The sequence below is a fragment of the Lissotriton helveticus genome, chromosome 2_2 (genome assembly GCF_964261635.1).
Source record: "Lissotriton helveticus chromosome 2_2, aLisHel1.1, whole genome shotgun sequence".
In the NCBI taxonomy this organism is placed as follows: Eukaryota; Metazoa; Chordata; class Amphibia; order Caudata; family Salamandridae; genus Lissotriton; species Lissotriton helveticus.
The window spans coordinates 200,876,767-201,165,124 of NC_136060.1; positions in this window are offsets into that span (position 1 = coordinate 200,876,767).

Below are 288,358 nucleotides of genomic sequence, written 5' to 3' on the forward strand. Positions count from 1 at the left end.
GTAACTGCAGCAATTATATATCATGATGGCCCTTCAATAACATCAGGACATTACACAGCTTATTTAAAGTCTAGAAATGGCTGGTCATTCTGCAACGATTCTGTTTTAATTTTCAAAAAAAAATTGCCGTATGACCTTAAAAACTCTTACCTGGTGTTTTTAAAACCAATATTTTAGGGAAATAATCTCGGCATGTGCTCTGTGGAATTTCAAGAAGTTCTAATGGCTCCTACACAATTTGGCCTTGAGGATAAGTGTAGTTCAGAGACATAACTTCTAACCATAAGACTGGACGTCATGGAGAAATAAGTGCACTTTGAATGAGTTCAGAAAAACTATTTCTTTTTATAAGCTAATTGAAGCAGCCAATCAAAACATAGAGTAGAGGGAATGTAAGTCTGCAACGCTGTCTACTGTTTTACATTGCTTTGTGATTGAAAGTGATGTAGAGAATTAAATAATTGTAGTAGTCATAGAGTTAGTGTAAGTCTGCTTCATAGTAAGCAGTATCAGTGTCATAGGAAATGTAGAACATGACTGAGCAAGAAGGGGAAGATATTACTATTCCAGGATTGTGAAAATGATCTTCAACATTTTAATTCTGAAAGTTGCGGAAATGCCAAATGACGGGATTGGCTTACAAGAAATCCAAGAGTTATAAATGGGTCTGACAAGATTTGGCCTTGTGGAAACTTGTGGTAGAGAGCAAGAAGTCATTTATTGCATGTAACATGTTTTTAAAAACGATGGAGATTTTCTTTCAGAAAGTGGCGGGCTGAAAGTAATAACAGCACAAAAGAGTGTAAGCTGTTCATAGGACATCCTTTGACGTCATGGAAAGTAAGTTAACTTTAAGGAGTTCTGAATTCTGATTTCTTATGTTGTATGGGTTTTTTAAACACAATCATTTTGATTGTGTTTTTTTTCCCCCGCTGTTATATGATGAATACCTTCAAGTCACTGTTTTTAGTGAATTTTGATACATTCTGAGAACAGCAAAAATAAACCATTTAACATGTACAATTAATTCTGTACTGTTTGCATTTATGATGTACATGTAGAACTGTGTAGGAGGCATGGAGAAGGTGAGGCTTCTGTAAGTGTCAAAGTTGTTGCATGCAGTGCTGCACTTCTGCGTATTCTTTCATATGCTAGACTACATCTGCACAATGAGATACCTAAGCAAAGGAAACACAAGTGATGTGATTGTGAAATGAGCAAAATAAATTGCACGTATTTCAATTACATCACCTGTGTTTCCTATCATTACGAATCACATTGTGCAGATCAAGTTTAGGTCTGTCCAGGGAAACATAGGAGGTTTGGACTTTGTTCAAGAGTGCAGTGGACATGACTCACTTCATTGGTAGACCTTCACATGTATTATGTCCTCTATTCTCTTCAACAACTCGAAATTTCATCTGCAACCCTGAGTAGGCCTCACCTCAAACAAACCTCTGGATAGGACACATCTTATTGGCATCCTGAAGCAATTATTTAAAATTTTAGTGTCTTGCGACACTTTTCTGAGACAACAGCAATGCAAAAGATGCACCATGTTTTAAGATAGGCCTCACTTCATCTGCATCAAGATACTGTTAGTTTAAAATGTATATCTTTAGGACTGTGTAGGGGGCCTGGAGAAGCAGAAGCTTCTGTAAGTGTCAAAGTTGTTGAAAAACTGTTTGTCCTTCAATCTTTTCCCTTGTCTTTTGTAATTTTTAAATACATGTTTTAATATTTTTGAAATGTTTGTTCTCTCTTTCACAGATTGAAAGTATAAAAACAAAAAGTGAGTAATTTAACGACAATTATAAGGTAAATGCTTTGTACTCTTTTCGTTACATTTCTATCACATTCACCTACTATTAGTTCCACTGCTTCATTTCTTTAACCCTCAGTTTCCTGCCTTTGCTACTTCCCTCATTCCTTTCTCTATTACCTACTTACTCAACTCCTTCCACTCTTTTTCTCAGTCCCTCTCTTCTCATAGTTCCTCACTCTTGTTCACTCACTCCGTCTCTATTACTCTTAGTGTTTTTGACTGATCACTCTATCACTACTTGTTCATAATGCTTTCTCTGTGTAGTTGAAGCACACTAAGGGGCATATTATGAACACAGCCAATAAAATTATTGCTCTTTTTATTGGCAGAAAACTGGTGCAAAAGTGGTTTTAGCGGCAGTTTTCTGCCGCAAAAGCAGCTTTAGCGACACATTTCTGCCAATAAAAGCTGCAAAACTTTTATTGCCTATGTTGATGATATGGCTCTATGTTACTTACATTTCTTTGCTGTTTCAATTAATCTTTTTCTGTTATTTTTTGTTTTCTGTTTTCTATTTTTTCTCTCTGTTATTCCTCATGTTTTAATCTTATTTTGAACATTCACTCACATTCTCCAAGAAACTCTTCTTTGTTAATGTTATACTCTCTTTTTTTTTCTTTCACTTCGTTATCTATTTTGTTTTTCACAATTATACCCTCTTCCGTCTTTTCTTCGGTAAATAGATCTATTAAACAGTATCTCTTCTTTACTCCCTATAGCTGTCTTTCTTTTAACATCACTCTCTGTTTACTTTCCTTATACTTACTCTTTTTTTTTTTTTTTTTTGGTTAGCTCCCGGTCCGCGTACCGGGAAGCTAACCCGGGAGCGAACCAAAAGAAATAGAGCGTGCCAGAGTGCTAAACATTCTAGCAATTTTTTTTGAAAGGGAAGGTAGTTCTGAAAAGAACTTTTTTTTTTATATTTTTGTTGTTTTATATATTTTTTTTATTTTTTGAACATTTTTTGTTTTTTTTGTATTTTTTGAACGATTTTATATTTTTTTTGGTTTTTTTGGGGGGGGGGAAACAACAAAAAACAGGCGTTGAAAAGGGCTCAACAGGAGCAAAAAAAAAATTACTGGGGGCGGTTAGGGCAATTATGGTGTTCATACGCCAGGTTGAGTGCATTGATGCTCATGTTGCCACACGCTAACAACGCACGACAGTGCATACAAGAGTGTATCATGTGGCCAAAATTTTCTTGTATATTTGGCACAGTTTCCCGTGCCTCTTCTGGTGTTAATGAAATTGGTATTCTTGGTCTGGCCACAGGAGTTGATCTTGGATTGTCCTGCATATCCCTTATTTCCGCCCGGCTGTAATTTAGTGGATGCTTCCTTGTCATGTGCCTGTGCATTGTGTGATTTCCGTAACTATATTTCTTGTCCGTCCCTCTGGATAATTGTTCTTTGCATATGAGGCAGGTGACATACCTCGCATTGACTTTTTTTTGGCCACGAGGGATCGAATAAAACTGCCAGATGAAACTGGCTTTCTTTCTGGAAACCCGGGGCACCTCTTCTAAGAACTGTGGTTCTTCTCCCTCCTCATCCATTTCTTCCTCTTCCTCCTCAGTGTTGGTAATGACCTGGGGAGGTGGTCCTCTCTTCCCATGAGGAGGTGGAGGTGGTGGTGGGGGTGCACCAGCTGAAGCTACCAATGAAGCCATTTCTCATATAGTAGTAAAGGTCTTCCTCTCACAATGATGAAAGTCAGAGTGAGGAAAGAAGGAGGGGTTTTCATCATTTGGGAAAAACAATACTTCTCAACCAATGAAAAGTGTTATTTTTAGGTCACCTGACCTAGCCTTACATCATTATGAAACCAAAAGTGAAATGAACCAATGAAAAGTTTTATTAACAAGTCACATGACCTCTCACGCTCATGTTACGCGCTGCGGAACGCGCCCCGGTTAGCTTCCGGGTCGCTGCGCTTCGCGCCTCGGTCCGCGCCCCGGGACACTTCCGGGTGCGCTAACGCGGTACGTCACAAGACGCATTACGCAGCAACGCGATACGTCGCGCTTTCGCGACGCGCCGCGGATCGCTTCCGGGGAGCTGCGTTTCGCGCCTCGGTCCGCGCCCCGGGGCACTTCCGGGTGCGCTAACGCAGTACGTCATAAGACGCATTACGCGGCAACGCGATACCGTCACTATGTTGATATCTTACCGGTTCGCGGACCGGGTCGCGGCATCAATTTGAGCTAACGGAAAGCTTCCCGGTTCGCGGACCGGGAGCGAAACAAAAAAAATATTTAAAAAAATGTATTAATAAACATATAAAATATATTTTGGGATTTAAAGAAGAATACATTTTACAGCTATAGATATTAGCTTTTAAAAAACCAATGAAATTCACTGAAAAAACCATAGGTTATAGACCATATATAGTTAGGAATTAGCATTTACAAAACCTTGAAAATTCACTGAAAAAACCATAGGTTATAGACCATATATAGTTAGGAATTAGCATTTAAAAAACCTTTTTTTACTCACACAAAACCATTGAAATTCCATATATAGTTAGTTGTACTAACTATATATCGCGCACCCGCAATCCACTGCTGATCATGTCACATATTACATCATTCATGACATGGTCAGTGACATCACTGATGACATCACTGATGACATCTCAAATGACATCACTGATGACATCTCAAATGACATCACTGATGACATCACTGATGACATCTCAAATGACATCACTGATGACATCTCAAATGACATCACTGATGACATCACTGATGACATCTCATTTGACATTACTGATCACATCACTGATGACATCATTCATGTGATAATACGATGAACCTCTTCAGACTCTAATATAACCTTAGATACACTCAGTGTAAACAGACACTCACAGACTGTCACTCATCCATGGAGTTATTCACACACTTAGTCAGTCATGCAAAGAATCAATCACACTCCATTTCCTCAACTATACAGTTATACACACCTTACTTATTCAAACATATACTAACACATATTTACTCTCTTTTACAATGCTTGATACAAGTACACAATGATCCATACAGCCACTCACACATTCACTGGCTCTTATGCACAGTTATTTATATATGTCAAATGTCACATGTACTGTGTTTTACATATGTACTTACTTTGACATGTAGCACTGAGATATCCATTCACTCACCAATGCACTCAGTCAACCGCCCATACAGGTGTTTCCACATGCACTTTTGAACCCATACATCTATTGAATCAACTGCTCACACATCTATGCACAGAGTCATACACCTCCCAGCCACCCACACACACACACTCAGTCTCCCATACAAATACTTGGGCAAACAATTAATAACCCATATACTTACTCATATAGCTACTGATCAACACATGCAGCAGTTTACAGAACAACAGACATAATGATGCACAAATTAAGACAGTTTAGTCACTAACTCATGCACTCAGTGACACACATTTATTCACTCACTCATACAGTCAATCATGCACCTAATAAATCCTTCATCCAGACACTTATACCTCCACTCATTCTTCAATATGTAAGACATATTTTAACTTTACAGAAACATACAGTCACTGGATGTAGTCATCAGTGATGTCATCAGTGATGTCATTTGAGATGTCATCAGTGATGTCATCAGTGATGTCACTGACCATGTCATGAATGATGTAATATGTGACATGATCAGCAGTGGATTGCGGGTGCGCGATATATAGTTAGTACAACTAACTATATATGGAATTTCAATGGTTTTGTGTGAGTAAAAAAAGGTTTTTTAAATGCTAATTCCTAACTATATATGGTCTATAACCTATGGTTTTTTCAGTGAATTTTCAAGGTTTTGTAAATGCTAATTCCTAACTATATATGGTCTATAACCTATGGTTTTTTCAGTGAATATATATATATATAAGTATTTATATATATATATATATATATATATATATAGAGAGAGAGAGAGAGAGAGAAAGAGAAAGAGAGAGAGAGAGAGATTTTAGGCAAATATGTATATATCTCTAACAGATGGAATGCAATTTTTCATTGTGATTTTATTGCTTCGGCAGGATAGTGAAAAAACCCGTCCTTTTCTTGTTCTAAATGGGCAGATAGTTCAGGGCATTACCGTGCATCACAGCTCTCTTTGTTGTTTCTCTTTAGCAGGAAAAGGCCTCTTCTGGCATATTCTCAGAGACATGCATTCAGTAATTGAGCAATCAGTCCATTTGGATACAAAACAAACATTGCCTGCGGCTGGTTATTAGAGCTTGAAGGCCTGTAAAGCACACGAAATGACATTTGTGTATATTTTTAGACGATACGATCAGATTTACCAAGCTCAGTTTCACTTAGCCTAAGTAGCGTATTGCATGCTTCAACACACAGGGAGTATTTTTAGGAATGAAAGATGACTTAAATCAAGGCCATGTTTAGGGCAAAACACAGATAATTATAATGCACATTTTTGAGCCCACCAGTATCTATTCTCAAAACGCAATCAGCACATCTACAAGACATGCATCCACCCTCTCTAGCTTCTTTCTGCATCTATATTTGCTTGTCTTTGTTTAGAAAAGTGAGGCTTTCAGAAACAGTGTCTTCGGTTTTTTTCATGAATTAAATGAGTAAATGCTTTTATTTGGAGGAAAGCATTGTAGCCAGAACTGCTTAGCCTGAAAATGATCATTCCTAAGGTGCACCACTTTCACTGCTTTGGTCTATAACACGTTAGGGCTTCTTTGATTGGTGCAAGCTCCAGTTTAAGTGCATGAAAGGAAGAAACCATGAGGATAAGGGGCATATTTACTAAGAAGAGACGGAGTATGGCGTTAGCATTGTAGGCTTATGCACTCCGCCACTTCAGAAACGCAGGTCTGCACCATATTTACAAGAATATGGTTCAGCCCTGCGCTTCCCCCTGCACTGGTGCTAAATTTAGCAGCCTAGCGCTAACGCAGACACCCTTGCACCATAGAGCAAGGATGTCTGCGTTGAGGGGAATGTCTCCCCTCCTGCACATAAACAATCAATGTTGTTTTGCCGTTTCCTTGTGTACTGCATTGAGCAGCACACATGGAAACAGCAAAAACAATGAGAAATTAAACATTAGTCCTCGTTTTGCCAGATTAAGACCAGGATTTCTCTGGTTGGATGTGGAGCATGTAAGTGTTAATCATAGCAAGAGAAAATTGGGGCAGTTGGGGTGACAGGATCAGAGACTCAGGGTAGAAGATTAAATCTGTCTTCAAAAGCCTTTAGCATACGAACGTGTGTACCATCACATCTAATGGCCGTTAATTAGTCAGAGGTTTTGATTTAGAGGTTATGGATCAATGGTGAGCTATCTGTCTGAAATAGGAAAAAGGAAAAGAGGTATATCATAACACCTATGGACAAGAAGACGTCACTTCGGAAGTGGTGTAGAGGAAAAAAGAAATACTAATAGGGCAGAGCTTAGGGGAACATTACTCCTGAACCCCTGGAAGGGGCGTGACTTTTCCTAAGACCTAAGACCTCATATGGCAAAAATATATTTACCTATTCAGTCTTGAATGCTTCTCTTTCTGGAGAGGGATTACGAGGCAAGATCCCCTACTTTACCTCTATTAGTGATACAGGAAATTAAAGGCTTAAATCGTTGTGTTGGTACTGTTGTAATTCTATCTAGGACCCTAATTCAATATTCCTGATTTATGCCCTTATGTGGTTATAATAAATAATATCCTTATAAAGGCATAAGAATCATATCCATATTTAGCCATAGCCCATGCTGTCCAAATTAAGCAAGGCTACTTCCCCAGGCTCCTAGAAAGTACAACGAGTTCTGTGAACAAAACAAACCTCCAGCAACCTGGGAATTCCCAATTGCTTTTGTTTTGTTTTCGTCCTAGAACTCCTGTGAGCACTGTAAGAACGGCCAGTTCTTAGTGACATCTTTATTGACGTCTTATGTCCAACCTTACGTCAAACCCGGCACCTTTCAGGTATAAATATACCAACGTTGCCTTAAGCAAACACACAGTGGTTTTTTGGAGCACAGCGGCTATCTACTTGCCCGAGAACCCAGCTGATGCGAGAGCCCACGGATGCCACCCCTCACCTTTGACGCACTGAGAGAGACGCTGTCTTTTCTCCTGCCGAGAATTCCAGCTCCGGTGTTTCCAGATACCCTCGCGGGTTACTGGGATATCGAGTCCTGAGAGAGAGATACCAGACCTCCTGCTTTCTATTACCCAGGTACGGAGCTGACTAAACCCTTAAAGAGAATTCTTGATTCCGATTCCTTGGCAAAACCAACTTAACTTAAACTGCTACTTACTTACTCCTTCTCACGTATTAGGCTTAGGTCAGGTACACCGGGGTAGGCGTATTTAGAAGCACCAGTTGAATACGTTAGTCAATGTATATATGTATGTATATATTTTATCTATTTTAAAGTCACATATGGCTAAGAAACCATATCAATGCTTTTACAGTATTATTTCATAGTACTCCTTTTACTGTACACACTTTACTTTACTCTACTTGCAATTGTGGCAATTCATTTCTCTTGCATGAGAAAGAAGACTGCTCAATAAATAACACCTTTTATTGAAAACGCCTGTCTCTCTTTTCTCTGCACTCTGGTGAAACTAAGTATGCACACTTGACTGAGTGAAATAGCTGTCTATTGTTTTCACACGACTCTAGAGATACACTCTTATTCTGAGGGAGCAAAGTTGTCATGTTTTATGGTTGTCAGAAGCTAATCCCTTCTTGTCTATCCAGGGAAGTTAAACTCCTCCTTGTTTATTCGAGAAACTTTCTAGTGACCTCTGAGCTAGCTGGCAAACCTTAAGTCTAATATAATCAGTAGAGACCTAGTCGACCTCAGTCCTACGTCTACACTGCTGTTTATATTATTCCAATGCGCAGAGCCTATTGGGAATATAGGAACTACACTACAGTACAATAACATAAATAAACATCTTTGCACAGTGGACTAATGGCTCCGCCTCAGGAGCTTGTGTTCGACCTTATGGTCACAGGTTCAGATCCCGGCAGGTTTATTCAGCCTTTTATCTATCTGAGGTCAATAAAATGAGCACTATTAACGCCTTAACCGTGGCGGTTTTTCCGCCACGGTGCGGGCGTTCTATTGAGTGGGTGGGGCTCCGTCAGCCGTTGGCCGACAGCAGCACCCCGCGAGGCCAACGGGAGCACGGAACGGGTTAAGTTTGGTTACAATAAACATCTATTATTCAGCAGCAAGATGGTTATGGGTTAACATGCACTTTATAAATACACATGATACCTTATAATAATGTTTGGAATTATTGAGCAGTTTCTTAAGGGCCACTCAATAGACACTCAAAATTATTTGAACTATTATGAGTTTTTTTTAAAGTTATTAAGGTCTTAAGAGTCTCCTGTATAGACATCTTCACTCGAGAGCTGGGAATTCCTCCCGTAGTGGAAATTCTACTTTATGTTTTATGAGATTGTGGAAATTTACAGCAATATTGTATTTCAGCCTCTGTTTTTATTTAGCACACTGAGGGCCAGATGTAGGTCGCCCAATACCGGTCGGTAACGGCCGAAAATCAGTAATTTTGGCTGTTACCGACCGATATACATGAAATGAGATGTAGGAGCCTAATTTTCACGGAATCGGAAAACATGAGTCGGTATAATACCGACTCGTTAAATATGAGTCGGTATAATTCCGACTCGGTAAATATGAGTCGGTTTTTTACCGATGTGGAAATATCCAAATTCATATTTACCGATTTCTTATTTACCGAATCGGTAAATAAGAAACGGTAAAACAATGGGCATGGAGATGTAGGAAACCCCAAAAATACCGAATTTACATAAATTCGGTATTTATGAGTCGGTATTTACCATGGATTGAATGCAGATGGTAACCAGGTGAAGGCTATAAAATGAGTCCCAAAATGCAACAGTGTGAGCAGAATGGCAGCTTTCTACGTCATTTCAAGGTGGCAAAGACTACAAGCAGCAGAAGAGAGGGAATGGCAAAGGGAGGAACAAGTGTACAGGCAGAGGATAACAAATTTCCAACTGACAGAGGCAGAAATACTCCAGAGGTACAGGCTACATCCCCAAACCATCCAGGACCTGATCAGGGACTTACACTCACTCCTGGAGCACCCAACACCCAGGGCCCATGCCATCCCACTCCATGTGCAGGTGCTGTGTAGCTTACACCTGCTTGCCTCTGGGAGCTACCAGAGTGTGATAGCTGCAGTGGGTGGTGTGTCCCAGAGCTGCCTGTCCCGCTTCTTCAGGAGGTTTCTTGACACCATGATGCAGAGGATGGAGCATTATATTTCATTCCCTGACACACCTGCGGAACTTGCAAAGATCAAGACTGATTTCTATCAACTGGCACACTTCCCTCACGTGATAGGCTGCATAGATGGCACCCACGTTCCACTCTGTCCACCTGCAGCCACAGAACACATATACAGGAACCGGAAGTCAACACACTCCATCAATGTACAGGTCATATGCAACGCTGGTAACATCATCACAGACATCGTTGCGAAATTCCCAGGAAGTACCCATGATTCGTACATATTTCAGAATAGTGGGATATACACACGCCTAGTTGTCGGAGAATTTGGAACCGGATACTTGCTAGGTAAATGACATTGACACACCCTGACACTCACAGTAGATTAATGTATCATGTTCATGCAACTAATGTCAATCTTACTCCCCCTAGGCGACAGTGCATATGCCCTGCGGTCCTTTGTGCTCACCCCTTACCTCAACCCATCCACCAGGAGTGAAAGGCTGTACAATGTGGCTCACAGTTCTACACGCAACCTTGTGGAGCGCACATTTGGACTCCTCAAGAGCAGGTTTCGCTGCCTCCACAAGAGTGGAGGGGCACGCCAGTACACTTACAATCCTGTGCTGCAAAATCATTGCGACCTGTGCCATGTTACACAATCTCGCCACCACGGAAGGCACAGAGGTGGAGATCACACATCATGAGGACATTGATGATGACACAGAACAGGCAGAGCCCCATGCTACTGTAGCAGCACCAGCTACAGATGGGAGACTGAGACGGGCAGAGATCACACAGCAATATTTCTGAGTAAGTAATGAGACACAGACAGGCTGTGATTATGATGTACGTAGTTTTATTTTCACAACACAAGTGCAATGATACCACACAATGGTTACACGAAATAGCAATGTCCATGACTGGGTGGTCACAGTTAACACCACCGTGACCTGTCCTTTGGGTGGAGGGCATAGTCAATGTTTACGTCCACAGATTACAGAGTGGGACTGATGTGGCTGTGTGTCATGGCTTTCGGTGTGGCCTGTCTCTGTTGAATGACGCTTGCCGCTCCTGCGTATTTCTGGGACAGGAGTGCTTGCGCCACTCCTGCTGGTGGATTCCTCACTGTCAGCCACACATGTGTCGCCTCGGGTGGCTGTTTGTTGTGCGAGCATGAGCTCCATGGCAGAGGCCACTCTGGCCATCCCCACAGATAAATTGGTGCAGCACTGGACAATAGCATCCTGCATCGCCACTGACCATCTGCACAGCAGGGAGGTTGCAGTTGCAAATCTGTTTAAGGCTTTTGTCTGCTGCCGCATATCCACACAGCCTTGCACCTCTCCAAGTGGTCCCTGTCCAACTTGTCGCACAGGACAGTCATGCACTGGGTCATGTCTGTCATGCCAGATGCCAGCGACTGCATGCTCTCAGAAATATCTCCTATGCCCTTGCCTATGTCATCCAGCTTGTTGTTGGTGCTGTGTGCCTGTCTCTGAACACCCATCATTGCCTTTGCCTGCAGGCGCTGGACCTTGACCATGGTGGCCTCCAGACCGCAGAAGACCCCCTGACCGTGATGCCCTTCAGCTGTCTCCCGTGACCTTCGTCCTCAGACACTGGCCCGCACAGCTCTAGGAGTGGCCTGCTGCTCAGCGTTGGCTGACTCTAGTGGATTGTTGGCCATGTCACCCTCATCCTCTTCCTCCTCAGATGTTTCTAGTATGCGGGGAGGGGGCACATCAAGCCGCCTTGCCCTTTCCAGCACAGGGGACGGAGTTGTCGGGGTGGGGGACTGTGCAGCTGCTCCTGACTCCTGACTCCCAAAAAAAAGAGGAGACTGAGGCTGTGGTGTGGTTGTATCATCAGATGACATGGCTGCCTGCTCTGTGTCCTTCCCTCCTTGTACTGTGCTGGGACCAGCTTCTTCTCTCCTCTTCTCCCTATCCTTTGCTGTGCTGCGCGATGACTCTCCTGTGGACAGACATGGACATTGTGTCAGTGGAGTAGTTCACCTGTTTCTCTTGATTAAATAACACTACTATCACACATTTGCCTGTCCCTCATTTGCTTATGCTAGTATTGTGTCGCATCCCTTGCTGTATGGTATGCTGACTGCATAGAGGTATCTACCTATGACTACGTCTCCCATTATGCATTGCTGGGCATTAGTAATACCTGTTCTGGAGTGTGATGTAGGCACACAGAGTGTGGAAGGGGAATAGGTAAATGGGTTGATGACAATGTACATGCCTCTTACCTTGTTTCTTTGCAACTCTCGCGGAGCAGTCAGCGTCCCCAATGCCATGGATGCATTCTGGCTCAAGGGTGGATTCCACCAGCTCCTCAATGTCGGTGAGTCGTGGTGCTCGGTTTCTGCCTCCCCCTGTTGCTGCAGCTTCTTTTCGGTGGGCAGCTAGTTTCTTTTTGGTAGTGATGCGAAGGTCATACCACCTTTTTTTTAAATCGTCTATTTCACGGTGGGTGACACCAATGGCATTTACCTTTGCTTGAATGTCAATCCAGGTAGTGCGCTTGATGGACTCAGCAACATGCAGTGATTGTTTCCCAAAAATCTTGCTGTAATGTTTGACAACCTCTGCAACAAGCACCTGCAGTTCTTCAGGGCTGAATTTCAATTTTCTTCTGCGCTCTGCAGCATCCCTCTGTCCATCCTGACTCTCCATGGTGCTGTACAGGTAAGCTCAGGGAAGCCTGCTCCACAGTCTGTCCTCCTGCTCTCCTGACTGTTGGTTTCTGCATCTGCATGGGTGTGGCCACTCCCAGGTACTGGGGAGGGGTGCTTGATTCTGATTGGTTGATACCACTGTACCTTTGGTTTTGGGTGTGGTTAGTGTTCCTGATTGGTTCACAGGCTCACATGTTTGTCAGTTTCAAATTTCCGAATCGGTATTTACCGAATCGGTAAATTCTGATTCGGTAAAACACATTCATTCCTATGGGCCATGAGGCCCATTGGAATGTATGGCTTTACTGATCCGGAATATACAGAGTCGGAGAATACCGATTCGGTAAATACCGATTTCAGATTCCGAATCGGTAATTTTTACCGATTTTTTACATACATCTCATTTTCCGATTCTGAAATACCGATTCGGTATGAGTTGGTATTTTAGAATCAGTAAAATGAAATTACCTACATCTGGCCCTGAGTCAGCAAAGCTGTGATTGCAGGAAAATTTACTTAAGGAGTTGTCTGGAAGGACATAGACTGGACAATTATGAGAAATAGCCAATGGAAAACAAGCATCACATACATCTAATTTAGTCAGTGGCAGAGTGCTATGGAAAGAGTATGCTAAGTGGTCACTTTTCACCACATTTTCAATACCGCGCTACTAAGCCAGACAAACACTTTAACCAAGTAAAACTGAAAATATGGCAGTACCACCAGAGTTGTATTAACATTCAAAGACAGCATGAATGTCAGAAACACATTCTTGGAAAATATGCCCACAAAGCAATTTATGAAAATGAACAAGTAAGCATTACCTATTGGAAATCTAGCAGCAAAAAGGAGGTGAAACACTGCTGCAACAAGTCCCAGCAAAGAAGCAAACTGCACTACAGCAGAAATGCTTGCAATATCATAATCACTGAACAACAGTTTAGGCTATGTAAATGTTAACTGGTAGACATCTCAAACCCATCCATGCAGAGTGGAAGCTGCCAAGTATGGACTATTGTGGTGCTGACAATCGGCTACCAGAAGTGCAACACAAAACCATGTAACAATGCCTGGCACACACACTCATCCAGAGAAGGACATCAACTACACAAATTGAGATTGGGATATTGATAAACTGGTGTGATTGAACTAATATTGATTGATGTTGGCAGAACATGACTGTGCAAAGGGTGAAGTTACATTGATTAGTGTGATTTCCCACTGGTTGAGTTTTCACTAGCGAATGCATTGATCTTTTTGTGTAAAAAGACTGAATGTGTAAAAGCTTTAATATTCCAATTGGTGATTTGTGTTTGATTTTCTTTAGTGACGCAGACAAAGATTCTTTATTTTATATTGTTAAAAAGATAGAATTGTGTGTACGAGAGAAATTTTAAAGTAGTGTGAACTGCTGCAAGGAGTGTGATCATACGTCATAGTGTGTTGGGCCGGGATAGGTTGGTTTGTGCACTTTCGTACAGTGATTAGATGGTGATGAAACAGAGTGTTGTACTGTGAGAGATCAGTTGTTTTGTGAAAACTGCACTGAGATTGGTTAAAGGTCTTTGAGAATAGATGCTGTTACAGGATTGGAGAAAATACTATTCGACGTTTACGGAACAGATTCAAAATGTGAAATTAAATTACATTTATTTGAACTCATTATTGATCACTTTTTGCAAAAATCATGAAATGCCTTAAAGAATTTAAGAGTTTTGTGAGAAGTGATGTTACAAATCCAGTACAGGATAGTGAAGAGGTACCACTTGAGTGTACACCTGCACATTATATGACAACCAAAATTGGAATTAAACACATGTTTACTGAAAAACAGGGTACATTGAGTTTAGCTAAGTATGGTATCTTTCAGCTTCAAATTATTGAAAAATTGGCATACAATATTTTTAAAATGAGCAGCACAAAGACTTACACAATACTAAGCATTGAATATGTGGGAGAAGGTAGCAAAAGACAAAGAAAGGGAGAAATACTGAGTCAGACTAAAAGAACAATATGTATGCTCAATGGTACAAAGCACAGCAGAGATGGAGGAAAGCAATAGTTCAGGGAACTAGACTGTTGTTCCTTGGATATACCTTAAAGAAATGAAAAGAGGAGGTTTTTGGCAAAACAGGAACAAGTTGGTTAAATTAAACGCAGCGGCCGGAAGAGTCTCGACAGAGGGTGTCTGAGGAAATTCTCTCATTTGTACACAGTTTAGATCTACAATATGCACACTTTGTGAGGTACAATAAAATGATTCTGGATTCTTGAAAAAGCATCTCTGTTATAAATTAACATGTTTGGACATATGATAAGGACACAGTTAGCTCTCAACCTTGGAAGAGCTAGTATGGGACAGTGTGTATGTGTCCATATTTCCAGTGTAGAGAGTGTGTGATCACTACATGTTGTGCGCATTTCGTGTCCTGATTGGCTGAGTGTTTCTATCTACATGTGGCATCTATCTTTGTGGTACTTTGGGGAACATTCGTCTTTGACCAATTTCCTCTGAAGTGTCTGTGGTGCAACTGTCTATCTGTGGGATCATTCAGGGTTTTCCCTGGGTGCACGTTTGTATTTGCACCAAGTTAAACTCCACCTGTCACTCGATAGGCGTGGGTTGGGGTCACAGGACCTGTCTGACCATGTATCTCTGCCTTGGGGTTGATGAGGAGGTCACCTTGGGTGAATTCAACAGCAGTGATCAAGTTCATTAGAACTTCCAACAATACTATGGCAGTCATTGATATCATTTTTACTGACATTCTCAACATTGTGAGCACAGTTGTCACAGCATACATCGGCATTGTTACTGCTGGTATCAACACTGTTGTGTAGGCATAGATTATGGCATACATTGACATTACATTTATAGGTATTGATTTTGTTATGCAGGCACAGAATATGGCATACGTTAACACTGCATTTATTGGTATTGCTGTTGTCGGGCCTGAACATATCATGGTATTCATTGACATCGAATTCACCCATTTCAACACTGTATCCAACCATTACCACAGAGACATCTGAGAAATCAAAAATGACAAAATATACAAGAAAAGGATAAGGAAAAAAAGGAAATAGAGACCGACAGTGATTAAGGAGATGGTATTTTGGAAGAAATGTTAGTCGCACTTCCCTCACTTCTGTGAACACTAACACTAGAACTAATAATAATGTAACTGCAAGTACTACAGCGGTTAGTTCTCCTTTTGAACCGACTATAATACAGACTGAGAAACCATTGCAGGCATTTCAAATTACCCCACCGCCTGTCATTCATACACCAACAGAGTATTACACCTTGTGTTACTACTTCAATTATGACTGTTACAGTACAATTACCCCAATTTGCAAATGTGCAGACAGTGCCTAGATCACTTGTAACTGTCCCACATGTGACTGCCCCAATAAACATTGTTCTGAATGACTCCAGATGATCAGGGAGCTGTATGAGGATTGATTATATCAGGGTTTATTCCAACATCACAAATTCCAACGATCGCTGACTGGAAACCATAGCAAGTGATTCAGTTATTGAGAAATGGGGAAACAATTATGTTTACAACACTAATAATTCAAATTTATTTGAGAATGGGATTTTTCCACCCTGGTTTGAAAAAGAAGTAGGGGTAAGAAAGACAGAATGTGCAGAATGACAAGTTAACTTAGAGCCTGACAAAGGGAGACCATTGAATGTTTCAAAATTAATGGTTGAACTTAAAGAAATTATTTTCGAGATGTCTAGATCTTGAATATTTGAACCAGCATCAGGAGAAAGAATTGAGCTATCTGAGTTATAAGATCACAAGATGTGCAGCAATCACACATGATTAATAGAGTGATTTAGCTTGACTATATGATGCTGAGCTTTCAAAAGATTTTCCTTTGCTGAGAAGTTACTGGGTTTAATTAGATGATGGCGCAATGGAGACAATGCGTTATTCAGCAATACATTTGCACATAACTGAGTTGGTTAAGTGCATCCCTAGGTGGAGTGATTTTAAAAGGTTAGCAATAAAATGGTCTACGAAGCATGAAAGGAAAAAAGAAACAATCAGAAGTAGAGGGGGGAAATAAAAAGTAATTGACAGAGCCACAAAATATAGAGGGTGGAGTATATGTCCATGTCCCATGGATCAGAGGTGGTTGTGCAGAGTTTACAAACAATTTCCCAAAATTAAGAGACAAATCCATGCTGTGATGCACTCAAGTTGACAGATTCATCAAAATTTCAAAAGTGTTGTAGTTGATTAGAATACTTTCTTTTGACATTTTAGTGCCAAGGGATCAGTGGGCTGAAAGTAAGGTCATTGTGAAATGGCCACATGAAGAGTCAAGGAGAGAGACACGTACTAATGCACCATGTCCTAGAGTTATGGAGAAATAGGAAGCAGTGATTACTTTGTTGAAAGGCAAGGAGCCTCCAAAAGATCTTGATTGGGTAACAAATATGAAAACTTCACAAGAACTGAAAGTGTCAGTACATGATTATTATGAGCAATTGCTTCAGGTGTTCCAGCAACACAGTGGAAAGGAATATCCTGATGCTAGTGAGAAGGGATTCTTTGTATCTCAGTTTGTTATTGGGTTAAGACCTGAGATCAGTGTGCATATATAACAAAGTGTGATCTGGTGGCAGAATACATCGCTTGATAAAATCCTATGGTATGCGAAATATTGAGGTGATGAAAAAGATATAAAGCAGTAACAGCTTAAAGAGAAATTCATTTTGGCCCAGAAAAAGTTTGCTCAAAGAGGACTGGTCTTTTTCAGGAAATCAAGGTGGTGTGCAAGGTGTTGATGTACAAGCAGGAGTGCAAGGTGCTCAAGGAGGATTTGACATCTCACAGGGAAAAGACATAGGTGTACCGAATGATTCCAATTCTGGTACGGATGTTGAAACTTTGAAGAAGATGACTCATTGTCATTATTGTAACAAGATCAGGGAGGAAAAAGTCCTGCTTCTGTTTGGTTTCAAAAGCTTTATTCCATGTTATGCAGGTTAATAACCTCATCCTGCAATAAGCGCCTGGTGACTGCCTCAACTGAATGCATTAGAAATCAGGGAGCTTCAATCCTTGTAAGACCCAGCAACATTGTACAATGTGCATTCCATCCCCTAGGTTCCACCCATCAGCCTCCTTGTTACAAGGTACCACACATCTCTCTTCTTTTACCATGAAACATTCAATAGTTATTGATAGACCTGGCATCCTTCGGGTGGTCTTTCCGTAAACGTTTTGCTCTTTACCTCCATGTTTTGCTGTATCTTTTTGTTGGCCGTAGGACTCTGAGCACTTTACCAGTGCTAATCAGTACTAAAGTGCATGTGCTTCTTCCCTAAATATGTATGTAATTGATGTGTACCTGACTGACATATTTAATTTACTTGTAAGTCCATTGTAAAGTGGTATACCATAAACCTAGGGCCTGGAAGTTAACTGCTACTAGGGGTCTGCGGCACTGATTGTGCCACCCACAGAAGTAGCCTTTCAATCCAGTCTGAGGCCTTCCACTACAGTGCCTGTGTTTGCAGTTTGCTGCTGCCTCAATTTGGCATTTAAAACCAATTGCCAAGCCTTAACCTCCCCTTTTATTATGTGTATGTAACCCCTAAGGAAGGCCATAGGTAGCCCAAAGGGCAGGGTGTTGTATAGGTAAACAGCTGAACATTTACTGTCATGGTTTGCATGTCCTGGTAGTGACAAACAGCCTATTTAATTTTTTCACTAATTTGATGCCTATCCCTCTGATATGTTAGCATTGAGAACTCCCTTATACCTTTTTATAGTGGCAATACTGCACTGAGATTGGTTAAAGAGCTTTGAGAATAGAAACTCTGACAGGATTGGATAAAATACTATTTGACGTTTACGGAACCGAATCAAGAGAGGTCAGAGAGGAGTAGCTGGTTCATATTGTATATCTTTGAATTGGTAATGATACATCCTCCTTATTTGTGAAGTTGGATTTAACCTCACTGATTTAGAAATGCCACTTTTAGAAAGTGGAACAACAAAGCAAGGATGCCAATACTGATAGTCATTTTTAAGACACTAATTCTCTACCAAAAGAAGACTCCTGATCAAAATTGGGAAATGCTATTCAATAGCTATTTTTATTTTACAAAAAAGTTTTTATGAAAGTATATTTATTTTGACTTTCAACTTTATACTGTCAGTGCACAATACAATTTATATACAGAATGAAAAATGAAAAGTGAGGACACAAAACAGGCAATAAAAATCACCAGGCATTCATGGGTCAATCATATCACAGTCATACAAAAACATTCATACATGCTACAATACTCAGAATTGCATATAGGATAAACCAATAGGCTAAGTGCTAGGTCCGCTGGATTAATCAAGGAAATTTTACAGAAATCATCAAGTACATTCATGAATTTTCGGTTAAATCCACTCAGTTGTGAAACCTTTTTAAACAAAAGTGTGGTTGTGTAATTACTATCAACTAGTGTAGAGAAAAATTAAACACTAGGACAACACGAAGAGGGCAGACACTAGAGGAAAGAAGGGGCCTACGTGTTTCGAATCCCTATGGTTCAAGCAGGGATTCTCCTCAGTGCCAAATACACTTTTAGAAAGTGGACATTTCTCTGCATTTGCTGCTTCATGTGCATCACAGCCAGTCTCCAATACACATCTGGACTGGGTAGCACTTACATTTGTGCATTCCCACTAGACAGCCACAACACAGAACACTCAACCGCATCTGCATTCATCTGCATTCTGATGAGTTTTCCTGGGCTGGTAGGGATGAGAGGGGCTCACACTCCACTTGAATAATTAGTTTCCTGCCCACACACAAGGTGCTGATCACCCCCCACAGATAGCTTGGCAGACTGGACTGGCTTGTAAGGGTTCCTGGTGCACTTCAGAGGGATCCTTTGAAGTCAACCCCAGCACCAAAGGCACTTTTGGGTATAAGGACTGGGGCTCTGACCCCATCAAATCAGACAGTTTTTGGACTTGTAACCAGACACCACTGACTCTACACCTGTACATTGCCAGAAAAACTGCTGTGCTGCCAGGAGGGACTGGCATTTTTTTAACTGCTCTGCAGTGTTGGTGTGCTGCTTGTTGAGCTGCAGGTAGGAATGTCACTTTGCTACTTGCCTTGTTGTGCTGGCCCGCTGCCTGCTACCTTTGTGCTGTGCCGACCTAATGCATTTCCAAAGGGCTTGCTGCTACAGAAAGACCGAGCACTTCGCTCTACAAAGGTTCAGCGTTTGATTTTGACATGCAATTTCATGTTCCACCAATCCACACTCTGTTCCAATCGAGATTGTGTCAATGTGTTCTAACTGGTGCTGCCACGCTGAGGGAAGCCTTCCAGCACACACCCCTGCATTGACATGTTGACAGGAGTTTACACTGTGACGTCGCATTGGACCAGTTAGCCCCTATCAGTTGAGGCTGAGCTACATGCCTATGTCAGCGCTCATCATACCCCAGAAGGGAGGGACTAGCCGAGATCAATGTATCTGGCCTCTTGCATTTCGCTTGAGCCGCCCAGTGTGTTCCGATGCTCCCACTACTCCAACAGGAGCCCAGGTACTGTTTGGTGTGAGGTCTCACTTTCAGACCTGTGTGTGGTTGGTGTCCGGAAGTGCCTAAATCCTTGGGTCCCAAGTGACCCTTGAATGCCCCGCATGGTTTCTCATTGAGCACTATCTGGCCCCACACATGCAAGGAAGTAGCACTTGAAAGTACCTGTGGAACATGGCCCTTCATTGGGGGACTTCACTAAAAAGTTGAGCTTTTTGTCCTCCTGGTTTTTGCCAACTTTTTTAATGACCTTAGGACTCTGGGTGCTTTACCACTGTACTGCGATACAAAAGGGGGCATCATACTGTACTGCAGCGGGAAAGTGCACGTACCTTTCCGACACCTGACAGGAAAGGGTGCTTACTTGATTGGTTTAGGTGCCGTACATATTAAGTATGGGCGAAATTTGCGAAATCGCGGTACGCGAATTCGCGCGAAATCGTAACCGCGATTCACAAATTTCGCAAACTCTGCGAACTCGCATTATTATTTTTTGCCAGTTCGTGATGGTTTTTTACAAGTTCAGGAACGGGAACTTACTTGTGTGGTCGCAACGGTCGCGACCATGTTGTTTCCACGTGTCCAGCCTGTTCGCGACCCTGTGGTTCATCACGGCCACCTTCCGGTTCACCACTGTCACCCTCTGGTTCATCACTGCCACCCTCTGGTTCATCGCAGCACCCTCTGGTTCATCACAGCACCCTCTGGTTCACCACTGCCACCCTCTGGTTCATCACTGCCACCCTCTGGTTCAGCACTGTCACCCTCTGGTTCCTCACTTCCATCATCTGGTTCATCACAGCACCCTCTGGTTCATCACAGCACCCTCTGGTTCACCACTGCCACCCTCTGGTTCATCACTGCCACCCTCTGGTTCTGCACTGTCACCCTCTGGTTCATCACTGCCACCCTCTGGTTCATCACAGCACCCTCTGGTTCATCAAAGCACCCTCTGGTTCACCAGTGCCACCCTCTGGTTCACCACTGTCACCCTCTGATTCATCACTGCCACCCTCTGGTTCATCACTGCCACCCTCTGGTTCATCACTGCCACCATCTGGTTCATCACAGCACCCTCTAATTCACCACTGCCACCCTCAGGTTCACCACTGTCACCCTCTGCTTCACCACTGCCACCCTCTGGTTCATCACTGCCACCCGCTGGTTCATCACAGCACCCTCTGGTTCATCACAGCACCCTCTGGTTCACCACTGCCACCCTCTGGTTCACCACTGTCACCCACTGGTTCATCACTGCCACCCTCCGGTTCATCACTGCCACCCTCTGGTTCATCACTGCCAACCTCTGGTTCATCACAGCACCCTCTGGTTCACCATTGCCACCCTCTGGTTCACCACTGTCACCCTCTGGTTCATCACTGCCACCCTCTGGTTCATCACTGCCACCCTTTGGTTCATCACTGCCACCCTCTGATTCATCACTTCCACCCTCTCTGGTTCACCACTGTCACCCTCTGGTTCAGCACTGCCATCCTCTGGTTCATCACATCACCCTCTGGTTCATCACAGCACCATCTGGTTCACCACTGCCACCCTGTGGTTCACCACTGTCACCCTCTGGTTCATCACTGCCACCCTCTGGTTCATCACTGCCACCCTCTGGTTCATCACTACCACCCTCTGGCTCACCACTGTCACCCTCATGTTCACCACTGCCACCCTTTGGTTCATCACTGCCACCCTCAGGTTCACCACTGCCACCCTCCGGTTCACCACGGCCACCCTCCGGTTCATCACTGCCACCCTCTGGTTCACCACTGCCACCCTCTGGTTCACCACTGTCACCCTCTGGTTCAGCACTGCCACCCTCTGGTTGACCACTTCCACCCTCTGGTTCATCACTGCCACCCTCTGGTTCATCACTGCCACCCTCTGGTTCACCACTGCCACCCTCTGGTTCACCACTTCTACCCTCTGGTTCATCGGTGCCACCCTCTGGTTCACCACTATCACCCTCTGGTTCATCACTGCCACCCTCTGGTTCATCACTGCCACCCTCTGGTTCACCATTGCTACCCTCTGGTTCATCATATCACCCATAGGTTCACCACTGCACCTTCTGGTTCATCACAGCACCTTCTGGTTCACCACTGCACCTTCTGGTTCATCACAGCACCCTTTGGTTCACCACTGTAGATTATGGGGAGAAAGCACACCTGCCCGGCTTCAACCGAGACAAATTAATTTGGGGCTGGGTAATGTGTTACTGAATTTGAGCTTCAAGTCCGGCACCTGCTTCCTTATCTGTAAGTGCTTTCTGTTGCGGTTTCATTTTTGTGACAGGAGCATTGTGCCATACTTGTAACTATTCTCTGACCCTGCTTGGAGGGTCAGATCAGGGTCAAAGAATAGTTGCAAGTAGGCAACGAACTCTGGAGGCGCCACTCAGGAAGCACATACAGGGTTACAGAAGGTGCCCAAGTTGAAGTTAATTTCTTTGTAACCATTTTGTAAATGGTTGCAATGAAATTAGCTACAACTTGGGCACCTGCTGTAACCCTGTAAGTGCTTCTTGTACTTCAGTTTTGGAAAATCCGATCTGCTCGCGGATTCGCAGATTTTTCTGCAATTTCGCGAGATTCGCGGATTGCGAAATTGCAGAAAATCCGCAAATTCCGGGAGCGGAACAAATTTTCCGCCCAATGTTAGTACATATGAGTGCCCTGTAAAAAGGTTCACAACATACCTAGGGTGGGTACTGCACTGACTAGTAGTGGGACGCAGAACTGATTGTGCCAGCCACCTGAATAGTCTGTCAAACATGTATCATGCTCAGGTTGGTCTTGCTCACTCATTAGCCAACCCTGAGGGGGCCTTTCCCTACCACCAAAGCGGCCCATGGGTAAGGCCTGAGAGGTGAAGCTCAGGGTAGGTGAGTAGCTAAGGTAGGTATACCTGTGTGTTCACAGCCCAGGTAGGGAAGAATCCCCATGTGTGTTTATAATATAGCATACTATTTGTATAACCCTTGTATTTATTGTGTTACTGTGTGTGTGTGTTTCCCAAATACTTCACACACTGCCTCTTTTGATAAGCTGCCAGCTCTGCACCAAACTACAAGAAGGTGAGACAGGTTATCTCAGTTGTGTATCTAGCTTACCCTAACTAGGGTGGTGGTTCTGCCTGGGTATATACCTTAGCCCACCAGAAACCCAATTTCTAACAGTTATAAACATATATACATTTCTTTACTTAAATTAAAACATAAGTGAATTCCTTAAAATACTTTTTTTTAAAACAATTTCTGAAATGAAAACACATTTGAGTTTCTTTATATACATTTTTTCAAAACTATATGTGAAACAACATACCATTTTTCACAGCTTACACAGAACTTAGACTATCTTCTGCATCACACATAGCCGTATAGATATGGCGATGCCTTTGTGGCCATGCTGCTATGTCGAAAGCTCCTCCCATCATCTTTATGTATGTCATCATTCTCTCGCAATCACATTTCCTGAACATCAACTTTGCCATGTTTTACTATCTCTATCCTAGTTAAGTTCCAAATACTATTGTCCTCCAACTTGAGTTCCTTTTTTAAACAGTTTGACCACCCTCAATGGTGAACCAAATTTGAGCCTCGTTGACACCCACTCTATAATTTTACTCCGACCCAATCGCCCACCACCACTTTTATATGTTTTACAGCCTGCCTATTATCATAAAGATCTTTGCTCTGCTGCATTTGTACTTCCTAGTTATGTTTCCATCTGTATCACTCATCACACTCTTCTTAAATTGGACAATCCATGGCAAACACATGAAAGAGTTGGGGTGCCTCCTTGTAAACAATTCGAATTGGACCCTTCCTCTAACTAAATGAGGTGTGAGGCTGTATAACTCAATCCTTGTCTGATCGTCTTCCCTCCAGCCCCTTGCATCTTGTTTTGCTATTTTAATTGTTCCATTTAAAACCACAATGAACCTCTCAGCAACTCTGTTGGATTCAGTGTTATATAGGAAACACTTTTTATGCTTAATCCCTATTTGTGAAAGGACTTTTTCCATTTCTTCCAAGACTAATTGCCCCCCATTATCTGTCAAAATAGATTCTGCAATGCCCTCTCTGGGAAACACCTCCTTTAAAAATGCAATCACAATCTTAGTTCCTATTCCCTGTGTGACGCATATCTCCGCCACCTAGAAAACAAATCCATCATTCCCAATACATAATACTGCCTGTCTTATTGGTCACTGGCCCCAGTATGTCTTATGCCACGTGTTCCTATGATCTTTCTGACTATTACCTCACCACCATGGGTTGGGATCTTGTGACACATCATTTATTAATATTTCTAAAATCCAAGTACTCCGTGATTGCTCTCTCCACCTGTGTATCTAACCCTGGCCACCAGAAATCTAGCCTATTTCTCTCCTTGGTTTTACTGATTCCTGAATGACCATAAAGTGCCACGGCTACCAATTTAGCCATTAGACTTGATGGCGGAATAACTTTGGTTCCTCTCCACAATAAACCATGGTGTTCCGACACTTCATGTTTTACCTCCCAAAAATGTAAGCACATTTGTGCTGCTTTCTTACCTTGATGCCAACATTTCTCAACTTGCTGCATTACTATATACAACTCTCCATCTTTTGCCAATTGATGTTTCCAATCCTCTTCCGTTACTATACCTCTGGTGACCTCCCAGACCTTACAATCATTAAAACCCACTGGTCATCTTCCATCTAATTCTCTAACTCCTTCCCTTCATTATTTGATAGACAGTCTGTTACCTGATTTTTTTCTCCCGGAATGGAGTTTACTTAGAAGTCATATTCCTGTAATGAGACAACCCATTTACAAATTCTTCCCAATACCAGATCCAAGCCTTTTTTTCCAAAAATGTTGTTAATTGGCTTGTGATCCTAGTTACCAATGCAGAAAGGATCTGCTTTGGTTTGATTCAAAAAGCTTTATGTCAAGTTATGCAGGTCAAAACCTCATCCACCTATAAGCTCCAGGTGACTGCTTCAACTGACAGCACTGGAACCCAGGGAGCTCGAGTGCTGCTGAGATCCAGAAACATTCTACAATGTACATTCAATACCCTACGTTCCACCTAATTCTGAAAGAATAAAAGGAAATAGGCAAATGCAGGGAGCAAATCAAACGCACATTGTGCCAGTTCAGCAGATGCAAATTCCAATGCAGGAGCATTAGAACCCAGGTAGCTCGGGTACTTGTGAGACCCAGAAACATTCTACAATGTACATTCAATCCCCTAAGTTTCACCCATCAGCCACCCTTTTACAAGATACCAACATCAGGCATTGGAAGAGGGAGTGTAGACTTGATTCTAAAAGAATAAAAGGAAATAGGCAAATGCAGGGAGCCAATCAAATGCAAATTGTGCCAGTTCAACAGATGTAAAAGGCCAATAAAGAAGCAAGTCTCAATGATGCAAATCCCACAACCCAAATGGTCCCACAAAAGATGGGAACACCAAATTTAATTTGAACCAGTTGCCCTAGGCAAACATAAACTGCTCCCAGAACCAGAATCACAACACATTTCAACAGTTTCTTGTATTTGAAAATACTAGTTTTGGCTCAGAGAATTCCCAATAATGATACATAAAGGGGAGGAAGATTTGTGTGCTTGGTGCAATCTTAGAGATAGACCAGAGTGGTCCATTCATAGAAGGTGAGATGAGTGGCTACCCCATGTCATTTTTGATTCACACTGGTGCTACAAAATCCACTGTTGGGAAAGAAGATCCAAATGTAGGAGTCTCAAATAAACAGATTACAAACCCAGTTTCAGAGAAAGTTCCTGTAAAAATAGGTTAATTTGTGGAAAGCTGTTTGTGTCCCGGTCCTGTTAATTTGCTAGAAAGATATTTGTTGGGCAAGTTGAGTTGCACAATTTACTGTGCACCGGATGGAGTTAAATTTCAGATCCATGATGAGGATGTTGAGCGAGATGGCTCAACAAGATTCAGCTGAAGGGTTGTTCCCAGTGAGATCCATTAAAGAGTTACCCCCTGATTTGAAAGAAACAGTGAACCCGGAAGTATGGGATTTCACAGGAAAAGATATCAAACTAATCAAAGGTGTACAATCAGTCCGAGTTACCGTAAAGCCAAGAACACCACCATATTATTTTTCACCAGAGACAGTTGCAGAAATAACACCTGCCATTGAAGACATGCTGAATAAAGGGATTTTGAGAGAATTGGTTAGAAGGCCATGCAACTCTCTGGTCATGGGTTTGCAGAAGACCAATGGGTAGAACAGAAGAGTGCAGGATCTTTGAAAAATTAACAATATTGTCATTCAATGTTGTCCCGTGGTACCGAATAAAGCCACTATACTTTTCCAGATTCCGTTCACCGGAGAATGGTTTACTGTTATTAATATTTGCCAGACCTTTTTCTCAGTGGCATTGCATGAGGATAGTCAGTATCTCTTTTCATTTGTGTTTCAGATGGGAGTTTTGACATGGTGTCGAGTTCCACAAGGGTATACAGAGAGTCCTTCCATCTTTAACCAGATCTTGAAAAAGGATCTGGAGTAATTACAAATGACTTACGAATCAGTACTAGTGTTGTATATTGATGACCTACTTGTGGCATAAGAGACACGAGTAGCCTGTAAGAAGTATACTATTGCACTCTTAAATCATCTGACTAAGAATGGACACAAGGGGGCATATTTACAAGCCCCGATCGCCATGAGAACGTCACTTTTTGTGACGTTCCTATAGCAATAGGGGCTTTGCCTTATTAACAACGCAACGTTAAGCCACCTAACGTGGCTTAACGCTGCCTTGTAAATAAGGCACCCTTTCAAGCTATGTTCAGCATGAAAGGGGTGGGCAGTGGGTGTTGCGATTGGTGTTCCACTGCAACACCCATTGATTTTGACACTGCCCCTTGTCCTCCTTTCTGCACATAAACAAACTTTTCAAAAAAATGACATTTTGTCACTTCCATATGTGCTACATCAAGCACTCCTACCTGTAGGCCAGTGCAGGGGGAAATGCAAGGCTGCACCATATTCTCGTAAATATGGTGCAGCCTTGCATTTCTGAAGTGGCGGAGTGAGGCGTTAAGCCATGACGGCTAGCGTCTCACTCCGCCACTTTAGATGTAAATATCCCCCATGGTTTCCCCAGGAAAGGTGCATTACTGTCAGAAAGACGTTCAGTATCTGGGAAACAATTTCGAGAAAGAAGCAAGAAATGTGTTTCGAGAAAGAATGGAAGCAATTCTTCAGATGAATATACCTTGAACAGAGACAGATGTCTGGATGTTTTTTAGAATGACTGGCTATTCCAGACAGTGGATACCAAACTTTACCCTAGTGGCTAAGCCTTTACTGAGGCTGACACACAAAGGTGTGCCTGATACACTTCTATGGGATAACAATTGCTTGGAAGCTTTCATAGAGGTGACAAAAAGTCTCTATTGTACCCAGACACCAGGAATGAACGACTACAGTAAATAATTTACACTATTTTGCAGTGGGGGGTGGGTGCGCTCTCTCAGTGCTTACTCAGATGTATAGAGATGCTCAAAAACCTGTGGCATACTTTTTGACAAACTTTGACCCTGTAGCCACAAGACTGCCCATCTGCCTTAAAGCAGTCGCCGCAGTGTGTGTTAGTATCGAGAGGAGCGAGGACATAATGATGGGACATCCTTTAACTGTAATGGTCCCACACTGATGATCCGAACAACAACTGAGTGCTTAACCCACAATAGACTCACAAAGTATGAACAACACATCCTAGCTGCCAACAACATGACTTCGAACGGCATGATTGCGTGTAATCAAATTATGCACAAGACAAGACATGACCTTGAAGATCAACCCCTGAATTAGCCCATTTCTATAATTATTGTTCACAGCTCATGTTAAGAAACCAAGAAGGTATCCTGAGAGTGACTTATGCGGTCTGCACAATCGATGATGTAGCAGCTTCACAGCTTTGAGGGATTACTTTAGCACAAGTTGCAGAATTAATTGCTGTTAGAAAGTCATCCTTTTGTCTTGTTTACCCCTATTTTGATGCTAAAGGATAATGATGTTCTCTGACTTTGATTGTACCCTGGGCTCTGCTAACCAGGCACAGAGATAGCGCTATGTGTAAAAAGGTACATGTAATGGAGTACCCTTACAATTGGCAATGATAGGCCCTATAAGTCCCTAGATAGCAGGGCCAGGGGTTGCAATCTACCTATGAGTTCCTGGTATATAATGGGGCATGGAGGCTAGACGCCCTGCAGATTTTCTGCACTTGCATGTGTGCACTACTGTGTGCCTGTTGTCCTTTTAAAGGCAATCCTTCTTTGCAGACTGTCTTTAAAAATACATTCTCACAATTGGTATTGCCAGATCCTATTAGTCCCTAGTATATAATAGGGCTAGGGGGTTCAAACTCCCTATAAGTCCCAAATATTTAATAGGTCATGGAAGTTTGAAAGCCAGCAGATTTCATGCACTTGCATGTATGCACTGCTGAGTGCCTGCTGTCATTTTAAAGGCAGCCTGGCTAAACGTAAACATATGTGCAAACTTGACTTTGGTAGTATGGGCACTTTAAAAGTGATATTCTACCTTTTTTTTACACATTAGGTACCCCCAGGGTGCCAGGAGTGGGGGGTCATGTAACTATAAGCAGGGGTGTTAAAAAATATATGTTGTATGCCCTTGTGAGGGAAAAACTGCCCATTTTGCTTTTTCCCATTGTAGATACTTAGCTCCATAGGCTAACATTGCAATGTTTTACTTAGATATAAATATTGCTAGGACATAAATAAATATCATTTAAGGACTTAAAAGATTGCTGTTGATAAATGCAACAACTTGCCACTGTCAAATGTATCATAACTAGTACAGAATAGACGTTATAGAGCTTTCTCTTCTGTGAGCCGAAATCCAGCTTTATTGTGATCTCTGCTGATTGGTCACCCTTAACAGGCTTAGCCAGGCTCCGTTGATTAGGTGTTAAGAGGCGTGGCAGGATGAGAGGTTATCTGGTGGACAGAGCTCTGCAGCTGGGGAGGATGGATCCTGCAGATGGGGCTGGGTAAATCAAACTGAGCTCAAAGAGAGAGCAGATCAGGAAAGAATGCCAGGTGTACTAATCCCCACATCCTGGGCCCCAGCCAGATGGTAGGTTTAGTACAGGAATTTGCAGAGGTCAGGGGAAAGAGAGCTAATGGAAATGAGCTACACTGTGGATTGGTTTAGGTAGCGCTTATTGGATTTTGGAAGTGCAGTGCTTTGTGGGACAAGAAGATGCCACACTTTCGAGCAAGTTGTCATGCTTTTGAGTGGCACATAACATCTCATTGGACAGTGGTGCCCCCTGCTTGTCACCACAGAACTCTGAATAAATATCTGAGAGCTGCATAGTTTCTCAGATCTGCTGCCTGAAACTACAAGGAAACTGGATTTGTACCCAAAGGCCTGCACTCTGAATAACTGCAACTGCTGCACAATCTAGTACTATAGTCCTGGGGCTTGTGCATTGCTTCAAGAAGGATTAAGGAGTGGTCTCCCTCCAAGCTACAGGTTAACAGAGCCCACCTGGATCATCTCCACCTAGAGTCCCATTCCTGGAGTGCGTCCAGTGGACTTTTAAGGATTTGGCCAGGTGCATGGGGGGAAGTGTGGTCCAGACATTCCAGAGATCATCTAGGCGATTCCAGAATGTTGTCAATTGGTGATTTGAACCTTTGCACTGACGAGGAGACCTTCAAGAAGCACCTCCTGAAGTTTGGAGAACTTCGGAGAATGTTTGGGAATGAACTCCATAAGGTGACCGGCATGACCATGAGAGTCAAGCCAACTAACTTCAAGCTCAACCCGGCTGGGATTTCAGGTTCGTCCTGCTGGAAGCTACGGGCTTCTAGGATTTCACCAGGGTCTTGTGGAAAGTCTAGTGGGAGTAACTTTTCTAAATCCTGCCTGCTCTAGAGGATTGAGCGACATTGGATACAAAAGCTCCCGAAAAGTTTCTAAGTGTGAAGGTAACATTTTGACCAGGGCCTCCCGCTTAGTGTATATTACCAGGGCTCCATCGCCGTCAGCCTCAAACTTTGATTTTGTCCCGCTCAAGCATGAGGAGATGTTCTAGAGTGGCGCTATAGGCTTATAGGCACTATAAAGTGGCTAATCTTTAAAAATTCATATCAACAGTTCCCTACATTGTTGTTTTGGTATCTATTTGTTCATAAAACTATGTTTTATTTATATAACTTGGTGTGGGATTTCTTCGTGTGTTGTGTCTGATGTACTGGCATTTCTAAATGCCTAACACTCCTATGTGAGGCCTGACTGCTCATTGTCAGCTACTAAGAGTTGAGCAAGGGGCTAATTCACTGAGACCTATACTGGACCCTATACCATGTTAGTGCACTTGGTACTAGTGGTGGGTGAATGCTTACCCCTACCAACAACCCACGTTCCAGCAATTGCCCTTACAAAAGCTTGCATGTTGACAGCCCAATTAATGGTAACTACATTTACAGATAGTATGGCTTTGGTGTTGTCCATGACTTTGGGCAATTGTGGTCACAAAGAGGCTTCATGACCTCATTTGAGACCCCTCCCAGGAACAGAAAGCATGTAAGAAATTTTTTGGAAACACTCAGTAGGAAGCTGGTCCTCTATGTAATGTACTAAAAAGAAGTACATTGTGCAGAGAGTCCAGAGAATCCTCAAATGGTACAGTGAGGTAAAAGCAGATAATTTGAATGCTCTTTTTGTGGTTGTGTGGGCGAGCAGTTAGACTTATCTGAGGGTAGTGCTAAGCATTTGTTGTTTTCACACAGGCAATACATGAGACATGCATTCAAGAATACATCTGAGACCAATTTATAAAAATAAAGTTGTTGTTTATGTATTTATTAAGACAAACGGCACAGTTCTAAGGTAAATACTTTCTGAGTTACGAATGTCAAAGTTTGGAAAATATATTACTTTTGTTGCACAATTATGCACCATAGGAAACAATGGAGAAAAAGAGAAAAAATACAAATAAATCAGGCAATGCTTTTACGAATTTCACCTTCTTGTTTTAGGTCGATGTCAGGACCAGGCCCAAAGTTCCAGCAGGAGAAGTTTGGGAGCTTCCTGGATCGGGTGGGAAGAGAGTGCTGAGGATCTTGGAAACTGGGGTGCCAAGACGAAGGGGGCAACTTGAAAATGCACTGCACAGGTGGACTTACAGGTAAGTCCGGTGGGGATCCTTGGAGGGAGGAGGTCACAAGGGCCTGGGGAACACAGGAGCAGAGCTGGTTTGTCATTTCTAGGGCCAGTGAGGCTTGGTGCTGAGCTAACAGGTTAGCCAGGCATTGTGCATCTTCCTGGTTCTCACATTCAGGGGTAGGTAACTTGGAGAAGTGATCTCGGGACATCTGGGCCACTCAGGAAGTGGGTCTAGAGTGTCTCATGTCCCTCAACTGCTACTTGCTTCTGGCACTTTGGGCATCCAATAGGGACTCTTCTTCTTGGTTTTTACTGTAGGGGGTCAGTTACCCCAGGTATTAGTATGCCACAGCTCCAGTAGGTCCTAGAGAATCCAAACTTAGTGGAAAGTCAGATCTAACCCTCTGTAGCTGTTCTACCTCATTTTGCCTTGGTACTGCATCAAGATCATTGGGAAGCAGCAATTTGTCAAACTGGACTTTATGGGATCAGTGCCTGCAGGTTGCAGGAGGGTGATACCTTCACTACAAGGGAGCTGGATGTGCTCCGGGGTTCTTAAAGTTCAATCACCATTCAGGACGACACAGCTGCAGAAATTGTTGAGTCCTTCTTACAGCTGACAGAGCGTGGCACCTTTTTCTTTCAAGGCTTCTGAACTTGCATAGTTGGTCTTCTTTTGTCCTGGTCTTCTTTGGTCCAATGAATCTGAGGTTCAGGTCTCAGAGATCTACAAATTGTTTACACCCTCTAGTGACCACCTCCTGTGGGAAGAGGCACTATCCTAGCCCTGATTGTAAGTTTTTCATCCTCTCAAGATGGTGAAATTTCAGGATAGGGGTTGACCTCGCATATGTTGGTGCAGGCTGAGGGGGGACCCTCCTTCTCATGTAACTCATTTTCTCACCTTTTCTCCAACCAAAAGTGGAGCAGGAAAGGGGGTTTGGCCTGCCCCACTATTTGTAGGTTCCTCGGTTTGATCTTAAAGGCAGTATTGCCTTTGAAGCTTCCCACCAGGGAATACCATCCTGTCCTGGAGGAGGTGTGAAACACCCTGCCCTGAGCAGGTATTGTTTCTGTCCTCTGGGAGCACTTGCTACCACCCCATTAGACCAAAAACATATCTGGTGGTGGCAGGCTTGTTAAAACTGGCCGGAGACCCCACTAGTGTTTGGTTAGGTTTCATGGGACACTCCATAAATCAGTGAGGATTTATTAAGTCAAGATATTTGGTACCGAAGATGTTAGAAATCAGTGAAGCTATCACGGAGCTAGGAAACTTGTGTTCACAAGTATCTAGTCCATGTACTCTTTAAGGCTTCCCTGTTCACTTAAAACATCACTGAATGGAATGGACATTATAGGGGCATATCTGCTCATGCTGAAATGTTCACACATAGGATATAGTGAACCCTGCCTTAGGGCTAAAGGCCTTCTGTAGTGGTGACTTACCTATATCTTATGCAGGGTATGGGTAGCATGGCAAACAGGGCTGTGCACTATGTTGACTCTTTTTAATTTTCCTGGACCCAGACATGCAGACTGCAATGGCAGAGTTGATAGCATTGGAGAGGGGGATCTGGGGTGGCACAAACCAGTGCTGTATCCCCTGATTACCCTTTTCAGTAACCATGCCCCAGGTGCCATGGGTACCACTCACAAATGACTTACAGGGGTAGCTGAAGGTGTGCTAAATGTGGTACAGTGTTTTGGATAAGAGATCTGGCACTGATAACCTGGTTATCAAGGATCCAGTGCACTTACAGTTCAAAATTATAACATGTATCATGCAAATGTGGGGGCTAACCAGGCAAAAAGAGGTAATTTCCTACACACTCCAATTACCTGCTGCAATTGATGTTGTTAAGTGCGCAGCATACCGGAGTGGCAATAGTTACAGTGCGGTCAGAAACTGATCTGCCAACAAAGTTTAGGGTATTGCGCGCTAGTCGCACATTTAGTAGAATTTTCGCATGTGAATCTGAGGAGGGCATTGTCTTTTCTATGTTGATAACAATAGCCGACACATGGGAAGAATTGAAAAGGGTACGAGAAAATGTTTCAGAAGCAGGACAGCATGGTTGGATCACAGCAGGAGGTGAGAAAAAGGCAAAGTAAATATGGATAACAGCCTATGGTCGACCAGTGTTACCTGATAGTTTGTTGTTCCTATTAACACACTACATTCATGGACACACACATTTAGGGAGGGATGCCATACAATTTAGACAAATTAGGTTTATTCCCAGATTTAGGATTCTTGCAGAAGAATTGTGTCATCGTTGAGTCACATGTCAGCAAATGAATGTAGGGACAATAACTCCTGTTACACTGAGTAGAATAGGGCGATCAGGTGATCCTTTCAACAGAATGCATATAGACTTTATCGAGTGACCTGTTTGCAACAAGCTAAAATATGTCCTGGTCATAGTGTGCATCTACTCACAATGGGTGGAAGCCTGCCCAAACAGAAGAAGCGACAGTCTCAAAGTAGCCAAACTGTTATTGCGTGAATTGATACCCAGGTACAGTATGCTGGTTTCTCCAGAATCAGAATGAGAGACACACTTCAACAACGAGGTCCTGATAATGAAATTGAGAAAAAACTACACTATAGCTATTTACCTGAAGCATCTGGTATTGTTGTTCAGCTATATGGCACCATTATGTGTCAATTAGCCAAGGTTTCTGCCTCAACATCACTGAAATTGACTGAGACTTTGCCTTTTGTGCTAATAAGTATTTGAAGTATTCCTGATAGAAGAACTGGCTTATCGCCTCATGAGATTTTCATAGGACATGATATGAGATTGCCTGCTGTATCTGCAAAGGCACTTGTGTGCATCACAGATGATATGATACACAACTACTGCAAGGGATTGGCTGATGTGGTGCATTCTGTCTCTCACCAAGTTGCAGCTGCCACACTAGATCCACATCAACAACAGTGCCACAGCCTCAATCCAAGAGATTGGGTCGTGATCAAGAAGCACGTTTTTAAGACTTGTCTGGAACCGAGTTGGAAATGCCGCTTCCAAATGATCTTGGTCGTGAACACTGATGTTAAGTGTGCTGGAGTACCAAATTGGATGCATGCGTCTCACACAAGAAGAATAAAAAATCCATATGAGGGAATTGTGTTCTCTGAGCTTGAATGAAGAGCACTGGTAACGGGATCACCACAAGCTCAGCATCAACAAAGAGATGTGACACAAAGATCACAACAGCAGCGAGGAGAAGAGAGGGGTGAAGATCAGCACACAGTTGCAGCAAATCAATTGTTTGTATTTTCACAATATGGCATTGAGGTCTCTGACGATGAAAAAGAGAAAAAAAACAAATTGTGAGAACTACTGAGACAGCACCAGCACAAATCGAGGGTCCAGGTAAAGGGACGAGCACAGAAACAAAAAGACCCACAATGTTAAATGGCCACAACACTGTGGTCAAAGGAAATTGAAAACAAGCATGTCAGTTGATGAAATACCACAGAGTAATACTGAGGAGACAGAATCAAACAGTGGAAGTGACACAAAGGGAGGCCAACAAGGACTGAGAAGATCATAAAGAGCTAGAGTTGATGGTATTGAGTTCCTGAAAGGACTTATTTAATCGACCAAGTGCTAAATATAACATTGGATGAACTGTATGATGAGAAATCTGTACTGTTTGAACCTCCAGGACACTACTTCAATAAAAAAAATTGAATATAGCTGTCTGATGAAGATTTCTAGAAAATACTGAAAGACAGTCAAAAGACTAAAATTGCCTTAAAAGTGCTAAAAGACTGAAATGAATTATTCATTTCCTTTTTTTTAACCCCTCTCATGCTGATGACGAGCTCAGCTCGTCATCAGCCACGGTGCTCATGTGCTGATGACGGGCTGAGCTCGTCATGGCTGTTAGAACACTCACACGTGGGGATAATTCCCCTGTTGTGCTGAGCGTTCTAAGAAAACAGGTGTGGCCGTGACGAGCACGAGCACTGTGCTGCATGACGAGCTGAGCTCGTCATCAGCACCGGGGCGCTGTGCACGCCCCCCACCCCCAAGCACAAAGGGGGAATAACCCCCGCAGCCAAAGGGTTAAGAAGATTTGCCTAGGCCCAAGGTTGCAGTAGAGGTACAGGGATAACATTTTAGAAGAACACGGTGTATGCCTAAGTTTGTCTATACAAAGATCTTGAATTTAAAGAGACTTGGCGAAAAAGACTATTTAAACAAACAATTTGCAAGGAGAGTGTCTGGAAAAAACTCAGAACTGAACACTTAACTTAGCTGTTGCTGTACACTTTGCTTGCAATTATCTAATTTCAGACAAACATGTGTTGCCTTAGAAATAGATTTATGGGTTCAATTATCATAATTACAGTATTAGCAACAATACTAGTATTAGGAAGTTGTTAATTCACACCCAATAAGTCAACAAATAAAGAAAAAAGACTCAACTGAAGATTAGAGTGACAGATTCACATGTAAAAGTAATGATTAAGATAACCATCAGAGGGGGGAATTGATGGGAGTTTCAATAAAACAAAAATAATAGCGTCAAATAAACATAAATACATGAATGTACAAAGCTTAATGAAAATAAAAACGTCTTTAAATCTTTTGGGTAATACACTAAGCATCCACATTTACATGTAATATGCCTTAAAATGACTGAAGCAATAATGTTTGAAAAGCAAATTCACTGGCTTTGCTGAAACACACAGAAATGTTTAACTCTTGATCTTTTCTATAATCACATTTTCCATTAAAACAAAATGTTGCAGATAACACTGCTGGATGTTTCTACTTATGCAGAAAAGAATGTTAACTTCATGAGAATAGTTTTTTTTGTAAAATATTGAAGAGAGCAAAATACACAGCATGTAGCATTGAACGTGACCTCTTTAGACCTATTTCTTTATAGATATTGTGCAGCAAATGTTTTATGTTTTCTTTTATGCATAAATGTTTCATCTATACATTTAGCTTAGACATAAACTGTGCAGAAGTTAAAATAAGCTTTGTCTTTTTAGTGAGAAAAGAAGTTGCTCACATATTGAAATGCGCTACCCAAACAAATGATGGACGGAATGCTGAATGAATCATACATTCCGCCCCAGTCAAGAGATCTGGGTTGAATCCATCATTCTTTTGCTCACCATGCCACCCCAGTTTAGACCCAGCCATGTGCCAATCAATCTTGACCCTGTGCCTCATGGGAAGAGTCCAGACCAAACTGCCAAGCCAGGTCCTCCCTGGACCGTAAACAGGCATTCTGGGGCCAGTTTCAGGGTATGTCCCCCTTCATCAGCCAGGCTAGCTTGTATCCAGTGGTACAGTGAGCAAAAAACCCACATCTGGGCATACCCATCCCACATAGGGCAAAAAGTGCTACGCAAACAAATGATGGGCGGAATGCTGAATGAATCATGCATTCACCCCCAGTCAATAGAACTGGGCTAAATCCATAGTTCTTTTGCTCACCATGCCACCCCTGTTTAGACCCAGCCATATGAAAATCTGTCTCGACCCTGTGCCTCATGGGAACAGTCCAGACCGAACTGCGAAGCCAGGTCCTCCCTGGACTGGAAACAAGCATTCTAGGACCGGTTTCAGGGTATGTCACCCTTCATCAGCCAGGCAAGCTTGAATCCAGTGGCAGAGTGAGCAAGGCACCTGCGTCTGGGCATAACCATCCCACATAGGATGAAAAGTGCTATGCAAACAAATGATGGACAGAATGCTTAATGAATCATACATTCACCCCCAGTTGTTCTGTTCACATATTGGAATGCAGCACATAAACTTGTATTGACCTTTTTGACATGTTTTGTGTGTCCAACAAATGGGTTTCTGCCTAATATTTTCTTTTTTATTATTATAGATTTTTCAACTTCTATCCAGATCATTGTTAAAAAAATTACAACTTGCAATATTAGAAGGTTAGAAGATGTAGTTATACATGGGAAAATCGTTCCATGTGAACCTAAAAGTGTTACAACAAATGTTTCAAACCTAACATTTGCTGTCTGTATCCTATTGTCATGAAGTGAGAAAGAGAGGAAGGAGCAATCCTGTTCCCCGGAGGGCATCAAAAGATGATTGCATAAAAGAAAAAGATGAAACAACATGACGACTGTGACATTATTTTTATTATTATTATTATTATATATAAAAGTGTGAGTTTCTGGAGCAGTTTTTCAGACTTTTAGAGCCATTCTATCAGACCCTTAACATGTACATTGCTTTTGCCATTGGCCATTAGTCATGATTATTTGCAGCTGCTACTCCTTGCTGCTTTGAGACTCTACTGGGTTTTCTTGAACCTCTCTTTTTGAGAAGTTCTGTTTTGATTGATTATTGATTTTGAATTGACCTATGAAGCTTTATGTTTCTCTCACTCTCTCTGACAAGAACTCTTCTTGCAATCTGACTGACAACTATTTCTCACTTGATTCTTAGAATAGAGATTCTTTCCTTTATGGAGCATGTGTTGGATTTTATTGAATTAACTGTTATTTCTTTATCAATTCTGTAAAAGATTGGTTATTTGAAACTAATATGTTTATAACTTATGATTATAAATAAAAAATGATTTACTAAACTTGAAACAATAAAATCCTTTAAATGAATGCTTAACTCTCATTATTGATTAAACTTAGAATAGCTATATGCATAGCTCCCGACCTTCTCATATATACCATGGCAAAGGTCTGTACCAGAGAAGCACAAATACCACCCTGTTTCCGTAAAACAAAGTTGTTGAACTGTTTGATTCCTGCTCCAACAGAATCTCTTAACTGTCATCAACCTCCATCGAATCCATATCCCTTGCCACGCATCAACCTAAGCAGACACTCCATGCACTATTGTATCTCTTCCTAGCACCTGGTGCCCAAGATTCATCAAGCAGCTCTGAAGCTGTTCCCGAAAGATTTGCAAATCTACCTTATTTCCTGTAATCCCTCAAACTAGAGAGTGAAACAAAACCAACTCTACCACATGATGCTGTACTTCCTCTACTACTGTTACCAAGCCTTTGAAGAACCTAATCAAATATGGCACCTCCAACATCATTTCGACCACCAAACAAAAACAAGCCTGAGTTGTCCAAAACAGAGTTCCCAACACTATTCGACAATTTTGTCTCCTCGCTTGAATTAACACCATTTGAATCATTGAAAAAAGAAGAAAAACATAGCCTCTCATTTCCTTCCAATCCTGAGTGAACACATCTACTGCTATTGCTGATGGATCTGGTTTCCTTAAAAGGAAACATTAAACAGGATGCAAGAAGATCCACTGCAAAAGGTCCAAAACATCTCTGAATTTTCTGGAAATACTCCATCTTCATCTTCCAGTTACTGAAATCTATCTTATTCCTGGAATACCAATTTTCAACAAAAGTGTTATCCTTGGAAAATATTGGGCCTTAAGTCCAATTCTGTCCACCAAACAAAAACAAGAGATACCCTCTTCGATCTGCCTCCCAAATGTTTATTCAAGCCCCTACCATAACATTGTCCTTATTCAACCGCACTGAGCTCCCTTGAATTTGGGTTCTGAAACAGAACAGGCAAAACACCTGCACTCATTTTCAATGCAATCTTTTCTCTTCATCACACTCCACATTGTAATGTAAAGGCCCTGTAAACACTGCCTGGATTGAGGAAAACAACAGACCTATCACAACAGCTAAATACCCCAACTTCACCCCCTCATTCTTTAAGAAATGTTTCACCTTTTGTTTTATTTTCTTTATCTTTTTCTGCGGCAACTGTATCTTCCACAAAACTCAAGAACTCCTTGCTTTATGATGGAGCAATTTATTATGAAACCTAAAGCCTCCAACAAGTCCTTCACAAACATCAACTGTTACTTTTAACACACCCACATTCTGATGCATAATCAAAATATTGTCTAGATAAACAATCAATCTTATTTCTCTCTAACAAAAAACCCACTACTAATCTTAATACCTTTGTAAAACACCATGGTGCTGTTGAAACCCTAATGTAAGGCACTAAAAATGATACAATTGACCTTTCCATCTGAACTGTAAGAAAAATTGACTCTCCAATACTATTGCAATTGTGAAATATGCATCCTTGAGATCCATCTTCATGATCCAAACTAATTCCTGTAATACATTCCTCAACAAGGGACTTCTTTCCATCCTGAAATGTCTGCAAGTCACAAAATAAATTACGTTCCTTAGATTTATTACTGGTCTCCAACCCTTGTCTTTCTTCTCCACAATGCTCACAAAGGTTACATGACTGTTCTCCACTTTTACAATTACCTACTTTTCTAACATCTGTGAATGTCCTCCGATACTACCTTTTCCAATTCTTTTTAGAAACATAACTCCCTTGGTTCTGTTTTTTTGTCTTGGTTCCAAATTACATTTTATTTGGTAGCCTGCCACTGTAGCTAATACCCAAGGATCTTTTGTAATGTTCCTCCATTCACTGAGATGAAATATCAACCTTCCACCCACCTTTCCTTGAATAAAACCAGAAGAAATTCTCATACTCACTGTGTCCGGAATTAGCACCTTGGCTAGAGTCATTGATTACTTGATTCTACCCCCTCTTCTTCTTTTGGGAAAGCAAGAAGATATTCCTTGGTTTCCTCTGAAAGATCCTCTGCCTTGGTTACCTGAATACTGAGACTTATAATTCCCACAACTTAGAGGTTTCCCTCTTGAACCACCCTTCCATAAAATGATTCTCTTCATTTGCAGAGATATTCTGCCTCCCTTGCCTGCCGCCTTGGACACCCATCCCATGTGAGACGCTTTGGACTCCCATTCTGCTAGTTTAGCATCAAAATGCTGTATTTTCTTTATGCAGTTTCCACCTGACCCTCAATTGATTGTCCTTCCCCTTCAGAATTCGAAAATATTCATCTTCATTTCCATCTGCAGGGGTCCTTTTGTCTCTTAGAACAGTCTCCACTGTTCCTGCGCCACCTCTTTTAATTCCTGTGTCAAAAATCTTCTTAACAATAGATTCTGAATAGACTCACAAGTGTTAACGCACACAAAAAGTAAGGAGTAGGAGGAAATAACGTCCCACTTCGACCTCTTGCAACAACTATATTCCCACAACATAAAAGAGGGGCTGTGTACTAATAAATGCAGTAATCAGGTAAAGGGAACACACAATGGTGTTAAAATTGCCCATACACACAGCAAACTATGTCATGCTTCATCATAGGGCTGCTAACACAACTCCATGCAGACCAACGCTGGAGGTGGAGCAATAGGGGGGTAAAGACAATACAACACGTAAGTGAAAACAGTTTGGAATCACAAGTGAACATAGGTGCAGAAACAGTGATTAAAACTGGTCACAGGAAGTCCCATATACAACTTTATTCTTGGATACCCTGTCCGGAGTAAAAAGGTCACTTCAAGACCAGTGGATGGTGGTATGGGGAACTGTAATGAGTCAACAACCCCTCCACTCTGCAAAACCGTCAACATGTTTCTGCGGGCAAAATGAAATACCCCGGCTTTCATCAGGACTCACATAGAAATGATCCCATGGGCACTAACCCTACCTCCTAAGATCCAAGGGTAGAGGGAAGACGCCCTTACGTCAGGTGCTGCTGGTTGTCATGGACTTCACCTGTTATTGGGTTTGGAATGCATGGCCTAGCAGCATCTTTGTTTCTGCCACTGGTGTGCATATCTTGTCAGTTCTTCTTTTTCTGGGGTGTCCTTTCATTTCTTAATAGCTTTGGCAAATTTGGATCATGGTATTTTCTAGGGGTGGGTGGAATTTGCGAAATTCACACGCAAGTCAGTGCGTGTCCTCCAAAGACATTCCCGCTGGCCATAGGAGACCCTGTCTATTGCCCCTTTTTTAATTCTTGGTTTGGAGGGTGGGAATTGGGCGTTGGGGTTTTGGACATTTGTTTGGACTTTCTCATTATGGACATTGGTTGGGGTTAGGGAGAGGGGTGGGTAAGGTTTTGTGGGGGTTTTTACATAGTTTATTTTTGTTAGGGTTATATTAAATCTATATTTCTACTTTACATACAATGTTGTTAATGTTTTGTAGGTGGGCTTACTGTTTTACATCACACTGTTTCCTTGCTGGTACAGGTCCGCCCATAGCCAGTGTTTGATTTAAATAATTGGCTCACTGTGTAAGACACAAACAGATAGATGCGACACCCCTCACTGATTGAGTTGTCCTGCTAGTACTGTCAGTCTCTCTCTTCTAGTCTATGCATTCTTTAGCTGGACTCAAAGGAGTCTGTGAATTGATTGAAAACATCTCCATTATTAATTATGCCTCCCAAACTTCTCTTACCTTTGCTTGATGTTTAACTAAGGCACAGCGATGGCTGCATGGTGATGATTGCGGTGAGTAGGCAGCTGCCTGACCCCACCAACACCCTTTGAGACTTACTATCTGGTGTTCACCTGATGAACTAAGCAGTGTTTTGCATTACTTTTAAACTCAGCAATGTTTTAAAATGATTAGCGATTTTAATAAAATGTAAATTTTCCTATTTTGCACATATACATTTCTGTACCTCTCAGCTCCCGCCTCGGTCCCCGCAGCTGTGTGCTGTTTGTGTGGAGGGCGTGGAGACCGGGCACTAGAACGTGCAGGGCGTATCCGGCAGTACATGGGGTGGAGCTGATCGCGAGCTCCGCTCATTATTTAAGCTAGAAGTCTTCACTGCACTCTGAGGATTGCGGTGAGTAGGCGGCTGCCTGACCCCACAAACACCCTTTGAGACTTACTATCTGGTGTTCACCTGATGAACTAAGCAGTGTTTTGCATTACTTTTAAACTCAGCAATGTTTTAAAATGATTAGCGATTTTAATAACATGTAAATTTGCCTATTTTGCACATATACATTTCTGTACCTCTCAGCTCCCGCCTCGGTCCCCGCAGCTGTGTGCTGTTTGTGTGGAGGGCGTGGAGACCGGGCACTAGAACGCGCAGGGTGTTTCCATCAGTACATGGGGCAGAGCTGATCGAGAGCTTCGCTCTCTACTTATCCCATGTGTCAGCGCGCGCGCAGCGGGCGAGCACAGCGGGCGAGCTCAGCGGGCGCTCCGATGGCACGCCGAAGGCGCGCCTAAGGCAAGTCCGTCTGCGCTCGCCCGCACCTGGCCCGCGCCCAGCGCCAGTCATTATGCCCAAATTGACCCGTCAGAATGCCGCAGATGGTCCAGAGAAAGGCTCCTAGATCTAAGACCTTCATTAGCAGACAATCATACAAGGTACAACCCTGCCTCAGCCCAGGGACAGTACACGTGTTCAAACTGCCAATATGTCCTGCACTCCCCTCTGCCTAATTCATGCAGGGACACGAGAGAGAGACGCCTCCTCACTCCCCCACGTGAATTGAAGGCCTGCCTTGTCAACTGCCGGTCCTTACCGAAACATGCTAGTGATATCTGGCTTTCTCTTACATCGAATGCCTGGGACTTGATGTTCCTCACGGAAACATGGACAAAAGATGCCTCTAACCCCGATATTGCTCTAGCAGTCCCCCCAGACTATCAATTTGTTGGGCTAAACAGACCCGGATCAAAGGCAGGGGGAGGAATAGCTATTATCCTTAGACCCCACTGGAAAATCTCTTCCAGAAAATTAGATAACCTGGGACCTATTGAAGCCATGTACTTCAGTATCTCCGAGGCCGCTCTCCTTATTGGTGCAGGGGTGCTAATTTACAACCCACCTAACACTCCCCCTACCCATACCACGGACTTACTTACGATCCTAGCTGACCTCTCTCTAACACACCCCCATTTCACCGTTTTTGGGGAGTTTAATCTACATGTAGATGATAGTGACTATGCAAAGGTGTGCTCCCTAGTAGAAACTATGGCGGGCATTAACCTTTCCCAGAAAGTTGTGGGTCCCACACACATTGCCGGTCAGGCTCTAGACCTTATTTTTACGTATTCACCTGGCCTTTTTACCCTTGCCCCCCTCCCTGTGACATGGTCTGACCACTTCATTATTCCTTTTAACCTTAAATCCCCACCTATTATGCTCCCCGTCTGTAGGACAGAAAGGATAGGAAGAAAGTGGTTCAAAGTAACGCCGGAAGAGATTGAGCCTGCTCTAGCCAAGCTCAATTGGCAACCTTCCACAAACATAAATGAGGACGTAGCAAATTTAAATCAATACCTCACTACGGCCATTAAGGGCCATTAAGCTCCCCTTACCGTTCTCTCCTCAGCCAGAACCAAACCCTCTGCACCCTGCTTCTCCCAGTTGTTGCGGGAAGAAAAAAGCAAATGTAAAAGATTAGAACGCCTTTGGCGCCGGACCTATGATCCAGTTGCTAAAACAACTTATAGAGTGGCAGTAAAAAAAATTCAAAAAATCAAACAAAGCATCCTGAGGGAATATTTTGCCAGTAAAATTAAATCTGCAGATAATTCAGCCAAGGTGCTCTTTCAAATTGTGAAAGATTTCACCAACCCCGCTGCCCTCACGCACAAGACAGAGCCCTGCCAAGAACTCTGTGATAAATTATCAAATTTCTTCCATGACAAAATTAATCTTATCTATGCTTCTTTTAAGGCAGCGGATAGATCTGACTTAGAGGCCATACCCCCTACACATCCCATTTCCAAGGACATAAGGCTAAGTGCGTTTAAATCTATCACCCTAGATATTGCATTAAATAAACTTCAGCTTTGTAAATCGGGCTCTTCCCTTGATCCCATGCCTGCTCAAGTTTTCTCTGCAGTTGCTTCGGCGATTGTACAACCCCTTTTATCAATTTGGAATTCCTTTTTTCATCAGTCCAGTTCCCGGAGACATGGAAGCAGGCCATTCTTATCCCCCTCTTGAAAAAACCTGAGGCAGACCCTGCTGTTCTCAGTAACTATCGCCCGATATCGTTGCTACCAAAACCAGCTAAAATCCTGGAAAAAATAGTCCAAGAACAACTCTCTGACTATTTTGAAAGCAATGATCTCCTACAAGACTCGCAATCCGGTTTTAGGACGGGGTATAGCACGGAGACAGCACTTCTGGAGGTGTCGGAGACTGTGCGGGAGACTGTGGACAGGGGAGAGGTAGCCATGCTTGTGCTCCTCAACTTGTCCGCGGCTTTCGACACGGTCTCCCACGCCATCCTCCTGAACAGACTCCTAGAGATGGGGATCTGTGACACTCCTTTAGCCTGGATCACCTTCTTTTTAACGGACCGTACACAACAAGTATGGTGTCGACCATTTTGGTCTAAAGACAAGAAACCGCTTGGTTGTGGGGTGCCCCAAGGATCTGCCCTCAGTCCTCTTTTTTTTAACGTTTACGTTGCACCCCTAGCAAAGGTGATTGAGTCATCTGGGGTGAGAGTGATCTCCTACGCTGATGATACTCAGCTTATTTTTTCCTTTAGAGATCACTCGCCCCTTGGTTTTAAAAATTTTAGAACCTGTCTTTCCAATATTGTAGCCTGGATGGCCCTAAACACGTTAAAACGTAATACCTACAAAACAGAGGTGTTGTTTTTTTATCAAACGATTCCCATGTCACTCGCCACCTGGTGGCCGGCTGGTGGCACGCAATCTTGGAGTCCAATTCGACAACGAATTATCCTTTAAATCCCAGATCCAGAAAGTCACCTCGGCATGTTTGGTAAATCTCCACATGTAAAAAAAATCTCCCCCTTTCTCCCCACGGAATCACTGAAGACAGTGACGCACGCCTTAATCACCTCGCACCTGGACTATGCGAACAGCCTATATGTGGGACTCCCTGCCTACCTCCTTCATAGGCTGCAGATCGTGCAGAATGCCGCGGCCAGGCTAATCTGTAAAGTCCCCTTTCGACATTCCATCTCGCCCCACTTGAGGAAATTGCATTGGCTCCCGATCGCTGCTCACGTCATTTTCAAGGCCCTGGTACTAGTTTTCAGGGCTCTGAATGGAAAAGGCCCCAAATACCTCAGACACAAACTAAAACCAGTCCAATCTTCTCTTAATCTCAGTTCCAATCACCTCCGCCTTTTACTCCCCCCCAGATTCCGCCTTGCGAGAAAGGGTGGTAGAGCTTTTGCTGTGGTAGTATCAAAACTGTGGAACTCTCTACCCATCAGCCTCCGTCTCATTGACAACGAATCTCAATTCAGGGGCAAATTAAAGACCTTCTTATTTTCTGGCTGCTAAATTTTCTCCCTTGATTCGCAATCCTCAGCGCCGGGACAGCCCCGTTGGGGGTAGCCGTGCGCTCAACAAATGTCAATATAATAATAATAATGATGGTTTCCTTTTCGTAAAATGCCATGGTTGTGGTGGTGTTGGTAGTAGTAGTAGTAGACACTGGCAGGGCAGCAGCATTTGCAAAAAAAGAAAATGAGACAGTCAGTCGCCTTTGAGAGACTGTTTGAGGAGTAGTAGAATGAAGTACAGTACAGAACTTACAGAGCAACAATAATATGCAAAAATATTTTACAACAAAACATAACGGTGGTGGGGATAGCCTGCTAGACAGAGTTACAAACTATAGTTGTGTCGAGTCACTTGATTAGGCCTACAGCGTAACAGTTAGTGCTGTGTATGAGGATGACAACAAATGCAATCAATGCCGGCAATTAATGCGGAGGTATATGTTTCTTTGTTAAATAAAAATCACCTCTCAAATATACTGCTCATGTGTGGGCAAGCAGAACAAGATCATCGCTCTGCCTTGAAATTGAAGTACTGTTGCTTTCGCTACATCCGCCCCAGCAAGCGTGTGATTAATTATTGGTGTACATTTAATTTAGTCACACCTCAATAAGTCACACAGCCCGGGGAAAAAGGGTTAGGGTTTGTTAAATGGATAGGAAGGGGGGGTTTGGGGAAAGGTTTGAAAATGACAGTATGCATGGACAAACACCAAACAACAAACTCTGTAGACTACCATATCCATATCAATATGTTAAGGGAGAAAAAGGAAATGAATGCATGATGATGATTGATAAGGAGACCCGGATTACATACACTTCTTGTTCAGTTGTTCCGGGCTTAATACTTTTACTGATAGCAAATAAAATGTTTAAATATTGGTAGGGATGAATCATAAAAAGAGAGCAAACCTAATGATAATAACAACAACAAGCAGAACACACTGTTGTAAAGATTTTAGACAAAAAAATGAATCAAATTATTTAAAAGATGCTGAAAGTTGATACTGTTACGGTGTTATCCTGGTCAAAAATGTGGACTGGATTTGCATCTCGGCATTCCTCTTGGTCCTCTCTTGTCCATCAATCTTGGGTGTCGCCAGTCGCCACTGCCCCCCTGGAAAATGTAGATTTATTGGTAAGGTAAGTGTGCATTGTAATCTTTTCCCAGGTTTAGGGCAAGGCCCAGCCTGTAATTGTAGATGGAAAAACAAAAGGGATATTGAGAAACAAAGTTGAAAAAAATGCACAAGTTATGGTGTAGTGCAACAAGAACACTTTCCGAGGCAGCATGTATGCATCATCTCTACTCTAGTCTGTTTCCAGCCTTGACCTTCAACAACAACAGTACAGAGCAGGCCCACAGTGACGGCACGCCACTTACCACATCCTCCGTTTTTAGAGTACTTTTTTTAAAGATTTGGACAAAGCACATATCCAGCAACATAGCATTTTACAATTTAAGTGAGTAAATCAATGCACCGCAGTCATCCCACTGCTACACTCAACTCCACTTCTACACAGACATTTAGGTCTGCTGTGATTGTTGTTGACGTGTTTACCTTTAATGCCACTCATGAAACGTCCTCCTGACTTGTTATTATTCCATCAATCATCTCCGATACTTGTACTGACTGACTGTGAAGGTCGGCCTGCAGTGTAGAAGTACAATTTTGTTATTACACAACAAGAGTAGAAATATTGTTGACTTGAATCACTCTTTAGTGTGTACAGTAAGACTACTAGTACACTTTGACTTCACTTCATGCATAACAAACAAACAACAAAAACACAAACACCAATCGCTCAGAGTCAGGTGTCCAATGCATGACATTCATTTTCATTACCTGTTCCTTCTCATCTTAAGTTAACGGGCCATCTTTTTCACCATCATCAGCATGGATAGTGCTGTTGTCATATTCAGTGTGCAGATTGAGTCCCCTTCCTGTATTCAATCAAAAGCAATGTATCAAGTTGCAGTAGAATACAATGTTTTTATTAAAAAATAGTTGCAATAAGGGGAAAATTGTCTTGAGTTACGTTTGTGTACTGTAGAAAGATGATTAGTGCACAATTAAATAACTTCATGCACAACAAACAACAACAAAATCACTCAGTCTGCATCCAATGCATGGCATCAATCATTCATTACCTGTTCCATCTCATTTCCAGTTAATGGGCAGTCTCTCTCGGCTCTGAAAGGAGGATAGCTATAGTAGTCAACATGTTCCACTTCTTTTGTCGGGACTAGGAAAGATTTTATTTTTTCTGCTATTTTGCATCATCCATTTATCATCTTTCTTGAGGGCAATGGATTTAGGGAGATTCAGGAGGAAGGAGCGGAGGAGCTGGATTCGGAGGACAGTACTGTGAAATGCAGACACCTGAAACTTGTATATTGAAATAAGAAGAGTATGAGATGGTGGTGATGGATTTGTTGTGATTCAAAGTTTGTAACCGGAAAGACAGACACACAAATAAAGGAAAATAAGGGAGGAAGACAGTAAGTGCAAGCCTAATTGTCAGGGAAGTATAGCTCGTCCTCAAACTCTTGGGGTTCAGCCAGTAGTAGTTAATCATGTGACACACTACTTCCGTCACCTGAGCCAATGTCCTCATCTTCCTCCCTTGCCATGTATTGTGTAATTCGGTGGTATGAAGTGCTGATTCATTTTGATCACTGTTAACCTCTCCACGTTTTTGGGCGAGAGACTGGTCCTTCTCACTGTTACAATGGAACCAGCAGCACTGAAAACACGTTTGGAAGAGACACTTGCAACAGGGCAAGCCAGATAGCTTATAGCCAGCCTGCTTAGCAGTGGCCATTCAGCCCTTTTCCTATACTAATACTGCAATGAGTTATGGTCAATGTACACCTCTGTTGGGTTGTCCAGATAGGCCTGGACCATCCGCTCAATGTTCAGGGGTGCTGCTGCTAACCTTTGTTCGGGCTCTTTTCTCTGTGCATCAGCACTGTGCTTAATACCAATGCCTAACTGTAAATACCAATCGTGTAACAAATCTACTGGGCCTAATGATCCAGTTGTTGTTGCTGTTATCGATATTGATGGTGAGTGTTGTGAGCCAAACACACTGCCCTCAGCCTTCAAAGTTGCACTTGATGCCGCATGCCCTGCTGCAGTACTTCTTGTGGGTTGATCTAGTGGGCTTTTAATTAGCAGCCGTTCATTTTCCAACTTACTCGTTGCCTCAGCTATCTATCCAAGTTTTGTAGCCGGCAACATACATCTCTGAAAAAGGAATTAATGTCTTCAGTGCCAATTTTGCCCGTGGATCCAGAATTGTGGCAGAAATTTAATGTTCTTGTGACAAAATCTTATTTTGCACCCTTGTATTTTCAGCTAAGCGACGGGCTAAGCTCTCCACCAAGTCATAGACTTCTTTTTTTATCTCTATACCTTTGTATGATTCAGACACCTTCTTCAGTTGATGCTCTAGCATTTGCAATAATGGGGTAGCTTGGCCCATTGTACTGTCCTCCTTGCTGACTTCACATGTGGAGACCTCAAAAAAACGAAGCATGTCAGTCAGGTATTTAACTAGGCACCATTGGTCCATCTGAAGGGTCATGCCTTTCACAGTAGCATTCAGTCTTTGCATGACATATTCATTGAATGGCCTGTACTGCTCAAACAGACGATCAAGCATGTAATACGTTGAGTTCCAACGTGCTGCCACCTCCTGGATGAGTGGTTTGACTGGCATGTTATATTCACGTTGCTTTAAAAGAATGGCTGAAATGAGTTGCTGACTATGAGTTCTTTTATCAGAAAGTCTTGATCTATAATATTTATGTAGTGCGCCAAACACGGAACCCCCAAATAGGAACCAAGCTCCATGGCCTTAAGTACATTACTGCCATTATCTGTGGCAACAAAACCAATACTAAGCCCTCTTGGGCACAGCCATTCAAAAACCTTGCTGCAAAACTTTTCCAAAATGTTTACAGCAGTATGAGATTTCTCCATGGCAAACATGGCTACAGTTGCATGTTTCCGAGTAGCTTTAAAAATCTCAGCTGTGTCAACAGCACCTCGTTGAGATAGCTTATCTCTAACCCCCACAAAAGAGACCCAGTGTGCAGTGATGCACATGTAATCTGTGGCTTGGCAACTGGTCCACATGTCTGTTGTCAGGTGGATATTGTGAACAGCACTCTTCTGCAAGGCTTGTCCAACCAATTCCAGCACATCATGATGTAGTAATGGAACAGCAATTCTTGCGAAATAGGACCGGCTGGGAACCTTCCATTTAGGGCAGATGGCTGATACAAATTCAAGGAAACCCACCCCTTCCACAAAGGAAAAAGGGAGAAGGTCCAGTGCTAACATTTTAGCCATCTTCGCATTGTACAACCGTGCCGTTGGGTGGTTGCGTTGGAACTGCCCCTACAACCTAAGCATGCTCTCAATGGTAGGTTGGATTAATTTCCTTTGTGGTGATGTTGTTTTCATTAACCCACTTAGACTCAACGATGCAGTTTGTCTCATTGCAGTGCTCAGTCGCCTTGGTGTCTCAGCCTCATTCTGAGTATGGCTCTTACTGCAGTGCCACTCTAATGTAACTGAGGAGGATGTGGGTGGTACCACTACACTGCTGGAGACAGGGCTAGAAATGCCTTCCTCTTCTACACCTTCCACCGCAATAATATCATCCCCTGATTCTTCATGCCCAACTTCAATGGGTTGATTTTTTTACTTTGTTTTAGGTGAAGTAGGTGATTCTCCCACACAATAGTGTGGTGTATTCTGAGATGACTTGCTTGGCCTCCGGTACCATAGTTTGTACCAAGCTTACCCCGCCGAACACCTTGTCGACAAATTGAGCATATAACAACGTTCTCCTCCTTCGTGCTAACAGCAAAGTAGTCCCACACTGGGGAGGAGAACTTTCTGGCACTGCTGGATGTGCCACTTTAAATACCAGATTAACTGGAGGGTGTGCTTGGAATGTGACTCTGTGCAGCTACACTGTGACTTTTACTACCACTACCTACTGATATTGTTGAGCTGAATGTAGGTACCTGCCGGGCCTTTGAAAATATGGCAGCCGGAGTTCGTGCTGGTGTAACCTGTGTTGGTGGTATCCAAGCTACATCCCGCTCAGTAGCAGCCTTTCTGGGTAGGGTGAGAATGTTGGTCTCCATCCCCTTTGGGGCGGGAGTGATGTGCGTGATGACTGGCTCATCTTCATCAACATCATCCCCCTTTTCTACATTTACCTCCATAACTCTTAGGGGCATATTATAAAGGACCGGTGTTAAAATTATCGCTGTTTTATCGGCGGGAAACTGACGATAAAATGGCAATAATGGGCTTGATAATACGCCCTTGTTAATTCCCATAGAAGCCCATGTTAACACAAGAACATGGGCGGTAAAAGCGGCGCTGGACTGAGAAGGTACCCAGGTTCGCCCTGAGGAAAAACCCGAATGATTGGACCGGGTTTGGAAACGCGTCCGTCACCAAGGGTAGAAAACAAAAACAGGGTGTCCGGTGGACACATCGGTAAAATTTCCCCATGGTGATAAGCAGTCCTCAAAAAAAAGACAATTAGAAATAACATAAACAGGACTGAATTTAAATTGATTCTGGTGTACCTTTTTAAAAAAAATGTTTTCTATAACCTAATTATGAAATTGTTGTATATGTTTTTGCATAATATGATTCAATGTCTTAAAATGTTAATTTAAGTTGTGATCGTGTTTGAACCTCATGTAAGAAATGAAGTAATGACTTATATGATTTCAATGCAGTGAAATAACACGAGCTTTGTAAGTAAATCCAGGTTCATACCTTGCTGACAATTAAAATACAGCAAAAAACTGAGACCAGGCAATTGTGTATTCTTAATATTAATATGTCCAGCCTGGTTTCGAGGACAAACCCTAACTGTTTATAACTGAAATGATTCTAGGCATCATTGTAATTGAAGTAGAGTCTGTGATTTGATCAGACACAAAGAAATAGTCTAACGAACCATTTTTTTATGGAGAGCTGAGAAATAAGTTGAGCCATCAAAATTTTTACAGTGATAGAACAAAAGGTCAACCATTGCTTGTTCTTGTACCACAGCTCGCCATGCCCGAAAGACCCTGGGTTTCAGGCCCACATATTTCTGACTCTCAGCCAAATTAAAACTAGCAGGTAAATTAATTTTAAAATCCCCACAAAAATACACCGGATGCGGCCATAAGGCTAACTCTATGTTTAGGTAATCCAGAACAGTGGGGTCATCAGAGTTTGAATTATATACAGTACATACAGTAAAGGATATGCCATTAATCACAAGCTCTGCTACTGCCCATCTCCCCGCAATATCCTGTTTAGATCTTGCACAAGTACCCACTCCTCGTTTTAACAATATAGCCACCCCTCTTATCATGGTAGACTGCTGAGAACATGCTACCAAATCAAACCAGGGAAATTTAAGCAACTTCGATTATTCCATGGTACATGCGTTTCTTGTAAACACACAACCTCCAAATGAAGACCCTGGATAATTCAAGGAAGCAAAGCCCTTTTCTTACCACTATTCAGGCCACAGACATTCCATGAGGATATGTTTATTTTACCTGACGCCATTAAAGTGCATATGCATTAACAACACTATTAAAGGTAATTTGCTGTTTTTTAGTACATGATTGCCAACACAAAAAGAAAGTTTTTCAAGCTGATTTTTTAAATGTGCCCCCATCCCTCCCCCCAGCCCCCACCAACCCCCCCCTGACCCTACCACCTACCCCCACCCCCCCAACCCCCATCCCCCACCCCCCAATCTGGGCAACAGGACCTAAGTCTGAGTGATGGAGAAACTGGTGTGAGCAAAAACACTCCTCAGAGTCGCCGCCCAGAGAAAAAAAAAACCTTTTTGTTTTAAAAAAACATAACAATTCACTTAATTGACACTTCAAATTCAATAATTTTCCCCTACAGAAACCCACACTCTCCCTCAAAGAAAAAGAGAGAGAGAGAAAAATGTTATACTGTACAATCATACTCGTACATTTAACAATGTTTCATCAATTCACAATGAATCCCAAAAAAATTTAGCCTGAATTTTGGATTCGAAAAATGTGGTCTGGCCTTGATGCGTAACCTTCAATTTAGACTGGAAGAGCAAAAAAAACCTGCGCCCCCTTTGACTGAAAGGGGACAATAACCTGATGGAGCTGCCACCTCTGTTCAACCGTAGTTGGACAGAAATCTGGCCTAACAAAAAATTGGCAGCCCTTCCCCGATCTCTGTTTGTCTGGCCTGGCCAGATCATAAACTCTCTCTCTAGCTAGAAAGTTTTGAAAACAAATTAAAATAGCGCGGGGTCTGTTAGTAGTTTGACCTGATCTTGGTTTGATTTTAAAAGGAAAACGATGGGCACGTTGAATCTCCAACCGTCAGTCCCAGTCCTTCACTTCCGGGAATGCCTCTAACAAAAGATCCACAGCAAACTGGCAGATGTCTTACCCTTCCGTGCCCTCGGGCACCCCCAAAATCCTTAGGTGCCCGATTTTCCATGTCCACCAATTTCATCTGAATGTCAAGCCTCTGGGACTGAATTGTGTCAATTGCTGATTTTTGAGTAACTACTTCGTCTTCCAGAGTAGAGATACGAGTTTCCGCCTCTGTAATCCTGGTTGCAATATCCGTGCAAGTCTTTATCACTCTTCCCAATGAATTTTGTATTCTGCGACATGATCCCTGTGCACGGGTGCTCTCCTACCGTTTCTCCTCCCAGTAGGCCATTATCGTCTGGTACAATATAGCTAATGTCATCTCGCCCGGAGGGAATGGAGATTCACATTAGGGTCCTGACTGCTTAAGGCCGGGAAAGAAGAATTCTCTTGCACTCCTGATTGAGCAGAAAATGAATAGTCCCAGGCAAGGGGTCCAGAATTTAAAGAGTTACCAGCTTCCTGCGGCAACTTGCGAACTGTAGGTAGCCCAATGCCGTTCAATAGATCGTTTGCGCGCCAGTCCCCCAACTCACTGCCTTCCTCCTCCGACCAATCTTTATCCAGCCCAACATCGTCAGCAGACGACTCAGTATGCTCAGAGAGAGAGAAAAAATTATCTATCTCTGATTCAGGAACATTGGTTGATGGAACAAGGACTACATCTCCCACAATCTCGCTGGGATGTAAGCTAGAGACTGGAATAGAGTCTAATGATGCAACTTACCCCTGGTACCTACAGGCACCCCCTCTTCTTCTACCTGTGCCAGTAAACTTGAAGCACCCCCCCCAGCGATGTTTTTGGGGTAGCGCTGACAGAAGATGTAACTAAAGTAGACTTAGTCTTACCAATCACTGGCACAGTGGTGTCCAACAACAGAGCTGTAGGAACGCCTACAGCTGTAGGGACGCCTGCAGAATTCAGAGGAGCCGGGCTCTGTTGTCCTTTAACTACCAAGCCTCCGCGAGTTTTGAACATCGCCGGTACCGGGGGAGGGAGAGCCTTCACACTCTTTGCTGACTTGCCGGCAGCCTCAGCCTGAGGCTGCTTCATGGACTCCACTTGCGGTGATGGTGGAACAGCTGTTGTCATTTTGCTCTGCACCCTCGGAGCATTTTTTAGCAGATTCTGGTTCTGGTTCTTTGGCGGCATTGCAACTCCGCTGTGGCAGAGCTGAAGCGTTGTTGGAATTCGAGCTGCCGACGAAGAGCAAACACACTGAAGCCGGAGAGGCACCGCGTTGGGAGCAGGGAAAGCGGTAAAGAATTATGGTGCGTATAAAGCCTCCAAATCATCTTCTTGTAAAACAGACAGGATGGTGGAAATGTTGCACGAATAACTACACAGCGCCGTGCATGCTATCTCACGATAGACGGCTCATTCCGTAGGAGTGTTTGCTGAGACCAGCTCACTCAGCCAGTGTTCTGGCCGCCATCTTGCCCTAGCTAGTGGATTAATTAAAACTACCTTTATATTCAGTGCTTCTCTTGGATTCTCTTTACTCTATTTTCATGTCCCCTTCAGTTATTCTTACAATAAATATGATTTTCTCGCCTTATTGACTATGGAAGCTAGCCACCCATATCTAAGAGGTTACTGTCACCTAGACAGCTTGCCCCGCTCCAAGACTGTCAGGGAATGTGACAAAGCGGATGATGAAGCATGCTAAACACATTGGCGGGTGAGGGATTGCTGAAAAAAAATATAAGAATCCAGACAGTAAGATTTATCAGTAGCATCTAACAATTGAGGGAAATATCCTCCAGTTGATGTCCACCATAGAAGCCTTGCTGTAACTTTGATACCTGAAGGACTCTGCTTTTGTCCTACCAGACTTCTGCCTATGGGGTTGTTGTGGGTACAGTGCCTGCGTAAAACTGGATTTTAGTGTTAGATCTTGGAGGACACTAGGATTACGCTTGTACACGCCCTACACACATCATCCGCTTTGAGAACCCACGTGTAGTGTGGGCAAAGACTTTTGCCATCTTGGACTTGGCCCTGGCACATTGCATTTTGCTCTGTTGGCAGTAAACCAAACAGGATCAACTGAAAAAGTAGGTAGGCCAGGTCCTGGGAACAGTTACTCTAATGGTCACAGTGGGACTAGACGTGTCTTAGGGTGTCCACTACTCACAGGCTAGTGACCCCTACAAGGCTAGACCCACAACCAGCCTTTCTCTGAACACTGCTGGACTTAAAAAAGGATACCAGTCAGACTGAGCCTTCTGTACTTGGCGTCTGTGACCTGTCAGAAGTACCTGAGGAGATTGGACCCCTTTCACTTGAACTCCAAGGACAGCACAATCTCTAAAGATCATGACATTGATCTCCTGGGTGGCTCCAGGAATATAATAAAGGAGAAAAGGACATTCTGTTGAGGGATTCCCAGCTGACCAGTGGCAACTGTAGGCAGACTGGACTTTGTTGATGCCCTCTACCTGACACCCTAAAAGTCTCAAAAAGCTCCCCTAAGGTTCTGGGAGCTATGGAAGTATACTCTGTTGTTTGTACACCAGAGAAGAAAGGTAAAATTGTCAAAACATTTTGCTTCAGGGATTAAAGGGCATCAACTGTGAAAAGTAACCACCCTCAGTTCAAAGATGTCAGATTCGGTTTCAAACTTGTCCCTCGTGGGAAAGAGTTTTCCTCCAAAAAACAGAAAAGTCTGCATGCAGATTGGGACTTTTAAACTTTTCAGAACTTTCCTACTTTCAGGCCAATCTACTTGTTGTACCTAACCAAGGCCACTTTCAAATCATGCTTAGGTCCTCATATTCAAAAACCATAAATGGCAATTGACTCTTTGCACTTTGGTGTTTTTTTCCCTAAATCTTTCCAACACAAATCATATTTACAGTTCCCCTTATTGATTTTTTGCATTTTGATGTCATTTTGTTCAGTACATTTTACTCTAGTATTATAAGTTGGAGTGGAACTTTTATTGTCTTGTGATTTCAACTTTTTAATTGATGTTGTACCTCTCAATGCATAGTTCATTTTCTTTTAGCTAAGCCTCTCTATTCCCTAGCTACACGGGGTTGAGCCCAGGTTGAAATTATTTAAACCTACTACTAAATCTAAATGGATAGTGACTTAATTACTTGTGGTGAACAGTAATCCACCTCAATTCATATTTTACTTTTTTACTATGGGGATCATTAATATGGCGGGCGGAAACGGGAGCGCCCACTGAGGGTGCAGCGGTCCCGTACTCCCAATTAGGATGCGCCTGCCACACTGGCGGGCGAATGACGCATTTGCAACATTGCGGCGGGTGGTGCTAAAAGACCACCCGCCGCAATGCCACAAAGGCAGGTTGTGCCATTCAATGCACAACGTGACAGGCACTGCATGGTGCCTGCCACGTTGTTCATTGAAATGCAGGGGGGTACCATAGGTACCCCCATGTGCACCCTCCACCCCTCAGAGTCCCTGGGGGCCCGCAACAGGCACCTGCAAGCAGACTCCACATGCCTTTCCGTGGTTTCAATGCCGGCACGGAAAGTCAAGTTCCGACCCACATTGTAATATAGCTGGCGGTGTCTAACAGACACCGCCACCATATTGAATCCTTTTCTGCCCGGTCGACTTGTCGACTGGGCGGAAAAGCAGCAGACGTTTTTTTTTATTCGCTGCAGACTCCCCAGCCATTGTAATATGGCGGGGGTGTCTTTGCTGCAAGGATGGCGGGCGGATTGCTCCCGCTGGGCTGGCGGTAACTACCGTTGGCCCGGCGGTGGCGATCCGCCCACCATTCTAATGGGGCCCTATGTTTTCTTATCCATAATGCCCTGTAAACCTCAAACTTGGGCTAAAATCATATATTTTATTCATGTTTCTGTGAGGGAAAGTTAAGGAGGCTGGGAGGATCCCCCAAATTCCTACAATCCAGTAGTGGAAAGAAAAAGGTTTTTACATGTAGGGATTTTTTAATGGTCTTTCAAATTCAGGTGTCCATTGCACAATGAATTAGATAGTAAAGTTTGTCTGACTACTAGCTATCATGCCCAGACATTCAGGTAGATGATTGAATCAATGCATTAAAAATATTTAGGGTACTAAATATCATTGAAGCACGACGTTTGAAGTAAGATGTACCGGCCAGAAGAATTTGCCCATAACAATGCTGAACCGTTCTGCCACAGTGATGTCATCCTTCTTTTGTATATAAGGACAACAGCTGACAATATTGTGATTGGAGTTATACTCTTATGATTCAGTGCCCTTGCCCATGCATTAATAACATTTAGTTGAACTCCAAAAAAGTTAAAAGTAAGCACAAAACTCATTACAAAACTCATTAGCACCCAAATATTCAGAGGTCTTACCAAGGATTAACACTTGAATAAAGTTTCAATGTCACAACCTAAGTCTATTGATCCATTTACCAATGAATTTATTATGAATCCTGTGACTGTATAGTTAAAGAAGTCACAGTCCATAAAGAACCAACCTGTGTTTATGTGTCCTTGTTAAAACCTGTTTTGGAAAAACATTGCTCCAAATTGTACACCAATTCAAGTGAATTCTGAACATGAATATGAACTACATAAGATCTGAGATGCAAGTATTGAAAGACGAAAACAACTGTACTAAATGGATTGGAAGGAGTTCAGCCCTCAGGAGTGGTCATGGAAACTGGCATCAAATCTTCATGTTTCTCTTCTGAGACATATATTCTAAAACAAGTATCCAGATAAACAAGGATCCCAACTGCTGAGGCCTTGTGTAAGTATGTCAGTGGATGATTTCATCTATACATTGGTCTCATGATAATAAGAGTCTTGAAAATAAGTTTTTTTTCTGGATGGCTCCACAATTGATTTCCATGAAAGTATGGTCACAGATGAATAGGAGTGAACTGCGCTGTTCATAGTTTGCTGACACAGACACATTACAGGGTTAACCTGACATGTGGGTAAGGAGTTGTGCCACCTGTGTGCAATCATCAGCACCGCTTCTTCTAACTATGGATTGAGAAGCAGAACTACCAGTAATGCAAACTTCCTATTCTTTAGGTGTATTACCCTCTTGGGGCCATGTTTGTCTTATTTGCTCCTTGTGCCTTGAAATTTGCCTGACTTCCTGCTACACATTTCACATTGGCAAATCCTGGTGTGTTCATTCTACCAGTGTAAGAATAGTGTGTTTGTTGGGCCAGACTCAGATAACTCGGGCATTACAAACGTGGATACTCTTGTTGCTCATATTCCTGCAAGTTTACTGGCTGCTCAGATGTCTATTTCCCATTCCTGTGAGAAACAATTGAGCCATTAAGTACAACAGGTGCTGCTTTCTACTTAAAAATAGCATGTGATTCAAGCACACGTTTCCAAGCCTGAATGAGAAAATATGCATCATTCATTTTAAATAAACAAATTGTATATGAAGAAGGAAAGAAAAAAGGTGCAAGTGACAAGGAATACTGAACACATTTGAATGTGATGATTTGTTAATTTTCTCATAGAATGCAACACTGTTTAAAAGGCAAACTCTACTTGCAGGAGGTGATGTCCTAATAAACCTGTCAAACCATTTATTTTAGGAAAAGTGTACGTGTGAATGGAGTGGTGTTGGATTAACTGAATGTAGTGTAGCAAGATACATTGGAGAATGAACATGAATATAAAGGTTTATGGGATGATGTATCTCTTGCTAAATGTTTCTAAAAGAAGTACTAATTTGTGTAGTTTAGAGAGCTACTAGTAAAACCACTTTTGAACACCCAGGGGTATATATAAAAAACTGCAGCTAAATAATGCTAACGTTAGTTAGGGGCAATTTGTTTACCACCTTGTACAGCTGAAAACTATAGCCATGTTACAGACGTATTTACAATACATTGCTTCATGCCGATAGTTTCTCATCGCGTTGGGATTTGTTAAGGTTAACACCTGTGTCACAGCAATAAAAATCTTGTAGCAAACATGAAAAAAGTGGCACTGTCCCAGTCAGCGGCCAGAAACTGCACGCTAATCAGTGTGCCACCACTTTTTTCACGTTTTGCAGGAAAATTAACTACAAAACGCCCAGGAAGTTTCCAAAACACCCCAAAAAAAATGACCAGAAGAAACATGGAGGAAGCTGGACCCAGTAATGCAGGTGAGAACAATCCCCCTAACCCCTCAAACATCCATGGGGAACAGCCAGAGACACATGGGAAGAGGAAGAGGAAAAACAGGTTCAGCCAGCAGGAAAATCAAATCCTGATTGCGGAGATAACAGACAAACAACACAAGCTTTTGTCAGCTCCACTGTGTCATTGCGGACCAAAAATGCAATATGGCAGTCCATCACAGCCAAGGTGAATGCTGTAGCAGAGGTCAAGAAGACAGTGACCGACTGCAAGAAGCGCTGGCATGATGTTAAGCACAAGACCAAGCAGAAACTGTCCAACAATCGCTAGGCAGCACTGCAGACCGGAGGTGGGAGTCTAGCGCCACAGGAGGAGCTGGATGCCTTGGAGGAAAAGGTGTTTGAGGTCATCTGTGAGGAGTCAGTGGTTGGAGTCCAGGGACATGATAGTGCTGAACATGACCAGCTACATCAGCAACAGGGCAAGTCACAACCAGGGAGGGGTGGACGGGGTGATGGGGATCAATGTTAAATGTTACTCATGTACAAATAAATATCCCTCAGTGAACACCCAAACTGACTGCTGATCTCTTTTCAGATACAATGGTCCCAGGGGGTGTAGCCACATATCACCGTAGTCATTGAGTATCTTTAAAGACACATAATGCTGGTGTCACAGAGATGGAATACTGCACATGAAAATAATCCAATATAGAGCAAAAATAATATACATCACACTACAAAATAAGAACAACATGAAAAAGCAAAAAGGCTTATTGAATGGAGAGGTGCATAGTGCTGCACCTCTCACAAACATGTAAAGAGGCATCAGGATGACTTGTAAAGAATGCAAAGCATACATCCCCTGCACCCCACGTGGAAAATGAAACTGTTGTGGGGACCGTTGTAATCAAGGATGTCACAAAATATCCTGACACCATACCCACAGCATTCGACAATGCTGTGCAGAGCACAATGTTCACAGTGCATCCTGTGTAAATCTGTCCTAGCAAAATAATCACATATGGATAAATATTTCTCAGTCCAATCAAAACTCTTTTCCCAACTGAACTTTGTTACCCTAAACATCAATCAGTTTGTTCAAAGCACATTTCAAATGAGGTTTGTAGGTAGCTTGCCCTTTGAAGATGCTGTAATCACATTTGTAGACATTATAATTGATTGTGGGGGTATGCATCTGTCGTAATTCACTACCAATCCCACCCGGCAAAAATGAATGGGAGCACAAATCATCAACCATTGGCAAATAACTTAACTAATTGTACTAACTAATCATAAACTACACTAACCTAACTTGTACTAATATTAAACTACACTAAACTAACTAGCTTACCTAGGATTATACACATTACAATATATATTAAACATCAATCCGGCACCCCCCTTACGGCACATCCGGGACAGCACAAAGACACCTTAACCTGTACATCAAGTAACTAAACATACATACTAAACAATTATATATTTTTCTGTACTTTTTTTTATTAAGAAATCCAAACACACATCAACCCCCCCACCCAAAGGAAAAAGAAACTTAAACAAAAGCACTAAAATATCCAAAACTTAAAAAACTAACTACACCTAACACTATATTATCCCTACACTAAATCTACACTTAACACTAAATAACTACTAAATCTATTAACCGTATGTTAAGTAGGAGAAGGGAAACGTGGGACTGGACAGGGTGGGAAACTGAACAACCATTGTCCATCAATAGGGAAGCCCCAGGGTCCCTTTAGCCCCGGGGTCCATGAGGTGGCCTTAATGTCATCATTGTCCTGTTCAAGTCACATGAAAGTTCAAATTGAACATCAGCCTCTTCTCCCTCTTTGTCAGGACAGACCTTTTCCTGTGTCCCGCAGCTCTGGAAATGTCCACAGTTGTGCACTCTGTGAGGGAGCGAGTCTTAGGCTTAAAGATATGGGTGCCGCATGTAGAGCAGCTCCTGATGGACCTGGGACAGCTGAACTTTTCCTTTGTGTGAATTCCTGATGGTCCAGGGATTTGCTGGGTCTGGCTCTGGTGTGTTGTTGATGCAGGTAGGGTCGCATTTTTTCCCAGCTTTCTGTGTACTGTCTGTGATGGTCTTCCACCTGCCAGAAGCACTTTCCTCCTGTTACCTCGTAACCATTGCATTGTACTCCATAGCCACATGCCTGATGTGCTGGTAACATTGCTTTCACTGGAGGAGCAGACGCTGCTCCTCCGGGGACATGTTATCTGAAAAAATAAAATGATACACGTCATGTTTCCTGACTACAAGAAAATTATGGCATAAGGCAAATTTGCCACACCAATAAATAATGAGCCCTAGGTTATGTGAATATAACCAAAGTCAACATGAAACTAGACATATAACCTGATAAATCATGAACACATCATAGCCTGAATCAGAATAAAATGTTCATGACAACATGGATATTCCTGTGCTTGGACAAGGCAGGCACAGACTGCAGTGACAACAGTTGTTGGACTTCAGTACGCAATTTGACCGTGCAAAAGAACCACAATCGAGGCCAACAGGGGGAGTACAGTAAGCATGAACTATAACAGGCCCATAGCAGACCCTGTCCTTGTAACTATACAAAGATAGTAAGCTGCACAGTCTGCAATCATGTCAGATGACTAATCACATAGTACATTTGAGGAAATGGAAAATCATCATATTAGTTAGCCCTTGGAGGTGTCACCCCAGCTAAACAACCAGATTAGATCCTGTACACATGTACTTGCACAGTGTTGGAACAATGCCTACAGTTTGACATGCATACAAGGAAAGAGGGCATAAGTATTAACCAGCTCTGCACACTTGTATGCCATGACCCAATGGGACAGCAACGCTGCTGCATATGAACCACACATTTGTCTGCACTGCTTTTAAAACAGTGGCAGTGTGAACACATTTATGGAAGTGCAAAGAAAAGCACCCTCGCCCAAAAGTGCTAGTTGTCTGATTTGAGCACATGTTAGTCAATGTTATGCAAGGATCACCATCATGCACCGGATCCATCAGTGAACTGTTGTGTATTTCATGTATGACACATTCAGAAGACCAACTAGTAACATGTGAATTGAGCATGTCACAGCAAAGAGCATATTATAGACATCATTTACACACAGTATGAAAATCAGATACTCCACGATTTTGTAGGTGCCCTTGTGTGAATGGTTCTGTGTGATGATGAGTAGGCTTAGCAGCGTAACAATGTCAAACACTCATCAACTAATTGCAGTGTAGAAGGACATCTGATGTCTGATGCATGAGTTGAGATTGTCCTAAGTGGGTCCTAAGCTGATTTTCTCATGCATGCTTCAGCACTGAGTCTGCATTAGTCTGTCCAAGACTATGTTGTGACTACATGATTTTCAAGGGCTACAGAGGTTTTCTTATTTGCATCAGCATGGAAATGATTCACAGGATTCCTCATCAAATACACAAGTATTTGATGTGACAGATTTCTGAGAAACTTGTTGATGTTTCATCATGCATTCTGCCCCCTGTGACATGTACTTATGGTGTCATTGTGGTAATGTGGCATGCTCTCTAAACAGCTGACTGTCAATTTCAACTGGAACTGCTATTAGACAGGACAATTAACAACATGCACATCAGTGCTGTGTCAACGTGTAATAGGTATGTCCATACACATCTACATCATTACTCAAATGTATCTTCTTAAGTGTGTACTCTCTAGGATGTACCTACAATGGCTGGAGTGATGTATAAAGTTTTTATTGATTGGCTCTTAATTCAGTTGCTCACTATCTACCATATTCAGCAGTAAAACAATTCCATGAAATTGGAAATTATTAAACATGGTGTAGCAGTGGACATGCAACATGCTCACAAGGTGACCTGTACAAATGACCCCATGTGAAGGAGCCAGGATCATTGTGATTTTTTGATCAGATCATGTCCAATACATCACATATGTGGCTGACCTCTCTAACTAAAAGTCATATTAAATTGAATGTATTGTGAGTACACACAGACACAGCTTATGTAAAAACATTGGGGAAATGTACAAGGAAGTGGCAGAGAAAGGTGTTAGCCGTCATGGCTTTACATCTCTCTCCACCACTTCTGAAATGCAAGGCTACACAATATTGCAAGGTGTCTGCATGCAGGTGAGGATTGTTTATGTACAGGAAGGGGAATCTTCTTGTACATGAACAATCCATTGCCACCATAAAGTTGATAAAAGTGACTCTGTGGAAAACGTGGTGAACCAAATTAAAAGTGGTTGCCCATCTGATCAGATTCCAGCCAGAATTATGCCAGTGGTTGGCAGGGTGCTCGGTCCTGGGATTCAGGGCCTTGTCAACCTCTCGCTTGCTGAGGGCTGTGTCCCGCGTAGGTGGAAAAAGGCACTGGTGAGACCGATTCGGAAAAATACGTCCGTCCCTTGGACGGATTTTTCCAACCTTAGACCCATATCTCTGCTTCCTTTCCTGAGCAAGATCATGGAGAAGCATGTGAATAAACATCTTTCAAACTATATAGAACAATCTGGGAGCCTGGATTACTCTCAATCCGGCTTTAGGTCAAATTATAGCACTGCTGTCGGTAACGGACGATCTTCGCATGTACCAGGACAATGGTTTCTCAGTCGTCCTGTTACTGCTAGATTTATTGGCAGCGTTCGATACGATATCACATAACATCTTGATTGGATGTCTTGTAGACATTGGGCTGAAAAATAGGGCACTGGCCTGGCTGAAGAGCTTTCTTTCCGAACGCACCCAATGTGTGAACATGGGGGCGTTTCGGTCAGCAGGGGTAAAAATCACCAAGGGGGTGCCACAGGGCTCATGTTTGAGCCCAAATCTTTTTAACATCTATGTGGCCCCCCTGGCGAAGATCATGAGAGCCTTTGGTTTCATCCCAGTGTCCTATGCGGATGACACTCAGCTTCTTTTTCTGTTTAAATCTCTCACCTCGGAGGTGAAACAATGTTTCTCCGAAGGTATGAAGGCGGTCTCTCAATGGATGTCTTCGAATTTCCTTCAGTGCAATGTGGGCAAGACGGAGGTCATGCTGTTCAGAGAAGCCAAGTTATTATGGGCCCCAGATTGGTGGCCGCTAGATCTTGGCCCGGTTCCCGAACCAAAACAGGTGGTGAAGAACCTAGGGGTCCGCTTAGATCAAGAGCTATCCCTAAAGCAGCACGGAAATAATATAGTAGGATCATGTTTCCATGTGATAGGACTCCTCCGCAAAGTATTTCCGTTACTCCCTGACTCTACAAGGAAAGCTTTGGTGCAGGCCCTGATACTCAGTCAGCTCGACTATTGTAACAGACTATTGGCATCCGCAAATGAAGAAGTATTGGCCAAATTTCAAGTAGTGCAGAACACTGCTGCCAGATTGGTCCTTAATGCACCCTCCAGGTCTCCTTCAAAACCCCTCTTGGAAAAGCTGCACTGGTTGTCAGTCCGCCAAAGAGTGAAGTTTAAGACCTGTTGTGTGGTCCACAAGGGTTTACATGGACTATACCCTCCTACCTAGCAGAGAAATTTACCCCGTATGTTCCTGCCCGTACCCTTAGGTCGAGCGATCAGCTGCTCCTGCGAGTTCCTAGGATTAGAAAGGCAAGGCAAGGAGGCAAAGCTCTTTCAGTGGTTGGGCCTGTACTATGGAACAAGCTTCCACTTTTGCTGAGGCAGTGTCCGGACCATCTGACCTTTAGAAAAAGGCTGAAAACTTTCTTATTTCAAATTTGACACGGCTTTGAATTTTTCCACTAGGGTCCTCTTTCTCTTATGATTGGCTATCCTCCCTTTTCTAGCTGATTACTGATGTTTTTTTGGGCGCACAGATACTCCTTCGGGAGTGGATTCTAGTGCGATATAAACCCATAAATAAATAAATAAATACTATGTTGGGTACCTCATTGGTAGTCATTGTGCTGAGGGTAACTGAGAGTGAAAATCCTTGTCTGCTAAACATTGGACTCATTGTCGGCTCTTTACATCCTCCCTATCACAAAAAGGAGCTCAGAGGGAAAAGAAAAACCAGGGTTGCCCTCCACTCAAAAAACATCAATACCAATGAGACCCTGTCTTATGGATGCAAATCATGTCAGTGTGCCTGGTGACAAATCAATCTCGTATTAGTGTTTGCCTTGGCAATATTCTCTTAACTTTCATACTTTAGTGGATATCTACTGTGATGCATCCAGCAATTTTCGAACAAAACTTTATTTTTGTATATAAAACACGGGGAAGAAAAGTTGGCATATTGATTACCGTCTCCTGACAGTCGCACGGAACACCACAGAAAGACAGAACTATTTCGTCTACACAGTGCATGAACCAAAGAAATATGATAACTTGAGAATGTGTCAAAGCAAATTCTGCAGAGAAAGAAATCGTCTGTTAGAAAAAATGTGTGGCGAAAAGAATGACACCTCACGGGAACACCACCCGCGGGGAAACTGGCAAATCCTCACCAGACTAGGCCCCTTTTCTCATCATTGGTCGTCATTCAATTAAAAAAATGAAACAAATGTGTCCGAACAAAAACCAAACAGAAAAGTGTAAGTGCGCTAATAGCAGAACATTTGGAGCTGCTAGTGACAATATAGTGTGACTAAAATCAACAGGCACACCTGTTCGCAACCTTTTATTCCTAATTTATAGGTGTGGACCGTTGAATTAAAAAGGCTGGTAGCTAACCTCGCATACCTTTACCTATCGGCAACATGTTTCTCGGCCTCAAAAGTAATGGCAGATTCGTCAGGACAACACACCTTGTCACCACACCACTGTTGGACTCTTTGTTCTGTAGCGACCTCTAGCAGCTTTCAACAGTCATACCTGCTGTCGAGGGGGGAAACAGGGGGCCTAAACGTGATCCTCCTGCAGTGAGGTTTTCTTAAAATACACTTTAGCCCTCAGGATTGTGATCATCAATCGTTTATTTGAACACGGAGCGCGTTGTCTCCACCAATAGAGATGCATTCCCAGGTTTACCAGTAATGGTAAATCTGGGAATACGGCAAAGTCCATGGGTGGGCATGTAGGGAAAACCACAGTCCATGGGTGGGCGCATGAGGAAAATCCACGCTCCACCCCATGGAACGCCTGCCTCGGGCAAAGTAACACAACACAGAGATTTGCATTGCATTAGATTTATCAAGCAACGCAAGGAGGTCTTGCATAGATTGATAAATCAAGCTTAAGAATTGCTTCGCTTTTGCTTCCTGCTGCGTTGCACAAAAGCGATGCAACCCTTAGAGGAATTTGCCTTTTAGAGTCCACCATGTAGAACTAACTAGTCTGTTGAGCTCAGAAATCTTTTGTTGTAAGAGTTCATTTCAAGCAATTGTGATGTTGTGGAAAACTTGTATCAATCTTCATAGTGAACTTCACAAACTTAAGATTTTTGCAAAAAAAGGAGCTATATGGCTAATGTGTAGTTTCAGTACTGTTAAAGACAGGTTTCCTGAGGGCACTTTATTTAGAGATCAACTGCCTTAATGACAATGCCACAAGTTGTTTGACAGTATTACTGCAAATGGCATGGCATTCCCACACATTTGGTGCATCTGTTCCTGAGACATTTGTACCAGCGTTGCCATACATATAAAATGAAAAGTAGCGTTACCATACACACATAAATTGCATTAAATGTACAGAAAACCTCTGTATTCATATTTAGAATTAATTCTAAAATGTCCTGTCAATGCTAAACCAGTGAAAAATAAATGCAGCCAATCAGGAAAGGTGACTGCATGCGAGACCTTTGGTTTTTTTTTATAGGTGATTTCCTACAAACAACATGATGAAAAGGTACATTTCAGCAAAACAAAATCTAGTAAAATGCAGGACTTTGATAAGTATTTTTATTCTACCATATGCCGTATATACGGCAGATTACAACATAACCTAATCCCTATGGTTTTCTAAATCTGAAATAGAACTTGAAAATTGTTCAATAATCTAAGGGATTAGGGGGTATATGTACAAGAACTGCAGCTAACTAACCCTAACACTAGATATATTTTTTTAAACATATTTTATTGAGTTTTATAGTATCAAGCCATACAAGACAATTATGCAGGAATCTTGTTACATATCCATGTATAACAAAGCGTTACATCCTAAAATCCGCAGTTTGCACAGATATGCACATGAACTTCTGTCTTTACAGTGCCTATTATGTATTCAGCCATACTGTGTGTTGTCATTTGCATAGTATAAGGCAATACATACAACAAAACTCAAAACAGTACCCCAACACCCCCCTCCCCTGAGGTCACGGTCTCAGTCTACCCGTTACACATTGTACCAAGAAAAAGAAAAAACACAGTGGGCATCTACATCCTTAAAATGTCTGGTTAACCCTAACACTAGATAGCGGCAGTTTTCTTAACTCTGCCTTTCACCACAAACTATCTCCCTGTTAGCGATATATATACAATACGTCGCTACATGGCGATAGTTTCAGGTAGCTGTGGTGGAAGCTGTCGCTAACACTAGTGTGAAGGTGATGCAAATTCTGACATTAGCGGGCGAGAACTGACCATTAGTGGCAAAATAACTCACGTTAGTCAGCCGAACATGACATTTTTTTGCCTAGGCAAAAATAGCCTATAAGTCCACCTCCAATGAACAACAGGAAACAAAACCAATGGAATGCAGAAAGGAGCACTCAGGGCCAAGTGCAGGCGAAGTGCAGCACAGATCAACAACCCCCACCCCCCAAGCTCCCCGACAGCCAGGATGACCAGCCAGAGTCCCAGGGGAAGAGGAAATTCAGGTTCTACAATCATGAAAAGAGGCACATCGCTGGGCAAAACCAGTGATGCATCACTTATCATTGCCCACTCCTTGCAAAAGCATCACAGGCTGGAGGATATTGCACTGGCCAGACGCTGTGGAGGGTGAGGCCCCTGAGCTGTGCCAAACTTGAGTGGCGGGAGCGCTGCAACTGCACGCCTAAGGAGGCCCTGTCACATCACCTGCATCGTGAGGTTCCCCAGCGGACTTGACAGCTACTGCTGTACCCAGGCTTTTGACATCCCACCTGCTGCCAGAGTCACAGATTTGCAGAGTGAAGTGGGTTGCACCACAGTTTCAATGACCAGTTGAAGAGAAGGTGGTACGTCTAGCGGAGGAGGCCTGGGGGTCGAGTCAGGCCCAAGCTTAGCATCTGTGGGTGACGCAACCCCAGTGGTGGCTTATCCGCTATGGCGGAAGAGCGTCGCCACACTACTTTCAAGCAGTGGAAGCATAACATGATGATAACTTTCTGATGCACTCATGCTATGTTTGCTTTGCGGGCCGGATGGTGGGTGGGGCTGCTCTACTCACAGAACAGGGCAGGGGCAGAGTTGTATACCACTCAAGTGAGCAAAGACTGTTTGGTCGGGCTTCTCAGGCCTCCCAAATCAGTCATGTGCACATACCTGTTTGCAATGCAGGCTGCATCACAGCCTCCATGGAGAACATGCCCACCCCTCCATCCCCTGGCTGAATGCCTTGGCACGGCGTTGAAGAACAATCACAACACAGCCTTGTGATTGACTTAGCGGAGGGAGCATGGCGGCCTGCTTCCTGTTCCTGGGAGCAGACTCAGGAGAGCAGGAGCTCAGAAGATGCAGGACCGGACCTCGAGGTAAGAATTAAAAAACAAATTTATTTACAAGACCCTCTCCCCCTGCATCCCCCCTTCCAATGTCCTTTCCCGTGTGCCCGCCTCCCAGCGGTCCAGTCCCCCCACAGCATTACATAAGGGCGGCCGTTGTGTGGTCATGCGCAACAGGCATACCACTGGTGCTTGAAAGGCAAGACCGTCTGCGTCTGTCTGCCCCTGGACCACGCCAAGTTCCTCACGAACACTCCACCGCTATGACACCAGCACCCTCCTCCTCATCAGCCCTGATTGCCACACCACCTGCCATCTACCTACACTGTAGAATGCTCTTGCACCCTAAGCCTGTTGAAACTGCAAAGGCACCTTCTGCCACATCAGCACACCAGCGCCTCCTGCTGCCCAGCCAATAAATAGTGCAACCGAGCAGCTCAACTGCTCCCTCATCAACGTGCGGTCCTTCCACCAACACGCAACAGACATCTGGGACCTCCTTGACGCAACCTCTTCACAATTGCTTTCTTTACGGAAACCAGGACCAACCTGTGCTCCGGACCGGACATCGCCATCACCATCCATGACAGCTACAATTTCACCTGCACGGACCACCCTCAGCCGCCAGGAGGAGGCATTGCCATTGTCTTAAAAAGCACACTCCGGCTGACCACACACTCTAATGACCCAAAGGTGACCATGGAAAACCTCCAATTCCAGATTGGGACCAACCACAACACCACCCTCCACAGCACGCTCATCTACAGGCCCTGGGCAACAAACCCCTATTCACTGATACCACTGTAAACCTCATCGCACCCCAGACTCTCCCATCCACCGACTACATCCTACTGGGAGACCTCAAGTTCCACCTGGAAAACCCCAGTGACCAAAACACCAACCCCTTCTGGGGAACCTCGCCAACATCAGACTCAAGCAGCTAGTCACCGTACCACCCCACATGGCCTCACACACGCTCGAGTCCATCTTCTTCACCAGCAGAAACTTCTTCTACAGCAACACCACAGGACTCTCCAGTCCTGACCATCATTGTTTACATCATGCCTTCACCACGCCCACCGTACACCATTGCCATCATTGCCCCCCGTTGCAGCTGGATCAAGGCAACCGAAGAACTTCCCATCAACTCCCTCAGCATCACCACTCCGCCAATGCTTACAGACTCCTACACCATAGTGTGCATCCTCTAATGTTGTATCTCCTGCTGGGACAAAACCCTGGCACCCCTCTCGAAAAGACCAGGCAAATACACTCAAAGAAGACCAACTGGTTCACTGCCTCTCTCCACTAGTCCAGCCCCACCTGCACATGTCTCAAGAAGAGATAGAGCCACAACATCAATCAACTCTGCAACACAGTTACTCTGGCACCATGGTGCAAGGCATCCATTGTGCACCAACATAGAGGAAAAAGACAGGGGGCTTATTCATTAGCGCCTTTTGACAGTTTCACCCGTCAGTGCGTCATTTTCTTGACGTACTTGCAGCGTGATTCTTGCACTACGTTGCGCCGTATTTGCAAAGTGACGCATTAGGCATATGCATGATGCTGTGAAACCCAGTGCCACATTATACCTGCATCAGATATGATGTATGCTGGGTGGGTGTTCCCATGCAACAAAGCCTCATAGGAGTGGCGAAGTGAAATCCATCAGATTTCACTACAACAATTGTAGGACCACACTGCATCAGTACCTTACGTCTGCATCATGGCAGGTGTAAGGGTGACGAGGTGCCACAGGGATAGGCTTGCCCCATGCATTTCTGGAGTTGCGTCATGCTTGTGACACAACTGCAGCAATACCTGACTTTAGCGCTGACAGACACGTCAGGATTCCAGACTTAACTGTCAATAATTGCAATAAGGAGCACCGTACAGTGAATACAGTGAATCCATGGTGTCGCAAGAAAGGCATAGTGAAAAGTGTTGCAACGCAGTTTTGTTGCAGCAATGCAACACTTTTCATGAATGAGGCCCAGGAATGCACCCTATCTTATGGATGGTGTGCATTCCTGTCCTGTAGTTTTGTTGCAGGGCAGCGCAGCAACATTTCTTGCAGCGCTGTCCAGCACCAAAGCCTTCTGAAATGAGGCCCCAAGTGTTTGCACCATTTTTAAGACCAGCTATTTTCTAGTCTTAAAAATCTGCCTCTAACTGGAGTTAGAAGCCTGTGTTTTGTTTTTGCACCATACAAGGAATTCCTTGTAAATATCGCAAAGTGGGGTTAGTGGCAGTTTTTGCATGGGAACGCCTACCTTGCATTACATTTTCGTTAAATCCTGTTAACAGAAGTGGCGATCCTAGAAGTTCACATTTATGCCAGACAACCTGTAAATACGGTGATAAAAAAAAAAAGCTGATGTAATGTCAAAAAATTGGCGCTGCGGCGGCTTTAACTCCTTGCACATATGCCCCTAGGTTTTAACGTATTTTTACTTCAGAAATGGAACAGTTTGAAAAAGTATTCAGCATTTACGGCAATGAGTATAGATACTCGGCTCTTTCTATAAACAATATGAATGCCTTTCTGTTATTTATTGTTCTTATCTTTCAATGTCAAATACAATTTTAGGGCATCATTAACGTATATTATGTCATTTTAAATTGTAAAAAAAGGCATAAAGAACAATTGGGTAGTTTCAGGTATGCTCTGAGAATTCGAGTCGAAGGTAATCCAATTTAAGAGCATCCTATTTACCACTATCTCAGTGTCCTGTATTTTCAGACTGATTAAAGTTAATTTGTTACAAAGGATTTGTCAGATTCAGCCTAGTTTTGAAAACAATACAATTTAGGTGTGAGTGCAAAAATACAAACCATAGGACACTATTAAGGAAATATTGCTTTTGCACTCATTTATCACACAAAGGAAATGTTCTGTCCTCGCTAATAAAATTAGTGTTGAAATGTTTGATGAGCTAGCATTTTACAAGTTATCGACTGAAAATGTTGACATTTCCATGAATCTGTGTGACCTGAGGCTGTCGTTCAGCCCTCGTTCGGTCTCCCTAGAGTACATAATTGGCTGTGAGGAAGTAAACATCCACAGCTGTCCACAGCCATCCACAGCTGAACACATATCCTCTCCATTCCCCTAAAAAAATAAAAATAAAAAGAAATTGCAATTTCGCCCCAAAATTAAAATTTTAAGAAGGGGAGAAGAAATTCAAAAAAAGTCTTTTAGAAACTCATCATATGGCTCTGATTTAAAAATTTTAATGGCTGATCGAACAGTTTTATAGCTGTGATTTCCAGGGGCAAAATGAACAAGCTTTCATCACAATACCCCATAAAGGCTGGCATGTTTATGTTGGTATGGATTCCCTCTAGGTTTGGGCACAAACACCCGGCTCGTGTGGTGTCTCAAAGTGGCCTGCATCCTATTTTAATTAATTTTGAAAATCAATATCACAACAATGTCACTATTGGAGACCACACATTGCACTGAATTAAAAATGCAACAATCACAAATGAATAACCTAAGCCTGCACCGACTGTGCCCTTGCCTTGTGGAAGGATCAGGACTATCTATTCCCTACGGACCAATTGTACCCAAATAAAGGCTTCTATCAGTTTCCAATTCGGAATTATGCAGTCCAAATTGACGATGCTTAGCAATACACTGACCATGTATCTTTACCTCGTTTCTCTAGATGTGAATCTCATTCCATGGTAGCATACATGGGGATTTGTGTCAGCCCAGGTCCTTGCCACATAGGCCCTGACCTCCATCAGCCCAAGAAGGTGGGGGATCCTTACTGCTGGGCTGTCCTTTGCTAAGCAGCTGCCTCCATGCCAGTATCCCCCAAGGCATATAATCTCCAGTGCACCAGTGGTCCCACCAGCTGATTACACTCACCACTGCTCTATTAAAGCCTAGATCATTTCAAGGACAAGGGACATCCATTACACTCTAAAAGCCTGGAAAATGAATTCGAGTAACATGGACCGAACTCAAACATAGCTCATGCCTAGTCTGTTCCTGAGGTCTGCCTCGGTGAGATGGCGAGGCAAAACAGGAGGTTTTAGGCGTGGGACCTTGTTTTCCAATTGGTCGCATATAGGCAAATCATTAAACGAATAACAATATTTTACTCCCCTAATATAATTACAATGATAAACATGGCCAACTACTTCGTCGAGTATACCTAATATTTATAAACGGGTAAGGCTACGGACCTGTTAACTGCGAATTGTGAGAGTGAACATGATGTTGGATTAAAAAAATATAGGTAGCTCTAACTGACACATAAAAAGAGGGCAGTGTGTGAAAGAGTAAGACAAAAAAACTCACGCCTGGAACAACAGGAATCTTAGATTAACGAATGTGAGAAGATGCTGGCTAAAATACATGGAATTCTTCTACATGTGACAGATGATGAGGCCACAAATAAAAGAAAAGCTCCTGAAACTAGATATATCTGGGAATGAGCATCTATGTGTATTGAAAACGAATAGATACAAAAAAGATGGTAAAAATAAAATACAGTTTTTGTTGTGGAAATAATAACTCATTTGAGTTCTCCTTATGAATAAAATAGGATGTCAATATGTATTTGGTCAATACAAATACAGCAATGAAAATGTGGAATTAATCATGTATATCAACAGAAGAGCTGACTTACATTTGAATTTCATGAGGGTATCAGAGGATGAAGCTTGTTAAGTGTGTGAATCTAAATATAGCGAAATGTGCACAACTAACTGTCTTCACCTTTGCCAAGTGAGGTTTTCCACACACAAGAGGTTTCACACCATTTCATTCAACTTGTGAGGGAAAGGGTAATAACGTGCTCTGTGCACTGAGGTGTACAGGGCACTATGCCATTACTACTCGTTTGTAGTACAAGTGAGTAGTAAAGCAATTTCTTACTACAAGCATGTTCTGAGGTCAGAATGTGCCAGTAATAGCAAAATAAAGTACAGGGGTGAATACTGAAATAAATACTCATCGCTGATTAGTTGGGTGGGATGAGAGATGGTGAAAAGTATGGTGCTAAGTTGTTGCTGCTCATTATTGTTTTTGTGTAATGGACCTTGTGTAGACTGTGATTTTTGGCAATGTGCTCCACCCCAAGTCAGCAGAAAGCTATGCACAGCTCATTTGGAAGGGTCTTTCAACTGTTCTGGCCTTAAGCATACAATGTACCGAGAGTGTGCTGCACACAACCGAAAGACATCGGCTGAGGGCTGAGGGGGCAGGGGCTTGTCATAGGCCAGGCCCTGTTCTGAGGTAACTGACTGCAGCTTGTACTCAGCAGGTTTGATAAGAGAAGGTCTGGTACCAGGTATACCTAGAACACAGATCCCAGATCAAATTGCCCCTGGGATCCCTGTTAAAATATCGATCACAAAAACACCGACCGACAAAAGCATCGACGCAAAAATATTGTATAAAAAAAATCGCCATCCTATACATAAACAAGATTTTACACAAACATCGATATGTAATTATCACCTCAATATATATCGTTAAGAATTATATTGGCTACAAACATATCGACCAGAAAATATCGAAAAACATAAATTAAAATCAAACACTATTATCGACTTACAAATGGCCTTATAACTTATACAAAAAATACCGACAATACTATTCAACATTAAATAAACACTCCTTTCAACTATCTAACAATATAATGTATTAAAAAATGTAAAAAATATATTATACAAACATATATAAATATAGGATATATTTAAAATAAATATAAATCAATTAATAAAAAGCAAATAAATAGAAACATACTTAATAATTAAAATATACTCACTAACATATGTATTAACATGCATTTCATATACAAACATCTTTTAAATTATGAAACAAAATTATAAACTTTGATTTTAAAACATCTACAACACAAAATTAATTATAAACCACTAAGAAACAACAAATTGAATGACATAATTAAAATATAACTGCTACCAAATTCAAAATAAGTTTCTCAAACAATAAATTTAAAGTACAAGACCACACACCAATTAAAATATAGAACTAATGAACTAACCACTATTAAAACAATTACCAAACTTATTAAAATTACAGTTTTTTGGGCAAACACGGAGAAAGACTGTTACTTTGCTGGAGAGAGAGAGAAAGAAAATCTACAATAACTACTATAACAGATTATACAACAACACAGGTAAGAAAAATGCTTTTTTAATGAATATAAAATCCTTAACATCCTTAGTTTAACTCCCAAAAGTATATACATGTTCTCCTATTTTTAAATTAAAACCAAACTTGCTATCAGCAACAGCAAAAAGTATAAAATACAAACATGATTCACTACCTTATCTGATTTAAATAGACCAGAATTTTATGACAAGTAAGAGTCGCTCTGTTCTATATCCGGAAAAGAATTGAAAATAATATGTATGAATCACTTAGAGCTACTTAGATTATCTGGGGAAATTAACAAAAAAACTGTGATTCAGCACCAAATGACTTTGGCCTGTTATACTATCCAACCCTATTTGCTTTATTGTTTAAGGGGTTTTGATAGATATGTTTTGACCAGGTTTATGTTTGAGACCTTCCATCGACTGGTAACCTTTCCAACTAAAAATGACTGGTCGAGGGATGTAGTGCTTTGCCCATGTGATAATCTCTCTTTGCAAACTACCATTCACGTGGTCCTATTTTGTAAATTGTATGCTAGGGAACGTGCAAGATGGATTAAGCCTTATCTGCAGCAGGGAGCATGGCGGCAATGCCACCCAGCTTTTTTATTTTTACAGCTACTGGATATTGAATATTGTACTGGAAGTATGACTGGTCTTTTAAAGAGTATTCTGAGGAAGCGGAACACTATAACTTGCTAGATATTTTAAAAGGGAAAAGCATTACTTTTTTTGTATGGAATGATTTTAAATGTAACTTTGTATGATTTTGCTTATTTGAACTGCTGCTTTTATGATTTTATTAATCTGCTAAAATCGAATAAAACATTTTTCTGATTCTGATTCCTACATTAAAAAAACAAGAACTTATAAAATAGCAAACTATATGTAGATATAAAGTAATATTGTCTAATATTTTTACAAAGAAAAAAATATGACGGAGAAAGTAATATAAATATTTTTCATATCAGCTTCAACAAAATGCATCTACCAAAGTACATCCACCAAATTAAATTAATCTACTAGAAAAAGTAAGTATACTTTCACTTTTAATAAATTATAACAATGAAGAAAGTAAAATGAATATAAAATATTGTTTACAAAAACTATTTTCTACCCCATCTACAGAAGTTACAACAGCGAAACTACAATAAAAAGAAATAAAGCCATCAACAAAACAGAAAGAACAATATTGTAAGTATTTTTTTAATTAATAATTAAGCAAAGAAAGTGTTATACAACCATAGCATATGTACTAAAAAACATATATATATGTCTTCACAGATATACCCTAGAAATGGCTGAAGGAGCAACTTTGATCACATCACAAAAAGGAAAATTAATGCTAAGCTACATGGGTTATACCTATACCTAAGAAAAAGTAAAAGATAACAAAACACATTGGAAATGTAGCAAATATTATTCAAATGCATGTTATGGGTGAACTACAATTGTAGATAACAACATTGTGAATGTAAGAGAGCATAACCATCCACCCAATATGACAGAAGTAGAAGTAAGGGAAGCTTTAGAAACAATTCGAGAAGTAAGCACAGGCTCCCAACAAATAAGCACTGACATTTTGAAAAATGTATTGACAAAAGTACCTGAACATGTAACAGGACTATTACCCTCCATCCCCTACCTGAAACGATTAATAGCTAAAACTGAAAGAGCATCCGATCCATCTCCACCTCGCCCCAAACCTTTCAAGAAATTGAAATACTACCAGAATATACTGTTACCCATTACGAAGACAAATTCTTGATGTATGACAACCAAAGCAATGATAAAAGAATTCCTATTTTTGCAACTAATAACAACTTGCAAAAAATAAAAAATTGTTGATGGACGTAACATTTAAAGTGTGGCCAAAACCTTTTTACCAGCTCTACACCATACATGGTGAATATAAAAAAAACAATATTCCCTTCATTTATGCATTGCTGCCAAATAAAAATAATCTCTCCGACATAGAACTATTAACAACAGTAAAAGATTTAACAGATAAGTACTATCCCCAAAGAATAATAATTAATTTTGAAATAGCTATGATATAAGCTATTCTATAAATATACCCACATACAGTCATACAAGGGTGTTACTACCACTTTAATCTAAGTATGTGGAGACACCTCTAAAAATCGACCTTAAGTATTGACTACTGTACCAACAGCAACTTTGCATTCCAAATTAAAAAATTAATTCCACTAGCATACGTACCAACAACAGAAGTGGCAAATTACTATAATATATTAATTGACAGTCCTTTCTAACGTACTAATGAAAAAAAATTAACTCCCTTGTTGGATTATTTTGAGGACACCTGGGTAGGAAGATTGCACCGTTCAGGTCACCGTAGACAACCAAAATTCCAAATTCCCTGTTGGAATGTCTACGTTAGCACTATTGCACAAAAAACCAAAACCAAAACCAATAACGCGGTAGAAGGATGGCATAATGCCTTCCAGGCCACAATAGGGAGAGGACAACAAAAATTACACAAAGGTATCCAATCAATAAAAATAGAACAAAGTTACCAAGAACTAAGAATTGAACAATCTTTATCAAAATGGGATCCAAATTGAGTAAACAAACAATACATATATACGAATACCTCCAACAAAAACCAAGAATGTATCCAAGTATCCAAGGTCTGGAATACATTACATAGACCTAATAGCAAAATCGATTCTTTAATTAAATACAAATAACAAACAGTGAAAACATATAAAACACACAAGAAAATGATTTTATTTTTTATATTAGTTAAATTATGTCATGAAATGTCAGATATAAATATATATCATATGACATAATATAACTAACAAAAAATGTAAAATCACAAATAAACATTGCCCACCCAAAAAACAATTAAAAACAACTTACTGTTTTGTAGCTGAAGAATATCCTCTAAATTGATGATTTAAAAAACAATCCAAGGGAAAAGCAATCCATATAAAAATGACAAACCACAAAAATAGAAAAATACAACTGTATAAAAAACATCCAACGTTGCAATCCTCTCGATAACGAAACCTTAAAAACCAGAAAATATTTCATAATAAAAAAACGCACCAAAACCCCGAAAAAAAGGAAATGTATAACTACTTGCTTTAAAACAAGTAACAACAATTTCCTTTATTTAAAAAATGAAAACGCGTGAATAATTCCATCCATTCACCAAATCCAGCACCTGTAAATAAAATTCAAACAACACCCACCCATTGTAAACCCACAAATAGAAATAACAACGTGTAATAATTATAAACACACATAGTAAAATATTAAAAACAAAACATTTACATTACATTAACATTAGAGAGTAAAGAAACGACGCAATCACTAACCTACGTAAATAACAAGCACATTTCATAAAAACAGTTAAATAACACTCTTACTAAGACATAAAAACTACCACTAACTAAACACTACCTTAAAACTAACTTAAAAGTAATTAAAATCAAACTTACAGTAACGTAGACGAAGCAGCTCCCAACCGCGAGGTTCCGTCTTCACAAATTACCCAAACAATGAAGTAGATAGTCGAAAAAGTGAACAAAGGAAAACAAACAGGCGGCCAAATTAAAACAAAAATAGGACTAAATCCCTATAGAAATAAATGGGAACAAATAAAAAATAGCTTAAAAATGTATTAAGAAATGTTAAAAAGTTTTTAATGTTTAAAATAAACATATTAATATTGTAAAATATGCATTAATTATGTTATGTTAAAAAATGTATAATATATGTATAATATAATATAATATTTAATGTATATTAAAATATATGTTTATAACATTAACTCTTTATTTGCTAATAATATATAAATGTTAAAAAAGTATATATGTACTTTTCCAAATATTAAAAAAGTGTAAATTATTTCACATACTAAATTTTATTGAAATTGAATAAAATTTAATATGCTATCTAATAAAACATTATGCTAAAAAAGTACAATGTATATATATATTACAACTACTGCAAATGTATACATCATTAAATACAAATGTAAGAAAATTTCATAAAAAATGTAGAAAGGTTTTCATTTATAAATATTAAACAACTTAATAAACACTGTATATTTATGACAAAAGTATACTATGTTACTTTACAATGATACATGTATTACAAATAAATAGTGAAATGTTAAAAAAAATTGAAATGCATTTGCACATCAATGTTATAAAATATAATTTGTTAAACATTTCTAAATATATTTTACAATATTCTAATAAAATATGTAAAACAATACCAAGGTGTATTTATTTGCAATATTGTAATAAAAATAATTCAAATATTATAATTCACAATTATAACTCCAAATACAATTAAAGTGAAAGAAAACACTGCATAGTAAACCATAATAAATTACTATTCTAACTCCAAGTCCAATATTACACCGGGAAAGTGCTGGACAGTAAACCATAATAAATTACTATTCTAACTCCAAGTCCAATACAACTTAGAGAAAGTGCTGGACAGTAAACCATAATAAAATACTATTCTAACTCCAAGTCCAATATAACTCAGGGAAAGTGCTGGACATCAAATCATAATAAATTACTATTCTAACTCCAAATCTAATATAACTCTGGGAAAGTGCTGGACAGTAAACCATAATAATTTACTATTCTAACTCCAAATCTAACATAACTCAGGGAAACTGTTGGACAGTAAACCATAACATTTTACTATTCTAACTCCAAGTCCAATATAACTCAGGGAAAGTGCTGGACAGTATACCATATTAAAATACTATTCTAACTCCAAGTCGAATATAACTCAGGGAAAGTGCTGGACAGTAAACCATAATAATGTACTATTCTAACTCCAAGCCCAATATAACTCAGGGAAAGTGCTGGACAGTAAACCATAATAATTTACTATTCTAACTCCAAGCCCAATATAACTCAGGGAAAGTGCTGGACAGTAAACCATAATAAAATACTATTCTAACTCCAAATCTGATATAACTCAGGGAACGTGCTGGACAGGAAACCATAGTAATTTTCTATTCTAACTCCAAGTCCAATATAACTCAGGGAAAGTGCTGGACAGTAAACCATAATATTTTACAATTCTAACTCCAAGTCCAATATAACTCAGAGAAACTGCTGGACAGTAAACCATAATAATTTACTATTGTAACTCAAAATATAATATAACTCAGGGAAAGTGCTGGACAGTAAACCATAATAATTTCCTATTCTAACTCCAAATCCAATATAACTCAGGTACAGTGCTGGACAGTAAACCATAATAATTTACTATTCTAATTCCTAAAATCTAATGCACACTATTTCATCCATACTCTTAAGAAATATATCTCATTCTAAAAATATATATAAAATAAATTTAAAAATGTTTGCACACAGTAATTGTTAACAAATAACTTTCTTATTATTCATTTAACAAAATAAATAAGAATACAAATATATACAAAAATAATGTATATAATTTAAAAATAAAAAATTAAAATACATTTACACATATATTTTATTATAAATATTTATAAACTGTTGATTCTTATAATTTGTTTTAATATGACATTTAATTTGCTTATATATCATAACAAAACTAGCACAATTCAAATAATTTAGTAATTAATTTCAAGATTATTATAAATATTTAAATTTAAAATCTAAAAAATTAAATACATTTTTAATTATTACAGTTTTTACCATTTTTTATTTTATTTCAAAATATATTATACATGTAAAAAACATATGTTCACCAAATTTGAAATTTATAATTTGAAAATTGAATTCCTACATTTAAATTGCTTTTAACTTCTAATTTTAAATATTTCAGAAACTTTTCACACCACATTTTAAATAACTACCCACCCTTCTCCCCTATTAACACAACATCCTGCCCCTAAATAATATATACATTTAAAAAAAATATAACATAATTTTGTAAAATTAGAAATTTAAAATTTTAGATTTTAAATTTCGACATTTCATATTTTGTGCTTCTAATTTTAACAATTGATTACATTTTAAATTACTACCCACCCTTATCCCCTATAAACCTAACAACCCGCTCCTAAAATATTAACCAATATTCAAATTTAACATAAAAATTAAATTAACATTTTTAAATTACTACTCACCCTTATCCCTTATAAAATAAACATCCCGCTCCTAAAAATTCATCTAAAATTAAAAAATTATTAGAAATTTATATATATTCCTACCATTAAAACATTAAAAATGTAAAAAACATAACATAAAATAACTACTAAACAACTATAAAAAACTCACTTATAAACATAATGTCGATATCATTTACATCGATATTTATTTAAACTATATTTATTACATCGATATTTCACTAATGTCAATATCTCTGCACAACTAAAAAATCGATATTTCCAGCATCGATATTTATAACATCGATATTTAAAACAGACGACATTCTTACCTTGATATTTCTGTTTCCCCATCAATATTCTTCATCTACACCCGTCCATGGTATAAGGATTTCCAATCATGCTGTGTTCTGCCAAATATTTAAAGACAATAAAAGGCTTTCACTATAAATGCTAGTATATCAGTATCAGAAAGTCATTGCCCATGTGCAACACTGCAAATTGCAAACCTTGTTGACCCAGGATGCAGCGCTTTTTAATCTAACTACAAAAAGTTTTGTGCGATTAGACTTTGTATCATACTGAAGATATATATCGTCGTGCTGGTTTTTACTTTCCTGAGAGCGCGCTGAGTTTGGCTGAATCCTGTGTGATTAATTTGCCGGTTTACTCCGCCGGCATGCGCTCCAATCTTCAAGGGCCCGTGTGGTCCAGAAGGAGTGTCAAGCAAGCGAATATATATATATATATATAAATATATATATATATATTACCTAGTGGCGGTCGCCAGTAGGTAGTTATAGTTAGGACCTATTATGCATACAGTTAAAGTCATTTATATATCTATGGGCGCAGTGGATCCGCTGATTGTGAGAGGATTGTCATCGCACTATAAGTGCACCCTTCCGATCATGCGCTGAATGCTAGTCAAGTGGTTGTCAACATTTGAAACCAGGAACTGTTGCCAGCCATTTTGTGCCTTGGTAGAAGCGAGGCTGAGAAGTCAGTGGAATATGTGTGCAAAACGGAGAACCTGGTTTATCATTAAATGGGGTCTGACAGATAAGTGCCTACTTAGTCTGCAAGAAGCCTTTCGGGGTCTTACGATAGCAAGTCATCTTTAATAATTGCCTCTCGTGACGTGTACTTGCAAGGTCATCTGATTGTCTCGTACGTTAAAAACAGAAACTTTCTACACCTCTTTTTCATTGGTTGTGAAGCATTGTAAGAAGACGTTTTACCGACAATCCCTTTCCTTGCACAGATTTTGAAAAACATTTGATTGGCTGTTGTGTGGTTAACTCTAACTTCCTGATCCTAATGTTGATTGGCTTGTTTTTTCTATGTGACGTTACAATACCCTCACCATGTATGTAGCCCATTTTGTGATGCACTGTATTTTGCAATGCATTTCAAAACTTCTTGTTAATATGCCCCCAGTTGTGGTAGGGTGTTTTTAATTTAAACTGTCTACTGTGCTTTCGGGTTTTTTCACTGTGAAGGTATTTAAAAATATTATTCTATCATAATAATAAGCGACCTATGACCCTGCTCGAAGGCAGGTCGCTCCTCATGCTGATTTGCCAAATCTTGTACTTTTTCCCCTATGCCTAACTTGCTTTCTTGCCCAGACTTGTTTTTATTCCCCTGTGCCTGTACTTGCTTTCTTGCCCAGACTTGTTTGTATTCCCCTGTGCCTGTACTTGCTTTCTTGCCCAGACTTGTTTTATTCCCCTGTGCCTGCACTTGCTTTCTTGCCCAGACTTGTTCTTATTCCCCTGTGCCTAACTTGTTTTCTTGCCCAGACTTGTTTTTATTCCTCTGTGCCTGTACTTGTTTTCTTGCCTAAACTTGTTTTTCCTTTCTGTGCCCAGTTCTCCCGCGGCCCTCGCCCATTTTTCCCGCCGCTGCGAACCTGCGGCCCCGCCCACCTGCAATCCCATTTGCTGCCCCGCTCCCGCCTCCCAGCTGCTCCTCCCTCCCACATCCCCTCATATGGAAGCCGCTGGCGCACCTAGGGTGAGCCCATCTGTGCCCGTCCGTGCCTGGACCGCGCCCAGCGCCAGGACCCCTGGACACCACGAACGCCATGACGCCCGACACCGCAACGATGCCAGAACCCTCCACGCACTCAACACCGGATGATCACACACCTGCTTCCTGGTCGCCCCGAAGCGCACCTACAGAGCTTTCACCTGCCGGAACTGCACCTTCACTAACATCCGCCCCACCATGCTGTCGACCAGGAAAGAACCCAACCACCTCAGATGCATCCTTCTCAACACCCGCTCCACCCGAAAACATGCCGTTGAACTCTGGGACCTACTCGACTCAACCTCCCCAGACGTCGCCTTCCTGCCGGAGACCTGGCTGAACCCCGCCTCGGCACTCGACATAGCCATAGCCGTCCCGGAAGGCTACAAGATCACCCGCAAGGACAGCACCAACAGAGCGGGAGGAGGAATCGCCATCATCCACAGGAACACTCTCAGAGTCTCGACCAACACCGACGACACCCTCAGCACCGACGAACACCTGCACTTCCAGATCCACACCGACCCCAACACCACCCTCAGAGGAACCCTCATCTACAGACCGCCCGGACCCGGACCCCGACCACAGTTTAGCGACTCCATCGCCGACTTCGTCAGCACACATGCCCTCGCCTCCACGGATTACATCCTCCTCGGGGACCTGAACTTCCACCTCGAGAACAATGACGACACCAATGCCACCACCCTGATTGACAACCTAGCCAACGTCGGACTCAGACAACTCGTCTCAATACCCACCCACTCAGCCGGTCACACGCTTGACCCCATCTTCTCCGCAAGCCCCCAAGTCTCCTTCAACCATACCACCGAACTCCACTGGACCGACCACGCTGCATCCACTTCACCTTCAAGAAACCCACCACGTACCACCGCACCCAACAGATGCCTCACCGCTGCTGGAGCAAAGTCACCGAAGACCAGCTAACCACCACCCTCGCCCATGGCCCACCCGCCGACCATACCGACCCCAACACCGCCTCCTGCAACTTCAGACAGTGGATCAACGACTGCGCCAACACCCTCGCCCCGATCAAGAAACCCTCCAACAATCATACCAACAAGAAAGACAGCTGGTTCACTGCAACCTCCGGGCCTCCAAGCAAACCTGCCGAAAGCTGGAGAAGATCTGGCTCCGTGAACGAACATCGGACAGCCACGCCGCCCACAAGAACACCCGCAGACGCCATCACCTCATCAGATCCGCCAAAAGGGCCTCCTTCAAAGACCGCCTAGACAACAACCCGCACAACAGCAAAGAGCTCTTCAAAATCGTGAAGGAACTCTCCAACCCCAGCTCCAACACCAACGATGTCCCACCCTCACAAGACCTGTGCAACTCGCTGTCCACCTTCTTCCACCGCAAAATCACAGACATCCACGACAGTTTCAACGCCATGACCGCCCCAATAACCATTGAGACCTCCACCCCCATGACCACCATCTGCACCAACCGCCTGCTCTACTGGACCAACATCAACGACGATGACACCATCAAGATCATGAACACCATCCACTCCGGATCTCAATCAGATCCATGCCCACACCACATCTTCAACAAAGACAGCACATCCATCGCACCCCATCTCCGGAAAGTCATAAACACCTCCTTCGAGACAGCAACCTTCCCGGAGAGCTGGAAACACACCGAGATCAACACCTTACTCAAGGAACCCAAGGCGGACCCCAAGGACCTCAAGAACTTCTGGCCCATCTCCCTGCTCCCATTCCGGGCAAATGTCATCGAGAAGACCGTCAACGAACAACTGACCCACTACCTCGAGGATAACAACATCCTGGACCCTTCCCATTCTGGGTTCCGCAACAACAACAGCACCGAGACTGCCCTCATCACCGCCACCGATGACATCAAGTCCCTGCTGGACAACAGAGAAACGGCGGCCCTCATCCTCTTGGACATGTCAGCCGCCTTCGATACGGTCTGTCACCACACACTACGAACACGCCTCCACAACACTGGGATCCAAGAGAAGGCCCTGGACTGGACCACCTCTTTCCACTCCGGCAGAACACAGACCGTCCGCCTTCCTCCCTTCTGCTCCAAAGCCACTGAGATCATCTGCGGTGTACCCCAGGGCTCATCCCTCAGCCCAACTCTGTTTAACATCTACATGGCACCTCTCGCCCACATCGCCCATCGGCACGACCTCAACAACCTCTCCTATGCCGATGACACCCAGCTGATACTCTCCCTCACCAAGGACCCCCACACCGCCAAAACCAACCTTCACGAAGGAATGAAAGCCGTTGCTGAATGGATGAGGAACAGCCGACTGAAGCTGAACTCGGACAAGACGGTGGTCCTCATCCTCAGATCCAACCCTTCGCCTGGGATGACTCCTGGTGGCCGACCACACTGGGAACCGCTCCAACACCCACTGACCACGCACGCAACCTAGGGGTCATCCTCGACACCACCCTCTCCATGACTAAACAGGTCAACGCCGTCTCCTCCTCCTGCTTAAACACCCTCCGTATGCTCCGTAGGATCTACAAGTGGATCCCCACTGAAATGAGAAGAACAGTCACCCAGGCCCTTGTCAGCAGCAGGTTGGACTATGGAAACGCCCTCTACGCAGGAGCCTCGGCCAAACTCCTGAGATGGCTCCAACGCATCCAGAACGCCTTTGCACGCCTGATCCTCGACATCCCTCGCCGCAGCCACATCACATCCCACCTGAGAGAACTGCACTGGCTCCCGGTCAACAAGAGGATAACCTTCAAGCTTCTCACCCATGCACGCAAGGCACTCCACAACACCGGACCAACGTACCTCAACAGACGACTCAGCTTCTACACCCCCAACCGCCAGCTCCGCTCCGCTGACCTCGCCCTCGCCCTCGCTACAGTCCCCCACTTCCGAAGAGCAACCTCAGGCGGCAGATCGTTCTCCCACCTCGCCGCCAAGACCTGGAACACCTGGAACACCAGTGACCTCTGTCCCTCTGGGCCAGTCACCCCACGTACCTCGCTCACTCCTCCGTGTGTGAATCCAGGCTGCCCCTTTCCCGCCGAGTGCCGCCGCTGCCCGCAGCTGTGCTCCTGATCCTGCGCTGCTGCTGATTTTGCCCTTTTGCACTGTGTGTGTTTTCTTTCCCCGTTTGTGCCTTAGCTGTACTGTGTGCGTTATCTCCCGGTATTCTTTCCCTTTTGTGCCCTGCCTCATTTGTGCTGTGTGTGTCATTCCCCGGTTTTGCTCTGCCTTAGTTCTGCCTTAATTGTTTTCTCCCTCTGTGCCCCTGGTTGTGCCCAGCCCCTGCCGCGTTCCCGCCACCTCCCCGCTCCCCGCCGCTGCCCCCCTGCGGCCCGCCCCCTTTCCCCGGTCGCCCTTCCCCATTCGCCGCCCCGCACCCGCCTCCCAGCTGCTCCTCCCTCGCTCCGCCCCCCCCCCACTCTCCACATATGGCAGAGTGGCAAACACGCAGCGTTGACGCGCAGCGGGCGCACAAAGGTAAGCCCGTCTGTGCCCGTCCGCGCCTGGACCGCGCCCAGTGCCCGGACCCCTGGACCCCGCAGACACCAGCCCACCCGCCGGACCTACAACGCCACGGAAATCAACGCACTCAACACCGGCCGGACCCCTGGATGCTACCGAGCCACCCCGAGACGCAACCACGGACCCTTCAGCTGCCACTCCTGCAAGTTCACCTGCATCAGGGCCTGCACTGCACCCGCACCCACCGCGACGACCCCCAGCAGCAACCACCTGAAGTGCATCCTGCTCAACACACGGTCCGTCCACAGAAACGCCGTAGAGCTCTGGAACCTGCTCGACACCACATCCCCAGACGTCGCCTTCCTCACGGAAACTTGGATGAACGCCTCCTCAGCACCCGACATCGCCATCGCCATCCCGGACGGATACAAGATCACCCGGAGGGACCGCGGCAATCAGACCGGAGGAGGCATCGCCATCATCCACAGGAACACCATCCGCATCACGACCAACACCGACGGCACCCTCACATCCGCCGAACACCTGCACTTCCAGATCCACACCGATCCCAAGACCACCCTCAGAGGCACCCTCATCTACAGACCCCCGGGACCACGCACACAATTCAGCGAAGACATCACCGACTTCATCAGCCCGCACGCCCTCCCCTCTGCTGACTACATCCTCCTCGGGGACCTCAACTTCCACCTGGAGAACCACGACGACCGCAACACCACCACCCTGCTGGACAACCTCGCCAACCTCGGACTCAAGCAGCTGGTGACCACCCCCACCCACTACGCCGGACACACTCTCGACCCCGTCTTCTCATCCAGCAAGGACATCGCCTTCAGCCACGCCACCGGGCTCCACTGGACTGACCACAGCTGCGTCCACTTCAGCTTCAGAAAGTACACGATCCACCACCACCAGCAACAGGTTGCACGCAGAAGCTGGAACAAGATCACAGTCGACCAGCTCGCCGCATCCCCGAGCCGGGACCCCCCCCGCCAGCTCAGCGAACCCCAGCCAGGCCGCCAACAACCTCACGAAGTGGATCAGCAACTGCGCAGACGACCTCGCCCCTCTGAGGACCCCGCCTAGAAGACCCGGCAGTAAGAAAGCGCCATGGTTCACCGACGAACTCAAGAGCTCCAAGAAGAACTGCCGAACCCTCGTGAGAGCCTGGCGCAGAGACCCAACACCAGACAACATGACCACCCTCAAGCTCGCCACCCGAAAACACCACCAACTGATCCACACCACCAAGAAAACCGCCTTCAAGGAACGACTGGACAACAACGCACACAACAGCAAGGAACTCTTCAACATCGTCAAAGAGCTCTCCAACCCCAACGCCGGAAACAACAACATCACCCCATCTCAAGACCTCTGCAACTCCCTCGCCTCCTACTTCCACAACAAGATCGCAGACATAAACAACGGCTTCGTCACTCAGCCAATGCACCCCACGACCGCACCGCCACCCCCCACCGCCACCCTCCGTGCATGGACCCCGATCAACACCGAAGAAACCCGACGCACGATGAACTCCATCCACTCCGGATCTCCAACCGACCACTGCCCTCACCACGTCTTCAAATAGGCCGACGCCATCATCGCACCCCACCTACAAGTCATCATCAACGCCTCCTTCGACACCGCAATCTTCCCGGAGAGCTGGAAGCATGCCGAACTCAGAGCCCTACTGAAGAAACCATCAGCAGACCCCACCGAACTCCGCCCTATATCGCTCCTCCCGTTACCGGCCAAAGTCATCGAGAAGACCGTCAACAAGCAGCTGGCCGACTTCCTCGAGAAGAACGGATCCCTCGACCTCTCACAATCCGGCTTCCGGGCCAACCACAGCACCAAGACCGCCCTCATCGCAGCCACCGATGACATCCGAGCCCTGCTCGACAACGGGGAAACTGCGGCCCTCATCCTCCTGGACCTCTCCGCGGCATTCGACACTGTCTGCCACCGCACCCTAGTGCAGCGCCTCAGCAACGTCGGAATCCTAGAGAAGGCACTGGAATGGATCATCTACTTCCTCGCCGGAAGAACACAGAGAGTCCGCCTCCCCCCGTTCAAATCAGAAGCCACCGAAGTCATCTGCGGTGTTCCTCCTGGCTCGTCGCTCAGCCCCACCCTCTTCAATGTCTACATGAGCCCCCTTGCGGCCATCGCACGCCATCACAACCTCAACATCATCTCCTACGCCGACGACACCCAGCTGATCCTCTCCCTCACCAACGACCCCACCACCGCCAGAGCCAACCTGCACGAAGGGATGACAGCCGTAGCCGAGTGGATGATGAACAGCCGCCTGAAACTGAATTCCGACAAGACGGAAGTCCTCATCCTGGGCTCCTCGCCCTCCGCCTGGGACGACACCTGGTGGCCCCCCGCCCTGGGCAGCGCACCCAAACCAACGGACCACGCACGCAACCTGGGCTTCATCCTGGACTCCTCCCTCTCCATGACCAGACAAGTCAACGCCGTCTCCTCGTCGTGCTACAACATCCTGCGCATACTACGTAAGATCTTCCGGTGGATCCCCACCGAGACCAGGAAGACGGTCACCCAGGCCCTCGTCACCAGCCGACTGGACTACGGCAACACACTCTACGCCGGAACCACCGCTAAACTCCAGAAGAGACTCCATCGGATCCAGAATGCATCAGCAAGACTCATCCTCGACATCCCCCGGCACAGCCACATCTCCGGACACCTGAGAGACCTGCACTGGCTCCCGGTCAACAAAAGAATCACCTTCCGGCTCCTCACCCACGCTCACAAAGCCCTGCACAACCAAGGCCCAAGATACCTCAACAGCCGCCTCAACTTCTACACTCCCACACGCCAGCTTCGATCGACCAGCCACGCCCTTGCCACCGTCCCCCGCATCCGAAGAGCCACCACAGGAGGAAGGTCCTTCTCCTACCTGGCCGCCAAGACTTGGAACTCCCTCCCGACCCATCTCCGCCTGACCCAGGACCACCTCGCATTCAGGAAGCAGCTCAAGACCTGGCTGTTCGAGCAGTAGCGGACCCCCCCCCCTCCCCAAGCGCCTTGAGACCCTCCGGGTGGGTAGTGCGCTATACAAATGCAATGATTGATTGATTGATTGAACACCCTTCCCACCCACCTACGGCAGACCCAAGACCTGATGACCTTCAGAAAACTCCTCAAGACCTGGCTTTTTAAGCAGTCGCAGCATTCCCCACCCCAGCGCCTTGAGGCCCTCACGGGTGAGTAGTGCGCTTTACAAATGATATGATTGATTGATTGATTGATAATTGTGCTGACTTTTCTCCTTTAGCATGGAGTAATTTGTTCTTACATTAAATGTGTAATTCTTCAAACCACCCTTTAAAGAAAAATTCACAAGTTTTTATAACATTTTTATTGAGTCTTTTATATTCATTACATGGGTGAAATGCAAAATCTTTTTTTTCTTTCCTTGGTATCACCCGTTGGACCATATTTATTTTATTTTATCATAACCACGCATTCCTTATGTTTACATTATATAAGTGTTGCCGCATAATTTTTATTTAAATGTTTGGGTTTTTTTACTTTCAGATGAGGTAGAATAGAAGTGCTACGACAAACACTCCCTCACTACTTCATCATTGTTTTTTTTCTGTACATTTCATTTCAATATTACATTTAACAATCATTTTTAAAAATTGAAAGAATTATAACATTTGAAGCCACAATTATATTATTTTTTTCCAAAAAAGTGCTTTCGAAGATAATCCTCCTGTTCTTCACGAGTGAAAATTGGTGAAAGCACTACTCAATATAAATACTTTTAGCCCATTTTCACTCTAGAAGACAAGGAGTATTCTCTTTTATTCCAAAGTATTTTGTTTTTTCATCGATAGTTTTTTTATAGTACATTTTTCAATCATTAAGAAATACTTGCATACTAAAAAAAATATTATTTATTATGTTTTGAAATCCTCTGTTGAAAGTCATCCAACTCCCGTTGAAGGATCATAAAGTTATATATAAATTAAAATATACATTAACAATATGATCCCTCTGTGGAAAAGAAAGATAAATTCAAGATGATGGCATCGCTCCTAATTATTACTTTGCACGTAGTATTTCCCTAATTAACTTATATTTATTGTAATGGTTCTTTCGTCAAGTTGTTATTATTTACTTTCTTTTTTAAAAATATCAAACATAAACCCATTCAGATAATTTATCTCTCTTCGATATTCTTTCCTTCCTCCGTCAAAATTCATCTAACTCCTCTGGAGGGAAGATAATGTTTAATGTATTTTTAAATATACATTAACAATATGTTTCCTCTGAGGAAATGAAAGATATTCTCAAGATGTGTCCGCAACCCCGAATCATTACCCTGCTCGTAGTTTCTTCGCCCGTATTGATTCTCTGTAACAAAAGTAATTATCCCACAGGTGTGGTTTACATACTTTTTGGTTACTTAACACTCTATGGGATCAATTTATTGCTCCTCCCACTTTTAAGTCACGTTTTTCAGTTGACAGGTGTTCTCATTTCCACTGTTTCAGTACATCACGTGTTTATGTAAACGTGCCTATTTCCATACTTTTTAACTTTCGTATAATTTCTAAAATGCTTTATTTAAATTTGTTTTTCTTATTAAAGCAATTCTATAGGTTACTTTTTTTTAATACGAGTATTAACATTCATTCCCCGTTTTTTTTCAACTTATCATTCTAGTAATTTACCTTTTTTTGTAAAACTTTTTTTATTATTCTTCATTACCCTAAACCTCTATTTTCCCTGCATCCTGTGCCAGAGATACTCTCTATTAAACTTTGAGTATTCTAATTTATATCCAACTATTAATTTATTTAATTCCATTACTCCGAGTTTTAAAACATTTGATCCTCGACATCCCTCGCCGCAGCCACATCACATCCCACCTGAGAGAACTGCACTGGCTCCCGGTCAACAAGAGGATAACCTTCAAGCTTCTCACCCACGCACGCAAGGCACTCCACAACACCGGACCAACATACCTCAACAGACGACTCAGCTTCTACACCCCCAACCGCTCAGCCCGACCCTCTTCAATGACTACATGAGCCCCCTTGCGGCCATCGCACGCCATCACAACCTCAACATCATCTCCTACGCCGACGACACCCAGCTGATCCTCTCCCTCACCAACGACCCCACCACCGCCAGAGCCAACCTGCACGAAGGGATGACAGCCGTAGCCGAGTGGATGATGAACAGCCGCCTGAAACTGAATTCAGACAAGACGGAAGTCCTCATCCTGGGCTCCTCGCCCTCCGCCTGAGACGACACCTGGTGGCCCCCCGCCCTGGGCAGCGCACCCAAACCAATGGACCATGCACGCAACCTGGGCTTCATCCTGGACTCCTCCCTCTCCATGACCAGACAAGTCAACGCCGTCTCCTCGTCGTGCTACAACATCCTGCGCATACTACGTAAGATCTTCCGGTGGATCCCCACCGAGACCAGGAAGACGGTCACCCAGGCCCTCGTCACCAGCCGACTGGACTACGGCAACACCCTCTACGCCGGAACCACCGCTAAACTCCAGAAGAGACTCCAACGGATCCAGAATGCATCAGCAAGACTCATCCTCGACATCCCCCGGCACAGCCACATCTCCGGACACCTGAGAGACCTGCACTGGCTCCCGGTCAACAAAAGAATCACCTTCCGGCTCCTCACCCATGCACACAAAGCCCTGCACAACCAAGGCCCAAGATACCTCAACAGCCGCCTCAACTTCTACACTCCCACACGCCAGCTTCGATCGACCAGCCACGCCCTTACCACCGTCCCCCGCATCCGAAGAGCCACCACAGGAGGAAGGTCCTTCTCCTACCTGGCCGCCAAGACTTGGAACTCCCTCCCGACCCATCTCCGCCTGACCCAGGACCACCTCGCATTCAGGAAGCAGCTCAAGACCTGGCTGTTCGAGCAGTAGCGGACCCCCCCCTCCCCAAGCGCCTTGAGACCCTCCGGGTGAGTAGTGCGCTATACAAATGCAATGATTGATTGATTGATTGAACACCCTTCCCACCCACCTACGGCAGACCCAAGACCTGATGACCTTCAGAAAACTCCTCAAGACCTGGCTTTTTAAGCAGTCGCAGCATTCCCCACCCCAGCGCCTTGAGGCCCTCACGGGTGAGTAGTGCGCTTTACAAATGATATGATTGATTGATTGATTGATAATTGTGCTGACTTTTCTCCTTTAGCATGGAGTAATTTGTTCTTACATTAAATGTGTAATCCTTCAAACCACCCTTTAAAGAAAAATTTCAAAATTCAAAATTTCAAAATTCAAAATTTCAAATTATCATTCTAGTAATTTACCTTTTTTTGTAAAACTTTTTTTATTATTCTTCATTACCCTAAACCTCTATTTTCCCTGCATCCTGTGCCAGAGATACTCTCTATTAAACTTTGAGTATTCTAATTTATATCCAACTATTAATTTATTTAATTCCATTACTCCGAGTTTTAAAACATTTAGTTATCTAATATTTTTAATCTTTCTTTATACACTGCAAGGGATACTGGGGCATATTATCAAGGACGGGCGTTACATTATCGCCGCTTTTATCGGCAGGAAACTGCCGATAAAACGGTGATAATGGGCTTGATAATATGCTCTAGAGAATTCCTATCGAAGCCCATGTTAGATGTGAAGGAAACTGCCGATAAAACGGTGATAATGGGCTTGATAATATGCTCTAGAGAATTCCTATCGAAGCCCATGTTAGATGTGAAGACATCTAACATGGGCTTCGATAGGAATTCTCTAGAGCATATTATCAAGCCCATTATCGCCGTTTTATCTGCAGTTTCCTGCCGATAAAAGCGGCGATAATGTAACCGTCCTTGATAATATGCCCCCCTGTTATTTGTCTCGAATCACACTATAAATCAGTGTCCATTTGGCAAAATTGAGAGACAATGATTTGGTTGGTTGATGTGTTTGAAGTTACATAAGTACATACTCTTGCAGTAAGCCAGGCTTTAGGGTATGCAGTGCTTCAAACTACTATGCATTATGCATGTAGTGGTGTAACCACCTTCACACTTGTGCTTCAGGCCTACAGTTCCCCAGTCACTATCTTATACTCCAGCAAACACAGTGTGACTGCTGTTGCAATTTCAAAATGAGTCTTTCAGTAACATGTAGTAATAAATTCACTAAAATTAAGAATTCCCCCAGTGTCTTACTTATATTAATGTAAGCATTCAGTCAGTAAGCATGTACTCATGCTGTGAGCTAGGCTTTAGGGAATGGAGTGATTCACAGTGCTATGTATTATGCATGTAATAGTGTAATAACCTTCACATTTGTGCTTCAGGACTACAATTCCCCACTCACTAAACATACCAGGGGTCTCAAATTAGTAGCTCGGGAGCTACTGGTAGGTCACCAGCACCCTGAAAGTAGCTCTCAGAGGTGAAGCCAAACCAAGCCAATCTCAGAGATTCTGTGTATATTAAAGAAGGTAGTACTGCTCATCTCACTACCTTTAAGAGTTACAGACAGCCAAACCAATGGCAGGGGATGTTGATAACACTCAAATGCACACTGTGGTGGCGTATCAATTAATCAATTAGTGATCTATAGAGCGCAGTACTCACCTGTGAGGGTTTCCAGGCGCTGGGGAGTATGTGAGGGGGATTTGTGCAGCTTTGGTGATTCGAAAAGCCAGGTCTTATGGTTGTTCCTGAATGCTTTCAGTGTGGGGGTTCATCTGATACTGAGGGGGAGTTCATTCCAGGTCTTGGCATGTAGGATAAGGGTGTGCCTCCTGTCTGGTTCTGTGGATGCAGAGGATTTCGGCCAAGGCCTGGTCAGCGGACTTGAGGTTTCTTTTGGAGGTGTAGAAGGAGACTGAGGTATTGGAGTCCGGTGTTGTGGAGGACTTTATAGGGGTGTGTGTGGGTAGCTTGAAGGTCATTCTTTTTTCGATGGGGAGCAAGTGGAGTGCTCATTTATGCTGGGTAATGTGATATTGTCATGGGATGCTGAGGATGAGTCTGCCGGCGGTGTTCTGGACAGTCTGAAGTTTATGGAGTAGAGATTTGTTGAATCCGGCATTGAGGGTGTTCCCGTAGTCCAGCTGGCTGGTGATGAGTGCTTGAGTGATGGTCTTCCTTGATTCGGTGGGTGGGTCTATTTGAAGGTCTTGCTGAGCATGTGGCTGTTGTTGAAGCATGTGGAAGCTGCAGTGTTGGCCTATAGGTCTGTCATATGAAACATGTTAGGGAGACTTACTGTTGTGGTAATATCATTTGTGGCACACTGCATGTGATGATTTGAATTGTATTTGATTAGAATTTTCTGGTGGTTACTATTGATAATTGAGCTTAGGGTGGTCATAATGTAATGTTAATACATACCCCCATCACAACCCCTACACTTTACAAACACCACTACACTACCCTAAACCCTAAAACACTACCCCTAGCATGAACTTCTATACTACATAAACACCACTGCACTACCTTAAACTCTAAAAAACTACCTCCTACAGTAGACGAACACCACTGCACTACCTTAACCTTAAAAGACTACCCTCAGCCCGACCCCCTACACTACATAACACCAGTGTACTACTGTTGGACCTGTCAGACTTAGGGTGATTTTCCCCTACCTTTTTGCCCTTTTGCCTCCCATTTTTACCTTACCTTTTGTTGGACTTAGGACTCTGGGCGCCTCACCACTGCTAAACAGTGCTGAGGTGCAGGTGCTCTCCCCTAAAACCTTGTGAGGCTGGCATATCTGCCACAAGCCACTGCTACCGCAGTAAGGCTTAATCCTCCATAGGCTAACATTGGAAACCTCCCCTTATGGGATAACTTCTGGCAGGGACCTAAAAAGTCTGTCATGTTTGGTCTTGTTGGACTCGGGGCGGGGAACCGTTTCCAATGATATATAGGGTTTGGGAATTACTACGCTAGGGATCCCACTTTTAAAAAGGGGACCTTTTCCTGCCTACACTTAGATTAGGCTCTGCAGACTCCCCCCTCCCCTCTGCATACTGATAGCCTGCCTGGGTTGGGAGGTGGGAGTGGTGATTCACACCTTCTTCCCTGGGATGAGCTGTGATGGGCTGCCCACTGTAGCCTTAACGGCCTGTCTCTCGTCACTGTGACAGCTAGGTCAGGGAAGGCAGGGAACATACCAGCACTCCCTGGACTCTTCCAGAAGCCCCTGCCCCCAGACCCTTCCAGAGACTTCCACCACTTTCTAGCCCCTGGACTGTAGAATATATAAGGGAAGGTCCTGGCCTCGTATTCTTGTTACACCGCTGGACCTGGAAGTATCCCTGCTGGAGTGAGGACTGCTGCGCAAGAGGATCACCACCAGAGTGTCTCCACAACATCCCAAAGGAACTACTTTTCTTTGAACCACATTTTAAAGAGTCTTCAACCTTTTAAAGATTGCCTTTTTGGGACTGCACCCTTTTTAAGCTAAAGGAAACTACCTGTCCTTGGACCACAGCGTTTTAAAGACTGCCCTTTGGAACAGCAACAACACTCTCAAGATTTGCCCTGCAACGCTGTGCCTGCCCTCAGCACTGCTGGCCCTGTGATCCTCCCGAGGGCTCTGTGATTGCCTCTGCTTCTGGCGCAAGCCGACTTAAACTGGCCCCGAGGTCACCGCCACTGGGACCGGAGCTCGCTGTGTAGCGCTGAGAAGCAAAGCGCTGTGTGGCAGGAGGCTCCGTCGTTGCCCTGGACATGAAGGCACAGTTAAGCGCTGTGCTAAAGGAGCGCTGTGTGGCCGTGACCCCCACCCGTGCAGCGCCTGCTGAGCCCGAGGCCCCAGGGGGAGAGGAACCTCGCACCCGCACCCGCAACCACCACCCCAGGTAACGCCTCAGTGCAACCAGGCTGCTGCGAGGGGGCCAGGTGCGTGTTGGCCGGGTACCTGGAGTGTGAGCTTTGTGCTTGGCTGGGAACCGTCCTTCACTGACCCGCCGACGGGGGCATAATTACTTGGTAATTGACACTGGGGCATTTTTTTAGCATTACCAGCAGTGCCTGGGCAGCCGCACATCCTACGCTGGGGGCATCATTTCTATGAGAGGCACACTTATTACGCTACAAGGGAACTTTGGCCTAAGAACCTTCCCCCAGTGAATTTTGACCATAAGAACCTACCTCAAGTGAACTTTTGCCATCCAAGGACACTGTGAGAAAGACATTACCAGCAGGAGCCCTTGGCACACATGAGCTTTTGGTGATTTGATCAGGCCTGGGAACTGGATTCATTCCTATTGGTTATTGATCTTGCTTGAAAACTGGAATTCTTTTTATTATTGATCAGGCCTGGGAACTGGATTCATTCTTATTGATTATTGATCTTGCTTGGAAACTGGAATCCTTTTTATTATTGATCTTGCCTGGAGCTGGATGTACCTGCTTTTGGTTCTCGCATAATTTTTAGATAAAGAAATTCTTATTCTTATACAAAACTGGTGTGGTGTTCCTCTTGTGAGTGTTTTTACTGTGTCATCGCCGTTGTGTGTTGCACAAATACTTTACACATTGCCTGTGAAGTTACACCTTTGCTGCTCTGTGCCAAGCTACCAGGTCAGAAGCGGTGGTCCCTACTTGGACTAGGGTGCATACCCCTGCCAACTAGAGACCCCGGTTCTAACAACTACCCTAAAAGCTAAATCTACCACCAACATGACCCCCTACTCTACACAAAGACCAATGCATTACCTAGGAGAATTGTTTTCACTTCTGCTCATTTTTTCCCTTTCAGTATATGCTACAATGCACAGCATACATTGTAGGAGAAAAATCTCGTAACTGATTGTTTTTGTGCAGGAAGGTGTGTCTTCCTGCACAAGAACAAACTCCACACAACCGAGATATTCTTACACCATGGTGCAAGGGTGCCTGTATTACCACATGCCTGCAGTTTAAGCAGTAGTGCAGAGGGAAGGACAGCCTTCAAACATATTTATGTACATATGTTGCATCATTGTTTTTTGTACTTTTAAAAACAATAATTTTTTTAGAACTTTTTTTTTTCTAAAAAGAAAAAAAAACCTCAACAGGACGAACAAAACCATGAACTTTGAGGGAATAAAAAAAACTAGCATTGATGGTTATCAATTGCTCTGCAAACTAGGCCTACTGATTGCTCCCCATAACAAATTAAATGATTGCACTTCACGCAGTGCATTCAAACTTTCCCAAATTGGGGATGTATGTTTGGTGGAGATGTTGAAGGTGATGCCCCAGAGGTACTTGGTATTGCTGGTGGTGGAGGTATATTTTGGCGCAGTCTTCTACATTCTTCATGACTATAGTTGACAGGGTGCATGGATTGGAGGTGCTTGCACATACTAGCAGTGCCACAGGAGTATTTCTTGTTTGGATGTCCTCTGGACAGTAATGCCTGGCAAATGTTGCATGTTACTTTGGTGGCATTACATTTCTTTTGCTCCTCTGGAAAAGTAAAGAATTTCCATACGATGGATGTGTATCTTTTGGGAGGGTGAGGTTCTGGTAGAAATTGTTCAGTAACAAAATCATCAGAATCAGATGATTGTTGCAGTGGTGTAGCCATTTTTGATTCCAAAAAAAGTTCAGGTTTCTAATGAACAAAAAGGGACATTTATTTCAGGATAGGTCTTTTCGTAAGGAAGGTCTAAGAAGAGTAATTGAAATGGGTGGGGTTCTTCAATAGTTAGAACAGTAAGGGATCCATTATGATGTCAGGCGGATTGCCCCTGCCAGGCTGCCGGTAGTCACCGCCGGCCTGGCGGGGGCAATATGTTTGATATCCTCTCCAGAATTCCCCCCGCCATATTAGAATGGCGGGGGGACGGCGGCGGACGGAAAGACCCTCCGCCGCTTTTCCGCCCCGGTCATCTTGTGGCCAGGGCGGAAAAGGTTTAATATGGTGGCGGTGTCTATTAGACACCGCCAGCCATATTATCATGGGCTTTCAGACATGCCTTTCCGTGGCGGCAATGCCGCCACCGAAAGGCATGCGGTCTTCACTCTGGGGGCCCCCTGCGGGCCCCAAGAGTGAAGGAGGGGTGGGGGTTGCACACGGGGGGGTACCTGTGGTACCCCCCTTCATTTGCATAGACAAAGCGGCAGGCACCGCGCGGTGCCTGCCGCTTTGTTTATGCAAATGCTGTAATGCATTTTTAGCATTGTGGCGGGCAGTGCTGAGAGCACCGCCCGCCACAATGCTAAAAATACAGGATGTGCCCGCCACTGTGGCGGGCACATCCTAATATCCCCCACGGGACCTCCGCCCTTATGGCGGGCGGTCCCGATTTCCGATAGGATGGCGGATGGACTAAGTCTGCCCGTCATCCTAATGACCCCCAACGTGTTATAAACCAATGAAATCTCTTTTTTTTGGTCACATGGGATCCGCGTTGGGTGCGTATACGCAGCACGCATCTAGCGCGACTTCTCAAAATTGCATTTAAAAGTAATATAAGTTTATTAAAACTAAAAGAATATTATTTTTCCCCCTTAATTTTTATATTAAATACATATATATATATATATGTATATATATATATATATATTTTATATTTCGCGGAAGTTGTGCGCCCAACGCGGTGAACAGGTACATGACGTCATGCGGAAACGCGCACACGTGGTGTGGCGTGATACGCATATGTTGCGTATGCGCTTGAAGTCACGTATGGGTCGCATAGTAATTGCGCATGAAAATACGCACCCATCGCACACCCTACGCGCATCCTACAGAATAATTGTAAAATTGTGTCTACATTCTGCGCAGCAATCGAGAGAGGTGCCCTTTGGGTGCAGGACTGCTCAAAAATTGTAAAAAAAAAGAAAACATAAAATATAATAAAAATATTAAAATATATGGGCCCAATTCACAGAACTAACTTAAGACAAAATCCTAAACTTACTACCATTTTGGTATTCACAGAAGGCACTTACTCATTTTGGTATTTACAGAAGTTAGGAGTCCTAACTTTAGGACTCTTAAATGCCTTCTGTGAATACCGAAATTCTTAAAGTTAGGATTTTTCTCAATTTAGTAGTAGTAAAGTTAGGACTCCTAACTTTAGGACTCCTAAATGCCTTCTGTGAATACCGAAAGTCTTAAAATGTGGGTTTTTCTCAGTTTAGCAGTAGTAAAGTTAGGACTCCTTACTTTAGAACTCCTAAATGCCTGATCCACAATAGCATTTTGAAGGAATGGCTGGGAGGTATGGATAGATGTCTGTAGCTCATACTTTTTGTACCTATACAAAACGATTACTGGTTGGGAGATGAAAAATATTTTTTTTAATGTAGGGTGCACATTCATTTTGTGGAAAAGCATCTTTGTGATTGGTTAAGAAAAATCAGTTTAAACGTGGAGTACATTACATAGGATAAAATTTGCTCAACTCATCCACACCTGCTACTTGCATTTGGAAGGCACTGTTCCAACTTAAAACAATCGTGAACTTTTAACCAGAATGTGACACAACAGCACCAGGAAGAGGAAGAAGCAGGGAGTGGGGGGACGGGGGTAGATAGGCACAATAGCACACATGAACAATTAAGTACAGCACAACTACAGACAAACCATGGCCCAAATGAAACACACCAACAAGGAGCACAAGTCACACAACCCGCCAACATCACACCACTGAACAAGCATAGAAGTGAAAACCACACTGCCTGAAGGGGGGAAGGGTGAACAAAAGCTCACATGAAGGGACATCTTACACACAATGCAGCACACACACATAGGAAGCAGAGTACACCAACATCCAACACAATGTTGTCCAAACACAAACAGTTACACAATCGAACACAGGACACAAATGCACTCGCCAGTGGCGGATAAACGTCCAAAAGCATCATTACGAAGCAGGCACATGAGAACGCATACGTACAAACCCACAGTCCGGATGGGGTACAAATTCATGTATGGCAGGCAGCCAGAGAGTCCGTGACACACACATTGGCACATAAATGAAGACACAACACATTTGGAGACAAGTTATATTGTGGAAACTTTATTAAAAAAAGGGTGTGTCAGTACGGACAAGAGTAGTGCCACGATATGCAGACAAATGCAGCAGCATGCCTGAATAAGGAACGTAGGAAAATGTCCAACTCCAACACAAGTCAGTGTCAAGCAGCGCTGGTTGTCCGCGCCTCTGACATGAGTCAACGCCAATGCAGCCATGTCCAATGTCGTCTTAGGACATGTGACTAGATGTAGAATGTGCAATGATGCGGTGGGACACGTGCAATGTGGCACATCGAGTCTTGGTTGCAGGTACCTTGTCACTCGTCCATGAACGCGAGTGCAGCTGCGTAAGCCAATATCTCTAATGAATGATGGTTGGTCACAATATTTTACATGTCGTCAACATAATCTATCAGTTGACTGGGACAGATGTGCTGACTCCAACAACTGTAGCCAATGTGCACCAAAGTAGAATCGGGAAGTGGGAGAGTTTGCTCACTGCATACTACGACATGTGCAATCTCCCAGGCCCAATTCCCAACATGCATGTCAAACATCTATGCATGCCATGAACGGGCAACACCATGACACTCCTGATCGTGGGCCAACAGTGGGCGCACTCACTCATCATAATCCATGTGAACTACCCACCCGTTCGAGAGGCACACGTCCATGCACCTCTCAGATAGGCACGTGCAACTTTGCAATACAGGTTGAACGCAGGTGACGTCCGCAATGCCGAAGCTCAGCCGGACATACAGCAGACGTGCAAAGTATAGATGGACGTGAATGGAGTCGACCATGTGTTCGGGATGCCCTGCCATTGCGTGAGTGGCTCTGCTTTTAGCTGCACTGGCTTACTGTGTGCCAGTCATGTGGATGAAATGGTACAGCATGGTGCAATGAGTCGGGTCTTTGTGCAATGGGTACAGGGTAGGGGTGTGGTGGGAGTAATTGTGTAGGCCATTTCATGCACCCTTACTACGACAAAGAACCTTTGAGTGTGGAATGTGTACTTGTTGTTCTCAAATCAAGCAGTGCGTACTGTGGGAGATAAATGCAAATATTATCATATCTGTCAAGGGGGGCTGGCCACTTGCAAGTTCTTTCTCCGAGCAGCAGATGTGCTAGCGCAAGATAGCTCAGACAAAGAACCTTTCATCCCTACAGTAACTTCTCCAGATGCATTCATACAGGATGTGCACAAAGGCCGTTGTGGCTGTTGTAGGATGTCTGCGACCCTGGTCATCATGGATGAGATGCCTAGCATGTGGCACATGGGTGGGTTTACTGTGTGTTACGTTGCCAAACAGCTGCTCCTCCCTCCCACGAGCCACCACACTTTTGTGCGGTGCTGTGTTGTTTCCCATGCACTCCTACCGCACACCATCGTAATGCCTATTTATTCATGCATGTCCTGCGGCATTCTAACCACACTGTGACACAGCCGTTTGCAGGTGGTGCATTCCACTTTACAAAATCAACTGCTGCGGCCCTTGTGGCGACCACACCATAACACAGACACACTTACCACACTTTCTGCACACGGACATGTCCGAGACACCCCTTTCCCCTTGCCGGACAGGCACACCCCTGCGCTGACCTGTGTACACCAGACCAGCACATGCCACTTGTGCATGCAAGAGGATGCATGCATAGCTACATGTCCAGGCTACAAGTCTTGGCTCACTGCCAATGCTGACATGACATGATAACATCCGGTTTATGCCATTCGTTGTGAAAGTTGTGATGTGGTTTTTTTCGTGTACAGAAAAATAAACGAACTGGGCAGTGTATCCCGTCAAGATCCAGTGCCTGACTCACTATTCCCAATCAATATCAATACAATAATATTTCTTCATTGATTTTGTGTGTACACTGTAAATGCACCCACTACCACAGTGCAATTCAATACAGGATTTTAGTATTTAAAATAGATCGCAAAGGTGCACCTCGCGTCTTTTTGCACGGGAACGCCTACTCTGCATCTCATTATCAGCACTTTAATGCATCTAAAGTTGAGATAAATCTAACAAAATATTCAGAAGCTGGTGCAAACTGCAGACATCACCAGTATTCCCACGATAACTGCCCCAAAATTTAAAACCATGGTGGACTGCACCAAATACCAGTAATGAGAACAACCAAAATCTTTATTGACATTTTTTTTCAAACTTTATTTTTCATTAACATACATATAGAGGATAAACTAAATTTACTAAACTCAACACAAAACAAAAAGGCGGAAGACTCCTGTCAGGACCATGAATGTCGACGACACAGCCTGGAAAATAAAGCATAAAATAAGGATGTGTGTAATGCGCATATCAAAGAAGTGAGACACAGAGAAAGAAAGAAGGAAAAAAAGCCAGAGAGAAAAAGAGAGGGAAGGAAAGGAAGGGAGTGAGAAAGGGAGAAGGGAGAGAGAGTGTGAGAGATAGAAGTAAAGGAAGGAAGAGAGTAAAAAGAGGGAAGTCAGAGAGAGAGAGAGAGAGAGAGAGAGACACTGCCGCCCCTGTGCATCCATGACCAAGTAATTACCTGTTTCCACCGGAGTGTCAGTGGGCACTCCAGTTGCCCGTGAAGGCTCAAGGGCCCGGTCCCGTCACCATGGCTTGGTGCACATTATGTGGACCCCCTTCGCGGCCCAGTAGATTTCACACATATCGCTGAGTCCTGAGTCATCAATGGCGGAGACCAGATCAGCTTCTGCTGCTGGTAACCCTGTGCAACTCAAGTCAGCGCCATGTGGTGGTAGGCCACTGACGGCCATGCAACGTAGGGTGCGACTAACCCTGAGCAGCTCAAGTTCACGCAACGTTGTGGTAGGCCCCTGATGCCCACATCAGGTTCGGCAGCACTGACCCTGTGCAACTCAGATGCATCATCCGTGCAGGCCGTACTGGTAACAATGTCTGTTGCCTACTGGACTGTGTCATTTGCAATCACAACTCGATCTATATTGTGAGTACTACTCACCACAGTGTAGGCTGGAGGCAGTGGTGAGGAAAGGCCCACAGCCACATGTTGTTGATTTGAGCAATGTATGTTGCCTACTGAACTGCGTTATCTGCAATCATTCATGACTTGATCTCAATTGTGAGCCTTGCTGTCCGCAGTGTATTTCAAAGGCAGTAGTTTCTACAGACATAAGTTCCCGGTGCTGTGCCGCTGGGGGCCTGTGTGGCAGAAGCTAGCAACCGGCTGAGGAGGCTGATGGTCACAACGGTGGCCTTGTGGCAGGGTGAGGGGTGTCGCCCTGACAGACGCTTTGGCCTTCCTACAAGTGAACCACGCCCAGAGCTCCAGCCTATTTATTCACACTCTTACGCTGAAGTGGCGTACGTAGGACAAGCCCACTACTGTTACACTTATGCTTACAGGGGGGACGACACAGCTACATGAGATCTTCCGTAGTGTTTGACGTAACATGTTCCACTGTCCACAACACTACAAGCACCAGTAATATTTGTGCACATGGAGAGGTGTGTGTTGTGCATACTGAGATGTGTCCAGTACATTACTGCCACACTTTGCATTGTGTGAATTGTTATTCATGGGTGAATTGCTTCCTTCACATATAGTTTGTTCACACCTGTCCCAATATTTATCTATTGTGTGGCTCAGGGGCCATGCTGTTTTCAGAAAGTTTGCTTTCTTGTTCTGCTCTGACTCTGTGGTAGAGGTAGGGAGGGGGGTCCTGTGGGTGGTGGTGGATGTCATGACGTTCTTGGGTGTTGAAGCTCCTTGATCAGGTGGTCTATGACATGTGTTGGTCTTCAGATGTGGCTCTGGGCTGTGCTCCCTTTCATACTGTATGTAGTTATTTAATAGTTTAAAAATAGGAAGACATTATATAGTTTAAATAATATATAAAAAATATCACACAAACTATTTTTAGGATATTATAGTTACAAAATATAACATTTGTTTTTCAAAATTACAGTTAGAAATTAGTATTTAAATAACTTTTAAACAACCATAGGTTTCAGGCACGTTATAGTTAGTTGGCCATTTCACTCATACAAAACCATAGAAATTCCCCTGTCGTAGTTAGTTCAGCTAACTATAACTCGCGCCCCTGCAATGCACTGCTGATGATGTCACATATTACATCATTCATGACATGGTCAGTGACATCTCTAATGACATCTCAAATGACATCACTGATGACCTCACTGATGACATCATCCACGTGACAAAATGATGCACCTCCTCACGACCTAATATAACCTTTGATACACCCCCTTTAAAATACAGAGTTCCATTTTCAAAACCCTTGAGACACCAAACCAGTTACTACAAATGCATTGACTAATTCCTAGGTCTACAGACACATGCACTCATTCACCCATATAACCATTCATACATGTAGTCACTGATCAATACAACACTATCATATGCACTCATACAGCTATACAGACACTGACACACCACCATTCATCTTACTCAATCATGCACTCATCGTAGTCAGACATGGAAAGGATGAATCATAGTTCCATTTACTCACCTACACAGTTATACACACCCCACCTCATTTATTCATACAGTTATTAACGTATACTTACTCTCTTATATAATCACTAATACAAGTATACACTCATCCATACAGCCTGTCTCACAATCACTGACTCTAACATATAGTCATTTATATATCCAACTCTCAGATACACTGCCTTTTACATATGTAGATACTTGGACATGTACCACTGAGACATCCAATCTTTTACAAACACATCTATACACACACTCACCCGCCCATACAGCTGTTTCCAAATGCACTCCTTAATTCCTACACCCAGTGAATCAACCACTCACATAGCTATGCACAGAGTCACACACCTACTACCCACCCAAGCACACTCAGTCTTCCATACAAATACTCAGGCAACCAATCAATAGCCCATCTAGACACTCATGTAGCACCTGACCAACACATGCAGCAGCTTACACAAAAACAGACATACTGATACAGACATTCAGGCAATTAGGCTCTAACCCATTCATTCAGTAAGACACATTTAATCACTCACTTATACAGTCAGTCACACACCTAATAAATCCTTCATCCAGACGCTTATACACCCAGTCATTCTTCAATACACCTTGGTATGTATATAAAATATATTTCATCATTCCAATCTTTATTTCGACCATTTGGTCATAAAAGATACACAGTACAAAATAAAACACATGTAACTCCATCATGACAGATAAAACATTGGATACATATGTTAAAAGATTCATTTACAAAGTTAAATGTCTTAAAAAAGATAGGCATTTCTAAGCACTACCCAACTTCTTTTAAAAGGCGATTACGTGTATACCATACATTAATAAGGAACTTTGAGAGTGCAAAAACAGTTGGGCCGGTGACATCAGATTTTAAAATCCTATACATTGGTGCATATTCCCTGCCACCCATATTCCTTATCAAGGGAAGGAGCCAGTATTTTCTGGCTGCCCTGTAGGCTGGACAGAAGAAGATCACATGCAGGTCATTTTCCTCCTTATCCACACATACAGGACAGTGCTTTACAGGGGAAGCCGATGCCCACAAGCTTGTAAAGGACCGGAAGGGCAGTGTGCCGTACCTCCACTGGAGGAACAGCTTTCTGGCAAGTATGGGGTAGATGGGATCCAGAGCCTTCTCAAACCTATAAAGATCCTTACTTTGCAAGAACACAGATGATAGTGACCCGTCTGACTGGGCAGCTTTAGCCCTTGCCCATTTGCGTTCGTGGTACAAATTCGACAGGGACCTCTTAGAAATGTTTAATGCTGCCGTCTCCGGCTCCGTCCATAACTCAGGGAGCCCTAGTTCCATACAGGTTGCTTTAATGTTTTTGACCCAGGGGATACTAAGCACCTTGGGGTGATTCAGTATTTCGACCAGTTCCGCCCTGTAATCTGCGAGATCATCACTACTCCATAGCCTACGCCAGAAGGCTATGGGTCTCCGGCTTATCTCGTCAGCTAGTGGTCGTAGCCCTAAATCAAGCCTCAAGGGAAGAAGCGGGGTACTCGGGGGGAGTGCGGCTATCTGTCTTATAAACTTACTTTCTGTTACTGACAGGCTCTGGCAGGGCATATGACGCCACAATTCAGCCCCGTACATAGTCGCTCCCCTAGCCTGGGCCTTATATATCTAGATTAGAGCCCCCAATGGACGGTACGACGAGCCAGTCATCATCCGGGCAATGCCCCCAGTGGTTTGTATAAGTTTTAGGTTTGCCCTGCCCTGGTGGGATCCCCAAGTCATGGTTTCGTTAAGGGTCACACCAAGATATTCAAAGGTGGCTACTCTCTCGAGCCGCACGGCTCCCAGTTGTGGATTCGGGCGCAGTTTCTGGCTTGGATTCAAAACCATGAATTTGGTTTTTGTGGCATTAATTTCTAGTCCTCTATCAAGGCAGAAGGCCATGAAGGAATCGAGTATCCTTTGTATACCCATAGGGGTTTTAGATAGCAACAGGGTGTCATCCGCAAACATGATCGCGGGCACCCTGCTGCCTTTTAGTTTAGGGGCGTCGGTATGATCGGTGGCACCGAGATGGGCGATTACCCCGTTGACAAAGAGGCAAAAGAGGGTCGGCGCCAACACACAGCCCTGTCTTACCCCTCGGCCAACGGGGAATCTATCAGTCAGTTCCCCCGACCTCCCACACCTCACACGGGCGTAGTTACTGTGGTGCAGCCTCTGTAAGATTGAAAGGATGTCTGGGGGGACGCCCATCTCTGCCAGGACGCTCCAGAGTTTCCCCCTGGGCACCAGGTCGAAGGCGGCCCGTAGGTCCACAAAAATTGTGTACAAACTGCCGCCATCGAACTTTGCTGTCTTCCAGTAGATTAAGTTCAGTCTAAAAACCTGGTCCACTGTGGATACCCCCTTTCTAAACCCCGCCTGGTAGGGACTGAGGGCTCCCACCTCCTCCATCCAATCCTGAAGCCTATTCAGCAAAACCCTGCCGAACAGTTTCTGCGGTACGTCTATTAGACTAATTGGTCTGTAGTTGGCTGGGAGGAGAGGGGAACCCTTTTTAAAGATGGGGACCACCTCTGCCCCCAGCCAAGTACTAGGGATTTCCATCCCACCGAGAACACTGTTGAAAAGGGTGACGAGGTAAGGCGCCCAGACAGTGGGCTCCTGTTTGAACAAGTCCCCCGGTAACATGTCCAGTCCCGGCGCCTTCCCAGAAGCCAGGCCTGAGATGGCAGCAGTGACCTCACCCAGCGTTATTGGCTCCCCTTGGTAGCCCAGCCCGTCCACCTCAGTAACCGCAGGAAGTTCTCCCGGCTCAGAACTGTATAAGGACTGAAAGTGAGCCTGCCAAACCCCAGGTGCTATATTGGGCTCTAGTGCCGATTGTAGGTTCCCTGACCCCCCATTCACTGTCCTCCAGAACAGGCGTTGATTTTGAAGCGCTAAAACCTTCGTGTGTTCTTCCCACTGGTTTTCCTCCCATTCTACTTTAGCCTGGGCAAGAAGCTTTCTATAGGCTCGCCGGCTTTGTTTCAGGCGTTCCCCTCCTGAACCCTCCTTGATTACTCCAAGAAGTTCTGTTTTAGCCCGTCTGCATGCTAGATTATACCACAGTGCTTTGCCTTGGCGCCTCTCCCTGGGCTTTCGTGGGCTGCTAGTGAAATGGCGTGCCGCAATTTTTATAAGGTCCTCGTGGGCCTTATACAAATTAGTCTGGGAGTCTATATTGTTTACATCGCTGTCACAACTCCCCATAATTTCCAGAATGGGAATAATCTCAGCATATAGCAAAGGGAGTTTATCCTTGGTTGTAACCAGGTGCTCCCACCTGATTCTTCTCCTGCTATTGTCCAGGAGGAGTGCGGGTTTATTCCCTTCCACTGTGGGCACTAGAACTTGGGGGCCTGGATGGACCAGGTCGAGCTCAAGGGCATTGTGATCACTCTCAATCCTTTCCATCACCCTAAAATCCCGAATTGTAGTCCACCTCGCTAGTTGAGCCAGGACGTAGTCCAAGCGGGACTCTCTCCCCTGTCTATTATAAGTAGTTTTACTAGGTATATCGGATTTCATTCGCCCATTACAGGCTCTGAGTCCGAACCTTAGGGTGAGGGCAGTAATTTGTAATGCTAGTGGAGTCCAAGCTTTCGCGGAAGGTGCTTCCACCGCGGGAACTGCCCACCTGGCATCTTCTTCCAGTGAAAGCCCTTCCAGGAGGCCGGGGAGTGGCTCAAAGTGGGAGTTAAAATCCCCACCCACCAAATAATATGAATCCTTCGGCAGTTCAGATAAAAAATTCGTAAGTTCATCAATGGTTGGTGATTCCTTTGCCATCCCCATCGGCCTGGAATAGACGTTGACCAGTACAAGTTTAGTTTTATTTGGCCATAGCAGTGAGACCACAAGGATATCTTCGGAAGTAAACGGCCACCGTGTGGCCACACAGCCCAAATGGGAAGCGACCCACGTCGTGAGTCCCCCTGACGGACGGCCTTTGCCCTCCCACCTTGCTGGGATGGAGAATGATGTGTAGCCTTGATGCCCATAGTCCTCTCTGGCCCAGGTTTCCTGGAACATACACACATCACCCGTCTCGATGTAATTTACCCAATCTGGCTCGGCCAGTTTGTTGGCCAAACCCGCAATGTTCCAGCAAATTAACTTCAGATGTTCATGGGTATCGGTTGACAAGCCGTAAGGGTTGGGGAAGAAAGTTCCAGGCACCATTTCTGACGGAAGGCCTGGGGCAAGGGCAGCAATTTGGACAGATGGCTCAGAGTGTCTAAGTGAACCGTTGTCCACAGGCAGAGGGTCCCGGTCTCTTCCCTCAACTGTATCTACATTGTCAACAGGTAGATGAGAAGGACCCCTGGTGCCATTATTAGGAGCCACTAGATTGTCTGATACGCCAGAGCTTATGCCAGTAGCCACGGTAGAAAATACAGAAAGTCCGCAGGAGCCATTTTCCCGGTTAACTGGCTTGTGGACTCCAAGTCAATCAACCCCATCCAGGCCACTCAAGCAATTGAAACGGTTAAAGTGAGAGAAGGGTGTACCCGGTGGTTGAAAATGCGGGCGTTGTGTATGGTCCCTGTGTCCGCGTCTACGTTCCACCCTTGTCCATTCATCGTGCGGTGGAGCCTTATGTATACGAATGGGGGGGAAGAAGAAGGATACTGGGAAGGTCTGAATAGTAGAATCCAGTGATCTATTTACACCTTCACAGATATGTAACACAGTGCCCGGATCTTTAAAGGTTACCAGAATACAATCCCCTATTATAGTTTTTCTGGTTTTCCCCAACCACGGGACCCTTCTAACCATAATAATCTCATTGTTAAGGTGAGATGGTAAAGGTCGGTTCCAATTGAGCCATTTAATGACCTTTTTCTTAAGGGATAGATAATCTTCATTTTCCCCTGATCTTAAATGGGGGGCACCTGCTAAGACCACTGTTAAGCTATTGGCTTCCGGCGGGAGATCTGGCCTCCGTGCTCTTGGGGCTGGCCGAACCGGGGAATGTGGGGTGGCTTTACCGTTTTCCTCGGATCTTTCATTGATCTCTGCCTGGGATCTTTGAGGGGGGTAATCTGATAGTTGCGGGAGTCCGTTAGTTTGGTTATTACACTGTTCCTGGAATTGGATAGCCATAAGTGGCTGCAGGGGGGGGGCAGATGACACACTCTTGGGGGGGGCTTTGTTGACAGATGTTACAACTCCTACTTTTAGAGGGTCCCCTACACAAGAATGGGTTCCCACTAGCTTAGTTTGCTTACTAACTAGGGTGTTCAGGGTAGTAAGAGATGTTTCTAGCAAAGTGAGCCTGATCTCCACTTTTTTCAAGCTATCGCTAATGGGCTGCAGGAGGGAGCGAAATAGAAATTCGATGCTCCCTAAAGATGTAGATAGGGGGGTTTTATTCGATGTATTAGCCTCTAAGTCCTTATTGGTAACAGCTATAATGGGGCTTTGATCCTTAGGGGGTGGAATAGTCGGCACGCTATCATCAACCTTCCCCGGTAGGAGTGGGTTAGTATGTTTCTTGCCAAAATCGAGACAGGATAATTTAGGTTTTCCCCGTCCCCCTACTGATTTCCTAGTACGTTTGCTAGGCGGAGGCCTATGCACCTCAACCACAACATTAGATTTTGGCTTGCTCTTCTTAGCCATTTGCATAGGAGGGGTTTGGGTTACCAGGTTGACCGGGGTAACAGATAGTATTGGGGCGGCTTGGTCTGGATGCTTTCCCGGCACCATCCCTAAGGTGCAGGGAATTTCCCTAAGTAAAAGGGGAATGTCCTCAAGGGTCAGGGGATTTGGGCTGTTAGGGAGCGCACCTTCCTCTTGAGAGATGGGATAGGGGGTAATCTCAGTCAGGGATCTGTTTTTCATAGATTCTATGGAGCGCCTACGCTCCACCCTACGTTTCTCTAGTGAGGTTTCTTTACCCACCTCTCCCTTGGCAGATTTAAAATAATTGTCCAAAGTCCCTATAAAATATATTTAAATTTAAAGAAAAACACATTCACTGGATGATGTCATCAGTGAGGTCATCAGTGATGTCATTTGATATGTCATCAGTGATGTCACTGACCATGTCATGAATGATGTAATATGTGACATCATCAGCAGTGCATTGCAGGGGCGCGAGTTATAGTTAGCTGAACTAACTATAACAGGTTTTGTATGAGTGAAATGTCCAACTAACTATAACACGCCTCAAACCTATGTTTTTTTCAGTGAAGATGTATATATATTGTAACCACCTCTCCATCACATGAAGAATTGGAGTCGCACTTCACTTGGTTCTCGGGCAATTATTTATTGGAATTCACGTTGGTGATGGCCGTCCTGGCGCGTTTCGTCCTGTGCAGTTTCCCACAGCAATTGCCTTTATAAATGTTCTGTGTTCCTCTGGTGGGCTGTCCCTCTGGTGGGCAGGGTTGGAATCTCGGCATGCTGGAACCTGTAGTACTGGTGAACAGGCTATTCAAAACCCTCCGGTGGGTGTTGCAAAATAAATTCAATGATGTGACTGTGTCCTTGAACCTTCTTGCCCCTTAGCAGCCCATTTTTAAGGCTGACACAGGAATCATACCGAAGACAGTCTTCGGTGGCAGCCACTTTTCCTTTACTCCGCCTTCACGAACAAACACTTGAGGTTCCTGTTGGGAAAGTATGGCGCTCTCACTGATTGTGCGTCACCCCCGCGGCTGAACCACACCGCTTAAAATTGTAACCACCTCTCCATCACATGAAGAATTGAAGTCGCACTTCACTTGGTTCTCGGGCAATTATTTATTGGAATTCATGTTGGTGATGGCAGTCCTGGCGCGTTTAGTTCAGACTCAAACTTTATCAAAGGTAAGCCGCACGCTTTTTCCTGTGCAGTTTCCTACAGCGATTGCCTTTATAAATGTTCTATGGTCCTCTGGTGGGCTGTCCCTCTGGTGGGCAGGGTTGGAATCTCGGCATGCTGGAACCTGTAGTAATGGTGAACCCTCCGGTGGGTGGTGCAAAATAAATTCAATGATGTGTCTGTGTCCTTGAACCTTCGTGCCCCGTAGCAGCCCATTTTTAAGGCTGACTATATATAGATGCAATTACATGAATAGAGTCAAGTGTAGGTCGATGCTAAATGCTATGCTGCAGTATGAACTCTACCTAGGATAACAATATATATATTAGGACAGTCAGACATCGTGCCATGACTATAAAATAAAAAATGTGCAACTCACCGGGAATGCCTGCCTTTGCTCTTTTCTACGGGGCTGGTGTTGCATATATATATATATATATATATATATATATATATTACCTACTGGCGGTCGCCAGTAGGTATATATAGTTAGGATTTTTTCTCTATGGGATTTTTGAAAATTCTATGTCTAATAACTTTGGCGTTTGTGGACGGAATTGGCTGAAATTTTCAGGAAAATGGAACATTTTGTTTCTGAGTAGCCCCTGAGAATTTGGGGGGGTTTCGTCAAGGGGGGGCCGAGAAAAAAGGGGGGTCCCAAAACGTGTTTTTAACATTGAGTTTTCCATAGGGTGGTTGGCCTCACTTTTAGCCCGAACGGCTGAATGGATTTGCACGAAACTTGGCAAAATTGTAGGGACTGGTAGCCCGATGTGCCTTTGCTAGGTCTCAATATATGTGCTCCAGTGGATTTTGAGAAATTAACGTTCAAAAAAAGATATATATCTGTAACAGCGGACCGGGCAGCGCTCCAGTTCGCGTACTTTTCGCGTTACGGAGCTTTGTGAAGCGAAGCTGATTGGTTCTCCGGCGTCTGTAAACATTCCAAACAGTCCGTAGCGGCGGCCATCTTGTCTCTCGGTAGGATTGAGAGACAAGAGGAGGCCAAAGCAAAGGGGAAAATGACCATAAGGGGGCATAGTAGATCCTCCCTGACCCCCTAGGTTTGATGTGGAGGGTTTAAAAGGGCCACGCGGGGCAAAAAAAAAAAATAATAATAATAATCGAACGGCTGAATGGATTTGCACGAAACTTGGCAAAATTGTAGGGACTGGTAGCCCGATGTGCCTTTGCTAGGTCTCAATATATGTGCTCCAGTGGATTTTGAGAAATTAACGTTCAAAAAAAGATATATATATCTGTAACAGCGGAACGGGCAGCGCTCCAGTTCGCGTACTTTTCGCATTACGGAGCTTTGTGAAGCGAAGCTGATTGGTTCTCCGGCGTCTGTAAACATTCCAAACAGTCCGTAGCGGCCGCCATCTTGTCTCTCGGTAGGATCGAGAGACAAGAGGAGGCCAAAGCAAAGGGGAAAATGACCATAAGGGGGCATAGTAGATCCTCCCTGACCCCCTAGGTTTGATGTGGAGGGTTTAAAAGGGCCACGCGGGGCAAAAAAAAAAAATAATAATAATAATCGAACGGCTGAATGGATTTGCACGAAACTTGGCAAAATTGTAGGGACTGGTAGCCCGATGTGCCTTTGCTAGGTCTCAATATATGTGCTCCAGTGGATTTTGAGAAATTAACGTTCAAAAAAAGATATATATATCTGTAACAGCGGAACGGGCAGCGCTCCAGTTCGCGTACTTTTCGCATTACGGAGCTTTGTGAAGCGAAGCTGATTGGTTCTCCGGCGTCTGTAAACATTCCAAACAGTCCGTAGCGGCCGCCATCTTGTCTCTCGGTAGGATCGAGAGACAAGAGGAGGCCAAAGCGAAGGGGCAAATGACCATAAGGGGGCATAGTAGATCCTCCCTGACCCCCTAGGTTTGATGTGGAGGGTTTAAAAGGGCCACGCGGGGCAAAAAAAAAAAATAATAATAATAATCGAACGGCTGAATGGATTTGCACGAAACTTGGCAAAATTGTAGGGACTGGTAGCCCGATGTGCCTTTGCTAGGTCTCAATATATGTGCTCCAGTGGATTTTGAGAAATTAACGTTCAAAAAAAGATATATATATCTGTAACAGCGGAACGGGCAGCGCTCCAGTTCGCGTACTTTTCGCATTACGGAGCTTTGTGAAGCGAAGCTGATTGGTTCTCCGGCGTCTGTAAACATTCCAAACAGTCCGTAGCGGCCGCCATCTTGTCTCTCGGTAGGATCGAGAGACAAGAGGAGGCCAAAGCGAAGGGGCAAATGACCATAAGGGGGCATAGTAGATCCTCCCTGACCCCCTAGGTTTGATGTGGAGGGTTTAAAAGGGCCACGCGGGGCAAAAAAAAAAAATAATAATAATAATCGAACGGCTGAATGGATTTGCACGAAACTTGGCAAAATTGTAGGGACTGGTAGCCCGATGTGCCTTTGCTAGGTCTCAATATATGTGCTCCAGTGGATTTTGAGAAATTAACGTTCAAAAAAAGATATATATATCTGTAACAGCGGAACGGGCAGCGCTCCAGTTCGCGTACTTTTCGCATTACGGAGCTTTGTGAAGCGAAGCTGATTGGTTCTCCGGCGTCTGTAAACATTCCAAACAGTCCGTAGCGGCCGCCATCTTGTCTCTCGGTAGGATCGAGAGACAAGAGGAGGCCAAAGCGAAGGGGCAAATGACCATAAGGGGGCATAGTAGATCCTCCCTGACCCCCTAGGTTTGATGTGGAGGGTTTAAAAGGGCCACGCGGGGCAAAAAAAAAAAATAATAATAATAATCGAACGGCTGAATGGATTTGCACGAAACTTGGCAAAATTGTAGGGACTGGTAGCCCGATGTGCCTTTGCTAGGTCTCAATATATGTGCTCCAGTGGATTTTGAGAAATTAACGTTCAAAAAAAGATATATATATCTGTAACAGCGGAACGGGCAGCGCTCCAGTTCGCGTACTTTTCGCATTACGGAGCTTTGTGAAGCGAAGCTGATTGGTTCTCCGGCGTCTGTAAACATTCCAAACAGTCCGTAGCGGCCGCCATCTTGTCTCTCGGTAGGATCGAGAGACAAGAGGAGGCCAAAGCGAAGGGGCAAATGACCATAAGGGGGCATAGTAGATCCTCCCTGACCCCATAGGTTTGATGTGGAGGCTTTAAAAGGGCTTCGCGGGGCAAAAAAAAATCGTTTTTTTGGTGGGGTGCGCCCGGTTAGCGTAATGGGAAGCGGACTGGGGAGCGTACTACAAGGAATGAAGAATGATTGACTTTTAACTTATTGTATGTTTATAGACTTTTTTTAAACTTTTTTTTCTGCTGAGTGACGTCTCAGCCTATCCTCACGGGATGCAGTCCCTACCATCTCGGCGTTTAAGCCCAGGGGGACCGGTAGTGTGGGAGAGATAACGGGGCATATTATCAAGGGGGTTTATCTCCGCTTTTTTGGCTTTAAAAGCCAAGAAAGCGGAGATAAAATTATCTCCGTATTACCTAGCTGTCGCTAACACCAGTTAGCGACCGCTAGTAGGAGATAGCGACCATCTTGGGCCCCACTTTGCATGTCAGTGATATTTATCACTAATGACATGCAAAGTGGGCATGCCAAGATGTTAGCGACTGGAAACAGTCGCTAACATCGCTATCTCCTATTACCAACTTTTGGAGATATTCGCGCTAAGCGCGAATATCTCCAAAAAGTAACACCTGCCCTGAGCAGTTCTTAGCCATGTTATCCAATGGGAGGTGGATAACATGGCTAAGAGCATTAGCTCGGTAATGCATGAATATCGCTGACTTTTCAGCGATATTAATGCATTGCGGCCGTTTTTTATCGCATTTGCGATAAACCTTGATAATAGCAAGGTTTATCTGCGATAATTTCTGACGATGCTTAGCGGTAAAAAATTCGTTGCTAAGCATCGTTAGGGATAAATATCGCTTAACTTTGGTAATATGCCCCAACGTCTGTTAACGTTCGATTCGAAGGAAATCAGGAAGTGTTGAAAAACATTGTCTGCGCCATCTTGCCTTTTTTCAAATGCCACACTTTTGTCGTGCACGGCAGCCATTTTAGATGACTTGACCAGACCCACTCTCTGCACGCTGTCGATCCTTAGCATGGCTCCCCACCCTCGCAAGCATCTCCCCCAGGCACTGGTCACCCCCGCTCTCTGTCTTATGCATGGGCAATAAACCTCCCCCCATCTGCGCTGCTCTTCCCTGAGAATCACACCCTGTGCCCGCCCGACACCTCCCTTTCGCCCTATTCACTACCGCACCCTCTGACACTCCTCTTCCTCTGTGTCCGATTGTCCAGGCCGGTCCCAGGCTATCAGCTAGCCCTGCAGATGTAGTTTATGGCCCCAGCTGTAAAGAATTACCCCTCTTCAAAGGAGTTATAGTAGATCAAGGCCCACACCCGATGAGATCCGTCACACCACACGCGTTCCTACTATCTGAAAACCATCCTGTATTGTGATTGGGGAGGGGACCGAGCCTGAAGCGGAAGATTCCAGGGATGACTCTTTGTACATCAAAGTTTTTACAATTATGTGTCACATTAAAAATATATAGCACTCCAACAAAGTAGTAGGATTATAAACTTTAATAACTTATAAATATATACAACAAAACAAAAACAGTAAAAACATTTAAAAATTTTTAGGGAAAAAGAAGGAAGTAGCGGTCGGTTGTGCGAATAGTCCCAAGGCAGCACAACGTCCAGATTTCTGGACGGCACCCAGGTGATGTTGCCTGGGTGCCGCACTGATTTCGGTATCCGGCGTGGGGCGTCGCGGGGGGTGGGTCATCAGTAGCGGTCTGTTGTGCGAATAGTTCCAAGGCAGCAGAACGATGGCACCAAGGTGATGTCCAGTAAGTTGCCGCCCTCCGAATAACGGCGTGGGGCGCCCCGGGGGGGGGGGGAGGGAGGCGGCGTGAACGGGCCTCCCCAGGTGGAGCCTCGTCTGCTGTAGTGGGGCGCCCCTTTACCGTTTCAGTTGCCATTCCGTCCGCTTTTGGTCCACTGTGTCAAAATCCGCAATTCAGCTGAGTTGCCACCCTCCGAATAATGGCGTGGGGCGCCCCGGGGGGGGGGGGAGGCGGCGTGAACGGGCCTCCCCAGGTGGAGCCTCGTCTGCTGTAGTGGGGCGCCCCTTTACCGTTTCAGTTGCCATTCCGTCCGCTTTTGGTCCACTGTGTCAAAATCCGCAATTCAGCTGAGTTGCGCCCACTCTTGCGGTGCAGCGATAGGCGGCTGTCACAGGACTCTCAAAATGGCGGCAGGCTCTTTCCTTTTTGGGCCTGGTCCACTGAAATGGCCCTGGGACACCTTGGAAATCGGACGCTTGTCTGCTAGGTCTTGGACCCCATTCTCAAAAGCGTCCCCTCCGCCTTGAGGATTCTACAAAAGTCTTGGGGGCCCCCGACTCCTGTAGGCTTCCGGTGGGGAGCGGCTGCCATGATTGCTCGCGGAATGACCACGACGGAGCCACGAGATGGTGGTGCTTTCATGCTGACGCCAGCTTCAGTCTGAAACATCCAGAAACAAGGTGGGGCTTTCATCGTTTGGGAAAAAAAAATAGTTTTCATCCAATGAAAAGTGTTATTTTTAGGTCATATGATCAAGCCTTCCATCATTAGGAAACCAAAAGTAAAATGAACCAATGAAAAGTTTTATAAACAAGTCACATGACCTGTTATGCGGCATAGGGTATAAAAAGCGTAGAAAATCCGTTGGCACGTGAGGCGGCGTCAGTAGCGGACCGATGTGCGAATAGGCCGAAGGCAGCACAACGCGCCAAGATCCGGATGGCACCGAGGTGGTATCCAGCAAGTTGTCGCACTGGTGTGGCCATCCTACAATGCTGAAAGTCGGCGTGGGGCGCCCCGTTGGCCTGTGAGATGGCGGCAGTAGCGGACCGATGTGCGAATAGGCCGAAGGCAGCACAACGCGCCAAGATCCGGATGGCACCGAGGTGGTGTCTAGTAAGTTGCACTGGTGTGGCCATCCTACAATGCTGAAAGTCGGCGTGGGGCGCCCCGTTGGCCTGTGAGATGGCGTCAGTAGCGGACCGATGTGCGAATAGGCCGAAGGCAGCACAACGCGCCAAGATCCGGATGGCACCGAGGTGGTGTCTAGTAAGTTGCACTGGTGTGGCCATCCTACAATGCTGAAAGTCGGCGTGGGGCGCCCCGTTGGCCTGTGAGATGGCGTCAGTAGCGGACCGATGTGCGAATAGGCCGAAGGCAGCACAACGCGCCAAGATCCGGATGGCACCGAGGTGGTGTCCAGCAAGTTGTCGCACTGGTGTGGCCATCCTACAATGCTGAAAGTCGGCGTAGGGCGCCCCGTTGGCCTGTGAGATGGTGGCAGTAGCAGACCGATGTGCGAATAGGCCGAAGGCAGCACAACGCGCCAAGATCCGGATGGCACCGAGGTGGTGTCTAGTAAGTTGCACTGGTGTGGCCATCCTACAATGCTGAAAGTCGGCGTGGGGCGCCCCGTTGGCCTGTGAGATGGCGTCAGTAGTGGACCGTTGTGCGAATAGGCCGAAGGCAGCACAATGCGCCAAGATCCGGATGGCACCGAGGTGGTGTCTAGTAAGTTGCACTGGTGTGGCCATCCTACAAAGCTGAAAGTTGGCGTGGGGCGCCCCGTTGGCCTGTGAGATGGCGTCAGTAGCGGACCGATGTGCGAATAGGCCAAAGGCAGCACAACGCGCCAAGATCCGGATGGCACCGAGGTGGTGTCCAGCAAGTTGTCGCACTGGTGTGGCCATCCTACAATGCTGAAAGTCGGCGTGGGGCGCCCCGTTGGCCTGTGAGATGGCGGCAGTAGCGGACCGATGTGCGAATGGGGCCAAAGGCAGCGCAACAATATTTTCTGAATAGAAGACACCACAAGGCGCTGAGATGCCAAGATCCGGATGGCACCGAGGTGGTGTCTAGTAAGTTGCACTGGTGTGGCCATCCTACAATGCTGAAAGTCGGCGTGGGGCGCCCCGTTGGCCTGTGAGATGGCGTCAGTAGCGGACCGATGTGCGAATGGGGCCAAAGGCAGCACAACAATATTTTCTGAATAGAAGACACCACAAGGCGCTGAGATGCCAAGATCCGGATGGCACCGAGGTGGTGTCCAGCAAGTTGTCGCACTGGTGTGGCCATCCTACAATGCTGAAAGTCGGCGTGGGGCGCCCCGTTGGCCTGTGAGATGGCGGCAGTAGCGGACCGATGTGTGAATGGGGCCAAAGGCAGCGCAACAATATTTTCTGAATAGAAGACACCACAAGGCGCTGAGATGCCAAGATCCGGATGGCACCGAGGTGGTGTCTAGTAAGTTGCACTGGTGTGGCCATCCTGCTCTGCGCAGAAACGGCTGCTCCCCTCACCTCCCTCTCCTGTTGGTATTGTTGACCTACTGCTTATCAACTCGCCGCACTGTTCATTTCTTGCATCAGCTTTGTGCAGCGCTCTCATTACTACTAATTAACCTGCCGCACTGTTTAATTTCTTTTATCTGCCTTGTGTAGCGCTCGTGTAACATCATTAGCATTGTCTGTATATGCTCAGCCTTGTGTAGCGCTCGTGTAACATCATTAGCATTGTCTGTATATGCTCAGCCTTGTGTAGCGCTCGTGATCCACGCGCCTGTGTTACATCATTAGCATTGTGTTGTTCTGTTAAGCCTGTGCAGCGCTCGTGTAATAAAACAACTCACTTTGGAAATCTGTAACTCTGGGGGCAGCGCTCGATAACGCTACTTGGCATTCACTTTCACCACTAGCGCTTTCACTGCGGTGCACACCGAGGTTTGCAGCGCTCGAGATAATTGACCTACGCACATTTGTTTACCCTGCAGCCATTTTGCTCTGACCCCTTGGCCCGTCCCAGACCCTCCCTGCACCTAGACCCCGCCTCACTGCTGACCCTCCCACCCACAGAGGTAGAGCCTACGCTTGCCCTCGTGGAGAGCTGTAGCCATCCTGCTCTGCGCAGAAACGGCTGCTCCCCTCACCTCCCTCTCCTGTTGGTATTGTTGACCTACTGCTTATCAACTCGCCGCACTGTTCATTTCTTGCATCAGCTTTGTGCAGCGCTCTCATTACTACTAATTAACCTGCCGCACTGTTTAATTTCTTTTATCTGCCTTGTGTAGCGCTCGTGTAACATCATTAGCATTGTCTGTATATGCTCAGCCTTGTGTAGCGCTTGTGTAACATCATTAGCATTGTCTGTATATGCTCAGCCTTGTGTAGCGCTCGTGATCCACGCGCCTGTGTTACATCATTAGCATTGTGTTGTTCTGTTAAGCCTGTGCAGCGCTCGTGTAATAAAACAACTCACTTTGGAAATCTGTAACTCTGGGGGCAGCGCTCGATAACGCTACTTGGCATTCACTTTCACCACTAGCGCTTTCACTGCGGTGCACACCGAGGTTTGCAGCGCTCGAGATAATTGACCTACGCACATTTGTTTACCCTGCAGCCATTTTGCTCTGACCCCTTGGCCCGTCCCAGACCCTCCCTGCACCTAGACCCCGCCTCACTGCTGACCCTCCCACCCACAGAGGTAGAGCCTACGCTTGCCCTCGTGGAGAGCGGTAGCCATCCTGCTCTGCGCAGAAACGGCTGCTCCCCTCACCTCCCTCTCCTGTTGGTATTGTTGACCTACTGCTTATCAACTCGCCGCACTGTTCATTTCTTGCATCAGCTTTGTGCAGCGCTCTCATTACTACTAATTAACCTGCCGCACTGTTTAATTTCTTTTATCTGCCTTGTGTAGCGCTCGTGTAACATCATTAGCATTGTCTGTATATGCTCAGCCTTGTGTAGCGCTCGTGTAACATCATTAGCATTGTCTGTATATGCTCAGCCTTGTGTAGCGCTCGTGATCCACGCGCCTGTGTTACATCATTAGCATTGTGTTGTTCTGTTAAGCCTGTGCAGCGCTCGTGTAATAAAACAACTCACTTTGGAAATCTGTAACTCTGGGGGCAGCGCTCGATAACGCTACTTGGCATTCACTTTCACCACTAGCGCTTTCACTGCGGTGCACACCGAGGTTTGCAGCGCTCGAGATAATTGACCTACGCACATTTGTTTACCCTGCAGCCATTTTGCTCTGACCCCTTGGCCCGTCCCAGACCCTCCCTGCACCTAGACCCCGCCTCACTGCTGACCCTCCCACCCACAGATGTAGAGCCTACGCTTGCCCTCGTGGAGAGCTGTAGCCATCCTGCTCTGCGCAGAAACGGCTGCTCCCCTCACCTCCCTCTCCTGTTGGTATTGTTGACCTACTGCTTATCAACTCGCCGCACTGTTCATTTCTTGCATCAGCTTTGTGCAGCGCTCTCATTACTACTAATTAACCTGCCGCACTGTTTAATTTCTTTTATCTGCCTTGTGTAGCGCTCGTGTAACATCATTAGCATTGTCTGTATATGCTCAGCCTTGTGTAGCGCTCGTGTAACATCATTAGCATTGTCTGTATATGCTCAGCCTTGTGTAGCGCTCGTGATCCACGCGCCTGTGTTACATCATTAGCATTGTGTTGTTCTGTTAAGCCTGTGCAGCGCTCGTGTAATAAAACAACTCACTTTGGAAATCTGTAACTCTGGGGGCAGCGCTCGATAACGCTACTTGGCATTCACTTTCACCACTAGCGCTTTCACTGCGGTGCACACCGAGGTTTGCAGCGCTCGAGATAATTGACCTACGCACATTTGTTTACCCTGCAGCCATTTTGCTCTGACCCCTTGGCCCGTCCCAGACCCTCCCTGCACCTAGACCCCGCCTCACTGCTGACCCTCCCACCCACAGAGGTAGAGCCTACGCTTGCCCTCGTGGAGAGCTGTAGCCATCCTGCTCTGCGCAGAAACGGCTGCTCCCCTCACCTCCCTCTCCTGTTGGTATTGTTGACCTACTGCTTATCAACTCGCCGCACTGTTCATTTCTTGCATCAGCTTTGTGCAGCGCTCTCATTACTACTAATTAACCTGCCGCACTGTTTAATTTCTTTTATCTGCCTTGTGTAGCGCTCGTGTAACATCATTAGCATTGTCTGTATATGCTCAGCCTTGTGTAGCGCTCGTGTAACATCATTAGCATTGTCTGTATATGCTCAGCCTTGTGTAGCGCTCGTGATCCACGCGCCTGTGTTACATCATTAGCATTGTGTTGTTCTGTTAAGCCTGTGCAGCGCTCGTGTAATAAAACAACTCACTTTGGAAATCTGTAACTCTGGGGGCAGCGCTCGATAACGCTACTTGGCATTCACTTTCACCACTAGCGCTTTCACTGCGGTGCACACCGAGGTTTGCAGCGCTCGAGATAATTGACCTACGCACATTTGTTTACCCTGCAGCCATTTTGCTCTGACCCCTTGGCCCGTCCCAGACCCTCCCTGCACCTAGACCCCGCCTCACTGCTGACCCTCCCACGCTCCGCCCCCTCCACCCTCCATTTATGGCCAATGCCTCCACGCGCAGCGTCCACGCGCTTCGGGCACGCCGAAGGTGCGCCAAAGGTAAGCCCGTCTACGCCCGTCCGCGCCTGGACCGCGCCCAGCGCCAGACCCCCTGCCCCTCGCGCTGCCCAGCCCTCCCGCATTACCTACGATGCCGCCACAATCCTAGCCCTTAACCCCGGTCGCGCCCCCAACTGCGTCCAAGCCGCCCCTGGACAAACCCATGGACCTTTCTCCTGCTACACCTGCAAATTCAGCGGCACCGACAACATCGCCACTACGACCACACCACAGACTCCCGACCCCAACCACCTACAATGCATCCTTCTCAACACCCGATCAGTCCACAGGCACGCCATTGACCTATGGAATCTACTAGACACCACTTCTCCGGACATCGCCTTCCTTACGGAAACATGGATGAATGCTTCCTCCGCACCAGATATCACCATTGCCATCCCGGAAGACTATAAGATCACTCGCAAAGACCGTACCAGCCACACAGGAGGAGGAATCGCTATCGTCCATAAGAAATCAATCCGCATCTCAACCAGCTCTGACGCCAACCTCGCCAACTCCGAACACCTTCACTTCCAGATCCACATCGACCCCAAAACCACACTCAGAGGCACCCTCCTCTACAGACCACCAGGACCCCGCGCAAAATTCAGTGAAGACATCACGGACTTCATCACCCCACACGCGCTCCCCTCCAAAGACTACATCCTTCTGGGAGACCTCAACTTTCAGCTTGAAAAGATCAACGACCGCAACACCGCCACCCTCGTGGACAACCTCGCCAACCTCGGACTTAAACAACTAGTCACTTCCCCCACCCACATCGCAGGTCACACACTCGACCCCATCTTCACATCCAGCAACCATGTCTCCTTCAGCCACACCACGGACCTCCTCTGGACTGACCACAGCTGCGTTCACTTCACCTACAACAAACCAAAACCCAACATCCACCTCCAACCCACCCTGCAAAGGAACTGGAACAAAATCACCACGGACCAAATCTCCGCATCGCTCCTTCTAAACACCCCAGCCCTCTCTTCTAACGCTAACGAAGCCGCCGCCAACCTCACCCTATGGCTATCCAACACCGCTGACACCTTGGCACCACTGAAAAAACGTCAAAACAAACCTGGCAGCAAGAAGGCCTCATGGTTCAACGATGATCTCAAGAAGTCCAAGAAACTCTGCCGCTCCCTTGAAAAGGCCTGGAAAAAAGACCCAACCACCAGCACCAAGGACGCCTTCAAAAACGCCACCCGCACTCACCACCAACTAATCCGAAAAGCCAAGAAAACAGCATTCAAGGATCGACTTGACAACAATGCTCACAACAGCAAGGAACTTTTCAACATCGTCAAGGAATTTTCCAATCCCTCGGCCAACTCCAACGACATCACCCCCTCTCAAACCCTCTGCGACTCCCTAGCCTCATTTTTCCACAACAAGATTGCAGACATCCACAACAGCTTTGACAACCAACCCGAAAACCAACCCACCCAACCACTTGCTGATCATCTTCCCCCCGTGAACACCCTTAACGACTGGAACCCAATCTCCACTGAGGACACCATCCGCTTGATGAATTCCATCCACTCAGGATCCCCCACAGACCCTTGTCCTCATCACATCTTCAACAAAGCAGACTCCGTCATAGCACCGCACCTCCGAGACGTCATCAACTGCTCCTTCAACTCCGCCACCTTCCCGGAAGACTGGAAACACGCTGAACTCACCGCCCTTCTGAAAAAACCCACAGCGGACCCCCCCGAACTCAAAAATTACCGCCCCATCTCGCTTCTTCCATTCACGGCCAAAGTCATCGAGAAAGCTGTCAACAACCAGCTCGCCACCTTCCTCGAAGCCAACAAATCCCTCGACCCCTCACAATCTGGCTTCCGAGCAAAACACAGCACTGAGACCGCCCTCATCGCAGCAACAGACGACATTCGAACTCTACTAGACAACGGAGACACAGTCGCCCTCATCCTCCTCGACCTCTCTGCAGCATTCGACACAGTCTGCCACAGCACCCTTTTACAGCGCCTCAATAACATCGGAATCCAAGGAAAAGCACTTGAATGGATCACCTCGTTCCTCACCGGAAGAACCCAGAGAGTCCGCCTTCCACCATTCAAGTCCGAGGCCTCTGAAGTCATCTGCGGCGTACCACAAGGATCCTCACTCAGTCCCACCCTCTTCAACGTATACATGAGCCCCCTCGCGGCCATAGCACGCCAACACAACCTCAACATCATCTCGTACGCGGATGACACTCAACTGATCCTTTCCCTCACCAATGACCCCAGCACCGCCAAAACTAACCTACACGAAGGAATGAAAGAAGTTGCCGAATGGATGAAACAAAGCCGTCTGAAACTTAACTCAGACAAAACAGAAGTCCTCATCTTAGGTACATCCCCCTCTGCATGGGACGACTCCTGGTGGCCGGAAGCCCTCGGAAAAGCACCCATCCCGACAGACCACGCACGGAACCTAGGCGTCATCCTGGATTCTTCACTCTCAATGAACAGACAAGTCAGCGCCGTATCCTCCTCCTGCTTCAACATTCTTCGCATGCTCAGAAAAACATTTCGCTGGATCCCCACCGAAACTAGGAAAACAGTCACCCACGCTCTGGTCACGAGCCGACTCGACTACGGAAACACCCTCTACGCGGGTACTACCGCAAAACTCCAGAAGAAACTCCAACGAATCCAAAACGCCTCAGCAAGACTCATATTAGACATCCCACGCAACGAACACATCTCTGGTCACCTTAAAGACCTCCACTGGCTACCCGTCAATAAGAGGATCACTTTCCGACTGCTTACCCACGCACACAAATCACTCTACGACATCGGTCCAGAATGCCTCAACTCACGACTGTCCTTCTACACCCCCTCCCGCCAACTACGTTCTTCCAGCCAAGCCCTCGCCACTGTACCTCGCATCAACAAGACCACCATGGGAGGCAGATCCTTTTCATACCTGGCTGCTAAAACATGGAACTCACTCCCCACTAACCTTCGCCTTACCCAGAACCACCTAGCATTCAGAAAGCAACTCAAAACGTGGATATTTGACAAGTAATCCTCCTCCCCCTTCCTAAGCGCCTTGAAACCCTCCGGGTATGTAGTGCGCTATATAAATTCTTTGACTTGACTTGACTTGACTTGGCCATCCTACAATGCTGAAAGTCGGCGTGGGGCGCCCCGTTGGCCTGTGAGATGGCGTCAGTAGCGGACCGATGTGCGAATAGGGCCAAAGGCAGCACAACAATATTTTCTGAATAGAAGACACCACAAGGCGCTGAGATGCCAAGATCCGGATGGCACCGAGGTGGTGTCTAGTAAGTTGTCGCACTGGTGTGGCCATCCTACAATGCTGAAAGTCGGCGTGGGGCGCCCGGTTGGCCTGTGAGATGGCGTCAGTAGCGGACCGATGTGCGAATGGGGCCAAAGGCAGCGCAACAATATTTTTGGAATAGAAGACACCACAAGGCGCTGAGATTCGGTTAGCACCGAGGTGGTGTCTAGCAAGCTATGCAGCTGAGTTGCGTGCGCACTTGCGGCGAATAGGTCGAAGGCAGCACAACAATGTTTTCTGAATAGAAGACACCACAAGGCGCTGAGATTCGGTAGGCACCGAGGTGGTGTCTAGCAAGTTGCCGTACTGGTGTGGCCATCCTACAATCCTGCTCCGAATAACGGCGTGGGGTGCCCGAAGGGGGGGGGGGGAAGGCGGCGTGAACGGGCCTTCCTAGGTGGAGGCTCGTCTGCTGTAGTGGGGCGCCCCTTTACCGTTTCAGTTGCCATTCAGCTGAGTTTCGGCCGCTCTTGATGCTACAGCGACAGGCGGCTGCAAGAGGACTCTCAAAATGGCGGCCTGTTCTTTGGATTTGGGCCTGGTCCACTAAAATGGCCCTGGGACACCTTAGAACTCGGACGCTCGAATTTTTTTTCCTTTCCTCTACATGCAAAAAAAGGTAAATGCCCGGTACGTTACACGCTTCATCTGCCACGATGTACTCTCCAGAGGAACCGAAAAAAATATATAGTTATGGTAACTATACCATGCATCGTCATATGGAGAGGTGGCACCGATTAATTATAGTGCTGCATAAAAGAGAGATTTGGAGGAGAACCCCCGACCTGCCAGTACATTCATCAAAGAAGTGGCACTGACAGCATCAGAGGCAAGGGAAACGGTCCCAAATATTTAGAAGAACTTTGGAAAGATTAAAATGACATGTTTAGATTGTGGCAAATTAATTTCATGTGGACAGATGAGTGTTACTCTAATAAATACAGCATATGAACATCATCATAGTCGATGGTTGGTAGAGACATTTTGACTATATCCTGGACCTGCCCGTCCTCGCCCAAAATGGCGCCGGAATAAATGGGACTCGTAACTCCTTGTTGTGTACTGGTTGCACAACCTTGATATCACGAGATACGTATGCAGTTTTGAAGCACATGGCGGGCGGGGACGAGAATAGATTGAATATTTCGATATCCCTATTGATATTAAGTTCTGATGTGTTATTGATTACTGTACTATTGAAAGTTCGAATTAACGTCACCCATGGTACTTGCCCGCAAATGTATATCTAGATAATTTTATTGTAAGTGGCCCTGTCGTATTTTAATTATAAAATGTACGTCCACCGATTCCGCAACTGTTAGACACTTTAGTTCTTGCAACCTAATGGCCCGCCCGTTACGTTCCTCTACAGTGTAAATGTCTACTCATCATATACGATTACAGTTTGCTCCGTGGCCGGCCCACGTGGTTATAGGCCCGTATTTGTATAATGACATTTTCACAATAAAGGTTTTTAAAAGAAAACATGGTAGTAGTATATACATTGGTAAAGTTTTTAATAATAGTCACTGTTTTCGAATCAGTAAAAGGCAAGTGAAATAAAGCAGTCCAATTACATGAAGGGTAAAAGGTATAATACGCAGGAACGCAGTAAAGATAAATGGTCAAGGGCTGTTGTGTTTTCTACTCCTGCAACATAAAGTGATCGATAAGAATCTGATATTCAGGCGTATCGGCGACTAAGACAGCAGGCCGACCCTCTTTTGCTCAACGGCTCCGTCATGGGACGAAGAAACGCCCTTTTTCTCGAAAAAGGAATATATTTTACTTGCAGGACAGTTGTAAATTTTCCGGGAAAGTACATTAGCCTGGAACATTATAACATATATTTAAGAAAAAATAATGTTCGAAAGCATCATTAGAATAAGAAAAGTAAAATGAACCAATGAAAAGTTTTATTAACAAGTCATATGACCTGTTATGCTTACGTTACGCGCTGCGCGTCGCGCCCCGGATCACTTCCGGATGCGCTAACGCGGCGCGTCATATGACGCATTACGCGACAATGCAGGTCTAGAATATAGTCAAAATGTCTCCACCAACCAGCGGTCGGAACACAACCCCTTTCAGCAGGCTAAATAGTTCTGTTAAATGACAACAGAAGGGACAGGCAACAAGAACCATCAGTGAAAGAGGGGAGGGCTAGTTCTTCTCTACCGGGTCACGTTGGGGCGCTACCGGAACTGATTGAATTGGTAGTCTACAGTGTTTCTGGATGTTTCAGACTGAAGCTGGCGTTAGCATGAGAGCACCACCATTTCGTAGCTCCGTCGTGGCCATTCGACGAGCAATAATGCTAGCCGCTCTCCACCAGAAGCCTGCGGGAGTCGGGGGCCCCCAAGACTTTTGTAGAATCTTCAAGGCTGAGGGGACGCTTTCGAGAATGGAGCCCAATCTCTAGCAGACAAGCGTCCGAGTTCCAAGGTGTCGCAGGGCAATTTTAGTGGACCACGCCCAAATCTGAAGAGCCGGCCGCCATTTTGAGAGTACTGTGGCAGCCGGCTATCGCTGCACCGCAAGAGCGGGAGCAACTCAACTACATGGTGAGCGAGACGCTGTAGTCGAAAGAGCGGGCGGTAAACAGCTGAATAGCGGAAGAGGCACAGTGTAGCAAAAGCGGGCGGAATGGTAACTGAAATGGTAAAGGGGCGCCCCACTACAGCGTGTCTTTAGGTGAAACGGATTGTGGGACAAGGTCAAGAATGGAAGAGTTACCAAAAGGCAAAAAGTTCCGCTTGATCCCGGGAGCCGGCCACCTATGTCGGGGGCGATCTCAGGCTACACCAGGAGAACACGACTTGGGGAGGGAGCCGGAGCCAAGCGCCCCCTCCGAGTCCGCGCCATCACACCGTCCCTCGGGGGCCTCCGTCAAGCGGTTCAGGGTGGCACCGCATTACATTGTTCACAAATGCAGTCACGTCCTCAAACAGTCCCCACTTTACTTTGACAATAGTGAAGCTGAAGCAAGTGCAAATAGGCTTCAGACAGTGTTACAAGCACTCCTCAAAACTTTGAACCATCAGAGTGCATGAGTTTCATGCTCGATCGATTGAGCTAGCCGGATCGGGCATCAAAAAGTATAAAATAGTTATGTAAATAGTTGTTTAATAAAATGTTTTACCCTGTTACTTTGCTGGTGTGTTGTATATATTTGTAATATTTGCATAGAGTTTATCGTTATTTTGGGCGGGGTGGGTGGCGGAGCCGAGCTGTATTGCAGCCATCATGGTGTGGAGTTCAGTTCATCTCAATAGTTTCGTGTTTGTCATGAGGGGTTGTTCCTAATGTTTCTATTTTAGCGAGGTCAAAAAGAGATCCCATTAGTGGCCTACTGATTTTGCTCGATTCCTTTTGTTTTTTTACACGATTTTTCGCTATCTGCAAAGACTAAACAGAGTATTGCGACTCTGTGCTTGTTTGTAAATAGAGAATGAACCAAAGAGAACCAATTCTAAAACAGTAAATGCTTGGATAACAATCAATCAGATGGAGAGAGAAGCAGGCACGACGGATTACAACGGGGGCAAAGGCCTGCGTTAACTACCCTTCACTATCTGCAAAGAGAGAGTACTCCTAATAGAAATGAGGGGGAGGGGGGGGGCAGCATTCAAAGCAGATCAGTGTGCATAAACACGAAAATGTTTTTACTTACCACGTACTTGACATTCGACAGCTTATGATATTTGCTATTAAAAAAACATTGAAATTCACTGAAAAAACCATAGGTTAGAGACCATATATAGTTAGGAATTAGCATTTAAAAAACCTTGAAAATTCACTGAAAAAACCATAGGTTAGAGACCATATATAGTTAGGAATTAGCATTTAAAAAACCTTGAAAATTCACTGAAAAAACCATAGGTTATAGACCATATATAGTTAGGGCTTAGCATTTAAAAAACCTTATTTTACTCACACAAAACCATTGAAATTCCATATATAGTTAGTTGCACTAACTATATATCGCGCACCCGCAATCCACTGCTGATGATGTCACATATTACATCATTCATGACATGGTCAGTGACATCACTGATGACATCACTGATGACATCTCAAATGACATCACTGATGACATCACTGATGACATCTCATTTGACATCAATGATCACATCACTTATGATATCATTCATGTGACAATAAAATGCATCTCCTCACACTTTAATATAACCTCTGTTACACCCAGTGTTAAATATGAGTATAATTTTTGAAACCATTGACACACCAATACTAGTTACTACATACGCACTCACTGATTCCTACTTCTACACACACATTCACTCATTCACCCATACAATCATTCATACATACAATGACTCATCTTTACAACACTATCATATGCACTCATACACCTATACAGACAATCACACTCTGCCACTCACCCATGGAGTTACTTACACACCTAGTCAGTCCTGTAAAGAATCAATCACACTTCCATTTTCTAATCTATACAGTTAAACATAGAGCACATAACATTTTCAAACATATACTAACACATACTTACTCTCTTATACAATCATTGATACAAGTACACATTGATCTGCACAGAGTCACACACCTCCCAGCCAGCCACACACACACTCAGTCTCCCATACAAATAATTGGGCAACCAATCAATAACCCATATAGTTACTCATATAGCTACTGATCAACACATTCAGCAGTTTACAGATCAATACAAATAATGATGCACAAATTAAGACAGTTTAGTCACTAACCCATGCACTCAGTGAGACACATTTAATCACTCACTCATGCAGTCAGTCATGCACCTACTGAATCCTTCATCCAGACACTTATTCATCCACTCATTCTTCAATATGTAAGACATATTTAAAGTTTACAGAAACATACAGACACTGGATGTTGTCATCAGTGATGTCATCAGTGATGTCATTTGAGATGTCATCAGTGATGTCATCAGTGATGTCATTTGAGATGTCATCAGTGATGTCATCAGTGATGTCACTGACCATGTCATGTATGATGTAATATGTGACATCATCAGCAGTGGATTGAGGGTGCGCGATATATAGTTAGTGCAACTAACTATATATGGAATTTCAATGGTTTTGTGTGAGTAAAATAAGGTTTTTTAAATGCTAAGCCCTAACTATATATGGTCTATAACCTATGGTTTTTTCAGTGAATTTTCAAGGTTTTTTAAATGCTAATTCCTAACTATATATGGTCTCTAACCTATGGTTTTTTCAGTGAATATATATATATATATATATATATATATATTCACTGAAAAAACCATAGGTTAGAGACCATATATAGTTAGGAATTAGCATTTACAAAACCTTATTTTACTCACACAAAACCATTGAAATTCGCATATATAGTTAGGTGTACTAACTATATATCGCGCACCCGCAATCCACTGCTGATCATGTCACATATTACATCATTCATGACATGGTCAGTGACATCACTGATGACATCAGTGATGACATCTCAATTTGGCAGTTTTATTCTTTTCCTCGAGGACAAAAAAAAGTGAATGCCCGACATGTGACATGCCTCATTTGTAAAGATGTTTTATCTAGAGGTACAGACAAAAAGTATAGTTATGGTAACTATACTATGCACCGTCATATGCAGAGGTGGCATCCACTGAATTACAACGTTGCAGAGATGCGTCACCTCTAAGACAACCCACCAACTCCTGTGGCCAGTACATCGGCACAGGTAACTCTGTCGGGACCAGAGGTGAGGGAAACGGTCCCAAACATCCAACAGAATTTTGTGCTCATGAAGATAGTGTGCCTTTATTGTGGTGACCTACTCTCATGTGCAAATATGAGTATCAATTTGATAAACAGAGCATTTGAAAACCACAAGTGCTCAAAACGCCCCAAAAAATAAAAAAAAATTTGCTCCTGTTGAGCCCTTTCTAATGCCTGTTTTTTGTTGTTCCCCCTCAAAAAAAACAAAAAAAATTAAAATCGTTCAAAAAATACAAAAAAAGTAAAAAAAAATATAAAACAACAAAAATAATAATAAAAAAAGTTATTTTCAGAACTACCTCCCCTTTATAAAAAATTGCTAGAATGTTTAGCACTCTGGCAACTTCTATTTCTTTTGATTCGCTTCCCGGTTCGCGCGCCGGTACGCGAACCGGAAGCGAACCAGAATTTTTTATTTTTTTTTAAAAAGAAGAGTAAGTATAAGGGAAGGAAACAGAGAGTAATGTTAAAAGAAAGACAGGTAGAGGGAGTAACACAGAGATACTGTTTAATAGATCTATTTACCGAAGAAAAGATGGAAGAGGGTATAATTGTGAAAAACAAAATAGATAAGAAAGTGAAAGAAAAAAAAGAGTTGAAGAATAATAAACAAGAGTTTCTTAGAGAATGTGAGTGAATGTTCAAAATAAGAAGATCAATAGTAAAGGATGTGGAATAAGAGGTAGGGATAGAACCGGACTAAAAGAACAATCCTGAGGGAAAGTGTTAAGAAAACAGTGAGCAAAAGTAAATAGGAATAAAACAAGATGTATGATAGTGACTAAAGTTAAAACATGTGGAATAACAGAGAGAAAAAACAGAAAGCAGAAAAGAAGAAGTGACAGAAAAGGAATGATTGAAACAGCAAAGAAATGTAAATAACATAGGGGCATATTATCAACACAGGCGATAAAATTATCGCTGCTTTTATCGGCAGAAAACTGCCGCTAAAGCCGCTTTTGCGGCAGAAAACTGCCGGTAAAGCCGCTTTTGCGGCAGTTTTCAGCCGATAAAAGCAGCGATAATTTTATCGCCTGTGTTGATAATATGCCCTTTAGTGTGCTTGAACTACAGGGAGAAAGCATAATGAACAAGTAGTGAAAGAGTGATCAGTCAGAGACAGTGAGAGTAATAGAGACGGAGTGAGTGAACAGGAGTGAGGAACTGTGAGAACAGAGGGACTGAGAAAAGGAGTGGAAGGAGTAGAGTAAGTAAGTAACAGAGAAAGGAATGAGGGAAGTAGCAAAGGCAGGAAAATGAGGGTTAAAGAAATGAAGCAGTGGAACTAATAGAAGTTAAATGTGATAGAAATGTAACGAAAAGAGTACAAAACATTTACCTTATAATTGTCGTTAACTTAGTCACTTGTTATTTTTATACTTTCAATCTGTGAAAGAAAGAACAAAAATTTGAAAAATATTAAAACATGTATTTAAAAATTAGAAAAGACAAGGGAAAAGATTGACAATCATCCAATTTTACAAAGAAATAAAGTTAGAGATAAACATGCAGAAAAAAAAGAGAAAGAAACGGTGATAGACAGTCAGAGACGAAAAGAAATTGAAATAGAGTAAATTACTAAGAGAAAAAAAAAGAAGATACTTTCAGTGACAGAAAAGAAGGATAGAAGAGAAAACTAAATTGAAGTTGTGAAAGCTACTAAAATAAACTGAGTAAGGTAAACTATATAAGGAAAGGTGAATAAGGAAAAGAGAGTGAGGGAGAGAGGAGACAGAGGAAGTGAAGGAAAGAGTGTCAGATACAGACTGAGTGAGGCATCTACACAATGTGATTCATAATGTTAGGAAACACAGGTAATGTAATTGAAAAACGTTCAATTTTTTTTGTTTATTCCACAATCACATCACTTGTGTTTCCTTTGCTTAGGCATCTCATTGTGCAGATGTAGTCTAGTATATGAAAGACTACGCAGAAGGTGACCACTGTATGCAACAACTTTGACACTTACAGAAGCCTCTGCTTCTCCATAGCCCCTACACAGTCCTAAATATATACATTTTAAACTAACGGTATCTTATTGTAGATGAAGTGAGGCCTATCTTGCAACATGGTGCATCTTTTGCACTGCTGCTGTGTCACAAAAGTGACACAACGGCAGCGCAAAAGAGGTGCACGGCCATCATAAAACTGCCCCTAACATTTTAAATGATTGTTTCAGGATGCCGATAAGGTGTGGCCTATCCAGAGATTTGTTTGAGGTGAGGTCTACTCAGAGTTACAGATTAAATTTAGGCTTGTTGAAGAGTACAGAGGAGATAATACATGTGCAGGCCTACCAACGAAGTGAGTCATGTCCACTGCACTCTTGAACAAAGGCCAGACCTCCTCTGTCTCCCTGGACAGGCCTAAACCTCATCTGCACAATGTGATTCATAATGTTAGAAAACACAGGTGATATAATTGAAAAACGTGCAAATATTTTCGCTCATTTAACAATCACATCACCTGTATTTCCTCAGCTTAGGTATCTCATTGTACAGATGTAGTCTAGCATATCCAAGAGTACGCAGAAGGTGAGGACTGTATGCAACAGAGCAATGTACATTACTCACCTCCCTTGACACTTACAGAAGCCTCAGTTTCTCCATGCCTCCTACACAGTTCTAAATGTATATCATAAATACAAAAAGTACAGAATTAATTATACATGTTAAATGGTTTATTTTTGCTGTTCTCAGAATATATCAAATTTCACTAAAAACAGTGACTTGAAGGTATTCATCATATGACAGCGGGGAAAAAAAAACATAATCAAAATGATTGTGTTTAAAAAACCCATATAACATAACCAATCAGAAATCAGAACTCCTCAAAAGTAACTTACTTTCCATGACGTCGAAGGATGTCCTATGAACAGCTTATACTCTGTTGTGCTGTTATTATTTTCAGCCCGCCACTTTCTGAAAGAAAAGCTCAATCGTTTTGACAAATATGTTACATACAATAAATGACTTCTCGCTCTCTACCGCACTTCTCCTCAAGGCCAAATCGTGTAAGAGCCATTTATAACTCTTGGAATTCTTCTAAGCAAATCCCGTCGATTTCTTTTTCCGCAACTTTCAGAAAGAAAACGTTCAAGATCACTTTCACAATCCTGTACTAGTAATATCTCACCCTTCTTGCTCACTCATGTTCCACATTTCCTATGACACTGATACTGCTTACTATAAAGCAGACTTACACTACCTCTATGACTACTACAAATATTTAATTCTCTACATCACTTTTAATCACAAAGCAATTTAAAACAGTACATAAAATTATATCAACTCCTAGAATCATTATAGACCAGTTACCTACCCTAAATTCTTTCTTCTGAAAACAGAAAGTAAGAATATTTTTAAATAAAAAGGCAACATTGTTTCATAGTGAAATGTGAATTATTTCCGGAACATCAGCTTTTTTTACATTTTTAATAAGATGTGTAATAAGTGGATGTTGTCAAAGGACCATCATGTCATATAATAGCTGCAGTTAGAAATGTTTTTCCTAAAATCAACGACTGTGTAGCCACAACATTTGAAATTAAAGTTGAAAACTTATTTTCATCAGGTTTGTATAGTTGGAATTTTTAAATGACATTATAACCAAAAGTTTGTTCAAAAAATGTGTACACCATTGCAGACTTACATTACCTCTACTCCATGTTTTGATTGGCTGCTTGAATTAGTTTATTAAAAGAAACAGTTTTTCTGAACTCATTCAAAGTGCAGTTATTTTTCCATGACGTCAAGTGTTATGGTAAGAACACCGTTTGCTTTGGGAAATACTCTGTTGTCCTTTAACTAATCCGTGCCCACCACTTTCTGTAAGAAAACCTTCTTTTTTTTCAGGAACTACTTAAAACTCAAAAATAACTTTTGACTCTGTACTACACTTATCCTCAGGGCCAAATAGTGTAGGAGCCATTAGAACCTCTTGAAATTCCTGAAAGCAAATCCCGAGATTCTTCCCCTAAAATTTTGGTTGTAAAAACACCAGGTAAGAATTTTGAAGGTCAAAAGGCAATTTTTTTTTTTAAAGTTAAAACAGAATAATTGCAGAATGACCAGCCGTTTCTAGACTTCAAATAAGCTGTGTAATGTCCTGATGTTGTTGAAGGACCGTCATGATATATAATTGCTGCAGTTACAAAAGTCCTTCCTGATATTGACAACTGCGAAGCCACAACATTTTTAATTAAAGTTGTCAATTTTGTTCAATCAGGCCTACATCGTTGAAACATTAAAAAGACATACTGGCCATATGTTCGTATAAATAATGTGGACAACATTTCAGACTTACATTGGCTACACTCCATGTTGTGATCGGCTGCTTTTACTAGCTTATTAAAGGACACTGATTTACTGTCTGGCAAAGTTAAATATATAAATCTTTCTGAGTCTACACTAGTAGTACTTGATACCCTACAGTTCTCGCAGTCATGCTGCCATTGATAAGAAAGGCCTAACAGGTGATCTACATCTACACCTTCATCTTGCAATACATCAAGCATATACATTAAAAACTCCTGACAATCTTGCTGAATATTTTGAGAGAATTGCGTTTGACCTGAACATTTGTCTAACAGATTTCGAATTTCAGACACACTTTCTATTTTTGTTCTATCAGTGCTACATTTCTCTAACACAGAATTCGACAAACTGCAAAATCTTTGATCCGAATTGACCACAATCTCTTCTTTTAAAGTTTCTAGAGAAAAGACAACATTAACCACAACATTAGCATAGCAGTTGACACCAGAACTATTTTCAAATTGAAAACCATCAACATCTTCAACAGAATCCATTTTTTTTCTGCTTATAATTTCGGCTTCATCGACTTTTTGTCTTTTTGCTACAACCTCCCTACTATTGGTCACATTTCTTCGTTTCCGGCCTACCACACGTTTCTCAAACAAAGGATATTGAGGCAAATGTGGCGCATACTCTCTTCTTAACCTATTATATTCCTTAACACAATCTAGATCCGCACAAATGTTTGTGACATCACAATCAATCAAGTACAATCCCGATAAAGTTCTGACTCGTGACAATGCCACATATGTCATACCCTCCTTGAACACAGAACTGCCAATATTCACCAATGCACTGTCTACACTTAAACCTTGCGATTTATGGATTGTCACCACATATGCCAAGCAAACAGGAAACAGCTTACGGCGAACATATAAGTCTTTTACAAGCAAAAACCTAGCAGAGCAACGACCAATTAGCTGTACTTCCTCAATGCCATCAAATTTAATTTTTAAAAATTCAATTCCATCTCTATTTCTGTATTTCTCAAAATCAACAACATTACCCATTGATCCATTTACCAGACCTCTTTCAACATGTAAATTCCTTCTTAAAATTATACGGCAATTTAAGCACACATTCAGAGTCTTTTCAAAACCAGCAGTTTTAGATATAGTCTTCTCTAATGAATCCAATTTTGATTTCAAATTTTCAGAAAAAATAATTGTTGCTCCCATATGCTCTATTCTGTCAATAGCTTCCAGTTTCACAATCTCTTGGTTTTCTAAATTCAACATTTTGTTGTTGAAGATGGCACATTCTGCAAGAGTTGGCATCAAACATATTCCAGATTTCTTCTCAGTAATTTTCCGAAAAATATTCTCAGGCACAACGTCTTCTTCTGGATACAAATTTGACAGTAATCGTGCATGTAAAGCTTCTTTCCCATGCTCGGTCACTTTTCCGATTCTAACATCTTGTAGAATATTCTTATAATCTTCATCCTTCGCATGACGCATATTTTCACGCAGTTCAGCATAATTGAAGTCTAACCATATATTGACGTTGCCAATGCTCCCTAGGCACTTCCTGGTATCTTCATGCGTGAGCATTTTGAACACAGGTTGTCCTTTCACTGGTGTCAGCTGCAGATCACCGAAAACAATGATGTGTTTGCCACCAAATAACACATCATACTCTGTTTTGAGAACTTCTTGCATTCTCAAATGCACAAAGGCAAGCATGACATTGGAAACCATGCTTACTTCGTCAATGATAAGAAGTTTCATTTTTCTCAAGACTCTTGAAACTTCACAACAAGCATCTCCAGATAACTTGTGGTATTGTAATTTGTTATCATGCTCCACTGGCAGCATCAGTAGACGATGCAAAGTAATACCTTTAATGTTATGCAGTCCAGTTGGAGCGGTGACAACACAAGAGAGCGATGACTCAGTCCTTTTCTGCAAATAACATGAAATTGCTTTAATGAGGAAACTTTTTCCAGTTCCCGCTTCTCCACTCACGTACAGTCGGACAGGCTTCAACGACGTACATGAGCACTCTTTCTTCTCATGACTTAATCCATGATCTATTTGGTTGGTAACTTCGTCATATATTTTCCTCTGCTCAACGTTGAGTTGTCTTTCCAAGTCTTCTAAGTTAACCGCATCCTCCTGAGCATGTGCCATGGCTCTTTCCACTTCAATCATGGCAGTGCCAGCTTCATTTTCGATAACTGGTCCTCCTAGTGGATCCCGACTCAATGAAACAGAACTCTGACTGTCCTGAGAACTGTCTCTAGCAATCTCGGCTGCAATCGTTGCTTCCTGCTCGATTTCCGCATTGAACATTTCTAGATATTTGGGAAAAACAGGACATTCTATGGTCTCCTTGGCGGCATTGAAAGAGTCTTCATAACAGAGGAAATCTCCAAGCAGTTCCTCTTCTGCACGCCAAGGCTTGAAAAGTTGCAAAAGTGCTAAATAGAAAAACTATTTTCTTTCAGGAGATTCGCCACTCAATTTTCGATGGTTTACCAAGTGGCATTTTCTTTGCTTGACCAGACATCCCTCACTTCCAATTACAGCATACACTCCTTTATCAATATCTTCTTTGATGTTCCTCTTGAATATGTAATTTTGTAGAACCTCATACAGACAAACATTCTCGAGGTGACTGCTTCTATTTGGATAATATGTATCCAACATGTTGGTCTTCAAAATATCTGTACTGTTTGGCTCCTTTTCCGCCAAATACTCAATTTCCCGTACAGGTTTCAGAACTCGATTAAGCGTTGCAGCAAGACCAAGACTCGCCCAAATGATACTCCTGGATTTGGCATAGAGACTTGCTGAAGACAACCGGTCAGAACATTCGTAAGCTCCGATTTCTCGATGCGACAACATCTTCAGACTGAAACTGTACAACTTCTTACTGAGGCTCTTTTCATGGGAAATGTCCTCCCACATATCCTTCAATTCTGTCTTTTCTTTTTTGGTGATGTAAGATGTCACATACCGAGCCACAGCCATACAGTTATCAGCCACAAACTGTATATCCATGTTAGCATTCCACATGGACAAAATCACTGGTTTGTAGTCGTTGATGTACTTGGACTCTTCGTTCCTTTTCAAATTTAGGTATTTTTGGGTGATTTCTTCATCACATTATGTCGCAGCGAAGACATCAAACTGTTCACTCTTCCTTTAGAAATCACCGGTCGTGGAAAGGCGAAACTACATTTTGTGTAGAACTTGTCCTTGTTTCTGAATTTACGATGACAGTACTTTCCACAACGATGGCTTTGGAAGCGTAAAACTTGTTCTCTTAGGCTTTTGTTTTCCTTTGCCTTTGGAACAGCACATGTAGAATACTGTTCTATGAAACTCATCACTAAGTCATCTGGATCTGTTCCAAATTTGGGTGCATCTTTGATCCACAGCAGCATATGTATATGAGGAGCACCTCTTGCTTGGTACTCCTTTCTCCAGAAGAAATCCAACACCTCTCCAAGAGGTGGATTTTTCTTGTTCATGATGAAAGACATCATAGCTTCAAATCTATGATTGAAGTACCTGCATACATTCACTGGATCCAAAGAGCACAGTTCTCCGGGTGTCTTGAATTCGATATTTTCAATGTTTCCATTTGCCTCTCGTAGAAATTCAAGTAAGTCTTCCCAGCCATACTCGGCACAGCTGAGAGTGAGGAACCATGTGGGAGTTCCTAAGTTCCTCAGCATACATTTTAAATCACCATGACGACGGTACCAGTACTCATTAGTACCACGCTGACACGCCATGAGATTAATCAGGTGAGAATCCAAAATACTGTCTTGCACATTGACTTTATCCATAAAGTCCCTTGCCGAGATATTTTGCATCTGTACACCACTTTTCAAGATGTGGTTCACTGCATATGACAATCCAGACAGATCGCTTTCAAACAGTAGATGAAACAAATAGGGAATGCATTGACGAAACCTAGGATCTTCTGCATACAATCGTAAAGTCCGGTATTCAGAAGCAGGAATTTGATCAGGTCGCTCATCATATCTTCCTCCTTGACCTGTTGGAAATAGCTGTGGGAAACACTGAGCTTCCAAACTTTCCTCCAAAACACTAATGGGACTTCCTTTGGCTTGTTTCATTTGAAACAACTGAATAGCATTCCCCATGACTTCCTTGGAATGCAAAGGATGAACACTATAATGTTCATATATTTCTTCATTTTTAGAGGCTTCTACTTTCTCAATTTGACCAGCACACACATCGCTATCCTCTTCTTCACTTACTTCCTCTTCTGCAACATATACATTCTTGTAGTACTTATTGTTTTTCTTCAAATACAATGTTGCCTTTTTGACTTTCCTAACATCCACTAAATCTTGCCAGATTTTCTTACTCTTTGTCGGAACCCCATTAACTAAGATAACCAGAGGTTCCTCTTCCACTTTCTCTACTCCAATTGTATTAATGTTTTTCTTCAAATCTAGAGGCAAATAAACAACTCTTCCCTTTAATCCTCTCTGTAAGTCCGATGGAGGCAATTTCCCTGTCTTTGGCTCCATTCGTACAATAGCCTGAAAGGGATGGACACTTTGAATCAAAATAGATTCATAAGTATTTAAATCCTTCAATTCAGAAGGAATCTCAACCAATTCCAGATTATTATGAACTGCTCTAGCAGGCATCTGGTTTTGATTTAATTTGTTACAACAATAAGTACACACACGTTGATCCGATCCCAAATCAAAACAATTTTCTACCATCAAGTATGTTGCGAAATCCTTCCATTCACTATTATTTTCCCTTTCACTTTTTGCATATAAATCCACTAACTTAGTCTGATTCTTATAATAAGTGTGTCGACAACACACACAAGTGAAATTAGGCCTCTCACTTGATTTCACCTGAAACGTGGCAATTTCCTTCTGAAAATTATCTGTACTGGAAACCTGTACACTCTCTTCCACATTACCTTCTTCATCTGGGTCAATTTCAACATTCTTCTCTTTACTTGCAAAGTAACAAAACTCAATTTCTTCACAAATATTCTTCACATCTACTTCAGAACCATGCAAAAGAGCAGTGCATAATTGTTTAAGCATAATTGCTGGACTCTTAGCATAATACAACATTCTAACAAATGTCCTCACTTTATTATGATGCACTGCTAGCATCCTGAAATGATGAAAAACACTCTGGCATACTCTCCTGGAAAGACAAGCCAATGAATGACCATGCAAACCTGTCACTTCTCTCACTCTGCAAGGATCTAATTCTTGCAACAACTTCATCTTCTGTTTCAAACTTTTCCTATTAAATGTCCGTACAAAATCACAAAGCAAATTGATGGAATCCTGTCGCACACTGCAAATACTACTACACTTCCAGGTATATACTGGTCCCTTAGGACGTTTTCCTAAAACCTCATTACCTAACATCTCTTCTGCCACTGTTGTCATAAGTTTTTCTTTTTCAACCGGACTACCATCTTTCACCTCATAAGCTCGACCACTGGTGTCAACTGCATGCACCAAATCATTATCCTGGAAATAACTCTCCTCATTAAAAAATGCCTCACAACTTGAACTATGCATCCATTCTCCTGAAAAAACTTCACAAAAATTACTACGATTAACTGTTCTCTTCCATCTACTATTTGATTTGAAATCATAAATTGCCTTGTTTAGTTTCCTAATTCTATTGATTATCAAAATAAATAACATTCGCTTAATTTCGAATGCCTCATCAATAATGTTCTCAATATTTTTTTTTCTTTTATAAAAAGCCACTTTCTGTTGACCTTTCTTAATATTTTTTAACAAATTGCCAATTATCCTGTTGCGGAACATTCGTCTACGAATGTCCCTAAACAGATTTTTCCTTCTACTACCATGCACAGAGTTATCTCCTGCTCTAGCAGTAACATTTTTGATTGGCCTTTCCTTTCCGTTTAAATTGGCTCTCTTTTTCTGGACTAAAACATGTTCTGTAGTAATATTTTTTTTTCTGAAAATATTTCTTAGGAATGATTTTGTTGTCTTACCCGGAGCTTTCTTGGTGACTTGACGAGTTTTTATTGTAGAGGACTGCTGCAAGCATTTAGTAATCTGCTGTCTTTGACGTTTTGTAGCCTTTTGGCTTCTTTCTTTAGATGGCATATTGTAGTTTTGAAATGATCTGCAGTTAAATCTGTGGTAAAATATGATAAAAAATGTTATTAACCACTATTACCAAACAGTAAATCAATAACAGTCGTCAAAAAATTAACACACTACTTGTCAATTTTACATACAATAATTTTTAGTGCATTGGCAAATTTAGTACTCACAAATAGTAGCAAATAAATAGAATGCTTCTACATTTGACCTTTGCTCTTTTATATGTGAATCTGAACTAATTTTTATCAGCATATTTCCCTATTTTATTAAAGACACTTCACACAAGCTGTTTTTGAAGATGTGTTTAATTTTAAATGAAACGGTTATCATGGTTACTTTTCATTTCCAGTAACTTTTAAAAATAACTGTTTACAGTTCCATAGGCTCGAGCAGGTCAGCTTCCCACCCTATGTCATACAATTCTGACAAATCGGCATCCTCATCATGTTCTTCATCATCCTCAGGATTTAAATCATTCAAGGGATCTACTTCCACTGATGTTTCAATCACAATTTCAATGATAATATCGAGATCAACAGATTGCTCATTATCACTCATGCTTGATGTTGTCGTTATCTTTAAAGAAAGAGAACAACAATGAGATGTTGCAGAGTAAGAGACAAATCTCAGAGACTATAATTGTAAAATTGTTTAACAAGAGTAACATTTTGCAGATATTATTTAACCATGTCCAGCGATGCTGAGGAGGTGAGGCCTATGTCCAATTTTTCAGTGAACAGGACTCATCTCTTCTTAACCTTGGATAAGCCTCACCAACACTGTGTCCCCTGCTAATACTTAAATGTAAAGGCGCAGATTTATGTTAACTGGCGCATCCCCAGGGATGCACCAGTTAACGTGCGCCACTGCTCTGCCACCCATGATGTGCCGCATTTACAATGCAGAGCACCATTGAGCAAAAACAGCACATTGCAGGAATCACGTCGTAAGCGCGACATATCTACTGCAATGCACAGGGGCAAGCCACTCATTGCATGGTGCATCACTCCTTATGCCTGTTTCAAACAGGCGTAAGGATTTGATTCAGCAATGCCATAAATGTGACTCAGTGAAATCTTCTTAATTTTACTGTGTTAGTTTTACAGGGCTTTCATGCAAATGACTGCCCACCCTACAACAAAACGCTCACATGAAATCTGACGCAGGTTTCATGTGGCACAGGACTTTACAGCATGACACATCTGCCTAGATGCATCAAGTTGTAAATATGTCGCAACATAGCAAATCTTTTGCACCGCCGCTGCTGCGTCACAAAAGTGACGCACAGCGGGGCAAAAGAGGCACACGGCTATCATAAATCTGTCCCTAACATTTTAAATGATTGATTCAGGATGACGATAAGGTGTGGCGTATCCAGAGGTTTGTTTGAGGTGAGGCCTACTCAGGGTTGCAGATGAAATTTAGGCTTGTTGAAGAGTACAGAGGAGATAATACATGTGCAGGCCTACCAATGAAGTGAATCATGTTCACTGCACTCTTGAACAAAGGTCAGACCTCTTCTGTGTCCGTGAACAGGCCTAAACCTCATCTGCACAATGTGATTCGTAATGTTAGGAAACACAGGTGATGTAATTGAAAAATGTGGAATTTCTTTTCCTCATTTCACAATCACATCACCTGTGTTTCCTTTGCTTAGGTATCTCATTGTGCAGATGGAGTCTAGCATATCAAAGAGTACGCAGAAGTTGAGCACTGTATGCAACAATTTTGACATTTACAGAAGATTCAGCTTCTCCATGCCCCCTACACAGTCCTAAATGTTTACAGTTTAAACTGACGGTATCTTGTTGGAGATGAAGTGAGGCCTATATTGCAACATGGTGCATCTTTTGCATCACTGCTGCATCACAAAAGTGACGCAACAGCGGCGCAAAAGATGCGCACGGCCATCATAAATCTGCCCCTAACATTTTAAATGATTGATTCAGGATGACGATAAGGTGTGGACTATCCAGAGGTTTGTTTGAGGTGAGGCCTACTCAGGGTTGCAGATGAAATTTAGGCTTGTTGAAGAGTACAGAGGAGATAATACATGTGCAGGCCTACCAATGAAGTGAGTCATGTCCACTTCACTCTTGAACAAAGGCCAGACCTCTTCTGTGTCCCTGGACAGGCCTAAACCTCAACTGCACAATGTGATTCATAATGTTAGGAAACACAGGTGATGTAATTGAAAAATGTGGAATTTCTTTTCCTCATTTCACAATCACATAACCTGTGTTTCCTTTGCTTAGGTATCTCATTGTGCAAATGGAAACTAACATATCAAAGACTACGCAGAAGTTGAGCACTGTATGCAACAATTTTGACATTTACAGAAGATTCAGCTTCTCCATGCCCCCTACACAGTCCTAAATGTTTACAGTTTAAACTGACGGTATCTTGTTGGAGATGAAGTGAGGCCTGTCTTGCAACATGGTGCATCTTTTGCATCACTGCTGCATCACAAAAGTGACGCAACAGCGGCACAAAAGAGGCGCACGGCCATCATAAATCTGCCCCTAACATTTTAAATGATTGATTCAGGATGACGATAAGGTGTGGCCTAGCCAGAGGTTTGTTTGAGGTGAGGCCTAATCAGTGTTGCAGATGAAATTTAGGCTTGTTGAAGAGTACAGAGGAGATAATACATGTGCAGGCCTACCAATGAAGTGAGTCATGTCTACTGCACTCTTGAACAAAGGCCAGACCTCCTCTCTCTCCCTGGACAGGCCTAAACCTCATCTGCACAATGTGATTCGTAATGTTAGGAAACACAGGTGATGTAATTGAAAAACATGCAAATATTTATGCTCAATTCACAATCACATCACCTGTGTTTCCTCAGCTTAGTTATCTCATTGAGCAGATTTAGTCTAGCATATCCAAGAGTACGCAGAGGATGAGGACTGTATGCAACAGAGCAATGTACATTACTCACCTCCTTTGACACTTACAGAAGCCTCAGTTTAATATTTCTCAGTTCAATATTTATTTAAAGAACCAGACACCAATATGACCTTCTCATAAATGTGAAAAGCGTTTTTTTTAAAAAAAAACACGATTTTCTGGTCATAATTTGAAAACACAACACAGGTCCTATGTAGAAGCACACCCTATCAGTACTTAAATTAGCCAAGCACACATGGGGGCGTATTTACAAGGACCTTGCACCACGGGGAAATATCTTAAATTAAAATGGGGAAAATAACATCAAAGGGACTCAAAGGCCTTTTAAATATGCCCCAAGCAGCCTATGAAACTCTAGCAGTACATATCAAGAAACTTAAATGACTTCAATAAACGTTTTTAAACACATCAAGTAAAGCAGTTATTCAACTACATTCAAGGGGAAGTGACTTAAAATGCCCTAACAGACATGAAAGCGTATTTTGAAGGCCCTTGCACCATTTTTCCATCACTTTTAACATGGCTATGTAACTCGTAACTCAAAGAAACAAAATCTAAATTTGCCAAGCACACATGGGGGAGTATTTACAAGGACCTTGCACCACGGGGAAATGACTTAAATTAAAATGGGGAAAATAACATCAAAGGGACTCAAAGGCCTTGTAAATATGCCCCAAGCAGCCTATGAAACTCTAGCAGTACATATCAAGAAACTTAAATGACTTCAATAAACGTTTTTAAACACATCAAGTAAAGCAGTTATTCAACTACATTCAAGGGGAAGTGACTTAAAATGCCCTAACACACATGAAAGCGTATTTTGAAGGCCCTTGCACCATTTTCCCATCACTTTTAAAATGGCTATGTAACTCAAAGAAACAAAATCTAAATTTGCCAAGCACACATGGGGGCGTATTTACAAGGACCTTGCACCACGGGGAAATGACTTAAATTAAAATGGGGAAAATAACATCAAAGGGACTCAAAGGCCTTGTAAATATGCCCCAAGCAGCCTATGAAACTTTAGCAGTACATATCAAGAAACTTAAATGACTTAAATAAACGTTTTTAAACACATCAAGTAAAGCAGTTATTCAACTACATTCAAGGGGAAGTGACTTAAAATGCCCTAACACACATGAAAGCGTATTTTGAAGGCCCTTGCACCATTTTTCCATCACTTTTAACATGGCTATGTAACTCAAAGAAACAAAATCTAAATTTGCCAAGCACACATGGGGGCGTATTTACAAGGACCTTGCACCACGGGGAAATGATTTAAATTAAAATGGGGAAAATAACATCAAAGGGACTCAAAGGCCTTTTAAATATGCCCCAAGCAGCCTATGAAACTCTAGCAGTACATATCAAGAAACTTAAATGACTTCAATAAACGTTTTTAAACACATCAAGTAAAGCAGTTATTCAACTACATTCATGGGGAAGTGACTTAAAATGCCCTAACACACATGAAAGCGTATTTTGAAGGCCCTTGTACCATTTTTGCATCACTTTTAACATGGCTATGTAACTCAAAGAAACAAAATCTAAATTTGCCAAGCACACATGGGGGCGTATTTACAAGGACCTTGCACCACGGGGAAATGTCTTAAATTAAAATGGGAAAAATAACATCAAAGGGACTCAAAGGCCTTGTAAATATGCCACAAGCAACCTATGAAACAAAGCAACATTTTAAATACACAACTTTCTTCATAATTTTCTCCCTAAAGCATACTATTCTCTATCTAAATTAAATGAATCTTTTCTCACCTTAGCAAATACTTTTTGAGTTTCAAAACAGTCTCAGACACACACCAATTTGTCTTCAGCAGAGCAAAAGGTATGCACTCCAGAGGCTGCAACCAACAATGACACAGAAATGCTGTAATTCATCACACATATCTCTCATGTCACCCAATCAAAACTCTTCCCTCACTTTTTTCAAATCAACCCCCTTCCCCCTTCTGCCCTTTCTGCCTTTTTTCCATAGCAACCACCTCCTGAAAGACCTCTGATGTTTGCAAGTTCACACAACAATGTTTCAATTGAACTCTGAACTCTCAGTACACCTGCGTATCCAGTGCAATCTTTCATAAAATGATTTTTTCTTGACCATTCAAATTACATCTTTCAAAGAACTCATCCATGCACCCTAACTTTCTGTTTTCAGCAATCAAAATCCACCAATCACTGCTACTGATTAATTACCACAGAAACTCCACAGTTTTTTTCATTACATACTCCTACTGTTCCAACTGCCATTTCATTCCCACACGTCATCTGACTGCAGCAGAACCTCCTCTCACCATGTTTTCTGTCTGGATTGTTGGACATAGTTATATCCACTGGGCTCAAAGGTATGCTGATAACAGAAATTTACACAACCTCAATTTACAAAATGTGGAAATCAACTGGATTGGCCACAGAGGATTAAGATGTCACCAATTGATACCTTTGGTGAAAACCTTTTTGCATTTGCCAAAACCTGACCTGTTAATTGTGCACTGTGGAGGAAATGAATTGGGCACTTTGACTGGGGTAGGTCTGGAAATGCTTTTAAAGGACACCTTTGAGCAATTGATGGCACTATTTCCTCAAACTGCCTTGGTATATTCAAATATATGCCAAAGACAGAAATGGAGGCGGTCCAACCAATTTTGTCCACAAATTGAGAAATCGAGGAAGCATGTAAATAAGTCTGTTTCAGCTTACATGAGAGACCATGGAATGGGCTCCATCTACAACAATAACTTGCGTTACTACATGCAAGATATCTACAGAGCAGATGGAGTTCACTTCTCAGATGAAGGGAACAGAATTTTCATCCTGAATTTAAGACTGTGCATTGGTACCTACTTGTAGGTACCTAAATCAGCCACAGGACCCAAAAGCTCTTTTCAGAGCTACCCTACATCTGATCACTCACAATTATTATTTTACTCTAACTTTTTTCACTAATTTTCACCAAAGTACGCTCCCCTGTCATGTGTCAAATATCTGTAAAGTCCTGTGCCACATGAAACCGATGCAGCAGTGATGCAAAAGATGCACCATGTTGCAAGACAGGCCTCACTTCATCTCCAACAAGATACCGTCAGTTTAAACTGTAAACATTTAGGACTGTGTAGGGGGCATGGAGAAGCTGAATCTTCTGTAAATGTCAAAATTGTTGTATACAGTGCTCAACTTCTGTGTACTCTTTGATATGCTAGACTCCATCTGCACTATGAGATACCTAAGCAAAGGAAACACAGGTGATGTGATTGTGAAATGAGGAAAAGAAATTCCACATTTTTCAATTACATCACCTGTGTTTCCTAACTTTACGAATCACATTGTGCAGATGAGGTTTAGGCCTGTCCACGGACACAGAAGAGGTCTGGCCTTTGTTCAAGAGTGAAGTGGACATGACTCACTTCATTGGTAGGCCTGCACATGTATTATCTCCTCTGTACTCTTCAACAAGCCTAAATTTCATCTGCAACCCTGAGTAGGCCTCACCTCAAACAAACCTCTGGATAGGCCACACCTTATTGTCATCCTGAATCAATCATTTAAAATGTTAGGGACAGATTTATGATAGCCGTGTGCCTCTTTTGCGCCGCTGTGCGTCACTTTTGTGACGCAGCGGAGGTGCAAAAGATTTGCTATGTTGCGACATATTTACAACTTGATGCATCTAGGCAGATGTGTCATGCTGTAAAGTCCTGTTCCACATGAAACCTGCGTCAGATTTCATGTGAGCGTTTTGTTGTAGGGTGGCCAGTCATTTTCATGAAAGCCCTGTAAAACTAACACAGTAAAATTAAGAAGATTTCACTGAGTCACATTTATGGCATTGCTGAATCAAATCCTTACGCCTGTTTGAAACAGGCATAAGGAGTGATGCACCATGCAATGTGTGGCTTGCCCCTGTGCATTGCAGTAGACATGTCGCGCTTACGACGTGATTCGTGCAATGCGCCGTTTTTGTGGAACAGATGCGTGACGCATCTGTGCTGTTTTTGCTCAATGGTGCTCTGCATTGTAAATTTTGCAGATACCGCTCTAAGTGTACTGGGGATGCTCAGACGTGAATCCCAGGCACTCCACACCACTGGAATCAAGCTAGCCGGGCTGATGAGAGGTGTTACCTCGAAACCGGGCCGGTCCTCGGATGCTTGTTTCCGTTCTGGGAAGGACATGGCTTTTGTAGTTCGGACTGGACTGTTCCCATGGGGCACAGGGTCAGCGCTGATTTGCATATCGCCATTGTCTAACCCAGGGTGGTGTGGAGTGGAAAAACGATGGATTTGGGCCCAGATCTTTGGACTGGGGTGAATGTGTGACATTGATCCACATTCTGTCCATCATTGTTGTGTTTGGGTGGCAGAGCAGTGGCGCATGTTCTCTTTCTTTAAAGATAACGACAACATCAAGCATGAGTGATAATGAGCAATCTGTTGATCTCGATATTATCATTGAAATTGTGATTGAAACATCAGTGGAAGTAGATCCCTTGGATGATTTAAATCCTGAGGATGATGAAGAACATGATGAGGATGCCGATTTGTCAGAATTGTATTACATAGGGTGGGAAGCTGACCTGCTTGAGCCAATGGAACTATAAACATTTATTTTTAAAAGTTACTGGAAATGAAAAGTAAACATGTAAACCGTTTCATTTAAAATTAAACACAACTTCAAAAACAGCTTGTGTGTAGTGTCTTTAATAAAATAGTCAAATATGCTCATAAAATTAGTTCAGATTCACATATAAAAGAGCAGAGGTCAAATGTAGAAGCATTCCATTTCTTTGCTACTATTTGTGACTACTAAATTTGCCAATGCACTAAAAATTATTGTATGTAAAATTGACAAGTAGTGTGTTAAATTTTTGACGACTGTTATTGATTTACTGTTTGGTAATAGTGGTTAATAAAATATTTTATTATATTTTACCACAGATTCAACTGCAGATCATTTCAAAAGTACATAATGCCATCTAAAGAACGAAACCGAAAGGCTACAAAACGTCAAAGACAGCAGATTACTAAATGCTTGCAGCAGTCCTCTACAATAAAAACTCGTCAAGTCACCAAGAAAGCTCCGGGTAAGACAACAAAATCATTCCTAAGAAAGATTTGTAGAAAAAAAAGTAGTACTACAGAAAATGTTTTAGTCCAGAAAAAGAGAACCAATTTAAACGGAAAGGAAAGGCCAATCAAAAATGTTACTGCTAGAGCAGGAGATAACTCTGTGCATGGAAGTAGAAGGAAAAATCAGTTTAGGGACATACGTAGACGAATGTTCCGCAACAGGATAATTGGCAATTTGTTCAAAAATATTAAGAAAGGTCAACAGAAAGTGGTTTTTTATAAGAGAAAAAAAAAGTTGAGAAAATTATTGATCAGGCATTTGAAATTAAGCGAAAGTTATTTATTTTGATAATCAATAGAATTAGGAAGCTAAACAAGGCAATTTATGATTTCAAAAGAAATAGTAGATGGAAGAGAACAGTTAATCGTAGTAATTTTTGTGAAGTTTTTTCAGGAGAATGGATGCATAGTTCAAGTTGTGAGGCATTTTTTAATGAGGAGAGTTATTTCCAGGATAAAGATTTGGTGCATGCAGTTGACACCAGTGGTCGAGCTTATGAGGTGAAAGATGGTTGTCCAGCTGAAAAAGAAAAACTTGTGACAACAGAGGCAGAAGAGGTGTTAGGTAATGAGGTTTTAGGAAGACGTCCTAAGGGACCAGTGTATACCTGGAAGTGTAGTAGTATTTGCAGTGTGCGACAGGATTCCATCAATTTGCTTTGTGATTTTGTACGGACATTTAATAAGAAAACTTTAAAACAGAAAATGAAGTTGTTGCAAGAATTAGATCCTTGCAGAGTGAGAGAAGTGACTGGTTTGCATGGTCATTCACTGGCTTGTCTTTCCAGGAGAGTATGCCACAGTGTTTTTCATCATTTCAGGATGCTAGCAGTGCATCATAATAAAGTGAGGAAATTCGTTAGAATGTTGTATTATGCTAAGAGTCCAGCAATTATGCTTAAACAATTATGCACTGCTCTTTTGCATGGTTCTGAAGTAGATGTGAAGAATATTTGTGAAGAAATTGAGTTTTGTTACTTTGCAAGTAAAGAGGAGAATGTTGAAATTGACCCAGAAGAAGAAGGTAATGTGGAAGATAGTGTACAGGTTTCCAGTACAGATAATTTTCAGAAAGAAATTGCCACATTTCAGGTGAAATCAAGTGAGAGGCCTAATTTTACTTGTGTGTGTTGTCGACGCACTTATTATAAGAATCAGACTAAGTTAGTGGATTTATATGCGAAAAGTGAAAGTGAAAATAATAGTGAATGGAAGGATTTTGCAACATACTTGATGGTAGAAAATTGTTTTGATTTGGGATTGGATCAACGTGTGTGTACTTATTGTTGTAACAAATTAAATCAAAACCGGATGCCTGCTAGAGGGGTTCATAATAATCTGGAATTGGTTGAGATTCCTTCTGAATTGAATGATTTAAATACTTATGAATCTATTTTGATTCAAAGTATCCATCCCTTTCAGGCTATTGTACGAATGGAGCCAAAGACAGGGAAATTGCCTCCATCAGATTTACAGAGAGGATTAAAGGGAAGAGTTGGTTACTTGCCTCTAGATTTGAAGAAAAACATTAATACAATTGGAGTAGAGAAAGTGGAAGAGGAACCTCTGGTTATCTTAGTTAATGGGGTTCCGACAAAGAGTAAGAAAATCTGGCAAGATTTAGTGGATGTTAGGAAAGTCAAAAAGGCAACATTGTATTTGAAGAAAAACAATAAGTACTACAAGAATCTATATGTTGCAGAAGAGGAAGTAAGTGAAGAAGAGGATAGCGATTTGTGTGCTGGTCAAATTGAGAAAGTAGAAGCCTCTAAAAATGAAGAAATATATGAACATTATAGTGTTCATCCTTTGCATTCCAAGGAAGTCATGGGGAATGCTATTGAGTTGTTTCAAATGAAACAAGCCAAAGGAAGTCCCATTAGTGTTTGGGAGGAAAGTTTGGAAGCTCGGTGTTTCCCACAGCTATTTCCAACAGGTCAAGGAGGAAGATATGATGAGCGACCTGATCAAATTCCTGCTTCTGAATACCGGACTTTACGATTGTATGCAGAAGATCCTAGGTTTCGTCAATGCATTCCCTATTTGTTTCATCTACTGTTTGAAAGCGATCTGTCTGGACTGTCATATGCAGTGAACCACATCTTGAAAAGTGGTGTACAGATGCAAAATATCTCGGCAAGTGACTTTATGGATAAAGTCAATGTGCAAGACAGTATTTTGGATTCTCACCTGATTAATCTCATGGCGTGTCAGCGTGGTACTAATGAGTACTGGTACCGTCGTCATGGTGATTTAAAATGTATGCTGAGGAACTTAGGAACTCCCACATGGTTCCTCACTCTCAGCTGTGCCGAGTATGGCTGGGAAGATTTACTTGAATTTCTACGAGAGGCAAATGGAAACATTGAAAATATCGAATTCAAGACACCCGGAGAACTGTGCACCTTGGATCCAGTGAATGTATGCAGGTACTTCAATCATAGATTTGAAGCTATGATGTCTTTCATCATGAACAAGAAAAATCCACCTCTTGGAGAGGTGTTGGATTTCTTCTGGAGAAAGGAGTACCAAGCAAGAGGTGCTCCTCATATACATATGCTGCTGTGGATCAAAGATGCACCCAATTTTAGAACAGATCCGGATGACTTAGTGATGAGTTTCATAGAACAGTATTCTACATGTGCTGTTCCAAAGGCAAAGGAACATAAAAGCCTAAGAGAGCAAGTTTTACGCTTCCAAAGCCATCGTTGTGGAAAGTACTGTCGTCGTAAATTCAGAAACAAGGACAAGTTCTACACAAAATGTCGTTTCGCCTTTCCACGACCGGTGATTTCTAAAGGAAGAGTGAACAGTTTGATGTCTTCACTGCGACATAATGTGATGAAGAAATCACCCAAAAATACGTACAATTTAAAAAGGAACGAAGAGTCCAAGTACATCAACGACTACAACCCAGTGATTTTGTCCATCTGGAATGCTAACATGGATATACAGTTTGTGGCTGATAACTGTATGGCTGTGGCTCGGTATGTGACATCTTACATCACCAAAAAAGAAAAGACAGAATTGAAGGATATGTGGGAGGACATTTCCCATGAAAAAAGCCTCAGTAAGAAGTTGTACAGTTTCAGTCTGAAGATGTTGTCGCATCGAGAAATCGGAGCTTACGAATGTTCTGACCGGTTGTCTTCAGCAAGTCTCTATGCCAAATCCAGGAGTATCATTTGGGCGAGTCTTGGTCTTGCTGCAACGCGTAATCGAGTTCTGAAACCTGTACGGGAAATTGAGTATTTGGCTGAAAAGGAGCCAAACAGTACAGATATTTTGAAGAGCAACATGTTGGATACATATTATCCAAATAGAAGCAGTCACCTCGAGAATGTTTGTCTGTATGAGGTTCTACACAATTACATATTCAAGAGGAACATCAAAGAAGATATTGATAAAGGAGTGTATGCTGTAATTGGAAGTGAGGGATGTCTGGTCAAGCAAAGAAAATGCCACTTGGTAAACCATCGAAAATTGAGTGGCGAATCTCCTGAAAGAAAAGAGTTTTTCTATTTAGCACTTTTGCAACTTTTCAAGCCTTGGCGTGCAGAAGAGGAACTGCTTGGAGATTTCCTCTGTTACGAAGACTCTTACAATGCCGCCAAGGAGACCATAGAATGTCCTGTTTTTCCCAAATACACATGTGGAATGAGCAAAAAAAATTGCACGTTTTTCAATTACATTACCTGTGTTTCCTAACATTACGCATCACATTGTGTAGATGAGGTTTAGGCCTGTTCCAGGAGACAGAGGAGGTCTGACGTTTGTTCAAGAGTGCAGTGGACATGACTCACTTCGTTGGTAGGCCTGCCCATGTATTATCTCCTCTGTACTCTTCAACAAGTCTACATTTCATCTGTAACCCTGAGTAGGCCTCACCTCAAACAAACCTCTGGATAGGTCACACCTTATCGTCATCCTGAATCAATCATTTAAAATGTTAGGGACAGATTTATGATAGCCGTGTGCCTCTTTTGCGCCGCTGTGCGTCACTTTTGTGACGCAGCGGCGGTGCAAAAGATTTGCTATGTTGCGACATATTTACAACTTGATGCATCTAGGCAGATGTGTCATGCTGTAAAGTCCTGTGCCACATGAAACCGATGCAGCAGTGATGCAAAAGATGCACCATGTTGCAAGACAGGCCTCACTTCATCTCCAACAAGATACCGTCAGTTTAAACTGTAAACATTTAGGACTGTGTAGGGGGCATGGAGAAGCTGAATCTTCTGTAAATGTCAAAATTGTTGTATACAGTGCTCAACTTCTGTGTACTCTTTGATATGCTAGACTCCATCTGCACTAAAAGATACCTAAGCAAAGGAAACACAGGTGATGTGATTGTGAAATGAGGAAAAGAAATTCCACATTTTTCAATTACATCACCTGTGTTTCCTAACTTTACGAATCACATTGTGCAGATGAGGTTTAGGCCTGTCCACGGACAAAGAAGAGGTCTGGCCTTTGTTCAAGAGTGAAGTGGACATGACTCACTTCATTGGTAGGCCTGCACATGTATTATCTCCTCTGTACTCTTCAACAAGCCTAAATTTCATCTGCAACCCTGAGTAGGCCTCACCTCAAACAAACCTCTGGATAGGCCACACCTTATCGTCATCCTGAATCAATCATTTAAAATGTTAGGGACAGATTTATGATGGCCGTGCGCCTCTTTTGTGCTGCTGTTGCATCACTTATGTGATGCAGCAGTGATGCAAAAGATGCACCATGTTGCAAGATAGGCCTCACTTCATCTGCAACAAGATACTGTTAGTTTAAAATGTATATATTTAGGACTGTGTAGGGGGCATGGAGAAGCAGAGGCTTCTGTAGGTGTCAAAGTTGTTGAAAAACTGTTTGTCCTTCAATCTTTTCCCTTGTCTTTTCTAATTTTTAAATACATGTTTTAATATTTTTCAAATTTTTGTTCTTTCTTTCACAGATTGAATGTATAAAAATAACAAGTGACTAAGTTAACGACAATTATAAGGTAAATGTTTTGTACTCTTTTCATTACATTTCTATCACATTTAACTTCTATTAGTTCCACTGCTTCATTTCTTTAACCCTCAGTTTCCTGCCTTTGCTACTTCTCTCATTCCTTTCTCTATTACTTACTTATTCTACTCCTTCCACTCCTTTTCTCAGTCCCTCTGTTCTCATAGTTCCTCACTCCTGTTCACTCACTCCGTCTCTATTACTCTCACTGTCTCTGACTGATCACTCTTTCACTAATAGTTCATTATGCTTTCTCCCTGTAGTTCAAGCACACTAAGGGGCATATTATCAACACAGGCAATAAAATTATCGCTGCTTTTATCGGCAGAAAACTGCCGCAAAAGCGGCTTTATCGGCAGTTTTCTGCCGCAAAAGCGGCTTTAGCGGCAGATTTCTGCCGATAAAAGCAGCGATAATTTTATCACCTATGTTGATAATATGCCCCTATGTCATTTACATTTCTTTGCTGTTTCAATCATTCCTTTTCTGTTACTTCTTCTTTTCTGCTTTCTGTTTTTTCTCTCTGTTATTCCACATGTTTTAATCTTATTTTGAACATTCACTCACATTCTCTAAGAAACTCTTGTTTATTATTCTTCTACTCTCCTTTTTTTTTTCACTTCCTTATCTATTTTGGTTTTCACAATTATACCCTCTTCCATCTTTTCTTCGGTAAATAGATCTATTAAACAGTATCTCTGTGTTACTCCCTATAGCTGTCTTTCTTTTAACATTACTCTCTGTTTCCTTCCCTTATACTTACTCTTCTTTTTTTTTTTTGTTTCGCTTCCGGTTCGCGTACCGTCGAGCGAACCGGGAAGCGAACCAAAAGAAATAGAGGTTGCCAGAGTGCTAAACATTTTAGCAATTTTTTTATAAAGGGAAGGTAGTTCTGAAAAGAACTTTTTTTTGATTATTTTTGTTGTTTTATATTTGTTTATTATTTTTCTGAACATTTTTTTACTTTTTTTGTATTTTTTTAACGATTTTAAAAAAAAATTGTTTTTTTTGAGGGGGAACAATGAAAAACAGGCATTAGAAAGGGCTCAACAGGAGCAAAAAAAATAAATTCTTTTTTGGGGCGTTTTGAGCACTTGTGGTTTTCAAATGCTCTGTTTATCAAATTGATACTCATATTTGCACATGAGAGTAGGTCACCACAATAAAGGCACACTATCTTCATGTGCACAAAATTCTGTTGGATGTTTGGGACCGTTTCCCTCGCCTCTGGTCCCGACAGAGTTACCTGTGCCGATGTACTGGCCACAGGAGTTGGTGGGTTGTCTTGGAGGTGACGCATCTCTGCAACGCTGTAATTCAGTGGATGCCACCTCTGCATATGACGGTGCATAGTATAGTTACCATAACTATACTTTTTGTCTGTACCTCTAGATAAAACATCTTTACAAATGAGGCATGTCACATGTCGGTCATTCACTTTTGTTTGGCCTCGAGGAAAAGAATAAAACTGCCAAATAAAACTGTCTTTGTGGTGGGATTTCCGGGGCTCTTCACGTAAGAACTGCCTCCTCTCTACTTCCTCTTCCTCTTCTTCTTCCTCTTCCTCCTCTGGGTTGGGAAGGAACTGTGGAGGTGGTCCTTCCTTCCTAGGTGGTTGTGGTGGTGGTGGGGGTCCACCAGCTGCAGCTACTACAGATGCGATTATTTTAATAAGCAAAAACAGGTCTTCCTCTCACAAAGATGAAAGTCAGAGTGAGGAAAGAAGGTGGGGGCTTTCATCATTTGGGAAAAAAAATGTTCTAAACCAATGAAAAGTGTTATTTTTAGGTCACATGACCTAGCCTTACATCATTAGGAAACCAAAAGTGAAATGAACCAATAGAAAGTTTTATTAACATGTCACATGACCTGTTACGCTTACGTTACGCGCTCCGCACCGCGCCCCGGATCGCTTCCGGGGCGCTGCGCTTCGCGCCTCGGTTCGCGCTCCGGGGCACTTCCGGGTGCGCTAACGCGGCGCGTCATAAGACGCATTACGCGAGAACGCCATACGTCGCGCTTACGCGACGCGTCACGATGTTGTTTTCTAACGCGGCAGTTGCGCAAACGGAACGTTTACCGGTTCGCGGACCGGGTCAAGGCATTAAATTAAGCTAATGGGAAGCTACCCGGTGCGCGGACCGGTAGCGAAACAAAAAAAAAATTTAAAAAAAATATATACATAAAAATATTGTATTAAAAACATACAAAATATATTTTTCGATTTAAAGAAGAATACATTTTAAAGCTTTTGATATTTGCTATTAAAAAAACATTGAAATTCACTGAAAAAACCATAGGTTATAGACCATATATAGTTAGGAATTAGCATTTACAAAACCTTGAAAATTCACTGAAAAAACCATAGGTTATAGACCATATATAGTTAGGAATTAGCATTTACAAAACCTTATTTTACTCACACAAAACCATTGAAATTCCATATATAGTTAGTTGCACTAACTATATATCGCGCACCCGCAATACACTGCTGATGATGTCACATATTACATCATTCATGACATGGTCAGTGACATCACTGATGACATCACTGATGACATCACTGATGACATCACTGATGACAACATCCAGTGACTGTATGTTTCTGTAAAGTTAAAATATGTCTTACATATTGAAGAATGAGTGGATTTATAAGTGTCTGGATGAAGGATTTAGTAGGTGCATGACTGACTGTATGAGTGAGTGATTAAATGTGTCTCACTGGGTGCATGGGTTAGTGACTAAACTGTCTTAATTTGTGCATCATTATATCTGTTGTTCTGTAAACTGCTGCATGTGTTGATCAGTAGCTATATGAGTAACTATATGGGTTATTGATTGGTTGCCCATGTATTTGTATGGGAGACTGAGTGTGTGTGTGGGTGGCTGGGAGGTGTATGACTCTGTGCATAGATGTGTTAGCAGTTGATTCACTAGATGTATGGGTTCAAAAGTGCATGTAGAAACAGCTGTATGGGCGGTTGACTGAGTGCATGAGTGTATTGGTGAGTGAATGGATATCTCAGTGCTACATGTCAAAGTAAGTACATATGTAAAACACAGTACATGTGAGAGTTGACATATATAAATAACTGTGCATAAGAGCCAGTGAATGTGTGAGTGGCTGTATGGATCATTGTGAACTTGTATCCGGGATTGTATAAGAGAGTAAATATGTGTTAGTATGTGTTTGAATAAGTAAGGTGTGTATAACTGTATAGTTGAGAAAATGGAGGTGTGATTGATTCTTTGCATGACTGACTAGGTGTGTGTGTAACTTCATGGATGAGTGACAGTCTGTGAGTGTCTGTTTACACTGAGTGTATCTAAGGTTATATTAGAGTCTGAAGAGGTTCATCGTATTATCACATGAATGATGTCATCAGTGATGTGATCAGTAATGTCAAATGAGATGTCATCAGTGATGTCATCAGTGATGTCATCAGTGATGTCATCAGTGATGTCATTTGAGATGTCATCAGTGATGTCATCAGTGATGTCATTTGAGATGTCATCAGTGATGTCATCAGTGATGTCACTGACCATGTCATGAATGATGTAATATGTGACATCATCAGCAGTGGATTGCGGGTGCGCGATATATAGTTAGTGCAACTAACTATATATGGAATTTCAAAGGTTTTGTGTGAGTAAAATAAGGTTTTGTAAATGCTAATTCCTAACTATATATGGTCTCTAACCTATGGTTTTTTCAGTGAATATATATATATATATATATATATATATATATATATATATATATATATATATATATATATATTCACTGAAAAAACCATAGGTTAGAGACCATATATAGTTAGCTGGACATTTTATTGACATAAAACCAATGAAATTCCATATATAGTTAGTTGCACTAACTATATATCGCGCACCCGCAATCCACTGCTGATGATGTCACATATTACATCATTCATGACATGGTCAGTGACATCACTGATGACATCACTGATGACATCTCAAATGACATCACTGATGACATCACTGATGACATCTCAAATGACATCACTGATGACATCATCTAGTGTCTGTGTGTTTTTGTAAAGTTTAAATATGTTTTACATATTGAAGAATGAGTGGATGTATGGAAGACTGAGTGTGTGTGTGGCTGGCTGGGAGGTGTGTGACTCTGTGCATATCAATGTGTACTTGTATCAGTGATTGTATAAGAGAGTAAGTATGTGTTAGTATATGTGTGAAAAAGTATGGTGTTCTGTGTTTAACTGTATAGATGAGGAAATCGAAGTGTGTATGATTCTTCACAGGACTGACTAGGTGTATGAGTGCATATGATAGTGTTGTAATAATGAGTGACTGTATGTATGAGTGATTGTATGGGTGAATGAGTGAATGTGTGTGTAGACGTAGGAATCAGTGAGTGCGTATGTAGTAACTGGTATTGGTGTGTCATGATGTCATCAGTGATGTCATTTGAGATGTCAGCAGTGATGTCATTTGAGATGTCATCAGTGATGTCATCAGTGATGTCACTGAAGTATGGTGTTCTGTGTTTAACTGTATAGATGAGGAAATGGAAGTGTGATTGATTCTTTACAGGACTGACTAGGTGTGTGAGTAACTCCATGGATGAGTGGCAGTGTGTGAGTGTCTGCATAGGTGTATGAGTGCATATGATAGTGTTGTAATAATGAGTGACTGTATGTATGAGTGATTGTATGGGTGAATGAGTGAATGTGTGTGTAGACGTAGGAATCAGTGAGTGCGTATGTAGTAACTGGTATTGGTGTGTCATGATGTCATCAGTGATGTCATTTGAGATGTCATCAGTGATGTCATCAGTGATGTCATTTGAGATGTCATCAGTGATGTCATCAGTGATGTCACTGACCATGTCATGAATGATGTAATATGTGACATCATCAGCAGTGGATTGCGGGTGCGCGATATATAGTTAGTGCAACTAACTATATATGGAATTTCATTGGTTTTATGTCAATAAAATGTCCAGCTAACTATATATGGTAGGCAATTATCCACCAAGCACTCGTCTTCAAATATAGTCTCTAAGATCTCAATGTTCAAAATTCATTTATTCCAATAATTCTTCATCAGATTTCTTCATCCAATATACGACAAATACCAGCCAACACGTGTTTCGTCTGATCAGTATATGATATACAGACTTCTTCAGGGCTGTAATTAATACAGTAACCAAAATTACAAGAAATACTTAATACTGGGCTCAATATTCACAATAAAATTCACCGAATCCGTGTAATAAGAAAAAGTAAATCAAAGAAGTACCCGTCACCAAGAGTAAAGCTTGAAAGCCCAAAGTGTATCCATCAGAATCTAGTACCCGAGTATGAGTACATATGTTTTAGATCATATAATTATAAGTCACCTACAATACCAGATAGGACCCAGTCACCAACCACACCAGCAGGTTGGTCATCGTGCTAATAATAATAATAAATCCTCAGTAACTCACCATTACTCTTAATGCAAATGGTTGTAATTCATAATCCTCGTGGTAAAAACAAATTCTTCAATCCAAAACAATCGTAGTAATAGTCTGTAAATAAAACTAGTGTCTCTTAATATACACTCTATTTGTATTGTCACGCTCATACGTCAAACTGAGGCTTAAACACACTTCACTATCTTCCTGCTCAATTGCTGTGTACTCCAAGTTGGCCAGCATATAGCATAAGTATTAGCTACTGATATATGTACCATTCTCTCGCAAACTTCTCTGTTCTCAAAAATTATACAGTCTATGATTAAATAATAAACATTTATATCAGTTACCAGTAAGTACCTTAATGTGTAAGTTGAATCGCCTTCCAATAATTTGATTCGTCTCAGAGTTACAAAATCAGCATGGTCTAAATCAGACCCTCGTAAATATTCCACAATCTCTCGTTGTCCACGTATCTATAGACCGAGATCAGTATAATACATACATTAGCGTGCACTCTTGTGTCAATAGCGTCATATATGCTGCGTTTACCAAGCTCTAATTATCTGTATTAGTATCAGTAGTCAATAAATACCTCAGTCTTTAAGTAAATTCTCAATCCAATATAATTCCTGGTATACTCCGTTTCCAGTCAACAGTAAGAGACTCTCAAAAGTAATCCAAAGTTTCTCGCTATCCTCATAACAGTGGGCTGTAAACAAATTAATGAAGTACATTAGCGAGCGCCCTTCTATCAAATAGGCATCTCGCGCCCAGCGTCAGTATTGTCATTCAACTCACCGCATATCTGCTCCTCACTCATCTGTAGACGGTCGCGTTTGACAAGCGCGCCATCTTAGAATGGCAATAAATAGTCTAAACCGCGGGCGCCATCTTAGAGTGGTGTATCAATGAGTATGCGCACAATCCTACACAGTATTCCCAGTCCCAGCTATAATATACATCCCATCTATCTGCATTCAGTTCCTTAGCGTTAGATCTAATGATATCCGCCGCGTAATTGTTCCTAAATCAACCTGAGGCTATCGCGTTATACACGCGTGCCATCTTTGTGTAGTAGTCTCTAACCACATACGCAGGCGCCATCTTGGAGTAGTAGTTTACGAGTATGTAATCATAGTACTTAAGAGTATTACCAATTCTAGGATTGGGTTACTGCTAGTTCACTTTATCGGTTAGTACCATAGACTCAAAGTTAGTTATAAACCATTGTTTCAACGTTACGTAAAAAAAAAGAGGAAAATAAGTACTATTAATTTCAAGCGCAACACCGTGCGCTGTTTACATTCATTACTGTTAACAACCCATTGCTATGGCTATCTCAGATCATATGTATGATATTTGTAACATCTACTCAATTACACTAACCTATTATGTTACTACAGTAAGTAATTTTCAATATTCATTGGTTAATCTTGTCAAAGTCCAATCGACCTACATCTGGCAGTGTGTATCAGTTAAAAGGGTCCCAATGGTATTATCATTCTGCTCTAGTTTAGCAGAATTTTTTCGTACATCCAAATCTATGATGAATAGATTGTACTTTGTACTTTGTAGAGTTTAAAGGATGTATAGATGAACAGATTGTACTATGTATGTTACTGTAATTCTTACCCTGTCCTCCTTTCATACTCTTCCTGACTCCTGGATGTACGAAAAAATTCTGCTAAACTAGAGCAGAATGATAATACCATTGGGACCCTTTTAACTGATACACACTGCCAGATGTAGGTCGATTGGACTTTGACAAGATTAACCAATGAATATTGAAAATTACTTACTGTAGTAACATAATAGGTTAGTGTAATTGAGTAGATGTTACAAATATCATACATATGATCTGAGATAGCCATAGCAATGGGTTGTTAACAGTAATGAATGTAAACAGCGCACGGTGTTGCGCTTGAAATTAATAGTACTTATTTTCCTCTTTTTTTTTACGTAACGTTGAAACAATGGTTTATAACTAACTTTGAGTCTATGGTACTAACCGATAAAGTGAACTAGCAGTAACCCAATCCTAGAATTGGTAATACTCTTAAGTACTATGATTACATACTCGTAAACTACTACTCCAAGATGGCGCCTGCGTATGTGGTTAGAGACTACTACACAAAGATGGCACGCGTGAATAACGCGATAGCCTCAGGTTGATTTAGGAACAATTACGCGGCGGATATCATTAGATCTAACGCTAAGGAACTGAATGCAGATAGATGGGATGTATATTATAGCTAGGACTGGGAATACTGTGTAGGATTGTGCGCATACTCATTGATACACCACTCTAAGATGGCGCCCGCGGTTTAGACTATTTATTGCCATTCTAAGATGGCGCGCTTGTCAAACGCGACCGTCTACAGATGAGTGAGGAGCAGATATGCGGTGAGTTGAATGACAATACTGACGCTGGGCGCGAGATGCCTATTTGATAGAAGGGCGCTCGCTAATGTACTTCATTAATTTGTTTACAGCCCACTGTTATGAGGATAGCGAGAAACTTTGGATTACTTTTGAGAGTCTCTTACTGTTGACTGGAAACGGAGTATACCAGGAATTATATTGGATTGAGAATTTACTTAAAGACTGAGGTATTTATTGACTACTGATACTAATACAGATAATTAGAGCTTGGTAAACGCAGCATATATGACGCTATTGACACAAGAGTGCACGCTAATGTATGTATTATACTGATCTCGGTCTATAGATACGTGGACAACGAGAGATTGTGGAATATTTACGAGGGTCTGATTTAGACCATGCTGATTTTGTAACTCTGAGACGAATCAAATTATTGGAAGGCGATTCAACTTACACATTAAGGTACTTACTGGTAACTGATATAAATGTTTATTATTTAATCATAGACTGTATAATTTTTGAGAACAGAGAAGTTTGCGAGAGAATGGTACATATATCAGTAGCTAATACTTATGCTATATGCTGGCCAACTTGGAGTACACAGCAATTGAGCAGGAAGATAGTGAAGTGTGTTTAAGCCTCAGTTTGACGTATGAGCGTGACAATACAAATAGAGTGTATATTAAGAGACACTAGTTTTATTTACAGACTATTACTACGATTGTTTTGGATTGAAGAATTTGTTTTTACCACGAGGATTATGAATTACAACCATTTGCATTAAGAGTAATGGTGAGTTACTGAGGATTTATTATTATTATTAGCACGATGACCAACCTGCTGGTGTGGTTGGTGACTGGGTCCTATCTGGTATTGTAGGTGACTTATAATTATATGATCTAAAACATATGTACTCATACTCGGGTACTAGATTCTGATGGATACACTTTGGGCTTTCAAGCTTTACTCTTGGTGACGGGTACTTCTTTGATTTACTTTTTCTTATTACACGGATTCGGTGAATTTTATTGTGAATATTGAGCCCAGTATTAAGTATTTCTTGTAATTTTGGTTACTGTATTAATTACAGCCCTGAAGAAGTCTGTATATCATATACTGATCAGACGAAACACGTGTTGGCTGGTATTTGTCGTATATTGGATGAAGAAATCTGATGAAGAATTATTGGAATAAATGAATTTTGAACATTGAGATCTTAGAGACTATATTTGAAGACGAGTGCTTGGTGGATAATTGCCTACGTTCAGTCATTTATGACATTTACTGAGTAGTGGTAACCTACTCGCTCCGCTTTGAGCACCAATTGGACTTGAAACTGTGTTTACCTGCTTATACACGCTGTGCGCTTCATATTAACTGTTACCATCATATTTCAAGTAACTATATATGGTCTCTAACCTATGTTTTTTTCAGTGAATTTTCAAGGTTTTGTAAATGCAAATTCCTAACTATATATGGTCTATAACCTATGGTTTTTTCAGTGAATTTCATTGGTTTTTTAAAAGCTAATATCTGTAGCTGTAAAATATATTCTTTATTACGTGACGTATCACGTAGCCACGTGAGACGCCTCATGACGCGTCGCATAACCGTGACGTATCGGCTGTGCAGCGCAAACAAAACCCGTAACGTAAGCGTGCCGGAGCACGCTTACAGATATATATATTTTTTTTAACCTTAATTAGACAAAATCCACACGTGCACATATCTTGAGGCCTTGCAAAGGCACATCAAACAAACAGTCCCTACAATTTTGCCAACTTTGCTGGAAATCTATTCCCTTCATTTTTTTTTTACTGTTTCTCTTGGTTTTCCCCTTGTTACGCTTACCGGGACGCTACCCGGTACGCGAACCGGACGCTCCAAAAACACAAGATGGCGGACTCCCGTTACGCTGCCGGTTAGCTGCCCGGTTCGCGTACCGGGAAGCGCCTCTACCGCGAAAAATCGCGGGGGACTTTAATATCCCCCTCATCAATCCTAGGGGGTCAGGAGGGGTTTACCTTGCCCCCTTTCCTTCATTTCCCCCTTCTTTTTTCACCACATCTTGTCTCTCGAACCTACCGAGAGACAAGATGGCGGCCGCTCCGGACTGTTTAGAATGTTGACAGACACCGGAGAGCCAATCAGCTTCGCTTCGCGAAGTTCCGTTACGCGTCAGGTACGCGAACCGGGGCGCTAACCGGAGCGCTGTCACAGATATATATATTTTTTTAAACGTTAATTTCTCAAAATCCACTGGAGCACATATATTGAGACATAGCAAAGGCACGTCGGGCAAACCATATCTACAATTTTGCCAAGTTTCATGTAAATCTATTCAGCCGTTCGAGCTAAAAGTGAGTCCAACCGCCCTATGGAAAAATGAATGTGAAAAACGCGTTTTGGGACCCCCCTTTTTTCTCGGCCCCCCCTTGACGAAACCCCCCCAAATTTTCAGGGGCTGCTCAGAAAACAAAATGTGCCATTTTCCTGAACATTTCAGCCAATTCCGTCCACAAACGCCAAAGTTATTAGACATAGAATTTTCAGAAATCCCATAGAGAAAAAATCCTAACTATATATACCCACTGGCTATCGCCAGTAGGTAATATACATATATAAACATATATAATCTGCATATCTATATAAATATAAATGCATGCATACATATACATATATGCATACATATGCATGTTATTTACATGAAAGTTTTAAAAACACTAATAAAAGCAAAGCTAAAAAGCCACCTCATTACAAACAGAATGGCTTTAACTTAAACGAGGGCGAGATCTATTGCATTTTCAATGCTTGTTTACTTTGGTTCTATCAAGAAGGCATTCAGATGTGTCACACATTTGCCATAAATTCTGAATGTTAGCACTCTAGTTGCTCATTAGATCACTGTAGTAAAGCTAGTGCTCACCAGGGAAGTCTGCTGCTAATCATGGTTTGCAGCCATTTTCCCGCATTTTTTATCCCGCAGACTTTCAGTCCGCATACCATTATCCTGCAAGGTCATTGACCTCGCATACCATTATCCCGCATTTTTTCAAAACGCACGTGCATTTATCGTGCATGCCTTTACAAAGAATTACGTTTGAAAGGCATGTATGGTAAATGCATTTGCGTTGTGAAAACCACGATGACGAGAGAGTTAAGTGGGTTTGTGTTAATTTTTTCGTGGGTTAGTGATTGTGTAGTGTAGTGTTGTGTAGTGTAGTGTTGTGTTAGTGTAGTGTAGAGTTGTGGTGGTTGTTTAGTGTAGGGTCATGCTGGGGGTAGTGTTTTAGGGTTTAGGGTTGTGTTGTAGTGTTTGCGTAGTGTAGGGTCATGCTGGGGCTAGTGTTTTAGGGTTTAGGGTAGTGTTGTAGTGTTTGCGTAGTGTAGGGTCATGCTGGGGGTAGTGTTTTAGGGTGTAGGGTAGTGTTGTAGTGTTTGCGTAGTGTAGGGTCATGCTGGGGGTAGTGTTTTAGGGTTTTGGGTAGTGTTGTAGTGTTTGCGTAGTGTAGGGTCATGCTGGGGGTAGTGTTTTAGGGTTTAGGGTAGTGTTGTAGTGTTTGCGTAGTGTAGGGTCATGCTGGGGGGTAGTGTTTTAGGGTTTAGGGTAGTGTTGTAGTGTTTGCGTAGTGTAGGGTCATGCTGGGGGGTAGTGTTTTAGGGTTTAGGGTAGTGTTGTAGTGTTTGCGTAGTGTAGGGTCATGCTGGGGGTAGTGTTTTAGGGTTTAGGGTAGTGTTGTAGTGTTTGCGTAGTGTAGGGTCATGCTGGGGTGTAGTGTTTTAGGGTTTAGGGTAGTGTTGTAGTGTTTGCGTAGTGTAGGGTCATGCTGGGGGTAGTGTTTTAGGGTTTAGGGTAGTGTTGTAGTGTTTGCGTAGTGTAGGGTCATGCTGGGGGTAGTGTTTTAGGGTTTAGGGTAGTGTTGTAGTGTTTGCGTAGTGTAGGGTCATGCTGGGGGTTGTGTTTTAGGGTTTAGGGTAGTGTTGTAGTGTTTGCGTAGTGTAGGGTCATGCTGGGGGTAGTGTTTTAGGGTTTAGGGTAGTGTTGTAGTGTTTGCGTAGTGTAGGGTCATGCTGGGGGTAGTATTTTAGGGTTTAGGGTAGTGTTGTAGTGTTTGCGTAGTGTAGGGTCATGCTGGGGTGTAGTGTTTTAGGGTTTTGGGTAGTGTTGTAGTGTTTGCGTAGTGTAGGGTCATGCTGGGGGTAGTGTTTTAGGGTTTAGGGTAGTGTTGTAGTATTTGCGTAGTGTAGGGTCATGCTGGGGGTAGTGTTTTAGGGTTTAGGGTAGTGTTGTAGTGTTTGCGTAGTGTAGGGTCATGCTGGGGGTAGTGTTTTAGGGTTTAGGGTAGTGTTGTAGTGTTTGCGTAGTGTAGGGTCATGCTGGGGGTAGTGTTTTAGGGTTTAGGGTAGTGTTGTAATGTTTGCGTAGTGTAGGGTCATGCTGGGGGTAGTGTTTTAGGGTTTAGGGTAGTGTTGTAGTGTTTGCGTAGTGTAGGGTCATGCTGGGGTGTAGTGTTTTAGGGTTTTGGGTAGTGTTGTAGTGTTTGCGTAGTGTAGGGTCATGCTGGGGGTAGTGTTTTAGGGTTTAGGGTAGTGTTGTAGTGTTTGCGTAGTGTAGGGTCATGCTGGGGGTAGTGTTTTAGGGTTTAGGGTAGTGTTGTAGTGTTTGTGTAGTGTAGGGTCATGCTGGGGGTAGTGTTTTAGGGTTTAGGGTAGTGTTGTAGTGTTTGTGTAGTGTAGGGTCATGCTGGGGGTAGTGTTTTAGGGTTTAGGGTTGTGTTGTAGTGTTTGTGTAGTGTAGGGTCATGCTGGGGGTAGTGTTTTTGGGTTTAGGGTAGTGTTGTAGTGTTTGCGTAGTGTAGGGTCATGCTGGGGTGTAGTGTTTTAGGGTTTTGGGTAGTGTTGTAGTGTTTGCGTAGTGTAGGGTCATGCTGGGGGTAGTGTTTTAGGGTTTAGGGTAGTGTTGTAGTGTTTGTGTAGTGTAGGGTCATGCTGGGGGTAGTGTTTTAGGGTTTAGGGTAGTGTTGTACTGTTTGTGTAGTGTAGGGTCATGCTGGGGGTAGTGTTTTAGGGTTTAGGGTAGTTTAGTTGTTTAGTGTATGCTAAAGGCATATTCGTTCTAAAAGTTTTCGTTATTTTAATTTGCGGCCTAATAGTACATGCAGGATTTTTTTTGCGGACTGATGGTATGCGGGATTTCGTCATATATTCGCTAATCATACTTTCTATGGCAAAATGAACCCCCTCATTTTGTTCCTTTTTAAATTAAATGTTTTAAGAGTTACCACTTTATTCCAATCAAGATGGCTTCAGGTGTGCCATACCTTTGTAATAAGTAGGACTGTTAGCACTCTAGTTGTTCTTTAGAACACTCTGGGACATTCTGTCATTGGGCTATAGTTGGGCTACATCTGGCTGATATTTGGGCTACATTTGTTTTTTTTTGTCTCTGGTGGCCATCTTTGGGCTACATTGGGCTACATTGGGCTACATTGGGCTACATTGGGCTACATTTGGGCTCCAACATATATATAGCCCAATGTAGCCCAATATATATTTTTCAAAGTTAATTTTCGTAAATACCACTGGAGCCTATATCTTGAGACATAGCAAAGGCACATCGGGCTACCAGTCCCTACAACTTTGCCAAGTTTGGTGTAAATCCATTCAGCCGTTCGGGCTAAAAGTGAGGCCAACCGCCCTATGGAAAATTGCATGGGAAAAACACGTTTTGGGACCCCCCTTTTTTCTCGGCCCCCCCTTGACGAAACCCCCCCCCAAATTTTCAGGGGCTGCTCAGAAACAAAATGTTCCATTTTCCTGAAAATTTCAGCCAATTCTGTCCTCAAACGCCAAAGTTATTCGACATAGAATTTTCAAAAATCCCATAGGAAAAAAATCCTAACTATATATACCTACTGGCTATCGCCAGTAGGTAATATATATATATATATATATATTCACTGAAAAAACCATAGGTTATAGACCATATATAGTTAGGAATTAGCATTTACAAAACCTTAAAAATTCACTGAAAAAACCATAGGTTATAGACCATATATAGTTAGGGATTAGCATTTAAAAAACCTTATTTTACTCACACAAAACCATTGAAATTCCATATATAGTTAGTTGCACTAACTATATATTGCGCACCCGCAATCCACTGCTGATGATGTCACATATTACATCATTCATGACATGGTCAGTGACATCACTGATGACATCTCAAATGACATCACTGATGACATCTCACTTGACATCAATGATCACATCACTGATGATATCATTCATGTGACAATACAATGCATCTCCTCACATTTTAATATAACCTCTGTTTCACCCAGTGTTAAAAACAGAGTATAATTTTTGAAACCATTGACACACCAATACTAGTTACTACATACGTACTCACTGATTCCTACGTCTACACACACATTCACTCATTCACCCATACAATCATTCATACATACAATCACTCATGTTTACAACACAATCATATGCACTCATACACCTATACAGACACTCACACTCTGCCACTCATCCATGGAGTTACTCACACACCTAGTCAGTCCTGTAAAGAATCAATCACACTTCCATTTTCTACTCTATACAGTTAAACATAGAGCACCTTACGTTTTCAACCATATACTAACACATACTTACTCTCTTATACAATCATTGATACAAGTACACATTGATCTGTACAGAGTCACACACCTCCCATCCAGCCACACACACACTCAGTCTCCCATGCAAATACTTGGGCAATCAATCAATAACCCATATAGTTACTCATATAGCTACTGATCAACACATGCAGCAGTTTACAGAACAACAGACATAATGATGCACAAATTAAGACAGTTTAGTCACTAACCCATGCACTCAGTGAGACACATTTAATCACTCACTCATACATTCAGTCATGCACCTACTAAATCCTTCGTCCAGACACTTATACATCCACTCATTCTTCAATATGTAAGACATATTTTAACTTTACAGAAACATAGTCACTGGATGTTGTCATCAGTGATGTCATCAGTGATGTCATTTGAGATGTCATCAGTGATGTCATCAGTGATGTCACTGACCATGTCATGAATGATGTAATATGTGACATCATCAGCAGTGGATTGCGGGTGCGCAATATATAGTTAGTGCAACTAACTATATATGGAATTTCAATGGTTTTGTGTGAGTAAAATAAGGTTTTTTAAATGCTAATCCCTAACTATATATGGTCTATAACCTATGGTTTTTTCAGTGAATTTTTAAGGTTTTGTAAATGCTAATTCCTAACTATATATGGTCTATAACCTATGGTTTTTTCAGTGAATTTCATTGGTTTTTTAATAGCTAATATCAAAACCTTTACAATGTATTATTCTTTAAAAAGAAAAATATTTTTTACATGTTTTTTATACAATTTTTTTTTTATTTTTTTTTGTTTCGCTCCCAGTACGCGTACCGGTTAGCTTCCCGTTAGCTCAATCCGGAGGCGCGACCCGGTACGCGAACTAGTAAACGTTCCTTTAGCGCACCTCTCGCGTTACAAAACAACATCGCGACGCTTCGCGTCAGCATGACGTTTCGCGTTCTCGCGTAATACGTCATATTACGTACTACGTTAGCGTACCCGGAAGCGCACCGGTACGCGAACCGGAAGCGATCCGCGGCGCGGCGCCGACCGCGTAATGTAAACATAGCAGGTCATGTGACTCGATAATAACACTTTTCATTGGTTCATTTCACTTTTGGTTTCCTAATGATGTAATACAAGGTCATGTGATCTAAAATGGACACTTTTCATTGGTTTAGAACTTTTGTTTTTCCCAAATGATGAAAACCCCTCCTTCTTTCATCACTCTGACTTTCATCTTGGTGAGAGAAAGACCCTTTATTGAGACTTTGTGATGGCTTCATTAGTAGCTTCAGCTGGTGCTAGCCCACCACCTCCACCAAATCCAAGAAAGAGAGGACCACCTGCAGAAGTAATTCTGCAAGAAGAGGAAGAACAGGAAGAGGAGGAAGAGGAGGAAGAGCATGAGTTTTTGCCAGAGGAGCCCAGGAGGTACAATCGACAGGAGAATTATATCTGGCAATTCTACAGAATTCCTGAGGGGCAAAAGAAAGTGAATGCTCGTTACGTGTTTTGCCGCATATGCGGTGACAGATTGTCAAGGGGCACCGATAAAAAATATAGTTATGGGAATCATACTATGCATCGGCATATGAGTAGGTGGCACCCAAATAACTATAGTGCTGCCCAGCTACGTGACCAACAACAACATCCCCTCCAAATGGCAAGAAGATCGGTGGTTCCAGAGGTGTCGGGACCAGAGGCGAGGGAGGTGATTGCAAACATCCAAATGTTGTTTGGTCACGTAAAACAAGTGTGCGTGGAATGTGGCGCTTTCATCTGCTACAGAGAAAGTAGCATCACTTTGATTTTGCGAGCAATTCAAAATCATATTAATGTTTGCACAAAACGCACCAAAAAATAAATTCTTTTTTTTTTTTTGCTCCTGTTGAGCCCTTTATAATGGATCGTTTTTGTTCCCCCCCCCCCAAAAAAACCAAAAAAATTTTAAAAACGTTCAGAAAATACAAAAAAAGTAAAAAAATGTTCAAAAAATACTAAAAAAAATATAAAACAACAAAAACATAAAAAAAAAAGTTCTTTTCAGAACTAACTCCCCATTATAAAAAAATTGGTAGAAAATTTGGAACTCTGCCAACCTGTATTTCTCTTAGTTCGCTCCCGGAGCGCTACCCGGTACGCGTACCGGAAGCTAACCAAAAAAATATTTTTTAAAAAAGAACAGTAACTATAAGGGAAGGAAATACACAGTTATGTTAAAAGAAAGACAGCTCTAGGGAGTAAAATAAGGATACTGTTACCTACAATCCACTGTTGATGATTTCACATATTACATCATTCATGACATGGTCAGTAACATCAACAGCAGTGGATTGTAGGTAACAGTATCGTTAGTTTACTCCCTTAAGCTGTCTTTCTTTTAACATAACTGTCTATTTCCTTCCCTTATAGTTACTGTTCTTTTTTAAAAAACATTTTTTTGATCAGTCATAAACAGTGACATTAATAGAAACAGAGAGAGTGAACAAGAGTGAAGAACTATGGTCCTCCTGAGCCACCCTCAGAAAACCAAGGGGGTCAAGATACATCTACCGTGCCCCCTTCTACCTATTCTGAACATTATTTGCCCTCCATCTTGTATCTTGATTCGAACGAAACACAAAATGGTGGACTGCCATAACGCTGCTGGTTTGCGAACCGGGCAACTTCCCAGGAAGCGGTCCCCAAAAAAAAAAAATTGGGAAAGTAATTCACAGACACTAAGAGTAATAGAGATGGAGTGAGTGAACAAGACTGAGGAACTATGAGAACAGAGGGACTGAGAAAAAGAGTGGAAGGAGTTGAGTAAATAGGTAATAGAGAAAGGAATGAGGAAAGTAGCAAAGGCAGGAAACTGAGGATTAAAGAAGTGAAGCAGTGGATCTAATAGTAGGTGAATGTGATAGAAATGTAACGAAAAGAGTACAACTATTTACCTTGTAATTGCTGTTAAATTAATCACATTTTATTTCTATACTTTCAATCTGTGAAAGAGAGAACCAACATTTAAAAAAAAATTAAAATATGTATTTAAAAATTACAAAAGACAAGGGAAAATATTGAAGGACAAATAGTTTTTCAACAACTTTGACACTGACAGAAGCTTCTGCTTCTCCAGGTCCTCTACACAATGCTAAAGATATACATTTTAAACTAACAGTATCTTGATGCAGATGAAGTGAGGACTATCTTAAAACATGGTGCATCTTTTGCATTGCTCTTGTTTCAGAAAAGTGTCGCTTCAGTATGCCAATAACATGTCTCCTATCCAGAGATTTGTTTGAGGTGAGGCCTACTCAGAGTTCAAGATGAGATTTACACTTGTTGAAGTGTACAGAGGAGATAATATCTGTGAAAGTCTACTAATGAAGTGAGTCATGTCCACTGCACTCTTCAACAAAGTAGAAACCTCCTATGTTTCCCTGGACAGACCTAAACTTGATCTGCACAATGTGATTCGTAAAGATAGGAAACTCAAGTGTTGTAATTGAAATATGTGCAATTTATTTTGCTCATTTCACAATCACATCACTTGTGTTTCCTTTGCTTAGGTATCTCATTGTGCAGATGTAGTCCAGCATATGAAAGATTACGTAGAAGTGCAGCACTGCATACAATAAATTTAACACTTACAGAAAACTCACCTTCTCCATGCCTCCTACACAGTTCTACATATACATCATAAATGCAAACAGTACAGAATTAATTATACATGTTAAATGGTTTATTTTTGCTGTTCTCAGAATGTATCAAAATTCACTAAAAACAGTGACTTGAAGGTATTCATCATGTAACAGCGGGGAAAAAAAAACACAATCAAAATGATTGTGTTTAAAAAACCCATACAACATCAGAAAATAAAATTCAGAACTCCTTAAACTTAACTTACTTTCCATGACGTCCAAGGATGTCCTATGAACAGCTTACACTCTTTTGTGCTGTTATTACTTTCAGCCCGCCACTTTCTGAAAGAAAACCTCCATCGTTTTTAAAAACACGTTACATGCAATAAATGACTTCTTGCTCTCTACCACTATTTTCCACAAGGCCAAATCTAGTCAGAGATATTTATAACTCTTGGATTTCTTGTAAGCCAATCCCATCATTTGGCATTTCCGCAACTTTCAGAATTAAAATGTTGAAGATCATTTTCACAATCCTGGAATAGTAATATCTTCCCCTTCTTGGTCAGTCATGTTCTACATTTCCTATGACACTGATACTGCTTAATATGAAGCAGACTTACACTACCTCTATGAGTACTACAATTATTTAATTCTCTACATCACTTTTAATCACAAAGCAATGTAAAACAGTAGACAGCATTGCAGACTTACATTCCCTCTACTCCATGTTTTGATTGGCTGCTTCAATTAGCTTATGAAAAGAAACAATTTTTCTGAACTCATTTAAAGTGCACATACATCTCCATGATGTCCAATCCTTTGATTAGAAGTTATGTCTCTGAACTACACTTATCCTCAAGGCCAAATTGTGTAGGAGCCATTAGAACTTCTTGAAATTCCACAGATCATATCCCGAGATTATTTTCCTAAAATTTTGGTTTTAAAAACACCAGGTAAGAGTTTTTAAGGTCATACGGCAATTTTTTTTTGAAAATTAAAACAGAATCATTGCAGAATGACCAGCCATTTCTAGACTTTAAATAAGCTGTGTAATGTCCTGATGATATTGAAAGGCCGTCATGATATATAATTGCTGTAGTTACAAAAGTCCTTCCTGATATTGACAACTGCGAAGCTACAAAATTTTTTATTAAAGTTGTCAATTTTGTTCCATCAGGCCTACATCGTTGGAACATTAAAATGACGTACTGGCCATATTTTCGTATAAATAATGTGGACATCATTTCAGATTTACATTGGCTACACTCCATGCTGTGATTAGCAGCTTTTACTAGCTTATTAAAGGAGACTGATTTACTGTCTGGCAAAGTTAAATATATAAATCTTTCTGAGTCTACACTAGTAGTACTTGATACCATACAGTTCTCGCAGTCATGCTGCCATTGATAAGAAAGCCCAAACAGCTGATCTACATCTACACCTTCAGCATGTAATACATCAAGCATATACATTAAAAACTCCTGACAATCTTGCTGAATATTTTGAGAGAATTGTGTTTGCCCTGAACATCTGTCTAACAGGTTTCGAATTTCAGACACACTTTCTATTTTTGTTCTATCTGTGCTACATTTCTCTAACACAGAATTCAACAAACTGCAAAATCTTTGATCAGAATTGACCACAATCTCTTCTTTTACATTTTTTAGAGAAAACAAAACATTCATTACTACATTAGCATAGCAGTTGACACCAGAACTGTTTTCAAACTGAAAACCAACAACATCTTCAACAGAATCCTCTTTGTTTCTGCTTGTAATTTTAGGTTCATTCACTTTTTGTCTTTTTGCTACAACCTCCCCAGTATTGTTCTCATTTCTTCGTTTCCGGCCTACCAGACGTTTCTCAAACAAAGGAAACTGAGGCAAATGTGGCGCATACTCTCTTCTTAACCTATTGTATTCCTTAACACAATCTAGATCTGCACAAATGTTTCTGACATCACACTCAATCAAGTACAATCCCGATAAAGTTCTAACTCGTGACAATGCCACATATGCCATACCCTCCTTGAACACAGAACTGCCAATATTCACCAATGCAGTGTCTACACTTAAACCTTGCGATTTATGAATTGTCACCGCATATGCCAAGCAAACAGGGAACTGCTTACGGCGAACATATAAGTCTTTTACAAGCAAAAATCTAGCAGAACAACGAGCAATTAGCTGTACTTCCTCAATGCCATCAAATTTAATTTTTAAAAATTCAATTCCATCTCTATTTCTGTATTTCACAAAATCAACAACATTACCCATTGATCCATTTACCAGACCTCTTTCAACATGTAAATTCCTTCTTAAAATTATACGGCAGTTCAAGCACACATTCAGAGTCTTTTCAAAACCTGCAGTTTTAGATATAGTCTTCTCTAATGAATCCAATTTTGATTTCAGATTCTCAGACAAAATAATTGTTGATCCCATATGCTCTACTCTATCAATAGCTTCCACTTTCACAATCTCTTGCTTTTCTAAATGCAACATTTTGTTGTTAAATTTGGCACATTCTGCAAGAGTTGGCATCAAACATATTCCAGATTTCTTATCAGTAATTTTCTGAAAAATATTCTCAGGCACAACATCTTGTTCTGGATATAAATTTGACAGTAATCGTGCATGTAAAGCTTCTTTTCCATGCTCGGTCACTTTTCCAATTCTAACATCTTGTAGAATAGTCTTGTAAACTTCATCCTTTGCCTGACGCATATTTTCATGCAGTTCAGCATAATTGAAGTTTAACCATATATTGACGTTGCCAATGCTGCCTAGGCACTTCCTGGTATCTTCATGCGTGAGCATTTTGAACACAGGTTGCCCTTTCACTGGTGTCAGCTGCAGAAGATCTCCGAAAACAATGATGTGTTTGCCACCAAATAACACATCATACTCTGTTTTGAGAACTTCTTGCATCCTCAAATGCACAAAGGCAAGCATGACATTGGAAACCATGCTTACTTCGTCAATGATAAGAAGTTTCATTTTCCTCAAGATTCTTGAAACTTCAAAACAAGCATCTCCAGATAGCTTGTGATATTCTAATTTGTTGTCATGCTCCACTGGCAGCATCAGTAAACGATGTAAAGTAATCCCTTTAATATTATGTGCTGCCAGTCCAGTTGGAGCAGTGACAACACAAGACAGCGATGACTCTGTCCTTTCCTGCAAATAGCATGAAATTGCTTTAATGAGGAAACTTTTTCCAGTTCCCGCTTCTCCACTCACGTACAGTCGGACAGGCTTCAACGACGTACATGAGCACTCTTTCTTATCATGACTTAATCCATGATCAATTTGCATGGTAACTTCGTCATATATTTTCCTCTGCTCAACGTTGAGTTGCCTTTCCAACTCTTCTAAGTTAACCGCATCCTCTTGAGCATGTGCCATGGCTCTTTCCACCTCATTCATAGCAGTGGCAGCTTCATTTTCAATAAGAGGTCCTCCTAGTGGATCCTGACTCAATGAAGCAGAACTCTGACTGTCCTGAGAACTGTCTCTGGCAATCTCGGCTGCAATCGTTGCTTCCTGCTCAATTTCCGCATTCAACATTTCTACATATTTGGGAAAAGCAGGACATTCTATGGTCTCCTTGGCGGCATTGAAAGAGTCTTCATAACAGAGGAAATCTCCAAGCAGTTCCTCTTCTGCACGCCAAGGCTTGAAAAGTTGCAAAAGTGCTAAATAGAAAAACTCCTTTTTTTCAGGAGATTCGCCACTCAATTTTCGATGGTTTATCAAGTGGCATTTTCTTTGCTTCACCAGACATCCCTCACTTCCTATTACAGCATACACTCCTTTCTCAGTATCTTCTTTGATGTTCCTCTTGAACATGTAATTTTGCAGAACCTCATACAGACAAACATTCTCTAGGTGACTGCTTCGATTTGGATAATATGTATCCAACATGTTTGTCTTCAAAATGTCGGTACTGTTTGGCTCCTTTTCCGCCAAATACTCAATTTCCCGCACAGGTTTGAGAACTCGATTACGCGTTGCAGCAAGACCAAGACTCGCCCAAACGATACTCCTGGACTTGGCATAGAGACTTGCTGAAGACAACCGGTCAGAACATTCGTACGCTCCGATTTCTCGATGCGACAACATCTTCAGACTGAAACTGTACAACTTCTTGCTGAGGCTCTTTTCATGGCAAATGTCCTCCCACATATCCTTCAATTCTGTCTTCTCTTTTTTGGTGATGTAAGACGTCACATACCGAGCCACAGCCATACAGTTATCAGCCACAAACTGTATATCCATGTTAGCATTCCACATGGACAAAATCACCGGGTTGTAGTCGTTGATGTACTTGGACTCTTCGTTCCTCTTCAAATTGTAAGTGTTTTTAGGTGATTTCTTCATGACATTGTGTCGCAGCGAAGACATCAAACTGTTTACTCTTCCTTTAGAAATCACCGGTCGTGGAAAGCCGAAACGACATTTAGTGTAGAACTTGTCCTTGTTTCGGAATTTACGACGGCAGTACTTTCCACATCGATGGCTTTGGAAACGCAGAACTTTTTCTCTTAGGCTTTTCTTCTCCTTTGCGTTTGGAACAGCACACGTAGAATACTGTTGGATGAAACTCATCACTGAGTCATCTGGATCCGTTCCAAATTTAGGTGCATCCTTGATCCACAGCAACATATGTATATGAGGAGCACCTCTTGCTTGGTACTCCTTTCTCCAGAAGAAATCCAACACCTCTCCAAGAGGTGGATTCTTCTTATTCATGATGAAAGACATCATAGCTTCAAATCTATGATTGAAGTACCTACATACATTGACTGGATCCAAAGAGCACAGTTCTCCGGGTGTCTTGAATTCGATGTTTTCTACGTTAGCATTTGCCTCTCGTAGAAATTCAAGTAAGTCTTCCCAGCCATACTCGGCACAGCTCAGAGTGAGGAACCATGTGGGAGTACCTAAGTTCCTCAGCATACATTTTAAATCACCATGACGACGGTACCAGTACTCATTAGTACCACGCTGACACGCCATGAGATTAATCAGGTGAGAATCCAAAATACTATCTTGGACATTCACTTTATCCATAAAATCACTTGCCGAGATGTTTTGCATGTGTATACCACTTTTCAAGATGTGGTTCACTGCATATGACAGTCCAGACAGATCGCTTTCAAACAGGAGATGAAACAAATATGGAATGCATTGTCGAAACCTAGCATCTCCTGCATACAATCGCAAAGTCCGGTATTCAGAAGCAGGAATTTGATGAGGTCGCTCATCATATCTTCCTCCCTGACCTGTTGGAAAAAGCTGTGGGAAACACCGAGCTTCCAAACTTTCCTCCCAAACACTAATGGGACTCCCTTTGGCTTGTTTCATTTGAAACAACTCAATAGCATTCCCCATGACTTCCTTTGAATGCAAAGGATGAACACTATAATGTTCATATATTTCCTCACTAGTAGAGGGTTCTACTTTCTCAATTTGACCAGCACACAAATCGCTATCCTCTTCCTCACTTACTTCCTCTTCTTCAACATATACATTCTTATAGTATTTATTATTTTTTTTCAAATACAATGTTGCCTTTTTAACTTTCCTAACATCTACTAAATCTTGCCATATTTTCTTATTCTTTGTCGGAACCCCATTAACTAAGATAACCAGAGGTTCCTCTTCCACTTTTTCTACTCCAATTGTGTTAATGTTTTTCTTCAAATCTAGAGGCAAATAAACAACTCTTCCCTTTAATCCTCTCTGTAAATCTGATGGAGGCAATTTCCCTGTCTTTGGCTCCATTCTTACAATAGCCTGAAAGGGATGGATACTTTGAATCAAAATAGATTCATAAGTATTTAAATCCTTCAATTCAGAAGGAATCTCAACCAATTCCAGATTATTATGAACTGCTCTAGCAGGCATCTGGTTTTGTTTTAATTTGTTACAACAATAAGTACACACACGTTGATCCAATCCCAAATCAAAACAATTTTCTACCATCAAGTATGTTGCAAAATCCTTCCATTCACTATTATTTTCCCTTTCACTTTTTGCATATAAATCCACTAACTTAGTCTGATTCTTATAATAAGTGCGTCGACAACACACACAAGTGAAATTAGGCCTCTCACTTGATTTCATGTCAAACGTCGCAATTTCCCTCTGGAAATTATCTGTACTGGAAACATGTACAGTATCTTCCAAATGACCCTCTATTTCTTGCTCAATTTCAACATTCTCCTCTTTACTTCCAAAGTAACAAAACTCAATTTCTTCACATATATTCCTCACATCTATTTCAGAACCATGCAGAAGAGCAGCACATAATTGTTTCAGCATAATTGCTGGACTCTTAGCATAATACAACAGTCTAACTAACTTCCTCACTTTGTTATGATGCACTGCTAGCATCCTGAAATGATGAAAAACACTCTGGCATACTCTCCTGGAAAGACAAGCCAGTGAATGACCATGCAAACCTGTCACTTCTCTCACTCTGCAAGGATCTAATTCTTGCAACAACCTCATTTTCTGCTTCAAACTTTTCTTGTTAAATGACCGTACAAAATCACAAAGCAAATTGATAGAATCCTGTCGCACACTGCAAATACTACTACACTTCCAGGTGTACACAGGACCCTTAGCACGTCTTCCTAAAACCTCATTACCTAACAACTCTTCTGCCTCTGTTGTCACAAGTTTTTCTTTTTCAACTGGACAACCATCTTTCACTTCATAAGCACGACCACTGATGTCAACTGCATGCACCAAATCATTATCCTGGAAATAACTCTCTTCATTAAAAAATGCCTCACAGCTTGAACTATGTATCCATTCTCCAGAAAAAACTTCACAAAAATTACTACGATTAACTATTCTCTTCCATCTACTATTTCTTTTGAAATCAAAAATTGCCTTGTTTAGCTTCCTAATTCTATTGATTATCAAAATAAATAACTTACGTTTAATTTCAAAAGCCTGATCAATAACTTTCTCAACTTTTTTTTTTCTCCTATAAAAAACTAATTTCTGTTGACCTTTCTTAATATTTTTTAACAAATTGCCAATTATCCTGTTACGGAACATTCGTTTACGAATCTCCGTAAACTGTTGTTTCCTTCTACTATCATGCACAGATTTATCTCTTGCTCTAGCAGTAACATTTTCATTTGTCCTTTTCTTTCCATTTGATTTACTTGTGTTGTTATGGATTGAAACATTTTCTGTACTAATATTTTTTTTATTAGAAATATTTTTTATGAAATATTTAGAGCTCTTACCCGGTGCTTTCTTCATCGCTTGAGAAATCTTTTTGTTAGAGGACTGCTGCATTTTTTTTTTCTCCTGCTGTCTTTGACGTTTTGCAGCCTTCATCTCTCTTATTTTTGTAGGCATAGTTGAATCTGAGGAAAAATATAATAAAAATGTTAATAAAAAAATATTATCAAACAGTAAATCAGTAATAGTGATCAAAAACATAACACACTACTTGACATTTTAAATAGAAGATTTTTTAGTCCTTGCAAATTTACAATACAGAAGTAGCAGAAAAGAAATGAGATTTATATTTATGTTACCTATGCTATTTTATATGTGAATCTGATCTAATTTTATGAGCATATTTTAATATTTTATTGAAGACACTACACATAACCTGTTTTTGAAGGTGTCTTTATTTTTAAATTAAACGGTTTACCTTTTTACTTTTTATTGATTATAAATTTTAAAAATAAATGTTTATAATTCCAAAGGCTCAAGCAGGTCATCTTCCCATCCTATATCATATAATTCGGACAAATCTGCATCCTCATCACGCTCTTCTTCATCCTCAGGATTTAAATCATCCAATGGATCAACATCCACTGATGTTTCAATTACAAGTTCAATGATGAGGTCAAAATCAACTGATTGCAGATTGTCGCTCATGTTGAGGTTGTCTTTATCTTTAAAGAAAGACAACAACAATGAGATGTTGCAGAGTAAGAGACAAATCTCACAGATTATAATAGTAAAATTATTTAACAAGAGTAACATTTTGCAGCTATTATTTAGCCATGTCCAGCGATGCTGAGCAGGTGAAGCCTATGTCTAATTTTTCACTGAACAGGACTCATCTGTTCTTAACCTTGGATAAGCCTCAACGACTCTGTGTCCCCTGCACATACTCAAATGTTAAAGTGCAGATTTATATTAAATGGCACATCCCCAGGCATGCACCAGTTAATGTGCACCACTGCTTTACCACCCATGGTGTGCCGCATTTACAATCAGATAGGAGAAAGCTGCTTCAAAACCCTGCACCTGCTTGAAGCTGGCATAGGTCTTGACGCAGCATTGTATAGATGGGGCACCCCTGATCCTTGCTGGAGCTGCATCGCACTTACGATACAACTCCAGCAATGCGCCACCTTTACAGCACAGATGCGTCACACATCTGTGCCTTTTTTGCCCCATGCTGCGCCGCATTGTAAATGCAGCACACCATGGGTGGCGGAACAGTGGCGCAGGATGACTGTCACATCCCTGGGGATGCGCCACTCATCATAAATCTATCCCTAAGCTTCTTATCTTGTTACAGATGAACTGCCATATGTATCATCAAAATATTTTACATATTATAAATAGCAAATTTTAAGGAATAAATAGCGATTCTTTACTATTCCTAATTTGCAATGAGCAAATTGCTAATTGCAAATTACCCATTCATTTCCATAGGCTAGGAGGCTCATAGGAATTAATGTTGCAAGTTGTGATTAGCAATTAGCTCATCACAAAATAGGATTTTTTTCAAGCGTGCAGGGGTATCTCAAGAACAACCTGCTGCACCCCTGAAAAAGAAATTTGGGAGCACATGGCACACCTACATGCCCTAATGGCATGTATGGGCGTCATATGGGACCTTTTTTTTTTAAAAAAAAAAATTCTTTTTGAAAAGAATTCGCAAATTACCACAAACTACAAGTTGGTGGTAGTTTCCAAATCCTTAATATCATTTTTTACATATTTTTTTTTTATACATTGCATTTAAGGAATCACAATTTTTGAATTATTGACATTTTAAGTAATTTCCACATGTGCACTGTTTTCTAAATATAATTTGAAAATCGTTTTTGGGGAAAAGTAATGGTTTGCAAATTTATGACAAGGACATAATGGTGTATGCTTCTCTATAAGGCATTTCAGTATCTCTAATGTCATTTTTCCCATATTACATTATAAGACCTTTCCCCATGAAGCACATTCCTTGTAAATATGCTCCCACCAGTGCATTGCAAATTTAGATTTTGACTGTTTCAGACACATAGCCATGTTGAAAGTGACCCAAAAAAATTGCAAACGTTTAAAAAAAACACATTCATGTGTCTTAATGACATTTTAATTCATTTCCCCATGGACAATGTTTTCTAAGTGGCACAAAAGAGGTATACACCTATCATAAATCTGTCCCTAGAATTATAAATGATTAAATCAGGATGACAATAAGATGTGGCCTATCCAGAGGTTTGTTTAAGGTCAGGCCTACTCAGGATTGCAGATTAAAGTTATGCTTGATGAAGAATACAGAGGAGATAATTTATTGTAAAGGCCTACCAATGAAGTAAGTGATTTCTACTTCATTGCACCAGTCATCATAAATGTATCCATAAGCTTCTTATCTTGTTAGACATCAACCGCCATATGTATCATATAACTATTTTGCATTTCCAAAAAAGCGAATTTTAAGGAATAAATAGCGATTCTTTACCATTCCAAATTTGCGATGAGAAAATTGCTAATTGCAAATTACCCATTCATTTCCATGGGCTAGGAGGCTCATATAAATGAAGGTGCAATTTGCGATTAACAATTTGCTCATCACAAATTAGGAATTTATTCCAAAAGTGCAGGGGTGTCTCAAGAGCACCCTGCTGCAACCCTGAGAAAGAAATTTGGGGGCATATGGCGAACATAAATTTTAACAACATTCCTTTACCTCAAAAACGATTTTCAAATCATAACTTCAAAACACTACACATGGGAAAATTACTTAAATTGTCCTTAAGACACATAAAAGCGTATTTTGATTGGCTTTCCTGCATGGTAGGGTCACTTTAAACATGGCTATGTAACATAAACATTCAAAATCAAAATTTTCAATGTACAGGTGGGAGCATATTTACAAGCAATTTGCGCCACAAAGAAAGGTCTGACATTAAAATGGGAAAAATAACATCAGGGACAGTCAATTGCCTTATAAAGAACCATACACCATTATGTCCTTCTCTTGAATTTAAAAACAATTCCTTTTTCCCAAAAACGATTTTCAGATCATAATTTCAAAAAACTGCACATGAGAAAATGACTTAAAATGTCATTGAAACACATGAAAGCGTTTTTTTATTGGCTTTCCTGCATGGTTGGTTCACTTTTATCATGGCTATGTAACACAAACATTGATAATTAAAATTTTCATGCACATGTAAGAGCATATTTACAAGCAATTTGCGCCACAGAGAAAGGTCTTACAATAAAATGAGAAAAATAACATCAAGGACAGTCAATTGCCTTATAAATAACCATACACCATTATTTCCTTGTCATGATTTTAAAAACAATTCCTTTTCCACAAAAACGATTTTCAAATCATAATTTCTAAACACTGCACATCAGAAAATGACTTAAAATGTCATTAAAGTACATGAAATCATTTTTTGATTGACTTTCCAGCATGGTTGAGTCACTTTTAACATGGCTATATAACAGAAACATTCAAAATCAAAAATTTCCATGCACATGTGAGAGCATATTTACTAGCAAATTGCGCCACATAAATCATAATTTTCTCCTTAAAGCACACTATTCTCTATCTAAAGTAAAGAAATATTTTCTCACCTTAGCAAATACTTTGAGTTTGAAAACAGTCTCAGAAACACACCAATTTGTCTTCAGCAGAGCAAAAGGTATGCACTCCAGAGTCTGCAGCTATCAAAAGCACAGAAATGGTGTAATTCTTCACACATATTTCTCATGTCACCCAATCAAAACTCTTCCCTCACTTTTTTTCAAATGAAAACCCTTCCCCCTCTGCCCTTTCTGCCTATTTTCCATAGCAACCACCTCTTGGAGAAACTCTGGTGTTTGCAAATTCACACAACAATGTTGCAATTGAACTCTGAACTCTCAGTGCACCTGCATATCCAGTGCTTTCTTTCATTTAATGATTTTTTATTGACCACTCAAAATACATCTTTCAAAGAACACATCTCTACACCCTAACTTTCTGTTTTCATCAATCAAAATCCACCAATCACTGTTACTACTTCATGAACACAGAAACTCCACAGTTTTTTTCATTTCAAACTCACATTTTTTCAACTGCCATTTCATTGCCACACTTCATCTGACTGCAGGAGAACCTTCTCTCACCATGTTTTCTGTCTGGATTGTTGGTCATAGTTATATTCACTGGGCTCAAAGGTACGTTGAAAGCAGGAATTTACCTAACCTCAATTTACAAGATGTGGAAATTAAGTGGTTTGGCCAGAGAGGATTAAAATGTCACCAATTGATACCATTGGTGAAAACCTTTATGCATTTGCCAAAACCTGACCTGTTAATTGTGCACTGTGGAGGTAATGACTTGGGCACTTTGACTGGTGTAGGTCTGGAAATGCTTTTAAAGGACACCTTTGAGCAATTAATGGCACTTTTTCCTCAGACTGCCTTGGTATATTCAAATATATGCCAAAGACAGAAATGGAGGTGGTCAAACCAATTTTGTCCACAAATTGAGAAGTCGAGGAAGCATGTAAACAAATCTGTTTCAGCTTACATGAGAGACCATGGAATGGGCTCCCTGTACAACAATAACTTGCGTTACTACATGCAAGATATCTACAGAGGAGATGGAGTTCACTTCTCAGATGAGGGCAACAGAGTTTTCACTCTGAATTTAAGAATGTGCATTGGTACCTACTTATAAGTACCTAAATGTACCATAAACCCAAAAGCTCTTCTCAGAGCTACCCTACATCTGATCACTCACAATTATTATTTTACTCTAACTATTTTCACTAATTTTCAACAAAATACGCTCCCTGGTGCGCTACCCGGTACGCGTACCGGGAGCTAACCTCGCGAAATTTTTAAAAAAAATGTTTCTTTTTCCGCACATATGGGCCTCCTCAGCCACCCTCACAAAACCTAGGGGGTCAAGATAAGTCTACCGTGCCCCCTTCTACCCATTCTGAACATTATTTGCCCTCCATCTTGTATCATAATTCGACCGAAACACAAAATGGTGAACTCCCGTTACGCTTAAGGTTCGCGTACCAGGGCGCTCACCGGTTCGCGTACCGGGTCGCTTCCTGGGAAGCGCACCATCAAAAAAGGTGGGAAAGTAGTTCACAGAAAAGCCACTGGAGACAATTTCACCAAATATAGAATAACTCATACTACATACCAATCCCTACCATTTTCACAAATTTGATTGGAATTCCATTTAGCCATTTAGCCTGTAGTCCTCTCTAAATACCGTGAGGTAAATTACTTCACAAAACACATCTGAAGTGTTGGAATTGACAACCAATTAAAATGTTACTTTCATTTTCTACTTTTTTTACATGATATTTGATTGGTTATGTACCCGAATATATATAAAGGAAGAGAAGGAAACACAGCCATTTTGACTACTACTTCCTGGTGTACATTTCATTTGGATTTTCATTAATAACTTCAACTTCTTTTTAAAGGTAAGTTGTTATTTTTAAAACTGAAGTATATTGTGCACTTTAAGTTAATATGGCAAACTTTTTCTGTTAGTTATATACTATCCCTCTGTAGTACTTATAAATTTAGATACACTTTTTTATATTCCTACTTCCACTCTGATACTATACACTGCCCAAAGATAAATTCTCTGATAAAAACTGCCTATCTAAAATTAATCCCAACAGTGCCCTACCTCTACTAATATATATTTTTTTTATGCAAATTTCAGGAAAAATGGAAAGTGAACAAAACATTTCATTTGAAATTGTCCTTCCAGAGTCCAACACAGAAATCATTGATCCAAATGAGATTGAATTTATGGATGAAACATGGGACCAAGAACTACTGCAATGTGTGCAAGCAGTAGATAGCCTCCTTGCAAATGAGGACATTTTACAACCTCAGAGACTACAATCTATATTCCATGATTATGAAATTTCTGACAATGAAATGTTAGAAAGTTTAATAAATTATGAAACACAATAAAAAAAATTTAAAAAAAAAAAAATAATCAACAAAACCAACAATCAATTAACATACAGCATTTGAAAAGTCTATCATTCATTTTTTATTGTGATACGCTCCCCAGTACGCTTCCCGGTTCGCGTACCGGGCGCTAACCACGAAAAAAAACAAAAAACATTTTTTTTTTTTTTTGCTTAGCGGGGCCCCTTTAAAGCCTCCACATCAAACCTAGGGGGTCAGGGAGTATCTACTATGCCCCTTAAGGTCATTTGCCCCTTCGCTTTTGACCTCCTCTTGTCTCTCGATCCTACCGAGAGACAAGATGGCGGCCGCTCCGGACTGTTTAGAATGTTGACAGACACCGGAGAGCCAATCAACTTCGCTACGCGAAGTTCCGTTACGCGTCAAGTACGCGTACCGGGGCGCTGCCTGGTCCGCGCTTACAGATATATATCTTTTTTTGAACGTTATTTTCTCAAAATCCACTGCAGCACATATATTGAGACCTACAAAAGGCACATCGGGCTACCAGTCCCTACAAATTTGCCAAGTTTCGTGCAAATCCATTCAGCCGTTCGGGCTAAAAGTGAGGCTAACCGCCCTATGGAAAACTCAATGTTAAAAACACGTTTTGGGACCCCCCTTTTTTCTCGGCCCCCCCTGGACCAACTCCCCCCAAATATCCAGTGGCTGCTCAGAAACAAAATGTTCCATTTTCCAGAAAATTTCAGCCAATTCCGTCCACAAACGCCAAAGTTATTAGACATAGAATTTTCAAAAAACCCATAGAGAAAAAATCCTAACTATATATACCTACTGGCGACCGCCAGTAGGTAATATATATATATATATATATATATATTGAAGAAAACATAGGTTTCAGGGGTGTTATAGTTAGCTGGACATTTCACTCATAAAAAACCATTGAAATTCCTCTGTTATATTTAGTTGTACTAACTGTAACTCTAGCGCCCGCAATCCACTGGTGATGATGTCACATATTACATCATTCATGATATGGTCAGTAACATCACTGATGACATCACTGATGACATCGCAAATGACATCACTGATGACGTCATCCAGTGAATGTGGTTTGGTTCCATATTTAAATATGTATTATATATATAGCAATCTGCATTAAAGAATGAGTGGATATATAAAAATCTGGATAGAGGAATTAATAGCAGTTTGATTGATTCTTTACTTGAGTAATTTATAGTGTCTCACTAAATACATTGGATAGTGACTAAACTGTGTGAATATCTGTATTACTTGGTCAGTTGTTGTGTAAACTGCTGCACCAGTTGATTACTAGCTACGTGAAAGTCTATATTAGTTATTGATTAGTTAACTGATTATTTGCAATGGAGAGTGAATGTGTGTGTGCATCCATGGGGGATCTGTAACTGCCTAAAGTTATGTGAATAGTTAATTCAGTACGTATATGAGGTTAAGACTACGTATTATAATACTTGTTTGGGTGAGTGAATATCTTTATGGGTGTGGTGATGAGCAAAAACATTTCTCAATGGTACATTTCCAACAAAGTATAAAAAAGTAAAAGACAGTGTATGTGAAAGTTGTATATAATTAAGTGTACATAAAACTCATTGATTGCATAAGTGACAGTATAGATAATTGTATACTTGTAATAGTGATTTAATAATACACTAAGTATGAGTTACTATTTATATGAATAAACTAGCTTACCCGTCGCGCGCTGCTGCGATCTCCGAAGAAAGGAAATTCAAGGAAACTCGTTATGATAACATTCAACTTACATTGTGTCATTTTTATTGAAACTTATTCATTTTAATATGGAAAACATTTCAAAGTGTCGTTTTAATTCTATTTATTTATTCGAGAGCTTGTGGATACACGATTTTTTGTTTTTCTGTCTTGTGCGTACATCAGTATTCGAAAGATTATGAGGGCTCTGGGGGGCCGATTTTAAAAATATTTTTATGCCAGAAACCTTCGCGGGAGTGTACTCAACAACTTCCCAAAGTTTCCTGGCGATCGGAAGAATGCTGTTTTAATTCTATTTATTTGTTCCAGTGCTTGTGGATACACAATTTTTTTTTCCGTCTTGTGCATACATCAGTATTCGAAAGATTATGAGGGCCCTGGGGGTCCGAAATGTAAAAAATGTTTATGCCAGAAACCTTCGCGGGAGTGTACTCAACAACTTCCCAAAGTTTCATGGTGATCGGATGAATGGTGTTTTAATTCTATTTATTTATTCGAGTGCTTGTGGATACACGATTTGTTGTTTGTCTGTCTGGTGCGTACATCAGTATTCGTAAGATTATGAGGGCCCTGGGGGCCGATATTTAAAAATAAAATATGCCAGAAACCTTCGCGGGAGTGTACTCAACAACTTCCCAAAGTTTCATGGCGATCGGATGAATGGTGTAGTAATGCATAAAGGACAAACAAACAGACAGACAGACAGACAGAGAGACATAAATTGGTTTTTATATATATAGATGAAGTGATAGTTGTATAAGTGTGTAGCTGAGTAAATATATATATAAGATACATTGTTTGCAAAAGTGAGTAGGATGACTGCATAACTGAATAGGATGTGTGCTGGTGTGTAATGTTAATATAAGTGTATACGTATATTTGATAGTGTTGTATTGATCATTGACAACATGTATGAGTGAATCTATAGGTAAATGATTAGATGTGTGTGTGGATCTAGTATTTACTGAGTGGGTTTTTAGATACTTGTATTGCTGTGTCAATGGATTGAAATATGTTACTCTGTATTTTACAGTCATTGGTGAAAGGTTACAGTAGTGTATGATGAGGTGTATCTGATTGTCACGTAGATGATGTCATCAGTGATGTCATCAGTGATGTCATTTGAGATGTCATCAGTGATGTCATCAGTGATGTCACTGACCATGTCATGAATGATGTCATCATAAATAACTTTATTTGATTCAGAAGAATCATAAAAGTATACAGTTTAACAACAAAAAATCCACAAATGGTATTTCATATCCAACATGGTCAAAGAAAAAGGCACAGAACATGGTATAGCAAAAAGCACAACATCATTTAACATTCTACTCATCTAAAATTATTTTAAAAATCTCTATTAAAAACATGTAAACCAATTCAAAGTGCACTGTGCTTTATCAAAGTACATATACAGGTCGGTTAGCCTCTCACACCAACCCACTTAAAAGGCACAGAACATGGTGTGTCAAAGACACAACATCATTTAGCATTCTACTCATCTTAAAAAGTCATAAAATTACATTAAGAGACCATTAAAAATATTCTCCATCACTGTCACTCTAGGCTTCCTTATGTAGACAGGTCGGATATCCATCAAGGTATATTTTAAGAATCTCTATATGAAAACATGTGACCCAATTTAAAGTGCACTGTGCTTTATCAAGGTACTTATACAAGTCGGCTAGCCTCTCACACCAACCCACTTGACTGTGCAAAGCAGCTGCGAAGAAAAAACATACTAACTTCAAATAAGTACAATCGCACAAATCATCAATAAAATTTCATTTCTATAAATTTCATTAGCTTTCGGTGGCAAACACAATATGTCTCATTCGAAAACAAAAGACGTGCTAACAGTAACGATTCCTGGTTAAAAGAGCCAATCTAATGAAGCTAAGCATAGAGCTGCATATAGCATCAGTTTGCAGTGATCTTAGATGCTCAAAGCCTTCCATAAAATTACAAGGCCGAATTTCCCTTAAGAGGGGTTTGATAAAACAGTCTCTTGGGTCTTTATAGAGTGTACAAAAGAGCACAAAATGAATTGTACACTGTTGAGCTTCATTGTCACATGGGCAAGGGGGAAACCTCTCACACCAACCCCCTGTATGATGTAATATGTGACATCATCACCAGTGGATGTGGGCGCGAGAGTTACAGTTAGTACAACTAACTATAACAGAGGAATTTCAATGGTTTTGTATGAGTGAGATGTCCAGCTAACTATAACACCCCTGAAACCTATGGTATTTTCAATGAATTTCTAAGGTTTTTTAAATGATAATTCCTAACTATAACCTGTTTGAAACATATGGTTTTTTCAGTGAATTTCAAAGGTTTTTTAAATGATAATTCCTAACTATCACCTGCCTGAAACCTATGGTTTTTCAGTGAATTTGAAAGGTTTTTTAAATGACAATTCCTACTTATAATGTTGACCACTTCCCCATATTTTCAACAAGAAACCAAATCTGCAATGCTACCTAAAAAATCAGGCAATAGTTCCACTTACCACTAACAAATTAACATCAACATTTAACTACTGTAAGAACGTTGAATATATACTGCGTGAATTACATCCAACTCACACCCATATTTAGAGAGCAATATGTGATAGAGGTTCTAATTATAAACTTCTGACACCCAAAACAATCGCAATACCCAGCGCCACCACCACCACAACCCCTCCCCCGGACCCCTCCCCCCCACTACCTCAGGGGCAGTGCAAAAAAGGACAACGGACCTTTCCAAAATATGATATCCCCTCAACAGCACACTAGCTCAATGAACAGAGAGGTGGCAACCAAGTATGTATAAGGGAAAGAACTTGAACATCAACAATAATGTACACAACGCTAACACTACCGGTGAAATACTATACACAATTCACTATACAAACCAAAATGTTTCCATGTGTAGATATACCATTGATATATATAGTGTATTGAATAGTGGACGCAACCATATTATCTCAAACACTGGTGAATATTTCTGTCATGTAGCTGTGTTCACCCCCCTTTGAAACAGAAGCGGAGTGGGCTGGTCCAACGTACACAATGTCAATGGAAGACTATAAATAATTAGGCTACGCCTTGGGCGTGGTTCACTTCTGCAAAGAGAAGAGACTGCGCCACAGCAAAGGTCCGCACCCTGCCATGTGGCTGCCGCCATGACCACCTGCCTCCTCGATACAGGTCCATTGAGAACTCACCGCCACAGCACTGCAGACTTATGTCTGTATCGACTACTGTCTTCAATCTACACTGCGAACAGCAGGGTGCACAACTTGAATTCAGCTTTGGATCTAAATTTGTCGTCGGTATCTGTGCTGCGCCCTGCCTTCAATCTACACTGCAGTCAGTAGAATTGACAACTTGATACCAGTTGTGCATCAGCACTACGTCTTGATTTATTTAAAGCAGAGACAATTGTACTATGTCCTCAAATTGTGTTAAAGTATGAACAGTAGGACATTCAGCCTTCATTTATTTAAAGCAGAGACAATTGTACTATATGTCTTCAGATTTCGTTTAAATAAGTGACAAAAAGCATTCGTCCATGTCTGTGTCAACAACTGCCTTTAATCTACACTGCGGACAGCAGGGTTCACAACTTGATTTCAGCTTTCCACCTACATTACGGACATTAGGGAATTCAGCCTTGATTTATGTACTACAGGGACAATTCTACTGTATGTTTTCAGACTTTTTTTTACATAAGTCACAAACATCATTTGTCGATATCTGTGCTGACAACTGCCTTTGATCTACATTGTGAAAGCAAACTTGGAGAAATGGCTACTAATGAAGCATCTTCTGATTCAGAACACTCTGGAAATGAAGAATTTGTGCATCAACCTCCCCCCCAGAGAAGTATACATCAATTGTCTGGAGGTTTTTTACATGTCCTCTGAGGCAGAAGAAGGTTAATGCTACCAAAGTCACTTGTAAAATCTGCAAGGGGGTGGTGTGCAGGGGTGATCTAACAAAAAAATAGTCTTGTGGAAAAGCAACTATGAGGAGACATTTTCAGAAAAAACATCTGGGAAACTTCGCACTAGAGGAAATGAGGAGACTAAAAGACTTCTGCCTTTGATCTACAGAGCGGTCATTAGAGTTTACAGCTTGATATCAGTGGTGCAGATGCACTACAGACAACATTGAATTCAGTTTCAACGTCATATTTTGTTAAACTATGAACAGTAGGAAATTCAGCCTTCATTTATTTAATGCAGAGACAATTGTACTATATGTCTTCGTATTTTGTTTAAATAAGTGACAAAAAGCATTCCTAGATGTCTGTGTCAACTACTGCCTTCAATCCACACTGCGTACAACCGGGTTCACAACTTGAATTCAGCTTTTCATCTACACTACTGACAGCATTCAAGTTAGCCTTGATTTATATAAGGCAGAGACAATTTTGTTAAATGATGCGACAAAAAACATTCCTCAATGATTGTACTGAGTACTGCCTTCAAATGTACACTATGATCAACAGAGTTCACCACTTGATACCAGTTCATGAGTCCCATATGCAACAGTCAATGTATGGAGTACATTACAGATAATGCAGTGCAACCTAAGATGTACATTGCGAACAGCAGGGTTCACAACTTGAATTCAGCTTTTCATCTATACTACAGACAGCATTCAAGTTATCCTTGATTTATGTAAGGCAGAGACAATTTTGTTAAAGGATGCCACAAAAAATATTCCTCAATAAGTGTACTGAGTACTGTTTTCAAATGTACACTACGATCAACAGAGTTCACTACTTGATACCAGAAGCGCATCAACACAACAGACAACATTAAATTCATTCTCGATTTGTTTACTGTGACAAAATAGCATTCATCAATGTTTGTGTCAACTACTGCCTTCAATTTACACTGCAGACAGCAGGGTTGACAACTTGAAAACAACTTTACAAGTACACTATAGACAGTATGGAATTCATCCTTGATTTACTTAATACAGAGACAATTATACTGAATGTATTTACATTTTGTTTAAATAAGTGAACACAAGCATTCTTCTATAACTAGTGGCTTCGCTGTACACTGCGGACAAGAGTATTCACAACTTGAATTCAGCTTTCTATCTACATTACAGACAGTAGGGAATTTAGCATTCATTTATTTAAGGCACAGAGAAAAAATGCTCCTGTAGCACTGCTAGTATGCACAAACACCTTTAATCCCAGCATCCTGTTAAATATGTTCACAAAGAATGTAGAACACAGCGCCAAAATGTTCCTCTACCACCGGCAATACCAAGTACCTCTGGGGCATCACCTTCAACATCACCACCAGACATACGTCCCCATTTTGAGAAAGTTAAAATGCACTGCGTGAAATGCAATTGTTTAATTTGTTATGGGGGCAATCAGTAGACCTAATTTGAAGAACAATTGATAACCATTGATGGTAGTTTTTTTCCCCCTCAAAGTTCATGCAGTACAGCAGTACAGTATGCAACAGTCAATGCTTTGAGTACAGACTGCTAGAATCACGCATCATTGCAGGATGAGCACACGCTGAGCACCAAACGTACCACTAACTCAGTGCACCATAAATAATAGCCACATGCCCTTATTAAGGCAAAATTCAGTAGTCAAAAAACATTATCCCCAGTGCTCCCTGTCCGGACCAAGCATCATCGCAGGTTAGGTACATGCTCGGTCCCAAAGGTACTACTAACTCAGTACACCATAATTCATCGCCACATGGCCGTATTCAGGCAGAATTCAACTGACTCTTTATTCATTATTTGCGGAGTGCAGTACCAAACTAAATAAAACATCTATTAAACCCTATACAATATCTCTTTAGTAGCCTTCTTCTATATCAGTTCTAGGTTTAGTTGAAAAACAAAATTCATGCTGCAATTGCAAAGGCACAGTCAATGGCAGTCTACACTGTAAACAGCACAGGTCACAACTTGATCTATAATGTCCCTGCAACATACACATTTTGACAATGAATTCAATGCATGTTTCGTCTTTTATTTCAATCGTGATTACAGATTTTGCAGTCCAGTAGGGAATACGCTGCCTACCAGACCTACCACTAACTCAGTGCACCATAAATAATCGCTGCGTGGCCTTATTAAGGCAAAATTCATTAGCAACAGACATTGTTAGCAGTGCGGTCTGCCTGAACCACACATCATCGCAGGTTCCACACAAACCGACCCTACCTCAGTGCACCACAACTCATAAACACTTTGCGATAAAATCTTCTTTGTATTTTTTTACATGTAGTGCTCTTACCTTTGTACAGCAGAAATCATAAACCATTTACGATTGAATATCTATATATGATATCATAATTACTATTCTACTTGTTATCAACAGCAATGTAATAAAATGGAATCGAGCACACGTGCCCGTACACACTTGAACTATCTATATGTGTCTGTATATTTATTATGTTCGTAAAATGCTGCTCGTGCACCCTACCACATTATATTGTGATATAAATAGCGTATACAACCATCTTAACTCTGACAGTAAGTGTGGGCTATTCCTCCTTTTTTTAAATTCTTTTTTTTAGCATAATTATATAGCGCAAATCAACCCAAAAGTATATCAGCAATTTACATGAGCACTGTATTTACAGTAAATTTTCAGGCACGCGTAGATTACATCATTTCTCTACAATAACAGGATGAGGAAGCAACTCCGAGGCTCGAACACTGATTTACAGCACCAAGTTCGACAGTATACCTGAATAACCACATACATATATATGTATATTAGCTGCCCTTCATATGTAAAAAACTGCTACTTAAACCTTTCACAGCCCTGTATTACTAAAGCTACAACACTCCACTGAATGTACAACAAACATTCATAATCGCAGAAATGCGTCATGTCCACCATCTTTTATGTGTGCAACTATGGATGAATATAGAGTCAGTGATACCCTGTACCTTCCATGTTGGCCATGTTGTGGAACTTTACAGATATAATAAGAAATTTGCGTTTAAGACACGGGTGACGTCAGCACTACAAAACGGACACCCAAATTACTTGATTTCTCATATAGCTCACGACGGAACCAAGCCCATAGCTCCAGAATCATGGTTCACAGCCTCGTGCACCATCAGCATATGTCAGGCCAGCCCACTCCACTTACGCTCACAGGAAAAAAAAAAACGAAACATTGCCCAGATTTCCATTGTACTGATTTCTTATTTCTGGATCTAGTTGTCAGAATGACACACACACACTCTCTCATGGCTGGTATACACCCACACCACACCCATCCAGCACATGCGTCACTAGACACGTGACCCTACCAATAAAAAAGACGGAACGCACTTGGTCTACGCCATTTTAGAGTTGCTCGCAAAACAAGCGCTGTGATTGTCCGTCCAGGTGGTTTGGACGCCTAATGTAGGCCCGAACTACCAAGTACAAGGGCCCACCACTATGTGTGTGGCCTCTTTGGTCACTAAGTTAGTGGTACCACAAGGACGGAGTGGGTGAGGAACCTGCAATGATGATGGGAGCACGAGTATGATGTTAGCCATACCGATATCAAGACTCAACACCATATATCAGATTTCTTGGTGGCAGAGCGGGACTGCATGATGTTGATGGCGTGCAGCAGATTGGATACAAAAAATGCGACGCAGCGATTTAGGCGTACGCAGTCCTGTATAACGTATCTTACTGCATTTAAATTTGTTTTCCAATAGCAGGAACGTTTTTATAATCGATCAAATGTCCGGTATATAAACTGTACAAATAGTTGTTTTTAAATGCGGGAGGGAAGGTGTGTGAAAGGGCGATGTAATTCTACTCCACATTAAGATAGTAACAAATACCAATCATAACATCTTTCTTTTACTATCTTCTAGATGTAGAGCTTCAGGGTGCATTATGTCCCGGCACGTGGTGAAAAACACTCCGGTGACAGAAAGGTGAACTTCGAATATTCTTTTCAGACACTCTCTCACTTCCACTCTCCTTTCATAAACAAATGACACACAATCTTATCTTCCTTTTTATCTTACAGGTTCTCGTTCACAAATTGGAGTCATCCCCCCCAAACACCTCCAAAGCTCTAGGTTTGTGGATTCTGCAATGATGCGTGGCCATCGTAACAACGTCTGAGAAAGCTGCCTTGACACGTAGTGCACCCTCTTTGAATCACGCCAATGGCACAAGGTGAGCAAAGAAGCTTATTTCCGTAGCAACGATAAGTCACCTGTTTGCGGAGAGAGTGGGTGATGTGCAACAGCTTCACTGCGTAGGAATGTACAATTACCTCTGAGCAGTGAGAATGGATAGGTTACAACAGTCTGAGCGGCAGATTTACAAGCCCCTTGCGCCATTTTTGGGTCACTTTTAACATGGGAAAAGTGGTGCGAGGAGCTTGTAAAACTGCACTGAGTTCGCAAGAAAAAGCACTCACCTCCGGACTCTGCGAGTCACTGGGGTGCAACTGTCTAGGTACGCAATAGTGAGAACTCACTGCTATGCAGTGGGAGTGCGTGGGATATAGTACTTTGGAAGAAAAACAGCGCACCTCCTACAGTGGAAGTTGATTAAATACATTATCCTGAGTGTACAAATAAATAAACCAAAAATATACTTGTGCAGTTGTATGTACTATTCTATTACTAACTCTATATACTATCTTTCAGATCACTAAACTGGAGGGTGCACTATGAACCAGCACGTGCTTGGACACACAACGAAGGCAAAAGGTGAGCTATGAAAATTTTCTCCAGTATTAACTGCTCCATCTATAACTTTCTCTCTCTCACAATTTAATGTCGTTTTTTCTCTCTCTTTTTCTCTCTCTCACTCTCTCTCACATCGTTTCTCTTTCTCTTTTAAAGTTATGGATACTGCCGTCTACTCTGACGTGTACAACCAAAGCTGAGTTCAAGTTGTAAACTCTGTTGGTCACAGTGTTTACACAAGGTAAGCAGAGCGGCCTAAATATACAATGCCTTAGAACTAAAAGGGCTTATTTACAAGCCCCTTGCGCCACTTTTGCATCACTTTTAATATAGGAAAAGTAACGCAAAAGTGGCTCAAGGGACTTGTAAATAAGCCCCAAAGAATATTGTCCTGCATAATGACTTGATCTCTCACCTAATTCTGTCTTATCTCTGAATCATTTTAAAGACCTGTTGATCCATACTGTAAATCTGACTCAGTAGGCACTACCGTACAGACACCTCTTGAACGCGAGCCTATAAGAGAGGTGGAATGTATCAGGCACACTGCAAACGTGCAAATTAAAAAATATCGCCAAGTATTACCTTAGCTTGTAATGTTTGACCTCGTTTAGTCACAGCGATCTAATTTTGAACACTTATTTTCATTTTTGTTTTGCAGTTTACCTATCCTACTTCTATTGGAGTCCATATCACATTTCACTATTATTTAGTGTGATAATCATATAGTTATAAAACATTTAAAAATAGAAATGATATTTATAACTAGAAGTATAATACTGAGGCTAACTCTACCAGCTCCTTACCACAGTCTATAGCTACGACTAACGGTTCCTATGGAAAACTTTTAAAACTGCAGTACAGTAACTGTTTCGTTTAGCAATATTGTGTGGTGAACTTCTAACCTCTGTGCTCACTTAAGTGTTCCATGAACAGTTACTATGGTAACAGGCAGTAAGCAGTTTGGGGGTAGGGTTAAAAGGTACTGGCAGAAACCGTTATATTTACCCAGCACTATCTACATGACAGAAAGGAAAGCAAAGTAAAACAGAACACTGTGTACCAGATTTACAAGCCCCTTGCGCCACTTTCATGTCCAAGGCCCCCCCTACAAAATTAGAAGTGTGTGGGCCTCAACAACCCCCCTCAAGCCCCAAGTTCAAGTTCAAGTTTGGCATTTATATAGCGCACTACTCACCCATAGGGTCTCAAGGCGCTTGAGGGAAGGGGGAGGTTATTTATCGAAAATCCAGGTTTTGAGTTGTTTTCTGAAAGAGAAGTGGTTCTGAGTGAGGCGAAGGTGGGAGGGGAGAGAGTTCCATGTTTTGGCCGCTAAGAAGGAGAAGGATCTTCCCCCCATGGTGGATCTGTGGATGCGTGGTATTGTGGCGAGGGCTTGATTGGACGATCTAAGTTCGCGCGTGGGGGTGTAGAAGGAAAGGCGCGTGTTGAGGCATTCGGGCCCTAGGTCGTAGAGGGCTTTGTGTGCGTGGGTGAGGAGACGGAACGTTATTCTTTTGCTGACAGGAAGCCAGTGGAGGTCTCTCAGGTGACTGGAAATGTGAGCTTTGCGGGGGATATCTAGGATGAGTCTGGCTGAGGCGTTTTGGATGCGTTGGAGTCTTTTCTGAAGTTTGGCTGTGGTTCCGGCATACAGTGCGTTTCCGTAGTCCAATCGGCTGGTGACTCGTGCGTGGGTGACCATCTTTCTAGTTTCGGTGGGGATCCAGCGGAAGACTTTTTTGAGCATACGTAGGATGTTGAAGCAAGACGAAGAGACGGCGCTGACCTGTCTGGACATGGATAGGGAGGAGTCCAGGATGAAGCCCAGGTTCCGTGCGTGGTTCGTAGGTGTGGGGGCATTTCCCAGTGCCGGTGGCCACCATGAGTCATCCCAAGCGGAGGAGGACGATCCAAGTATGAGGACTTCCGTTTTGTCCGAGTTTAGTTTTAGGCGGCTGCTTTTCATCCACTCGGCTACTTCTTTCATTCCTTCATGTAGGTTCGTTTTGGCGGTGTTCGGGTCTTTGGTGAGGGAGAGGATCAACTGGGTGTCGTCTGCGTAGGAGATGATGTTGAGGTTGTGTTGGCGAGCGATGGATGCGAGGGGACTCATGTATACGTTGAAGAGTGTGGGGCTAAGTGAAGAACCTTGAGGTACGCCGCAGATGACTTCGGAGGCCTCTGATCTGAAGGGAGGAAGACGGACTCTCTGGGTTCTACCGGAGAGGAACGAGATGATCCATTCCAATGCTTTTCCTTGTATTCCGATGTTACTTAGGCGTTGTATGAGGGTGTTATGACAGACTGTGTCAAAGGCTGCGGAGAGGTCGAGCAGGATGAGGGCGACAGTTTCTCCATTGTCCAGCGGCGTTCGGATGTCGTCTGTTGCTGCGATGAGGGCGGTTTCGGTGCTGTGTTTGGCTCGGAATCCGGATTGTGATGGGTCGAGGGATTTGTTGGATTCAAGGAAGGCGGCGAGTTGACTGTTGACAGCTTTCTCAATGACTTTGGCAGGGAATGGGAGGAGCGAGATAGGGCGGTAGTTCTTAAGTTCAGTGGGGTCTGCCGTGGGTTTCTTCAGGAGAGCGCTGAGTTTGGCGTGTTTCCAGCTCTCGGGGAAGGTAGCGGAGTTGAAGGAGCAGTTGATGACGTCTCGAAGATGGGGTGCGATGATGGAGTCTGCTTTGTTGAAAATATGGTGGGGACAAGGGTCTGTAGGCGATCCTGAGTGGATGGAGTTCATCAGGCGGATGGTGTCTTCAGTGGTGACTGGGTTCCAGGTGCAAAGGTTGTTTGGGGAGGGTTTCAGTTCAGAGGTGGATGGAGTGGACTGATCGCTTGGCTGGTTTACGAAGCTGTTGTGAATGTCGGCAATTTTGTTGTGAAAGAAAGATGCTAGGGAGTCGCAGAGGTCTTGGGAGGGAGTGATGTCGTTGGTGCCGGCTGAGGGGTTGGTAAATTCTTTTACAATGTTGAATAGTTCCTTGCTGCTGTGGGCGTTGTTGTCGAGTCGATCTTTGAATCCCCGGGTACCATCACCCCCCGGGGATTTGTGTATTGTGGGTGGCAGGCTGCGTTGCCCTCCGTCTGGAGCCCTCAAGGGCCCTGGGGACTGCCACGCCCCAGGGCCGGCTCCTGCAGTGTCCTGGGGTGCCTACCCCTGGGACACTGCTATTTGCTATGAGAGGGCCGGAGTCTTGCGGCTCCCGCCCCTCCCATAGCAAACTTGGTTTGGATTTTGAAAGACAGAGCAGTGAAATCTGTTCTCACTTCCAAAATCCAAACCAGATTGCTTTTCCACATGCAAGTTAGCATCTTCCCATGTGGAAAAGCAATGCCGGATCCCGAAGGACGTGGAGAGCCGGCGGGACCGTGGGGGCATTGTGGCTCCCACCATGGTCCCCAATTATAATACCTGGAGGATGGGGTACCCGGGGATATTAGAAATTACTGATAGGGGCTATTTTTTTACGGTAAAACTAGAAGTCGTGCACCCAGCGCAGCGCTCAGTGTGGCCCCCTGGTGTACACGCGCTAAATGCACGACTCATAATCTGTAGGGTGCACAACTCTAGCGCCTTTGGTGCACAACTTCTACATGTTTGGGAGCCAGTATTGCTTTTCCACATGTGGAGCTACTAGCATGCAGCTCCCCGTGTGAAAAAGCAATCTGATTTAGATTTTGAAAGAGAGAACAGATTTCCTTGCTATAGGAGGGTGGGATGTATACCCCGAGACACTGCAGGAGCTGGCCCTCCCACAATATATAAAGCCCCGGGGAGTGGTGGTCCCCGGGCTTTGTAGAACTTGCAGCCCCCCAAACATTTTTTTTTGTAGCCTCGGGGGTGACAGGACCCTCGAGTGCTCCAGGAGGGCGTCCACGCAGTCCCCCTCCCACAATACAGAAAGCTCCCGGGGTGGTGGCAGCCACGGCTTTGGGGACCTTGAACTCCTCCCCTCACCATTTATTTGTAGCCCCGGGGGTGATGATCCCCGGGGCCCCTCTGGGCCCCTCATAAAATGTAATAATTTTGACCCCGGTATTTAGCTCCCCCGGGGGCTAATTATAAAACAACTCAGGTTTATTTTTTTTATTTTTTGCGGCAGAGTCCGCGCACCCTACACCGACCTGCTGGGTCTTTTTAAAAACAAATATATTCATTTTGTGAGCACTGGGGGTCCTTCTGGGACCCCCTAAGCAGGTCTAGAGGGTAAAAGTATTTCTACCCTGCCCCTTTCTACGTTTTGCACACATATTCCACTGACTTCTTCTGTCTCGCTTCTACCGAGGCACAAAATGGCTGCCAACAGTTCCTGGTTTAGAATGTTGATAACCACTTGACAGCCAATTAGCATTTAGCTCGTGATCGGTGCGCTTATGGTGCGCTCATGATATATAAATAATTTAATTGTAATTTTCTCAGGAACTACTGAACAGATTGACACTATAAGGCACAAGTCTGAACCGAGGACTACAACTTTGCCAAATTTGGTGTAATTCTGTTCAGCAGTTCGGGCTGTAGCTGTGGCTAAAGGTCCTATCGGAAATTGCATTGGGAAAACACGTTTTGGGACCTTGACGAATCACTGTGAAACTTTCAGGATAGGAGTGGAGCGGAGCTGACCGTAAGTTTTGAAAATTTCTCGAAGATTCATCAACCAGCGCCAAAGTTATTCCAAATAGAATGTTGCAGATTTCCTATGAAAAATAGGTCCTAACTATAACTACCTACTGGCGACCGGCAGTAGGTTTTATATATATATATATATATATATCCTTCAAAGATGCCCATGCTTTTAAGAGACGCACTCCTCCAGCCTCGGATTTAAACAAAATCATTTATTTACATTGGAGCAGGCAAAACCAATCCAGTATCTTTCTGTCCTCCTGCCTGACGCGTTTCAGAGCCTTCGTGCTCTTTCCTCAGAGGCATTCTTTCTGCAAACACTGTTTAGGATTCCCACAGTCCCCTGCGCTTTTTGAAATAATCACCTGGCCTCCGGTGTGCCTTGTTCATCACTGATTATTATATGGTGCACGCTGGGACATGTAGTTAATTTCCAATTTATTTTTTACCTTCCAGTAGGTTCGTGTGCAGAAAAACATTTCAAGGACCAATTCCAGCCCTCCAGTGGGCCCCAGATATGGTGTGTCCTGTTCCTCAATTTGGTAGTAGGCTGCGCCGTCACTTAATCCCTGCACAGTTCAGGAAAGACGAGCCCTGTGGTTGTTGACAGGGTGGTGCGAACTCTTCACGGCGAGGCGCGCCGTGTGTAATTATCCTTCAAAGATGCCCATGCTTTTAAGAGACGCACTCCTCCAGCCTCGGATTTAAACAAAATCATTTATTTACATTGGAGCAGGCAAAACCAATCCAGTGTCTTTCTGTCCTCCTGCCTGACGCGTTTCAGAGCCTTCGTGCTCTTTCCTCAGAGGCATTCTTTCTGCAAACACTGTTTAGGATTCCCACAGTCCCCTGCGCTTTTTGAAATAATCACCTGGCCTCCGGTGTGCCTTGTTCATCACTGATTATTATATGGTGCACGCTGGGACATGTAGTTAATTTCCAATTTATTTTTTACCTTCCAGTAGGTTCGTGTGCAGAAAAACATTTCAAGGACCACCTGTCAACAACCACAGGGCTCGTCTTTCCTGAACTGTGCAGGGATTAAGTGACGGCGCAGCCTACTACCAAATTGAGGAACAGGACACACCATATCTGGGGCCCACTGGAGGGTTGGAATTGGTCCTTGAAATGTTTTTCTGCACACGAACCTACTGGAAGGTAAAAAATAAATTGGAAATTAACTACATGTCCCAGCGTGCACCATATAATAATCAGTGATGAACAAGGCACACCGGAGGCCAGGTGATTATTTCAAAAAGCGCAGGGGACTGTGGGAATCCTAAACAGTGTTTGCAGAAAGAATGCCTCTGAGGAAAGAGCACGAAGGCTCTGAAACGCATCAGGCAGGAGGACAGAAAGACACTGGATTGGTTTTGCCTGCTCCAATGTAAATAAATGATTTTGTTTAAATCCGAGGCTGGAGGAGTGCGTCTCTTAAAAGCATGGGCATCTTTGAAGGATAATTACACACGGCGCGCCTCGCCGTGAAGAGTTCGCACCACCCTGTCAACAACCACAGGGCTCGTCTTTCCTGAACTGTGCAGGGATTAAGTGACGGCGCAGCCTACTACCAAATTGAGGAACAGGACACACCATATCTGGGGCCCACTGGAGGGCTGGAATTGGTCCTTGAAATGTTTTTCTGCACACGAACCTACTGGAAGGTAAAAAATAAATTGGAAATTAACTACATGTCCCAGCGTGCACCATATAATAATCAGTGATGAACAAGGCACACCGGAGGCCAGGTGATTATTTCAAAAAGCGCAGGGGACTGTGGGAATCCTAAACAGTGTTTGCAGAAAGAATGCCTCTGAGGAAAGAGCACGAAGGCTCTGAAACGCGTCAGGCAGGAGGACAGAAAGACACTGGATTGGTTTTGCCTGCTCCAATGTAAATAAATGATTTTGTTTAAATCCGAGGCTGGAGGAGTGCGTCTCTTAAAAGCATGGGCATCTTTGAAGGATAATTACACACGGCGCGCCTCGCCGTGAAGAGTTCGCACCACCCTGTCAACAACCACAGGGCTCGTCTTTCCTGAACTGTGCAGGGATTAAGTGACGGCGCAGCCTACTACCAAATTGAGGAACAGGACACACCATATCTGGGGCCCACTGGAGGGCTGGAATTGGTCCTTGAAATGTTTTTCTGCACACGAACCTACTGGAAGGTAAAAAATAAATTGGAAATTAACTACATGTCCCAGCGTGCACCATATAATAATCAGTGATGAACAAGGCACACCGGAGGCCAGGTGATTATTTCAAAAAGCGCAGGGGACTGTGGGAATCCTAAACAGTGTTTGCAGAAAGAATGCCTCTGAGGAAAGAGCACGAAGGCTCTGAAACGCGTCAGGCAGGAGGACAGAAAGACACTGGATTGGTTTTGCCTGCTCCAATGTAAATAAATGATTTTGTTTAAATCCGAGGCTGGAGGAGTGCGTCTCTTAAAAGCATGGGCATCTTTGAAGGATAATTACACACGGCGCGCCTTGCCGTGAAGAGTTCGCACCACCCTGTCAACAACCACAGGGCTCGTCTTTCCTGAACTGTGCAGGGATTAAGTGACGGCGCAGCCTACTACCAAATTGAGGAACAGGACACACCATATCTGGGGCCCACTGGAGGGCTGGAATTGGTCCTTGAAATGTTTTTCTGCACACGAACCTACTGGAAGGTAAAAAATAAATTGGAAATTAACTACATGTCCCAGCGTGCACCATATAATAATCAGTGATGAACAAGGCACACCGGAGGCCAGGTGATTATTTCAAAAAGCGCAGGGGACTGTGGGAATCCTAAACAGTGTTTGCAGAAAGAATGCCTCTGAGGAAAGAGCACGAAGGCTCTGAAACGCGTCAGGCAGGAGGACAGAAAGACACTGGATTGGTTTTGCCTGCTCCAATGTAAATAAATGATTTTGTTTAAATCCGAGGCTGGAGGAGTGCGTCTCTTAAAAGCATGGGCATCTTTGAAGGATAATTACACACGGCGCGCCTCGCCGTGAAGAGTTCGCACCACCCTGTCAACAACCACAGGGCTCGTCTTTCCTGAACTGTGCAGGGATTAAGTGACGGCGCAGCCTACTACCAAATTGAGGAACAGGACACACCATATCTGGGGCCCACTGGAGGGCTGGAATTGGTCCTTGAAATGTTTTTCTGCACACGAACCTACTGGAAGGTAAAAAATAAATTGGAAATTAACTACATGTCCCAGCGTGCACCATATAATAATCAGTGATGAACAAGGCACACCGGAGGCCAGGTGATTATTTCAAAAAGCGCAGGGGACTGTGGGAATCCTAAACAGTGTTTGCAGAAAGAATGCCTCTGAGGAAAGAGCACGAAGGCTCTGAAACGCGTCAGGCAGGAGGACAGAAAGACACTGGATTGGTTTTGCCTGCTCCAATGTAAATAAATGATTTTGTTTAAATCCGAGGCTGGAGGAGTGCGTCTCTTAAAAGCATGGGCATCTTTGAAGGATAATTACACACGGCGCGCCTCGCCGTGAAGAGTTCGCACCACCCTGTCAACAACCACAGGGCTCGTCTTTCCTGAACTGTGCAGGGATTAAGTGACGGCGCAGCCTACTACCAAATTGAGGAACAGGACACACCATATCTGGGGCCCACTGGAGGGCTGGAATTGGTCCTTGAAATGTTTTTCTGCACACAAACCTACTGGAAGGTAAAAAATAAATTGGAAATTAACTACATGTCCCAGCGTACACCATATAATAATCAGTGATGAACAAGGCACACCGGAGGCCAGGTGATTATTTCAAAAAGCGCAGGGGACTGTGGGAATCCTAAACAGTGTTTGCAGAAAGAATGCCTCTGAGGAAAGAGCACGAAGGCTCTGAAACGCGTCAGGCAGGAGGACAGAAAGACACTGGATTGGTTTTGCCTGCTCCAATGTAAATAAATGATTTTGTTTAAATCCGAGGCTGGAGGAGTGCGTCTCTTAAAAGCATGGGCATCTTTGAAGGATAATTACACACGGCGCGCCTCGCCGTGAAGAGTTCGCACCACCCTGTCAACAACCACAGGGCTCGTCTTTCCTGAACTGTGCAGGGATTAAGTGACGGCGCAGCCTACTACCAAATTGAGGAACAGGACACACCATATCTGGGGCCCACTGGAGGGCTGGAATTGGTCCTTGAAATGTTTTTCTGCACACGAACCTACTGGAAGGTAAAAAATAAATTGGAAATTAACTACATGTCCCAGCGTGCACCATATAATAATCAGTGATGAACAAGGCACACCGGAGGCCAGGTGATTATTTCAAAAAGCGCAGGGGACTGTGGGAATCCTAAACAGTGTTTGCAGAAAGAATGCCTCTGAGGAAAGAGCACGAAGGCTCTGAAAGGCGTCAGGCAGGAGGACAGAAAGACACTGGATTGGTTTTGCCTGCTCCAATGTAAATAAATGATTTTGTTTAAATCCGAGGCTGGAGGAGTGCGTCTCTTAAAAGCATGGGCATCTTTGAAGGATAATTACACACGGCGCGCCTCGCCGTGAAGAGTTCGCACCACCCTGTCAACAACCACAGGGCTCGTCTTTCCTGAACTGTGCAGGGATTAAGTGACGGCGCAGCCTACTACCAAATTGAGGAACAGGACACACCATATCTGGGGCCCACTGGAGGGCTGGAATTGGTCCTTGAAATGTTTTTCTGCACACGAACCTACTGGAAGGTAAAAAATAAATTGGAAATTAACTACATGTCCCAGCGTGCACCATATAATAATCAGTGATGAACAAGGCACACCGGAGGCCAGGTGATTATTTCAAAAAGCGCAGGGGACTGTGGGAATCCTAAACAGTGTTTGCAGAAAGAATGCCTCTGAGGAAAGAGCACGAAGGCTCTGAAACGCGTCAGGCAGGAGGACAGAAAGACACTGGATTGGTTTTGCCTGCTCCAATGTAAATAAATGATTTTGTTTAAATCCGAGGCTGGAGGAGTGCGTCTCTTAAAAGCATGGGCATCTTTGAAGGATAATTACACACGGCGCGCCTCGCCGTGAAGAGTTCGCACCACCCTGTCAACAACCACAGGGCTCGTCTTTCCTGAACTGTGCAGGGATTAAGTGACGGCGCAGCCTACTACCAAATTGAGGAACAGGACACACCATATCTGGGGCCCACTGGAGGGCTGGAATTGGTCCTTGAAATGTTTTTCTGCACACGAACCTACTGGAAGGTAAAAAATAAATTGGAAATTAACTACATGTCCCAGCGTGCACCATATAATAATCAGTGATGAACAAGGCACACCGGAGGCCAGGTGATTATTTCAAAAAGCGCAGGGGACTGTGGGAATCCTAAACAGTGTTTGCAGAAAGAATGCCTCTGAGGAAAGAGCACGAAGGCTCTGAAACGCGTCAGGCAGGAGGACAGAAAGACACTGGATTGGTTTTGCCTGCTCCAATGTAAATAAATGATTTTGTTTAAATCCGAGGCTGGAGGAGTGCGTCTCTTAAAAGCATGGGCATCTTTGAAGGATAATTACACACGGCGCGCCTCGCCGTGAAGAGTTCGCACCACCCTGTCAACAACCACAGGGCTCGTCTTTCCTGAACTGTGCAGGGATTAAGTGACGGCGCAGCCTACTACCAAATTGAGGAACAGGACACACCATATCTGGGGCCCACTGGAGGGCTGGAATTGGTCCTTGAAATGTTTTTCTGCACACGAACCTACTGGAAGGTAAAAAATAAATTGGAAATTAACTACATGTCCCAGCGTGCACCATATAATAATCAGTGATGAACAAGGCACACCGGAGGCCAGGTGATTATTTCAAAAAGCGCAGGGGACTGTGGGAATCCTAAACAGTGTTTGCAGAAAGAATGCCTCTGAGGAAAGAGCACGAAGGCTCTGAAACGCGTCAGGCAGGAGGACAGAAAGACACTGGATTGGTTTTGCCTGCTCCAATGTAAATAAATGATTTTGTTTAAATCCGAGGCTGGAGGAGTGCGTCTCTTAAAAGCATGGGCATCTTTGAAGGATAATTACACACGGCGCGCCTCGCCGTGAAGAGTTCGCACCACCCTGTCAACAACCACAGGGCTCGTCTTTCCTGAACTGTGCAGGGATTAAGTGACGGCGCAGCCTACTACCAAATTGAGGAACAGGACACACCATATCTGGGGCCCACTGGAGGGCTGGAATTGGTCCTTGAAATGTTTTTCTGCACACGAACCTACTGGAAGGTAAAAAATAAATTGGAAATTAACTACATGTCCCAGCGTGCACCATATAATAATCAGTGATGAACAAGGCACACCGGAGGCCAGGTGATTATTTCAAAAAGCGCAGGGGACTGTGGGAATCCTAAACAGTGTTTGCAGAAAGAATGCCTCTGAGGAAAGAGCACGAAGGCTCTGAAACGCGTCAGGCAGGAGGACAGAAAGACACTGGATTGGTTTTGCCTGCTCCAATGTAAATAAATGATTTTGTTTAAATCCGAGGCTGGAGGAGTGCGTCTCTTAAAAGCATGGGCATCTTTGAAGGATATATATATATATATATATATATATATATATATATATATATATATATATATATATATATATATATATATATATATATATATATATATATTCGAACACGTTTCCACTCCCAATCCAGGCTGAAAAGATGGCAGGCACACAGGTATCCGTTTCGAATTGATTTTTGAGTTTGTGTGCACATGATGACGCCATTTAAAGCCACATTTTGATTGACAAATTCATTGACATAGAAAATGGTATTAAGTGTCTAGGTTGTATTAGCAACCGCCATCTTGTAGTGTGTTATTAATACACATTCATTGACATAGAAAATGGTATTAAGTGTCTAGGTTGTATTTGCAACCGCCATCTTTTGGTGTGTTATTAATATTACATTCATTGTGGCTTATAAGAGTGTATTTAGAAAAATAAAGTGCTAAGTGTTAACCATTTAAAAACAGCATGTGACAACAGACTGAAAATTATCACAGTAAATACTGGCTTTGAACAGTATTGTATCATTTCATAAAATACATTACTTGGCTTTTGCTCTTATATGATAGTCTTATGGCCCTGAATGGGTTTATCCCTTTTGTTTTTCGGTTGGACTCTGGCCCTGAATGGGCCTAGATATTAATGAGTCATTTCAGTTACAGGGTGTCATTTACTTTGATGAGTTCATTAATAAATATTTAAAGTCTCTATTTTTCATTTTTTCATCTTCCGATGTCTCTCTAACAAAGGCCTCCCAATCGGGTACCTATTCATGATTGGAAAAATTTCGATCTCTATAGGTGGACCCACATTTCTTCATCATTAAAAAAAAAAATATATATATATATATATATATATATATATATATATATATATATATATTCACTGAAAAAACCATAGGTTAGAGACCATATATAGTTAGGAATTAGCATTTAAAAAACCTTGAAAATTCACTGAAAAAACCATAGGTTATAGACCATATATTGTTAGGAATTAGCATTTAAAAAACCTTATTTTACTCACACAAAACCATTGAAATTCCATATATAGTTAGTTGCACTAACTATATATCGCGCACCCGCAATTCACTTCTGATGATGTCACATATTACATCATTCATGACATGGTCAGTGACATCACTGATGACATCTCAACAGCCCTTGACCATTTATCTTTACTGCGTTCCTGCGTATTATACCTTTTACCCTTCATGTAATTGGACTGCTTTATTTCACTTGCCTTTTACTGATTCTAAAACAGTGACTATTATTAAAAACTTTACCAATGTAAATACTACTACCATGTTTTCTTTTAAAAACCTTTATTGTGAAAATGTCAGTATACAAATACGGGCCTATAACCACGTGGGCCGGCCACGGAGCAAACTGTAATCGTATATGATGAGTAGACATTTACACTGTAGAGGAACGTAACGGGCGGGCCATTAGGTTGCAAGAACTAAGGTGTCTAACAGTTGCGGAATCGGTGGACGTACATTTTATAATTAAAATACGACAGGGCCAGTTACAATAAAATTATCTAGATATACATTTGCGGGCAAGTACCATGGGTGACGTTAATTCGAACTTTCAATAGTACAGTAATCAATAACACATCAGAACTTAATATCAATAGGGATGTCGAAATATTCAATCAATTCTCGTTGTGCAACCAGTACACAACAAGGAGTTACGAGTCCCATTTATTCCGGCGCCATTTTGGGTGAGGACGGGCAGGTCCAGGATATAGTCAAAATGTCTCCACCAACCATCGACTATGATGATGTTCATATGCTGTATTTATTAGAGTAACACTCATCTGTCCACATGAAATTAATTTGCCACAATCTAAACATGTCATTTTAATCTTTCCAAAGTTCTTCTAAATATTTGGGACCGTTTCCCTTGCCTCTGATGCTGTCAGTGCCACTTCTTTGGTGAATGTACTGGCAGATCGGGGGTTCTCCTCCAAATCTCTCTTTTGTGCAGCACTATAATTAATCGGTGCCACCTCTCCATATGACGATGCATGGTATAATTACCATAACTATATTTTTTTTCGGTTCCTCTGGAGAGTACATCGTGGCAGATGAGGCAGGTAACGTACCGGGCATTTACCTTTTTTGCATGTAGAGGAAAGGAAAAAAAATTTGAGCGTCCGAGTTCTAAGGTGTCCCAGGGCCATTTTAGTGGACCAGGCCCAAATCCAAAGAACAGGCCGCCATTTTGAGAGTCCTGTTGCAGCCGCCTGTCGCTGTAGCATCAAGAGCGGCCGAAACTCAGCTGAATGGCAACTGAAACGGTAAAGGGGCGCCCCACTACAGCAGACGAGCCTCCACCTGGGGAGGCCCGTTCACGCCGCCTCCCCCCCCCCTTCGGGCACCCCACGCCGTTATTCGGAGCAGCATTGTAGAATGGCCACACCAGTGCGGCAACTTGCTAGACACCACCTCGGTGCCAACCGAATCTCAGCGCCTTGTGGTGTCTTCCATTCCGAAAATATTGTTGTGCTGCCTTCGGCCTATTCGCCGCAAGTGCGCACGCAACTCAGCTGCATAGCGAGTGAAACACCAAGGGGCGCCCCACTGCAGCCGAGGAACCTTCATCTTGGGGGCGACGCACAGCATCACATTGCTTTCCAATGCAGTCAGATCCTCAAACAGCCCCCACTGACTGACGCCGCCTCACAGGCCAACGGGGCGCCCCACGCCGACTTTCGGTGCAGCATTGTAGGATGGCCACACCAGTGCGGCAACTTGCTGGAACCCACCTTGGTGCCATCCGGATCTTGGCGCGTTGCGCTGCCTTTGGCCCTATTCGCACATCGGTCCGCTAGTGACGCCACCTCACAGGCCAACGGGGCGCCCAACGCCGACTTTCGGCGCAGCATTGTAGGATGGCCACACCAGTGCGGCAACTTGCTGGACACCACCTCGGTGCCATCCGGATCTTGGCGCGTTGTGCTGCCTTCGGCCTATTCGCACATCGGTCCGCTACTGACGCCGCCTCACAGGCCAACGGGGCACCCCACGCCGACTTTCGGCGCAGCATTGTAGGATGGCCACACCAGTGCGGCAACTTGCTGGACCCTACCTCGGTGCCATCCGGATCTTGGCGCGTTGTGCTGCCTTCGGCCTATTCGCACATCGGTCCGCTACTGACGCGAACTCACAGGCCAACGGGGCGCCCCACGCCGACTTTCGGCACAGCATTGTAGGATGGCCACACCAGTGCGGCAACTTGCTGGACCCCACCTCGGTGCCATCCGGATCTTGGCGCGTTGTGCTGCCTTCGGCCTATTCGCACATCGGTCCGCTACTGACGCGAACTCACAGGCCAACGGGGCGCCCCACGCCGACTTTCGGCGCAGCATTGTAGGATGGCCACACCAGTGCGGCAACTTGCTGGACCCCACCTCGGTGCCATCCGGATCTTGGCGCGTTGTGCTGCCTTCGGCCTATTCGCACATCGGTCCGCTACTGATGCCGCCTCACAGGCCAACGGGGCACCCCACGCCGACTTTCGGCGCAGCATTGTAGGATGGCCACACCAGTGCGGCAACTTGGTGGACACCACCTCGGTGCCATCCGGATCTTGGCGCGTTGTGCTGCCTTCGGCCTATTCGCACATCGGTCCGCTACTGACGCCGCCTCACGTGCCAACGGATTTTCTACGCTTTTTATACCCTATGCCGCATAACAGGTCATGTGACTTGTTTATAAAACTTTTCATTGGTTAATTTTACTTTTGGTTTCCTAATGATGGAAGGCTTGCTCATATGACCTAAAAATAACACTTTTCATTGGATGAAAACTTTTTTTTTTTCCCAAACGATGAAAGCCCCACCTTGTTTCTGGATGTTTCAGACTGAAGCTGGCATCAGCATGAAAGCACCACCATCTTGTGGCTCCGTCGTGGTCATTCCGCGAGCAATCATGGCAGCCGCTCCCCACCGGAAGCCTGCAGGAGTCGGGGGCCCCCAAGACTTTTGTAGAATCTTCAAGGCTGAGGGGACGCTTTCGAGAATGGGGTCCAAGACCTAGCAGACAAGCGTCCGATTTCCAAGGTGTCCCAGGGCCATTTCAGTGGACCAGGCCCAAAAAGGAAAGAGCCTGCCGCCATTTTGAGAGTCCTGTGGCAGCCGCCTATCGCTGCACCGCAAGAGTGGGCGCAACTCAGCTGAATGGCGGATTTTGGCACAGTGTACCAAAAGCGGGCGGAATGGCAACTGAAACGGTAAAGGGGCGCCCCACTACAGCAGACGAGCCTCCACCTGGGGAGGCCCGTACACGCCGCCTCACCCCCCCCCCCGGGCGCCCCACGCCGTTATTCGGAGCAGCATTGTAGGATACCAAAACCAGTGCGGCAACTTACTTGACATCACCTGGGTGCCATCCACATCTCAGCGCGTTCTGCTGCCTTGGGACTATTCGCACAACAGACCGCTACTGACGAGCCACCCCCCGGGACGCCCCACGCCGTTATTCGGAGCAGCATTGTAGGATACCAAAACCAGTGCGGCAACTTACTGGACATCACCTGGGTGCCATCCACATCTCAGCGCGTTCTGCTGCCTTGGGACTATTCGCACAACAGACCGCTACTGACGAGGCCACCCCCCGGGACGCCCCACGCCGTTTTTCGGAGCTGCATTGTAGGATACCCAAAACCAGTGCGGCACCCAGGCAACATCACCTGGGTGCCGTCCAGAACTCAGCACGTTGTGCTGCCTTGGGACTATTCGCACAAAACACAGCTACTGACCATTGTTGCTTCTTTTTTCCAAAAAATGTTTAAATGTTTTTACTGTTTTTGTTGCGTTGTATATATTTATAAGTTATTAAAGTTTTATAATCCTACTGCTTTGTTGGAGTGCTATATATTTTTAATGTGACACATAATTGTAAAAACTTTGATGTACAAAGAGGCATCCCTCGAATCTTCCGCTTCAGGCTCGGTCCCCTCCCCAATCACAATACAGGATGGTTTTCAGATAGTAGGAACGCGTGTGGTGTGACGGATCTCATCGGGTGGGGGCCTTGATCTACTGTAACTCCTTTGAAGAGGGGTGATTCTTTACAGCTGGGGCCATAAACTACATCTGCAGGGCTAGGTGATAGCCTGGGACCGGCCTGGACAATCGGACACAGAGGAAGAGGAGTTTCAGAGGGTGCGGTAGTGAATAGGGCGAAAGGGAGGTGTCGGGCGGGCACAGGGTGTGATTCTCAGGGAAGAGCAGCGCAGATGGGGGGAGGTTTATTGCCTATGCATAAGACAGAGAGCGGGGGTGACCAGTGCCTGGGGGAAATGCTTGCGAGGGTGGGGAGCCATGCTAAGGATCGACAGCGTGCAGAGAGTGGGTCTGGTCAAGGCATCTAAAATGGCTGCCGTGCACGACAAAAGTGTGGCATTTGAAAAAAGGCAAGATGGCGCAGACAATGTTTATCAACACTTCCTGATTTCCTTCGAATCGAATGTTAACAGACGTTATCTCTCCCACACTACCGGTCCCCCTCGGCTTAAACGCCGAGATGGTAGGGACTGCATCCCGTGGAGATAGGCCGAGACGTCACTCAGCAGAAAAAAAAGAAAAAAAAAAGTCTATAAACATACAATAGGTTAAAAGTCAATCATTCTTGTTTCCTTGTAGTACGCTCCCCAGTCCGCTTCCCGTTACGCGAACCGGGCGCACCCCACTGAAAAAAAACGATTTTTTTTTTTTTTTTTTGCCCCGCGGAGCCCTTTTAAAGCCTCCACATCAAACCTAGGGGGTCAGGGAGGATATACTATGCCCCCTTATGATCATTTGCCCCTTCGCTTTGGCCTGCTCTTGTCTCTCGATCCTACCGAGAGACAAGATGGCGGCCGCTCCGTACTGTTTGGAATGTTTACAGACACCCGAGAGCCAATCAGCTTCGCTTCGCAAAGCTCCGTAACGCGAAAAGTACGCGAAACGGAGCGCTACCCGGGATGCTGTCACAGATATATATATAGGTAGGTATATATAGTTAGGATTTTTTCTCTATGGGATTTTTGAAAATTCTATGTCTAATAACTTTGGCGTTTGTGGACGGAATTGGCTGAAATTTTCAGGAAAATGGCACATTTTGTTTCTGAGCAGCCCCTGAACATTTGGGAGGGGGTTCGTCAAGGGGGGGCCGAGAAAAAAGGGGGGTCCCAAAACACGTTTTTCCAATGTTAATTTCCATAGGGCGGTTGGCCTCACTTTTAGCCCGAACGGCTGAATGGATTTGCACGAAACTTGGCAAAATTGTAGGGACTGGTAGCCGGATGTGCCTTTGCTAGGTCTCAATATATGTGCTCCAGTGGATTTTGAGAAATTAACGTTCAAAAAAAGATATATATCTGTAACAGCGGACCGGGCAGCGCTCCAGTTCGCGTACTTTTCGCGTTACGGAGCTTTGTGAAGCGAAGCTGATTGGTTCTCCGGCGTCTGTAAACATTCCAAACAGTCCGTAGCGGCCACCATCTTGTCTCTCAGTAGGATCGAGAGACAAGAGGAGGCCAAAGCGAAGGGGCAAATGACCATAAGGGGGCATAGTAGATCCTCCCTGACCCCCTAGGTTTGATGTGGAGGTTTTGAAAGGGCCCCGCGGGGCAAAAAAAAAAAAATCATAATAATCGAACGGCTGAATGGATTTGCACGAAACTTGGCAAAATTGTAGGGACTGGTAGCCCGATGTGCCTTTGCTAGGTCTCAATATATGTGCTCCAGTGGATTTTGAGAAATTAACGTTCAAAAAAAGATATATATCTGTAACAGCGCTCCGGGCAGCGCTCCACTTCGCGTACTTTTCGCGTTACGGAGCTTTGTGAAGCGAAGCTGATTGGTTCTCCGGCGTCTGTAAACATTCCAAACAGTCCGTAGCGGCCGCCATCTTGTCTCTCGGTAGGATCGAGAGACAAGAGGAGGCCAAAGCGAAGGGGCAAATGACCATAAGGGGGCATAGTAGATCCTCCCTGACCCCCTAGGTTTGATGTACCATTTTGCCAAGTTTGGTGTAAATCCGTTCAGCCAATCAGGCTGTAGACGTATCTAAATGTCCTATGGAAAATTGCATGGGGAAAACACATTTGAAAGTGTTGAAATTTAGAACCAATTAAAATGTTACTTTGGTTTTGTATTTGTGTGTGATGAAAGTTAATTGGTTATGTATATATCTAAAATGAGAGGAAACCACAGCCATTTTGTGATACTACTGTCTGAGGTACATTTGTGAGGAATTTTTGGTGCTCAATTTCTGGTGTTTGATTTACACAGTACTAACGCTTCTCCTACTTTCAAAAAGGTGAGTTGTTAATTTGTAAGGGGAACTATGTTGTACACTTTAAGATAATTTGAAAAATGTTTTCTGTTATTTATTTACAGTCCTTCTGTTATACTAAATACTTGATAAAGTTAGTTTTATATTATGTATTACTAAAAACGATAAATGAAAGTGATTATTTTTTTCTGCAATTTACAGCAAGAAATTTCAAAATAAAATGGATCTCAATGAAGAGACCGTGGCAATTTCTTTTGAATTATCCACTACATTTATTGAAATTGACAGCACCAATAATGAAATATTCTCACAAGGAGGAGATGACTTGAATGATTTTTTTGATCAATCTCTTGACGGCGAATTTATCGAATGTTTGGAGACCATAGAGTTACAAGAATCATCATTGCAGACTTTTCATGAGGAGATTCCTGATGAGATGATTGAAGAGGAAATTCCTGATGAGGACATGTTACTAGTTCTTTCAAATTATGAAAATTCAGAAGAATACATTTATATTTAGAAATCAAAAATTGTTTGAGACATTATTCATTTTTATTTTTAATTCATGAGGTTGTAGCGAAGTGATTGTAGTATAAAATGAGACTTATAGTATAGAGTGCAACATTTTTATGTTACATAGTAAGTTTACTCATATTTACTTCCCTTCTCCCACTATATTATCTCCAATGTGTATTTGACATCTCTTCTTCATCTCCGGCCTCCTTTCTCTCACTGTCTGTCTCTGATGCATCCTATCGCTGCCATTTTGTGTAATTACAGAAGAGAGTAAAATAAAATAGTTCAGAACGTGAAAAGGGGGCAAAGTAGAGTACCCCTCACCCCCTAGGCCTTCTCAGGCGGTCCCAAAAGGATCAGTTCCTGCTTTCCTGAGAGATTATGGTATGAGTTCCATATACCACAATAACTTGCATTACAACATGCAAGATATCTATCTCCTATTACCAACTTTTGGAGATATTCGCGCTAAGCGCGAATATCTCCAAAAACTAACACCTGCCCTGAGCAGTTCTTAGCCATGTTATCCAATGGGAGGTGGATAACATGGCTAAGAGCATTAGCTCGGTAATGCATGAATATCGCTGACTTTTCAGCGATATTCATGCATTGCGGCCGTTTTTTATCGCATTTGCGATAAACCTTGATAATAGCAAGGTTTATCTGCGATAATTTCTGACGATGCTTAGCGGTAAAAAATTCGTTGCTAAGCATCGTTAGCGATAAATATCGCTTAACTTTGGTAATATGCCCCAACGTCTGTTAACGTTCGATTCGAAGGAAATCAGGAAGTGTTGAAAAACATTGTCTGCGCCATCTTGCCTTTTTTCAAATGCCACACTTTTGTCGTGCACGGCAGCCATTTTAGATGCCTTGACCAGACCCACTCTCTGCACGCTGTCGATCCGTAGCATGGCTCCCCACCCTCGCAAGCATCTCCCCCAGGCACTGGTCACCTCCGCTCTCTGTCTTATGCATGGGCAATAAACCTCCCCCCATCTGCGCTGCTCTTCCCTGAGAATCACACTCTGTGCCCGCCCGACACCTCCCTTTCGCCCTATTCACTACCGCACCCTCTGACACTCCTCTTCCTCTGTGTCCGATTGTCCAGGCCGGTCCCAGGCTATCAGCTAGCCCTGCAGATGTAGTTTATGGCCCCAGCTGTAAAGAATCACCCCTCTTCAAAGGAGTTATAGTAGATCAAGGCCCACACCCGATGAGATCCGTCACACCACACGCGTTCCTACTATCTGAAAACCATCCTGTATTGTGATTGGGGAGGGGACCGAGCCTGAAGCGGAAGATTCCAGGGATGACTCTTTGTACATCAAAGTTTTTACAATTATGTGTCACATTAAAAATATATAGCACTCCAACAAAGTAGTAGGAATATAAAACTTTAATAACTTATAAATATATACAACAAAACAAAAACAGTGAAAACATTTAAACATTTTTAGGGAAAAAGAAGGAACAATGGTCAGTAGCGGTCGGTTGTGCGAATAGTCCCAAGGCAGCACAACGTCCAGATTTCTGGACGGCACCCAGGTGATGTTGCCTGGGTGCCGCACTGATTTGGGTTTCCGGCGTGGGGCGTCCCGGGGGGTGGGTCATCAGTAGCGGTCTGTTGTGCGAATAGTTCCAAGGCAGCAGAACGCGCTGAAATGTGGATGGCACCAAGGTGATGTCCAGTAAGTTGCCGCCCTCCGAATAACGGCGTGGGGCGCCCCGGGGGGGGGGGGGGGGAGGCAGTCCAAAGTTCCGTTAAAAGGGCAAAGGAAAGGATCGGTGGTTTGAACCATCAGTCAAAAAGGGGAGGGGGTGCAACAATTTTTCCTACCGGGTCACACTGTGCTTTCACCGGAACTGATCCGAACTGTGGTCTGCAGGATTCTAGTCATTCAAACTGAGGCTGGCGCCAGCATGGGAGCGCCGACGTCCCGCGGCTACAGTTTCGTCACTCCACGGGCGATCATGGCAGTCATTCCCCATCGGGGGTGTCTGCGGGGGTCGGGGACTCCCGCGGCTCCTCTAGAATCTTCAAGGTCGTGGAGGACTACGGTCGTGGAGTCAACCAGTGACCGGGCCATTTCTTTATGCTGGGCCCGCTCTTGCCAGGTCGACCGCCATTTTGAGAGTTCGGTAGCTACCGGCGATCGCGGGGTCAAATGAGCGGACGGGCTCCACCCTGCCGGGCGAGACGTTGCAGCATCGCCACAGTGGAAGAACCCTTTTCCGGGCGCCTGGAGCGCTGAGGGTGCAGCTGGGAAGCCTCCACCTGGGGAGGCAGGAGAGGCCTGTTCGCACCGTCTCTCCCACCCAGTGCACCCCACGGCGTCTCGCTTGACATTTGTTATGGCCGGACCAGGCGATGAGGACGAGGGGGGGGGGTCGGAGGCATGTGCAAGACATCCCCCCCTAGTGTTGTCGCAGCCATTATAAAAGAAAGAAGAAATGTCCCGTCCGTCTTTGGGCCGGACCTCCGGTGGATGGCGGCCGGACGCCCTTTGCTCTGGCCCCATGAACGGGTTCCTTGGCTCATCCGGTGGGGCAGGCCTTGGCGTGTGGTGCCTCTCCTGGGCCTTTCGTGCAGTGGCCTCTCCACTCCCAGGCCCTCCATGGATGCTGGCCCAGACTGGGAGAGAGAGGGTCTAACCTGCAATTCTCCAGGGTTACCGCCACCGCGGCCGGACCCCGTCGGCCTCGGCCTCTGGTTGATGGTGGCCGGACTGGGAGAGAGAGGGGAGGGTCGAGGACACAGACATTCCCCCCCTTGCAACTCTCCAGGGTTGTCGTAGCAATCCCCCTGGCCGGGTCCCATTGGCCTCGGCCTTTCCTCCGGCTACACCCTACGTGATGATCTTCTGCCGACGGTTGGCAGCAGGACCCGCCTTATATGTGTTGCTTCCGGCTGGGCGTAGCCGCAAACCTGTTGCACTTTGGAAGTTTCCAGAATGGGGCGGATGTCTGCTGACTTGTATCTTTCCCAGTTTGCCGTTATTTGGCCGTGGCAGGCGGTGGGACAGACACGTTTTGGGGCAGTGAGGGGCGATGAAGCCTCGTTGCCTTGTGGCCGTTGCAATGTCACACTTGGTTTCTCTTGCTGTTTTCAGTTTTCTTATTACGGGCTTACTTCTAACGTTTCTTGTTTCTAGGACAATAATAGGTTTTATCATTACGTATTGTTATCGTTTCTTTGTTTGTTATTTAATAAAAAGTTCATCAGTGGCCTACTGATTTTCGTTTTCCTATTCCTTTCTTTCCAGGTTGTTTCATGCTAAAGTTTCTGTTAACAGGATACAGTGATCACTTCGTTATTATTGCATATGTCCTTTTCACTAGGGGTGCTCTCTGGTCGGGCCAGATGACCTATCTCTAGTAAATGGTCCGGGTGAAACACGTGCATCAATCAGTGGGGAGTAGATAGGCATGACAGATTACAACGGGGGAGAAAGGTCCGCATTACCTACCCTTTCACTACTTGCAAAGATTTTCCTACGTTTATTTGCAAACAGGGAATACCTCGAAAAAAAAGAACCAATTCCCAAACAGTCAATGTTCGGGCAAACAATCAATCAATGAGGAACGAAATAGGCACGACGTGTTAAAGGTTTGCGTTACCTACCCTTCACTATCTGCAAAGGGAGAGAGAATATTCCTATTCTTCCCCGTTTGCAGGCAGAGAAGATCCTTAAGAGAACCAACTTCGAACAATTCAATGCTCGATTCAAACAATCAACAAGGGGTACTGTGAACACAAATGAACGCCGCTTATGTACATACACATTGCTATTTTCAACAGGTTGTTCCTAATGTTTCTATTTTAGCGAGGTCAAAAAGAGATCCCATTAGTGGCCTACTGATTTTGCTCGATTCCTTTTGTTTTTTTACACGATTTTTCGCTATCTGCAAAGACTAAACAGAGTATTGCGACTCTGTGCTTGTTTGTAAATAGAGAATGAACCAAAGAGAACCAATTCTAAAACAGTAAATGCTTGGATAACAATCAATCAAATGGAGAGAGAAGCAGGCACGACGGATTACAACGGGGGCAAAGGCCTGCGTTAACTACCCTTCACTATCTGCAAAGAGAGAGTACTCCTAATAGAAATGAGGGGGGGGCAGCATTGAAAGCAGATCAGTGTGCATAAACACGAAAATGTTTTTTCTTACCACGTACTTGACAATCGACAGCTTATGATATTTGCTATTAAAAAACCATTGAAATTCACTGAAAAAACCATAGGTTATAGACCATATATAGTTAGGAATTAGCATTTACAAAACCTTGAAAATTCACTGAAAAAACCATAGGTTATAGACCATATATAGTTAGGAATTAGCATTTAAAAAACCTTATTTTACTCACACAAAACCATTGAAATTCCATATATAGTTAGTTGTACTAACTATATATCGCGCACCCGCAATCCACTGCTGATCATGTCACATATTACATCATTCATGACATGGTCAGTGACATCACTGATGACATCACTGATGACATCTCAAATGACATCACTGATGACATCACTGATGACATCTCAAATGACATCACTGATGACATCACTGATGACATCTCAAATGACATCACTGATGACATCACTGATGACATCTCATTTGACATTACTGATCACATCACTGATGACATCATTCATGTGATTATACGATGAACCTCTTCAGACTCTAATATAACCTTAGATACACTCAGTGTAAACACAGACTCACAGATTGTCATTCATCCATGAAGTTACACACACACACCTAGTCAGTCATGCAAACAATCAATCACACCTCCATTTTCCCAACTATACAGTTATACACACCTTACTTATTCAAACATATACTAAAACATATTTACTCTCTTATACAATCCTGGATACAAGTTCACAATGATGCATACAGCCACTCACACATTCACTGGCTCTTATGCACAGTTATTTATATATGTCAAGTCTCACATGTACTGTGTTTTACATATGTACTTACTTTGACATGTAGCACTGAGATATCCATTCACTCACCAATACACTGATGCACACAGTCAACCGCCCATACAGCTGTTTCCACATGCACTTTTGAACCCATACATCTAGTGAATCAACTGCTCACACATCTATGCACAGAGTCATACACCTCCCAGCCACCCACACATACACTCAGTCTCCCATACAAATACTTGGGCAACCAATCAATAACCCATATAGTTACTCATATAGCTACTGAACAACACATGCAGCAGTTTTCAGAACAACAGACATAATGATGCACAAATTAAGACAGTTTAGTCACTAACCCATGCACTCAGTGAGACACATTTAATCACTCACTCATACAGTCAGTCATGCACCTACTAAATCCTTCATCCAGACACTTATACATCCACTCAAGACATATTTTAACTTTACAGAAAAATACAGTCACTGGATGTTGTCATCAGTGATGTCATCAGTGATGTCATTTGAGATGTCATCAGTGATGTCATCAGTGATGTCATTTGAGATGTCATCAGTGATGTCACTGACCATGTCATGAATGATGTAATATGTGACATGATCAGCAGTGGATTGCGGGTGCGCGATATATAGTTAGTACAACTAACTATATATGGAATTTCAATGGTTTTGTGTGAGTAAAATAAGATTTTTTAAATGCTAATTCCTAACTATATATGGTCTATAACCTATGGTTTTTTCAGTGAATATATATATATATATATATATATATATATATATATTCACTGAAAAAACCATAGGTTATAGACCATATATAGTTAGGAATTAGCATTTACAAAACCTTGAAAATTCACTGAAAAAACCATAGGTTATAGACCATATATAGTTAGGAATTAGCATTTACAAAACCTTTTTTTACTCACACAAAACCATTGAAATTCCATATATAGTTAGTTGTACTAACTATATATCGCGCACCCGCAATCCACTGCTCATCATGTCACATATTACATCATTCATGACATGGTCAGTGACATCACTGATGACATCACTGATGACATCTCAAATGACATCACTGATGACATCACTGATGACATCTCAAATGACATCACTGATGACATCACTGATGTCATCTCAAATGACATCACTGATGACATCACTGATGACATCACTGATGTCATCTCAAATGACATCACTAATGACATCAGTGATGACATCACTGATGACATCTCAAATGACATCTCAAATGACATCACTGATGACATCTCATTTGACATCACTGATGACATCACTGATGACATCTCAAATGACATCAATGATGACATCACTGATGACATCTCATTTGACATTACTGATCACATCACTGATGACAATAAACTGTTAATTCCTAGCCCATTCAGGGCATGATTATTCGAACTGTGGAACAAGTTCGTTTTTCATAGAAAAAAGCGTTACGAACAATAATGTTTATGGTAAAAAAAGTTATCAAACATAATGAGCAATACTCAAAAATGTTGGGGCCTTATATTGTATACGATCATCTGTGCCTTGGTATTTTTAATGCATATAAGTACATAAACAGATTAGATCAAACGATAGGAACAGGATGGTGGAAATAACTCCAATATGGCCACCGCTTACAGACATATATATTTTTTAGCCCACTGTTTATTTTCATGTTTTCACTTGTATGAAATGCACGAGACATCTTCTATGTTGATTAACATGGCAATATGTTGTTTGTTTATTTAAACTTGTATGAGTAAAGTTATGAGTTGACACTGACGAAGGCGGAAACGCTGAAACGCGTTTGTCAATCTGGTTGCAGAAGCGCAAAATAAATAATTTAAAACTGCTTTAAACCCCGATGGATGGCTTTTTTGCGTGCACTCGATTGAATTGATTTGTTGGAATTACAGACCAGGGTTGGGAATATATATATATATATATATATATATATACATTTATTTATATATTTACTCATGTAATTACACCTTCATAACACACCCCAAATGCAATGCATCATCAGTTTCGCTCAGGTGGAACCAACTATCTAAATCAGTTATAGAATCAGCTGCAATGAACTGGATATTTTGTGCGGCAATAACTGTAAATGATGCATATAAAATAGCCGACTCCTCCCCCCAGGAAGTTCATTCACTATGGAACCTTGAGCAATGTGTGAATGGTTAATTTAATTCCAAATATCTGAGATAGCCTCCATCATTTATGTACTAGCACACTTTCTTTTTTCTAGCTGACAGTGAGGACGATCTGTCAAGGAAGAGCAGCATGCCCAATGTTAAGACTTAAAAGCATCCCTCTTGGGGGCTTCTTGTAGCTGCTACTCTATCCCGCTAAGTATTAGAGAAGAGGTCTACATGCTAAGTAGTGTTTCCAGATGTTAAGGCACAGTGTGAGTCTAAATGTCTTTGACATATTTTGGTGTGCACATGTGGCAAACTTATATTCCACAAGTTTTGGGAGGATTTTTAAATCAAAAGGAAATATGTTAAAACACTATGGGGTCCATTATGATGACGGGCTGACTTTGTCCGCCCGTCACCATAGTGGGGAACGGGACCGCCCGCCATAAGGGCGGGGGTCCCGTGGGGGGAATTAGTATGTTCCCGCCACAGTGGCGGGCACATCCTGTAGTTTTAGCATTGTGGTGGGCGTTGCACTCTGCACCGCCCGCCACAATGCTAAAAATGCTTTGTTGCATTTTCATATGCAAAGCGGCAGGCACCGCGCGGTGCCTGCCGCTTTGCATATGCAAATGAGGGGGGTACCATAGGTACCCCCCATGTGCCCCCCGACAGTGTTGGCAACCTGGGGGCCCTGCAGGGGGCCCCCGCAGCAATTCCCGCCTGCCTTTCCGTGGCGGCATTGCCGCCGCGGAAAGGCCTCTACTTGGTGCCATTGTAATATGGCTATCGGTGTCCATTGGACACCGCCACCATATTAATCCATTACCGCCGCGGTCGCCTTCCGTCCGCCGCTGTCCCCTCCGCCATCCTAATCTGGCGGAGGGGAAAACGAGAGTGCTTGTCGGGCGGATTGCCTCCGCCAGGGTGGCGGTGGCCACCGCCACCCTGGCGGAGGCAATCCGCCCATCATCATAATGGACCCCAAAGAGTAACCCACTTAAAAAACCTACATACTATGAACAAATCCTCCACAAAACTGATTGTGGTGAAAACACAAAAAAAACACTTATTGTGGAGATTTTGCCTTAAGCCATTGGAAATTTACATCTTTGAAGGCCGCTGTATTTTCCACATAATTATGGTTTTGTAGCATTTGTCACACAATTCATTTGCTGCATAATCTGTAGATTCACGCAAAAAAAAGATGGAGATACTAAAAATGCAGCAACATGTATTGCAGCACAGTGGAAAGCCATGACAAAGTTTGTCTAATCACTATTCTGTTTCTTATATCAGTATTTGATTTCAAAGAAGGACTTATGAGGTGAAACTTCACCCAGATAGTGTTAACATGTGTCGTAATAGCAAAAGAATGAGGTAATAGTTGCAAAAATGAGTCACCTTATGCTGCATAATTTGCCTCTTCTGGTCCCATATTTAGTCAACCCTGGTACATAATGTTGTCCTCCTGGGGTGCATAATTCCAGTGGCTATGCCATAGGTGAAGATATCCTAAAGGACATACAGCTTGTTATCCATCAAAGGCACAAATTCTGATTTTGACTGCACTGTTTGGCTCAATGTTTGTAATATACACTTAGCCTAAATATATTATTATATAATATATATATAATATATATATATATATTATATATATAATATATATATAATATATAATATATAATAAATATATTAACTTAACCAAACAGTTTGATCACCCTGTACTATTCTTACAGAATATTTACTCCCTTATGAACAGTTGAGACTGCCCATGGCACCTTTGAGGAGTATTTCATTCCCTGAGCACAAAAACCTGATTCCACCACTTGCTTAATTTGGAAAAGATAAAGTCAGGAGCCTAGTGCCTCTCAGAAGCCTGCTGCTGTCACTGCTGAATGCTGAGGATGCCTAATAGCAAGGAGGCTTAGTTTACATTCCGCCTCATGCCTCTTTTATCCACCACCATATACTCTGTGCTCCTTTCTCCCACTCTTATAGGTTTTTTCATCTTTGCTTCCTCCCCTTGTCACTGTTTCCCCATGTTTATACTATAGCCTTATAGTCTGCTGTAGCGGGCTATACCAGCCATTAACAGTCCGCTCCAGGGTTAAAGGCCAGAGCTGAAGACGAGGGGCCTTTAACAAGGGAGCAGGCCTTTAATGGATGGTAGAGCCCATTTATGGCAGGCTATAAGGCTATAAGAACATTCCACCACTAGAGGGCAGAATGTTCTAACAAATAAAACAAAGGCCTCGGCGAGCCAGAGGTGATTTAAATTCCATGGGGCTCGACAAAGATTGGAATGTTGGAGCTCTGGGCTTTTATCAACCATTGCAGCCCGGAGCACTCCGTCTTCAATAGAGCTCCCAAATTTAAATGTTCTAAAATAGCCTTGCAGCCTGCCATAGGAGGCTGTACCAGCCATTAATGGCCTGTTTCCTTGGTAAACAAGGGAGCTGGACTTTAATGCTTGGTATAGCCCAGCTACGGTGGGCTGCAAGGCTATTAGAACATTCCGCCACTAGAGGGCAGAATGTTCTTGCAAATAAAACAAAGACCTCACAGAGCCTGAGGGGACTGAGGCCTTTGTAAACAGCAACACCTGTGAACAACAAACATTGAAATGTTGGAGCTGCCATTAGAAGCAGGGAGCACTCCATTGTCTTCAATGGAGCTCCCAAAATTCCAAGTTCTAACATTCCTTCTTTGCCCCATTTGTGCCTTTTGCTCTCTTCTTCTTGTCAGGGCCACTGAAAATATTTGATTCCGAGGCACAGCGTTACTGCATAATTATGGGTTTGCTAGATGTGCCATGTAATCCCAATTGGTTGCTGCATCGCAGCAAAAAGAAACATCTCTAGCTGAAACAGATCAAAAATTACTAAAACGTCACAGTGTATTCCTGCGCAGTGGAAGGCCCTTTGCAAAAGTTGGCAGGTCATCTTTCATTTGCTTTTTACTGTATTCGGATGTTTAACTGGTTATTATATGATGACATCAGACAAAGTTACCATGAATTATAATGACACAAGAATGAAGCAATACTGCTGCATAATGCTCCATAATCTGGCTTTTCCTGCCACATATTTTAGCCGTCTCCTGCCGTATGACTGCAGTGGGACTGGCTATACTTCAAAGTCTGTTAACGAAAAACAAGTCCCGATGTCTAGAGGTGAGTGCTCGTGGGCCTGATCTTAAACCCTAGCATTAAATTAAACACTGCCTCCATATCAACCACCCTCACGATAACCAGTGCCTTTTGTGCAGTTACAGGATAGTGTAATGTAGGGACGGTCCATGCGCACGTTCCACGAAACAAATGGGCTCCGTCTATGAAACAGGACTGGTAAGGAAGTTAATGGTACTTTGCATTTTCCCTATGCATATCGTCCCGACTTCCCCATATAGGATATTAGAGTTCATTTTCCGTCTTGCATTGTTGTTGTTTCTTTTGTCCTACGAAGCAAAATGGGTGATTAAAAATGGTTTTAGGAGGCAAATTAAGGCCACTCAGAAGTGGCTTTTTAATTTACAAAGGGTGATGAATAATCATAGCGCAGACACTTAGGGCTTCCTGTCTGTTTTGGAATGCAAAAAGAGATGCTTTCTGCTGCTTTTCTGTGTCTTTTTGTCGCTGACTCTTCTAATCTTTGCCAAAGGAATCTTACTTCTGGATAAATATGTTCTGGGAGTGTTGTTATGGTTTTCTCCCATAAAACCTATTGCACTGACACTCTTGATAACAATAGCTATTAACAGGACTAAAAAGGACTGAAAACATAATGTCCTGTCAAAATGGAACTAGAGTGCCGCCCAGTGTTCTCATGTAAAAATTCATTCAAGCAAAGTCTTATTTACACTCGTTGCTTGAGCCTTATCAGGGCTATAATATGATATGAACCTCTTTCCTTGCAATCCTGGGCTTGTACTCTGGGGCTCAAGTTTCTCTAATGAACATGTCTACCACCTGCCAGCACTCGGTGGAAGTGGGCCGCACTTCCTGTAGAAATAAACAGAGACTTCCTTCGAAAAAATTTGGGAATCGGCCATTCGTTTTTTTATGCACCTTTGCTAGGAATCCAACTAACAGGCCACGTGCATACAAAAAAAACCTACAACTTAAAAAGAGATTTATACCTACCCTTGCCACACTACTGTTTATGAAAAGTAAATAAATACTAATAGTTCGATTTTATTTCTGCCATTATGGTTATGATAGTACTTGAAAAGTAAGTGGATGGGACATCAGGGGTGCTGTGGTTCTGAAAAATATGGATCCGTAATAGTACCGGACTCGAGAATAAAAACTTCGTCGAAATAGGACGAATTTGGTATCAAAAGACCGAGAATGACGAGTACATCAAGTACATGTATTTTCGGCATATCCGAGTGACGATTTCGCCTCGAAATCGCCATTTGCCCTCTAAACCCTTAGCTGCATGTTGCCCTCTACATAAGCCTTAATCCAGTCGAATTTGATTCCACAAGGACACATACTCCTTAATCGACTTCTTCCTGACCCCAGTACAAGTTAGAACCATTGCCCCAGGCCGAGCTCGTTAGGTCAGTTCCCTCCCAGTGGCCGAGCAAGATAGTATCTAGGCCCAACCGGCCATAAAGCCATTTCAGCACGCACACCTGCCATATCTCGCTCACATCTTTCTCCACTCCTTTTCCTCACTTATTTTATGGTGGGGAGGTGACCATTTTTATTAGGGGTCCAGCGATATCTGATGAAATGTTGGGCCTTGCCGGATGATTTGTTATGGGCAGCACGACGTGAAATATGTACATGTCATCATGACTCTGCTTTCTTTTGTAAAACAGTAACCATAAATGAAATACCACGCACCCAAGGAATGCTTCGCCAAAGGGTGAATATTGTGTATAAGAAGGGAAGCCTAACTTTGTGAAAGTGTGCAGTCTCCTGAATATACTGGTATTGTACTTCTAGGACCCTGTCACCTTGGTTGCAGCCAATAAACTAATCTTTGACTTCACCTGGAAGACTCTGAAGTTTCTGTGGGTCTGACTCAGGAGAACCCGAGGTCTCTGGTGTGTTGATCCCCTGGCACCGCTGGGTTACCGGTTCTGTACCGGTTCTTAAAAACCCAGTACCTCATTTGGCGCCCAGCGTTGGGGCGATTCCAGTGGTACCAATCAGCCTGAAGATCGTGAGGAGCTTCGTGTGAAAATTCCGGAGGAGGGCCCACCACCTCATCGACCCCTGCATGTCGACGTGGTCCGAAGGTCTTTACTGCGAGGTTCCCCGCTTCTCGACGGCTACAAGGACTGCTGCCCTGGCTATCGCCCTGATGTTGGACCCTTGAAATTTTCGGTAGAGCGAAACGCTGAGACGAGTCTTCTGGTGAAGCCATCGATATTTTTCAGTTAAGTATAAGTGGAGCGTCTCCTAGTCCTTAGCTGGACTTACTTTTTGTTATCTTAGAGATACATAAAGGTTTTTATTGGTTCTTGCAAGCACCATAACCGAAGGATTCGTGTTTTCACGAGCAATATCGTAATCGATAACTCCTTTGAAGTTTTGGAACTAGACTAGAGAGAAAGGATGCCTAGTCTTAGACTCGGGAATTTGTTTTGTCTTGGTAATAATAATAGGGACTCCCGATTGGAGGACTCATGTCCGGTTCCTCCAGTTGGAACTCCGACTTACGAGCTATACGTTAAACATGGAGTAGGCCCCATCGTTTACAACGAGGTATGGATTAAATACACTAGGAAAGACGGTGTTTTAAAATGGCCCCAATATGGTAGCTTTGATTCTGAAATTTTAGACAACCTTGAAGTTAAACTCTTCAAAAAGAAAGCCCGGCCGGCGATGTTTGACTCTTTCCGCATATGGCGCAAAGAAGCCAAACAAAAAGAAATTAAATTAGCTAAGAAAAATAAGAGAGAAGAGGGACTTTCAGTAATGCAAGCTGCCGTGCAGTTTAAAGATAATGAGGAAGATCAGATAAATGAACAATTGCGCAGGCAACGTAAAATGGCAATAGATAAGTGCTATCCAGTTTTGCCGTCTTTTCAGCAAGGGACAGTAAAAGAGCGTGAAAAAGACCAATTAATGTCGCACTTATTAACTTCACCACCGCCCTATGCGCAGAATGCTACAGCACCCCCGCAACCTTTAGTTGCACAAGCTGCGCCTCTGGCTTTTCCACAGCACCCACCAGCTGTTCTTCAGCTGGCTCCTACTTCTTCGGTGCAGCCTCCTCCAGGCCCACCGACCACTTCTGTTTCACCTGTGTTTTCTACGATTTTGCCTACTGTACTTTCTACAACTCCTAATGCCCCTTCTATGATTTTGCCTAGTACCACATCTATTATTCCTCATACCTCTTCTGCCATCTCTGCATCCGCTTTATCTCACCCCGTTCTTTCATCTGTTTGTTCTTCCGTTTCACCTTCCCTTCGGCAGAAAATGGCCAGCACTGTTACTAATCTTCTTTTACCCCTTTTCGGGTCGCCTGCTACGACCCCTAACATAGGAAGAAGACAGTTGCGAAGTCAACTGCCCGATTATCAGGAGAGAGATTCCCTGAATAGTTTAGCTCGGAAATGGGTCTTGGACACTGCAAAATATGATTTACAGTCTGTCATGGAAGTTTTCCATCAATGGGAAACAGCGACACAGAGATATGTGTTCGAACAGATGTGTGTTTTTCTTTGCGAAGATTTAGAAGACAATGACCAGGATTGCCTCCCACAAGAGATGTGTCGTATAAGGTTTAAGTTTAGTCTGGGTATGATTATAGGTCCAGATGTAGAAGAAGCAGTTGAAATGCTATTATCATATCGAAGTAAGGGAAGTACTTCTGGGTCACCATCGGAATCTAGTTCATCTAGTAGGAAAAAGGCACGACAATACCCTATGAGAGAAGTTCCCCCACAATGGAGAGAGGGTGACGCGACAGCTGTCCCACCTGTCCTGCCCCACTTTCACCGAGTATGGGTACATGTTCCATGGAAGCGAGCTGAAGTTTTATCACTCAAACAAACACTACCAGATCCGCGTAAAAATCCTGCAGGGTACTATAAAGAATTGTCGCAAACTGCTGGGTCATGTATAATGAATTTGGCCGATATCGATATGTTATTCGGGAACGTTGTTCCACAGCCTTTATGGGGAAAAATTCGTCATGTAGATCATGACCAGGAATTAGGTGACACGTGGGCTAATATTACTGCTGCAGATGCACGACAAGTTGGTGGTGCCAAGCCTGAGCCTCTGATAGCGGAACTACCTGGTAGAATAGTAGATTACATGAAAACAATAATGCCTGCAATACGCGTAAATTGGGATAAGTTATCTGCATGCAAGCAAAAGAAAGAAGAAACTGTTTCAGATTTCTTCACCAGATTTGAAGAAACATTCATTGACCACAGCGGTCAAGACATGACCACAGAAGGTGGCCAGAGATTGTTTGTCGATAAATTTGTGCACAATCTACTTCCAGACTTATGTAGGAAGTTAAAAGATTCAGAAAGTTCTTGGGCAGTCTCATCTTCAGCCCAGATATTAGCTACCGCACAGTACTATGAGAATAGAGACAAGGATGAGAAAGATAAAGTAGAGAAGAAAACTAGAGAACTCAAAACGAAGGTTTTGCTACAGCAAGCCTATCCGCCACGTGGTGGTGGTAATAAAAATAACAATGGTCAGAATCACTACCGGAACACTTTTCAGCAGCCTCAGAGAAACTTGCAGAGATTCGATTACGATCAAAACCGCGTAGGTCCCAATCAGTGTTTATACTGCAAACAAGAGGGTCATTACAAATATGACTGTCCTGCCCTACCGCAACGTACAAATGAATTTTCTGGCGTAAGAGGTCGTGGTAGTCGGCAAGCGCCTAGAGGTAGAGGGCGTGGAAACACCCCTCAGGACGCACGTCCCCTTCCACCACAAAACTCTATGAACAGGTTTGACCAGCAAAATAACGTATCTGACAGGACAGCTCAATACTACGTCGATGAGTATTACACAGAAAATGAGCAGTGGGAGAATAATGATTGCTAGGATAGCCTTAGACAAGGAGAGGGAGTTGTTTCAGTTCCAGTAGATCAGAGTGGACCTTACGTTGAGGTGATTACATCGGGTGTGTCAGAACCTTTTCTGTTGGATACTGGTGCTACAAAGAGTTCTATTATGCACTCCAAACTCCCTGGCGCACCTTTGTCTGGCGAAATGAACATTTCCGTAGGTTTTTCTGGCGCCCCGGTTAGAAATCCGATTTCTGACCCTTTATCTCTTTCTGTTGGTCCTTGTGAATTCGAAGCACCCCTTATTTTGACAACAGGTTGTGGTGAAAATTTGCTAGGATTAGATTTGCTAAAACGATTGTATGCGAATTTGTACTGTTCTCCCTCAGGAGTACAACTGACTTTAGGTAAGAAAGTGGTTTCTCCCATATATTTGTCGAGAAATACGCTTCCAGCAGAATTGGCACTTCTGCCAGATATTATTTGGGCTACTGGTCCGAATGATGTCGGTCTTTTAGAAATTCCACCATATGTTGTAACATTGAAGTCGAATGTCAAAATGCCACGAATTCCCCAATACAGAATATCCAATGAGGGCGAAAAAGCTTTGCTAGCGATTGTTTACGAGTTAATTGAGAAAGACGTAATTGAGGAAACACGAGGAAATGTTTGCAATAGTCCTGTTCTGCCTGTTTTAAAACGAACTGACCCTTCTCAGCCACCAGTGTATAGATTTGTGATTGATCTTAGGGAAGTAAATAAGATAGTGGTGCCACAATTCCCAGTTGTCCCCGACATTACAACATTATTGACTATGATTCCAGCCTCTGCATCCTGGTTTTCGGTGATTGACCTGAAGAATGCTTTCTTCAGTATCCCGATTGCTGAGGAAAGCAGGGATATTTTTTGCTTTAGTTTAGGTGGTCGCAGTTTCCGCTTTAAACGCGCTCCTCAAGGCTACTGTGAAAGCCCCTCAATATACAGTCAAGCTCTGAAAAGTCAGCTCGACGCAATGGTTTTGCCCGAAGGTTCCACTCTCGTACAGTATGTGGACGACTTGCTCATAGCCGCGGATACTGAGAATATATGTAAAATAGCCACACTGGCACTACTGCGTCATCTATGTGATCTACATCACAAGGTGTCACTTTCCAAGCTCCAATATTGCCGACAAGAAGTGACCTACTTAGGTCATCTCTTATCGAAGGAGGGAAGGAAACTGACCCCAGAAAGAATTCAGGCAATAGCGAAATTAAATGTGCCAAGAACGCAGAGAGAAGTACGCGCTTTCTTGGGCATTACATCGTACTGTAGACAGTGGATTCCAAATTTTTCGTTATTAGCCAAACCCTTATTGGCACTAACGTGTACAAATACACCCAATCCCATTCCTTGGTCTGATGAGTGTCAGAAAAGTTTTCTCGAATTACGCACAGCATTATGTTCGGCCCCTGTGTTAGGTAACCCCAACTACAGTAAACCTTTCACATTATATGTCCACGAGAAGGAGGGTTGTGCATTGTCCGTGCTGACTCAGTTATACGGAGATAGACAGCGGCCATGCGCCTATTTATCGTCAACTTTGGATCCGGTAGCACGAGCATTGCCAAGTTGTCTAAGGGCCACAGCAGCAGCAGCTGTTTCTATTCGACAGTCTGCAGGGCTAGTAATGAATAATACACTAATCGTGATGGTCCCGCATGCAGTAGACACATTGTTAAATAGGACCAAGACACAGCACTTAACTAGTGCTCGACTGTCCAGTTATGAATTGACACTACTAGCAAGCCATGTGCACATCAAAAGGTGCAGTACTCTGAACATAGCCACCTTGTTACCAATTGCTGAGGAATCGGATGCTTCAGAACAGCACGATTGTTTCCTCAGAACGGAGGAGGGGACAAAAGGGAGAGTTGATCTATTCGATACTCCTCTCGCCGAATGTGATGGTACATTATGGGTGGATGGTTCATGCTTTAAACTCCCAAATGGTAACGTGACTACAGCGTATGCTGTCACAACTTTGCACACAATCGTTGAAACTGCGCGAATACCACATGGTTCAGCTCAAGCCGCCGAACTCGTGGCGTTAACGAGAGCATGTGTGTTATCAAAAGGAATGAAAGTGACTGTCTATACCGACAGTCAGTATGCTTTTGGAGTGGCTCACAGTTTTGGACGACTGTGGAGAGAACGTGGGTTCCTGACTTCGCATGGAGCTAAGATTCAGCATGGTCAGCTGGTGAATGAGCTTCTTGAATCACTGACGTTGCCCCTGAAAGTAGCGGTCGTGAAATGTAGTGCACACAAGAAAGTGATTGATGATGTTGGTCGTGGAAATGCATTTGCTGATGAAACTGCTAAAGAAACGGCAAAGAATGTGATGAGCCGAATGTATGTTGCGAGCCCAGAAAGATGGACTGATGATGTTGGAATATGTGAAGACACGATAGAAAGTGTGAAGTCCATCCAAGCTGAGGCCACGGAGAAAGAGTTAAGCATGTGGAGAGAAAGTACAGGGAGAATGGATGCAAATGGTTGTTGGATTGAATCGACAGAGCAACAAAGATGGTTGTTACCTGATGCATATGTGCCTGCAGTGGTTACAATGGCTCATGGGATGGCCCATATCAGCGCAAAAGGGATTTGCGACTTGTTGGCCCCAGTGTGGAAGAATTCAGGGATTCCCAAGTGTGCAGAGAACGTCGTCAAGAATTGCATGGTATGTCTGAAGCACAATCCTGGTAGGGGAACCCCAACTCCAGCTGATCATTTTGCACCTCCTACGTATCCGTTCGAGGTTTTGCAGCTAGATTTCATACACATGGAGAGGTGCAACAACTTAAAATATGTGCTCGTGGTTGTTTGCGCCTTCTCAAGGTGGGTAGAAGCCTATCCCCTAAGGGACAATACCGCCTTGTCCACAGCGAAAGCCCTTGTGAAAGAGTTCTTCCCCAGATTCGGAATGCCTAGAATGGTCTGGTCGGACAACGGAAGTGAATTTGTGGGTTGTGTGATGAAACGAGTGTGTGAAGGGCTAGGTATTAGTCAGAAGTTCCACGCTGCAAATCACCCCCAATCAGCTGGATTAGTGGAATGTTACAATGGCACGCTTAAACTTAAATTGGCCAAAATCCAAGCGAGCACGGGTCTTAAATGGCCTGACGCTCTACCCTTAGCACTCCTATCCACCAGAATGACTGTGCATTCGCGAATGAAACTCAGCCCCTATGAAATAATCTTTGGTCGGCCAGCCAACATATGGGGAGTGCCTAGGCCCACGAAGTTTAGCGAGCTGCAACACCCCATTTTGCTCGACTATCTGTATGAATTGACGGCTAAATTGCGTGTTTTATATCAACAGGTCCACAACACCTTGCCTCCGGTTTCCGAGACACCGGGTCACTCCATTGACCCCGGCTCCTGGGTACTGGTTAAGAATTTCCAGAGGACAAGAAACGACCAGCCCAGATGGACCGGACCACACCTCGTCCTCCTGTCTACAAGGTCGACCGTTAGAGTGGAGGGGAAGGCCAATTGGGTCCACGGGATCCATTGTAAGAAAATACCTTTCCCTCTGCCACATGACCAATGGGTCCGGACAGGAGGCACTGACTCAAAGCGCACAACTGATGAACGCGTAAAAGACGCTAAACGTGATTGTGAAAGTGGGAACATTTTTCAAGAAACTACGCCGCCATCAGAACAATTGAACTCTGTGGAACCTGAGCTACTCTTTCCGGACCAGACAGCACCCGGGAAAAGACGCTATAATTTGCGACCGAGAAAAACAGACTAAAGTAAAAGTGATTTTTATGATTTGAGAGAAAAACCTGTGGACTAATAAAAAATAAGTTTTTTTCCCAAAAATGCTATTTTTGAAAGTGCAGATTCTCCCATCTAGGTAACTTGCTTATTTTTGTTTTCTTTTTCTTGAACCGCCATCCGGGTTCCGCTGCTAGGGTCGCGGTTGATTAAAGACTTTTGGGTGCAGCTGACAACAATAGGTTGCTGGTTCCAGTTGGTCGAAGGGAGCCACCCTAGACTGACGGAAGCGCCCTTTAGCAGAAACAACCTACCGCCGCGGGCAGCACCTTAGAGAGGATGGAGTTTCCTGATGTGGAGAGAACTGCCAAACAAATGAACTTTAAGCAGAGACTTTTGAAAAGAATGAGAAAGAAAATTTTTATAATAATGTGTATTTTTATGCTATTTAGCGTAATGGTGTTTTTGATAAGCTATGTTTTATTCTCTTTTCATGTGACATTCACGCCTACTGCATCGCCCATACCTCCCCCTACTGTTTCCTCTCATTCTTTCCACTCTTTGCCTGACCACGAATCAAGTAGGAGATTAGAGTTCATTAATAACTCCTTCGTTCAGCTATTACACCAACACCAACTTGTAATGAACACAACCAACTGTTGGGTGTGTGGTCTCATGCCCCACACCACGGATAGAGGTATCCCCTATTTGGTCCTACCATTTAGTCGCAATGGGTCAGTATGGGCATATAGGACAATGTTCATATATGCACGAGAAATCCAACCCCTACGTTCTGTAAAAGACAACCTCAAGACTAGCGCCCTAGTCAAGGGTATAGTTGACATGATCAAGGAAGTAACTTCTTACGAAGATACCCCGGATGATGAGATACTTGCATATGTAGGTTGGAATGTGACCGGATATGGCGCTACATTAAGTGAGAAACAGCAAGCTAAGAGATCGTCCCCTATCTGGATCGTCCCCCATCAAGGTCATCTGTGTCTACAAGGTATTGGTAGGAATCCCAGAGCTCAGCTAGGGAAGAGTGTCTGCACAGAAACGTACGTTTTTGGATCTCAGACTTCCCCTGCCTTTTCAGCCGCAAAGGGTACTTACTTTATCTGCCACGATAGAGCCTATGCATGGTTGCCCCCTGACTTCTCGGGCTCATGTTTTGTTTCATTCCTGTTACCTCCCACCTACACAGCAGCGGCGGATTACCATCGGACAAGGGTAGTTAGAGGTGTTTTTAGTAAAGAAGACACTGCTGGTCAAGAATTTGGTGACTTTGCAATGGGTATTCTGCCGTTCTGGGGAGCCATGGTTAACAGCAGAAACATAAGGCAATTGACAAGGGTAGTTGAATCCACCGTGATTGAAACTGCTGGTGCCCTTAGTAACCTGACTGCTGAGCTCCAGTCGGATCAACTAATGACCCTTCAGAACCGGGTCGCTTTGGATGTAATACTTGCGGACCGGGGTGGAGTATGCAAATTGATCCAGTCCAGTTGTTGCATTTTTATTCCAGATAATGCTCCAACAGTGTACGGGGCCATCTCCAAACTACATAAGATTTCCGAATCTATTCATGTGGATAAAGGAGATTGGTCATTAATGGGATGGTTCTGGGGACTGATATCTGCCTGGGGATGGAAAATTCTGATGGTCATTGGGATGGTCTTAGCCATTCTTTTCCTGTTCTGTCTATGTATACAGTGTGCTCCTGCAATATGTGGCCTCTGTGCTACATCATGTGTAAGGAAGCCTGTGTCAAGACATGAACTCAGCACTAGAATGATGTTGCAGCAACATCTCAATGACTTTAGGAATATAGATCTGGACTCAGATTAACATGAGGATAGATTAATTGCCTATGTAAGGGCAAAAGGAGGGTCTGTGGTTCTGAAAAATATGGATCCGTAATAGTACCGGACTCGAGAATAAAAACTTCGTCGAAATAGGACGAATTTGGTATCAAAAGACCGAGAATGACGAGTACATCAAGTACATGTATTTTCGGCATATCCGAGTGACGATTTCGCCTCGAAATCGCCATTTGCCCTCTAAACCCTTAGCTGCATGTTGCCCTCTACATAAGCCTTAATCCAGTCGAATTTGATTCCACAAGGACACATACTCCTTAATCGACTTCTTCCTGACCCCAGTACAAGTTAGAACCATTGCCCCAGGCTGAGCTCGTTAGGTCAGTTCCCTCCCAGTGGCCGAGCAAGATAGTATCTAGGCCCAACCGGCCATAAAGCCATTTCAGCACGCACACCTGCCATATCTCGCTCACATCTTTCTCCACTCCTTTTCCTCACTTATTTTATGGTGGGGAGGTGACCATTTTTATTAGGGGTCCAGCGATATCTGATGAAATGTTGGGCCTTGCCGGATGATTTGTTATGGGCAGCACGACGTGAAATATGTACATGTCATCATGACTCTGCTTTCTTTTGTAAAACAGTAACCATAAATGAAATACCACGCACCCAAGGAATGCTTCGCCAAAGGGTGAATATTGTGTATAAGAAGGGAAGCCTAACTTTGTGAAAGTGTGCAGTCTCCTGAATATACTGGTATTGTACTTCTAGGACCCTGTCACCTTGGTTGCAGCCAATAAACTAATCTTTGACTTCACCTGGAAGACTCTGAAGTTTCTGTGGGTCTGACTCAGGAGAACCCGAGGTCTCTGGTGTGTTGATCCCCTGGCACCGCTGGGTTACCGGTTCTGTACCGGTTCTTAAAAACCCAGTACCTCAGTGCGAAGGTAAATTGGATATTTCAGTATATTCAGTGCGTGCCCACCTGCTTTTAAATACACTTTTAGGTTCACGATTACAGTAACTTAACATCAAGGGGCAGATTCACTTACATTTGTCAACCAAAGGAGAGAGTCGAACAGTGCCTTATCTGATCAAATATGCCACTGTTACTCTTTCCTCCTGCTCTGGCTTACTTTAGCCAGCCTGGCTCCATGCACACTCCCTTGCATTACAGTGCAAGGGTGTGAGTGTGATGTCCAGCTTTGACTTTGTTCTGGAAGGGTAGCCTTCCTGTACAAACTACTATGCTTAAACGTTGCGTAAAAACATTTCAAAGTTTGTATGTTTGCTGTACATTAAAAGTTTCGAGAAAATAATACTTTTCTTCACCATTACGACTGCCTCATGGATTCGTAACTTTTGATGCCAAGCACTCTCCACTTTTTTTTAATATATAGGGTTTTTCATTAAACACCTTGCATAATTGCATGGTAATTTCCATGTCTCACCTATGGTAGGCCCTCTTGATTAAGAGCAGAGAGCAACTTTGCGTTATTTTATTTTAGAACTATTTCCAAGCACAAAACACATGTTGTGCTGGAAAGTGAGAGGCTGATGTAGACTTTGGTGGGTGCGGATAGACCATCAAAAAGCAGCTGTTCAACTCTCCACCGTCATCGAGGTCCATCTGCCCGATTTAAAGTTTGGCAGTTTGACAGATGAAAATCTGTATCTTACTTACTCTGGTGATGTTGGTGTACACTTAAATAGTGGACGAACCAATGGAAAACCAATACTCCATCTGCCTTATATAGCTTATCATTTCTGTCGATGTAAACATGGTGATTTAACCTCCACCCCTGTTTTTGGGATAAAGAAAAGATAAATAGACAAACCGTGACAATACCCCTACACAACTTAATCAAACACTAGATCTATTCTACTACAAGCCCTGGGTCAGTGGTAGAGGAACAGGACAATATGCAACAAAATAGAAGGTAAGTATAATGTTTGAAACCATTTTTTAAAAGTACTGTCTCAACTATCAATGTCACTAAACTTGGGGCCATATTATCAAGAAAGGGCGATACATTATCGCTGCTTTTATCGGCAGGAAATTGCCGCTAAAGCGGCGATAATGGACTTGATAATATGCCCTTGTGAATACCCATAGAAGCCCAGTTTCTGGTGTTAACCTGGGCTTCTATGGGAATTCACAAGGGCATATTATCAAGCCCATTATCACCGCCTTACCGGCAGTTTCCTGCCCAAAAAATCGGCAATAATGTATCACCCTTTTCTTGATAATATTACCCTTGAATTGCTGTACACTCTAATATATCTAACAAAATTATCCGCTATCTCGCTGCCTGTCCATGTGCCTTACACTAGCTGTCCTTATAAAACACCGTTGTAACATATTTTTTCTATCCCCTCCTCCAATCTGTAAGGTACTTTAGATTTGTTTTTTAAATGTACATGTTCATCCAAACACATAATGGAAACAAATTATACCTAACGTGTACATGTTTTTTACTGTAGTATATGGAGACTTGTATTGACTTAGAAATTAAATGTAATAATAAAAGCCCCATGATCCCTGCCTATGCACTTATCTCACACTACCCAGTCATACGAAACAACCATAAACCTCATACAGATATTATCACAAAACATGCGCTGCTTTGCGATGTGTTTAAATATCACATTTCAAACGAAGGATAGGATAAACCCTCACATAGCAGACATTGCACTAATATAGGGAACCTATGTATGTGCACACTAAAATATATAGCACATACTTTATGTGAACCACAACATTTGAAGTTATACTTATAATTTGCCACCAAAGTAGCAACATAAAATAATGCCTGACACAAACTGACTGCATGCCACACACACTATTCCTTCACACTACCACACCCAGTACCATCAACCTTGAAAATCATAATATTGATAAAGACAAAGGGTACATAAGAAATTCATATCAGTGTGCAATCCCAGAACAAAGTGCAAATCCTTAAAAAAAACACAACAGGCCTTATTTACAAGAAAGTGCCACAGCGCAGCGCAGCGCAGCACAGCAAGCTCTTTGGCTGTGCCATGCTGCGGCACTTTCAAACGACAGGGATGTGTCATATTTACAACAATATGGCACATCTCAGTGCATTCCCCAGTGCTGGCACACAATCGGCTGCCATGTGCCACACAGGCAGCCTTGTACCATGGTGCAAGGGTGCCTGCGTTGTGGGGAGGATGTTTCTGTGTAAGGAGGAGGGATACACACACTCTGGTGCAAGGACATGTGGTTCGCGCTACTGAGCGCACGGTTACTGGCGGTCGACGGACGACAGACCCCGAACTGAGAAGGACCGCAAAGCGACTATTTCTAAAACTGTACTTTTTTATGATCCCTTTTTGCAATGCTCTTCTACCTTTTTGATTATCGTCATATTGTATATGTAATGCAACCTAAAACCCAATAAACAAATAAAAAAAAAAAAAAAAAAGAAGGGGTACCTTCCCACACAGAAATAATAACAAAACAATTAAAAAGAGGTGTTTTCCTCTTTCTATGTGTGCTGCAGAATGCAGCACCCCTAGAAAGAGGAAAGAACGAGGAGAAATGTAAACATTTCTCCTTGTTGAGTCTGGCTACACCACTGCTGGGGTGGCGCAGCATTCTGACGCATTTCCAGGTTTAGGATTTCTCATAAATTTGGAAATGCAGCATAATACATGGGTGTTGTGTGGGAACACCCACAGCAATACCCATGTCACACCCCTTTCACACAAAATGTTTTCTGAGAAGGGGCATATTTACAAGGACAGGAAAAGCCACGAAAGTGGCTTTATATGTCCTTGTAAATATGGGGCAGGAGGTTGCACCAGCGGGGCACCACAAAAAGTGGTGTACCGGTGGGGCAAGGGGCTTGTAAATAAGCCCCAACATGCTTCATCCATGTGAATATTTCCATTTAGGAGCCTTCCAACACCCAAGCTCCAGAACATTTCCTCGGCTTAACCATCTGATACACTGCTTTCCTGCCTGGAGTTAAGCCATCCAGCCAAAGGCCTCCATAGCTTCATCCCCTTCCGCGTAGGTTTCTTTCCCTTACATTATTAAAATGCCATTTTCAGATTAGAAGTTGAGCGAAATCTGCCTTGCGATTGTGAAAAGGATGGTGCCTGCAGATCCACTCATGCTAAGTCAATACGAACTCGACATACTGCCATTGCAATAAATATAAGTGGCTCTTTCCCAGATACCACATGACGTCCCAACCACCCCAAATAGTTAGAACCAACCTAATGTCAGCAATTTCCCCCAAAAATCTAGGAATCTGTAGCCTGAGCAATTCAAGCCATGGGCATGTACTAAACATATGAATCAGATTGGCAGACGGTGCCCAACACCATGTACAAAATGTACCCCATCTGTGCTGCCCCACTTTACTTTCTTTGCAGGTGTAAAATACAAGTCAAATATAGTTTTATAACATTGTGCCAGCTGCCTGGCAGAGCGTAAAACAGTACAGCTCAGCTAAAAAGATTCATCAAAACTAAGATCATCAGATCCACATTGTTGCTGCCATTTGTTATTGTATTCCTCTAGGTCATCTGGTACTGCATCACGTAATTTAACATAGATTAAACTAATAGAGGTTTTCTACCCTGCCAGCAAGTCCAAAAGTGGGACTCTTTCGTACGCAACTGTCCCCCCATTTTCTTATATATAAAATTACAAATGTATGCATTTTTTTAAAATTCTCCATGGCAAAGGTAATACATATCCCAAAGCTCCTCGAATGATGCTTATCTCTGATCCAGAAAAAAATCCACCAATTTAAGCAAACCTTGTCTCTCCAATCTTGATAAACAGGGGTCCTGAAATGTATGTCAGCAAAGGGTTTGGCGATACTGGAGTATATCAATTTAATCTCCCCAAGCCAAATTTCTCCCAAAGGACCTCCCAGTTTTTATGGGCAGCCCCCATAACCTTAAATCTAACTCTCTCATAGTAGCTGGGTTCCAACTACTGTAATAAACAGCTGTTAGACTCGGGACCAATTAATAGCTCATACATTGTCAGTTCACTCCAAGTCAAGCCTGCAATACTGTAGGAAAGTAGTATCCGCTTCTTATGGTTACCCCCACTTTTTGCTTGATGTGATGCTGTTTTTGACTAGTCTGGCTGGGATACTGATAATAAGGACCCCAGTATATCTGCTTACTCCCTAAACTGTTATGTTATGTACTTAGATACACCCTAGATTGGACACTGGGGTACCCTTGTCAGTCCCTAGTATATGGTACCCATGAAGCCAGGGCATAGGTACCCCGGAGGTCTCCCATGGGATGCAGCATATATTATGCCACCCATGAGAGACCATTCAAAATGGAACTACAGGCCTGCCATTGCAGCCCGTGTAAAGTGGTGCATGCACTACTTATGAAAGATATATATTTACTGTATCTAATGGTCACTGCACTTAAAACCTATAAGTCACCCCTATCAATCCTGAGCGCAGGATGCATTGGTGGGTCTAAATGTGAGGGTGCCCTGAAAGGCACCCAGCAGCCTATGGAGTCCATTATCCCAGGTTGTCAGTGAAGCAGCCATATACTAATATAGAGGGAGATTACGTGACCGCGCAATGACAATCTCAAAAACGGCTGCAACAAGCCCTATCATGTTTGGTGTCAAACATGTTGGAGTCATACCACCACACCATTACCAGTGTAGGAGGTATGATTCCACCCACAGGGAAGCCCTCCATTAGGCTCTTAGTGTTCCCGGTACGAGCCTTCTAGTCCTGGACAGCACAAAATGGTTGCTGCCGACCAGAGACACATATCTGCCCTCCTGCTGCTGAGCCTAACTCAAGCAGGGGAAGGCAGAACAATAGGCATCCTGTCACAGGGAGGTGTGACCAATTCCCAGACAGGATTTAGTGTATCAGGGCCACATTTGGTGTCCTTGTGCATTGTCCAGTTCTAACCAGTCACTCTGGCGCAAAACTGGACAATGGACATGGGAGTAACCTCCCCCTGTCCAGACCCGCTCCTGGGAGGGTCCCCTCGCTCTTCCCAACCCCTTCCTTAGGGTACTTAAGGGCTTACCTGGGTGTAGGTCCCTAGAATCATCATGGACAAGATTCAGAACTAAAACCACTGCACTTCTACCTCTTGTGCACTCTGGCCTTTGCTGGACCTCATTTGGGCCTGACTTAATCCCCCATTTCAGTCTACTGCCTTGTCTGTGCCTGTGCACCATGCAGAATCTGTGTAGGGCCTGTGGTGCAAACAAGACACCTGAAGATAATCTCCCTTGGAGTGAAGGAGTCACTTCCCTGCATTAGCAGGCACCACAACACTGCTGACCGGTCTGCTGATCCCATGCTCCTACGGACTCCGATGGGTTGAACAACAGAAGAGGTGTACATTTTTTGAGGCCCGAGCTACTCTCTCACTCAGTTTGAGGCCATATTCCCTTGTGCGGGCTGTAATACCTGAACCCCTGTGCAACGCATAATTTTGCAAGTGCAAATGCTTGTTGACAATTCTGCAGCAAGGGCATTGGGCTCCAAGTAGCTTTAATCTCAGGCAACTTCTCCTGCAAAGATCTTCAACCACATCGTACTGTGTGCTTTGTAAAGCTGCCAGAGGTCCTCGTGCGGCCCAGTGTCTTCGAACTGTAGGTCTTGTGGAGGGTCAAATATGACTTTCTTGGGATCCCCTGGTTGCTCTTGGCTTGCCCTGACTCCCCTGCATGTGGTGTGTCTCCTGGACCTTGCTGGTTCTCTTCCTGTACTTTTTGACATCCTCATGGGTTGCTTTTACCAAGGTTTGCTGGGGTTCCCTCCGGACACCAACCCCTCAGCACTCAACATCCTTCGTGGGACAGCTCGCATATGGCTCCTGATCATCCTCAGCATCGCCTGGTCCCCACGACTGCAGAGTCAAGGTCATCAACATTTATCCTGAAGCACCCAACATCGGTTGGCATTCATCTACCGAGCCCCTGGTCACTCTCAAGTGACCCAGCCTCTGCTCCCCCTGCTTTCAGGTACTCTTCATCAAGAAACAACTCTTTCAGCAGCGGTACTTTCCTGAAGTCCTCCATTGGGTTCAACTGCAGTTTCTGACGCCACTTCACACCCATGTAACTGGCTTCCCTGGTACCCTCCAACCTTCTGTCTTCCACAGTGTTTCTTCGGGGTCCAATGGGAAGGGTCCCTAAACTTTAAAAATCCAACTGCGACTTGCACTTAGACTTGTAAGAGCATGCGGTCGTGTTCACACACTGCACACACTCTCCATGGGGTCCCTATCTACTTACCTTGAGTGGTTCCTTAGGGTCCCAGCAAGTGATCTCAGCAATTCTACATTCTCTCGACATTGTCCTGACTGGAGTCGTGGTTCTTATACCAATTTCTTAGTATATGGTTTGGTCCCCCCCTGGAGCCCACTGTGTATTAGTGCTCTTTACTGTGATTTCTTTGCTAAAGTATTGTGTGCTTTGTGTCTATCTCCATTTGGAAGATACTGTAATGTACTAGATAAAGTATATAATGAATACATATTTTTATAGCTACTGCGTGGTTCTATTTTCATTTATTCTATACTATAAGATTGCATTCTACTAACACAAGCTGCTTTACACTCCTTCAAGGCTAAACCTGAAGGCTGCTCTCCTCAGCTACCACTTGGATAACTTTATAAGGTTGTCTGAGACCTCTTAAATCACCATAAGAGTTGTCTGGACTGGTGCAAGATGCCCACTTACAAAAATGGACATCATATTCCAGGAAAGCTTCTCACAAATACCATCATTATTTATTTCTCATAATGATTCTCATGTGTTGGAGAGCAGCACCTAGCTGGCAAAATTTACAATTTGGGAGAGCTCATCCTCCCCTGTCTCTGGGCAAAGACAGAAACCTAATAGCTCTTCTGGTATGACCATAGAAACTGGAGACCAGGGTACCTAAAGAGGTAAACCATGCTTTCTCAAACTCAATTGGGATGGACCTAAAAGGTATTAAATCTTAGGTAAAAAGAGCATCTTAAATATATTACATCCACCCACACTAGATGAATGCAAGTTATTCCATATCTCAACGTCCTGTTTGGCTTTACCCAAAATAGGTTCAATAATATTTTTAATCAGCGGCTTTATTCTTGCACTAATTGTAACACCCAGGTAAAAGCCTGCTCGACCACCCTCGGGTCTTGAGTTAAAAAATTTGAATTCACTACTATTTGTGTCTATGATGCCTATTAATTGAATACTGAATACCCTGAAAATGTATCAAACTCAATAGCCTCCTTCTCCACAATCTGGAGGTTGTATATCTGGGTCAGCCATAATCACTGTGATATCCTCTGCATAGGCCGGCTTTTCATCTCCCAGCCATGGCGTAATAAAGGTGCAGTATCTGCATTACCTTCTAGCCTATGAATAAAATGATCTAAATAGAACACAAACAAAAATGGAGAACAGGAACACCCCTGCCTAGTTCCTCTCTCAATATTAATTATTCCTGATTAGCTACCCATCATCTGCAAGCAAGCTACAGGATTATGGTAAAGGGCCTCTATTGTTTTTATGAAACGTGTTCCCAATCCCAGCATATCTATAAGTGCCCAAAGATATTTCCACGTCACCCTGTCAAATGTTTTTTTGACATCCAAGAGGGCCACAGACATGGGCTGATTTGCTACCTCGGCTGCATCAAAGAATGTTATTATGTGCTCCATTTAATCAGTTGTTCTGCTTCCAGGGAAAAACCATTGCTGATTGATGGATACCACCTTAGCAAAAATGTGGCTCAGCCGAGTAGCCAGGTTATTATAATAAACATTCCCAGCACTGTTCATTAAAGTTATAGGCTTATTCGATCCTAGATGAAGGGGGATCTTACCCTTCTTAAAAAAAACAAAATTGGCATTAGACCAGGAACCAGGAGCACTGCCACCCCTCTGTACCTGCACGAAAAGTTCCAACATTTCAGAAACTAAGACTAAACCAAACACTTTATAAAATTCCAGCGGAATCTGATCTGTCCCACATGCTTTCCCAGAAGGTAATTCTTTCAAAGATACATGAGGATCCTCTGCTGTAAACTTTGCCCCCACATATCCTGGCCTTCTTGAGAAAATCTCTCAATGGGCATCAACTACACCTCCAGTTCCATCCCCTGATCAGTGTCTAAAGGCCGAGCCAGATATAACCCTGCATATTACTCCCTAAATATGCTACGGGTCCGCAACCACTCTGCCTCCATTATCTCTTATTTCCTTTATATATCCAGAGGAAACCTTCTGCAGAGTAAGAACTTCTTATACATGCCCCACTATTTCATCATATTTGTAACATTCCTGCCTTCTAGGCAGAAGCTTCTCTGCAGTATTCTTAGTAGTAACTTCATTAATAGGTAACTTAAATATAGGTATTTGCTACTGGGCCATGTCGAGGCTGGTCTCTTCTCCTATTGCCATAACAAGCAGAGCCTCTTCTTTTATAGGATCCTAATACATTTGTTTTAAGAACAATTGGGTCTGTGTCTGCTGATTCAAGCTAAATGTAAGGGTTTCCCCTTGTACACCTGTCTTAAAAGCATCCCATACCACGGCGTGGCTGGCGCGCCGCTGGGACATGGCGGGTCGCGCTTGAGCTCTCAGGCGAGTGGGGGCCGGCGGAGATTATTTACCGCTTCATGATTGCCCCTCTTCACGGAAAAGTCATTTCCAGGTGCCGGAATGTGTCAAGAGTCGTCTGACATCCTTTTGGGCGAATTCTGCTGACGGCTGCATCTTTATCCCGGCAAGCTGCTGTGACGCTCGGTTTCTTCACGGGCGGCCGCCATCTTACAGCTTGTGACGGAGCCGGCGCTTTCTCCTCAGAAGTGCCGCTTTTGTTACATTATTGCCGGTGTGGGGATATCCTGGTCCTTTTTCCTCACGGCGCTGAAATGGTAACATCTTTTTTCTCCTTTTTTATGCTCATTGGGCTGCTTGGCTAGATACTATGTTACATGCACTCTCTTCTCTTCAGTACTGATCTCTGTGGATGGAACTGCTTTCTCCTCACGATGTTCTTGGTGTAACCTCTTGATTTATATGAGGCTCTACCATATATTCTGCTGCCTGCTCACCATATAAGTCCGCCACTGTCACTGATTTGGTGCTACTCACGCTCGGTGTGCTGTATTTCTTTTTTTTTTTGGGGGGGGGGGGCAACTACGCAGTTTTTTTTCCTTTTTTTTTCTTAAGAGGCTGTGTATTTTTCTTGGGGTCTGTCTCTTCATGGCTGCAAGTATGGGCCGTTCCACAACTACTAAAGACCCAAAAGATGCTGGTGCTTCACTTAAACGTCTTAAGTCATTGTCTCCTACACCTGAGACTGCTCAGTCAGACACCACCTCTACCCTTGACGCAATATTGTCGCGCCTTAATGAGGTGCATGATATTGCACAATCCACAAAGACTAACACAGATTTACTGCAAGTGGAGGTGTCCGCTATTCGGAATGACTTCAAAGCCCTGTCTCTTCGTGTATCGGCCACGGAGTCACGTATAAGTTCCTCAGAGGATAATATCCAGAAGCAATCTAGGTCTCTCAGCCACTTAGAGCGTTCGATGGCGGCTTTGCGTAAAGATCTCACTGAGCAGGAGGACCGTAATCGCAGATCTAACCTACGCATTTTTGGTCTGCCGGAAGATACAGAGAAATCGTCTTCCTCTATGATTGATATTTTGTATCATTGGATTCCTGATACTTTACAAATCTCTTTTCAAAGAGACTTTGAGATAGAAAGAGCACATCGTGTTCCAACTTTTCGTTCTAAGTCTGCCACCCAGCCAAGAGCAATAATTTTTAAGCCACTGCGTCACCAACATACTGAGCAAATTCTTTCGCAAATGCGCAAGTCTAAAAATGTAGTTTGGGAAGGACATCGAATTTCAATATCTCAAGACTTTGCCAGGGACACAGTCATAAGGAGGAAGGGCTTCCTTAATCTTCGGAAACGTCTTTCTGAGATGAACATTCCCTTTTCCTTTGCTGGTCCTTCCAAATTCCGCATTTCTTACAAGGGTCGTTCCAGGATTTTTGATGAGCCGGCGGATTTAGCCACCTTCCTGGACAATCAGCTGGAGATTCAGATGGAGATTCAAAGGGCGACTTCCCAGGATCCTGGTGCTTCAGGCACTTGAAATGTCTCCTTTGGTCTACTTTATGGTGGCTTCCTGTATTCTTATGTTTCCTTTTCTTTTTCTGGCTGATAGCATCCTGCTGTATTGACTTTTAACTTCGTATTCCCTCTTTCTTCCTTGCCATGTTGTATACTCCGTTATTTTGCTCTCACTTCTCCTCCTTGCATTCTTTGCTACTATGTATATATTGTTTGCTTCTCAGCTGATCACTATTTTTCCTCTCTTTCTCTCGTGCTCCCCTCTGGGGATATATATTTTACATTTACTTTCTTCTCAAGACAGTTTCTTTGGTTGTGGATTGTTTTTAAATACAAGCTACCTCTTTCTAGTGTGTATCACCTTTTTATTGTCTTTCTTTGCTTTTATTCTCCTATTCGCTTTTCTTTCTTCTCTTACATTTTTTCTATTGTTTATGTTTTTTCAAATGTTCTCACATTTCGTACGATTTATGGACTTAAGGCCTGTTTATTAAGTGAATGTTTTTTTAGCTTACGCATAGCGATTTGCATGGTCTTTTGGTTTCCTTACTACCTTAACATATTGTATTTTCAATCTTGGATTCGTTACTAGTACTATTACTTTGTATATAGTGTTTGCGTCTTAGTCCATCACTCTTTTTGTCTCGTTATCTTGTGCTCAGCATTTGGGGTGATATCTGTTAGGTCACTATTTCACCCACGATAGTTTCATTGCTTACTGTTTGTCTTTTAAATCAGCTGCCTTTCTCTACTAGGTATCACCTCCGCTCTTTCTTCTCCGTTTCCTAGTCTTTTATTCTTTCCCTTCTTTTTCTATCTTACCCTTCTCCTGTGTTGATCTTCTTTCTGTAGTCTCTTCTTCTTTCTGAGTCTTGTTGTTCACGCTTTTGGTATATGTATTCTCTCCTTCTTGTTCTTTTTATTATTATGTGCTTATTACTTGCTTCCAGTTGATCACTTTTTTAGTCTCATTTTCTTCTCCTCAGTCCTCGTGGTTATATTTGCTTCCTTAATCTTCATCTCCGGTCGATTTTTCTTGTTTGATGCGTCTCTGTTATTAATTGTTATATTTCTCTGATATATATCACCTCTTCTCTGTCTTTTTTGATGTATACTCTTCTTTTCTCTTCCTTTCTTTTCTTATCATTTTTTCATATGCTCTTGTGTCTTTCGATTTTAAGTACATATCGTAAGTTTTTGTCAGTTAAGGTTTGTTCAGTAAGGATTGTCTAATTTGAGGCTACACATAGTTATCTTCATGATTTGTGTATTTTGTTTATTTTACCATTTTGTGTGTTTCAGTAGCAATATGATTAATATTATTACCCATGATAGGTATGATACTTGTTCTTAGTTTAGTAATTCGAATTGACTGTACTAAGTTGCTTGTTGTATTGTTCTTATTTATAGTATTATGCTGATATTTATTTATATTTTGATGATTGTCTTATCCTCCTTTATTGTCATTAATTAGGTAATTTATTGGGGCTATTGATATTACTTATTCTCCCTTCTTGTACGGGTTCCTTGCTCGCCTTTCCACGTTCTCCTTAGTATGTATTTGGCCTTTTTCAGGCCTCCCCTGATATCTCTTCTCTCCCTTCTCTTGTCCTCTTCTCTAACTTCTTTCTTTCTATTTTCGGATTTCCCGCATGGACTATCCCTTTGTGCGCTTTTTGTTTGCTCTTTGGTTCCTTGTCTCTGTGCAGTTGGTTATCTCTCTGTCACTGATGGTATCTTTTTTTGTTGTTTTTGTATCTGCTTACATGCCTGGTTTGAATGTATTATCCCTTAATGTTAAGGGTTTAAATCATCCAGTAAAGAGGTCAAAAGTTTTAGATTATTGTAAAGCTCTTTCTTCGGACCTGATTCTTTTTCAAGAAACCAAGGTATCTACCAGGGAGGCGTTATTTTTGAAAAAAGGATGGGTTGCTGATGTCTGCTGTTCTGATGCCTCGGGCAAACGAAATGGGGTCATTACATTGATTTCCAAGTCTTCAGGTTTATCTATCATTTCTTCTGAGCAAGATTCTGACGGACGTTGGTTGTTAACCAAATTGTCTGATGGACATAATGTTCTTTATGTGATGAATATATATGCCCCTAACATTGATGACCCGACCTTTTGGAAGGCGATTACCAAAAAATTACATGATACTCCACACACTGGGAATCTTATTGTTGGTGGTGATTTTAATTTACCGATGGATCCCATTTTGGATAGGAATTCAGCTTTTCAGTTTCGTCCTCCAAAATCACATAAACAAATGCTTAACATGTGTTCCATCACTCAGCTTCAAGATATATGGAGGCTTCACAATCCCACTGGTAGCGACTTTTCTTTCTTCTCTTCACCTCACTCTTCCTTTTCTCGGATTGATTATCTACTGGTGCACTCCTCTCTTGTTTCGTCCTCCTCTTCTCCGATTATTCATCCTATTTTGATTTCTGATCATGCGGCGGTTACTTTTTCTTTGTCGTCTTTTGCTCCTAAATCTTGTGCTCGCTCATGGAGATTAAATACGGAAGTTTTATATGATTCTGCTCAGGTTACTGAATTCTCTAATGCAATAGAAACTTTTTTCCATGAAAATGAAGGTTCAGTCTCTTCCCCTGTTGTTCTGTGGGATTCGTTTAAATGCACTTTGCGTGGGCAAGTTATTAAATGTATGGCCAAACGTAATTCTGATATTAAGAAGGAGCTTACGGATTTATCAACCCAAATAAAATCTTTGGAATCTGCCTTTAGACAATCTAGAAATGCATCCTGCCTTCAATCGATAAAACAAATAAAATACAAGTATAATACTATAGTTACCAAAAGAGCCCATATTGGAGTACAAGCACAAAAGTCCAAAAGGTTACTCTTGAAGAATCGGGCTGGGAAGATTCTTGCAGCTACATTAAAATTTCAAGATTCCTCATTTAAATCCTCTCAAATTTCTTCTATTACGGACCACTTGGGTTCAAAAAAATTTCAGACGGGAGAAATTCTTGGTGTTTTTCGTGATTTTTATAATAATTTATACACTCCTTCTAACCAAGCATCTTTTGAGCACTGTCAAGATTTTTTAAAATCTATTCCGGTTCAGATGGTCTCAGAGGAAGCTCGCACTTTTTTAAATGCCCCAATTTCCCCTGAGGAAATTGTTTCCGCAATTAAAGCTACTCGTTCTGGCAAAGCCCCGGGCCCTGATGGTTATCCTATTTTGTTTTATAAAACTTTCCTCTCCGCGCTTCTTCCCAAATTACAATCTGTCTTTGATTCTTTTGTTAAAGATGGGTCTGTCTCTGGTACTGCAGCTGAAGCCACTATCGTGGTGCTTCCGAAAGAGGGAAAAGATCATTCAGATCCCAAAAATTTTCGACCTATTTCTCTTCTCAACATGGAAGCTAAGATTTTTGCCAAAATCCTAGCCAAACGTTTGGAATCCTATGTTCCCCATCTTGTTCATCCCTCTCAAACCGGGTTTGTAAAGGGTCGTCTTGCGCGAGATAATATACGCACTTTTTGTCATATTCTTGGTGCGGCTAAACGATCTCATCTCCCTGCCGCGGCCTTGGCTCTTGACGCTGAAAAGGCCTTTGATAAGGTTTCTTGGCCGTTCCTTCGTGCTGTCTTGTGTGCTCATAAACTTGGTGATTCTTTTATTAATATGGTAATGTCCTTATATTCTCAACCTAGAGCTAACATCAGAGTTAATGGTGCTACTTCGTCCTTTTTTGATCTTCGTCAGGGCACGAGACAAGGTTGTCCTTTATCTCCGCTTTTGTTTTTACTTTCTATTGATCCTCTTCTCCGACTGTTTGAGTTACACCCAGATATTAAAGGCTTTTCTTTTGGTTCTCATTGTATAAAAACAGCTGCCTATGCGGATGATGTTCTTATTTTCTCAGACGATATTGCCGTGGCAATTCCTGCTATTTCCGATACCATATCCCTTTTTTCCAAGGTTTCAGGGTATACCCTAAACAAAGATAAGACGGAAATGTTCCCTTTGAATGCCTATTGTTTCCCGGCACATATGGGCTCTGCGGGGTTTAAATGGCAGCCTACACACTTAAAATATTTAGGTATTTACTTTTGTTCTACTTTACATGCTACCTCTGCATATAATGAATCTCAGACTCTTCTTAAAGTGCGTCATCTTTTAGATACATGGTCTCCGAAACACATTTCTTGGTGGGGTCGCCTCCAGACTCTTAAAATGATGATCACTCCCATTGTTAATTTCGTATCGTCCATGCTTCCGGTTAGGTTCTCAGATTCCTTTTTTCGTGAACTGGATGGTCTGACCTCCAAATTTTTGTGGAATGACAAACGTGCTAGAATTGCTTACAAATTCTTGAGACGTCCGTGTGATATGGGAGGTTGCAATTTTCCTGATTGGGGAAAGTACCCGACTGCCTTTTTGGCTTCTCAAGGTGCTCTTTGGTTTTCTCCTCCTCCTCTTCCTGTCCCCTCTTGGCTTTTAATAGAACAAGACTTAGCATCTCCTTTGCCGACTGCCTCTTTTTGCTCCACTTCTACGTTACATATCCGGTTTTCTCGTTCTATCATTCTTGATACAATTGCTGCGGTTCGGAGTGTAGACAAAAAAGTGGCAATCCCCTTACATAAAACTAGGTGGTCATCTATTTGGCGGAATTCTAAAATTAAACTTAACATTACTCCCACTCTTATGGACTATTGGGCGGCTAAAGGGATTTCTCTTGTTTACCATCTTTATGATGCTAACAATGAACCATTACCCTTTTCCACACTGGCTCAAAAATATTCTTTGACTAACCTAGATTTTTATACTTTTCTTAAAATAAAAGTCGCACTCGCTAAGGTTCATCTGCATCATTCCTCTTCTATCATTTCTCTTTTTCATATTTGGACTAAATCTGGTCACGTAGCCTCCAAAATCTATAATTTTTTATCATCTGTTAGTCTGCCCACACACACGGTGACTCAACAAAAATGGTTACATCATTTTGATCCTGGAATCACGGATCATATTTCTTCAGACACCTGGCAATTGATTGGTAAATTCTCCCTTCGAAATAAAATTGCCCCATCATTAATACAATCTAAATTTTTCTCTATCAACCTCCTTCATTGGACGCCGGCTCGTCTACACCCGCTCAATCTCAAAGATGACAATTTATGCTGGAGTTGTGGATTGCTGAAGGGAGATTTTCAGCATATGTTTTTTGAATGTTCTCTTCTTCAACCTTTTTGGACCCTCATTCATAAACATTTATCTCTCATCTTTGGTATTGAGTTCGAACTATCATTTCCATTAATCTTACTGGGTCCACTGGCTGCCCCTGTTCCTCTCCCCTTGGATCCTTTGGATTTACAGTTGATGGATCTCCTATTGACTGTTGCGGTGAAAGTTATACTTATGGAATGGAAATCCTTTTCCTCTGTTTCCTATCATACTTGGTGGGCTTGGGTCTCCTTTTTGCGTAGTGCTCACACCTCGGTTGATCAAGCTCACTGTTCCCCTTCTATCTCTAGTAGGGTATGGGAAGCTTTGGATGTCTATATGGATTTGTCATCAAAGGGGCTGATTGCTCAGTTTCCTTTTGATCTACCTGTTTGAGTGGCGTCTTGTGTTATGCTTGTTTGGTTAGTCCGTTGGGAATCTTTCTTTCTCTTTTTCCTCTCCCTTTTTCTCTTTTCTGTCCTCTCTCCCCTTTCAGTTTTTCTCTTGTTCTCTCTTTCTTTCTTCTTTCTTTATCCTGATACCCCTCCCTGCCCCCTATTCTAATAATTGATAGTGATACAATTGTTTCTTGAGCGAAGATTGGCCTTTACCTAATTAGTTCATATACCAGGTTACTGTTATCTTCGAATGCATTCTCTTAACTTATGCTTTGAAATTTGCCTCTGATTGTTTTGTTCTTCTTAGATAAATTGTATCACTTTTATTATACTATGTACTACCTTTACTTTATCACTTCTTTATGAAATAAAATGCTTTGAAATGAAAAAAAGAAAAGCATCCCATACCACACCCAGTGAGGCACTCTTCATATTTAGTTTGAAGGATTCTGGGATCCATATGTTCATATGGGCAATATTGCTGGAATCCACTAAGAGGCCTCTTTCAAAAGACCAACTACTTATATTCCTAACAATTCCTTCCATTGCCACTTCAACCACTAAAAGATTGTGATCAGACTTCACTCTGGGGTAAGGTTCTATCCGGGGCCCTTTCAATAGATCAGGCATCAAAAAGAAATAATCCAGCCGTGCTAAGGGACCATGGGGAGCTGTTTAATAAGTGTAGCCTGGTCCAGTGCCCTTAACTTTTCGCAGGCATCCACCAGGTTATTTTCTCTTTCCAGGCTATGAAGAGCCTCAAACACCCATAGTTTCTGGCCTACTTAATTATCTGCAATTTCTAACTGCTGATTCCCAGATTTGTTGAAATTGAAATCCCTACAAACAATATAAGGAGCTGGCCAGATTGCTAATCCTAGGGCCAAAAAATGGAAGACACCAGGATTGTCCAGAACCCGCCCATATAATGAGCACAGGGTAAAAGACCCCATGCAATATCAATATCAATAATAACCCTGCATTCATATTTATCAGCCGTGCTATCTACACAGTCACCAACCATCCTAAGCCCCATAATTGTGACCCCCTTCATTTTTTTATCAAAGATAGTATTTGCATTCAAAGATAAACCCAATGATTTAAGCACCATAGTATTCAAGCGATCTATGTGTGTTTTTTGCAAACAATAAAAGTTTGCCCAAAGAGCAATTATATTCTCCGGCCATCCAACGTCTCTTACTCGCATCACTTAGGCCACATAGTAATAGAACGACACCCAAGCACACCTTAACATTTCTTGCTTTTATCCTAAATGCAATTAAGCATGGTCCCAAAAATAGCCCAAGGTCTTTTAGTGCAAGGTTTAGATTATCACGTCATGAGAACAGCTGCGGTGTTTTTTCTGGAAAGAAATAAAGATTGAACTGGATTGACTTCATCATTGTGAACTTTAATTTGAGACCTGGTCTTTTGACGTGCTAATCTAAACCTTGCACTAAAAGACCTTGGACTATTTTTGGGACCATGCTTAATTGCATTTAGGATAAAAGCAAGAAATGTTAAGGTGTGCTCGGGTGTTGTTCTATTAATATGGCATCTGGACTACTTTGGTAATCCCAGTAATTTGACACCTAAGGTGGCTGGGTATGGGACATCCTGGATGCACCCACAAATAATAAGTATTGTGTGTGATTGTAATTGTAATTGTAATTGTAATGAGATTTCTAGAGCGCATGGCTGCCCGTGAGCGTCCCAGCGCTAGTAGATGCATCTGATGGATTAGGCGAGTGCGGAACAGATGGTTACGGGAACAGCCAGGTCTTTAGAAGCCTTCGGAACGGCAACAGATTGTGTTGGGCCCGCAGGTCGAGCGGGAGGGCGTTCCACAGTTTGGACGCTTGAAAGGAGAAGCGCCCCCCTCCGGAGCGTGTTTTCTTGATCCTGGGTATTTGAGTTAGATGAGCGTTCGAGGAACGGAGAGTTCTGGACGTGGTATATGGGACAACCAGGTCCTTAAGGATTGGCGGAGCTTTCCCATGAAGAATTATGTGGGTGAGGCACAGGGCCTTGAAATGCACCCTTTGCACCACGGGCAACCAGTGTAGTGTTCTAATCGCTGGTTTAGCTGAGCACCGAGTCTTGGTGTCCGTAAGAATCCTAGCCGCAGCGTTTTGCCCAACCTGTAACCTGTCTGTGACTTTCTTTGGTGCGCCAAGGTACAGGGCATTTCCGTAGTCCAGTCTGGACAGGATAAGACCCTTTAAGAGCAGCTTTCTTGACTGAAAGGGGAGCATGGGGAGGATCTTGCGGGTGGTGCGAAGTAGACCGAGGCAGGTTCCAGCCGTTTTTCTTGCCTGGGTGTTTAGGGTGAGGTTATGGTCGAGCCAAATCCCCGGACTTTTGATTTCGGTTTTGGGGGATGGGGGCGGGCCCATGCATGGGGGCCACAGAGACTCTGGGCGGTAGTGGGACTGATTGCCCATCACCATAATCTCTGTTTTGTCGCCGTTGAGTTTTAAATGGGATGAGTTCATCCAGCTGACTATGTCCCCCAGGCAGGAATACAGGTCGATGGTGGGATTATCCAGCCGGCTTAGGGAGACAACGAACTGGGTGTCATCCGCGTAGGTCAGGAGTTTATTACCATACGGGATGACAATCTTTTCCAGGGGCGCCATATACACGTTGAAGAGCGTCGGGCTCAAAGATGAGCCCTGGGCACTCCGCAACGTATAGGGGTCTCCCTGGAAATGTAGTCACCCTCCGCCACCTGGAAAGATCGGTCGTGGAGGTAAGATTTTAGCCACGACAGTGCTGACCCTGAAATACCCAGGTCTCCTAGCCGCTGAGCCAAGATGCTGTGGTTAACGGTGTCGAATGCCGCGCTAAGGTCCAGAAGGATCACTGCCACTGAACCTCCTGCGTCAATGATCTTCCTGGCCTCTTCGACAACCGCTACCATCGCTGTTTCAGTACCTTGGCCCGGGCGGAACCCTGTCTGTGATGACTTTAACAATTCGTTGCTTTCCAGGTAGTTAGATAGTTGGTTATTGATAAATTTTTCCGCCATCTTGCTAATGCAAGGGAGGAGGAAAATTGGCCTGAAATTGGCGAGATTAGTGGGGTCGAGATTAGGCTTTTTGATTAAGGCTTTGACTACCGCCTTTTTCCAACTAGACGGAACCGAACCGCTTTCTATGGAGGAGTTTATCAGCTTCACCATTGGTGTAAGAATTGTAGGAGCGACTTGTTTAAGGTGTCTTATTGGTACTGGGTCATGCGGAGACCCACTCTTGAGGGCTTGAAGGATGGGCCTGAGGGTTTCCTCACAGATGGGGGAGAACATATCAAGTTCTATGTTCGAGTTATAGGCCTGCCCTGTGTGGATATGTGGGGGGTCCGCAGGAGGGAGAGGGGGGAGATGTTGGAGGATGTTTTGTATTTTTTGATCAAAAAATGAAGCTAACTCATTACAATGGTTATCCGAGAGATTATGGGAGCAGGAAGGTTCTGAGGTTTTAAAAAGTTTTTTCACAATTTGAAACGTTTCTCTGGACGAACAGGATGCCTTACTAATTTTTTCATTAAAGAAAGCTGTTTGAGCATCTTTGAGTGCTTTTTTGTAGATGAGGATGGCCCGTTTATAGTCGCTTTTACAGACAGGATCGAAGTCTTTCCTCCATACTCTTTCCGCTCTCTTGCAGTTTTTCTTGAGGAGGCGCAACTCGTGTGTAAACCACGGGGCGGTGGCTTTTTTCCTAGGATTTAGATGTAGTTTTTTAGGAAGAACAGTGTCAAGGGAGTTTTCAATCCAGGACGTGAGCTGCACATCGGCAGAGTGGGGGTTACTTTCGAACTGTGGCCTGGTGTGCTCTAATGCGTGTTTCCATCTATCGAGGTCGAGTTTGGCCCACGAGCGGGAGAGTCTAACCCGTGTTTGTGTGGGAGGAGAGGTGTTCTGGATCGGCCAGCTGAAAGGGATCAACAGGTGATCGGTCCAGGGCACTGGAATCGGTGAATTCACCATGAGATCGGAGAAATTGCAAAATATAGGGTCGAGCAAGTGTCCAAGATTGTGCGTGGGAAGATTATTTTGTAAGTGCACTTGATGAGCTGCAAGGTCTAGCATCAAATCCGTGGCCGTGTCATCTTTGCTATTATCAAAATGTACATTGAGGTCTCCTAAAATTAAGAAGTTGGGCCGGGTGCTAGCCAAGGCTACGGAGCATTCCAAGAGTGAGTTATGGAACTGCCCCATGGCTCCTGGCGTCCGATAAATGAGAACTCCTGAAAGGGAGTTACAGGGGGAAATTTGGATAATGAAGTGCATGTTTTCACAGTCCGTCATAGGGCTGTCAAGAAATCTACATGAGAAGGAATCTTTAAAGATGACAGCTATTCCTCCTCCCCTACCCTTTGGTCGATTCAGATGTTCTATAAGGAAGCCTTGGGGCAGAGCCTGTACAATATCGGCATCAGAGTCTGGGGCAAGCCATGTTTCTGTTAGAAACAGGATCTCTAGCTGGTGGTCTTCTATGAGTAGGTGAATTTCGTGGGCGTGTTTGGGCAGAGACCTGCAGTTGATCAGAGCCATTTTTACGATCATCTGAGGGTTGTGCTTGTTTGTAGGGGGGGAGAGTTTGAAAGGACAATGGGAGCAATTAGTGAGATGAGCCTCGGCTCTAAGTGATTGAGAACATAGGTGTGAGAGAGGCTGATTGAGATGGTATAGGGATTCTCTGGAGTAAGAAAGCCTCGACTGCTCACTAGTGCCTGGCTCCTGGCTCGGTCTGGCGCAGACGGGCGCAGACGGGCTTACCTCGGGCGCACCTCCGGCGCGCCATTGACACCCCCGCTGCGCTCGTCCGCTGCGCTTCTGAGGTAAACACATGATTTATAGTGGCGGATGACAGATGTAGGGGTGTGGCCTCACGAAGGGGGGCGTGGCCTCGAAGAACGCCGGAATGGCGGCAGCGCTGAACTCCGCTGCACAGCCTGAGCAGGTGAGAGTAATGCCCAGAGACAAAGTGCCAGGAGGGGGGTGGGGAGAATAGTCCACAAGATTAAGTGACTCTCAAAGTTTTAAAAGTTTTAAAAAAGTTACACAAACGCAGCTCCCGGCTTCCGCCTCAGGAGCAACAATCTTTGTTGCTTTGGGACACATATTGTAGTACAGATCAATTAGAGCATATCCATCACAGTGTTTATACTTAGGCTACATATGTTTGCAGTGGCTATGTGAATCTTAGCCATGATCTTGATTCAATCTCACCGACCTAGCTGGCTCCCCTGCCAGGATCCTTCAGCCTCTCTTACTCCTCAGAAGTTTTAGTTGCTGTCTAAAATATCCTTCCAATAATGAATTTCACCCTGTTTCTTCTGCAAACCCATCTCCCTTTCCCATATCAACTGCAGCTGCTGTAGCTTTTCCACCTTCTTTTTGACAATATCACCAGTGGCATACTACCCCCCTGAACTCATCACTCCCCCTCACTCCAAACTCCAAAACCTCCCTACCCACCCTCCCCTCATCAACCACTTAGGGCAATCAGACCACCCATTTGCCTGAGTGTTGGCTCTTGTGTAAGCCTCTGCCAACCCCCACCCTGCTCCCAAAAAGAAATGTCATCATATAGCCATATGGGAGAGCACAATACCCTCCAGCACTAAACTAAACCCGATCTCTCCTAGAAGGCACACCTGACATTTTTCAGCATATGAAACTCCCCATGCCCCTATTTTCAATACCAACCACAAGCACTGGCACTAACCCGAGCACCAGCACTACTATAGCTGTCGTTGAAAGCGCCAGCTAACCAAACTCTTTGCCCAAAGTCCCGGAAGTAAACGTTCTGGTTTTGCCTTTAAAAATAGCTTACAGCGGAGCCAGGGCCAGCAAATAAGCTTCCCCTCCAGCCTCCTGGAAAGGTTTATCAACTGTCTTAGCTGCCCCCTGTGTTCCACCATGGCATGTCCAAAATCGGGACATCCGAAAATGGAAAAATCTCTGAAATTCCACTGAGCATCCAGTCAAGCCTGCTCAAAAATTACTTGCCTGATTATAAAGTTTCCAAAATATACCAAAACTGCCCCGGACGACTGTTGGTTGTTCCCCAAGAAGGATTTTGATTTCTGTGCATGAGTGGGAATCAATACACTCTTTGTACTTCATTCTCCCAGTTCCAGGATGCCAAATCTGGAAAGGCACTCTCTAATAAATCTAACATGAAAGATCTAATATAGTTGCCTTAAAGCACTTCCTTGATGGCCAAAAATCACAAATGTTTGCCCGTTAGTCAGTTTTTTAAATCTTTGATCTTCCATAAAATATTCCAGAGTTGGACATCCTGTGTCTCTACCTAGCCCTTGAGAACCCCTAAGTTTGTTTCGGCCACCTTCGTAGTAGGTTCAGGGGTAGGTAAAGGTGTAGGCTGGTAAGGGTAATTTTAAGGCTTAGGGGTTGGTAAGGGTAGAGGGTGGCAGGGGTGATTTTAGGGATCAAGGGTGGTTAAGGGAATAGGGTGGTAAGAGTGTTTTAGGATTTAGGGTAGGGAAGGGAATACAATGGTATGGGTGTTTTTAGGGTTTGGGGTGGGTAAGGGTATAGGGTGTTACGGTGATATTATGGTGTACAGGTGGATACGGGTATAGGCTGGCAAGAGTGTTTTTATGGTTTAGGGTGGTTTGGGGTATTTGGGTGGCAAGGGTGTTATTAGGGTTTAAGGTGGGTACAGGATTTTAGTGGCATGGGTGTTTTAGGGTTTAGGGTGGGTAGGGGCATTTGAGTGGCAAAGTGTGTTTTTAGGGTTTAGGGCAGGTAGGGGTATTTGAGTGCCAAGGATAATTTTTAGGGTTTAGGGTGGGTAGGGGTATTTGGGTGGCAAGGGTATATTGCTAGTTTACAGTGGTTAGGGGTGTTTGGATGGCAAGGGTATTTTTAGGGTTTGTAGGGAGTAAGAGCATTTGGATGGCAAGGGGGTATTTAGAGTTTGGGGTAGTTGGGTTTAGTGGTTGGGGTCACATATATATATATATATATATATATATATATATATATATATATATATATATATATATATATATATATATATATAATAATATATATATATATTTTATTTTCACTGAAAACAGCAAAGTTTACAGGAACGATATAGTTTGACTCACATTTTAAACTTATAAAACCACAGAAATTCCTAAGTTATAATTACTTCACCTAACTTTAATTTTCGTCTTGCAATGCACTGCTTATGACCTCAAGTATTACATCACTCATGATGTGGTTGATGACATCACTGATTACATCTCAAATGATATCATTGATGACAACATCCACATAAGCAATCATACGCCCACTCACACACCCATATATCCACTCACACCCCCAGTGATACTCCTATACAACCACTCATAGATACATACAACCATTCACTTACCCACTCAGATATCAACACATGCACTCAAAGATAGACTCATAGACCCACTTAACCACTCACACATCCACTCCAAAACTCATACAAACACTCACACACCTACTTGCATACCCACACATGTACTCAACCACTCATACACCCTCTCTCACACTCACACATCTACTCATCCACCCACTTACTCCCCCATGCAATCACTCACATTCCAGTTACACATCCATACAAACACTCACATACCTCTGACACACCCACACACCCACCCACACAATCAGGCACACACTTAAACAGATGCTCAAGCTTTCTCTCACACACCAACAGCTACTTCAATACCCACACACACACACTAATATACAACTCACACACCCATTCACACATCCCTCCAAACTCTCACTCAGTCATAACACCACTCATACATCTACACACACAGCCATACTACCACTGAAACAGCCAATGGGAAACCCAACAAGCATTTACAATGCATTTACAATGCAATAGGTCTCGCATTATTAAAGTGTGAGCTATTAGCATTGTAAATGACAATGCCTTTTATTCATTTGCATCGGTGCGTAAACAAGCACTTTGTACTTATAGTCCATGATTGTGAGAAGCAAGGCTGGCAGTCTCTCTTACTGCCAGCCTTGCTCATCGTGAGCCAGGACTATACATTCAAAGTGCAAGTTTATGCACCGATTGCAGGTTTTAAAATCAAATGAATTAAAGGCATTGTCATTTACAATGTCGAAGGGAAATAGTGCTCTTCAAGCAGTGTGCATGCAGTGTCCTTGCCCGGGACGAGATGGAAGGATCCTTACATCTATGGTGAATAACAATGATTTATGGTGCGGTATCCACATTTAAAATTTCGTGGGACTAAGTTGGAAAACTATGATGGCAGTGGCCTTGCACTGATGCTGGGTGGGGCTGGCCATATGTGCTGAATGAGTGGTAGTGCCCTTGGATGCAGGTGGTTGGGACTGTCCATGTGGGCAGAGTAGATGGCATTGCGTTTTTAGGCGGACTAGATAGCACTGCCCTTGCATGGATGGAGGAATACAGTCATCCCCCTTCATGCCGGGGGAACATGCTTCTGTATTGACGGTTAATCTCTTTGCCTTTGCATGCAGTTGCAATATAGTGTTGCTAGAGCGTGGGCAGGAGTACTCAATCCTGCATGGTTAATGTTAGCACACTCATTTGTAAACTCTGGGGTCAGTCCTTTGTCTGTAGGGTGGGCATGTCGTTAGCTGCTTAGTGGGTTGCAGTGTATTAGTCATCTGGTTCACCCGGCTTTGGTCGATTTTGAGGGTGCCATTGCTCTTGCATGCCCATAGAGGCTGTACAAAGGACTGCTGTCATCAGTGTGAGAGGAGGGAGGTTTCCTGAAAGGTGGCTTTGACTCACCTTGTATGTTTTGTGGGTGGCAAAGGTCTTTCCTGCAAGGTGAAAGGCAATGACCTTGATTGCTTTATTTAAGAGCACTATCATAGAGGGTGGGATAGTGTCTGTGTGTGCAAGGTGAGCTGAAGTGTCCTTGTGTACGCTGTGGCAGGCAATGGTTCTCAGTGTAGGGTGGGTGATCGTGCTCTTCAAATAAAGGTGCTTTTTATTGCAAGGTGGTTGGCAGTACTCTTGTGTACAGGGCGTCGGGGTATTGCTTGCAAAAGGGTGGTTGCTGGATCTTACCCCTGCAGTTTGGGAGTCAGTGCTATTTTCAGTTGGATAGATGGAGGTGTTGTTAAATGCTCTGGGGGTAGCAATGCTCCTTAGCGAATGGTGAATAGCTATGCTGGTGAGCCCAGTGTAGGTGGCAGTTTACTTGAATGCAGGATGAATACTAAGGACTGTGTCTGCATGGCGGGTGACATGCCATTGCCTGTGCGTCCTATGTGCCAGTGTTGTGGCATAACCTGTTCCGGTAGGTTGGGTGGCATAACCACCCTTCCAGAATGCTTTTTTGTCAGGCTAAGCACAGTACTTTAGTTTATGTGGTGAGTGACAGTCCTCTTTCCTGCAAGGTGGGTGTCATGTGCTTACCTGCAATGCATGTGAAATTGCACCTTGATCCAGGGTGATCAGCAGTGTTTCCATTGGCTGGCCTTGCTCTTGCCCCTAAATTGAATGGAGATATAAGAAATCTTCAGTTGGGGTGCCCCTTCTATTGCCTTCGAGGTGGGTGGATGGTTGTGCTTTTGCCTGCAGCGTGACTAGCACTGCTTTGTCCAAGTGGGTGCTTAAGGGGATTTCTGTCTCGGTGGGTGGGTGATTGTCTTGAACAAAATGGTCTGTGTCTGTGATTTTGCGAGGAGAGTGCGTGGCAGTTCTTTTAACATTCAGGGTGTGTGGCGGTGCCCTCTCTTTCAGGATGTGCCGCAGTGCCCATGCCTGGAGAATGGCAGGGACCTCGTCTCTTCACGCCCATGCTCATGTCCGAAAGCCGCACGCACCAGACCTTCTTGTGCAGGACAGAATGTCTAGATTGGATCCTCTGTACTGTGTCTGTGTTTATCACGGAGGCAGTGCCTGTGCCAGTCAACCTGAGATGTCCGGGGGAAGGCCGTGCTTGGCAGTGAGGAATGTCTGGTTACCTCACCCGTCAGTCTCCATACAAAGTCCCATCCTACAGGACGAATGAGAGGCTGGTGCACGGCAAGGGAATCCTTGGCTCCAGGCTGCGGCGGGTCAGGTGGGTTCAGGGACGTCCCCCTGGCAGACAATAAGACACTTTATTCTGGGAGGAGGCTGACAGCCTGTCCTGCTCGGCACCAGCCTCGCGCTGCCGGGATTGATGGCCTGTACCAGTGCTTCTGTCTGCCCGTGTCTGCGCCCGGACGTGCCTGGCAGGGCAATGCGCACTTGGCAGGACTGGCACAGTCTGACCAGGATGCAGTGCGCGCAGCAGCATGAACACACTGTACAACAAAATGGGAAACACTATGATGAGGGAGACAGGAGCTGGAAAGTACAAAACGAATGCCGCCGCAGATAAACACACAACAACACAACTGCGGACAGAGAGTGAGCAGCTATTCCCTCAGACAGTTGCCTCCAACCTGCCAGCAGTATAGGCACAAGTAAAACAATGCAGAACACACAATGCAGCACACACAAGCAATTGAAATGCAGCTACCAGCCTGATCGCGAAAGCGATCGTTTGAAAAAAAAACAAAGCCGCAAGTGGTGGTGTGCGCACGCCCATATGCTTTCAATTATCTTGCGCCCGTGTCTGGGCACGGTAATTGAAAGCTTATGAAAGAAATGCGCGTCATAGACACCGATAGGCCTGGGGTGGAGATATGCACCCGCCTCTGGCCTATTGATGTCTATTTTACATAACAGCAAGCAGTAAAAGGCCGCAAATGGAAAATCACAGGCACAAGCGTGAGGAATTTCAAGGTCCGTTTTTAAACCCCTACAAAAGGGCTCTTCGCGAGCCCTAAAAAAACACTTGCACGCCCATTCACACATATGTCCAATCACACACACAGAAACTCAGTCATACACCCATATAGCCACTCAGACACCCAGTCACAAAATCATACAGACAGACACACTGCCACTATGATCACAAAGGTTAGAATTGTTAGAATTAGCATAACTTATTAGTGGTATACAACAAATAGTAATTTAAGTTATGCTGAAGCTTAGTATATGAGTCTGAAAAACCTTTACAAAACTCTTACACTGCACTGCTTATGACCTCACATATTGCATCACTGGTGACATGTTCAGTGACATCACTGATGAAATCTCAAATTACACCACTCACTGAATTCCTCACTGATAACATCATCTAGTGTGTGTGAGTGTTTCAGAAATGGTTGTGAGACTTAAAGATAGATACTAAGCTACTGCATACTTTATACTATAATTATTTCTGTACTACTGAATGCCTATTTCTAACATATGTCATTTTAGTGGTAATATGACTTATTCTGTGTATGAGTGGATGTGTGAATGGTTCTATGATTCGGTGTGTGAGTGGCTGTTTATTTGAATACATGGAGTGTGAGTAGCTGTATGGGTGAGCGAATGGCTGTGTGAAGTGAATTGCTGTATTCATGATTGAGTGGGTGTGTGAGTGGCTATAACGGGTGGGTATATAAGTTGTTGTATGTTTGAGCAAGTGACTGTTTGAATGGGTGTGTAAGTGAATGACAATGTGAGTGGCTGTATGGGTGAGTGAGTGTATGTGTGAGTACTTCTATGGATGTGTGAATGGGTATATACGTGGTTGAGTGGATGTGTGAGTAGGTGACTGAGGGGTTGGATGAGTGAGTGAATGGTTCTGCTGCAAGGGAGTGAGTGGAGGTGTGAGTAGCTGTGTGGGTGACTGTGGGGGTATGAGTAGCTGTATTAGTGAGAAAATGGGTGGATGAGTAGCTGTATGGGTGAGTGGCTGCATGGGTGAGTGAGTGGCAATGTGAATGACTGCAGGTGTGTGTGTGACTGCGTAAGTCGCTCTATGGGTGAGTGAGTGTCTGTGTAAGTAGCTGTATTCATGAGTGTGTGAGTGGCTATCTGTGTGAGTGAGTGGCTGTATTTGTGGGTGTATGGGTATCTGGGTGGGTCTATGGGTCCATGAAAGTGTAAGTGAGTGGTTGTGTGAGTCTGTGAGTGGGTTTGAGAGTACCTATGTGGATCTGTGAGTAGGTGTAAAACTGTCTGCATACAACTTTGTGTGAGTGGCTATATAGGTAAGTATATGGGTGCATCAGTGGCTGTAGGGCTGATTAAGTGGGTGTGTCAGTGGCTGTATGAGTCAGTGTGTGTCTGTCAGAGTGCTATATCCATGTGTGAGATTGAGTGAGTGCCTGTGTGACTGAATGGGTCTGTGAGTGGCTGTGTGAGTGCCTGTGTGAGGGAATGAGTGGGTGTTTGAGTGGCTGTATGAATGAGTGAATGGGTGTGTGATTGTTTGTATAGGTGTGTGAATGGAGATATCAATGCTTCTGTGGTTATGTGAGTGGGTAATGAGACAGAATCTCAAAGGCAAACAAATTTGAACTACAACACACAAAAGAGCAGACCAGGTCTAGAGATGCTACTGCAGCCATGAATGAAGTGTAAAAACTACAACAGACAATGTACTGAAAAATAGGTACATATCTACCAGGAACCATCACAGTTGAGTGCCCACTGGAAGGAAAGGAGAATATCTTCTTCCCAGCGTTGTGTGGGTGAAGACCTCACCTCACCCGGCGACAGCTCGGGAAACATGAGGCCCCGCTCTATCCGTCGGTGCCTCTGGTGATAAACCGAGCGGAAGTGGAGGTCATCTGTTGTAGTTTTTACACTTCATTCATGGCTGCAGTAGCATCTTTGTTTATGGTCCTGAAGAAAGCCGGGGCAAAGCCCCTCTGGCTGAAACATGTCGACCGATTTTCACACACGCCATAGAGTAATCTTATTACCCGGCGGGTTTTTAACTCTTGACACATTGAGTGCGGATTGAATACTTTAGAAACGCCCATGTAGTCAATTTTAGTTCACTACTGTCATTTAAGCACTGCACTTTAGTTTATACCACTTCATGATGGATATCACGGCTGTTTTTCCTGACATCCACTTCCATATCGGCACTATATGGTCGGTTGAGTTTTGGAATGATCAGTTACATCCCACATGACGTTAAATCCACCATAAGGGTGGTCTGATGGGATTCATCCAGCCAGTGGTTTTCAGCATCTTGTGTTCATATATGCACCCCATTTAATGCACCCTTGTCAGTACAGCCACACACTTTTCTCTAGACCTGGTCTGCTCTTTTGTGTGTTGTATATCATATTCAGGGGTATGAGCAGACAGGTCATTAAATATTCCCCTCGACCCTCCACATACCTGTATTGTTTTTTTAAACAAATTTGAACTACATTGATATTGAGTTGGACATATCTTGGAATGGAAATATTGAGTGCAAGAATTTTGTTGTCAAGAATATTAATTTGAAGGTAAGTAAATCAAATCAAATCAAATAAGAATTTATTTCGGTTAGTGTTTCAAACCATAAAAAGTGCATACATTGATTACTTTATCGAATTACACAACAATACATTATTAAAAAACTTTATACACAGATATCATTAAAAATCATCATGATTGTTAGTTAGCAAAAAATATCCTTCTGGTCCTGACATGGTGCAGTATTGCTTAAAAAGATCATAGGTCTAAGCAAGTTCTTAGGTAAGGTAAGTAATATTGATTTAAAAAATATCGAAGTCATTAATATCGTTTGCAAAAAATATAGTTGTTTAAAATATCATATTTCTAATTAGTGTTATGTGTTTTAGTATATATTTTAAATGTAGGTCATGTAATTTTTTTGTATAAGTATTGTTTATTTTTGTTAATATATGTGTTAAATTTCTAGTGGTTATTACATTTATTGTAAATACATTTTGCGTCTTTTAGTTCCGTAGCAGGTTGTGGGTTTAAGGGGGAATAGGGTGGGAAGTAAATGAATTATAATTATTTAACGGTTATTTGTATTTAATTATATTTATCTAGTTGATATTAAATAGTGTTAATTGTGCTTTTAATTTTTTGGGGTACATTTTATGTGGGGGTTGTGGGGTTTATAGGGGTAAAAGGTGGGGAGTAATTTATTTTTAATAAATGAATAGTTTGTTGTTAATTGATATTAATTAATAATTTGAGAATTAATTATGGTCATTGTGTCATTTTTAGGTGCGGGTTGTGGGGTTAATAAAGGTAAAGGGTGGGAAGTAATTTATTTTTAATGAATTAATAATTAGTTGTTAATTCATTATAATGAATAATTTGATAATTCACAATGGTAATTGTGTAATTTTTTTAGGGTGCAGGTTGTGGTGTTAATAGGAGCAAAGTGTGTGAAGTAATTCATTTTTAATTAATTATTAGTTGGTAATGAATATGAATTAATTGATAATCTCAGTTCACGAAAACGTTATTTGGTTATCACAACCATAACGCATAATACTAAAAGTAAAAATAATTGTTTAAGAGTCAGTTACAAAGATTTAAAACTGGATTACATATAAAAAAATAATTAATGCATGATTTTCAACTAATTCGTAGCCTAGTTCATTTATAATGTCCACTTTACATAGGATATTGTCAATCAAGGTAAGAAATTAATTGATGATTCATTATGGTAATTGTGTATTTTTTATATGCAAGTCACGGGGATTACAGGGGTAAAGGGTGGGTAGTTTATTAATTTTTAATTAATGATATTGTTTAATTGATAATCATTTTTGTTAATTGTGCAAATATAATTTTTTTTACATTTTAGATGTGGCTTCTGGGTTTTTTAGGGGTATGAGGTGGAAAGTAAATCAATTTTAAGCAATCAATAATGTGTAAAAAATGTATAATAATTATTAATTTATTAAATAATTGTGTTGTGTGTTTTGTGGGGGTATATTGTGGGAAGTACATTAATTATAATAATTATTGAAAATTAATTTGTTGATGAATATTTATATTAATAGTATAAATCATTTTTTTAGGTGCAGGTTGTGACTTTTGTGGTGCTATAGGGTGGGAAGTAACTAAACTAAATGTATGTAATAATTAATGTTTTTGTTAATAGATAATTTCTAAGTAAAAATATGTATTTGTATGAAAATCAGTTTAGTATTTTGTTTATAGTAATATTTTTAGGTATTTGTAATATGTATTTAATATAATTATTTTTTTATATATTCCGGGGAGCTCAGCCTCACTTCCTGCTGGGTCGGTGCTCTAGCCTCCACGCACCCAGATCTATTTAATTCCTTGCCTATGGGCACGCGCAGCGGACGCGATCAGTTCCGAGTAAATTGTAAATTGATACTTGTATAGCGCACTACTCACCCGCAAGGGTCTCAAGGCGCTTGTACGAATACCGCTGTGGAACCCATCCTAGCTTTCCCTGTGAGGTGTCCACTCCTGGGCACCCCCAAGGTGGAGGCCAGGCATCCTTAGCGTTGTGGGGGCCGTTGTGGAGATTAAGCAAGCTATTGCCCAGAGTTGCAGAGTGGGACTCCATGATTGGAATAGGCACCGAGGCGAGAATTATCAGGTCCGAGGAATTTTGAGCCCAAGACCCGCCGAGGCGGGGAATTGAACCCTGGTTCCGGGCTAGACCTCTGCATCAGGGTCTGCCACTCTAACCATTGAGCCACACTTCTCCAGTGGAAGAGGGCTGGCGCTAGTTGCTCGTGTGGGTGTTTATGTTCGTTTTATGACTTTCTGAGATTTTATTTGTGAGGAATTGTAATTTTTTAAACCACATCTTTTTACTTGTGCTTACCTCTTTTATCCCCTAGCCCCAGTCCGACGCGGCTGACTGCCGATCGTTCAGAGGGCTTCCGGGGAGTTTAGCCTCACTTCCTGCTGGGTCGGCGCTCTAGCCTCCGCACACCCAGATCTATTTAATTCCTTGCCTATGCGCAGGCGCAGCGGACGCGTGCAGTGGGGGAGCCGAAGGCGCGCCAAAGGCAAGCCCGTCAGCGCCCATACGGACCCGAACGGGACCAGGGACCAGAACCCCTGGCAGTGTTTATAAAACCCTAACCTACAGTAGGCATACACTAATGACCTTAAAGGCCAACCCAGACCACAACTGTCTCCACTCGTTGCCTCCTGGATATGGGCCTCTAAGCTACCCTCTGTGTAATTTTATAACTTGCTCTGGTGGAAAGGAAGGCTTAGCGACTACACCTCCACTAAAACTCTTCTTGCTGAACTGTTGTTCCCTCCCTAAGCACTCATTGGAACTGATGCTCTTGTTGGAGGATTTTAAACCGGATGTTCTATTCCTGACCGAGATTTGGCTACGGGAGGAAGAAGATTAGGATCTCATTCAGATCCTAGAAGCGGAATACTCAATACATGGAAGGGACCGCAAGGTGGGAAGGGGTGGCGGCTTAGCCATAATTTTTAAAGACAATTTTGGTCGCCGGTCTGTTGTTGAGAATATACCGGACTGTGAAGGCATGTCATTCTCAGTAGAATTCTCACCGACTTCCTCTTTTTCTTGCTTATTACTTTATCGGCCACCTGGACCTATAGGATAATTTCTGAACTCCCTTCCGATGCATGTCGCTGAGTTAGCCCTTAGTTCTTCCAACTTCACAGTGCTGGGCGATCTTAACATCCATTTGGATGTTCCTTTTAACTCGCCAGCATCCGACCTTTTAAACAGTCTCTCAGCCTTTCAAATTATACAGAAGGGTGTTGCTGCTACACATAATAAGGGCCATATCTTGGATCCTGTGTTCAGTAACGTCCAGAAACTTTCAGTCGATACACCCATCTCCCTTCCCTGGACCGACCATCTAATAGTCCCTTTGGTCTGGGAAGCTAGTGTTTCACCTACGGAAAGGAAGTGGTCTAGCCTTTCTGCCAATCAGTGGTCAGTGCAGTTAGCTGCTTCTATTCCCGCCTTAGATCGGGACACAGATCAGGCTAACAGCAATTTCAACTCCTGGATATAGGAGTCGCTCGACTCACTGTTGCCAAAAAAAAACCTCCAGAAAAACTCTAAACCCAAATTGGCTCCCTGGTTTTCTCCTAAACTTAGGGAGCTCAAACAGATATGTAGGAAACTAGAAAGGCGTTAGAGATTACTCCCAACAGATGATAAGAAAAATACATATAGGGAGGCCATCAGAAATTACAAGGTTGAAATCAAGACAACACAATCCTCCTTCTATGGGGAGAGGATTAGCACGGTGGCCGATGCCCCCAAGGAAATATTCCGCATCGTTAATTTCCTTGTCTCCCCTTCGCAGAAACCCCTTAATCCAGCGGACGCCAAAGTTAGATGTGACACTCCGGCTGAATATTTTCATCAAAAGATCCAGGCTATATCCCACACCTTTTCATCGAATCAGACCAGCTCTATGTTTCCAGTCCTTAAGAGCTCCTGCTCTGACCTTCAGTGCTCTCTTATAGAGTTTCCCTTGGTAGATGAGAGTTTGTTGAATAGACTCACTACTCAAGTTCTCTCAGACCCGGCCCCTCCACAACATTTGTCGCCAGTCATGAATGTTCTTCGCCCGATAATCCTTACAGCCATCAACACTTCTATTTCCTCAGGAAAAGTGCCAGCTGCATGGAAGTGTGCGCAAGTCAAGACTCTTCTGAAAAAGCCTAACTTAGATACATCCAATATGGCTAACTATCACCCCATTTCCCTTCTCCCCTGGCTAAGCAAGCTAACGGAGAAACATATAAGCGCCATTTTAGTTCATTACCTAAAGTCCAATAATTTACTTCACCACTCTGAGACAGGTTTCCGTCCAAAGTTAGGGGCAGAGACTGCTCTGCTAGCAGTCACAGAGGAAGCCAGGAGACTCATGGATCAGGGTGGTGCCGCAGCAATTGTTTTGCTGGATCTTAATGCCCCCTTTGACACTGTAAACTATAACATCTTAGTCGAGCGATTACAAAATCTTGGTGTGTCGGGCCTGGCCCTTACCTGGTTACATTCCTTTCTTCAGGATCATTTCATCCAAGTCTCGGAGGGCATTGTCTCTTCTATCCATTGGCCTCTGACGTGTGGGGTTCCTCAGTGTTCTTCCCTGAGCCCCACACTTTTTAATATCTATATGAGACCTTTGGCAGAAATAGTGCTTCTGTTTGGCATTGAAATTATCAGCTACGACGATGACACCCAGTTGGTGGTCGCTTTAAACCATCCTGAAGGGTCATTAGGCGACCTGGGCAACTTCCTAGAGGCGGTGGCTGAAGGGATGGCACGCGCTGTATCTGGGAGCCCCACCAGCCACAATTCACAAACTTCAAGTAATCCACAACTATGAGAGTCTTTGAGATTCCACGGAGTCAGTCTGCGAGACCTGCTCTTAGGAAACTACACTGGCTCCCAGTACAGTCTACAGTACACTTAAAAGCCATGTGCTTTGCCCATGGTTCTATCTGGAAAACCGGTCCTGCTATTACCCACTCTCTGGTCACCCCTTATTTACCAGCTAGGAATCTCCGCTCCAGCACGGCCTTCCTCTCCATTTCAAGGAGGGTCTGGAGATCTAGATAGGGTGGGCGTTCCTTCTCTTGGAACGCTTCCAATCTCTGGAACCTACTTCCTTCCACCTTGCACATGGAACCTAACCTTGAGATATTCCGCTGCTTCTCAAAACCCATCTCTTTACTAATTCTCTTTAAACTGGTCACTCTCTGCACCTGCTCTGTCCGTCCATAGCGCTACGAGGCCTAGGAGTAGTTATGCGCTCTATAAAACTTGCTTCATTCATTCATTTATTCATATACATTTTTCCAAAATATTTATGTATTTTTCAACTACTTTGTTTTTAAAAATATTTTTATTTTGTTGAAGATATTTTGTTTTATTTTAATGTTAAACTGACTGGAGTGGTAATAGTATATTTTCACCCCTCTGCTATCCAACACTTTCCCTATTGTTGTATTTACTGGAGTGGGAATAGTACATTGTACCCCTCCGCTATCCAACACTTTCCCAATGTTGCATTTACTGGAGTGGGAATAGTACATTTTACCCCTCGGCAATCCAGCACTTTCCCTACTGTTGTACTGAGAGCAGTGGGAATAGTAATTTTTAGTTCTCTGCTATCCAACACTTTCTCTACTGTAGTACTCTTTTGAGTGGGAATAGTCATTTTACCCCTCTGCTACCCAACACTTTCCCTACTGTTGCACTCACTGGAGTTGGTATAGTATTTCTATTTTTTTAATATATATATATATATATTTTCAAGATATTTATGTATTTTTCATATACTTTGTTTTTAAAAATATTTTTATTTTGTTGAAGATATTTTGTTTGTTTTTAATGTTAAACTGGCTGGAGTGGTAATAGTATATTTTTACCCCTCTGCTATCCAACACTTTCCCTATTGTTGCATTTACTGGAGTGGGAATAGTACATTTTACCCCTCCGCTATCCAACACTTTCCCTACTGTTGCATTTGCTGGAGTGGGAATAGTAATTTTTAACCTCTGCTATCCAACACTTTCTCTACTGTAGTACTCTTTTGAGTGGGAACAGTGATTTTACCCCTTTGCTACCCAACACTTTCCCTGCTGTTGCACTCACTGGAGTAATTTTAACCCCTCTTCTAATCAATACTTTCCCTACTGTTGCATTTACTGGAGTGGAAATAGTAAATGTTACCCCTCCGCAATCCAGCACTTTCCCTACTGTTGACCTGACTGAAGTGGGAATAGTATTTTTTTACTCCTCTGCTATGTAACACTTTCTTTACTGTTGTACTCTTTTGAGTGGGAATAGTGATTTTTACCCCTCTGCTACCCAACACTTTCCTGACTGTTGTACTCACTTGAGTGGGAATAAGGATTCTTACCCCTCTGCTATCCAACACTTTCCCTACTGTTGCACTCATTGGAGTGGGAATAGTAAATTTTATCCATTTGCAATCCAACACTTTCCCTACTGTTGCAATCACTAGAATGGGAATAGTAAGGGCCCCATTAGGATGGCGGAGGCAATCCGCCCGACAAGCACTCTCGTTTTCCCCTCTGCCAGATTAGGATGGCGGAGGGGACAGCGGTGGACGGAAAGACCGTCCGCCGCTTTACCGCAGCGGTCGCCTTGCGACCGCGGCGGTAATAGATTAATATGGTGGTGGTGTTCAATGGACACCGCCAGCCATATTACAATGGCAAAAAGTAGAGGCCTTTCCGCGGCGGCAATGCCGCCACAGAAAGGCAGGCGGAGATTGCTGCGGGGGCCCCCTGCAGGGCCCCCAGTTTGCCACCACTGTCAGGGGGCACAAGGGGGGTACCTATGGTACCCCCCACATTTGCATATGCAAAGCAGCAAGCACCGCGCGGTGCCTGCCGCTTTGCATATGCAAATGCAAAAAAGCATTTTTAACATTGTGGCGGGTGGTGCAGAGTGCACCGCCCGCCACAATGCTAAAACTACAGGATGTGCCCGCCACTGTGGCGGGCACATCCTAATTCCCCCCACTGGACCCCCGCCCTTATGGCGGGCGGTCCCGTTCTACGATAGGGTGGCGGGCGGACAATGTCCGCCCGTCATCCTAATGGAGCCCTTAGTTTTACCCCTCCGCTATCCAACGCTTTCCCTATTGTTGAGCCCATTGGAGGGGAATAATAATTTTTACCCTTCCGCAATCCAACACTTTCCCTACTGTTGCATTGACTAGACTGGGAATTGCTTTGTTAAATATAAATGGTATTGTTGTGTTAGGTGTAGTGGGAATAGTAAAGTATTTGGTAGTGTTTTATTTTTATGTAATTGTATATTTATTGTAGTTAGAAAAGTAATTCTTATTTTTGTGTAAAATGTTTTGTTACTGTTGTGTTGTTTTAGGTAGGAGTAATTATGTGTATATTTATTTAGTAGAAAAATGTTTTCTTTATAATGCGGTGGAAAATTAATATACATTTATTTTGATTTGTAATCATTTATTTTATTTTGCAATTTATATAATTATGTGTTTGATGTATTATAATAGTAATATTATAACTTGCAATATTTTTGTTTGCAACTTATTTTCAATAAAATTGTAAAAAATATATTTGTTGTTTAATTTTTATTTTAAATTAGATTGATTCCCCTTTTCAATATTTAAGGTTATGGTATATTTAAATATGTTAACATGTATTTTTGATAATATTATGCCATTCAAGATACTTTTAATTGTATTATTAATTAAAATATTATTTTATATATTATATATATATAAATGTGTGTGTACATTGATTAAAGAAGTTTATTTGTTGTATTTGTTCAAATACACATTTCATTTTTATTCATAAATTAGTTAGTATTTAATGCGTTTATTTTAATATTTCAAATAATATATATTTAAAATTCAATATTTAATGCAACTATGGAAAGTAAATAGTTTTTTCTGATATTTTTGTGCTTACCTGTTTAAATATAGGGATTAGATATTTTTTAATTCTATATTGTTACCTCTATATGTTTTTACATCTATATTTTTGTGGTCGATATTCTGTAATTGAACCTCTGTGTGGGTATATGGAAGGTTGAATGGGGCTCCGACAGAGTGTGTGAGTGGTCTGTGGATAGTGTTATCACTGATGTCATCAGTGATGTCACTGCCCATGTCATGAGTGATGTAACATGTGAGGTCGTAAGCAGTGCATTGTGGGGGAAAACGTTATAGTTAGCTCATGTAACTGTAGCTGTTGAATTTTACTGTTTTTTTGTACGGCTGAAATTGTAGCCTAACTATAACGTCCCTGAGTGATAATATACACAGGGTCAAAAGCAGTGCATTGTAGGGGCATAGGTTATAGTTAGTGAAATCTGAGCCTAACTAATATTTCCCTATATCTTTTGTACTTTTCAGTGAATTTCGAAAGTTAAAAAACAAATTCTATTTCCTAACTATGATGTCCCTGTGACCTTTGTTTTTTATGTGAATTTCAAACGTTTTTTCAATTCTATTTTCTAATTTTAGGAAGCTGGCTCTTTATATAGTGTACTAAAAAGAAGGACACTGTGCAGGGAGTCCAGAGAATCTCCAAATGGTACACAGAGGTAAAAGCAGATAATTCAATTTCTCTTTTTGTGGTAGTTAGGGCAAGCGGTTTATCAGAGGGTATTGCAAAGCATTTGTTGTACTCACAGAGTCAGTAAATGAGACACACACTCATAAATAAATCTGAGACCAATTTCTAAAAATAAAGTTGATTCTTATTTATTTTTGAAGACCAAGAACACAGCTCTGATGTAAGTAATTTCAGAGTAATGATTTTTCACATTTTGGAAAATATATCACTTTTGTGCACAATTAAACCCATTGCAAACAATCGTGGAAAATGAGGGAAATGCATAGAATATCAGGCAGTGTTTTCACAAAGCTCACCTTCTAATTTTAGGTTGATGTCGAGACCAGGTCCAAAGTTCAAGCAGGAGAAGTCTGAGAGCATCCCAAATCTGATGGGAGCAGAGTGCTGAGGGTCTTGGAAACAAGCACTCAAGGATAAAGGGGAACACTTGAAAATGTACTGCATAGCTGGACTTACAGGCAAGTCTGGTGTGCCTCCTTAGAAGGAGGAGGATGCAAGAACCTGGGGACCACGGGAGCAGGGCTGGTTGGTCGTGCAGAGCAAACAGGTCAGCCAGGCATCGTGCGTCTTCAGGGTTCTTGAGGTCAGAAGCGGGCAACTTGTATAGACGATCTCGGGACAACTGGACAACTCAGGAAATGGGTCTCGGGTGTGTCAATGTCCCTCGATCGGTGCTTCCCTCTGATGCTTTGGGAGTCCAGAGGGGACACTTCTTCTTGATTTTGAAAGTTGGGGGTTCGGTACCCCAGGAATTGGTGTGCTGCAGCTCCTGTAGATCCTGGTGTCTCCATACTTGGCGGAGAGGCAGATCTGACTCCTGAGAGCTGTTGTACCTCTTCTTGCTTCATGCTGTGTCAAGGTCGTTGGGGATCAGCAAGTCCACAAACTGGATTTTTATGGCATTGTGCCTGCGATGTGCAGTGAAATTATACCTTCGCTCCAAGGGAGCAATACTTTCACTCCAAGGGAACGTCTCGGCGATTTCCTGAAGTTTGTAGGTACTCTGGGGTTCTTGGAGTCCTTCCAGGATCTTGACAACAGAGCATACAGTGATTGTTGAGTCCTTGATGCAGCTGGCAGGGTTTGGCACCATTTTCTTCTGCAGCAGGGCTTCAGTAATTGTACAGTGGGTCTTCTTTGTGCTGGTCTTCTTTCGTCCAATGAATCTGAGGTTGAGGTCTTGGGAAGCCACAAAAGTACTGAGTCTAAGGGCATTACAAGGGAAAACAGGTGGTAGCCGATGGGCTTTCTACCTTTAGGGTGTCTACACCATTTACTGACCACTTCCTGTGGGGAGGGATTGCCTTAGCCCTGATGGGAGCTTTTCTCACCATCTCAAGATGGTGGAATTTAAGGAGAGGGGTTCACCTCTCCTGCCCCGCCCTTAGGGTGGCACAGGCTAAAGGGGAACCCTCCTCTTTATCTAACTAATTTCCCTGCCTTTCCTCCCATCAAACGTGGAGCAGGAAGGGATGGTGGGACTCCCCTACTATCTAAAGGTTCCTGGGGTGGATTTCAAAGGTGTCCTTGGGATGGATTTCATTGCCTTTGAATCTTCCCACCTGTGAAGGCCATCCTGTACTGGAGGAGGTGTGAAACACCGACACCCAGAGCAGGCATAGTTTCTGTCCTCTGAGAGCACAAGCTCTCTCCCCATGAGGTCAGAAACATGTCTGGCGGAGGCAGGCTGGTAAAAACTTGCCAGAGACACAACTAGTGTTTGGTTCTGTTTCAGGAGTCGCTCTAAAAGGGTCTCCTGTGAATGTATTATTAAATCCAACATTGGCATCATTGAGGATGTATTAAGACAAGATGTTTGATGCCAAACACCTTAGAAGTCAGTGAAGCCATCATGGAGATAGGAAACTCGAGTTGACAAGTATCTAGTGAATCTTTTACCACCCCCCAGGCAAGAATGACACCTTCACTGACAACCTCATGGAAATCATTACAGCCAAGGTTTCCCCTAACTCTAATTACATTTTACTTGGCGACTTCAACTTGCATTGGAACGATCCTAAGGACCCTCAGGTCAACGTCATCAGAGACTTCTTGGCTGACCAGCCCTTACCCAAGCCTGCTCTCTCCCTACTCACGTGAAAGGCACCACCCTAGACTGCATCATCACCAAGGAATGAGTGGTCAAACTTATCTCTATTGACCCATGCGATTGGTCTGACCACCATGCTATCACCTTCCTCCTGCCTAGCACCTACAAGACATGGACACCACAACCTGTGATTCCCAAACAATGGGTTAGAGACACCACAAAACTTGATCACGGGATACTGGCTGAGCACTGTGAGACCAACTTCCCCCTCCCGTGCACTTTGTTCAACAACCTCACGTATCATTATTCCTCAACTATATGCGACATTCTCGATGACCTTGCTCTGCTAAAACTAAAAAGCGCACAGATCAAAGACAGGAGTCCCTGGTTCAATGGATCCCTCAACAAGGAGAGGAGATCCCTTTGAAAGACTGAATGAAACTGGAAACAGTACCCATCAGCAGCCCATCTAAAACTTCTCCGCCAGGCGAGAAATGCCTACTGCAGGAAAATCCTCAACTCTAAAAAAGAATTCTTCAGAAAAGAACTTGAAAACGCCAAGAATAGACCTCACAAGCTATTTGATTTGGTCAAACACCAATCCAACTAACTAGCAAAAACCACCAAAGAAACGCCTAAACCCCTAATATCATGTAATGAATTTTCGTCCTTCTTCTGCGACAAAATCTCTGCCCTAGGAAACAAACTTATGTCCGCAACTCACCACCAAAATCTGTCGGCTCTTCCTCTTCTCTCTGCGCTGTCCTCCCAAACTTCACCCAAAAACCAAGCGCACTCGTCCAACTTTAAAGTCCATGACGAACACTCTATCTCGAGAATTCTAGCCTCCTTAAACCTGAACAATCACTTCAATGATCCTCTCTCCTCTAATTGCCTAGTTGCTGTCTCTCAGGCTATCATCCCTTCCTGGACTGCAATAATCAACGTTTCCCTCCTACAGGGTTCGATACCTGATCCTCCTAGAGCTGGCCAAGTTGTCCCCATTTTAAAAAAAAAACTACGCTGGATCCTGCTTCAGCCGACAACTATAGAGCCATATCAAACATCCCACTCCTAGACAAAGTGCTGGAGAAATGTGTGCAACAGTAGCTGAGCCTACACATCACCAACTTCCACCTTCTAGATGACTTCCAATCCGGGTTCAGACCTGGATCCAGCACTGAAACCACCCTCCTCCACATCGTGGATGACGCCATCCAAGCCTTCGACCAAGGCAAAAACTGTCCTCTAATCCTCCTAAACCTATCTTCAGCATTCGATATGGTTAACCACAAAATACTCCTTGAACACCTCAAACTCAGGATGGGTTTGAATGGCAGAGTTCTTGAATGGTTTAGGTCCTTCCTCCAAAATCGCTCACAGAGAGTCCTCATCAACGTAACCTATCCGCTCCCTCTCCGATCACGGTTGGAGTCCCCTAAGGATCAATCCTTTCCCCTACCCTCTTCAATCTTTACCTTGAAACGCTCACAGAGGTGCTACGCACCGCCAATATCTCTAACTTCATGTATGCTGACGACACACAGATCTACATTAAGATCTCTTCCGCTGAGGACATTCTCTCCTGAATGAGGCCTTGAAGCTGACTGTCCACTGGCTCACAAATAGGTTAAACTTAATGCAAATTAAACTGAATTTCTTCTAATCTCCCCACCCAAAACCAATCAAGACATCCAAGAATAGATCAAAGCTATCAAAGCGCTAAACTGCCCACTTACCATTGTGGACTCTGCAAAATCCCTTGGAATAACCCTTGACAGCAACTTGAACATGCGGGGCCATATCAACTCGATGGCTAAAACTGACAGATTTCAGCTGAGTTACCTAAGAAACCTGAAACTCTTCCTCGACGCTTCCAACAAAGTATTTGAGTCCAACCTAAAAACAGCAATCCAGGCACTAGTCATTTCAAGACTAGAATATGGATGCTCTACTCTCGCAGGGCTACCCAAGAACTCTCTGGCCCCGTTGAAAGCCTGCCTCAACGCCGCCACGATACTCCTAACTGGCTCAAAGAAATTCGACCACCTCTCTCCCCACCTTGAAGCTCTGAACTGGCTTCCCCTTGAGGCCAGATTCCAACTTAAACTGTCCTGTATTACTCACAAAGTTCTTTACTCCAATTCCCCAGCATTTCTCGCCCAGAAACTCGTGATATCCAGAGGAGCCAGAATCTCCCGAGCTGCCAGAGACCTTTTGCTCCAACCAGCACTATTCCGGAAAAACAAAACCTACAATCGGGCCTTCTCGGGGGCTTCTCCAAGAATTTGGAACTCTCTCCCGCCCGTCATCAGAAGACTACCATCTTTGGCACGCTTTAAAAAGGAGACCAAAACTTTCCTAATGGGCACATTCCTCGCATAACGATCACATTACAATCACCTCGGCGACATGTTCCACCCACCACTTTGGCATTATCCATGGCTTTTACGGATAATACCTACCCTGCACCCCTGGGCATCCCACCCAAGAGTTGAGACTGTGTGCCTTCTTTTATAATGTATCTACCTGCTTTTTTTTATCCCAAACGTATCCGGGACTTTAGACTGCTTGCTTTTCCTTGTATAATGTATCTACCTATTACCCAATGGATACCCCCCTCCTAATTCTTTTGTACATCCTCCTTCAATCCTGTAAAGCGCTCTGATGCCCTCACAGGTCTGGTTCGCGCTCTATAAAACTTTAAAATATTAAATAAATAAATGTACTCTTTATGGCTTCTCTATTCACTTACAACATCACAGAATGGACTGAACATTGTAGGGGCTCATCTGCTCATGCTGCTGTGCCCACACATTGGATATAGTACAACTTTCTTTAGGGATAAAACACTGCAGTAGTGTTGGCATACCCATATCTTATGCAGTGTATGGCTGGCATGGCACACAAGGCTGTGTGCCATCTCGACTCTGGATTTTCCTGAACCAAGATATGCAGCCTGTGATGGTAGAGTGCATAGCATTGATGCAGTTGCACTGAGATGCCACAACTAGTGCTCTAGCCCCAGTGGACCCTCTTCAGTACTAAGGCGCTGGGTAGTAGGGGTACCATTTACTGGGGACTTACAGGGGTAGATGGCATTTTTCCAATTGTGGCACAGTGTTTTGGTAAAGAGATCTGGCTCTGGGAAGCTAATTAGCAGGTACCCAGTGCACTTACAGTTCAAATTTACATTGGGCATCAGGCAAAATGTGAGGGCTCACCATGCAAAAAGAGGCACTTTCCTGCATGACCCTCCCCCCCCCCCCCCCAACAAAAGAGGAAGAGACTAACCTTTCCCTAGGGAATCTTCATCTTCTACATGGAAGAACCTGGAAAAGCCATCCACAAGGGCATGGTCAGTTCCAGGTCTGTGCTCCACTGTTAAATCCATTCCCTTTAGAGATATGGGCCACGTTAACAATTTGGAGTTTTCTCCTTTCATGCGCATGAGCCATCTCAGAGGTCTGTCGTCAGTTTGGACAAGGAAGTGAGAGCCAAACTGGTATGGTCTCAGCTTCTTTAGGACCAAACCACAGAAAGGCTTCCCTCTCTATGGCACTCTAATTCTGGTCTCTGGGGAGAGGCTCCTGCTTACGAATTGGCTGGCAGATTATATAACTGGACTTTTTATTGAATTTTGTCTCCTAATTATGCTAATGACATTACTGACCTGTATTTCCTTTCTAGATGTGGTACATTTCTTGCATATAAGAGCACAATATTTTAAAAAGATATTGTAAACGACCCTTTTCTGTTTATTGTGGACAAGTACGAGTGGGAGAATGAAAGAGGGTGACCTGCTACTGCGATCCCTGAGAGGGTCAGGAGTATTATGGTCTGGGATGCCAAATCACTTGTCTCCCTGAGGTGAGGAGGGCAAGTAAAGCACTATAAGCTAGTCGGATAGATACTGATGGGGTATGGGAACTTAGTCCCTACATGTTGATGTTCTATGGTCCCAAGTATAGTTCTGTTCTAGAGCAGAAACCCTGCAACAACCAAACACATGTAGCATATGAAATATACCTACATCGTATCCTCTGAGGCTGTAATGGAACAGAATCACAATCAGCCGAAAATCATAGAGGCCATTGTCATTGCAAAAGGGGCTGAAATAATTAAAACAGAGGCTGATACCTCTAAACGGGGCAGTTTCTCCCACCAGGCAGAAATCCAGTAGACCTTAATGTGTTCTTTACACATGTAAAAACGCACTCCAATAACCTCACAATATGGATGTTTATGAGTCCCTTTGTCTTGTTTTCTTAGAGAATCATTGATATTTTATGTTCAAGAGTAGACTCACAGGACTTTCTGTGAGGTGATTGGGGAGCATTTATACATGTGTAAACAACACATTAAGGACTAATGAATTTCAGCCCACGTGAGATGCTGTCCTGGTTAGAGGTATGCCTCTGTTTTAACTATTCCAGTACCTATTTAAATGGAAACGGCTGGTATGCCATTCGGCTGATTGGGATTCTGGTCCATTATAGCCTCATAGGATATGATGATGTTATAGTGCATACGCTATGGATGGTTGCTGGCTGGTACTACCATTTGATAAGGAGCAGTAATATTTTGGCTTTTTTTCTTGATATAGGCCTCGACCATTAAAGGTACTAATGTGTGCTTTGGATTAGGAGAGATGTTTGCTCATGGTCACGGGTTTATTAATGTACATTTGGGTGTTCTATATTATATTTACTCTTAATCTCGTTTCATAAATCCTTCTCTTATGTAGTGGCAATTGACATGCGACAAAGGTGCTGCATGTATATTACTATGCCCATAATGTGTGATGCTGATTTTTATATATCTCCCGCTTTAACATACCCTACACATACATTTGACAAGTGATGCATGGGTTTCCACCATGAGTTGATGGTTGGGCCCATAAACAAGGCCTTGATTATCTTCAACATAGGGTGATAATCTTACAATGTGTTTGTATATTCTGACTTTATACTATTGTTTTATTCCATCCCTGAGAAAGTCTTGGGATGAAGTACACAGTGACGAAACAGGTGATGGATGGCTGTGGAAACTGAACTATAAAGAAAGAACCTGAGAAACACATGGACCTCTGAATTATAATTGTACAAATGTAGTTTGAATAGTTTGCGTGTGCTTGGAGGTTTGTTTCAATATGTAAAATCGGCTGGCCATCGCTATTGGCTTTGTCAACGCGAGTGCATTTTTAGAAGTGTTGATGAAACAGATACTGGCAAACAACAAGCACTCACAAAGTTACTGGCTTTGTAAATGCTTGTTTAAAAAGAAGCTTACATCCATTTAAAAATCAGGTGATACTTTAAAAAATATGTATATTTTCCATTTGGGAAGACATTGGGAACAGCTGGCAAAGGTCCTCAGAAGCACTTCATTCTCCCCGGATGGCTATGTAGCAAAGGTATTTTTTTTTTTTTACAGTTCACAAAAAATGCTATCTTGTCGATTTCGCTACCTTTTTGATGCATCAGGCTCGAATCAAACTTTGCATGTACTCTACAAAGGGATTTAAGGAAGAGCATGGACGCCAGACAGGTACGTATTCAAATGTAGAGAAAACAAATCTTTATCTGCGATGCAATCCATTACTCTTTTGTTACACTGCTGTCATGCCCAGAACCGTCATAGCACACATTTACATAAAGCATGACATCATTCACATCACATAGCAGTTTTGAGAACGTTGTCTATTTATAATTCCCCTTGAAGTCAATAATACCAGGTAGGTTGGAATAAAGAGATGTTTTCATGGTATTGTTCATGTGTCTCTTTGGGTGGCTTTAAACCATATGTTGCAATGAATGTAATGTTGAGCAAGAGTCTTTCAGGCGCAGTCTGCGTCTTCACGTGGATGTGTTGATGTGCCCCTCCAATTTCATCCGCAGTCCGTGGTATCGTGCAGTTCATCATAGCACGAGGCTCTGGTGATTAGGAGCTTTGTTGCTTTCTTTTCTGCCTCCGGATTAATGATTAGGGTTGAGCCACAGGAAGGCTTTTGGGACTCGTAAGATTGAGAGCCTGCACGCTCTGCTGCATCTTGGGGTGTTTTTGCATGCAGTATAAGACTGAACTCGTGTAGCATGCATAAATGAGAGAAACCGCTTGAAATGAACAGCTGTTCTATATAGTTCTTTATATGAGGGTCACTGTGTTAGGTTTACCGGGCGCACTGCAAATATATTGCGTTTAGGACTTTTATATTGTGCACGTTATGCAATTTTACATTGTGCAATTGCATTTGTGGAACAAAGAAGAGGCGTGCAGCTACTGCTCATGTTACCAATTTGCATTCTCGCCCTGTTGGATCACTTTTATTCATTCGACACAATCTCTGCCAGGCACATGTTGCAATATTAATAGTGGGGATATCTCGTGCCATTCGCTAATCAACATTAGATCACCCCTCCCCCAGTGAAACGCTTACACATGTCTGTTGTCCACTGCGTAGCTTTATTATTATCCCAAAACACCATTTTATTTGTGGGTAAAACCTCCCACATTGACCATTTTATTAAATTCACACATAAATGATGCGCTCCATACATATGTGCCACAGGTTAACATGTATTTACAGTTCATCATCTCTAGAGGCGTGTTGTACCAGCAGGACACAACATCACCCCCTTTTCCAAGCACCAGCTACTAGGGTAGGGCCAGAGAGTCCAGGACCACCAGCAGGACGGCCCCCTCTCCCGCCAGCCCAGAGCCGCCATAACTGCCTCCCCTGTGGCAGTGTCATCCATTTTCCGCCCAAAAAGAGTCCCCCGGCCTTTTCTCTTATCCGGGACCCCGCCACAGGGCAAGAAGCCCCACTGGCGCTCTTGCCCTCCCCCCGCACTAAAGCCCTGCTACTCTTCCAAGGTGTAGGGCAATATACCAACAATACCGACCCTATCTACACCAGCTGCGGTCGGACATAGCGCTCAAAACTCGATGAACTCCACCTGCCCACCTTCTTAATTGCACTTGATGAGAGTCCCAATGCCGCTGCTGTAGTGGCCGCCCCAATACAGAACGAATGTGATGTAAAATGAGCTATGTCCTCACCCAACAATTCCAGCACCCGCTTACATAATCGTGTGAACTGGAATCTCGTCAAAGGTGTACCATCTGCGTGTACCAGCAGCCTATTATCACCACACCCCGGCCTAATCTGCAGGAACTTCCCCATCAACATCACCGGGCAATAACCGGCACCCTGAACCGCTCTTAGTTGAATCCATACCCCTTTCCCCAGCGGGTCTGTCTTTGACCTCTGCACTTTCACTTGCAGTAATTCTGCGGCCACCACCACATCTCCCACAGCCATTCCCCCTTGTCTGTCCATCTTGGAGCTTGGCACTAGCTCTGATATCCAAAACGCTCCAAAGAATGCTAACGAATAGGCTAACCGCAACAATTGCACCTCATAATGCGACCAACATACCTGTGGGAACACCCCCAAGATATTCACCAACCTGCTGGAATCTATAGGTCCTCTGTTATCCTTCTCCCTTGGCGCCAGTTGTTCCCAACCTTTCATAGCCCTTCTAACTCTGTGGTCCTTAGTGGGATCCGCTACCCCTTTTATTCCTGCAAAGAAGGCTATTGCCGACAATTGTCTGCGCACCAGAGTCAATGACCTTCCTTCCTCTCTCTGGCTGACTATAAACATGAGAACCCCCTGTGCTGTAAACTGCCCTGCACCCCCTTTGTTCTGTAGGACCGCTATGTACACCTGCCATGCCCTTTCATACCTACTCTTAGTCTTGGGTGCAACCGAAGCCGCTATGAGGTCGGAAGCAATGGGGCACCAAGCTTCCACAGGCTTTCCGGGAAGGCCGTCATCTGACCGTCTGCTTGTGGCCATCGCACTCTGAATTCTGTCAACTTAAAACGAGACAGAGAGTCAGCTACTGTGTTTACCACACCTGGTGCATGCTTGGCAGTAAAATGCACATTACGCCTGAAGCACTCACGCACCAACACTTTCCGCAAACAGAGTACCCACGGGCATTTTGCCCTTTGGTTGTTCACCGCCAGGACCACCGACATACTGTCTGACCAAAGCACAATTTGTTTATTTTCCAACAATGCACCCCATATCTGAAGCGCCACTATTATGGAAAATAACTCCAGGAATGTGATATTGCGAACCAACCCCCTCCTGAACCAATCAGCCGGCCAATGCTGCATACACCACCTTGCTCCCAGCACCGCTCCGAAACCGACACAGCCCGCTGCATCCGTGTATAGTTCTAATTCTCTATTGTCCTGTGCTGGTTGTTGCCATATCACTGATCCCTTGAAGTGCTCCCAGAAATCACTCCATGTGACCAAATCATCCTTCACTTCAGCTGTCAGCTTAGTATGGTGGTGTTTTGCCTTCAAACCTGACATTGCCATGGCTATATTCTTTGAAAATACCCTGCCCATAGGTATCACCCGCAGTGCAAAATTTAGTTGCCCCACCAACCCCTGCAACTGATGCAGTGTAACCTTGCGAGCCCTTAAGCATTCGTCCCGCGACCCTTGAAAAGTTTTAATTTTGTCCTGCGGCAATCTGCACACGCCCTTTACTGTGTCTATCTCAAAACCCAAGAAAGTCAATTGGGTCGTAGGTCCCTCTGTCTTCCCCGCTGCCAGTGGCACCCCTAATGCCTCCGCCAACCGCTGGAAACCCACCAATGCTTCTTGACAATCTAACGAGCCTGGTGGCCCCATAAAGAGGAAATCATCCAAGTAATGCACGACCCCTTGCGTGCCCACCGCTTCCCGCACTGTCCATTCCAGAAAGCGACTGAATGTTTCAAATACTGCACCTGCAATGGAACAACCCATTGGCATACATAGGTCCACAAAGAAATTACCATCAAAAGTGAAGCCTAGCGATCTAGTGTCATCCGGGTGCACCGACAAGAGGCGAAAAGATGACTCAATACCTGCTTTAGCCATCAGTGCCCCTCCGCCCAGCCTCTGCAATTTTTTAAAACAAGTTGTGTATGAGACGATATTTTCCCACTTCCTTCTTTGGTACCAGCCCCAATGGTGAACAGACCAGGTCCTGCCTCGGCAATGCCTGGAAAGGACCCGCCACCCTCCTCAATGCTATCTCCTTTCAAATTATTATCATTATTTATTATTTATTTTTTTCAAGTCACCTCTGGGTTTCTTAGCCCTGATAGCTGATTGCGCGGGGGAACTGCACTTGGCACTGCGGCAGACGGGATGTGAAAACCAGATTTAAAACCTTCATACAAAAATTGCGCTTCTGCCCCCCTGTCATATCTGGCGAGCAGATGGGCTAATACAGGCAGGGTGTATGGGAGTGGGCAACTTCTGGGCATTATTGGGTAGGGCGGTCTTTTGGTTGAGCAGTAGCTGTGGGGGGGTGGTGTTCCTTGGGCTTACCCCCTTTCTTGAAACACTTAATCTCTGAGTGCCCGAGCACCCCACAGAAGGAACAAATGTGATTGAACTTACATGCTGTGCCCCTATTACATTCATTCTTGTTAAATTGCCAACATGCTTGCTTCTTGTCCCCGGCTCCCCTGTCTCCCCGAAAGGAATGTGTAGGTTTGCTAACTGGCACCGCCGAATAAAACTCCCCATGCCATATATTAATCTCCCGTTGGTCCCATGCTACTTCAGGCCTCACTGCTTTCATCTGCCTGAACTTTGTGTCATATTGCAACCAGGCCGTCCCCTGAAATTCTGAAGCTGCCCCATGAATCAATGACATGTAGCTTATCAACTGAGCCGCCAATGTAGGGAACCGCTCAACCATAATTGCTGCATAAATAGCAAACCCGGTCACCCAGTTCTTCAATGACCATTCCACCCAGACCTTCTTTTGTTTCAGTTCCCCATCTTTACCCGACCTGGTCTTCCCCGGGACCACTCCTGCATTAATCAAATCAAAAACGTCCACATACTCCCCCTTAAAGATCTTCTCCCTTGTATCCGCAGGCACATGCCAAGTTATACTGGCTGATGGTGACATTGCCAATGATGCTGAACCGTATAACACTGGGCTGTGTAGTAGAGGAGTGTGCGCCGATGCCACTGTCACTGGGGGGGCCGCTGGTGTCACCGTAACTAGCCCTGCTCCCGCAGCCCCAGAGTTATTCACCAGGCCCTGAGCCGTGGTAGCCACCACCATAGGCGATTGCAATACTCCCCCTGACAGGACCCACACCTGAGCCAGCCCCCCACCTTGTGTCGCCACCACCGGGGCCTGTATTGTTTCCACCGAAGCCCACGCTGCCGTACCCGACACGGCCCCCTCATCCCCCTGTACCGTATTTGCCTGACTACTAGCCCCCCCCGCTGGCCCTGTTGGCATTACCGCACTCTGTGTAGGCCCCCCCATAAGGGACAACCCGCCTTCTGCTGAGCCAGTTTGCGCGCCAACGCCAGTCACCCGCATATCGTCCGTGACCACCAGGGGCTGGCCCACTGCCATCGCCTCACCTGGAAGGCTCGCTCGCGGTTCTGAGACCCGCTTGGTCTTCTCCTGCTGTGTGTCCTTAAAGCGAATAGGCGTCCGCCGTACGCGTTTCGGCAAGTGAGGCTCCTGCTGTCCCCTTGTTCCTGCATCCTGAGAAAGCGTCTTCAGGGCCCAATCGATACCACCTTTCTTTGCGACCTCCCACAATGCCGCCAACGAGCGGAATTCTTCCGTTGACGCTGGGGCCTCCTTGTCCCCCCGTGTCCGTTTGGGCGGCATCCCGTCTACTAAGAAAAGAAAGCAAAATTACGAACTGATAAATACCAGTGTGCCCCTTCAACAGGTCTTGCACCGGCGCGCCTCTGTTTTCATGCGCCGGCCACGCCCCTTTTACCCTGGCACCAGAGATACTTACCACCCTAGTGCCCCCTTATAACATATGTCGCTATCACACCATGCCCCATGCACCGTCCCCACCATCTACCATGCCACGTGCACCTGCCAATGACAGCTTGCCTTCTCTACGGGTTGCCCAACATACCTACTGGCTGAGCACCCCGGGGGTATCGCACCCCCCCAATTCAATGACATTACATGCCCTGTCCATCATCCCCCTTTTAGCGCGCCCGCATATCCAATTTGTATTCATGCCCCCTATATCAGGATAACCAGCTCGCCTACGCCATGCTGCTTGATCGCCTTCCTGACCCATCTTAGTAATCATAGAGCTCCTTTACCTTAGTGTATGCCCCCATCTTTTAT